At 37.3% G+C, this 276,534-nt stretch overlaps 2 protein-coding genes and 4 long non-coding RNA genes across 9 annotated transcripts; 3 read left to right on the top strand and 3 right to left on the bottom strand.

Moving 5' to 3' along the window:
* Window positions 1-17,490: 17,490 nt before the first annotated feature.
* Window positions 17,491-23,078, bottom strand: LOC135296015 (uncharacterized). Its single transcript, XR_010358062.1, has 3 exons — window positions 22,812-23,078; window positions 20,307-20,408; window positions 17,491-19,796 (listed from the first exon to the last, which is right to left on the bottom strand). It is a non-coding gene; the product is annotated as an uncharacterized LOC135296015 (long non-coding RNA).
* On the top strand, window positions 23,075-31,266 carry LOC135296016 (uncharacterized). The gene is made up of 4 exons (XR_010358063.1): window positions 23,075-23,273; window positions 25,466-25,506; window positions 29,851-29,972; window positions 31,124-31,266. It is a non-coding gene; the product is annotated as an uncharacterized LOC135296016 (long non-coding RNA).
* A 13,496-nt stretch (window positions 31,267-44,762) lies between these two features.
* LOC135296017 (uncharacterized) lies at window positions 44,763-47,109 on the top strand. Of its 2 annotated transcripts, XR_010358065.1 has the most exons (4): window positions 44,763-44,831; window positions 44,950-45,033; window positions 46,733-46,784; window positions 46,971-47,109. It is a non-coding gene; the product is annotated as an uncharacterized LOC135296017 (long non-coding RNA). The 2 variants fall into 2 exon arrangements; XR_010358064.1 differs by lacking the exon at window positions 46,971-47,109 and having other exon boundaries at window positions 46,733-46,934.
* A 6,010-nt stretch (window positions 47,110-53,119) lies between these two features.
* Window positions 53,120-213,199, bottom strand: NBAS (NBAS subunit of NRZ tethering complex). Of its 2 annotated transcripts, none has more exons than XM_064411911.1 (52): window positions 213,017-213,199; window positions 208,599-208,653; window positions 207,956-207,992; window positions 206,233-206,310; window positions 205,256-205,303; window positions 204,150-204,193; window positions 203,645-203,778; window positions 202,841-202,974; window positions 202,622-202,720; window positions 198,143-198,281; window positions 196,623-196,688; window positions 192,968-193,096; window positions 191,011-191,074; window positions 189,559-189,752; window positions 188,235-188,492; window positions 187,307-187,432; window positions 185,929-186,080; window positions 185,029-185,163; window positions 184,686-184,764; window positions 183,907-184,008; window positions 183,487-183,623; window positions 168,598-168,681; window positions 168,021-168,174; window positions 166,507-166,692; window positions 165,287-165,460; window positions 164,191-164,324; window positions 163,398-163,460; window positions 162,528-162,650; window positions 160,952-161,054; window positions 158,505-158,728; window positions 156,057-156,169; window positions 153,415-153,528; window positions 146,308-146,421; window positions 145,265-145,422; window positions 143,827-143,925; window positions 137,234-137,401; window positions 136,532-136,645; window positions 136,172-136,295; window positions 131,123-131,199; window positions 130,499-130,636; window positions 115,692-115,921; window positions 112,573-112,683; window positions 109,173-109,423; window positions 106,794-107,128; window positions 97,157-97,375; window positions 96,697-96,899; window positions 89,739-89,828; window positions 87,305-87,500; window positions 72,218-72,357; window positions 67,120-67,264; window positions 61,147-61,275; window positions 53,120-53,883 (listed from the first exon to the last, which is right to left on the bottom strand). In XM_064411911.1, exons 1-52 carry the CDS (start codon window positions 213,152-213,154, stop codon window positions 53,608-53,610), a joined length of 7,137 nt encoding a protein of 2,378 aa, XP_064267981.1. In that variant the 5' UTR covers window positions 213,155-213,199; the 3' UTR covers window positions 53,120-53,607. The 2 variants fall into 2 exon arrangements, with proteins under 2 accessions (XP_064267981.1, XP_064267982.1); XM_064411912.1 differs by lacking the exon at window positions 213,017-213,199 and adding an exon at window positions 211,753-211,773.
* An 89-nt stretch (window positions 213,200-213,288) lies between these two features.
* Window positions 213,289-234,991, top strand: DDX1 (DEAD-box helicase 1). 2 transcript variants are annotated; one of them, XM_064411915.1, is made up of 26 exons: window positions 213,289-213,404; window positions 217,095-217,146; window positions 218,030-218,093; window positions 218,608-218,637; window positions 218,889-218,985; window positions 220,449-220,496; window positions 220,630-220,713; window positions 221,996-222,079; window positions 222,600-222,676; window positions 223,921-223,993; window positions 224,106-224,182; window positions 224,861-224,975; window positions 225,475-225,613; window positions 226,616-226,676; window positions 227,849-227,947; window positions 228,620-228,709; window positions 229,289-229,477; window positions 230,481-230,532; window positions 230,972-231,118; window positions 231,764-231,855; window positions 232,394-232,466; window positions 232,907-232,979; window positions 233,096-233,138; window positions 233,393-233,488; window positions 234,212-234,332; window positions 234,665-234,991. In XM_064411915.1, the coding sequence occupies exons 2-26, from the start codon at window positions 217,097-217,099 to the stop codon at window positions 234,793-234,795; spliced, it is 2,205 nt and encodes a 734-aa protein (XP_064267985.1). In that variant the 5' UTR covers window positions 213,289-213,404; window positions 217,095-217,096; the 3' UTR covers window positions 234,796-234,991. The 2 variants fall into 2 exon arrangements, with proteins under 2 accessions (XP_064267985.1, XP_064267983.1); XM_064411913.1 differs by lacking the exon at window positions 213,289-213,404 and adding an exon at window positions 215,130-215,226.
* An 18,240-nt stretch (window positions 234,992-253,231) lies between these two features.
* On the bottom strand, window positions 253,232-268,186 carry LOC135296012 (uncharacterized). The gene is made up of 5 exons (XR_010358061.1): window positions 266,134-268,186; window positions 260,320-266,027; window positions 259,107-259,247; window positions 257,417-257,506; window positions 253,232-254,240 (listed from the first exon to the last, which is right to left on the bottom strand). It is a non-coding gene; the product is annotated as an uncharacterized LOC135296012 (long non-coding RNA).
* Window positions 268,187-276,534: the final 8,348 nt, after the last annotated feature.

Genomic DNA, 276,534 nt, shown 5'->3' with positions numbered 1-276,534 from the left:
ACTCTGATAACATTATCTTTGCATTTATATTTTTTTAAATTGTGAAAACAAAGTATTTCCTAATGTTCAAGTGTTACACACTTCAAGTGATGCATGCATTTTCTTTAAAAAACAAAACAAAATTACGTTTTGCACAGTATTTTATCTGTTGTTCTAATTTAAGAGGTCTGTTTCAGACTGATAAAATTGGAAACATTTCTAAGTGTGAGCAAACATTTTTGTTCAAAATTATCAACCACTCATAGCATATCTTCTGGAACTTTTGACATTTTCTGTGAAAGGGCAGACTGAGATGAGGAATTGGGAAAGCATTTCTTTGGCTCAGATCTAAGCCAAATAAGTGTAAAACTGTTAGTTTTGATTAGGCTTCTATAGTGACAGCAAAAATATTCCTGGCAGCTAAAAAATTTATTTTTTCCTTTAATCTTTCCTACTCAAAAAACCCCAAATTGTTACAATAAAAAAAAACTAAATTATTAATTCATTAAGTAAGTTTGGCTCATTAACAGAGTCTTGAGCTAAGTAATTCTGAACTGTCATTTATAGAAATACATTGTTAAGCTGATTCACTTGAGTTGCAAGGAAGAAGACTGGTAGTGAAGATAATAGTATATAAATATATATAACTATATATAACTACATGTAAAATAATTCCTGGCAACATCTAATTTGAAGAAAGGGCATAATTAGGAGGAACAGGGTTACCTTATTATGCCAGCATCTAATTTCAAGATGACTGCGTTTTCAGATAAACTATAGGTCAATGAAAAAACAGTCAAAAAACCAAGAGTTCCTGATCTGAAACATTTTGAAGTGATTTCACCTTAAAAAGAAGTGAAATCATGAAGCAGCACACTGTTAAAGTCTGAATACATATATGAAGAGGAACTTGAATAGGTGGTTAACAACTGTTGTTGATTAAATTGTATGCAAAAAATAAAAAAGCATAAAAAATAAAATAAAAATAAAATTTGTCCTTGAAAGCCTGAAACCCAGCACACTGTGTAATGATAAATGAAATATATCAAGACCCCTGACAAAATGTTATGTGTATTCAATCCATTTTTTTTATACAAGGCTAGGAAAGCAGTGAGCTGAATCTCATATGGTTCCTGCCTGAACTTCTCTTCAAAAACATCTTTAAACATTTTCTTAGCTTCAAATACTTTTATTGAATTCATTATATTGTGTGACTCATGCATGTGCTTAAGAGTCTGAATAAAAATCACTTTAAATATGTGCTATGTTTGACTAAACTGGACTGTAAGTGTATCTGGTGCTTTTCCCAGTGGGAAACAGAACCTGGAAAGATTGTTAATTAAGGTCTAAATTAAACTAGTCATCTATGTTTCCTTGTCACTGGAGACATGATTGCCCTCCAGAGGTGATTTTTTCCTCGGCACAGAGCCATTTCATCTGGACACGTATAGACAGAGATAATTTTGAGATGGCTCCCATGAAGACAGTGCAGAGCCAGGACTGAATTAAGCATGCTGCCTCAGGGTCCAGCAGGAGACTGCCAGTACCAACATGGACAACATCCTTGCTTGTCATGTCACTCACACTGCTCCTGCTCCTTCAGCAAGACCAGGAATGTTTTCCATCTGCTTGCATACATGAAAACCAAGCTGTGCAATATCACAAAAATACATATTCTTAATTGCTTTTTTTAGCACAGGTTGATTCTCTGAAATATTTTGAAAAAGAGGACAGCAGGCAGCACTTCATGACTAGGAAGAAGCTGAAAATAAGAAATTATGGAAGCATTTCAATGCAAAAAGGAGTAAGACTTGGGATGCATCTTCATCCTCAGGAGGCTGCCCTCTCAGTCTGCCACTTTTCATGGAAACCAGTCTGAAAGTAAATTTTCCTCCTAACCAGGAGTAAATTTGTTCAGGAAACCAAACTATTCAATCCAGGTGTGGACTACAGTGTGGAGAGAAAGCTACCTAGAAGTTATCCCCAGCAGTGTCTGAGTGAGATGTCAGTGTTGCACCAATGAAACAGTTTTGACAGTGGCAGAGCCCAGAACCAGCAGACTGTCTCACAGAAAATACTAAATTTCTGTGGTTTGGCTGGATCCTGAATTAGATAAATGTCAAAATGTACCATACAGTTCTTCACAACAGAGGGGCAAATAAATACATTTTAAGAATATAAAATTAGGAATTTTTTTTGAGAGCATTTATGTAGAGATTGGAGCTTGCAGTGAGAAAGAAAAGTCTTCCCTCTACTCACACTGATAATGTCAGACCTGGAATAATGTGTTCAGTTGTGGGCTCCCCAGTACAGGAGAGAAATGGACCCTGAAGAGAGTCCAGTGAAGGGCTGCTAAAGTGATGGTTACAGGAACTTCTGCCCTACGAAAAAAGGCTGAGAGAGCTTGGACTGTTTGTGCGAAGGCTCAGGGGAGATCTCATCAATGTATGTAAATTCTTGGAAGGGCATGCAAAGAAGGCAGAGCCAGGCTCTTTCCAGAGACAAGACCAGAGGCAACAGGCACAAAATGAAGCACAGGAGGTTCTGCCTAAAAATCTTTGCTCTGTGAGAGTGATCAGGCACTGCCACAGGCTGCCCAGGGAGGTGCTGAGTTCTCCCTCCCTGTAGATATTCAAGAGCCATCAGGACATGGTCCTGAGCAAGTGGCTCCAGGTGGCCCTGCTTGAGCAGGGAGGTTGAGAAAGATGATGTCCAGAGGCCCCTTCCAAGGTCAACCACTCTGATGGGGAAGTGGTGATGTGGTGATTCTCCCTCATGTGTGGTTTGTGTGCCTGTCTGGGGGTCTGAGCAGTGACCTCAGCTGGAACTAGGGAATAAAATGTGTAGTGATCAGTCTGCTCATCCTGAGACCAAGCAGGGCAGTTTACTTCATCCTATACAGATCAACTCCGCTCTTCCTAAAATAAGGTGGTTTCATCTGTTCTATCTTATATGTCTTTGACTTTTATTAAGTTAAAAACTAGCATTATTTGGACTAATGCTAAGCAGCAAAACCAAAAAATGTGCCAAGGAATGTGCTAATGATTAAAAGCTATGAATAAGCCCATGCTAATGCTGGGGACAATGTCCTAGTCTTGTTCAGCTGAATGGTATAGATATAGCTTTTATATTTATAACAAAATAAAGGACATAAAATAGAGCTCTAATTTCACTGTATTAATATTTAGCATCAATTTCCTTAGCAAGACCTTCTCCAGTGCTAAATCTTATAATGATGCCCTTGGTTTGATATCTAAATATTACTTCCTTTGTTAATAAGATTATGATCTTCCTACTGTGTTTTTGGTGCAAGATGCCTCCAAGAAAATCAAGAAAAAAAATTTAAAATATATTGTTTGTCACTCTTGTCATCATATTTCAATCTATAAATGCACATAGGGCAGAAATCTCTAGAAATTTATTTTACTTTCATGTATTTTTTAATACCTTAAATTTAAGGAATAGAAGGCTGATTTCTTTTTCTAAAGTCTACTATTGAAAATGAAAATACTATTTAGAAAGATACAACTACTTTTGCCTGAAATCTCTATACATTTCTATCATTAAATATTTTTTACAGGAAGATGTTTTGTATGTATTTCAATAAGCATGCTTGAAAAGCACATTTATAAGCATGACAAAATAAATTATGTACCACTGATTAAAGGAAATATGTGTTATAATTACGTATGAGAAATATCAGAAATGCTGGGTGAAAAACAGAGAGAGAAAGCTTCATATATTTTAAAGCAGAGATTTGTGATTTTCACATTTGCCAAAGGAAAGAAGTCACTCCAGCTTTATTTTTTAGTCTGAAAATGTATTACAATTCCTTGCTTTCCTTCTGGCTGCATTGATATCAAATTTAAAGATCCATGTTCATACTAAAATTAGTCATTGTTTTGACAAATCACTGTTTCTCAGTGTCAAACAACAGTATATTTTCTTCAAATACTCAAATACATGAATAATTACAACTTCTTAAAACATAATTTCATATATACAGTTCTTGTTTTTGAATATGGGCAATGAAAGATACAGAGCTTAAGATAATTCAAAAATATTTTTACTACACTTTCAGTTCAGACAGTTCATAGAAAACTGATGCATCATTCTTTGAAGAGCCTGTTTTTCTAAGAACTAATGGATGTGAACCTTTTCTCAGATATAGCAAACTGTCCTTCAAAACAACAGTCATGCTAACAGGAAAGGTCACCTTTACTTTAGCTGTAGATTAAGGATAATTTCGTTGTTATTTCTGTTATTATATTCTGTTTAACTTATATAAATTGATGTTGAGCAGAGGAGTTGTGGTTTGGCATCCGGATGAGCATGAATTTGTCTTTCAAAATTTTTTTCAGTCAGAAATTTTTCTTTTTAACAACTACCTGTTAACACATTACAGCTTTTAACCTTTAAACAAGGAAAGGACCTCAAATTAAAATTAATAGCTTCTATCCTACAATTTCTTTTCAACTCCAAGCCTCCATTTCTCCTTCTACCTCTGCCTTAGTTGTTTCAGTACAGATATTGACTTTACAAGGAATATAAGATTTCATCCTATTTGTCCAGTCTACATGCCTTTGGAAAAAAGGAGCCATGATCAAGGTATAGATCACTGAAGGGGAAAGCTGGATTCTCATCTTAGCTTTGCCTTGACAGTTGTGAAATCTGTGTAGGATTCACGGAAGTTTATTTTCTGATGGCATAAAGGGAAGAAAAATAACCCCTATTATTTTCTCAAGTGCTTTTGGGATTAAGAAATGTGAAATGGAATGTTAGACTGTGACATCTACAAAAAATATTCTTGATATTGCTGTCATCTTTGTAGACACACTTAATAAGATGTAGTTTGATATGAACAAATATCAACAGATCAGAAACACCTTATATTATATGCATATAACTTAACAATACAAGTAATGTTTATGCTGATAAATGTTGAAGACATTTTTAAAATTGAAGTTATCTTTAATTTGGGATTCTTCCACTAACCAGAAAGTTTTAATTTGCTTAGTCATTAGTGTCATTTTTAAAAAATATTTTCCAGAATTTACTTTGCTGGGATCTTTTCGTCATAGACTTTCTGTTTATACTGCAGGCAGATAAACAACCTGTTACCTTGTTCAGATTTATATGCTCATTACACAGATAAATATTTCAAATTTTCATGTCAAACTCTGGCCTTCTTATTTTTCAAAGCACAGGAAAGGGAATGTAGTATGCCTAAAAAATTATTCCCCAGTCTGGACTCTGTGTAGTTCAAACAGTCCTTCTGATGGTCCGAAGGTATGACATCTGGCCTTTCATCTTTTATGAAAAGATGGTCTAAGTCCTTGAATTGGGACATGATTCTTCTCCAAATTGTAAGAAACCCCAAGAATGCTCCATCCAACACTCATCTATGCTCTTTTCTGTTTCAAATCTCTCTCACTGGATCATTCTGTTCACTGGAAGTTTTCTACTTGTGACTTTCTAGTCACATAGGAAAGGTCATTCCATAGGAAGAGCCCATTATTTAACTAAATACAAGAGACACTGGAACAAGGATGTGAGCAGGGATTAAAGCAGCTCCAATTAATCACCTTCTCCTCCATCTCACCTGCCACAATGAGATGAGAAGACATCAAAAATATTATCTCTCTTTTTCTGATGTAACCAGCTTCAAGTTTCCTGTCTAGGAGAAAACAGTTTGGTGCAAGTCTGCAAGAAGCTGCAGGAGTCAGGGAAATTGCAGGAAACAGGGCTGCGGAGGAGGTGTACATACAGAGTCCTTGAAGAAAGGTGTTCATCCTCTCCAAACATGGACTGGATGTGCTATGGATGAAGTTTGAGTGGGAGAATGGAAAGTAACCTAATTGATGGGAAAGTAGAGAAAACACTGGGAGTTGGACTGTGAGAATTCTCAGGGGGACTGTACGACACTGAGACCACAGCCAGCTGTGCCAGAGGTCAGTTCTGTGAGGGAACAGGGAGCAGTGGTCATCACTCCAGAGGAGGCTGGGTGTCAGCCCATGGCAATGCTGGAGGTGCAGGGAGAAGCAGCAGCAGCTGGCAGGATGACCCAGGTGAAAATATGAAAGATGTCCAGCAATGACATTTGAGAACAATGGCTCTGAGAGATGTTAAGTTATGGCTCAAGCTGCCCTGTTGGAAAGATTCATTAACCTTCATCACAAATTATTCACTTAGCCCTGAATTTAATCAGTAACCTTTAACTACACCATAATATAGGAATAATAATGTTTAAATCCTGTTATGAAGTCGTATTCTGGTGAGATCCTAAAAAAAGCAGAGTGGATATTTAGGAATTTCACTGGGTAAATATTCACAGTTATTTCAAGATACACACTTTTAACAGCTGACACTCATTAAAAATATACATCTGTATATTTCCATTTTGAAAAAGATAAAAGCATCAATCAAGGTATTGATTTAATGTTCATTCAAATTATTTGTTCACAGAATCACAGAATACCAGATTGGAATGGATCCTCAAGGGTCGTCTGGTCTGACCTATCTTGGTAACAGCATGGTAAAATCTTGGTCTAGACAAGATGGCCCAGCACTCTGTCCAGCTAAATCTTAAAAGTGTCCAAGATGGGGGAATCCACCACTTCCCTGGAGAGATTATTACAAGGGCTGATGATTCTCACTGTGTAAACTTTTCCCCTTGTGTCCAAACATAATCTTCCCAGAATTAACTTGTACCCATCACCCCTAATCTCTTCCATGTGACTCCTTCTAAAAATGAAGTCTCCATCTTCTTTGTAGCCACCTTTTAAACACTGGAACACAATGCCAAGGCCTTCTCTCTGTCTTGATCCTTCAGGGGTGAGCACACCCAGATCGATCTCTCAGCCTTTCCTCATGTGTCAGGCTTCCCAGACCTTGGAGCATCTCTGGACCCCTTCTCTGGACCCTCTGCATTCTGTTCACATAATTAATTTTGTATAGAGGGGACCAAAACTGCATATAGTGTTTCAGGTGTGGCCTGACGAGGCCTGAGTAGAGTGGAATAATGCTTTTGTATCTGCTGGTGATGTCCTTGTTGATGCATCCTGTTGACTTTCTTTGCTGCAGCAACAAATAGGATTTCATGCACTCATTTTCCAAAGTTTGTTAGGTACTAAGATGATGTTTTCAAGACATAAAACTTCCTCTCTGTCATATAATCAGATCTTCATCTCCTCCTCCTCCTTTCAGCTTATTACGGGGAGTCATAGCCTCTTGTTTATAAGACCATCAAGGCAATTACATGACAAAACTTGCAGCCAACCAGTAATCATACTCTTTGTCAAATGTAAAACATTCAACTATATGAAGAATTTACTTTAATTAAATCTTGTCAAAGGAATAAATTTTCAAAGCACAAACCCCACAGCATGCAAGTCAATACAATCATGCTTTTCTAAACAAAGGCACTTCATATCAAATTAATTTATTTCTAAATAAATTAATAACTGTCCCTTCTGTACTCAATTATATATCTCAAACTATGCATAGGGGAAATAGAAACAAAAAAACACAAAGACATAAAAACAACAACAAACAAACACAGACAAAAGCAAACAAACAGAAATCAACAAAAAGTCCCCCAAGAAAAGAGGGGATAAGGCTAACCAACTACTTTCATAAAAATTATTTATTATAAAAACCAAACAAGACTCCCATTGTGCCAAGATGGATATACTATCAAAAGAATAATGAGACATAAACTCTCTATGAAATCTGTTTCAGAGCTGGTTGTCATGACACTGGACCACCTAAAAAGCAACTAAAAATCTTTATTAAAAACATCAGATAACTAATGTGAAGAGAATTGGAGTCTCAGTTCATTCCCTAATGGACTTGTTACTCACAATATGTAGAAACTACATGAAAAATCAGGTGGAATTCTCTCATAGAAAAACACATCCCTTACGATTCTAAATTTTAAACCGTTCCTCTTCTACCATCAGTAGCTTACTGTGTTTGATTTTATTCATTTGAGATGTGTCAAACCCAAAACCAGAGTGTTTATTACATATATAAATATTTATGTCATGATTCACACAAACTCCCCAATTTCTTCTTTATGCTGTTCTTTTACATTGTACATAAGACATAAAAAAAATCAGGCCCCAGAGCTGTCCAAGCTAAAGGCAAAGAACTATAAAACATAAGTAGGGTGGAGGCCTTCTATGTCCCAAGAGCACTGTGCAGTTCTCTTTTTTAGGAACAGGCAAAGAAACAGGAAAGAAAAATATCTTTCACTTTGGGGAACACAGGAAGCCCCATAGAAGTCTACAGCAACTATCAGAAGTAGCCCACAAATCCCTGGTAAATTATTGTGTTCTCTGCACAGATTTCTTCCTGTATAGAGTCACTCCTTTCCTTACAACTACTATATGCTCTTTTACATAGCTAAAACTAATGTTAATGAAAAACAGTTGTTCGTGTTCTCAGTGATTAAAAAGAAATGCAAGATTTGTGTTAACCTGCACAACCTCAGTTGTTCTTTCCCTTTACATTTCTATTCACTGAGTGAGGCAGGTATTTTTTTAGGCAAAAAAAGACTGGTGAGTGTATATGTGGAGTTTATAACACACTGTATACCCACAGAGCTTCTGAATTGAAACTGGGAAAGAGCCAAATAGATTCATTTTCTAATTTTCTAATTTTTGGCTACTTGTCTTTACAAGTCTTCCATCTGTGGCAAGGAGGTTCTTAACTTAAAGAGAGGATGTGTTTCTGGTTCCAGGTATAAGTAAGAACCCAACCCAGTTTCAAGGAGTTTCTGCTGTGATGAAGAACATCATTCCCAGAGAATGATGGAGAATTCCTGTAAGAGAAACTGGAGCCATACATGAACTTCAGGAACAGATTCAATCTTGTTTTCACTCTGTCCACTCAAACCTCAGTCCCATGACAATTGTTCTGACAAAGTTCCAGTGCAATAAATTTTGTTACTATTGCTTTTTAAGTGGTCTGTTTCAGGCTTATAAATGTTGTCTTTCTTCACTATTGTTCTATTAAACTGCTTTCTATTAACCCTTTCTTGAAAATGCAAGTGAGAACAGAATGTCCAATTTCTAAAGGTGCATAATTGAATGAATGCAAGAAAATGAAAATACATATGAAAGAAACTATGGAATAAAGCTTGAGAGCTTTATCTCTTACAGTGTCAGAAGTTCATAAAATCTCTTAACAGATGTCAGGTTCTAGAAAGGCACCAGTATGTATACAAGAAATACTAATAAAAATGCACAGAAATCTAATGTAAATTGTTAAATTAAAAATAAGTAAATGAAAGTATAAATTTTCCTCATTTCTGCTCTAAAGCTTCAAAACATTCAATTTCATTAGAAAACTCAAGTTGCCTGCCTTACATAATGATGGATTGAATCACATGTGATGAGGAACTGAGAAGCTGTGTTGTTCACAGATAGACAAGAAAACATCTAATCAATATATAGAAGAGATTTTTCAACATCTTAAGAATATGTGAAGACATAGAAGACAATCAGGACTGCAAGTCTTCATCCAAGATGGATCAACATCTTTCTTAATTACAGACCCATAACAAAAATAAAAACACACTAAAAATCCCAGTTTTTTCTTTATAACAAACACACACAAAATCACCCCCCCCCCCACATCGTTTTGTAAACTATATTTAATTCAAATAGGTGTAGAAATTGATGTTATTCGTCATCTCAGATGCAATGGATAAGAGCAGGATCCTCTACTGGAACCAGGGTCTGTAGGACTGCTGAGGGTCAGAATGAAGGGCTAATAAGGATTTATCAGTGAGCAAATGAGCAGTTGTGAAATATCTAAAAGAAATGTGCTTTGACTTTTTAATAGATAGATCCTGCCCATCCCACAAAATATGTGCCGTATATAATTTATTTTTAAAAAAAACCTTTTAGCTGTATTTCTTTCATCCTGAATTCTCCCTATTTCATTTTATTTACTCCCTGTGCTAGTGAAGCAGCAAAAATATTCTTAGGTCAAAAAAATACTGAGAGAAACATTCACTTTTGCTGAAAATAATATTGAACCATAGGTTATTTCCAGCCTACAAGAAGCTGATAAAAAATACTGTATTAGGGAAGATAGCAGGATGTAAGCAATGATCCTAAAATTTAAAGTGCGAAGAAAGTCTGGTAAGAAGTCAATCACCTGCTACCTTGTAAACAACAAATGAGCATTTTAAAAACTGAGCTTGTTATTCAGCTAATGTAAATTATTGGCTTGGACGAGGAAATATATTCCAATTAGGAATGTCACATGGGATTTTACTATCACTCTTTAATTTTTTTCAATATTATTCATAAAAACAATAGATTATAAAAAAGGACCAAGCATTTTTCAAAAGCACATATTCACAGCTATTGCTACCTAGTCTTTTCTATGGAAATAAGGAGCAAAAATTGGCCAGTGCTGAAAGTTATGTTCAGTCAGTAATGAAACCAAGCAATTCACACATACTCAGCAAATCTTCAAGTTATGCTTCCCACAAAAAACACAATCCACCAAAATTACAGACTTTAGTTGAAATAGTGCAAAAATGGACCTGAAAAACTTATCTAAGCTGACAACTCTCAAATGTTTTTTTTTTGTTAAAGTTATTCAGTGGCAGAAAATCTCCAAAGTTCCCAGGGGATTTATTCCAGCATTACATTACAGTTCCAGTTCAAATATTTTTTTCTAAATGTGTAAACAGATTTCTTTCTTGCTGCAAGTCAAACAGATTACTTCTTATCTACCCTGATCTGTGGAAAAGGTAACCTCCCCTTCTTTACAACAAAACTGTGTAACTGTGGGCAGTAACTGCATCCCCATCCACTGCCTCAGTCATTCCTGTACACATCACATTGCCTGAACCACCTTCTGTTCATCTTTCCTGAAGTCCACTCCTACCCAGAAGAGTACCTTTCCTGGGAAAGGCTTTTGAGTTACAGACAGTGCAGTTATATCACTTTACAGATCCATATCTGTGGTTAGTTGCTCCCATCAATTTACAGGACCTTGTGTTGTCTTGAAGAGCTTTGTCTTATTATCATATCATCTCTTCAATCTCTTAAGACCTGTTGAATGCTAATCTGTTCTTCAAAATAATTTCATTATCTCCTGGTTTCAGGTAGTCGGAAACAAGAATAATTGAAGTGATTAATAGAAGTACTTAATAGTACAAGATCTAGATGACTTACATTTTCATTTTTTAAAAAACCTACAAAGCAAAACCAAAAAGGAACAAAAAACCCACAAACAAACAAAAAAACCCAACAAAACAAAAAAAGCTGACCGTGAAATTTCTCTCTCTGTATATTTATACAAACCCTTTTTCACCCATGCTATAGTACTTTCCTCAAGAACATCTCAACAGCTTTTCTTGTAAGTAAAATGGGTGAAACAGTGCCAAAAGCTTTTCTGAAGCTAAGATGTATAATATCTACAATTTTTTTTTTTTGTAGAAAGGCCTCTTACCATCCAGAATTACTGAGGAAATTGAAGATAAGTGTCAGGTTTATAATCCCCATTTCCTTTTCCCTTTCCTACTTCTTCATACATGCACACTGTATTTGTCTGGTTCAGTCTTTTGGCATTTCATAAACCTTTCAGACATTATCAATGAGAGCACTTCTGAAATTACCCCAGACAGTACTTTACAAATACTCAAATAAAAGAGTTTTCTAAGAGATTAATTATCTTTTAGGGTCAATATGGGAAATTACACTTTAAGAAAAAAACACCAGAGCATAAGCTCCCATTCCATATCTTTACATTCCAGGACAGATGGGCTTAACGTCCACTTTATGACAGTCAGGGACTGGTCATAACAGCATGTCAGGACCATAGAGAGTTCTCATAGAGAGTACTCCACTTGTAATTTGGGTTAAACAGGAAATGAGATGGAAGACAGGAAAAATTCAGGGAAAAAAAAAATTGTGTTAAACAAAATGTCATATTCATAAAATCATTTATTTTTCTATTCCAAACATGCTGATAGTACTGAGTAAACACATTTTCAAACCATGATGTTTAATTTTCAACACTTCAGTTCATCTCAATCACAGACTTTCCTTAATAAAACATATAGTTCCATGATCACAGAGGTGCCAATTAAACCTGGTTTATCTGGATTCATGCCTGTTGTTGACTGATTGTATCTTTTCTAAAAATTGGGTTCGTGCTAAAAGGGTTGCCTGGCATGTGAATTCTCTGTGCTGATGAGCAGCCCCACAAAAAGGGACCCGGGCATCCTGGTTGAAGTTGAACACGAGGCAGCAGTGCCCTGGCAGCCAGGAGGGCCATCCCTGTCCTGGGGGCATCAGGGACAGCATGGCCAGCTGGGCAAGGGAGGGGGATTGTCCTGCTCTGCTCTGCACTGGGTCAGCCTCACCTTGAGTGCTGGGGGCAGTCCTGGGTGTCACAATATTAACTATTGAAGCTATTAAACTATTGCAGAGTGTCCAAAGGAGGGCCATGAGGAGGGTGAAGGGCCCTGAGGAGAAGCCGTGTGAGGAGTGGCTGAGGTCACTTGGTCTGTTCAGCCTTGAGGAGACTGAGGGCAGACCTCACAGCAGTCACAGCTTCTTGTGAGGGGAAGAGGAGGGGCAGACACTGATCTCTGCTCCTCTGTGGTGACAGTGACAGGACCTGAGGGAATGGCCTGAAGCTGTGTCTGGAGAGGTTTAGATTAAATATCAGGAAAAGATTCTTCACCCACCCAAAGGGTGGGTGGGCATTGGAACAGACTCCCCAGGGAAGTGGCCACAACACCAGGCCTGACAGGATTTTAAGAAACATTCCAGTGGTGGTCAGAAGTTAGGCTTTGATGATCCTTGTGTGTCCCTCAGTATATTCTATGATTCTGCGATCCAGAAATGCATGCTGCAGCCTCTGCAGAAGACAAGATTCTTTGGCAGTTATTCTTTCTCCTGTCCACAGCTTTCACATTATTTTTATGACTTTATTAATTCTTTTCCTGCTGAAAGGCTAAATCAGACCATCTTGCCCTCAGTAACTAAAAGGAGAACTCAGAGAGAGTGAATCCTGCAATAAAATATTTTAAGTCAGATGAAACAATGCCACCTTTAGAATATTCTTATAATGGACATGGATAGCTTAGTATTTTTCTGAACCATCCTTAGCTTTTCTACCTAAATCATTAAGTGTCATTTAATAAGAAAAGTCTTCCGGGCACTTGAAGACAGTGAAAAAGGGGAAATATTACATCCTGGCAGTGAATTTTCCTTGCCCTAGATTTCACCTTCAGTTTCAGGAAACACAAAGAGAGAAAGAAAAAGCTTGGACACCTGAGGACTTGTCAGCTCAAAATCTTCAAACTAAATTCAATCTGCTCCTTCTGTGAGTTAATAACATGAGCTATGGGAAATACCAGGAACAAGGTTTTGCAGACAAGAGGTAACCCTGGGATGACACAGCAGTGAGTTAGCGCGGCGAGACATGACATTCAGCAGATTCTTTTAGTGAGTACAACATTCAGCAATGCAAGACAGAGGGCTGGAAAACCAGCCCACAGCTCATAAATCTTTTCAGGATATCAGGCAGAAGTGTGCACATCAGATTTGTGTTCACAGGAAATTTCTACTTAATTATTCCAGGAATAGGAACTCAACAGAAATTTATCTGAATAATCAAAATAGTAACTGACCAATCTTTCAAGCTTAAAAACATCAACAACAAAATTGAAAAAAAAATCACAATTAAGTAGTGAAATGCAGGACTTGTGCTGCCTACAAAATGCTCACTGCTCACTGGACCTCATTCCTTATCATTGGACCTTCTTATCAAAATATCTCAATTAAAAAGTAAATTATCTTATGCCTTTTAACTGTCCAAGTAAATAGCCTTTTTACACTAAGAAAATTGTTCCTGACTTTTACCTCATAAGGACTTGTCTCCACCTAACATTTCTTTTGCAGAAGTGTGGAAAGTCAGCTTTTCATTGGAGTCACTACACTGCTCTACTGTGTCCTGCAAATACGCCTGATACCCCCAGGTGCTTTTATGAAATACATTTTTTCTCTAAAAGTGAAGGAAGGTAGTACACATGATGTGAGAAGGTTTATGAACACAAGGAAATAAAAAAATAAGCCTCCATTCTTAAGCCCTGAGGATGAGAGGGCAGACATGAATTTGTTCCCACCCAAATTAGGGGGCCACACACAGACTGGCACTGGGAATTACCTCTCACCCCTGCAAACTGCTAAATCATGACCACCCATTATTTGGAATATTTGTGCTTTAAAACAAAGCCAAAAACATACTAGGGATCATGTTAATAGTTCATCAACATGACCAGACAGTGTGCTCACACTGTCCCCTGGCTGTGCTTGGTTTGCTGCCATGGAGCCAGGCAGAGTCCGATGGGGAGCTGCTGCAGACTAACTGGATACTGGGACTGCATGGCTTCCCTTTCTGGAAACTAATTTCTCTTTCAAAGGAGCCTCAGCCAAAGAATGGTACCAAAATCTGTTTTACAGGAGATAAGTAACACTGCTGCATTTTCTGACAGTGAAGCTATGAGAAAATTGACTAATGACACAGAACAAAACCTGAGTGTTACATTCAAAACTGACAAAGCTTCAAATCAAAATCTATCTCTGACATGTCTTTGTTCTGACTAGGTCTGAAGGCTTTAATAATTTACTCATGTAAAATGGCTTTATTAATATTTAAGTTCAAAGATGGGTAGGCATGTAGAAAATAACATTAAAAACACTGGGTATTTTTTTATTTCCCCTTTAGTCAGGTTTTACAGCTGTAAATACCAATGGAGATGTATTACATTCTGTATTTATATTCTTCCTGGCATACTGGAGAAAACCTAAGTGACATATCCTGCATGCTATATCATACAAACCACTGCCTAGCTAGCTACTTTTAAAATGTGTTTGCACAAATCCATGTGCAGGCAGAGACACAGGATTGATATTTTCTTACCACATCCATATTAACTTTCTCTCTATGTAAAATCAACAGAAATTCTACAAATTCCTTTACATTTGAAATTAGATTTATTTATTCTTTAGTTTAATTATAATCTAGGGAAAGATTTTCTTTTTTTCTTCAAGAGGTAATTTAAAATCAGAAACATTCATAAGAGCTGATTAGCAATTCTTCCACTGCTTTCCATTTCTTTGTTCAGACAGACACACAACTCCCAATCACAGGCACTCTATTTGCACCAGCCTCTGCAGGACTGGCTTTCAATCACAGAGACAGCTAGGCAACAGAGCTAGGTATTTTGGTTTTTTTCCAATGTCTAATTCAGAAACCAACATAGCTGTCCTCTTTCCTGAGAGAGTGATGAAGGCAGTCTCACTGAGCTTAAATGCACCTGTTAGCTGCACTCACTCAGGTGGACTAATTGGCAAAGATAACTGTCATACTATGTTAGGAATTCATTATTTCTGCAGACTGGCTGGTAACAGGTTCAGGCTTTTCTTGGGGGAAGAAATGCATGTTTTTTCGTAAAATACAAGGAAGGAAGACATATTCTGGTGAAAAAAATCTTTTAATGTTTTTAATTCTTAAACTAAGGCTGAATCATTATAATTTTTATTATGTAACATCTTAAAATGAAAAGGAATTATTTGGGATTAAATGGGAATAATTATCCAAATTAGCTATATCTTTTTCAGGAAATAAAAGGCTGAGAGCAGAGGTGTAAGCAACAGCATGCAATTGTCTTCACTTTTGGACATTTAGTGAGCTCAGTGTCACAATATCAGCACAGGCTTCCCCCCAGTGCCTGCATACAGCTCAGGGGTTGGCTGAGCCCCAACAGACAATTTTTGTGCAGTCATCCTGTTCTGGGGGTATCAGAGAATCCAGCTGGAGGGATATATCTGTGCCATACCAGATGGCCTCAGGCCAGAAAGCAGCCCCTCTATCATTTCATTTATCAGCCTGGCTGTAGCTGTTAGTTTATAGAGGAAATCACATGGGAAAATGTGATAAATAATGGGATTCCTCCATGTTTCTTCCTTGGGACACAGAAAAGGCTTGATGTACTTACCAGAAGTAAACAAACCCAGAATCAGACCTAACAGAAGGCTCTTTGGGAAATCAGGACCATCAAACCATGTGCTTTATATGCTGAACCACATGACACAACTGAATTTTTCCTTTCAAACTGCCACATCCCACCTACTGTATCTCAAGAGCACTTTGTCCTTCTGTTTATTTCATCTCAGGAAATGGCTATGAAATTGTACTTAATCAGTTGAGCATTACCTTGAAAGTTTCTTTCCCCAAATAGTCTCAAAAATCCAAAGAAATTTAATTGTTTATACCAGTGGTGAAGATATGGAGGGGATAAAGTCTTTCTTCTCAGCCACTGAACTACCAGAGGTACAAAGGCAATTTGCTGTATTCAATAAAGCAAGACATTACCATAGCAGAAATCCTGTAAAGCTACAAACAACACATATAAATGTAGAACAGGTCATGTAGCCATGAGTGAGGTATGAAAGCAATGGTCATAACTGCAAAGTAAGGTCGGAACTGGCGTTTGAGGGGGAAGATTGCCACACCACACCTGGTCCTACAGGACTGGTTTCTGGTCCAGCAGTCACCGGGCACATGGAGTTGTCCTGCTGCCACTTGTGGATGTGCAGACTGTGTCACAAAGTCTGCAACTATTGAAAGAGGTGAGAGCTCTGCAAAAATGTGTAGGAACTGTATCACCAGCCCAGGACTTAACGACTTGTGAATGACCCCAGCATTTTCTCAGCAGTGTAAAAGAACAGGCAATAAAGAGCAGACATGTCAAGAGCCAGTTAAACCTGGAGATTCATTTTCAGATATAAAGGCTTTTATGTCAAGGTCATCAGCTCAAATCCAGCTAATAGTGGGTCATCCATCTACAGCAGTTCTTGTAGGCACTCATGGGAGGTGAGGCTTCCACAGTTACTACCAAGGAAATACCTAACACTGACATTCTCAAAGTGAAAAACACTTTGCCATCCTCTTGCAGACCTGCTGAGCTTTAAGGATGACATCATTATGCACCCCTTTGTGTATAAATGGAGACTGTTTTACACAGCTGGGAGATGTTATATATATTCCATTTGTCTTAGAAACAAAATATGTTATTTTGTATGTTGGCTTATGTAAAGCCCACCCCAGGCATCAGTAACTTGGAAGCTGTTTAACCTGTGATAGCAGAGCTCTGTGATGAAGTCCACAAGGAAATAGATATACAAACACGGTGGTGTGGGCACTCTTGCAGAAGATGAGAACTACACAGCCTTAAGCTGCATGTGAAATTCATCCTGGACTGCAGAAAGGCCCTTTTATTAACCTGCATATTGAAACGTTTAACAATGTCTGGAATTTTCCTCCGAATTTTTTAGCCTCTATATGCAATGCTCAGTTAAATCTTATGGGTGGATAAAGTGTAGGCAACTGCAACTAAACCAATGTACAGTAATCCAGTAAGGTGCAGTAAGTCACATAAGAAAACTGACACAAAATTATGGTGATGATTTTTTGTCTATGTTTTTAATTAGGTATATACAGTAATAGAAGATATATCTCTCTGCTTAAGAAACACAACAGTAATTTTGGACAGCAAATTAAAATATGGCTAAAAATTATAAATAAAAATGATTGGAAAAAAATTAATGGGAAAAGGGAGTAATTTATAATTATATCTATATATTTATAATTTAAATGAATATATTTAAGAATATATATAACATTATTATGTTGAATTTTAGAAAAGATGGCCAATGGAACCAACACTATCTTCAGACTGTCAGTAGACAGTCTGAAGATAGATGCAAAATGCAGAGCCGTAAGAATTCAAGTCTTTGTTAGTTCTACTTCATGCAATTTTCATTAATTGTAAGTGAAATAATACCTGACTCTCAATTCACTGCTGAATCATCAGACAGCAAAACCAAAACAAAGACTTTTAAAAATACCAGCCAGAAGTGAAGCTGCTTCTCTACCATCTTTCTCAAAGTGATACAAATTTTGAACCAAGCATCCAGCTGCCACTTTACACATTTTACTATAAATAACTCTGGGAATCGGCACAAATCAATGAACATAATGTGCTACAGACATTCTTATTTCAGATCTGTCTCTTCATCATCTCTCCTCTCTAGATATATTGCTCTGGACTGAAAAAAAACCCCATATCCTAAGCAGAAGGGAAAGCCTAGTGCCTTAAATTTCTCAGTTTATACAGAAGATTTTTTATCAAAAAAGATAAAAATTAAAGGTCTAAGTTATAAAAAGATAATACAAATACACAAGACCTCATCAGAAGACCTGTTCTTCTGTTTTATATATTTATTTTATATATTCATTCTATTTTATTTATTCATGCTCTCACACTATACAAAAAAAGATAAATTAAGAGGTGTTCTAATGTCTCAAGCACTGATAAAAACAACAATAAAATTTCAATTTCTTTAAATCTTGTTTATAGTCAGCAGACATTTGGCTAAGAAATCACTTAGTGCCCAATGATAAATTCACTAAATGTCTGCTAGAATTAAAAAAATATAAGAATTTTAAAACAAATCCATATTGAAAAATATGAAATTTCTCAACAGCTCAGGCAGTTTTTTTAATATTGTCACTTTTTATCTTTCATGTGACAAAACAATTAATGATCAGTAATGCATTTTTTAAAATGATTTAGACAGAAAATCAATGTTATGGTATCTGGTCTAGAAAATGCTACCACTATTGTGTTCTCATTTCCTACTCTTTCCCTCTTTTCTTTAAAATTGGAAGTTTCCTATTTTAAAGCCCAATCTATCTCTATTTCTCTTTACTTCTCAATTTTCTCATTTGCTTTACTTTCCATTTTCCCTTGCTATGACTGAAAGATACAACAAAAAACTGAATTTATGGAAAACAGGGTTTTTAATTCAGAATATGGAAAGTTTTAACATCTGCATATTTTTACAGGATTATCGTACACCTCATTTTGCAACTCAATTTTCAATATTTTTCTCTGTCTTGGCATTACTGGCTGACTGTTAAATCCAAATTAGCATGAACAAAGTCTGTCTTTTATTTCTACTCTGAGCTACACAGAGGTGCTTGGCTGTACAAATTTCAAGGACGTTCCATACAGGAATCTCAAAGTGTAGTGCTACAGATGCAGTGAAAAGCTGTAAACAAACTGGCCAGGAAGAAAGTCAAATAGCATCATCCTATGTCTTTGATATCAAATTTTCTTAACATTGAAGCAGAAGGAGTGAACCACATAACCCATTTTAGTCAAATTATTTGGATTATGACACGCTGCATAAAGATTTATATTTCTCCGATTTGGCAGAATCCCAAAGTCACATATTTAAAGAGTGTCAATGCTACACTATTTGTATTTATGTTTAAAATTACCTGACTGTATTTGTAAGTACTTCCAATTTGCAGTACAACATGCTACAAGAAGTGAAACCATCTGCTTATGAAAACAAGTATACAGCTATCTTATATTCCATATGACAAGAACAAACCACTCTTCTTTTTCTCCATTTAATCTTGTTTCCAGCATTGTCTCCTGGCTCATTTCTTCTTTCTCCTTGCATTCTCACACAGCTTTTATAAATTCAATTTTCAAGTCCATGTATTATATGGCTACTCAGCTGTCCACTTCTTTGCCTTTTACCTCATCATTTGGTTGTAAATCTGGGAACTGATCGCCCAGACACCAAAACAACAGCCTGAGCACATTCTTTAGCAGGGAGTTTCTGTTGCTCACCCCTCTGTTGCATCCTTTCTTGGAAGAGAAGGTATCAGACTCAGCAAGAAGATTTAATTCACAGAGAACACTACAAAAGAAAAAAAAGGACCCAGGAGAAATTAGTGGACTGGAACTGAAGAAATAGCCCTTGACAAATGCAGTCAAAATTGTTATTAGAATAGGCTGTAGTCCAGTTTTTAGGAAAATTTACAGTCCCACAACATTTAAAACTACTAATCCTAGGCTACAGTGCCTCCTAGTCTGGAGTCCGAAATTTCTGGATAACCCTAAATCAGAGGTCAAAATATATTTTAAGCCACCTCTATCATAGAGCCTGAACTTATGGCAATGTTTTTCACAATGAGTGGCTGAGTGCTGGGATATGATTCCCCTAAAGATTATGCAATCAATGTTTTTGCAAATATTCATATCTCAGTTGGAAAAAGCTCCAAATAAACTGATCCATTTTTGGGAATGGCTCTACTTTGAGCAGTGGGTTGAACAAGATGACCCCAAAGGCATCCTCCAACCAAAATTATAATGCTTTTATAACTGAGAAGTGGTTAGGAAACGACCATAAGCATGTCTTTATTCTTACCTGCTTCTGCTTGGAGACAGGGCAAGGAGGACTGAATATTGCAAAATTGTGGATTCAAAACATCCATCTTCTAAGTAGGGTGGAGGACTACATTTATTTCATCTGCCAAGAAGCAGGACAATGCATAAAGTGAGAGACTGGAGCGTGGAAATGTCTTCCTGGAACAGCAACAAACCCATACCAGGACACTCAAACAGCTGTTTGTATCACAGATGGCTTTAGCCCCTGAGGACTGTAGGGATTTGTACCCTTTCTGTCCAAGATAGAACACGCAAAATCTGAAGAGCCCAAAGCGAGTTGAATCATAGAATGATACAAATGTTAAGGTTGGAAAAGACCTCTAAGATCATCAAGTCCAGCCATCAACACAGCACCACCATCATGTTAGACATCAGGAAAAAATCCTTCACTGAAAGAGAGATTGGGCACTGGAATCATCTGCCCAGGGTGGTGGTGGAGTCACCATCTCTGAACATGTTTTAAACATGACTGGATGTGTCAGTCAGTGCCATGGTTTAGTTTATGAGGAGGTGTTAGATCATAGGTTGGACTTGATGATCTCAAAGGTCTTTTCTAGTCTAGTTCATTCTGTGATCCGTATCTTCCAGTGCCACATCCATACATTTCTCCAACATTCCAGGGATGGTGACTCCACTACTTCTCTGGGCAGAAAATTCTCAGTGCTTTATAACCTTTTCAGTGAAGAAATTTTTGTTAGTGCTTAATCTAAATCTCCCTTGTCGCAACTTGATGCCACTTCCTCTTGTCCTGCCTCTTGCTGCTTGGCAGAAGAGTCCTACCTCCACCATATTACACCTTCCTTTCCAGGAGTTGTAGAGAGCAATAAGGTCTTCCCTGAGTCTCTTTTCTCCAGGCTAAACACCCCTAGCTCCCTCTGCTGCTCCTCATACAAATCCTCTCATCAAACTATGAAGTTGATTTCATGAAGACCTTGTTTCCTACCAGATAAAGATCAACTCGAACAATGTTGTCAACACCTGAAGCTCTCTGAGCTGTAACTCTACTAGTCTGAGCATTTAGCTATTGAAACCAATATATGGAGCACAATAAGAGCACAGTTTGATCTGCTCACTTCAAAGTACCTATAGGATGGTCAAATATACATGGGAAAAGTATCTTCTCTTCTAATGAGTTCTGGACTACCCCTTGTAAAGTTTCACTTGAAGAAGCCTATATTCAATCACTCCTTGAGAAAAAAGATATAAAACAAAATGCTGACTCTGAAATGTCCCCTTAGGAATTAGATTATCAGAGCTTGTTTATTGAGATATCTTATTGAGATATCTTTTGTGATTACGATTTATTCTGACAGTTTTAAATTGGAAGGTGCAGTTGACTGAAATAAGCTAATTCAATTTATAAATCCAGACTGCAGGAAAGAAATAGCTTTTTTCAGGTCCAAAATTAATTTTATTTTACCTTAATTAGTAGAATATGTAAAGCAAATGTGGGGAAACAGCTTTTAATTTACAGTAAAAAAGTGAAAACAAGTAGTTTTTAAAATCAGTCTTTAGAACAACAAATAGATGGTTTGAGACTATTGTTCATTATTCAATACATATGATCCTGTATTTATCATGCAAATTCTCTGGAATTAGATTAGAAAGCTCAGTTCATTTTCAACTGTTTAAGCAGCAGAAAAAAAAAAACTAAGGTCAATGCATATGACATGGGCATTAATTATTTTTTTACACTTTAATATTGATATTTAGGGAAATATTAATCCTCATGCATGAGCCAGTCTGGGGGATTATTTCTCAGGAAGTGGCAAAAATCTTGCACAGAAAAAAAACCTTAAATCCTCTTAAATACTAGTAAATGACATTGTTTATGGGATGATACCCTGCTTCACGGACAGAAGAGTCTTTGAAAGGAGAGAACATGAGCATTCAGAGTTAACAAACCAGGCTGTACATGCAGAATATGCAGAAGATTTATATTTTCTGTGATGGGAAGAAGAAGAACATATTTCTTATATACTAAGTTGCAAATTATACCCAGCCCTTGGCATAACGGCGGTAACAGATTCAACCTCCACACACAGATCTGTGACCAGAAGATCTACACACACTAATAGAAATAATGCAGATGCTGGCTAGAAACAGCAGTTCATGTCCTAGAAGCAATATTAAATTAGAGAATACTGTTCTCATGACACATAGTCTGGAGTTCTGCATCCACCTCTGGGGTTCCCAGGATGGGAAAGACATGGACCTGTTGGAGTGAGTCCAGAGGAGGCCACCAAGATGATTTGAGGGATGGATATCTCTGCTATGAGGAAACACTGAGAGAATTAGGATTGTTCAGCCTGGAGAAGAGAAGGCTTCAGAGTGACTTAGTTTCACCTTCCAGCACCTGAAGGGAGCCTACAAGAAAGATGGTAAAGAGTTTCTTTACAAGAGCCTGTAGTTACAGAACAAAGGGGAATGGCTTCAAACTGAAATGGAATAGGTTTAGATTAGCTATTAGCTAAAGGGTCTTTACTGAGGGTGATGAGACACTAGAAGAGGTTGTCCAAAAAAGTCGTAGATGCCCCGTCCCCAGAAGTGTTGAGTCAAGGCCAGGCTGCATGGGGCTCTGAGAAACCTGGTCTATGGAAGCTGTCCCTGTCCATGGTAGGGGAGCTGGAACTAGATCATGTTTATGGTCCCTTCCAAACCAAGCCATTCTATGATTCTATGATATCATGCTTTTAACTGCTTTCCTATTTCACCATAGCCTATAGAGAGGAATAACACTAAACTGGGCTTAATTCTTTAAAGTCATGGGAATTTGAATGGTACTCGGCTTAAGCCAGATTCTTTGACTGCTGAAGGGGTTTTTTAGTAACTGATTTTTTTTTTTTCAGCTCAAACAGCATCACAAATACAAAAAGTGAAATCAGCATGGCTATGTTGAGTGTGCCTCCGTTCCAGGAAGAAAGCTATTCCCTTCCATCAGCCTAGTGTAAGTGGTACATAGTATTAAATAGTAAAAGAGATTTCCCAAAATATAAAATATAAATATAATAACTATGATGAAAAATTAGGTCTTTGAAGAGGATTAAGAAATGGTAGTGAGCCTGAAATGGCCACAGTGAGGCACCATGAGTTCAAAACATGCCACATGGAAACTTGGAGCCTTGCCCTTCCTCCACTGAGCTGAAACACATTTATTGGTTTGGTTCACTTTGCCCTGACACTGCTGGAGTTGAGGAGCAGTCAAGCTGAGATTCAAAAGGAAAATGGAATAAATACAAAAGTCTGCACTATATAAAAATATTCAGCCATGCCTACAAGAGTTCATACTGAAAACCACACTTTGTGCTGGTGTTACCAATGGCTTTGTGACCTCCTTTGAAGTTGTGCTTGTGACTTGGTTATGGCAGTCTGGGGCTGGAGGCAAACTGGAAGTCTCTAGCCAAGGACAGGATAAACCATAACTGTTCTCCAGCATTCTGACTTTGTTGTCAGCAGATTTTTTTCACTATAAATCTTTTTTTGTTCAAGGCAACAGCAAGGATGAATGTCATGCATTTGTGTGCATACAACTCTCTGACAAAGGAAATAGCTTGCCCCTGAAGCTCATACCTTTCCCAATCACATAGAAACTAAGATAGCAATTTTTTTTCTTAAATACAAAGATAAGCAATGACAATTGCTGCTAAAAATTACTATAGGAAGATGACAACCCTGAGAAGAAGAAAGCATTCCTATTATCATGGCATTTCATAGGAGAAATAACAATCTCAGAAGTAATACAGATCAAAAATCATGTTATTTTTCTGCCGTTGTTATCAAGAAATGCAAGTTTCACAGGATTTCCCCACAGCCAGAGGTTATTAGAAGGTTGGTAAATTATAAAAACCCTCTAGAATTCCCACCATCTCCCTCTCCCTTAATGAAAGCACATACCACGACTTCCAGGGCAAGAGGTAAGGTTGCACTGCTTCCCTCAGGGACTCTGTGAAGGAAGCTGAAGCGGTGCCAGAGTGAACAGAGCAGAAGAAAGCTAATTTTGCACATTCTGGGACTTTGCAATGCCAATAATATGCTCTTCTAAATACACATTTCAAAAATGCACCTGGGTCCACTTTAAACCACAATAAAAGCCAGGCAGCAGCAACACCTGAATGAAGCTAGAATGTGACATTCAGAGCCTTGAGAAAGCATCCAGAGCATCCAGAGCTGAGACATTTTGCAGAAAGTTGACTCTTGGCCTGGGAAGGAGGAGGTAGAGCAGCTTGTTGGGGTTCTGCAGCATCTCTCTGTAACTATGGGACCACCAAAAATAAGGAGCTTTCATTATCAAACTCTTTTGACAGACATAAGCCATTAGTTTTGCCCTACACTGACATTATACTAAAAAAAAAGAAAACCTGAACCAAACTTAAAAACAATCCCACCACCCCTAAAAAACCCAAACCAACCACACTGGGAAGGTGCATGAACTGGTAGTCATAGGTTGTTGCCAGCCCCAAGATCACAGCCAACCTTCTCCTCAGGCAAAGAAATAGTGATGTATAAACAGGTGGCAGAACAGATTCAACCATCTGGGGACATTCAACTACATTATTCTGGAGCGTGCTTTTACAGTAGTTGCAGACTTCTTGTTTAGTAATCTTTCCCGTTTTGTTTTGTATCCTTCCTTTTAAAATTAAAGTCAGAAATATCCATAAAATCTACTTCTGAAACAGGTAAATCTATGGAATAGCTTCCAGGGTGCAATATTTATTAATATATCCCTATATTATCAGTGAATTTAGTTTTATTCTTTGATATTTTTCAAAGAAAAACGTCAGAAAAAAGTATTGCAATGGACACATGAGACAAGAGGATAGTCAATATTCTGACATCCCAGGGACTCCTTCAGAATTATATCTTTAATGATATGTGTGTAAACTATAATAAAGAACTATTTAAATGCCAGATTACCATGCAGTATTCAGTTTGCACAAGTTGTCACAGAACGATGCCATTATTTGCAACGTAAATTTTTTACTCACAGAATGTTCAGCATTAAATACTTAAGATTCCTGGGAAGTTATCATTTTGAGAAAACACCTCTTATGTTTTCTATTTTTTCCATAAATATTCCTGTATTTTAGTAATTTATTACAATTTTAAAAGTTTAAGATTTCTACCTTTTCTTCTCTCCAGCTGATTCAGCTCTGAGGATCAACCTTTGCTACAGTTACCAGGTAAGGTGGAACCCATTTCATTCTAGAACAGCACAAAACTCCCCTGGAGTTTCTGGCAGCAAATGCTCCAAAAATAAAAACACACAACAGCATTAAGGCTTTTTGCTTAACAGATCAAAATTCAAGTTAGGCAACCACATAAGGGGAGACCACAATTATAACCCTTTTGAATTTTCTATATCCCTGGACTATTGGTATCAATATGACCTGCTAAGCTTCCTAATATCTGTAGCACAGGCAAGTTTGTAAGAAGATAGAATTTGAGAATCTTATTTTACTTTTTAAAATAGAGAGAAAATAAAATAATGAGTAAGATTTGAAATATTTTGTCTGTTTAAGAATAAAAAAGCTTACCACTGCCTGTAGAGTCCTTAAGACCAGTATTTTCAGAAATTTGCAGGTTACTTATTAACTTAAATTATTGAATATTCATTTGCAAATAAGTTGAAATGAATTACAAATGGGAATAAACTTGCTACAATATGAAATACTTTTTCAAGTCCATCCTAATGAAAAGTTTAAAGATGAAATGTAAATTACTACAATAAAAATACTTAGATATTACAGTATTTCTCATCCACAGTTCTAAAAGTATTTGAAAATATACTTTTTAACAGCTTCAATTTATCAAGCAACTTACTAGAACCAAGACCTTGAATTCACTTGAGTTTAAATAAACATATATGCTATCATATATCTTTATATATATGTATATATATGTAGTGTTTATTATTGGTCCACAAAGTTGACTACAGTCATTTTACCAGGAGCCCATATTATTGCTACTGATTATACAAATTAAAACTGCATTAGACAAGCCAAAGGGAGACAAACACCAACTGCATTTCCCTCCAAACTCTCATCTCCTCTGATACCAGCTCCTCTGTCATTTTTAAAATACTGCCAAAGAAAATTACTTTAGCATGAAAAGACTTTGCTTGAATCCAAATAAACTCATAATAATCACACTAACTGGTTTTACTGAAGTGCTTTTCATCAGAAAGGGACATTTTACTTTATTTTTAGGAGGCTGATCCAGATTTAGTTAAGGACATATAAAATGGATAATACAATTTCCTCCGGCCACAGAATAAACTTCCAAAAGCAGAATCCTCATGTTTTTCTTTCTTATTGTTCTTTAATGTTTCCAAGGTTTTTAAAAGCATAAAACTAATTTTGAAGGTACCATGAAGATGTTCCTCACCTCAGAAATGAACAAAATGTTCACACAAGTAACAAAGATCCATCACAAAATTAGTTAAAGCTTAAAACACAGACTAAGATCCATTATCACTTCTGCTAGGTCCGTCCTATCCGTGCCAGTGCTCAGGCACTCTCCCTGATAAAAGTGTTTTCTGATGTTCAGGTGGGCCATCCTGTGTTCCAGTTTGTGTCTCTTGGCTCCTGTTCTGCCACTGGGCACTCCTGATAAGAATCTGGCTCCATATTCTTTGGGCTGCTCCTTCAGGCATGTACACACCCTTCAGTGCACCCTCTCCACTATGTCCTTACCTCCCTGGCACTGGAGAGCCCGTAACTGGACACGGCGCTTTGGGTGTTGCCACATCAGTGCCCTGTCCAGGGGATGGTCACGTCCCTCACCCCACCAGCAGCACTCCTGAGCACAGCCAGGGGGAATGTTTTCTGCCCTTGGTGTTGGCTCATGTTCAGTCTGGGATCCATGAAGCCTCCAAAGCCCTTTGCTGCAAAGTTGCTTTCCAGATGGTCACCTTTCCTGCCGGCACACAGGACATGCCAGCAATTTCCAGCTCTCATTTCCAGGGTTTTCTACTTAAAGAGAAAAGTGGGGGGTTATCTGTACATGGCATCTTTTGAATTTTGCAAACAGGCATTTAAATTCTTAAGAAAGGCAAAGGAGAGAAAATGACAACACAACTCTGCAGCAAACTGTAAATCCAAAATAATTCAAGAGGCAAAGACATTTAATTACACAAAATTGACCACTTCAGATAAAACCCACCTCTTATTCCTGGTAATGTTTGTTGATATAACATTAGGGATTACCCCAACTCAGTTTTACCCTAAAGAGGGTGTCCCTTTGATATTTACCCAAGTGTAAATCATTGTAACATTGATGCCTGGCACAAGGGCTGGACCAGGGGATGCGTGGGAGGCTCTGCTGCTGAAGCAGAAGGGTCTGATGCTGTGCTGCCAGCCAGCTCACACTGCAGCCAGCTGGGGTTCAGCCTGCTGGGCCTCCTCTCACAGAAACCCAGCAGCACTTTTAATTCCTTTAGAAGGCATGACATTACCTACAAGATTCACACACTGAATGCCACAAAAAAAGTTTTCTAAAGAGATTCCTTCTCTTTTCTTTGAAACAATCTTCATGTGACTTGCCTGTGTACCCTTCTCTCCAAGACTCCTGCCTTGCTGTGCAGGCATGCATACACAAACTAGATGATTTAAACAGTTTTACCCAATGTGTTTGTAATTATTACACCTCTCCTGTTTACACACAGCTCTTTTGACAGCAGCAGACACCAATGTTATAAACCAGACATGCAAAGCAAAGTGGCCATGTCTTCTCACCCCCAGATTCCAGGATAATGCTGCTAGCCTCTGCCTCTGCTCCTGTCTCAGGAGCAGGGGAAAGCCAGCATTCCTCTTCTGTCAGGTGTCAGAGCATGTGAATCATTCCTGAATCAATCTCTCCTTGCAATTACATCTTTCTTCTCTTTTCTCTTGTCTACATAACCTCTGGAGCAATGATTGCTTTTGTGACTTAGAAGACACACGGTACACTGTGTCTGGACCTCAGTATAGGAAGTGGAAGAACCCATCAGGACTTTCAATATTCCTCCCTTTTCAATTTGTTGGGGTTGGCTTACAATGTTTACAACCACTTTTTCCAGTTACGGGTAGGAATTTTTTTTCCAGGACATTCCTATTGGGTCACTGCAGAATCACAGCCATGAAGAACAGAATAGGATTCAGCTTTAAGGGACAATAAAACCTGTTCTAAAGAGCTCTCCTATATGAGGGGCTCCATAGCCTGCCAAAATGCTTTAATTTGATGCTACAGGAATTCTGCTGTATCAGAGTAAATAAAGGGTTATTTCTACTAAATATTAATCAATGCATTTATTGAAGTTATGGCGGTAATATTTTTCAATATCTTAGTTCATGTCTCATAGTAAACCTTATATTCTTGAACTCTCTCAGTTAAAAAACTGCAATAGCACATCCCAGTTTTAGTGAGCAGTGAAATCTCTAAATGGAAACAATTATGTAAATAAGCCACACAAGTACAGGTAATATAATCTGAAAGCACAATTTCAGCTCATAAAATCATAGGAAGTGGAAAATATAATTCAAAAAGTAGCCTTGAAAACTGTCCATATAAATAATAAAGGAGAGATACTGAAGAATGAACACCTTCTAGCTGACTTTACATGTGAGTAACAGTACCTGGTAAGGTAGAATGATATCTATGTACCTTAATCTACATCTATGTGCAGAAGGGCACTGAGTCTAAAATGAAGATAAACTAGTTAGTTCTAAAGGAAAGAATTAGTTAAGTTCTAAAGGAAAGAATTTTGGAGGTCAGCTCACCTGACAAGATGTTACTCCATGCATTTACAACAGAAATTTTTAAATTAGTTGTACTAAAGGTTGGTCATCTGAGAGAACTTACCAAAAAAATAAAAGGTTAAAGAAATCACTTTTTAAAAATATATTTGTTCAAGTGGTTAATTATATCTACTGTTAAAAAAAAAGTCTGACTAAGCCAAAGCCTTTGACGTATTGATAGTTCTACACTTACCTGTAAAATTAAAACATTTTCAGTCCTCCATTTGCTCTACTTATGCCCAGATATCAAAACACCTCACAGTCTTCTTTTGCATAACTTTCATCTGCCTAAGCTTCTCACTGTAAGACAACTATGAATCTGTTCTAAGTTTTAAATAATTTTTTGTATTTGTAAAGACTTAAATTACTAATCCACTAACTCAGCAATTTTAGATAAAAATTACCTTCTTATCCTACTCTCTACTATCCATATCCAGAACCCAAGGATCTAGCTTACCTTTATCATCATGGCAGAAGAACTAGGAACACTCGATCTAGTTAAAAACTGGATATTTTATGTGAAAAAACACGTTATTAAAAACTTGAAAAATTAAAGAGTTCTAAATGTACTTTATTATAACCATAGCAAATGTGTTTTCTAACTAGGTAGAACAAAACACTACTGCTTTACTTGACTTCATTGCATGAACACCTTAGCCCTGGAAACAAGAACTTACAGCCGAATGATTCTTTGTTCAACTTATTCATGGAAGACTGAGTTTGTCTAACACGCACTTTGTCTCCTTTCAGGCTGCTGTTCCAAGACACTTGTGGCTGTCCCAGATAGTAGCTGGCTGACAGAATTAGTGCCCTCAAGGGAAGATGAACAATTTCGATTTTACAACCATTTTTGGCTGAAGCACCAGACCAGGGTACTGCCATTTTTCAGAAACAAGACCTTTAGTTTTAAATCATTCACATAACCACTGGCTGAGTTCCAGGATTTTCTTTTCTTCACCTACTTTGATTTGTGAGAAAGAATGGATCACCAAGAGGATCCTCTGGATATTCCTTTTTTAAGATCCCTAAAGTGGGGTAATTAGTTCCAGCCTAAGATTCTTTTTCTTACTACAGATGGCAACTTGAGCTTACAAAGGTCCCTTGCCTCCTTTCATTTGTACTGCACTTAAGACAAATGTTGAATACAAGAGTAAATCAGGTTCTTGCTGTATACTTTACCATTGGGTTCACTTTATAGGGAGTTGACTTTCACTTCTTGCTCTTTCAAGAGAATCATTACTTAGATATATCTATGCCTGGTCCTCTTTACAAAAATATCAGGGATAATTTTGAGGCAGACTCAACAGTAGTTTGGAACAGGGTCAGATGTCTGGGGGGTTTTATTATTATGCATGTATTGAGCATTCAAAACATAAACAGTGCAAAATTTGCTATCTCATTCATGGTAAAGTCATACTGACCTTTTACTGAACAGCAGTGTGCTTAGTGGCTATTAAATCCTTTTAAGTCTTGAGTCACAGATAAAGTCACTGTGTCTTATCATTTTAATGGGCCCTTTCCCATCCTGATTGTACTGAGGGGTTGTCCCACTCTGCTCCTTCTGACTGTTTATCAGCCAAGCACACTTGCTGCTGTCACTAGTAAATAGTAATAAGAAGTAAAAGGTATGTGATTAGTGCACATCTCTGATTGAAACTTTTTCCCTCCTGCAAAAGAATCCCAGAGACTGACATCCCTTCTCTGTCATCGTGGTAGAGACACCAGCAGACAATGTATTTGTGCATAAACCAGTGGAGTGGACCTTCAGGCTCTGCTGGGACTTCCTGCCACAGTCACGCAAAGGCTGTTAATAAGAAGTCCCTGCAAGCCTGTCTCCGTGGTAGGATTGAAAGGAAGTTTGAGGCAGCACAGGCTCATTTACATGCAGCTTACACTTCATTTTAAAAGAGGTCCAATTCTCTTAAACCTTTCTGAACTGGTAATTCTAAACTGTTGACAACAAAAGTAATTGCTATATGTAGATTAACCCCAACTGTTTGTAAAGTTCAACTCTGTTTTCCAGCTCTGTTTTCCACAACGTAAGCATTCCAGCAGATCTGCATTTCATTGCACAGATGGTATCTCAAAAAAAAAACTACCACAACAAAAACTATTCATTGTTAATATGTTTCTGGTGCCAAGACACACAGAAGGTTTATATGCCACTATGGAAAGGTAAGATTGAAGTAAAGCTGTTTCTCAGGTAATAAAATAATCTTTTATTTCATCTTCTTTTTCACAAGGGTAGCTGTTACCCTGGATCTCACTAGGTGTTCCATGGACAATATAAAGGAACTTTCTTTCCAGAAGCATCAGCACTTCTAACTAGTTTGTTAAACCAAACACGTTTCTCATGACCATTCTTGACTTCCCTAACAACCTGTCCAAATTCATGTAAATCACAGCCCCAGCAATCTGATGAGAAACACAGCTGATAGCTCTGGATTCAGAGAGCTGAGCCAGGTTATTCCCTGTATGGGGCATAGCCCTGTGCTGGGGGACAGGCAGGCTCTAGTCCCAGATATTAAAAGCTCTGGTTTTAAAAACAATCCTGTCAAGACAGCACATACTTTTATAAATCTAATCCTCATCCAAGTCAGGAATTGAGTGTCACCTGCTCAATGCAGAACTCTTATCTATTGGGACAGGAGACTTGTCCCAGGAAGTCTGAAAAGATTTTGTGAATACAAATAAACTTTTGTTTCAGCCAAGACTGGGGAGAGGTTTAAACGAGTGCTAAGTCATAGAAATCTCTTGTTTCTACCAAGAAAGCACCCATGAGCATGGATGTTCACTACACAGCAATCCTCTTTGTTAATATTGGCAGCCCCACAAGAAGTTTTTGAAAGTGCTTTAGGATCAAAGAAGCACAAAGCCAAACTACCCATTGTGCTGAGGTGTCAGGCAGAAGGAAGACAAAGGATGGATCATTTCAAGATGACAGCTGCAGCCAGCTTAAGCCACTTCCTCCTCAGCCCCAGCTCTGCAGGCATTGCTGGAAGCCTCTCAGCATGCAACCCAGCATCTCCTTTCTATTTCACCAAACCAATTAAACCAGTCAACGTGTAATTGCTTTTGTTCCTCGCACAGCATGCATATGGCAACTATTCCATAGTGCTCAACAAGTCCCTGGGGATTTGTTTTTCATTTTCAGTGTGATTTGCTGTTTCTGTCTTGATGTGCCTGTGACAAGATCTATCAGCACATTGACCACGCGATGTCTCCTTACTGTGTGAAGAGTGCACATCGGGCACATAGCATCATTCTCCCCTTGGCAAGTGAGTGTGATCCTCTGTACACACAGCAGGGGCCACTTACAGCACCATAAAAAAAAAAAAACCCTGGTTTTTAAAACCAGAACATTTTTGTAGCCCAGGCAAATTCAGAGTGCAGGCACACAAGGATGGTTGTATAATATCACAGATATTATAGTCATAAACATCACAGAAGATGCCAGTGGTCTTTCTTAGCTGCTCTCATCTCTAACAACAGCTGTTCTTATCTCATGTCAGGATCAAAATCTTTCTTGTGGTATTTTTATATACTATACACATTTAAGAAAAAAAAGTCAGTAGAAGTACGTTCACATAAAGCAGCAGTGTGTGACTATTTCAGAGCCTACATTGTCAGCTTAAAACTATTATTTCTCTCATTCCCATCAGATGGTCGGAATTCTGCAAGTGACATAGACAGGATTCTTTTTCATTCAACAAGGAAAATTCAGCAGTAAGAAGCCAAATGCTGAACTGTGACTTTTTGCCACAAAGTTTCTATTTCCTCCCTGGAAGAGGTAGTTCGGTCACAAACAGCACACTGAAATTGCAGGGGGCAGCTGGGTCAAAGTAATGTTTGTGGATGGCTAATCCACACTCATTTTCTCTGTCTGCTGTGGCTCTTTCCAACTTGGCAGACAAGGAAAAGAGAAAAAAAATTAAATGTCATTCCCACCCTCTCTACCTCCATAATCTAATCTAATGTTTATGGATTTTGTGGCTGGAAAAAGGGATATTCACTACAGGTACCATTTATTTTCCTTGCAAATATTTAACTTTTGAATCCTGTATTTATCATAGTGTGTGGATAGATAAAACACTGTACTCCACATAGGAATATATACATAAATCACCACTTTCCACAATTAGCAAGTTCATATTGGCCTGAAAAATGTTCTGAGTCATTAACTAAATTTTTTTCAATACATTCCAGCTATACTGTTCTGAGTGTACTGGAGCTGAAATAGAGCAATACATTAAAACCTGCAGAACTTCTCCTTTATAAAGCAATAATTGGAATGAATTTTAGAATAATTAATTAATTACCTTTCCAGATCTAGTGTCCACTCTACTGGACAAGCTTTAAAAAAAATTAAGATGTTGAAGCAGAGGAAGTTTTAGTGAATGAAAGCAGATATTTTTTAGCCCAAATCACACACTGCACCTTTCTGAAAACAAAATTAATTTCAGTGATTAAATAATGACTCAAAAAGCAGATAGCTCCATTTATTTAGAACAGCACACAGCTCTGATGTTTCACTCAAGCTGAAGTTCACAGAATAGCCATGCAGACCTGGAAACACAAGATACAGTCTTAAAATTCAGTCTTTTCCTGCTCTAGCCCCTGATCACTCTTCCTGGGGTCCTGGATACCCATTGTTGGCTGGAGAGCTCTGGGACTTGTGCTCATGTCCTCAGCCCCAGCTTCAGCAGCCCTTCAGTAAATAGAGGGGGCTGGTAAGAAAGATGGGGACAAATTTATTTTAATAGAGTTTTGACATGACAAAGGGTAATGGTTTTAAGCTGAAGGAGGGTAGGTATAGATCAGGAATAAGGAATAAGTTTTTTACAGTGAGGGGGTTGAGACATTGGCACAGGCTGTCCAGAGAGATGGTGGCTGCCCCATCCCTGGAAGTGCTCAAGGTCAGGTTGAACAGAGCTCTGAGTGACCTGACCTAGCTGAAGATGTCCTTGCTTACTGCAGAAGGCTTGGTCTCGGTGACGTTCTAAAGCTCCTTCCAACCCAAACTATTCAATGGTCCTATCAATGTGACCCATCTGTTCAGGACAAACACTAAACCCACTGAGACACTCAGCTGAGCAGAGGAACCTCCCCCAGGGGCACTGCAGACTTATGGAGGGCAGGGCAGGTCTCCCAGCACCCCACAGAAACTGTGACTGGTGCTTATTGATCACCAATTCTATAGTAAATGTGTACATATGTACATATGTAAAACACAGAATAAAGACTTTCAATCAATTAAATATCTGCTGTATACCCAAGAACCATAAAACTCCTACATTGCCCATATTCTGTAGACAGTTTTCAGGGTTTTTTTTACCTCCCCTCCACTAAAAGGTTCATAGGATATCTTCGTTACCACTTGTTCAGAACACAGACATACACAAGAATTCACGTGAAGAAGCATGACTACAGAACAGTCTGTGGGGTGGGAAATACAACCCCCAAACTCAAAAGACCCCCTCAGTTATTCTGTGCTTGAGGTGCTGAATATTTTTACAGACCACATGAGAGGAGAATCCAGCTCCACCTGCATATCTCACGTTGCAGTTAGAAGAGAGCAGTGCCTTTTTCCCTATTTGCTTTGTGAAAACTAAAAAAGAGGATGGGAATAATCCTTCATTCAAAATCATATCTTTATTCCAACATGAAGAGAAAAGCAAACTGGAAAATACCAACAATTTTACTAATTCTTCCCTTCACATTAGGAAAGCAAGTAATTATTCTTTAGATTCTCTCCAGTTTTTGTTTTTTAGAGTACATAGAATACAAATTGGTCATGAAAAATACAAAATAAATTGGTCTATTTAACAATTTAGAGGAAAAAAAATTTAAATCTACAATTTCATAGATATACCTAAAATCAGGACACTGAATTTCTGGTCTATTTCAAATAATTTTGTGGAGCTAAGCATAAGAGAAATTCTAAAGGAAAAAAAAAAAAAAAACAACAAAATGCAGTAACGTTGTTTATATCATTGATGATATCACACTTGAATAATTCTTACAATTTAATGTAGCTATAAAAACAGCCAAAATAATTCTTTCAGTGAAGTAATTTAGAAATAAAGATTACATTCATCTTTGAACTATGTTGAAAGCTTGTTTTAAAGAGTTATCAAAATAACACCTTTCAATGATGTTTTTATTTTAATAAATTTGTATTTCATGAACCAGATACAAACGTGGCTCATCAAGTTGGCTTTATCCAGCATCGGTCTGGATTGCAAAAAAACTTCTGCTTGGCCATCTTAAAATTCCTATTTTCACAGGCAGTTCCTCTCTGTTGCTTTCTTTTATAACTTGATTCTTCAAATTCTGACACCAGGAGTTTAGTGTGTGAGGGTTTTTTTCCTTTATGTTTGACTGTCAAAAGTATTCATCTTCTAGCTAAACCATATCTTCCATGTTACTGGTACTTCAAATTGTGTATCTTTGTCTTTGTTTAACCCATTATTTTATATATATATAATTGTATTAGGTTCAGTTACAAAAAACCAGAATAGGTTATTTATATTTTTTTCACAGTATTTATTTTGCTTTTTTGTGTGTGTGTGTGGGAATAATAAAACAAATATGAAGCCAGTCTCCTTAAGATAGCACCACCTCTATTGGCAATAATACAACAGGTGTTAATTCACTACACTTTTGTTAGTTGAAGCTAGCTAAGACCTAAGTAAAATAAGATTGATTTTCTCCTTGAATCCTCACCGATCATTTCTCTTCATTAGGCATTCAAGTTCCTGTGATGAGGGGCATAAAACTAAGACAGATTTGCAGATGGAAAGATCATTATGCTCTTTCAATATAATCTCTGCTCAAGACCCCATCGCAAAGTAATAAGGACTTTTCTTTCAGGGACATGATGGAGGTATTTTTGTGACAGCACTTAGGAGGCTTGACAGCCCAGCTTCTGCTTGTCTACAGTAAGCTTTTTAAACATTTCATTTAAAGGAATGCAATTATTTTTCAGGTTTCCTGAAAGACACAGGAAAAATGAGAGCAATCTGAACAGGCTTAGATCATAAGAAATAATTGGATTGAGTATGAGCTATCAACTTAAGCATAAGGTAGATATGCAAAGATTACAAGGAAGCACAGCTAATGAGATGAGATTGCAAAATAGTCACAGCTGACTTGTGTTCTCAGCCCAGGTAAAGTGACTGGACTTACAACCAGACAAGCAGTTTCAAAGTAATTAAATGCTCGTGCTCTCAGCTGCAAGGTTGCCTCTCCAAACCCAGAGCATTTTTTACCAGCATCCAGCAAACTGCTAATAAGAATGAGGAATGAAACAGCTGGGGGCTGCAGAATCATGTTGCCATAGAAACCACTGCAGGTGCGTGGTCCAAGGAATAGTAAACCTCAGATTTTTAGAGTTTATAAAAAACATAAGGAAGAAATGAAAAGAAGACGGAGATAAATATATAACACAAACCAAGGACATTTCAAACACTTTTGAGAGAAGGACAGACTAGTATTGTTAAATGGAACCTGTCAGAGAGAACAGTGCAGGGGACAAAGGGACTGAGCTGCAAGATATCTCAGTGCATAAGTACGCCAGAAAAAGGAAGAAGAAATCAGAACTAAACAAAAGAAAATACAGACACCAGAGGGCACTGAAACAGAAATAAAATCTATTACAGGTCACTGTGTTTAGAAAAAACAACAGAGGAAAAGAACAGTTCAGAAATTGATGTGGGAATCAGGACCTCTTGGATTGCCTAACATAGCTCTAGTTCTCTTATGCCAAAAATCATTTGTACATCAAGTCTCCCACTTCTACAACTCATGCACCAACCTTTCCCAAAATAACAGCTCATTCATCTATGTACAGCACATTGCAAATCTGATGGATCTGATTTTCAAAGGTATTTAGAGTCCCAGTACTGTAGCTGGTGGGAATTACTCAGATCCTGAACAGGCTGAGCACTTAATTCACATTCACGTCAGTGGGACTGATGTTCCTCATGTTCACCTTGCCTGTCTGAGGACTACTGGCACCCTAAAGTCCCTCCACAGTGATGTGCAGCTCTAGGATTTACTGAACCAACCAAGATTTTAATTTGTTTCTCTCTCAAGTGACTCTATAGGACACATTATCAATACTATTTTTATTAAAATTACATTTATCTTATAGGAAGCTATCTACAGCTTCCTATTTGTAGAGTTTATGAGCAAAAGGAGGAATGCTGTCTGGAGATGCCATGGAGTGATTTCATTGCAGGCTCACAATACTCATGATGCAAAAGAGAAGTCTCAGAAGACCATGATGTCCCCAAGCCCATTTGTGGTGATGGCTACTCCACACAATGGCCAGACACTGCCCTGCAACATCCTTACCCTTCACAGAGCAGGGAAAGGTGGGTTATACAGGTGAAGATCCAGTCACCAAGACAGTTGTTGACAAGAGTTTTGATGCTAGAAAGCCTTCTGGTGACCAGGAGGAAACAATGTGCTGCTCTAAACAACACCTCAAAAGCAAATCCAGGGACAACAGCTATGGTACAGTGACATGCCATAATCCAGAGAACAGCAAGGGAGAGCTTCTGGAGGCAATATCCAAGTTACTACACAGACCACTAAAGAACTCCCTGACAGCACCCCTGCATTTACCCCTTTGTGGAAAAGCAGACAGAACATGAAATCATAGTGCAAAAATGACAAATTAAGTCATAAGGCCTGTGTTCCTTCAAATACAGAATAGAATAGAGGATGCCAAAACTCAAATGGGAAAACAGACTTTGGCCAGACTTCAACAAAGAGAGTAGGAAAAAAACCCAAACCAAACCAACCAACCAACCAAACCCAAAACCCCCAACAACAACAATAACAACAAACCAAAACAAACAAAAACAACAACAAAAAACAAAAACAAAACCCCACAACAGTAGAATCGAAACAAAACAAAACCAAATAAAACCCAAACAAAACCAAACCACAGCTATATTAGGCAGCATACTTGGTTTTCATAGATGCATTCACTTACTCATCAGGTTAAAAAAATGCAGTGTCCTCTCTCCCAAAAGCCTTAATGAAGTGGTTCATCTCAAAAGAGACATCACATAAAAATAAAATTAGAAAAAAATTCTTTTCAGATAACATATGAAATTCCAAAGATGCAAAATTTGGACCTATGACAGAAAGGGTTTAAATATATCATCCTAACAGCTGAAAATTTAACCAGCCCTTCCTGAAACACAAACTAAAACTAGATTGTCTGCAGGGATGAAGCACTGAGCTAGAGAAGCTGCTAGAAATAAGATGGTCTTCTGAGTCATGTTCAAATAAAGAAGGAGAAAACCACTCAAAGAAAAATTAAGGTAAGCAAAAAAAAATTGAGGAAAATGTTGCTAAAGGCATAAAACCAAATAGAAACTACTCCTTCATAGAAGTAGAAAGCCTGACAGGAATGTCTTTAGGGCTACTAGACCATCAAGGTGTAAAAAAGCATTCGGGACAGATATAGCCTCAGCAGAAAATCTAAACAAGGTTATTACGACTGTGCTTATCAGGAAAGAATCACAGTATCACAGAACATCCTGAGTTCGGAGGGACCAACAAAAATTGTTGAAGTTCAGCTCCTGGCTCTGCACGAGTCACACCATGATCCTGAGAGCATGGTACAAGAGCTTCTTGAGCTCTGCCAGGCTGGCGCTGTGGCCACTTCCCTGGGGAGCTGTGCCAGTGCCCAACCACCTTGGGTGAAGAACCTTTTCCAGATGTCCAACCTAAACCTCCCTTGACACAGCTTCATGCTAAGAAATCAATGGAGATATAGGTTTTAATGAGAAATAGACCAGTAAGGTCTGTGTTTTTGTTGCCCAGACTACATAACTGAAACTGCTAAAAATAATGCAGTTAAAAGATATACAGATAAATATCAAGTATCTGAATAAATGTCAGGAACATGCCAAACAACCTCCAAATCATTAATGGTTTCCTACAAGAGCTCAAGGAAGGTAAGACACATTTCAGAGGAAAAAAAGTACTTACCTTTACACAAAAAAAAATAAAAATTCTTCAGCCTCTAGGGAATTGAAGATCAAACCCTGATGTCTAAAAGAGGAAAATATTTGAAACAATTATTTTATAGCTAAGACAGTATATTAACATGAGAATAAATATATAAATGGATTTTCTAAAGCACATGATACCACAATAATGAAATTGACCTCTCTGACAGGGTGAGGTGAATTGACTTTGGCTTGAGCAGGAGCCCACTAAAGCTGCTCCAGCCAGGAGCCTTCTCCAGCACAGACTTCCCATGAAGTCACAGCCTCTTTCAGACACCTACCTGCTCTCATGTGGGTCCACCATGAGCTGCAGGTGGATCTCTGCTTTCCCATGGACCTGCCTGGGCTGCAGGGGCACAGCTGCCTCACCATGGGCTGCAGGGGAATCTCTGCTGTGGCAGCTGGAACATCTCCTGCTCCTCCTCCTGCACTGATCTTGGTGTCTGTGGGCTTGCTCCACTCATATATTCTCCCTCCTTTCTTCTCTGGCCACAATTTTTTCTGCACAATAACTTCTTTTCCCTTAACTCTGTGATCCCAGAGGTGTTACCACCGCTGCTGATGGGCTCAGCCTTGGCAGGGATGGGTGAATCTTGGAGCTGGGTGATGTTGGCTCTCCTGGACATGGGGCTTCTTCTCAAAGAAGTCACCCCTGTGGCCCCTCCCAGCCACCAACAACTTGCCACACAAGCCCAATACACAGGGCTATCAGGCTAGGGAGAAGAAGTTTAACTTATGCACCCTGTCTTTAGTAAAACTTCTGGAATTTGATATTTGCATAGGAAAATTAGGGATGTATGGTTTAGGCAAGGCTAATATTAACTGCCTGCACAACCAAGTGACAATAATAAGAGAACAACATGTTCATAGCATAGTTACTAATAGTTACTTTTAGCCTGGAATGGTGGGAGATGAAACAGGAGATCTGTCATGCGTTTTGAATTATATTCTGAATTTTCTGTAGTGACACGGTTGAAAGCAAAACCAAGTTTTGGATGCTGAAAACACCTTAAAGATTCTCAAGGACATGGTTACAGCCTGTTATCAAAGAAATGACATGAAATTTAACCAAAAAAATGGTACACCTGAGAAAGAAGAATTAAAGTAGTAAATATAAAAATGAGACTGTTTACACAGCAGAACCACTGCAGAAACATAGCTGAGGCTGCAATAAACCACAAATAAAATGAGTTGAGAGCATGAGTACAGAGCAAAAGTAATTGTCTAATGAAGGTCGAGAAGTATTTCATGAAGGTCATGAAAAGTAGCTGTTCCATTCTGCACAGTATTGACAAGACCATAACTATGGTACAGCAATTCAAATAAAATTTGGCAACTCAAGGAGAAACCAAAGGTGTTTTACAAGTAACATGAAGACAAAGAAAGAAAAATCAAAGAATTATATTTGTTGAAACTAAACCTAAATGCTTTAAAAAGACTTTCAAAATATAAATTCCATAATAATGAAGGAGGAGACAATGAGGTATTCCCCAATATGCAAACAGTTAATTTGAGAAAGGGATGTTTTTCCATTACAGTTTTAGGAAAATTAAACAAAAAGCTTTTCAACATTATGTCAGTTAAGTACTAGGACTAATTAAACATTGAAAGTACCTAGCACAGCTTCTAACTTGGCCTCTATTATTGTCACACCACTGCTTGAAACAGAGTGGCAGGGTAAATACCACCAGTGCAGAGCCCAGCTCCTGTCTGTTTACCCTGGGTTGACTTAGTGATGAAGATGTTTGACCTGGTTTCTCTTTGGTTAATGACAGGGATGAAAAAGGATCTGCAGGGAATTTATTTGTACTATGTATTCACAATTGCTTGCTTACAAGAGGCTCGGAGTGCTATTTTCAAAATGACAAACTTTAAGGGCAAATTAGCTATTTGCTAAATGCATCAGACTTGGAGTTCTGATGTTGAAAATAGTATAGCAGCAGAGTTGTAGTAGATAGAGCATGCCACTTCCTTCTGATTTACCAAGGGCATTGTTTTTTCAAGGATTTTCATTCTAGATAGCAGATTTCATTACCTTAACTACACATTTTGCAATGTTATGTCAAATAAAATACCAGAATATCTATGAAAACATGAATTTAAAGTGAGAGAAAATAATATCTCAAAGTTGAGGATAAGGAAAAAGCTCAATTAGAAAAGACAGATGCATCTTACTGCTCACGATAGAGATCATACTCAAGGATAAAGTGATACTTGACAAAACTTAGGCTGAGCTAAAAATTTTTAAAGGTATTAAATTTTGGGGGAAAAAAACCCAAACAAACAAACAAACCAAAACAAACAAACAAAAACAAACAAACAAACAAAAAACCAAAACAGGGAATAAAAACCCCTAACTAACATACAAACCCCCAAGACTTGGTACTACAAATTGGGCTAGGGTTTCCAGAGACATGATGAATATGGGGTGGGGAGATAGGACAGCTTAAAAGGAATGGAAATGCACACACCTGAAACAGTGAAAAATCCCAGGGAACCCCCTGCCCACAGAACAAGGGACTTCACATTCTGTAGTGCAGAAATGTGACAGGATGACCATGTGGACTTGTATGTTCAATAATAAGGTTTTTTAAGAAGTATATCCTACACACATTTATTTCCACTAAGGGATAAGCTTTTGTATTGGGTCATATAAGACAAGAATTGGTAAGGGAGAAAAAAAGGCTGTCTTGGCTTAATAATATTTTAAAGGACTTTATAATATTTTACAACATGGCACAAGATGACAGAGGATGTCCTTTCTGTTGCATCTTGGGAAACCAACCAGGTTGGAACCTGCCTAATCAAAATATTGTGGGGCAAAACTTGGAAGGACATTAGCTAAGAAGTCACATTAGTAGCCCTAAAGAAAAAAACTAAACCTAAGGCATGTGCTGATCCTCTGTCCCATAGGTCCCATCCAAGACTGGTCCAGCTGAAAAATTTCAGAGAAATCTTTTACAGTCAACCTACTCCTGCCTAAGACCATTCAGGCCTGCAGCTTCACACTCACAGGAATCACCAGGTCTAGGAGGGAAAGGAGACATCACACCAGTGTTTTGTTAAACTCAGCCACAGTTTAGCCACAGAACAGCTGACAGTACATCCACCCTTTTATGAGCAAGAGCTTTCACCCATCTTTTTGCTGGCAGGCTACAGGCAGAAGGTCCTGCTCCTTCCAACAGGTTAATAAGAAGCACCATATGGAGTTAGTTCCAGGCCAGGCAAATCATTGCTAAATCAAAGTAGAGGCCTAACACATCTGTGTAACATCACCTGGTTATTGGCAGATAGATTATTTCACAGTACCCTCCCGGGCCAAGCCATAAACTACTCACAAACAGGCTTTAGCATACAAGCCATGAATCCATAGCCCTGGGGTCTGAAGATCCTCTCACTTTATTCTAAACATCTGTAAAAGAGATTTTTGCTGTTAGACACAGGCATATCTATGGAATTTACATAACACATATTCTAATGCACTTTCTGCAGCAAAAATTAAAAGAGCTTCAGCTAAGTATTCTAGAAATGAAACAATGGTGTGTATTTAAAATCCTCTTAGCCAAATGAACATTAAAATTCCTAGAAACTCATATAAAATCTTAAAACTCATATAAAAATCCCAAAATGTCATATAAAAATAGCTACCTGAATATTTGAAAAATCTTAAAGAAAGGAAAAATCTTAAAGAAAGGAAAAATCTAAACTTGTCTGCAAGAAACTGTAACAGGAAAGTAAGGCTACATTCATTCATTTGATTTTCCATCACAAATGCCTAGAATAGAAAGAGGAAATGTCTGCTCTAGAAAGAGGAAATTTCTTCCATTTGTTCAGTAGAAAGATGAGCCAAAGGACCTGTCTTTATTCTGGTGAATCTCTGGAAGAAGCATCCATAATATGACTGAGCCTACTGGCTGCTCAAAAAGACAGGAACAGGTTGGCCAAGCAGCAAAGTTTCTGGACACCTCTGGAAAACCACCTTCTTCTCACTCATTAACTCTACAGATAGGAAGTTGAATACATAAATAGTATCCAATTTATAAAATTACACTGGTAATGCAATTTTAGTAGTCTTAATAAAAATTTGGTAAGATAGAGAGTCAGTGGAAAGAGAGAAGACAATTCAAATTTCAGTTGGTTCAGTCAGTCTTGAAGTTACTCTTAAAGTTACGTATCCTCTTTGCTGATCTCTACAATTAAATGACTCCTCAGACGGTGTTTCAAAAAGTGACTACCAAAAAGAAGTCAATAAAACTGCTGTTATAGTTTTGATACACAGAGTACTGATACAGTTTTGATTCACAGAGGTTGCCCTACTTCAGGTTGCCAAATTTTTTGGTAATGCTAGAAGCTGTGACTGTACATCACTGGGGCCACAGCAGTCATAACAGCTGCTAAAATTCTCCAGGCCAATAAGGAAAAATCTTGGCATACTGCAAGAGAAGAAGCAAACACAAAGCTCTCCTTCATCTGCCCCACAGTTCACTTTTAAACAGTTCACGTGCAAACCATGTGCAAAGAACAGAGAAGGGGAATTTCATCCTGTAAGGTCAATGTCTCAAAGTCACAAATGTATACAGCAATGCAAAGTGATCCACAGCTCTTCAGAGCAGGAAAAGCTGCCAGCTCCAAGCACTCAAAGCTAAGTTGAGTGTCACCCGTGACATCAAACACCCCCCAAAAAAGCTCTTTTCTACAGCAGTGCTAAATGCTAGCCCTTAATCGAGGAGAGAGCTCTCAGGTCTAGGGTTAAGCCAAACCCATCAGTAAAGCAGGGCTTTGAGATGTTGGCTGTCAACCACCACTTCCCATGCGTGGCTGTGCGACACTTCTCGGTAATCTTCAGTGGCAGCTCTGTAACAACAGAGAGGTTGAGAGGTTGTGTTGTTCAAGCTTATCCTAGGGATGCCAGGAATTATTCCACTCTTTTCTCCACTCTTTTCCCAGTTACAATAGTCCTCTGGTTAAGTCTTTGTTGGTTTGAAATTTGATGTGATGGAGCATAGAGCTGTTTTGGGATAACAAAATCCAGCTTGCTGATGCAGATGCAATCCTTAATTTTTGAACGGTGGTCAAAACTAAGTCTCTCCCTCTGTTTTTGCTCGTAAAATATTGTTTGACACATAGTGAAATCTGAAGAAATATCATGTTTTTCACATCCTCCTGAAAACCACTGAGAAAAGGTCCAAAATAACTCCCTGCCCTTTTCTAAACAGAGATGTTATTAAAGCTGTCACTGATAGTCCTTCATTTCCTCTGAAAGAAACAGAGAGCCAGATTGCCCAGATCCAGGGCATAAACAGAATGCTGACATTTAACAAGAGGCAGCATATTCTTCCTTGTCAGTATATTTTTCCCTGATAATTGGCAAATAAGACCAAACTTCAGTCTAAACTAAGAATCCTTGGATTAAGGTGGTGAAAGAAACAAATCCAATTTGTGAACAAAACCAAAAAGGTATCTTCAATATGGTAAGGTTCATATTGGCAAAGCCAAGAAGATGCTGAGCAGAATCTGTGCAAAGATCATTTTGTCACAATGCCTTCACTGTTTGTTTTCTCTAAGCACATAATTTCTAACTCATAATGTAAATACTCTGTTGCATGTCGGTGCAGAGCTTTCACAGTCTGGGGCATCTTGGGAATACTACCGTAATTGACACTGCCACCTAAAAGCAAAATCACCTGAAGGAATCAACAAGTAATTTAAAAACCTAGAGCTCTAATTACAAATGGTAGCTTGTAGTCCTCTTCATTAATTTATCTTTGCTCATTGCTCATTTCTATGAGGAAGATGCAATACTGTCATTCCTCTCCAGACCAAGACCCTCAGACTCCTGAAAGTTGTAGATGCTTTTGAAAATCTCACAATTAAACAGAGCTGCTTGGTGTGTTCATTCCAGGTATTTCTCCATCATTATGCTGAATAAAAAGCAACCACAGCACTCAAACATTTACCTAGGTGTTTAGCTCCTATGGAGACCTATGAAATCATTGAAGAGATATAGATTATACTGGCATATAATGCTAACAATAACCCAAAACTTAAAACTTTAAATATCTTCAATCTTGAACTGTCTCAAACTGGATTTGCTTCATATGGAAGCAGTATCTCACAATCTCTTCCATTTCTTCATTCACCTGTGTCCAGAAATTTTGAACAGTCTAAGAAAGTGCCAAAGACTGAAAAATATCTCATCTTAGGAACATTTTTGTTATAAAACAAGTGTGTAATTTTATAGCTCCAAAGTTCAAACTCACCAAGGATTGTTTTCACTCTACTTTTTTCTGCAATGTCTTTACCAGAAATAACAGAATCACAGACTCATTTAGGTTGGAAAAGACCTCCAAAATCATCAAGTCCAACCTCTGACTGATCATAACCAGGACAACTAGACCAGAGCCCTAAGTGCCACATTCAGTCACTTCTTAACCACTCCCGGGGATGGTAACTCCACCACCTCCCTGGGCAGCCCATTCCAAAGCTTAACCACCCTTTCAGTGAAGAGATTTTTCCTGATATCAAACCTCAATCTCCCCTGCTGCAGCTTGAGTCCATGCCCTCTTGCCCTGTTGTTTGTTGACTGGGAGAAAAGACCAAGCCCCACCTGGCTGCAACCTCCTTCCAGGAAGCAGTAGGGAGTTCCAAGTAGTTTTCTCCCCTGAGTCTCCTTTTCTCCAGCTTGAACACCCCCAGATCCCTCAGCCACTGCTCATAGGACTCACTCTCTAGACCTGCCACCAATCATCGTCCTTCTGTGGATGCTCCAGCACCTCAACATCTTTCTGGAGGGGTCCAGAACTGGACACAGGACTTGTGGTGTGACCTCACCAGAGCAACACTTAAATCATCACTTTGACAAAATAGTCATTAAGTGTCTAATTGAATGGAGAAGGTTACAGAAGAAACACCTCAGGACTGGACCTTAAATTGCACTTCATTTTCTTTTCAAGATTATATAGGATACTGCATGTATTCACACACATATTACTGAAATTTACATTCAGATACACACGTACTCTTGAAATTTGTATTTGTGTCCTTGTTCCTCTCTAGCCAGAGCCAGTGCAGATGGTACTATCAGAATAATTAAAATCACCCCTCTGTTTCATTCACAGCTTGTGTTCTTTATTGTTCTCCCATTTAGACTAAACTCCTTCTGCTTATTTGTTTTCAAATATTACTTTTTTATTATAAACAGCATATATCTGTTTTGCTCATTAGAATGTACATTAGGCAGATAAGGATTGTCATGTACATGTTTTACATGTACATTAGGCAGATAAGGATTGTCAAGGAAAAAGGCTGTTGTGAATGTTTTTGTACCTTGATTACAAAGGCCATTTGACTATAAATCAGAGCTCTGTGTGGAGTTGGTTTTCCTGTTACTGAGCCCTGAAAGCTTGGGAAGCTTAGGAGGGTAGCCTAGAAGGACATTCAGAGACATTCAGTGTGCCAGCACAGCATGGCAGAAGATGATGATGTCAGAGAGAGGGGAACACATGTTGAGCAGACAATTTCATTTTAGTGGTAATCACATTCTTTATGTTAAATTTTATTTATGATTAATTTTCTCTTTCTTCATTCCCCTGCACCACCAGGGAGGAGGAAGAGAAAATCAGGAGTGAAACTCAGCATGGGAAGACAGGAGAGGTGGGTGGAAGATGTTTTAATATTTGGTTTCTATTTCCCATTACCCTGTTCTGGTCTGATTGGCAGTAACTCAATCTGATTTCCCCAAGTGGAGTCTGTTTTGCTTGTGATGGTCAATGCAGGGTGATCTCTCTCTGCCCTTATCTTGATCTAAGAGCCTTTTCATATTTTCTCTTCCCTGCACAGCTGAGGAAGGCAGTGACAGAACAGCTTTGGTGGGCACCTGGCACCCAACCAGGGTCAACCCAGAGCATACACCAAGAATTTCCACTAACTGTCATGTATCTGGTACTGAGAAGGGGTACAGGAAGCTGGGATATGGAAATGACACGGCTGTGCAACAGGGAAGCTGTCAGGTTCTGTTCCATCTGCTCCCAGGCAGCTTCAGAAAGCAGAGTCTCTATTTTTAGGTAGAAATGCTGACTAGTTTGTCAGATCCAGCTATGATTGAGCTGGACGTAATGTCAGACTTTATCTTCTGTTTGCACAGCTTAGTGTATCCCATGGAGGTTCAATCAACATGATAAAATATCCCTCTTTGTTCAACAGCAGAGTCATTAGCATGAGCACCAAGCCATCCCCTTTGTTAGCCAATCTCAAAGCAAGTAAAGAAAAATGACAGATAAAATTTATCACTATAAGAAGAAATCAAAGTAAGTAAGATTTTCATGTTTCTGAATGTCATGGTAGACAGAAAGGCTTTGAGAGGGATTTATATTTTATAAAATTTTAGCTGTCATAATTATGTACCGAAAGTTGTAATTAAACACCAACTTTCCTAAGCACTATGGAAAGATGAGGCTCTGTCCTTTTATTGCTAAAATCTTCCTCAACTATAATGAGATGCTCATTCATTCTGCAAACTCAATACTCCATCTCCACCCAGTACAAAAGAGCATTGCTGAGGACAAACATGAAAGCCAAGGGCACTGAGCTCTTGTGGAGAGTAGAACCACGACAGCAGATGTTTTAGCCAAGTTAAAAGAAAGAGCCTGTTTCTGACCATCCAGAGGACCTTTATACTTCTGCTTTCATCATGTGCCACGTCTTCAGCAAAATGAGCAGGCTGTTTTCAAGCACAGGCAATTGCCAAAGAGATTCAGGTTTACTATTTTCTGTGTCTACAAAAGGGGACTGAGTATAAAGGCATCAAAGTGCATTAAGGGTATAGGAATTTATCAGAACATTCCAGCAGGTCCTCAGAGATCAGAGGGGTGGTAATGAAGACAAGTTTTTGTCTTCAAAATCTACAGCTACTAAAATCTACAGCTTGATGAAAAACTGTTGAAAGCCTTCATGAAACATATTGTCTGGGTGATCAACTCCTATTGAGTCACAAGGTTCAGAGTTGACACCCTTGCCAAACTTAGCCCCATATGTTACCAATGGTTTAGGTCTGAAGTTTTTAACAGCACTTAATAGCACTTAATCAATCGCTTAATTTAAACAATTTAATGAAAGATTCTTGTAGAATTTACCATAGCACAATGGCAACTCACTTACAGACCTAATTTACTTATGAATCTAATGTACTGAAGAATTTAAGAAACATTCATAAGACTTTAATGTGTTCAATACTCGCACACACAGACTTAAAGGAGTATGTACAAGGCAAATATATCCCTGTGAAAATTCCCCATAATTTCAGGGAAGTATGCATATTGGACGCCTTTGGATCTTCTCAGAGGGAGAAGGTTGATCCCTGAGGAGTGGGGGTATCAGCCCAAGCTCTGGCAGCAGTTGTCTGACTCACAGAGATGTCTCACTCAGAGGGAGATGCTGCCACAGCCCACTGTGGGCTGGGACAGCTCAGTGGATCTCACTTGGAACCATTGTTCATAGGGTCACAAGAGGGTGGGCTTTAGTCACAGTAATTTGCCATCCTGACCACAATTCAGGTCAGTAACTATCTTTGAAAGATCAACTATAAAAATTTTGTTTCATTTGGGTTGTTATTCAGGCAAGAAAAACAAGTTTCTAAGCTGTTCATTAAAACCAGGAGCTCATCAGACAGCTAAGTTCCTGGGAGCAGAGAGTGTTTCTGAAAAGCTCAAGAGAAGCTCAGCCAGCTGCTCTTCATCAAGGCTGAGGCCTAATGAGCATTTCTGAGATCATAGGAGGAGATATTGGTTTTACCACCACAGATGTACAAGAGAAATATAATCATAAATGAACTGTAACAAACATAGCATTTTCAGATTACTGCTACCACTGTGGAAAGGGAGCTCAGTGTCAAACGAAATAATCCTGTGCAAACACAACCTCAGGTGCTCAGTAACAGCTAAATAATCAAATCGAGAAACATTTGTAAGCCCCCAGAACTTTTGGTGTATCTGCAACCTTTGATACAAGGCACAGCTCTGCTCCTGCCTTCCATATCTGAAAAAATACACTAAAATACAAAAAATTATTGTGTTTTTTACAAGTGTAGGAATTCCTACCCCTATGATACAGGTATCCATATTCATAGAATAGTTTGGGTTGGATGAAACCTTTGAAGGTCATCAATGAGCAGGGACATTTTCAATTGGTTATCAGGAGCCCCATCCTGACTGAGTATTTCCAGGGATGGGACAGCTACCACCTCTGTGGGCAACCTGTGCCAGCGTTTCTTCATCCTCACAGTAAAAATCTTCTTTTCTATATCTAATCTAAATTGACCCTCTTCTACATTATCATCCTCTGTCCTATCAAAACGACCCTACTAAAAATCCTACTTTATCTACCTATTTCTTTCAAGTCTCTCTAAGTACTGCAAGGTGCTATTAGGTGTCTGTTCCTGGAGCTTTCTCTTCCCCAGGCTGAGTAACCCCAGCTCTCTCAGCCTGTCTCCATGAGGTGCTCCAGCCTCCTGATCATTTTTGTATGCTCTCCAACAGGTCCATGTCTTTTCTGTGCTGAGGATGGCCATACTCTGGTACCAGATGGCCACTCAAAGCATCTTCTCAGTGCAGAATGTCACAGACAGTAAATCACAGGAACTATCATTACACAAGGAAAATATCCGAATCATATGTAGCCACCTACTCATTGAATTACACTTTTGTTTATTTTGTTAACAAATTGCAACATTTGTTTATAAATAGAAGTGTCTACTCAGCATGTATTGCAATATCACACTGGCTATACTTAGTATTTCCAGCAGAAGAAGAAATTCTGAGTTATGATCTTTCTTCCCTAATCTCTGGTTCTAATTATTCAAAAGAAAGGTGATATATTTTGCTGCTTTGCTCTGTCTCCCAAGCAGCTAAAAGCTCCTTAAAGATCCAAACACTATCAGCGTCTTTCAGACAAAAGAGGATTAATTGCCCTAGGAAGCACTGCTCTTGGAGACACAACTCAACCCTTTATTCACTTGCTTTTGGGAGCAGAAATATCTCCAGAATGTGGAATTGTTTGAGGCAAAAAAAAAAAAGAAAATCCGCTTATGCTGTATTATGAACAAATCCCAACTGCAAATCAAATAAACTGACAGAACAGAACTGTTCAGTGCTCAGTATAACAATAACCTGGCTAAAAGTACTACCAAGATGAGTTTCTTAACCTTTAAAAAGAACAAAACAAAACCAAAACCGAAATCTAAACCCAACTCAATAGCACCTGCTAATGTATCCTGCTCAATCCCAGAGTATTAAATGTTATTCTACAATACAGAAGATACTAAAAGGCTGACACTGGAATACGGGTTCTTGTTATGTGCCTCTTCTTTTTCTTAAATTTTCTTTGAAACACACTAATATAGGCTGATAATTGTGGATATACATACTGAAGTAATACTTTTTCTTCCAGGTGGAAGTTCTGAATACAGAATAAATCAGGAATAATCCCATCTGCAAGGAAAGCATTGATCATGGATTTGTATGCCAACAAATAAGAAAATCGACAGGAAATCATTAACACTCATTAGAGGTTTATCTACAGCTCAGTTTTAGAGCGACGCTGAACACAAACTTGTCATTATCCTGAACAGGAATGGTCAGAAAATCTAGCACTGGATTTACCAAACTGAGAACAAAACCTGCAGACCAAAATGCTTCACTGTAAAGTACTGAAATATCTTCTACAGAATAACTCCAGGTTTTCTTGCTGGAGGCATACATGTTGTTTGTCCACATCTACTGATTGCCACTTATATTACTTATTTAAATTTTTTCCTTTCCTTCCTCTGCAACTCCAATATACTTGCTTTACTAGTCTGGGGCTCTTGGGACTGCTAACATAAGAGAACAGAATTAAGGCAATATAGCTGAATGATAGAAATTGGAATTTGGAATGCATGCTAATATATGGATGATATAACCTTCCATAAACACTGAAGGACAGCTGGGACTAGCAAATACAAAAGATAAGTTAACAATCTGAAGAATTAAAGCATTGTTAAAAAGTCGCATTACAAATCCTGTGCAATGGGGGAAGTAAGGCTGACATCTGAGCCATTTTCACAGTCAGTAAAAGCTGGTAAAACAAAGCAGATCCCAAGAGGACAAACAAAAAGCTTTTCAACATGGGAACAGCCAAAACAGTCATCCTTGGAGGTTTTCCAGACCCGACTGAATGTAGGCTGGAGCAACCTACTCCAGCCATGCAGACATCCTGCCTTAAGCAGCAGGTTACATTACATTACCCTAGAGATTGCTTCCAATGTGTTTTATGTCCCCTGGATCTTGTAACATACAATGTTTTTGTACATTATTACATCAAAATTAGAACACAAGATTAGGCAAAAGATTTACAGACTATTTTTAAGAGTGTCTATAAACATAAAACATCAAACCCTTCAGGTAACGCAGTGTAAGAGACAGTGCCCTTGTTAAAAAACCTCTGAAAACAAAATTTTCTGTCTTAAGATAGAAAGGCATTTGGAATCAGTGCCTGGTAAAGTTATAGAGCTTATTCTGTGAGACATTTGAAAACACCTAGAAGACAATGCAGTCATTGCTCACAGCCAGCATGGCTTCATGAGAGAAGTCCTGCTTATCCAACCCAACATCCTTTTATGACAAGGTAACCCACCTTGAAAGGATGAGCATTGTAATCCTTTTAGATTTCAGCAAAGTTTTTGATTCTCTCTTACTGGATCTCCTACAAGATCTTTCTGGACAAAATGTCCAGCACACAGCTGAATAAACCCATCATGGGATGGGTGAGCAACTGGCTCATGCGTCGGTCACAAAGGGTGACAGTGAAAGGGGTGACATCAGACTGGTCACCTGTCACTAGTGAGGTTCCACAAGGCTCCATCCTCAGCCCTGTGCTCTTCAACATCTTCATAAATGACCTGGATGAAAGACTGGAAGGGATACTGAGCAAGTTCACAGATGATACAAGATTGGGAGGACCTGCTGACCCCCTTGCAGGCAGAGACCTTGACAAATCAAGAGGGATGGGCAATCACTAACTGTGTGGAGTTTAACAAGAAAAATGGATGGATTCTGCACCTGGCATAGGGCAACCCTGGATGGACAGACACACTGGGGAATGAGAGGCTGGAGAGCAGTGCCACAGAAAGGCGCCTGGGGGCATCAGAAACAGCATGGCCAGATGGGCAGGGGATTGTCCTGCTCTGCTCTGCTCTTCACTTGGGCAGCCTCACCTCCAGTGCTGGGGGCAGTTTTGGTTGCCACAATATAAGAAAGGCTTTAAACTATTGCAGAGTGTCCAAAGGAAGCCACAATGATGGTGAAGGGCCTTGAGGAGAAGCCGTGTGAGGAGTGGCCGAGGTCACTTGGTCTGTTGAGCCTGGAGGAGACTGAAGGCAGACCTCACTGCAGTCACAGCTTCTTGTGAGGGGAAGAGGAGGGGCAGGCACTGATCTCTGCTCTGTGGTGACAAAGGACAGGACCTGAGGGAATGGCCTGAAGCTGTGTCAGGGGAGGTTTACGTCAAATATGAGGAGAAGGTTTACCACCCAGAGGGTGGCTGGGCACTGGAACAGGCTCCCCAGGGAACTGGCCCCAGTGGCAACCTGACAGAGCTCAAGGAGCAATCTGACACTGCTCTCAGGCACATGGTCCTGTGCAGAGCCAGGAGTTGGACTCAAGGATGCTCATGGGTCCCTTCCAACTCAGCATATTCTGTGATTCTGCAAATATACACATTTATGTGATTTTTCATAACTCAGGAAAAATAAAACTAAATACTTTGAAAGTACATTCACAAAGGTATCAACAAATGTTCAGGATTTAAGATGGGGCTTCCCAAATGGTGGAGAAAAGTATCTCTTAGACTTTAGCTTGTCATCAGGAATAAACATCACTAAGGAGAGACAGGAATTTCAGAAAAGGCGCTGAAGAAAGAAAATATTTATCTGTCTAAAAGGCTGAAAGAAGATATAGTACATTAAATGCAAAATATTTTATTTATTGCAAACAAAAGCTGTGATAACAACATTGCACAATACTGAATTTTAAGGTTTTGAAATTCTCAAAATCACTCTTGTGACTTTTTTGTTCCATATATATCTTTATATTTTTACATTAGTTTTACATTATGACAAGAGTAAATTACTTACAGAAATTAAGACAAATTTTATATAGCCTGCCACCTTACTAATGTTTCATTTATATGCAACTGAGTGTAACCATTTCACTTTGATCTGAAAGGATGATCAGATTCAACGCTTTGCTAATCATACAACAGAATGATACAGTCTGCACCAATAGTTTTTTAAACAATTAGAAGTATATGGGAATTTACTGTGTGCTGTGTATTTTCTACAAAATGTAGGTAATAACTCACTTTGTTACCTTACTAGAGCAACAATTTCTCCCTTTTGTGTAAGATCTCCAGCAAAAATGCAGACAAATGCATAAATCCAACATTTTCAGATCCAGTGCTGAACAGCCTGGAGGGCAGTAGTAAAAGTCCTGAGTGCAGGATGGATCCCTCGATGAGCCATCAGGAGAGACCCAGCCTCTGCACTGAACCCTGCTTCCTTAAGCTGCTGTGCAATTTCCTGCACATCCCAGCCTCCCTGCTCCTGGTTAGCCAGGAGGTGATCAATAAGGCGTGGGCAGAAGGCAGTGGACATGCACTTCACCAGCAGCCTGGCGTTGAGGAGCAAGGAGAGTATTTCAGCATCACAAGTGGAATCATCAACCTACAAAGAAAGAGAAATTCAAAGTAATTCAAAATTAATTACCAGATACAGCCATCAGCCAGAACATGTGACGATGGTTCTGACAGTGTGACCTTCAAAGTGAGAGGAGTATTCCCCACAGATTAACTACAGGCATACAGGCTTTGCATATGTCAGAATATGTAAAGATATGTCTTTAACACTCTACCACATTAATATAAATATCTGACCTGCACAAAGTTAAGGAATAAGAATGCTTAACAACCTGGGATTACATCACCAGCTTTATAGACTTTCACAGGTTTTCAGTCCCAGTGCAGCACAGATCACACTATTTAGCTCCATATCAAGAATGACACTCTGAGGAAGGTCAGAGCAGAGTATATTACATTTTGGTCACTTTATATTAATATATTACATTACATTTCACATGTTAATATGACAGGAAACATTCACAGACTCAATCAGCACCCACAGCAAGGATGAGATTTTCAAAAGAATATAACATATTGAAAGATGTGAAACAGAGCTGCTACCTCTGAGAGACATCCTGGATGCCACAAAAAATATGGTTACTTGATATATGAGAGCATAATACTTTCTTGAGAATCTTGTCTGTAGCTTTACAAATAACACTATAGAATATTTTAAATACATCCTATGATAAGTTATTTAGCACCCTTGAAGGGCAATTTAACTGCTACACAGGACATGACTACTACATAAAAGGTGATTGGCAGTGACACTTTACAGTTGTAATCAAGCCATTTTTAATCTAATTAGCACAGAAGGTCCAATTTACAGAAGAGTTCTAAGAACTGTAGGGAAACTGTCCAGCCTCTAGGCTACCCAATCTTAGTCTTCAATTATTTAGTAACTGCCAAAAGCTAACTACAGAAATGTTTTCCTGTTGAACACAGGCTGAACATTAAATAAAATGGGTCAAGAAACAGCTGAACATGAGCCACAGTGTACCCAGGTGGCCATGAAGGCCAGTGGCATCCTGGCCTGGATCAGCAATAGAGTGGGCAGCAGGACCAGGGCAGAGATTTTCCCCTGCACTTGGCAGTGGTGAGGCCACACCTCAAATCCTGGAGTGCAGTTCTGGACCTCACACTTGCAAGAAAGACACTGAGGTGCTGCAGCATGTCCAGAGAAGGGCAATGGGCTGAGGAAGGGTCTGGAGACTGTCATATGAGGAGCTGCTGAAGGACTTGGGGGTGCTTATCCTGGAGAAAATGAGGCTCAGGGGAAATATGCATTTCCCCTGAATTCAGGGGAATTATTGTTCTCAACAACTGCCTGAAAGGAAGTGACAGTCAGATGGGGGTCAGCCTGTTCTCCTAATTAACATGTGATAGAACAGGAGGAAGCATCCTCAGGTCGTGCCAGGGGAGGTTTACACTGGATATCAGCAAAACATTTCTTTATGGAAAGAGTTGTCAAGCACTGGAACAGGCTTCCCAGGGAAGTGGTTGAGATTTGGTTTAGAGAGGAGTTTGCAGTGCTGAGTTAACAGCTGGACTTGGTGAGACTTCACAGGTATTTTCTAACCTAAACAATTCTGATGCCAAAATTTCTAGTGTTGGCATCTTGCAGCACACCATGCAGCACACTAAGCCATTATCCAAACAGCTGCCCTCTCTTCTGAAATGGGACTGAAGGGATATTCTCTCCCACCTCAAAGCCCTGTATGCTCTATTCTTAACTTGTATGTAGAATGGGACTTTACACAGGATTTCACTGTTTGATTTTATGAACATACAATTCAAATAGTAATTACAGTAGTGAGACTGAGAGCAGATGCAAGGTTTCATTTAATTTTTTTAGGCTACTATTCAGTTAAGAAAAACTGCTATAGATTAGCATGATTTTATATACCAAAAACCTACAAAATTGAGAGAGACAATCTGAAAGAACACTGTTCCTAGCATAAACCATCTGAGCTATACTATGGGGATGAAGATACCCATGCAACTCACAAGCAGAGAAACCTGTCTGCTTTCACAAAGAAATGAGATTAGTGTGGTTTCCCACCTAACAAAACAAAAAGGCTCTTGGGTTTGCCCCACAGCTCATCCTTAGGCCCAAACAGATCAGTAGGTTTAAACTGATTAGTATTTCCCAGACTTGCAAACTGTCTGAAGACCTGGTAAGGAAGAGGAAGGAAGCTTTTGTCATTTAGTTGTCTCCAGGCAACTGGATGGAGACACATGATGGCAACCAGACCCTGTGAATGCATTTCATGCAGCTAAGGCCACTGCCTGTTCCACCATTCTTTGGTAAGTCATGTAGAGTCTGGCAGGTGTGGGAAGAACACAGAGACACCAGGATTTAATGAGAATTGCATTTAAAAACAGGCAGCAAAGAAAGCTCAACTGACCAGTTTTAAAGCTCCAGACCATGTCAATTTTTGGGGTATCAATTGCACATATAGAGACATTCTTAGTCATTAGCTTAAATAAAAATAAGAACTTAGAGAGATTGTCAATGAACTGATACATCTTTACAAACCTTATTTGAGACAGCTTATACACTGAACAGCTCTGTTTAAATAGAACTGTAAGATTTTTTTAAAATTAAATCAATGTAAATGCAGCTTAAGACTACAGTATTTAAAATTAATTTAAGATGAGAACAACCACCATTAAAGTTTAAAAAAAACCTACTAAAACAATATAAAAGACAAACACAGAAAGCATATATTTTTAAAGAAATACACCATAGAGAGTATACTAAGTTTTTTATGCAGGAAATTCCTCAGCAAAACTATGACTCTCCAATCTAAAAAAGAGACTGCTTCAAGGGCATAGGGCAGATAGCAACATCGCTAAAATTATAAAGGGATTAATTAAAAACATTGTCTCATTAAGAAAGTAAAAAATATGAAGCATTAAATTAGGGTAGAGGGATCAGATTACGACAAATTTAAAAAAGTAGGCATTTTCACTGCTGAATTCTCTGCCATATAATACTTCAAGATGTATGAGCTCATCCAAGTCTAAGGAGAAATTGCACAAAACCAAGAAAGAAAACCACTGGCAATTACTAAGCAGATACACACAGCTGAAAATAACCAGAAGTTTGGAAAGTAATATTTCAGAGAAAGAGCCTGTACATCTGCCCTATTCTTACTCCTCACCAGACTTGTAATTCTTCCATCTGTTCAAGCCAGGATGCTGTTCCAGATGGCATTTTGATCCTCAAAATGTTACATTTTTAAAAATATTAATGGAAATCAACCTCCAGAATTATTTTAGCTTGCCATACATACTGAATATTAGCCTACAGTTGATACAGACTCCTAAACACACTACATTTTCATTTTCAAAATCACTCTTTTGAGTCTGTAAGACAGTAAAACCCCGCAAGTGAAAAACAACCACCTTACTATCCCAGTTTTAAAAAGCTGCTTTTTCTGGGCAGACAGCTCAGTCCAGATCTTACTAATGAATCACTTCTGATCTGCCTGCAGATGCAGAGCCTTTGCAAGACCCTAACTAGGCCATAAAACTAAGACTATTGCTAATCCCAGAATCACTGTTGCAGTGATATGGAATGCAGCTGACTGCAGTTTAAGAGGCCTCAGAGGTGCAGGTTATCTTCTGCACAAATTAACACCCAACCACTTTCCATATTATGTGGATAAACTATGACCCACAATAATGACAGAATCAGAGTGTATATGTAAGAGAAACATCATTATGCCTATCAAGAACTCCATGCTAAGGGTGATAAATTTTTTATTACAGTTAAATCTGGAAGGTTTAAATGGGAACAGCTTTCATTTTTCATATCCATCTCTCCTTCAGAATTCGTCAGTGTAGGTTCAGCATGATGCCCACACACAATGTCCATAGTTATGAGTAAAAGACCTAATGGGGATAATTACATTAAGGAGAACTGACTTTTTTTCCCTTGTCTTTCCTATTTAGGTATTGGTTAGTATCTGCTTTCAAGCACTAAAGGTGTAGGCATTCAAGTGGTACCTTTGCTCTTATGAGAGCACTTGGAAGTACTGCATCCATGCGTGGGGCCTCCAGCACAAGACATGGACTTGTTGGAATGGGTCCAGAGAAGGTCATGAAGACAATCTGAGGAGCACCTCACCTATAAAGACTAGCTGATAGAGCTGGGGTTTTCAGCCCGGAGAAGAAAAGGCTCTGGGAAGACCCTACAACAGCCTTTCAGTACAAGAGAGCTGGAAATTGATGCTTTACAAGAGCATGGAGTGATAGGACAAGAGGAAATTCCCACTCTAAACCAATTTTCTTACTTTAAATTATTTAGATTGGATATTAGGAAGAAATTATTCACTGTGAGGGTGCAACAGGTTGTCCAGAAAAGTTGTGGATGCCCCAACCCTGGAAGTGTTCAAGGCCATGAGAGGCTTTGAGCAGCCTGGTCTAGTGGAAGACGTCCCTGCCCACGCAGGGTCTGGAACTAGATGATCCAATTCCCCATCAGCAATGTTTGTGCAGGCATCCAGAGGCACTGGCACTACCAACAGGCAAAACTGCACCTGTAACTTCTGCATCAGAAAATCCACAACTTATGAAAGGGAAGGGCTGCTGATGACCTAACAGCAGTAAAGAACTGAAACTGCTGTATCCCAGAGTATTCCCTTCTCCAATACTATTCGAGATGAAAATGCTTTTCTTTTTATTCCTTCCTGGAGTACAGATCTATAGAACAAATAAACAAGGGGAAAAGAAACAAATGACACAAAAAATCCTGGAAAAATAAAGTGGAGAAAGATATTTTATCATGATCACCACTAGCTTATAATTTAACTATTTTTTAAAAGATTAAGCCCCAGAAAGTGAATAGCCATAAATGGCATAAACTGGAGAACACCAGAAATTCCATTATTCCACACAAAATGTGTGATTTTTCTTATTATATTTTTCAGTAAAACATGTTATGAAGGTAGATTCAGTACTTCATCACTGAAATGATAACATGCAAATAAAGCTAAGGTATTTTTTCAGACTACAGCATTTTTCTTGTTCCACTTTCTATTAAAGTATTGATTGAACAAGTATTTGCACTGCTTATAATAACCTCCACTTGTTAGCTGTTTTAACATTATCGGTACCAACACGCAATAGAGTATTTACTTGCTCTCTCAGATGTATAAAAATTAGTTTTCATCTCTTAAAGTGCACAGTGCACAGACAACACTCAAATCCCTCTCAAAAACAATCTGACTTTTAAGGGCTCTATTGGCAGTAATGAGTTTATTTAGGTAAACTGTGTTTTTAAATTACTTGCACAGTACACAACATAGGGGAAGAACAGTTATTTTTGTTACTCAGAAAAGACAAGTGGCAGTTCATTTAAAGATACACAATAAAAAGAGGGGTCTGCAATTTCAAAAAAGCTTACACAAAAATTTGGTTGGTTTATTACAGGCAAAAGCTGCACAATTTCAAGTATCAGCACTTCAGCATCATCCTTAACTGTAAACATCCATAAAGCTGTCAGCAACATACAACAAATGGCTAACTAATACATCCTATCAGCAAGCAAGTGCTGTATTTTTCTCGCAGCCATGTTTGGGAGCTGTGCTAGCACTGGATCGGGGAATCAATAGCCATGATTCCCCTCTGCCAGATGTTATTTGTCTGTTTCCTGTTTAATGTAAGCAGAAATGGTCTTCCTATGAAAAATTAATTTAGAATTTGACAAAAAGCATTAACTGCCTGAATACTGTTTTTTAAAAAGCAAAAAGTATGCACAGAAAATGATACTGAATAAACAACATTGGCATAGCTAAGTAATATATGCTCTTTCAGTACAACAGCAAATAATGTAATCATAAGAGGTGCATATAAAACAAGGAGTAAGAGGTACTTTTTATACAGTATAGGAACAGCTTTTACAACTAGCACAGCATTCTTCGGTACTAGCTGCTTTTCTAACACTGTCACATTCCAAGTACTGGCTAAGCTCTATGCCTGATGTAATAAAGTCAACAGTTAAATCTTCATTGACTTAAAGTAAAATATTAGACCAAAGCTAACTGCTTCAAAAATTCCAGGTTATTCAGCACTCTTACAGAACCATATGCTCAAATTAATACTGAATTTAGAAGAAAAAACTAGAAACCACTTATCAAGCTGCCTCCTGTATAAGAAAGCAAAAAAACCCCCAAAATTATTTTGGGCATCACAGGTATACGAAGTGCTTTATACTAGCACGAAGTTAATAAGGTTCCTGGCCCTAAAACTCCAATATAATGTAATCAGCCTAGAATGTAGGAAAGCTGGAGCATACTAGAAAGAAATTGCCAGTTTCAAGAGCAATACAATTAGTAACCATTCAGAAAGTGCTACTGCACAACATTATGTTTAAAAAATAGTTAAATAAAATGTATTGGACACTTATTCCTGCTGACAAGCTTCAGAATTAGCCAAAGAAGTCAATTTTACAAGGCTAACAAGAACACAGAGATGAGAAAGTACATGCATATATCAGATTAGCGCTTGCTTTTCAATGAGATCAACTTGTTTAAAAGTTGCCAAAAAGCCTTGTTTTGTAGAAATAAAATCTAAAATTGCAGGTGGCAAAAGAAAACAAGCAATGTACTATTGTTTTGGTGACTAATTTATACAATTGTTTTGTAAAAAACTCAGAAAATTTGTGGTTAGGAGACTAAATTTTATCTTTTTAGGTGTTCCTTCTTATTTGCTGAAAAGCAAATACACAGGGAAAAGACAGTTATGTAATGTTATATAGCAACTGACAAATATGCATTAATATCTTCTAGTTCTTGTCCAAAGAAAAAGACAAGAGATTATTTAGATTTCTCCTCCAGAAACTCTGGCATCCAGCCTGTTTAGAATGGCAGGAAAATCCCTGAACATATCATCCCATCAAAACCAGTGACATAACAGCTCTCCAACTGTATATAAACAGATGCCACATTTGTCAGAAACAAGCTGAGTCATCTGACATACTATTATCACTTAAAAACCCCCAAAGTGAGGGAATATGAACACAGAGGTAAAAATCTACTTCATGTATCAGAACAGCTTCTGTTCCACCACACTGACATAAAACAGCACACCAAGTATTTAATGGAAGTGCTATGAGGTTTAATCACCTCAAGTATGTATAAAAGCTCTTCCCAGCCCTGTGTTATTGCTCACTGTGGACACAATAGCTGTGGAAAACCTTAACAATGGTAAGTGTCTCAGCAGTCTCTGCTTACTACACCAAGATAAAAGAGCCAACTTATTACCTCAGCCTCTGAAAGGTGGCTCATTCAACTGTTCATACCTTAGCAACAGCTGTTATCTGCTCCAGTGCCACAGCATGAAGGTCTTCGTCTTTGCTTTCTACCAGCAGTTTCAGGGACGGCAGCAGGAGGGACTGGTTAAGCAGCAGCAAACATAATTCTTTTATACACTGAAATAAAAAGTAAATTCTCTCAGCGTGATCCCTGAAGATACTAACATCATCATTCACAATAAAATTTATGAAAATTTTATGTCAAATACAAAATGAAAACCACACTTCCACAACAAATGAACTCCCTGTTAGAAACACATCCTTGGAAACTAGAAAGAACAAATTTTAAAAATGTGGAATACTGGTTAAAGTACAACATTTGCTCGATTAAGACAAGGCAGGTACTGAATCACCATTACAACCAGGAGTTTTACTGAAAAATAACAGCAGTCCCACAGCTGTGGGACTAACATATTTGTGCTTACTGAAATACTGCAAAACACAGGAAGAAATGCTGACAGACACCTGTGACAATTCTGTAACTCAATTATGCAATCAGAAAAGTAGAACAAAATAAAGAGGAAATAACAGTACATGACAGAATTGAATAATGTTTCTGTTGCAAAAAGCTTCAAAATTTTATACAATATTTTATACACAATTAAGGTTTAGCAAGTTAAGTTTCTGCCATTCATCTAGTTTCCTATATTTGATAGTACACCATAAATTTAGCATCACACAACTTCAAGACAAAACTGGCCAGAAAATACCTTCTAAAATAAAAACAAAAACATCCCTCAACAAATCTATTGTGCACTTCCAAAATTTTAGCTTTTCCCTTAGTTAAGCAACCAAACAACATGTCCTACAACTGAGCAGTTTTATTTTTGTCAATATTGTAGTGATTTGTCCATTTATACGTCAAAAGGTATTTCAACCTACAAATTATATTATAAATCAAATTATAACTTCCCTTTCCCTTTTTTGTCATTTCTGAGAATTTAGGTTGCTTGTCACAACCACTTCCCAACGAGGCCCATCAGAGATGTTCCATTTTCCAAGGCACTTTACACTAGGGACTTTGGATATTGTATGGTAGTTACAGTGAAAATGGTATCCATCTCTTAAGAGATGCTCTCTGTTTCACTCTAACAATTTGAGAGCAATTGTCAAAGGAGCTCATCAGCTAAATATTAAGCTAAGAGAATGCAAGTCATGTATTTTTTATGTCTATTGAACTTTAATGATAACTGTAACAATTTAATGACCAAGATGATCCACACATTTAGTAGCATAGTTTCAGCAGCTGTGAGCCTAAAAGCCTAATTATTATTTGAAGATGAGGAGACCTTAAATACTCCAAATGTAATGTACTGCACAGATACGTGGCTTTGCTTGGGACAGGGAGCTCTCTGGCTGTACTTGCTCAGTCTTTTCTAAATTTACACCTTCAAGAAAAACAGCCTGGAAGGATATATTCCATCCCACTAAGCTCTAAATCACTAAGGCAAGCCTTGTTCTCTTATTCAGCCTTGTTCCTTTAAACTCATATTCAGTACTGCTACTGATTGTCGATGCTTAAAATCACACTCATACTGAGTTTGCTTGTGGGAAGGGACCCACAAGCAACATCAAAGTCCAGCTCCTGGCCCTGCACAGGACCATGCCCCAGAATCACAGAACATGCCTGAGAGCATTGTCCAAATGCTTTGTCCACTGTCAATCTTGGTGCTGTCACCACTTCCCTGGGGAGACTGCTCCAGTGCCCAACACCCCTGGGGAAAGAACCTTTTCCTAATAACCAACCTAAATCCCCTGACAAAACTTCAGGCCATTCCCTCAGGTCCTGTCCCTTGTCACCACAGAGCAGAGATCAGTGCCTGCCTCTCCTCTTCCCCTCCACAAGGAGGTTGTAACTGTAGTGAGGTCTGTCCTCAGTTTCCTCTAGGCTGAACAGAAAAAGTGACCTCAGCCACTCCTCACACAGCTTCTCCTCAGGGCCCTTCACCACCACCCTCATGGCCGTCCCTTGGACTCTCTCTGATACTTTAATGTCCTGTATTGTGGCACCCAAAACTGCCCCAGTGCAGAGCAGAGCAGGACAATCCCCTGCCTTGCCCGGCCGGCCATGCTGTCCCTGATGCCCCCAGGACAGGGATGGCCCTCCTGGCTGCCAGGGCACTGCTGCCTCGTGTTCAGCTTGCCATCAGCCAGGAACCCCAGGCCCCTTTCTGCAGTGCTCTCAGTGTCTCCAGTCTCTCATTCCCTACTCTGTAAGCCAGGCTTGCCCCATGCCAGGTTCAGAATCCAGCACTTTCCCTTGTTGAACTCCACACAGTTGGTGATTTGTCCAGGTCTCTCTGCAGGGCCTCTCTATCTTTGAGGAAGTCCACAGCTGCTCCTCCCAATTTAGTGGAATGGGCATGCTTCTTGTGAATGATATGATGTGGATCAAGGAATAAGAAGACTAAATAAATACATTAAGCTTTGTATGAGCATTCATATGCTTATTAAACTTCTGGTAATTTCATATTCTACTGGATTTCTTTTGACCTGCATACCTGCCATTCCAGCAAACTTAATGAAAAGTCATGGATTCACTCTACACTTCTTCTTTTCTTGAAAATATGTGTTCACAACAATAATCAGAAAAATTCTGGGAGTCATAAAATACATAATCTGAGCAATTTTACCCTGCTTGGTAACAGTTCCCTCTCAAAACCAGCTGGACAAGTTGAGTAACTTTCTGCCTGATGGTAGCATGTCTAGCAGACACAGTCTTAACTACCATGCTCAAGGACAGAAGAAGCCCTAATCTCTTTTGAAGAAGGAATACCCATTCCAACAATTGCATTTCTTTTTCCACAGGAAGGGACTGGACAGCTTGCCAGCCATGGAAGACTGTCCAGATAGTACAAGTATCAACTTCTATCACTGCCACTAATGACTACAGGGCTGCTCTGGACAGGAATTGAAAACCCAAGGCCAGGAAGGAAGTCATCACACACAACACTTCTCAGAACAACGTTAAGTGGGTTTCTGTTCTGCAGTGAGCACTTGAAAGCATTCAAGTGTCTGCTGCCTGCCATGAGAGGCAGTGCTTAGGGAGGGTTTGATGTTATCTACGAGAAGGTCAAGGGAAGGCCCCATTCAAAATCTGAATTACCATGATTTAGTTGAAACTTTTGTACGACAACTTTTGTCTTTCTAGTCATGCAGCTATCAGTGGCTCACTGTGACATCAGCAAGCCAAATAAACCATATGCCATAAGTCTGTTTTGGGTCCAGTATTAGTCAGTATTTTCATGGATGGCTTGAAGGGCCGGATAATGAGTACAAACAGCATTATGTCTGGAGAAGCTAAAACAGACTGAAAAGCAGCATTTAAATTCAACATTATCTGAAGAAAATTAGCAGACACAACTGTTTATGGACAAAATCACACAACCTAAAATCACATATAAACCCCAGAAAAAACTAGCTACAAAATTAGGAAAAAAGGAGACCAACTGTCTGCTGTATTATTCTAGGAGCTAAGTATCTCAGCCTCTAGAACCCCAGGGTGATTACAGATAAGGGACTAGATGCATTCTCCCATGTTAGCTGACACATGACCCACAGATTGAGAGAAGAACATGAGATATTCAGAGGAGTCACATTTTATCAATCACCAGGGGAAGAAGGATTTATCTCTTTCTAAAGAGATTAATCAGGCACAGTGGAGATATTGGACAGTCCAAGCATGTGTCTTCCAGGCAAAGGAAACAATGCTTTCTTCCACTAAAAGGAATGGAGGTATCCATCCATTGAATAATGCAAATGAAAACCCTAAACAAACAAATAACCCCACAAAATACCACCCCACAAAGCAAACACAGACACAGATACAACAACTAAAGCTATGTAACTATCCAAAAGACATTAAAAAAGTACTTGGCTTAAAAAACTAGATAGACCAGTAGAATATGGAATGAAAAAAAGAGTTAAATCCTTCATGACTATATCCAAAGATGGTTTTTCTAACTTTTAGACCACATGAACTGAAGTTACGTGTGTTTTCCATTACAATCTTTGAACTTGGCAAAGTTTAAAGAATGGCAAATGTCTTTCATGATCATTAACTGGTTTCAATTTTTAGAATTCCATCATTTCAGATTTGTCATCTTAATCAGTCTATTTACTGAAATGTCAAATCATCTAAACAGGTTAATTGTCAGCGATCACATTTTAATCTTATTCAGCTACATAACTGCAAATCCGTCATTTGAGCACCAAGTACTGCAGCCAAATATACAAATAAATTACTTCAATTCATACATGCCATTCCCCCTCTTCCCAAGCACTGACTTATAGGAATACAGCCTGTGTTTGGAGGGAATACAGCCTGTGTTTGGAGGTAACTGTACAGCTACACATTTTAGTGCAACTCCTTGTCACTGCACAGCATTCTAGCCATAAAAAGGTATTTTATATTAGTAAGGCTGTTTAAACCTTGAAGATCAGAATAACTTCTTATCTGTACCTGTGCAGTCATACCTACATGGTGAGCTCTTTCAACACCCTGTACCATTAAAAAAAAAAACAGAGGAAGGCATCTCCAACCAAAGCTGTCTACCAATACCAAAACTCTGTTTAAACAGTGACTTGCCATGGAGATCATGGAGAAGTTTACTCAACTAAGAGAAATGCAAACCATGACCCTTCTTAAGCAGAACTCTTGATGAACTCACAGCTGTATGACAGTGACACTCACAGGGATTTGTCTCCCTCGGTCACAGAGGTGAGGCAGAACATTCTACTTTGACAAAGTTCAGCTACTCCTATGCACACGAAGATTGTGAGTTTACAAACTATAATGCATCATTTCAGCACCTTACAAAGAAAAGCTACATATATAAGTATACCAGTCCCAGGCATGTGCCTTCCACTAAAGAGTTTTGGTGGGATTAATAAATTAATAAATGTACTTATCATTTCAGCTTACTGCCACCTTCTGGAATCATGTTTTACAAAGATTTCTGAACTTGACTCAGGTCAGTGTGTTGGACTAGTTAAAAAAAAAAAAAAACAAACAACAAACAAAAACCCACACACCCACCTGACTGTATTTTAAACAGAATGTGTTGTTTTTATTCTGCTTCTCTTCCTAACATCAGCTGTTTTCTATTACAGACAGTGACTCATAAAGATAATTATACGAGATTAATCAGCCCACTAAAAATATGCACCACTACTCTGAAATTGTGTGAAGTTTATTAAGAACTTCTCCAGTCTGTCTTCATTAATATACAGTGTTTACATACAAAACACTTCAATAATTTTATACTTAGGAGATGTTTGTATTGAAGTATGCATTCACAGTTACTACTTAGCAATTACTTGTATATTAAGGTTTTTTTCAATCACCGTGTTTTTCAGGGCTTCCTCACTACATCTTTAAGGATTTATTAGTAAGATAATTACTGATATTTTAAGTAACAGTTTTTGCAACACTGATTTAAATGATAATAGATTATTAAAGCCTTTCTATAAATACATTACAGAATAATTTATACTGAAACAGTCTTACAAAGATCAGCTAATCCAACCAGCCTTCAACTCAAAGCAAATCAAACTGCCTGTGACATGATCCAGTCAAGACCTAAATACCTACAGAGATAGATTCTCCCTGTCTCTTCTAGGCATCCACCCCTTCTAATATATCACTACTTTAAAGATGAAAAATGTTGTCCTTGGGTGCAATGAGAGTTTTTGATGATGTAACATGTCTCTATTGCCTCTTGTCCTATAAACTGAACATGTCTGAAAAGAGGTTGACTCTTTAATTCCTCTCCTTGTTTCCTCATTTGACTACTTGAAGACATGATCTCCTGTAGTCATCTCTTCTCAAGACAGACTGGACCCAGTTCTCAGCCTCTCTGTTAGCTCTCCATTGGACTTGATCCAGTACAGCAACATCTTACCTGTAGCTGGGACCTTGGAACAGGACTCATAAACATGATACCCAACGTCAAAACTTACCTTGACAGGGAGCATGTGCTTTGTCTCATACAAAGAACGGCAGATTTTCAAAATTTCATTTCCTGTCTTCTCCTTTTCCTCAGGTGGGCACCTCTGCAGCATAAAAGTTCCCAGTTTCACCCAAGGATTATCATCTATGCATGATCTGCCCAGTGAAAAAAGAGATGTATATAGAATATAAATATACATATACTGTTTTCTGTAAGCTGTTTCTCGTGTGCGACTTAAAAGCACAACTACATGAAAGAAAAATGAAAGTTTTGAGACAAGTCACTGTCCATAATGCCATCACTCTTTCAATACAACAAAGAAATTTACACTACATGGAATTATGACATGCGTACGGCAAACCCTGAGGATTTAGACACCAGATAAAGACTGATCAAATTGGAATAGCACAGGATCTTCTCCTGGATTTACACCAGCTGATTTCCCAAGCAGAGTGGTATCAAGGGAGGGGTGACAGGAATCCAGAATTCCTAATTTTGTTTGCTTTGATCACATTGTAACAGCTTCTGTTCTCAAGTATCTGTCTCTTGCTTCTGGGAGGAAAATATATAGCTAGATTCACATTTTAATTTTCAGGTCCAATGAGTATAAACAACAATAAACTTTTCTCCACAGCCCATCCAAAAAGGGTAAGGAAGTGAAGTTACATGCATCTGAACTCTGCTAGTAGATATGGATACAGCTACATTTGTTTTACATATTTAAAATGTTCTTTTAATTCCTCACAGAGCCTCATGCTATGTCACCATTAAAGAATCAGACATCAACAGATGGCAGACAGCAGATACAAGTAAATTTCATCATGCAGGATAGCAAATGCAGTGTTTACTGTGAAGTTTTTTTTTCTGTTGCTGCAACATTTTTACATTTTTTCACCTATAGCCATTATTTGGTAGCTTGTGGAGACATTTTGGATACTTTTGTCAGGAATAGGTGCACTGGCTAGGAGTGGATGTAATGACAGAAATGCGTAACAGACCACTTTTAACTGATAGCACAAAGCACAACACTGGAACACACCTACACTGCCATTTTTCTGATGTAAATTAAGTTGATGCATTTCAATTCCCACCTACAGTGGGCTAAAAGCATGCACAATTACAGCTTACATAATGATTGTATTAAGCCACAATAACAAAAACTCTATGTGCATCTGTGCATAAACTTAAGAAGGCACAAGAGGCATTTTAAAAATCACCCCATCAATTTCTCTGGTCAGTAATCAGCATCCCAAAGACATGGTAAACTTTCCACTTTAGCTTAAAAAACAAACAAACAAACAAACAAACAAAAAAACCCCACAAAAAAACTCACAGCATAGGACCGAAAGTGGCAGTTTAGTATTATAATTTAGTGAAAATTAAGATACTCATTTAGTACATGTGACAAGAAGCAGTAAAGTGCTGTCAAAGTGCTGCTTTTCCAAGTTATGATTTTGCAGCAATTGTTAAAGCAACACATTAATATAACTGTAAATGGAGTCTGTTAAGAGAGTCTGTTGGATTGACATACCAAGTGTCTGACAGCTCTGGAGAGGACAACCACCAATATCTACAGTTTCACACATAAAAGCTCTCTCCTGCTCATTGTCCACTTTCAAAAGTACACACTGTAAACAAGTAAAAGCAGCCCCACACGCAACTGTCATTACAGTCCAACACAAAAACCAGACAGAGGAGCTAGGAGTGGGAAACTCTGAATGCAAATTAAATAGAAGTCATTGTCTTTCTTCCTTCTGACAACTTAATTGAGCCTTTCCATCAGTCACAGTCACTGAGCACAGAGCTATCAGAAGTCTGGCTGGGAACAGCAGAGCTCCTCCTCTCTGCTCCTTTCAATGTGATGGGTCTAACCCCAAGATTCCAGATTATTCAACAAACACAACATGAGACACTGAATATGTGAATCCCCTGTCAGGGCAGGAGAAGGAAAACATCCCTGCAACTTCATCTTTGCCACTGGTTAAAGGGATAGCTCCTGATCTGTGATCCATTTCTTGCTTAGAGGAACAGAGTCAAAATTAATTCCCATTTTTTCCAATTTTCCAAATTCTATAGCTGCTGCCCCCAGAGCACATTAAGAAAATCTCTAAGAATTTTCCATTAGAAAAAGGAAACAAAAATCACACCACAAAACACAAAAACAAATGGAAAGATGCAAGGCCATGAAGCCTTGCCATATGCAAATTTATTTAAGTATCAGATTATGTAGCTTACATACATAAAGCATTACTCATCACAATTCCTTTTAACTATTTCAAATACTCCTGTGCCCTATTAACAACTATCTGCTATCTCTAATTAAAACCAAAATTAAGTTACCAAAATCTGATACCTACAGGCAAAATTCAGCATTCTTCTCTCCTGAATTTTACTTTAGAAACTGTGATCGTAAAAATTATTTCTCATAATGAAAAAAGCAATTACTTCAAAACCACAGCAGAAACACTTTAATTTTTTTTTCCCAAAGCCAAGAGGAAAAATAAGATTAAGACTAAAAAAAGTGAACTAAAGTACTCAGTCTCTAACACTGGGGTTATTTCAGCTCCAAAACACCTTATCAATATTTATAATAAATATAAAAAATGCCTTTTGAATGTAGGCAGCAAGTTCCAAAGGACTGCAGAGCTTCAGGTACTGTCAATAATTTTTTTTAAGAAACACCTTTATGAAATGTTTAAAATGACATCTGACTGTGAGCCATCTGGGTGGAGAAGCATGCATGCATAACAAGGGTAAGAAAATAAAATTTTAAGAAGTGTAAGGCTTTGAATGCTGACTGAAACAACCAAGCTACTCCTCTGTTTTCTCACAGTAAACACAGCATATTATGACAAGAAGAGAATCATACTTGTGATAATAAGTATTATTTTAGCTGGAGTGTTGTAGAAAACAAGAACTCAAAAAAACATTAAGTATGGACTTACTAACATAGAGGTTACAAAAATTAAAAACCTACCAAACGTTAGTTGTTTTATTTTTCCTTCCTTTTAAACCTTTACAGAATGTAAATTGTGTTTTCCACCTTTATATTCAATTCTAAGTATCAGATATTTACTGCAAGATTGAAAACCTAAATTCTAAGTATTCACATGACTCACACTTAAAGTCCCCAGTTCCTGTAGGGATTGTTACATTGGCTGGAAACAATAAGCAATAATGACCCTTCTTCTGAAGGAGAGGAAAAGAAAAGAAGAGTAAAGAGTAAACAAACATGTTAATACATACAGTTTTAAATTCCTCTTTGCTCGAAAATTTGTTAATACAAGTTGGTTTAAAATGAAATTGTTGAAAATACCACTTACAAAACAGCTCCTGTTCTTTACTCCCAACCATTCTAAAGATAGGCTTTTCAGGAACACACATACACATACACACATAAACCCCTAGGCTGCTAAGCATAGCTGAATGTTGTTAACGTGGAATTATGGAGCAGGGGAGAAGAGGGAAGAATTGTGACTGTGTAATTGTATAGGAGCCATAATAACTGCTTTAGACTCTAAAAGAGTTATGATACAGGTGACCTAAGTATTTGCAGAAATTTTCACTTCCAAGATCACTAAGTCAAAGAGAAATACGATCCACATTTCGTTGTGATTACACCTTTTTTTCTTTCTATTCTTCACTTTAGGAAGTCAGATTGAAGGAACACAACACCAAGAGGTAGATATAATTATGTAATTTTTTTACATCCTCTGTAACAGAACAGTAGAAAAGAACTGGCCATATACAAGGGCTCTCCTTTCACAAACTCTTTCGTCTTTCTGTTCAACACAAAGAAAACAGATTTTTCTAATTGCAGCAGTATTTCACTTGACCTTTTGTTCTTTAAGTTTTGGTTTTTTGTTAAAGGTAACGTGTAGATTATAAAAAAACTGACAGTTACCACACACTGAGGCATCCAATTTTCCATTACAATCAAAACTGAAACTTAAAATGAAAGTTGAAACATTAATTTGTGACAGATCCCACAGCAGTCCTTGTAATTCTTAATGTACTGAAAGCAATTTTTGGCTTGTAAAACTGTCACTGAAGAATTTAGGTTAATGCTTATCCAGAAATTCCAAACAACGTGCAAGCTTGAAAAACCTTTACATATTACCTTGTAACCCACCAGTTCTCTACACGTACATAAGATAGTTTCTTTCCAGAAAAAGATAAACCTTAACTTTTCTGAAAAATCAATGCAGTGCCCAAGTTAAAATAGACTTTAATCAATACCCCTAAGTAATCCAAAATAAACACCACTTAATGACTCTAACCTAACTACTGTCAGACATGGCTACCCAAAAATTTATTAATATTACTGCTCTCTGAAATATATGTGATCCTTGCCTCTCCACACGAGTTTATTTGAATACTTGTATCCTAGAAATAATGAGCAGTTAAAAAATTTAGCTGCTGTATTCTATACTTTCAAATTTATTCAGAAAGTCACAGAAAAAAACCCAAAGAACTGAGAAAATACAATATAGTCTGGATGTTCCAAATTACTACTTCCAATTAATATCCACTTTGATGGGTACAATTCTGAAGTCTTACAATTATTTTGATCTTAAATTGGTTTAGATGCTTTATTCAGAGATGGAAATAAGAGGTTGTGGTCTAGACAAGAGAAGTGCCATTTCGTGGCACCATTACCCTCCCAGGCCTCCTGCAGACTGTCTGCCACATCCATCTGAACATCATCACCTCTCAGAGGCCTTTCTGCTAAGTGTAACTTTAAATACAAAGAACAGTCAGAACTTCCTATTCTTTTTTTATGGACTCTGTTTATACTGTTAAAAACAAGAGCAAAACACGTAGCTTGAAATTTAAGTAGATAGAACACTCTTCTGTGGAACAGTTCAGTCAATAAAATGTTTTTCTGCCTTACTCCATGACAGAGACTACATATGTGTATATCAAGGTTTTACAAGAAACTGACTGATTCAACCCTGCTTTAAATAAACCATTTATTCCCGCCAGTATGACCCTTTCCAAAGGATGCACTCCTACCAGCCATGTTTGAATTATTTGACTGAAAACAACATGATATCAACCAAGACTCTGAACTCTTTTCTTATACGGCTGTTTGAAGAAACACTCACCCATTGCTCCTGTCCATCGGCGGCCAAGCCTGAAGCAACAGGACCAAGTGCTGGAACTCAGACAGACTCTGACTGGACTCCAGAAGCTCCAGGAAGAGATGGTATCGTTTTTCTTCATTTTCAATATCTGTTATCTCTACCTGAAGGATACAAAAACCAAACTAACTAACTAAACCGGATTATTTTTTTACCCCCAGAAATCAATGATTCAAAAGCAATTGAAAAACTAATCTGTAAAGAACATCACTGTTCCAAAATAATGCAGGAAACACCTTGAACATAATTTTCCCAGAAACCCATTTTCTTATCTCTCATTTTCTACTACATGCAAATAAAATGGGAGAACACAGAAGACGTGGAATGACTTAGTGGACATTCCCAGAAAAATGTAAAGTCACACAAGCACATTCTTTTTTCAGTTCAGAGGATCAGATCTCTGTCTTCTTCTAACAAAAAATCCTTAAATTTGTTTTTCACGATGTACAGAACTATACACACACATTTTCAAAGAATGGCTACGTCCAGTGCTTTCCTAATATGTACTACTCTCCCTCACCCATGAAAATTCAATAGTTCGATCTGAATTTACAGGACCTCATCTTTTCTCACCTAGAAAAGAGCCTTGAAAGATGCTTCTCAACTAATCTTCCCACCAAAGAATGCTTGATATCAAGTAATACAGTATTTCTCTGCACAGGTGTTTGAACCTAAGAAAAACAAAATCCCACTGCCCTATCAGCTCCTAGACAATTCTCTCTTGGGACAAGTGCCTATCTCTGTTGCAAACCTGCAGCTTTTGCCTGGACTTGAATTCACTCCAGTTGATGACAGGTTCTTTAAAAAATAATTGCTGCCTGCAGTTTCACGGTAAAAATATGCAAGGTAAAAGGTCCGACTGTCGAAGGAAGGTTGCTGTAAATGAGAACCAACTTGCTACTAAATGAGAAGTAACTGCTGTTTTAAAGTTTGGATATCACACCAGGAGGGCTCTCACAAATGGAATAGCAATTTGCTGCCTACCTGAGAGACACAAATTTTTAGAGTTCAACACTTATTTGTTACAATAACAAAGCAATTCCATCTGTACTATTACACAGTCTAATGCTGAACTTTCTTCCAGAGTCCGGAAACTTTCGGAATATCAAACACTTCAGTTTCATCTTATAATTCTGCTGAAGATACACAGCATTAAATGTTAACTTTTCTGTTCTAAGTAGTTCTAAGACATCAAATGTGGACAAAGTTTTCCTTAGTTCTACAGCTACTCTGAAAGATTAAAGATCGCATCCCAATCTCTTCAAAGTGGCTCTGATACATCAAGGGCAAATTTTCAAAAGAGGCTGGAAAACAAACATTACTGATGCATTTATTGAGTTGTCTACATAATCTGTGACTTTAAAATATTTAGAGTTGAAAAACTGTTTTCTTCTGTCTCCAGAGTCTATCTGAAAGAACCATACATTTCAGATAGTGAAAAATGTTTCCTAGATCTGTCCACTTGAAATATTTTTCTTTACTGCAAATGTCACATAGCAGACATCAGTTACCCACTTGTAATATATATACTTGATAATATATAATAATACTATATATTGAAATGACAAGGTTGAAAAGATAATGGAGATAAACAAGAAAGGAAAAAAGGGATAGAACATGTTAGCCGCTAAGGTTCCAAAAAATTTACCGTCTTAGCAAGTTAAGTACTAGCTAGACAACAGAAGCTCTCACACTGCTTACCCATCCCCAAACCACTTTCTCAGCAAAGTAGCTCTTTATATACTGAAACCAAGTACATACCATTCTGGATGGCCCACTGAGTACATTTTACTTCACCAACAGCACATTACTTCAGAACACAGACTAAATGTTAAGATCTTTCTAGTGAGAACCATAAAAATGGGAATAAATGGCAAAGACAGTATCAACACATGAGAGAAGCTGTCAGAGAAGGTCCCCTACTAGTACGAGAGGGTAGATCAGACATCCTACACAACGTGAACTGAATTCCATGAATTCTGCCTAATAATGCATCTTTACAGACTTTTTGGTTTTCATTTTTAAGAGCTTAATTAATCTAACGCCATAATTTTGTGTTTTGGACTGCTGGACTGTTGCAACATGATTGCTCATGACAGAACACATGCTCATTCAACTGAAGTCAATCAGAAGAATTACCTTTCAATTCTAAAATGACAGAGCATTTCTGCAGCATTTCCCTCTACAATGGCATTTTTTCAAGTCACCTATGTTTCTCAATAAGAGTAATAAAAATTAAGGGAACTTTCTATGATGTTAATGATTTGTGGTTTTTAAGACGACTAGAGAAAAGTCACTCTTTAGATGACATTTTCGATGCATGTCACTTCCCTTTAACGTGAAACAAGAGAGATATCAGTGATAGTTCCTTGCTAGAAGGAAGCAATACAGGAAACAGCACGTAGGAATGAGGTTTGAATTTATATTTACTATGTGTGTGTATATACATACATACATGTATCTGGACAGACAGATGGATCAATAGAAAACACACAGAGAGAACTTAAGTTTTGCTCTGTATTACAGTCTTGGCTTTCTGAGTCTGAGGGACAGCACAGTGAGGAAGCAGGCACCTCCCACAGCAGAAACAGAGCAGGCTCTGTGTAAAATGTAGAAATTTCACTTTCACAAAGTGAAAGCTAGCCGAGTTGCTGTGGTTAGTCAAGTCTGTTGTTTTGTTGTAATAACAGATTTTTAAAAATCCACTTTTAATTGAACACTCTCTTTATAGCCATTTTGGACGATCTATCCAGGTGACTCTTAATGTTGTAACATAGGATATTGGGACAATATCACTCTATTTCCCCTTCTTTCTTATTAAAAAACAAAACCCCAAAACATCTTTCTAAACCACTCCAAAGTTAATCATGCCAAGATAACCCACCATGAACAGCTCGGAGCCCTCTTAACACAGGTACCTGTAAAGAACCTGTCAATAAACAGAATAATGAGGCCCACAGCCAGGCATGAACTTCAGATGACCCCAAAGAATTAGGAAACACAAATGGAAAAAAAAATCAAACCACAAAACAACAAGAGCAAGGAAAAGGAAAGCAAGGGCTTTCAGTTTTAACAACAGATTTGCTCAATTCTGACTTGATTGTCCTCAGTTTCAGGCAGTCTCTTTGGCAGTAGAACACAGCTGGCATCATGTTTCTCATTAAAGGGCTGTGCAAATATTTACCACAATGGGAAAGTCAATTAGGGGAATTAATTGCAGAAATTATACTCATGATAGATTATAAAGCAAAATACAAATTAAGTAAAGGCAAACCTTATGTTAAACTGTTAAAACACACAATTTCATTATTGAGGGACTACATATGTTCAGAATCAATATACAAACATCTGCATATGTTAATGGTTCCTTCAAAAAATCATACAGGAAATTCACAAAGCAAAATACTGGCTACACAAACAGCATGAGCTTGTCATAGTCTACGAGAGGTTCAGTGTTGAATTAAAAACTCTGTGCACTTAAAATTTCTTCTCAAATAAATCCAACTTTTCTGCCTCATGATCAAATCTTTTGGACTTACCTTAAATCTTATGAGACTCTTTCCTCACAGATTAGATCCTATTAGATGCCCAAAAAATTGAAGGCACTCAGTTTATTGACTTTCAATGCACAAAGTTTTCATTCAAGTTGTTCTACAGATTTGTTATTGCTTCATACTCATCACCTGTGGTACAGATGAAGGAGTCCAAATATGAAAAGTTGCCTCACATGTTAGTTATGTAGATTCTGGAAACCTTAAGTTTTACAAAAACTGTAAGATTATGCACATGAAGAATGACTAAGTTAAATAAAACTGTGGAAGTCGTACATGACTGATACAAAAAAGCCTTTGCCATGACAGAGGAGTGAGATAATGTACCAAACTAAAACACTGCAGAATCACTGGTTTAGTTTGGTACATTATCTCACTCCTGAAATCAAAGTTAGTTTAAAACCAGTATTTACAGCAAATTTGGAATGTTGCTGTATCTGAACCTCATCCTTAAGTTATAAATATCCACTAATGTAATGGCCTCGTGATCCAAGAGGACAGACACATCTGATAGAGTTTTAAATGCTTTGCTGCTAAAGCTATTTAATTTGACAATCTGGTGCTGACTGACTTGGTTGATGAGAATGCCTTTTCTTTGAAAAAAAATGGAAATGCCAATAAAAAGATCCAGTCAATTCAGCCCTCTCCTTCCTCTGAGATAACAGAAAAATGCTATTTTTGTATGAGAATGGTGAGCAGGAAAACTAATGCAGACAGACTCCAACCTCCCTCTCTCCCCACTGGTATCCTGCAAATTCCATTTTTACTCTATGTTAGTGTGACAGAGCCACAGCTTTCATCAACGGATTTTGCTGACTACAAAGGAAATAAATGATAAGGATGTTTATAAATGAAACCAGAAAAATATTTTCACTATATTTGCTTGTTTATTGAGAAAAGCTATATCCATGCCTAAAAGCAACTCCCTGTCCTCAAGGCAGAAAAATTTGCTGTTACCAAGGAATGCAACCAAAAACTTACTGTTTAACATGATTATAAAATTAATTTTATTACATCTACCAGATGGTAAATGCAAGTATTTCAAATTGTGTTCATGTTTGACACTGCAGCATAAATTTGAATTAAAATGGCATTGAAAATAGAAACACTAAACAGGCATTTGACTGGTCTCTTATTGCTACAATAGACAATTGTTCTGCAATTTCTCAGAACTTCCTTGTAAAACACTGATTTTATGTATCTCCTCACCCCTCTGTCCAAGCTGTAGTGGTAGAGAATTTATCTGCGCTGCATCTCAAAATAATAGGCAGATGTGACATCAAAGATTTTATTCAGATTTGAGATAGGGAACACTGATACTAAAACTTCCTTCCACTCATTAGACAGGGCTTAACGTGCTTTAGAAACAACAACTAACAGGATTGGTAGCAATTTGACTGCATTCCTATAATTGCCATCTTCATGTGCTGTTCGTGGCTCAAAAATTCACCAGCCTTGCCCCAAGGAGTTCACAATCTATTTAAGTAAATCAGCAAAGAAAATACTGTCCTTCCTATACAACAGGCCAGTGTGGTTTGGTCACCTAAGAAAGCAGTCCTTCCACTTTCCATGTCAGGCTGTAATCTGTCATTCCCTGTTCTGCTGGTGTCTATGGAGCTACTGAAAGTCTGCACAAATGTAAGTTACTGAAACCTACTTCCAGTACAAGGCTGCAAAGTTAAATGCTTTTTAGAAAAAAAATATAAAATTACAAGTTAAATAGAAATTTTGAAGTCAATTATTTCCAATATGAAAACAAACATCAAAAATCAGTAAACATCCCCCCCCCCCCAAAAAAAAACCCCACACAATCTGCAACACTATATAACTGTTCCTGAACTTGCATAGCTACTGACTCTGTACATCTAAGATTAGGAGCTTTTAAAGGCTATTATTTATTTCATTCTCTTCAAACTGTTTCAAGATGTTAGAAATCCTATCAGCTTGGATGTTAAGACACATTATATACCAGTGAAACAATGCAAAACCACAAGAACATATTAAACATCTTGTTCAAGATTTTCACATGCCAGAGCAACAGAAAACCCTTTTTAAAGGCAAAACCACAAGTGCTATATACTCTGCACACACTACCAGCATTCCATTACTTCTAAACTAAGGTTATTTAAAAAAAAGATAAAATCCAAATTAAACAACTTGTAAATTGTGATTGAGGGGAAAATCCTCCAGGACCTAACAGGGTCAGGGTGGGGAGACTAATAACAGGCTTGGAAAAACAAACTACCGTATCATTCAGCCACTGCTCCACCAGCATATGGGCAAGGGCACACAGGATGGAGAAAGTCAAGGGCAAAGGAACCTGTCAGCTTTAAATAGGCTGTTTTCATCTTACTTTCTCCATCTACCCTAGTTCACATTTTGATAATTCTACTTTCAACCCATTCTGGTAAATGGAAATTTATGTGTAGTAAATCACAGCTGAGAGATGGCAACTTTTAAAAACCAGTTCCACTGGCCTCACAAAATACTCCTGTAAAATAACAGGATTTAGCTCTTGTTTAGTGAAAAAACACAACAGCTAAAACATGGTCCAGTTTGCGGCAGATTAAATTCCCTTGCCTGAAAGCAGCTTTTTTGTAGTTATGCTTATGGAGTTTTCCCAGCTAATGCAAAGCAAGTTTTATTAAGGAATAGTTACTTAAAAACAACAAAACCAACCAACAAAACCCCCAACCACATTCCAAGAACTGTGTCAGGGAGGTTTAGGCTGGATATTAGGAAAAGGTTCTCTGCAAGGAGGATGGCTGGGCACTGGAAGAGGCTCTCCACAGAAGTGCTCACAGCACAAGCCTGAGGGAGCTCAAGAAATGTTTGGTCAGTGCTCTCAGGCACAGGGACTCCTGGGGTGTCCTGTGGAGGGCCAGGAGCTGGACTCATTGTTCAGGGGCTGCTCTGACCTAGATTGAAAGCCACAAACACGGTCTGACAGACCAGAAGGAAGTGTCTGCTATAAAAACTACAATCTTAGAGCAATCAATTCGAAATTAAAACTGAAGTCAAGGGTTTTGCATGAACAAACTCAGTGTTCACAACCCGTGCCTTACATCCCAGAGGAGGAAGAACTCTGAAGTCAGGAGTTCTTGCACTTTCCCCAGAGTTGTGCTTCACATAATAAAACTATTATTGAATTCTGAGCACATATGCAAGCTTACTGCATGCAGAAACTAACGAGATGCACATAATAGAACAGGTAAAATCCTGCCCAAATTAAAGCCAGTGTACAAGATAAGCAACTTACGGGATTGAAGTTAAAAAAACAAATCAACAAGAAACCTACTGGTGATGAATCAAACTAAGGCTCAGCCACATGTTGAGTTCTTATAGAAATACCCAAGAACTTTTTTCTTCTGAAGTGATTTATATATTGTTTAATTCCTTATCTGCTTCATATGCAGCTCACTAAGAAATGCATATAGATTCAATAAACACAAATGTGTTGCCTAATGCATAAAAATGAATAACTTGTGCAGAAAATAAAATCTATTCATTTGTATTCTGCAGGAGACTATGTCCTAATCTGCAAGTACATTTCAGCACAGAGAAAACCTCTGAGGACTGTACACAGATATTGGTAGGGAGAATAAGGGCAAATAATGAACAAAAAAAGATGCATTTGAAAGACTCCTATAGCGAGCTAGATAGAACTGAAAGAGACAGGACTAACATAATTATTTAAATTGTATATTGACTAGGTGTGTGTTAATATATAAAAATTTGGATGCATATATGGTTGAAACTAACACCTGTGCCACATGAGAGACTCGCAGACACATTAAATATCTTCTGTGTATGCACCAACTACTAATCACTGTTTTGTAATTCAGAATTTATGTATTATATAAATACTCTAACATCGAGCAGAAACAGCATTAGAAGATAAGCCTAGAAATAACAAGATTTTAATCTTTAAGTATTTCTTTTAAGCTGTTACCTCAGAATCAGCCATTTCCTTCATACCATACACAAGTGGTTTTTAATTTTCTCTTCTAATCATCACTACCATCGAGCAGCAGTGCATCCACAAGCTCACAGTATTCACCTCTATGCATAACTGCTGTCTTGATAACCAAAGTCTGCAGCTCTTGCTAATAAAGAAAAATTATTTTAAAAACTGTTTACATGTAAGTGAAATGTTTTCAGAATTACTACTTCCAAAACATCTTCCTGCAAATAGGCAGGACTAGAAAAGTCAAAGATATATTTCTAAAAAGAAAGACTCCCACTAAACTAAGATACTGTCTTACAGGAACAAGAGGTTGTTGATGTCAACGCCAATGTTAAATAATATTTCACTATTACTCTTTCCAGTTAAAAAAAAGGAAAAATTTCTTCTTTGTTTATCCATATTTATGATCTAGGCAGGAGCAATTAAAATGGTTATCACAAAATTATTTAAGCTGTAGAAACTGAAATAAGTGAGTAGCTCTGTTGCAGCCATAAAAATAATCCGAATAGGACAGGCAGCACCTGTCACACCAAATGGCATTACAGAAGCCCTGCAGTTGGTGGTTTTCTTTTTGATTTGATGTAGCTGATGTCCTAGCAGTCACAGTCTTGACAGCTGGGTCCCTGGGTAACAATAGCAGCAATGTGGAAAAAGAACCCCTCACTCTCTCAATCAATATGAAATACCACAAACTCCTATAAAGTAAGAACTATTTTAAGAATATCTGAATGAGGTCCCTCAGATGATACAGAGTTTGCAGATCCTTAAATAAGAATTATCAACTAGCACAATGGCTGATGGAATAAGAAAACTCTTTGCAAAAAAAGACAGCATCTACTGTCACAGTTATTAATAAAAACATACTCATTTAAGATACTAACACAATGCCTAAAGAAAACCAGTTTTACAATCTACTTATATTTTCAAAGGGCTCCGAACAATGTTCATGACTAGAAACACTGAAGAGCATAATATACCAAGAGGAAGAAAACAAAAAAACATGTGAACAAAAAAAGCAGTTTATGACCAAATAGTAAAGGCAAAAAGTAGAATTTCTCATGCATTTATGGCTGCTTCCTTGTTTACATAAATTATGTTTTGGGGAGACTGCAAGCATGGAACAGACAAAAATACAGACAAATGACTGTCAAGGCTAGTTTATGTCAAAAAGAAACCTCCAATAGACTAAAAAAAAAAATCTACGGTAAGTAAACAACTCTATGATGGCAAATAAAATGTAACAATGGTAACACTACTGCATTTTAAAATATGCTAAATTAGTATAATCAAGTCAAAACAGTAACCTGAGCCTCACTGAATGAAATCCAGAGACCGCTGGTTGATGTACAGATGAAGTCAAGAGAGCAATCAAGGTGCTGGGATGCGTAACCATGGAGTGTTAATTTCCACAAGGACAGCATATTCACTTCTCCAATTACCTTTCTCAGAGGGTGTACTACATATCACAGTGGGCTCTGAGATAGAGAGGATACTTACAGAAAGAAAAAGCTGTGGAGGAGATGTAGTGACTGGAATTGGTTACTGAGAGTAAACAATACAATAAGGGGAAAAGTGTAGTGAATAGAGAATTTGATTTTCTGGATTTTAATATCCTAAAAAAACCATAGAACTTAACAAATCACATAAAAAGGTTGAGTCCTAGAAACACAGAATGCTTTGGGATGCAAGGGACCTTAGAAATCATCCAGTTCCAACACTCCTGCCATGGGCAGGGACACCTTCCACTAGGCCAGGTTGCTCAAAGCCCCTTCCAAAGTTGGCCTTAAAATACTCCCAGGAATGGGGCATCCACAACTTCTATGGACAACCTGTTCCAGTGCCTCACCACCCTCACAGTAAAGATTTTTTTTTTTCTACCACCTAGTTTAAACCTACTCGCTTCCAGTCTGAAGCCAAACCCCTTGTCCTGTCACTTCAGGCTCTTGTAAAAAGTCCTTCTCCATCTATTTTGGTGGCTCCTTCCAGGTGCTAGAAGGCCATATTTAGGTCATCCCAGAGCCTTCTCTTTTGCAGGCTGAATAATCCCAACTCTCTCAGCCTTTCCTCACAAGAGAGGTGCTCCCTCCCTTAAATCATTTTGGTGGCCTCCTCTGGACTCGCTCCAATAGACTGACAGCCCTCTGTGCTCATGGAGACTCCAGGGCTGGATAAGGCACTGGAGGTGGGGTCTCACCATAGCAGAGCAGAGCAGAGGGGCAGAAACTCCTCCGTCACCTGTTGCCCACACGGCTTTGGATGCAGCCCAGGGCACCTCTGCCTTTCTGGGCTGCAAGGGCACATGACTGGGTCCAGTCCCTCACCCACAGCACTCCCAAGTCCTTCTCAGTCAGGCTGCTCTGGATCTGTTCATCCCCCAGCTTGGACTGACACCAGGGGTTTCCCCAGTCCAGGCATAGCACCAGCACTTGGTCTTGTAGAAACTCATGAGATTCCCATGGGCCCACTTTTAGAGCTTGTCCAGGTCCCTCTGGATGGCATCCCTCCTTCACAAAGTTTCAGCATGTTTTGTCCTCAGCAATGCATGGTGTGTCCTAATGCTGAAAATTTAGCAAGGTATACCCAAGGCTGTATCACAGTTTATCCACTGATTTCTTTGAAATGTAATAACAGAAGTCTGATTATTTCGCTAATAAGCTCTTAATTTTTCTGAAACTGGGATCAAAACTGAGTATACACTGTTTCAACCATTCTGCACTTAATCCTTCATTACAAAAGACCTATGAGAGAAAGTGAATGATCCCTCATCAATCCACTCCAGAGCATTCTTATCTTCCTCTGAAGCAACTGCTACTGGTCACAGAGCACTGCAGTGCTCAGGGCTCAATTCAAAACTTGTGTGCACTCACGCTATGCTGCTTTTCTCTCCACTTTGTCTTATCTGCTATACTTGTGTAGTTAATGGAAAATATTTCATTTGCATCTAAACGTATTTAATAAATCATACACACTACAATTTATGTTCCCCGAAAAAAAAAATCACGTTTTCATATGGATAAATTGCATCCTCAAGGAATGGAAATTAGTGTTTTAAAATATTAATTAAAACTTAAATTAAAATTTTTAAGCCTAATTTTTATGCATTACCAGTAGGGAAACATTGTCTCTAGAATTATAAACAATATCATAAGAAATTTACTCAGAGTTGATAGGAACATAAATCTTTCTTCTAATTAAGCATTTTTCACAAATAAAAGATGGCTGAGAATAAAACAGATACAGCTCCTTCACTTTTGTTTTGCCAGATCAAGCTAAATACAGGTCATTGTTACCTGATAAATGTCTTCAGTGAAATGGCTTCTCATGTTTAAACCTCTGACATGAGAAAATGGGAAAAAGCTGAAAATCACTGGACATTGACATTCCCATTGAGACCATTCTGAAGGAACTAGTATGAAGAAACACCATTTTTCATTAACAGATTGTTCATTGCACATTTTTCATTAACAGGGAAAAGATGAACAAAGCAGCAATGGAGTCCTGACAGTCACCCCAAGTTCTCAGAAAGTCAATGCAGACATTACTAAGGTTGCTGAGACACAAGTTTGCATATGCCATACATCAACTGCCACAGAGGCAGGAAGGAAGGAAAATGTTTTGTGCACATCCCACACATACAATACCAATTAATCTGTCAATTTTTCAAAGCTAGACTTCAGAAAAAAAAATAAAAGAGAAGTGCCCAAAGTTACAATTTTAAATCCTTAATAGACATTCTTCCTAATTTTCAAAAACATTTAGCCCTCAGCAGCTCTCTATACCCCAAGATCATGAAAAAAACATAATATAACAATATGAGGGGGAAGGCTAAATGAGATTACCTTCTCTAAATGACAAAGCTATTTGCAGTTAAGTGGCATGCAAGTAGTAATTACATTTTTCATTTGCATAATAATGAAACAATCCTTTTAAGAAAAGGTGTGTCTTGTAGAAGCTTCACAATGAATAACTTTGTATATGAAAGTAAGCCTTGGTTTACTTCCAGAAGCTTTTCTTCTGCCACGGTAACTTCCTGGGTCAAACCCCAACTCATTTCTGTAACCCATGCCTTGTAACTAGTCACTGAGCTGAACAGCTAACTACACACACACACACACAGCCTGTTAGCTGACACTTCAGGCTTGTTAGACATTACTGAGTCATTACAGACTATATTTTTATATTATTTGAAAAGAAATGGATGTCCCATCTTAGATGAATAAAGATAAATTTTGATACCAACATTCTAAATTATGTCTTTCTTCCCCCTCCAACATTTTAATATAGAAAAAGTCAGTATTTTGACCCATATTTTTCATGCACCAGTTAACTAGAAAATTACAGAACCTGAAGAGCTCAGATAAAATTCATCAAGGGGATTAAAACAAGGCATGCCTCCTCCTCCTCCACAGCGTGGGATGCTACTGGAATGTGAATTAAAGACTCTCAAGCCTTTGGAAAATGAGGACCCCTGAATTTTTAATTTTGTTAACTAATCATTAGAGAACTGGAAATCACTGCATTTCTGAGTGTTTGATAGGTAGCTGCTTCCATAAAGTACATTTTCAATTTTGTAAGAGCTGGCTTGTTTCCCAGCACATTGATTTGTGGGACCACTACTTACAGCACCTAGAGCATAATTAAATATTAAGTCCCTCCTTGATGTATGCAAAGCCTGTCTAAGAGGATTAGTAGGCACACTGAGGGTGGCTTTCACACGTTTTCTGGTAATTGAACACTGCAATATCATTAAAATTATCTTTATTAAATAGAAATCCACATTCATACTTTATAATATCTGCTGTCCCTTTTTGTATGAAGGATTGGTATAGGAAAAGAGGGATCCCCTAAAAGCATGTAAGAAATGCCACGCAAGTAATAATACAACAATCTGGAAGCAAGATGATGAATACATTTTTGACCTATTTGCAATCTAAAGTTCATTAAAAAGCCCTGAAAACCAACAACCTCTAAACACATTCCTGTAAAATCTAAAACCAGCATTCAATCCACAGCTCCTTCCCTCCCCACTTATTTTAAATTTTTTTAAAAATTATTTTGCTGGATGAGAAAGGATGACTAAATTGATAAAGGTGTAGCGATACCACAGAAAGTGATGTCTACAGACAGACTGACATAGTTTGAAAGATGAGATTCCTCCTGTCTACTTCTTCATCCAGGATTACTCAGCAACCTGACTAAACTTTTAAGTTGCCCTTCAATACTCCCTCCTGTAAAAACAGGGTTGCATTTAAAGGTCTTTGTACCTGAAGCGTGAACTGGCACAGGAAAATTGTGTCCTAACCATAATGCCAAAGCTCATGTAGAAATCTCTCTCTTTGCTTTTCAGCAGCCATGTAAGCACTGAATTCTGCTTGCTCCACTAACATACCTGAAGGACTGGGAAATGCCTAGTTTTCAATATATTATTTTATTATTATATTCTCCTTGCTGGTTAATTCACAAAATATGCAAACTTAGTAAGACCTCAAACAAGGCCATCATTTGCTTTACTAATACCAGTTTGTAGACTAGCATTTGACATCACCTGACTAAAAGAGGAAAAAATTCCAAAATAAATACACCTAAGTCCACTTATTTATTTTCTTGGACATTTGTGAAGAACTTCGAATTTCAGTGACAGGTATCTAATGGACAGACCAACATGACTCTTCTGTCTAAGTAACACATTAGTTACCTGGCCCAAAATCTTGGAAGAAAAGAAAGGGTTCTTATCAACCACACTGACCTTGTGCTGACATGAAAATGAGAATAACTTTTAATATATTCCACTATGACTCTTATAATTGCACTCTGTAGCAGAAATTGGGGTGCATAAACAATGATTTTTATATATGTACATTTAAGCACTGCTTTCACTATTGTTAAGCATGAAAGCAGTTTCTACCCTTAGCTGAACAGTAAAAAGTATATACAGAGAAATCAGTATTACAGGGTTGTATACATATTTTCATATTATTTCTGAAAGGTTTGAGCTTACCTAGTGCACTTTTCAAGCATTTCATGTCTTCTTGTACTACCTGCTTACTCATCAGCAAAAGTGTGAAGCACTGAAGTGATCAGCAACTCTGTGATGAGTGGATGAACTGTTGCTCAGCCAGTACAAACTTCCATCCTCACAAAAAGAAAACCAGGTTTTCCTGCTTGAAATTAGGAGTATTCTAAAAATCCTTTCAGGAAACTAAAAGTAACTGATTAGATGGGGAGGCCTGAATAGACTGGAAGACTGAGCCAGCCACATATGCACAAGGTTTAACAGCTGTGCTGCACCTGGAACAGCACAGGTGGGGACAGCACAGCTGCAGCTGTTTCAGCTCTGCTGAGGGAGCCCTGGGGGTTCTGGTGGGCAGTGAGCTACACATAAGCCAGCAATGCATTCAATTAAGTCCTAAAATTTGGTTTTGTAACCAAATGGATGAGTGCTGCTTTTTGCAAAGTTATACATCTTGACTTACAAGATCATGGGAGAAAATAAAAGTTTGATAAATATTTAAAGTAAAATCACAAGTGTAATGAGTCTCATAAGGCTTCTGTCACATACAGATTCTTTTTCTGTCTTCTACAAACATGGCTGAAAGCTATTATCTGCCTGTATCTTTTTTTTAAGACATACTCTAGTGAATGTTTTATAACTGGAAATGATTTTGAATTGGAAAGCAGGTCACAGGCAACACAAATACTGACAAGGGATTAACTGAAGATGAAGACTCCAATCACAGACACCTGAATAGTAGTTGAGGAGTTAAATGCTGGTATTACTGTAAATACAAGAGAAAAAGTAATTTCCAAAGAAACCAAGAGATAAGTACTTTCTTTTCCTTTTAAGATTTTTATTAGGATTGTTCCCTTGGATGAATTTAGCACAGCAAGTCAAAACTGAGATATTGCTTTTGTTTTATATGAATATAAAGTAGGTTTGCTCACAGATTTTTTTTCGAACTATTAGAAATATTCTATTTTTGTTCTGTAAGGTCTTGGCATGGGGGCGGGCACTTAGAAAATTAACAGAAAGTAACTGCTTCTGAACAATTCTACATGCAGCAAGAGCTATTCACATGATTTCAAAACTGCTACACATTCATACAATAATATTTAAAGCTTCAAGAAAAAAAAGGGTCAGTGGCCAGTAATTACCATTTTAATTCTGAGTAAAATGTGACACCAAGTGGAAGATAAAGAGGGAAGGTAAAATTGACAGAAAAAAAATGGTCAGAAAAGAAAGGAAGTACAAAAACATCAGTCAATGTCTGACATAGAGGAAAATCACTAGTGTTCCATCAAGTTCAGTAGTATGTACTCCTGATCCTAAACAAAAATTAGAGAAGTCCTTTACCTTTATGTAACTTTTCAAAGAATCAGAATGTTTCAGAAACTTGGTTTAAAAAAAGGAAAGTAGGATTAGTCTCCAGACAACAGGATGCATCACAACCACATACTGCAGACCAGCATTTCATTATGTAATCCTCACCCATAAAACAGTTTAATGCTGTAATTTGCAGCAATCAATATTAATACCTTTGTTTCAGGCCAGCAAGCTCTGAGAACAGCCTGTGTCCTGAAGTATACAAGCAGCTTGCTATCCTCATCACTGAGATGGAAGGCTTGCTCCAGAATTTGCAATACCCTGATGCGAGGCTTCACTGCTAGGGAGTCATCACTGCAGAAAGGTCTCAACCATTCCAGAAGGTCATCTGAAGAGACTATTTTCTCCCTGTAATTAAACAACACTGTATTAAACAGTCCCAGGTAATAATCCTAATGAAAATACTACATGCATTTTTAAAACTTAACAAGCACATTCAGTATGTAAGAAATACTTAACACCAGAATATGGAAGATCTGTGTATAAGTATGTGAGGCTGCAGGGAAACCAGACCTTGTCAATCAGGAGCCCAAAGCTGTGTGGCATACAAACGTTTTTTGGACTTCAAATAACCTTGTAATACCACAGAAATCCATCTGTGCACTTAGATATTCTCTCACCAACTACCCTGGTACCATACAGTGGTGCTGGGTTTCAGCATCTGGAAATCCAAGCCTTTTCATGGGGTGAAGGCCAGACTGATGCCTGTACTACCACACTATCTGACTTTATGGAAAACCAGCTTGAATGCTTGCATTTTTAGTATGACACTTTTATCTTTGAATGCTTATTCATACTGTCACCCTGCACTCTTTTTCTTCCTTTAAAAGCCCTTTCTTTCCATTCCACACACACAAATTTGTAGCTCTAGCCCTACTTTTCTATTTTTTTTTCTGTACCATCTCTAGCCACCTTCATCACTCTAAGTTCTTAGGATGATAATGATTGTAATATGCCCAAAATCCCTAGAAACAAAAAAAGAGGGTCGGACCTTGTTGATTTTAAAAACTCTTAAGTATATAATTTGATTCAGAAAGTGAATTCTATCAAATACACTATAACTGTGGCAAAGCATTCACAGTTCACAGATCACCAGGAACTGACCAAGCAGTTCACAGCTGGAGACAGAATAATCTGTGCTATCCCTCAGAGGCTATAAACTAACAGGTACCAAATCAGCAAATGCTGTTTTAACTTTCAGTAGTATTTTAATTCAAGCAAACCTTTTTTTTAAAAAAACAGAAGCTGAGCAAAGGGCTCCTGGCGGAGTGTGATTTGTAACTAATGTTCCCTTATTTGTCTTAACAAGGCAGACAGCAAAGTAATATGAGACAGAAAATACCAAGTTAACCTGTCCTGCAGCTATGAAATAATGAACATTGACATGTGAGGTTTTCATATTACAAGGATTTCAATTTTACTTAGGCTTTATATTGTCTGAATGATGCTGTTAGCTCAGAACTCCAGCTGAATTAGACATGCCTTTGCTGAACAGGTGGCATTCAAACTGTAAATTAAAAGTGTGGGAATTAAAGGGACTTGACGGAATATATCAAGAGTTTGTAGAGCTTGCTCTTGAGGCTTACATATGTTTTCCTGAATAAAATATTTCTGTTTCGTAAATTGAGTAGCTGAGTTTTAAGGTAATAAATATTTAAAGGAATATAAACAATCTCGCAATCATAATTACTTTCACTCCAGCTTACTGTTTCAGCAGTTAAATGTTGATAAAGTATACAAATAGAAGACTCCAGAAAGCATATCTCAGAATAAAATAGTACTGACTTGTCCTCTATACCTTAGAATACTGCAAATTATATTTACTGCAAATTTTTACATCAATTGAGTCTACTTCAGTATCCAACACTGAACTCATTTAATTTCATTGCAGAAGCCTCAAAAAAATAGCATAACCGTTTTTGTGTGGTTACTAGAAAGTATGGGATCTTATTATCATTATCACACATGAATTCTTCATTTATACATCTTGGGGGGGAAAAGCTGATTTTTTTTTTTTTGTTTCTTCCTTTTCTCTGTAGGAAGTGAAAATGCAAATGTCAGTGAGATATGCAGGCCATTATGTGATCTGAAGTAAGGACATTCCCGAAAGAGGAGAAAAAATGTGGTGAAGCATCATATAGCATTTGGGAAATTATTTCTGCACTATACTTTACAAATATGGACAAACTTAGATATCTAAATTCAGATATTTGAAAATGAATCATTATAATTTACAATTTACCAACTAAATTGAAACAAAAGCAGTGACATGCTCCTGGTAGATATACAATCTGCAGTAGTCACAGCTGAAAAACCATTTTCTCATTTCACTATAATACACAGTTATCTAAATTTTAGGTTCAGTGCTTTCTTCCAAATGATAAAGTAAAGGCTTCTGTCAGGGTTCAGATTTCTAACATGAAAAATGATAGCCCGTTCCAGAATAAAGTCTTAGAAAATTAAGTGCAAACCCATTATATATATCCATGAAGAAAAATCATCCATATTCTGAGTTGTACCTTCAAAGATTTCATGAGAAGCATCTTTCAAAGTCTTACCCAGAGAATCCATACAGGAAGCTCTTACCCTTTTTCAACGCTTGCATGCACTGCAGAAATTATACCTTCAAGGATTTCAAGTGGATCTTTCTCTGTGGTAGATGAGTCACCATTTCCACTATTAAGGGGAGACAAAGTTACAATTAAAATGGTCCCTAATACTGTATCTCATTTTTTGCATTTGTAGGATTTATATGAATTGTTCAATAATGATAAGAATGTTCCATTTTTGCTTCTTAACTAGTACCTTTATGTCAGAGTAATGCAAAAAGAAACAAGAAAGAGTAGGAAAAAATACTAAAACTCTTAAATGAAACTTGAAAGGAAAACACAGTTAAAGTTTAGTGCTTCTAACAAAGATTAATTAGGTCAGCAGAATATTCACTTATAATCTCACTACCTTAAAGATCAGTATGAACTAAACAGACCTGAAGTTATACATAAATGTCACCATCCTTTCTGTCTGAATCCTCTTGCAGTATCTCTGTTGGTTTAAACTAGCTCAACTGTAACCTGAATCAGTAGTATCCTATCTGCAGATTTATCTGGGGTCACACCACCATGGAACAGCAGCCTCTGTGCACATGTGGAATAGAAAAATGTCCACCACTCCCATGTCTGATAATGTTTCAGTTAAAACACAGTTTTATTTTGCAGGTTAGAAGATTGTAAAAATTGGGTGAAGAAAGAAACAAACAAAAAACCCAAAGCCACCCTGGTAGGAAAGCAAGCTTTGCTCCTAACTCAGTGAAAATGACATTTTCAGCTAAGATTTTCCATTAATCAGACTCAGTGCTGAAAGATTTTGCCCTGGTACAACACACAGTGTCCTCCCATGGAAACCACTGCGGCGGCAGTGATGCCTGGATGAACAGGAAAAACAACAGCTTTGCCTGGATTAGTTTGTCAAAGCTGCATTCAGGAAAGAGAAAAAAGGCAAATAGTTACCGAGTTATCTGACTGCAGATCATTTGAAAAACTAGAGAAAACGTGTATTTTCCCTATAGTTCATCACCATATCAAAGCTCTTCTGATACTAAAAATGTCGGCCTCTTCCTGGATCTGCTCTTACCAAAAACAAACACATGCCCAGACTACTTTGACTGTTCTATCTAAAGCCAAAATACTACACAGCTGATAGTAACGTGCAAAAATTACTGTGATATTCCAAAATATTTTTGTCAAGAGTTAGAAAATATTTACAGTTTTGTCATTTATTACATCAGAAAGATAAATATATTTCCTGGACAGTGATTATATCATACAGCATAGACACCTAAATCTTTATAACAGTTAGTGTCTTCTTGCATTCAGAATTTTCATCTTTCCTATTTTTATCTTAGTAAGTGGCCAGCACTCCAGTGAACAACACTGGATTAAAAATCAATGTGAATCTATTCAGAACAGATTCAAGATGATTTGTTGCATGATGAAAATTTAGCATACTCATTTAATATTATTATGTTGCACTCCTGAAGTTTGAAATAGGAGTAGAAGGCTGTTACCATTGGACTTTTTCTCAAAAGATACTGTACATATGACTGATAAAAATGCTGTTCTTAGTACCAGTATTAGCATATGGTAGCTAAATAACTTTTTTATGAGTGAAGCTTGAATCTCAACATTTTTCTAAACATCTTCAAAGTATCTGGAAAGAGTCAAATTATAATTTATAGCACAGAATATATAGAAATATTCAGGGTTTTAAACTCTCAGAGACATGATATGTCTCCAAAATATAAAATCCATCATTACCAAAACACATAAAAAATTCATTCTCAGAAAGAAAAAAAAAAAAAAAAGAAAAAAAAATTACTTTCACGGAAAGTAGACATAACAGAACTGAACACTCTATTTAGGAAAAAAAAATACACCCTCAGAGCAGAAGTGTGGAAATGGTAAAAAGCAGACCAATATTCAAATAATCATTTTATGCAACTTGCTACATGCATTAGGAGATGGTTTCAATTTCCTTTAAAACATAAAAAGCTAAAAAAATTCATTACATATCCCAAGAGTGAAGACAGATATAAGGCACTTCATTAACGCTCTTTTTATAAGCCACTTGGGTAGTGATTTTTTTACAAGCCAGATTTAAATTTTCCAATTTTTTTTGTGCCCTTTTTTCAATTAAGTTCATAATAAAAACACATCTACAAACGGCATTAACATGGCATATCAAAAGGAATACTTGTAAAGCTTGCACACAAGAAGAGAATGAGTATTGAAACAGAAACAAACAGGACATTTGCAGCCCTTCAATACTTAAAGGAGGATTATAAGAAGAAATGGTGACAGATGAGAGAGTCAATTCCGACTATGTATAAGGAAGGAATTTTTTAAAGTGAGGCTGGTGAGACACTGGCACAGCTTGTTCAGAGCAGTGGTGGATGCCCTTTTGCTGGAAACATTCAAGGCCAGACTGGACAGGCTCTGAGTGAACTGATCTAGATGAAGATGTCCCTGCCCATTGTAGGGGGTGTTGCACAAGACAACCTTTAATAGTTCCTGCCAACCCAAACTATTATGTGCTTGTGCAGTGTACAGAAAGTGAGTTCTTACTGCTCTACTTGCACTTACTCATGTTTAGTGTACATGAACAACTACCATATCAAAGGAAACCGACCAGCAAACCTTGTATTTTGCGCATCCTCAATTTAGAGATCAGTTCTGGACAGGGCTAGGACCTTGCTCTTCAAAAAAACTTCATCAGAAATGAAAGTTGTTAGCACCTGTCACAAGCAGGCTCAAGCAGCTTCTCAAAATTACCCTAATACAAAACAAAACCAAACCCCCCAAACAAACAAAAAAGCCAAACAAACCCAACCCAAAACGGTTCAAAAGAAATGCATCTGCAAAATCTAATGGGCATTTCTGAAAATAAAAAATCATTGTTTCTGACAATACGTCTGTGAAGCTGATTTTCCAGAAAAACAGATGTATGAACATTTACAGGAAGCTTCAAGTTTGTCAGACACAGATGTCTTTTACTAAGCACAAGGAAAGGAGAAAAAAAGGTTAATCTAAGCAATAAGCTACAGTTATCTAGAATAAGGAAATATTTTAAAAATCTAGAAAGAGTGAAAGCTAGCAATTTTTTAAGCTTAATACTGCCTTTACTGCCTAATGGTTAGAGGAATTAAAGAGATGACAGCTTTTGAGACAAATAATCCTGTCAAGTTTCCACAGATTACTGCCTTGTTCTTTTCTTAATAATTAATGATTAAAAATAAGCAGCTACTAACAGAAACAAATATAATTAATGAAGGATTAGTCTTCCACACAGATTATATGCTATTTTATGCATGTTTTAAACAACAGAACATGATTTAGTGTTCACCTCAAAACTCCTAGGTATGAGCTTTCTGTAATTACACTGATAAAGGCTTATTTTGATTTCAGTTCAGTGTCAGAAAAAGTGACGCATATTTAATCACATTCCTCAAACAGAATAAAGTACAAAGAACGCTTGGAAGAATAAATTAACTTAATCTAAATTTTTTAACCTAATTACTGTATTCATTGAAAATACTCCAGGCTTTATTTTCCTCTTTCTGATTGTGCTTTGTCATATTCAAATATGAGGAAAATAAGGAAATAACAGGCTAATGGTGTTATCATTCAAAGCTAGGGATAAATGTCTTAATGGTAAACCATCATTTCCATCTAAAATACCAAAAAATCATTATATACAAGTTACAAAATTACTCTGTATTACCCCCGCTCAAATGAGATGAGGTAATCAAATTCTGACTTTTTTTCCCATTAATGTAACTACTCTTTCCAACAAAGCTGGATTTACCTTCTTCAGAAAACAGTGGGCATTAAACAAGGAACTCAACATTTCACCAAACCTTTCCTGCTCACTGCCTGGTGAATGCTTTCAAAATTACATTGAACACTACATCCCTGTGGACAGGTAAGAGAAGAACTCTAGGAGCAGCAGGTGAAGGAGACCATGAAGCCTTCAGAAGACAAACTGTCTTTCCTGACTGACCAACCATGGACATGCCTGCAGTCATGGATCACGGAATGCTTTCTATCTACCATGCCAGTGATCTTAGGCAAGGAATTAAATTGAGTCTTAGGTAAGACTCATCAGGAGACCACAGCTGCTAAAATATTTTGTTTTGTTTTCCACAAGTTCATGGTTTCTATTGAAGATGCAACTGATTTTTATTTATAGTAGTTGTTTCTACAGGCAAACAAGAAAGCGCACAATACGTAAATCATGTAAAATACGAAAATATGCTCTGCTGGAGAGTCTTACCCCTACCAATGCAAGAGTTTCTATTTTGAGTTTTGTGTACCAGAACTGGAGAGTTAAAGGAGACAATAGTTAGAGGGAGACAGTAGTTAAAAGAACTGGAGGACAATACTTCTCTTAAAATTGCAGTTTAATTCTTTACAAATTTACAAATTACAAAATCCTGAATTAGGCAAGTAACTATGTTATATTTAACAAAAAATCTGTTTCTGAGAAGGTATCGAAGTTGTTAAGACTGTCATATCATACACTGCTGTAAAATGAAGCCAAAAAGTAACTTCAGTTTTCATGGAAACTTCACTTTCTAGAAGGTTCTTCTGCAAGAATGACTATATATGCTAATAGCAAAAGATATTTTACTATGTTTGAAGGGTGGTTGTAATTAATGCGACTGAAAGAAAGAATGTGTATTTTCAGTCACAGAAGTGGAGGACTGTTGTTTAATTATCAGGCAAATCACTGACACTACCCTAATTTTTCACATCCATATAGGCCTCCTTCACTTGTGTTTGCAATACCTTAATTACATTCCTTGTCACCACAACTATAGAAAATCCAAGTTCAGAGTCATAGCCTTCCAACAGCTATTCTGAAGGTTAATTATCAAAGAAGGAATTTTCCAACAAAATCTCTTTCAAAACTACTGTATAAAATAACCACACTGTGTAACATATCAAAGCTCCAGTAAATAAACCTAAAAAAAGTATTCCCTTGAAATGTTGCATTTATCAAGTAAAAGTTTGCTTTCCCAGCTACACAGGCAAGACTACTTCTTTAATTTAATTTCTAATAATTAGAAATGCAAGTATTGAAAAAATGCTGTAATTTGTGTTGTACCTTGAAAAGCGAACATCTGATCATAGGACAGAAATTAATCCAATTTTATTCACAACAACAAAAGGAATACCAGCAGGCTTAAGAGATGTCACGTAACAATCTTTCTTTTAATTCCTCCCTATATTCAGATTATAGGTAGTACTTTATAATATTAACCCTTTCTGAATTTCATCATAGGGAGGGTATTATCTCAAGTATTTCCCATTTTAGCTGATGCTGGGTTTTCACTTCATGCTCTTTATCATTGTAGTAGATAAACTTTCCATAGTTCAGAATGGTATGAAATTATCTTTCTCTTCTTTTCCCAAAAAATGCAGCAGAGTGGGAGTGGAACATTTCTACTGACCACATAAGGTCACAACACACACCAAACCATCTTAATTGAAACTTACAAGTAATTTGCCCACCCACTACAGTTTTCTCTATGAGACAGTCATTCCCCTCTTTCCAGCCAAGTGTTGCATAGGAGTTACTGGAGACAGTCACTGTCCCAGAACTTTAAATCAACTTGCAGCCATCCCAGCCTTGCAATGCATATAAAGAACAAGTAATTCAGTTCACAGAAATGTGTTGATAAGAAGCAGAGTGGAAAGGAGAATTTTGATAGGTTTCTCACATTCTGCATGTTAATGAGACTCATTATAGTCAAAATAACTGGACTTTGTGAGCTTTGTATCCAGATACATCACACTGCTAGTCAGAAACAGCAGGACAGTTATTATCTAAAGCTAAATTATTCTTCTTTAAATGGACAAACCCAGACAAGAAAGACTATTACTTATGTTGCTGTGCAAAAGCTCTATCATCACTGAGGATGCTGTGAACACTCTTTAACTGAGTGACAGGAGAAATCAATTTTCTGCCAAAGAGGACTGCAAACAATTTGACAGGCTGCCTTCTTTTCATCTGTGGCACTTCAATCTGCTGTAATATATACATACATGCTGAAGAAAAAGTAGAGTCATAGCAAACTTTCCATGCTAGACTTCTTTTCCAATTCCTTCTGTATGCATTCAGATCATCCTGCCCATATAATTTTTCGGCATGCAGAACAACAGGATAAATTCTCAAAGTTTTATTTCTCTAAACTGGTCTTAGAAGTGCTAAAAAGTGTTTACCAGACATCTAAGAGCTGAATACTCTTTCATACTTGTATGTATGCATGTATACATCTCTTTGAAACAGAAATACTTCAGAAGAGAGTTTTGCATGAGTAGTTAAATGAGAAGTACCTGTTCAATTTAAAATGGATGATATAAAATTATCCTCCCTGCTTCCCTGCACTCTCTTAAAAAAATGAGGGGGAATAAAATATTTCTAATGAACCAAACCAACCAGCACAAAAAAAATCCAGCTCCCAGAAATGGCTCAGCTAGTTTTTCCATAGATGGAAATTGTATGACTTCTGGTAGGACACACTGTTGTAGCAGAAGCTATTACTGGGCCTCTGCTGCCCAAATGCCTGCATGAGTTACCATTTCCAATAAACATGCCTTTTAACTCTGTTTAAGAACGAAGAATTATGTGCTGCTGTAAATGTTACAAATATTCCCAAGGGCACATACACATAATGGAGCAATGCTGTAAAGCCAATGCTTTTAACTAAACAGCACCTGTAAGCTCTGTCTTACTTTGTTCAAATTGCTCAGGCTTCCCCAACTCATAAAAATATAGTATGAAATTATAGGTAAACAATAACATAATCAAAAAACTTTCCTGTTACTGCAAAATCCAGACGTTAAAAGCAAACAAGTATTCACTGCAAATAAACAAAAAAACCAACCAACCAAAAACCACAAAAAACCAACACAACCATCTAAAAAAACACCTCCCAAAAATCCAGAAGAAATATTTTTGTGCTTAATTAAGGAGGTGTGCTTACCTTAATAGACCTACAATTTTTTTGATAGCACATTGGACAATATCCTGGGGAGAAAGGCCTAGATCTCCAACAGCCACTTGTAACAACTGCCTCACCATGTCCAGGGGCTGACCATCCATACACATGGCTACTGCTTGCTCATGGATTTTTTCTTTCTCCGACCTTGACAGATCATATAAATAGCCATACTTCTGTAGTGTATCCTGTGAACAGACAGTTTTTGGAACACTAATCAGTGTACTTCTTATTTACAGGGCTGTATCAGTCTTCCTTTCTGCTAGGAATTAACACATACCAAGGGAAAAAAAAAAGATTGATGGAACTGAATTTTCAAAACCCAGGTCAACAAAAGCAAAGGTAGAAAACATTAATAAAATATGACAGAAGATTGATGTCTATCACTGCTAGTGATAGACATCATGGTAACACTCAAAGCAAGCACTTGATCAGTAATCATTACCTGTTTGCTGCTTTTCAAATAAGTGATGAAACTGTGAGTGAGTGTTTCCAGATGAGCAAGAGATTGTTGCAAATGATTCAGTGTTTCTTCATAAGCAGCAGATGGGCTTTCAGCATCTTTCATGTCATTATCTGAAGTTTTTTTTCTTGATTTCTCAGAAAGATGTTTGACTGCCTTAATAGCCTTCTTAGTCACTTCTATCCTGGCTTCAACTGGCAGCTGAAAAAGATTGCTCAATTATTTATTCATTCATTACCTCTACACTACTATTTGTATTACAGCAGTGCCAAGAGGTCAGGTGGCTCCACAACACAGCATAAAACTAAATGAAGTATTTAATGGGAAACAACTTTGTTTCTGACTTGTCATTTATTAAAATGATCAGTATTCCTTTTCTTTCCTCTGCTGTCCTTCTTTTTACTGACTCATGTTCATTTTAAACCATATGAACTTCTTTTCCTAATTATATTAATTATTTTTGTAGACTGCCACCTTATAATCTTTGATTTTTAATTCTTCACTGAGAGATGTCTGAGAGTTGCTTTACAAGACCGACTGACAACTCACCTAAGATCAGTTTTGTCCTGTTTAGACCACTGTTTAAAATATAAGACCATAAGACCATAACCAGGAGCAAAAACCCCATAAGGAGAAATTTTAAATCAATCTATTTAAAGACCAAGTAACAGCAGCTATACAGTAGTTTTAAACACCTGTACAACCAGCTGTATCTAGGCATTAAACTGAAATAAAGTCTGGCTTTCCTGTTTGGGAAAAGACCCAGCTTGGGCTGAAAGACCAAAACAAAGTCTGAAGTATGATTTTAGACATTAATGTATAATTTTCTCATTTGTAGTAACTTCAAGTACCATTTTAACAATGCTTGCAGTATACTTTCCAATGGATGGGAGTGTCCTCTGCCTGAACTCTAAACCCAAAGCATGAGGTACTTTTAACATCAGGTGTTTTAGTTACTGGAATACTGAAAGAAGACACAAACAATTCCAACTTTCAAGTTGAAATACACAATGAATAGAGAAAAAAAGCCTGAATCTGTATGACACAGTGAATAGGAAATAAGATGAATTATCATAAAAGAGGGGAAATAAACTGCTACAGCATTATTCATACAAAGTCCAAGAGATGTTTACAGCATGAATTAAACTAGCTACTTCTAAAGCCATAAAAAGTTTGATAAGGATTATTTAGTGGAAAGTTTTACAGTTTTCATACTTTCCCTTCCCTCCCCTAGATAAAAAGTCACAAGGGAAAGATCTGTAGTTCACTCCTGGTTTTTTGTGCTGTTACTGTGAACCAAACTAATGGTCTACTGGATATTTTTAAGGATGAAAGCCAAATGAGTGGACATAATTGTCAGAGCTAAGAAAGTTTGACAGTTTTAACACAATATAAAGGGAATTTTACCATACAGTTTCAAATGCAACAGAGTTCCATTCCTACTCGAAGCAGTAACTGAGTATGCTACTGTGAACATAGCCTCAATATCAGGTTTTACTCTAAGCAAGGAAAAATTCATAGCCTCCACATCACATTAAAATCTAATAACCACAGCTGGATTTATAAATCCATTTTAAAAACATGATAAAAGAAGAAAACAGCGACATATTTCATTTTTTCCTCTTCTAGTGCACATTCTAATGTTCAAAATGCAATTAAGAGAGATACCAAAGACAAATAATTTAAGTATTTCATCTAACTTATATCCTAGACAACAGTGTCAATATACTGCCAGTTTAGAAGTCAAATTGCCATAAGCACATGTAGAACGAAGCATTAAGATTTTAAAAAAATGAAGAATGAAAATACAGCTTTTTAGCAAGCCTGTTTTAATTTTGCATTCACATTTGCATAGTCCCAAAATGCAGCACTACAAACATTTCTCTGGTTATTTTATTCCAAACCATGAATAGCTCTCTTCCATACTTCTAGTCTGCTTCAGTAATGAGATTTGGTATCAGAACCAGTGATAAAAATGTAGCTTAGGGGTTAGTTCAAGCTTTGTTTGCATGTGAAGTTAAGTTTTATATTTAAAAAGTTTTTACAGTTTAAGACGATTTTTAAATCTATAGGCTATAATGTGTAACAAAAAATCCTAAAAATCTCTTTTCAAATCAAAGACCATCACATACTATTTCACCTCAACAGATTTCACCCCTCAGGGTGAAAACTCATCTCATAAGCCTATTCTCCTCAGAGTATATAAGTACTTCTTAATAAAGTATATTATGAGTAACATTTACTTATATGTGAAGATGTTGACCCTGCTACTCTTGTTGTCAGTGATTAACATGCAAGTGTGAGATTATGGTAACAGCTCCACTCCTTCTAATGGCACAGGAACCCGAGATCTCAGCAAGAGTGAAACATAGAATGGATGGAACGAGCCACCAAAGGGCATCTGCTTAAACAGAGCCACCTAGAGCCTGTGGCCAAGGACCACATTCAGGTGGCTCTTAAACACCTCCAATGTGGGAGGACTCAACAACCCTTCTGTGCAACTGGTGTTCAATCACCCTCATAATGAAAAATGGGTTTTGATGTTCAGATGGAACAGCTGAGTGCAGTTCCTATATCTGTTGCCCAATCACAGAATCACAGAATGGCCTGGGTTGGAAGGGACCTTAGAGATCACCTAGTTCCAACCCCAGTGCGCTGGAGAGGGACACCTTCCACTAGACCAGACTGCTCAAAGCCCCACCCAACCTGGCCTTGAACACTTCCAGGGATGGGGCATCCACAGCTTCTCTGGGCAGACATTTTTCCTAATGTATAACCTTAACCTAAACCTACTCTCCAGTTGGAAGCCATTCCCTCTTTTCCTGTTGTCTGTCTCCATCTTTCCTGTGCGTTCCCTTCAGGTACTGGAAGGCCACAATTAGGTCACCCCAAAGCCTTCTCTTTTCCAGGCTGAACAATCCGAATTCTCTCAGTCTTTCCCCATAGGAGAGGTGCTCCATCCCTCAAATCTCACCCAACTCTTTGTTTGCTACCACTGAGCATGACATTAGATGGCACAGAACACACCTTTGGCCAGCCCAGGTCACCTGTCCTGGCTGTGTCCCTTAACCACTTTTTGCCTACCTGCAGCCTACTCAGGGCTGAGGTGCTGAGATAAAAATTAAGCCTTGACACGGTACAAGCAGTGCTCAGCAAGTCAAAATCCCAGTGGTATCAACACTGTTTCAGTTACAAACCCAAAGCACAGCCCCATTGAGGCTGCTATGATAAAAATTAACTTCATTTCTACTGGACCCTGTAAAATTCATCTGGAAAAAATTTAAGGAGCTAGTTAAAAAAAAAGAGTGAAGTTTCCTCCTACGCACTCTCGAAGCAGATTTAATTAAAATAACTCTATAAATGAAAGACACAAGAAAGTCCCTTGCACTGATACTAGAAAAAGAAGTACTGTCAATATCCACAAACAAAACAAGGTCAGGCAAGGCAAACCAACTGAACTGGAATGCAGTCATAAAATAAAGCCAAGTAATTCAAAAAGTAACATCTGAATGCAGTCATGCTGTGTAACAACATTTCTTGTACACCTTCAGGCAATGTCATGCCCTGTCTTTATCCTTAGTGTTTTATACAGCATTAAGTCAATCAGCCAGACAAAAGATAGTGAACAATATTCTGGGCTTTTTTTTTGACTGAGCTTTTTTTATACAGTTATTTTAAATAGCATTCAGTGTCTTTAAAGTCAAAAACATGATTCGGGTTCAAGTCCAGTGGTAACAGGCTTTCATTCCACATCTGTTTGGTATGTGGTCAAAATGTGGACATTGTATTCCTGCTAAAGGAAGCAAAAAGGAAAAGAAAATGGTCAAAACAGTACTACTGACTCAGAGAAAATAAGTCAATCTCTCAACTAAAATCATTAAGATGCAAGAAAAGTTCTTTTTAATATTTTAAATCAGAATTTGGTAAAGAAGGTATAAAAGATGCAATGTTAAACAAAAAATGTAATCAACTGTAGTCTGAAAGAATATGGCTGAATCTATGGAAGGCTGCAAGAGACTTCCTATGTAAGGAAAATTTCAGCTTCTCTTTCTCTACAGAATGCCTAACTAATGATACCATTGCTCTTCATTCTGCTTTTCCCATCTAAAGCTGTAGCCCTTTCCTCTTCTAATCAACATATTGTGCCAAGCTCCATTTGTAGTGTGTGTTCAATAACGAAAACACAGTGATTTAAAAATATTGTTTTCAGTTGTGTTTTTGTTGTGCTAGGCTTTTTTTTCCAGAGTACTGTTAATCAAAAAACCATCAGGGCAATGACCTATGAGCTCTACAACAGATGGTTCTTTGAAGATATAACCAACTCTCCAGCACAATGAACAAAATGCTGGCAATGAAGGAATTAAAAAACAAAAAGAAACACGCAAACTATCTATCTAAAATGCTTCACAAAGATAACAGAAACACGAACAAATGGGAAATCATCATGGTAAGAAGCTGATATGATCATTGCTATAATTAAGAAACTATGACATCAGTATTATTTAAAAGCAAACAGAGCTGCTGGGAAAAAAGATGACAGATTCAAAATGCATGCAAAAATATAAGCAGTCATTCCAATGAATATTTGAAATATGTCCCATTTAGGAAGAAATCTGTTCCATACACTCAAATAGCCTATTCTTAACATTACAGAGACTGAATGATTTTTATTTAGTCAGAAAGACTTAAATAGTTATACAGAGTTAAAAGTGTATGAGTAGAAGTGCCACAAGCAGGAACCTTCTCAAGTGATCTCCTGTGGTCAAGGGATCAATAATTCAGCCCTTCAATGTGTGAGGAAGGTGCAGACAAAGCCTTGAGCTCCTTGCCTGTTTCATTTACCAAAAAAAAAAAAAAATGCATCAATCTGTACCTTCTTCAACTAGATTAACCATGTTACTTTATGTCTGTGGTTTACTGAAATCCCACTGTGATGCATGTCTGGTCAAACAGTTCCCACCACACAGTCTGACCACTTCCTGAACCCTTAATGCCTGAGAACTGAATCTAATCATCTCATTTCTACTGATTGCAAGACACATGGGAGAAAAGGATCTCTGGCCTCTTAGAACTAGAAGTAACTAAAACCGTGTCACATCCTGAACTACAGTCAGTATAACAATGTTAGTTGTCTTTTCATAAATGCAAACAGCCACTTCTCCAAATTCAGACATTCTCTCAAATCCCTTTGCCCAGTCAAGCACGGCTCATTCAGTCACTGCTGGCCCAATTCATGAGAAAGCTAAAACACAGAGTTTGTGGAAAGGAACAGGTGAATAAAAGGGCCCCTGTCAAAACCCCTAACACTCCTGTCTTTGTCAGGAAGAACAAGGAGATGCAGAAGCCACCACTAAACCTCTGAGATTTCATTCCCTTTTGCATAATTACACATTCTGCTCCAAGTGACTCACAAGCAGAAGCAGCTGCCTATTGCTCTGCTGGTCCACCACTGCCTCTCCTTACTTCTACTGAAATACTGCAACAGCAGAGATATTTTGATATCTGTTTCCTAAGTTCCTATATGGTAACAACAGCAATGCTACCTCTGAAGTTGAACTCACGTAGCCTAACTCACACAGTGCTATGTAACCAATGTCCCATTACCTCTTAGTACTTGAGAAATTTCTCAATTGTTTCTGACCAAAAGGGGTTTTTGATGGAGATACTGTTCCACAAGAATACCAGTGGAGTGCACCTCATCATCTCCCTGGAACAGTCTCTCTCTCTCTCTTCTTTCCCACCTTCCCCTTCTGACATTTTGAAGGAGTGAGAGAGAGGTGTGAGGTTATCCAACATCTGTTTTTTGGGGTTTTTTTGCCAGTTCACCTCTCAACACTCCAAAAAAACCCACTTCACTATCTCATTGTAAGCTTCCTTTCAAATTTCCTCTGTGAGAGAAAACTCAATTGTCTCAGGACAGTACAGATTATTTCATGATAATGACCATGTTTTTTTGCATTTTCACTAAGTATTAGCACTTCCATACAGTAGTTAAATATGCACCTGCTGTGGGAGTAAGAAACTGATATAGCAAACTATCTGGCCACAAAACTAGACTGGGAAGAAAGTGCTGAATTAGAGGTTAAAAGAGTGAGCACATGACCACGGCAGCCTCAAAACACATAACATTTAAGTAACAGATGCAAGCCAAAAGGCTGCTTTTATGTATGAAGTGTTTTCCAGATGAAAGGCAGAGGAAAGAGACCTCAGAGATAAGTTTCCAGGCTCTACAATGATAATTTCTCATTGTACAGTTCTACTTGAGAACTCAACAGGATCCTGAGGCAAAATTAGTTGCAAGCTGTCAATCCCAAACCCAGTGGCACATCAGATGATTTGACCAACTGGTTCACGCACTTCTTGAGCATCTTTCACAGCCAAAAATCTAACAGGTCTCTACTACAAAATTCTGCCTGACCACAAACCACAATCATCTTGCCTTTAGTGTTTCTTTCATGCTATTCCTTCTCTCAACTCAAGAGGGTAGAGAAAATGTGTCAGAATGCTGAATAGAAACAAAGGAAAATAATCAAGGTTTCAAAACAGACACACAGTGGAGGATATCCACTCTCTCCTTGCACCATTCATCTGGAATAAAGGAGAAATAACCTTGAAATACTCAAGAAACATTACCAGCAAGAGTTTCAAGTAGTCAGTTGCAATCACCATATGTAAAGACAGTACTTCCTTCTCATTAGACAAGCCATGCCCTTGCTACCTCAGTTTAGGGTCAAGTCTGGCAATTAAGATCTCAGGATGAGTCTGAATCATTGCTCATAAGCATGAAAAAGTACCTTTATGAGATAAAAGGGATCAAAACACCTAAGTGAAGATAATAGTTCTGCTAAAAAGGCTTCAGAGACAGCTGATAGAACTACTAAGAAAATATGCTGGTTACTCTGACAGTAAGATCACAGCATAAATTCTGTGCTGACAAAGTTTCTTATTATCCCAGCTAGCATTTTTGTCACCAGATTCTTATATAGACAGAAGTTAGATGGGTTCTAAAAACCTATACTAATATTGTGGGAAAATTAAAACAGTATTCAAAGACAGAACAACTGAAATTCACCTCACTAAACATGGTGTATAAATACCTCAGAAAAACTGTCACAAACCAAAATAAAGAAGATACACACAATAAACCCCTGGACATTTTATTGCCTTTTCCTTTCAGATAAAGTTAGTGAAGACATCTCTAGATCTTTTTATAAGGTAAAAGAAATCTCATTTCTCTTTTTTGCTTCACAGTAAAGATATGTAAGAATGCATGGGCAAAACTTTATGCTAGAAATATCCCTGCAAGTAGGTTTCACTGAGCAAAAAGAAACTCCACATCTGGTAATATATGTTACACACATGAAAGTGCATTCTTTCAAAACTAGGCTTTCAGCCAGATGGAGATTACAACAGTTTATAACTGACATTATTACAGTGCTTAGAAACCACATGCATTGGGCCAGAATACTTTCTTTGTGGAACATCTTATTCTGAATGCAAAAGCCTGGTACAAGCACAAGACTGTGGCACAATGAATTTTAGGATGAGCATAAGTAAATAAATACAACCACATCAGCGTCTGATGGAGTGAGGATGCAACAGGGCACAGGCAATCCAGGAAGCTCCTGGAATGCATTGATGACAATGTCCTTCTCCAAGTCATACAGGAACCAACTAGGAGAAGTGCTATGCTGGAACTTGTTTTCACCAACAAAGAAGGACTGGAGGGGCTATGTGACAATGAAGATCAGCCTGGGCTGCAGCAGCCATGAAGATCCTTAGTGCAATGAGGAGGGTGCACAGAAAGTTCGCTGCTCTGGACTTCAGGGATTTGCCTGGTAGAGTACCATGGGATAAAGCAAAGAGAGACCCAAAAAGGCTGGTTGATACTGAATGTTAGCGTCCTTCAAGAGCAGGAACAATATCCCAAAGAAGAAGCAGTCAGGCAAAAATGCTAGAAGACCTGAAGAGATGCAAGAGCAGCTCTTGGAAAAACTTGAAACACCAAAAAGATAGCCTACAGAGGGTGGAAACAAGAAAGGTACCTATGAGGCATACAGAGGAACTGTCCCAGCAGCCAGGGATCAGGTTAGGAAAGCTAATGCATTGCTCAAACTTTATCTTGCCAGGAACACCAAGGGCTACAAGCAAAGCTTCTATATTGGTGATAGAAGAAAGACTAGGGAAAATGTGTGCCCTCTCTGGAATGAAATAAGAAGCGGGGTTACCTGAGACATGGAGAAAACAGAATCACTCAGTAACAGTTCTGCATCAGTCTTCACCAGCAAGTGCTCCAGCCATGCTACCCAAGTTGCAGAAAACAAATGAAGGGACTAGCAGAATGAAGAATAAACTCCTGCAGAAAAAGCTCATGCTCAAGACTATCTAAGGAACCTGAAGGTGCACAGGTCCTGGGTCCTCATGAGATGCTTCTGTGGGTTCTGAGGGAGTTGGCACATGAATTTGTTAGGCCACTGTCCAGCCATTTGCGAAGTTGTGGCAGTCTGGAGAAACTCCCACTGACTGCAGAAGGGGAAACATAGTCCTCATTTTTAAAAAAAGGACGACCTAGGGAACTGCAGGCTGGTTAGTTTCATCTTGGTGACTGGCAAGATCATGGTGCAGATCCTCCTGGAATCTATGTCAAGGCACAGAAAATCAGGAGGTGGCTGGTGACGGCCAACACGGTTTCAGTAAGGGCATATCATGCCTGACAAATCCAGTGGTCTTCTCTGACAGGGTTACAGAACTGGTGAATGAAGAAAGAGGAACTGCAACTGGTGTCATTTACCTGGACTGGTGCAAAGCATGTGACACTGTTCGGCATGACACAGAAACTGGAGAGATGGATATGACACAAGGACCACTTGGTGGATAAATAATTGGCTGGGTTTGCTGCCGACAAGGAGTTTCATTAAGGGCTCAATGTCCAAATGGACAGCACTGACAAGTGTCACTCCTTAGGGGTTGGTATTGGGACTAGCACTGTTTAACATCTATGTCAAAGACAGGGACAGTGACTGAGCCCAGAGGAGGCCACAAAGATGCACAGAGGGATGGAACAACTCTCCTGTGAAGACAGGCTGAGAAGTTGGGCTGTTCAGTAAGGAGATGGCTCTGAGAAGATGTTAGAGCAGCCAAAGGAGGCTGCAGGAGAGCTTTCCACAGGGTCCATAGTGATAGACAAGGGGGATGGCTTTAATGAAAGAGAGCAAGTTTATATTAGATAAGATATATGGAAGAAATGCAGAAATCCTCCATGGCAGGGAGGTTGGACCTTGATGGTCTTTAAGGTCTTTTCCAACCCAAACTCTTTTCAATGACTCTATGAAATACACAATATCTTATTCTCAGTTGAATGAGCACACAGACACTTCGGGGTTCCCTCAAAACTCTCACATCCACAGATCTAACTCCCCTAAGTGAATAAAAATCCCTTCTTTTTATACTGGCTGTCATAAAAAGAAAAGGAAGGCAGAGGAAGATTTACAAATTTATCTTTAAATGCTGCAAAATGAAAACTGTAACATCTCCTGGGACTTTCTTCTTGATAGTATATTGAACTCATATACTATATGCTCCACCTGAGGACTAAAATTCTTTAAAAATATCTCCTTACCTTTGTGACAGCTTTGGAAGAAAAAGTAATTTCATCAATGAAAGTAGCAATATCATCTGGATCGAGTCTATCAAAGTATTTTGAACACATATCATACGCATGTAGCCACTCATCCATGGTTTCTGGTATTTTTTTAATGAGATGATGATCACCATTCCAAAAAAGTTTTTGTAACCACACAGCATAAACAGAACTTGGTGACAGCATGCTTCCATCTTTTTTTGGAATTTTGGGAGCCAGTTTGGAAATAGATAAGATATTTTGACTTGTAAGGACGGGCTCCAATGTTTCCAGAGGGTTTTCATTTTCATCTGTTAGTTTTTTGTAATTAAGACCTAGTGAAAGAACGAGAAAGAGGTAAAAGTTATTCATAATTAAATCTACTCACACTCCACAATTACATGGGAAAAAATGAATACACTAGTACCTGCAGAACTAAAAAGACTCTAGCCCACCCCCTTTTAGAAATAGAAATACTAACAGACTTAGATTTTATGATTTCCTGGTGCATGCAAAATTTCTCAACCCATGGAACATATTTTAACATTATATATCACTCCAACAGGGGGGAAGGGGTTCAAACTGCAAGAGGGTAGATTTGGATCCATTAGATTTAGGTCCATTCTTCCACTTAGATACATGGAAGAAATGCTTCACTGTGAGGGCAGTGAGTCACTGGAACAGGCTGCCCAGAGAAGCTGTGGATGCTCCATCCCTGGAAGTGTTCAAGGCCAGGTTGGGTGGGGCACTGAGCAACCTGGTCTAGTGGAAGGTGTCCGTGCCCATGGCAGGGGATTTGGAACTGGTTGATCTCTAAGGTCCCTTCCAACCCCAAGTGTTCTGTGAGTCTGTAACACAGCCCGTAAAAAGTAGATTCTCAAAGAAGCAAGAACATATATATAGTATATAAAATCCTGCTAGAACTAAATGTAAACCCCAGAAAACCTCATGCAAGTCATGGCGTAAGTCTTCATTAATTTAAAATATGTATTCTGATCATGTAACAACTGGTACTTACCACTTAGGAAAAATTGCAAGGCACTAACTACAAGTAAACTAAATAAGGTCAGCTAGAGATAGGACATGTAGATCCATTTACATCAATATTTATATAATCAAGAGTCATGTTACTACTCTGCTTCCCAGAGGAAGAACATCCTTGCAATTAATTTACCAACAACAAATTAATTCTAGAAATTATACTATTTTATTTTCTTTGCATATAATTCTAAGGTAACTGTCTTCTATTGTCATGTTCTTATTCATACATATTGTCATGTTCTTCCCACATACTTTGGGCCCGCAACCTCTGTAAACACTTAGCTGTTGCTCCTTGACTCCTATCTCCAAACTATGCTGAACACTGAGAAATTTGATTAGGCGTGTAGTACAAAAACTTAATTTTTTACCACACAAAATTTTTACCACAAAATTTATGTCTGATATATGCTATGTCTGTTCCCAAGACATCTTTTTATACTTTGAAGGGAAACAATAATTTCATCGCATAATTTTCTTTGGCAAGCAACAATGATTGTTGAATAACATCAATAAGAACTGAGGGTTATCCCTCCTCTCAAAAAAATTTACTTTTTCTTCCTGCAATACATGAATTCTTATGCACCATCTCTTCAAACTCTGCAGCACAGTTAGTGTCCAATACACATTAGTTTCCAATATTGATCAATTAATTCATCCTCACAGGAAGTAATGCCATACAGTGTGTATTTTTCATTCTGAAACTGGATTTGGAGTTGTACAACTAAAATTCAGGATAGTATCCAACTAACAGGTAAATTGAAAGTAGTATTTCAAGTTTCAGAATGCTTGGCAGCAGCGCATTTTACAATAGTTGTCTGAAAATGTAGGGCTACAAACAATGCTGTAATTCTGGGACAGAAAAAGGTAATATCAAGGGCAAAACATAACAAAAAATTATTGTCTTTCAGACAAACAAACACAAGCTGCATAAAGTCCGTAATATATTCTGTAATTCAGACTCTTGAAAGGTAAACTTTCTTAAGCCCTTTGAGAATATTCATGTTAAACATGTAGTGTTAAAACTTATACTCTAGTAACTTGATATTTTTCATTTAAGATTTCACTATGAAATATCGCCAATAATTTTAACTTGCATCACTAACAGAAAAATGTTCTTAACTAGTTTTTTCTTGCTGTGAAAGAAAAAACTGTCTTTCCAGTAAAACAAAGAGAAAGAACTTGTGACTGTATTAATTGTATTCATCTCCTCTGCTCACAGAAAAAAAACCAAACAATTACCTAAAATACCCCATAAACTAGCCAAGCATAATCATGCCAGTACTTACATAATAAAGTAATAAATACAGTAATGAAGAAAACAAACAGGTACTGTCTTACCTGGTGCAACTGCTTTGAATTTTTTCAGGAGTCGGATGTGAGTTTCAGGTTTAAGAGCATGGTTCACCACTTCTGAGCAGCCACAGTTTTCCAGAAGTGTAAAATAGTAAAGCAACCTTTGGTGATCTTTGCCTTCAATACTTGGGTAAACATATTTAGCCATGTGTTCATGAAAGGTTTCAGGACTGGTTTTCAAAGTCTCAAATAGAGCAAGACTTTGTGCTCTTTCTTCTATTTCCAGTGTTGATAACCTGTGTTTAGAAATATTTTTGCTTAAAGACCTGGATGGTTCCATGAAAGACTCTTACAGCTGTACACCTGGGAGACAGGACAATCCTTTCTTCTCTTTAGGGTCTCACTCACAAACATTTAGATAATTGTACATGCCATAAACAAAAGCTAAGCAACTCTTCTATTTCCCAATCTTGTTACCTGGGACATGCAGATTAAGGGTTATGAATACTGAAGTGGAATTCAAAGCAGGATTTCACATCTGTGAGTATAGCTATATGTAATAGGAAAAATACATCCAGGATATGTGTAAAGGAAGACTTTATTAAACAAATTAACCAACTATGAAGGATGCCCAAAGATCCTATTGCCCTGCTAGAAGCTTTCCCAATCCATTATATTCTGTTTTCTGTAGTTGATGAGTACCTGTGCACAGCTTGAGTTACTATCACTGAAAATTGGCTCTTGCCCAGCAATTAATCTATTTGGCACTATTATTTATGCTTAGGACAGTTTACCAACACTTTGGCAGTTTAACAAGTTGCTTCTCAAACTGTCATCCATGAATGCTTATGAAACTATCAGTAAGCCTCAGTCAGTCTCACTGCTTTAGGAAATTCTTTCCTGAATCTTTTGAAAAGAATGTATTAGTTCTTTCACAGCATGAATTCAGATACCTCCAGCTGACTACATAAAAGATAATCACTCCTTTTTCCCTCAACTGGGAGAAAAATGGGTGCATATCATCTTAAGTTTATCTTTCTCAACTGAAAGTTTTACCTAAATCTGAGGAAAGAAGTAACTTACAGATGATTCCTACCTTGAGTTTCCCCAGAGTCCAATCATATGGCACATTAGATAGTACATTTCATTTCAAAATCTGATGTCTTCTTATACCATTTGATTTTCCTCTACTTTAAAAATGATTAAATTAGAATTTCATCATTTCCCTCCCCAAATATACGTGCTGTAAGTTAGTGTTTCTCTTTAATATCCAAGTAAAAGGTCTCAGTTTCATTCTTAAAGATTATTTTTTACAGCAAATACCACAGACACAACCTTCTCATTTTAAAAATTAACTGATTGCTTAGTGAGAATAAGATTTTTTTTTGTTATTTTTACATCTATGACCTAACCCAAGATGGTTAACATTGCAAGCATTCTCTTAATTCTATAGATTCTTCTTTTTTTTTTCTACAATATTAATGAAAACAAGTATGATGTCAATAGAAATAAAGTACCATCCACTCTTCATATTGGGAAAAGCAGACACTTGGACCTGATGTATTTCAAGACTGTGATATGACTATTTTTTTGTGTTCATACCCGAAGTTCAAACTAAAAGCTAGTTGAGCATTAAATTAGATGAAAAGGATTGGCAGATATTTGCAGTGTTTTTAGGGCAGGGCTGATTGCAGATATGAAGAGTTTATGGTGTTGTTCAGAAAGATTCTGGAACAATAGGTTTTGTGATAGACAAACAAGATTTCGTGTTGCTGAAATCATAAACTGCATTTTATAGAGTTTTGATATTCAAATGTGATCAGATTCCTCAAAAGAAATAACTAAATTTCCACTAAATTTTTATGAAATGTCATAATTGTTTGTCATCAAATAATCAAAGAAATAGTTAATACAAACTATGTTAATACAAACTATGAAGCTCTTTTGAGCTTCTCCCTATGTAAAGTGGCTTATAGAAATACTGCATATTTGGTTAAAGAGATTAAGTCTTAGAATAAACTTAATTTCAGTTCAGAATGAATGCATAATAGAAGATGTATTATTAATGCCATAATTCCAAGATTCAAATATACTGTAATGGTTGTTTGCTGTCAATCAATTTTAAAATGAGATTATGATACAAAAATATGCTCAGCAGCATATTATGCTATTATAAATCAACTTTTAAGACTTTTCACTAGAGAAAATATGGTTACTCTGTCTTCTGTGATTTCTGAATTCTATGAATATTAACTCAAGGAGAACAAGAACAAAGAAAACAATAGAAAACTGTTGCAAAACACCTTAGGTAATATTTGAGTCCCAGAGAAGGTAGCTGGCTCTATCACACTCACCCCAGTGTTGCCATGTTTATATCCTGATTGTCTGTTTTGTTTAAAGCAGTAAATAATTTAGCAGCATGAAAATTTAGGGAGTATGACTTCTCTGTTTTTTGGAGGAAACGAAGAAAATTTCAGAACATTATTTCATCTTCTCAGACAATTCAACAGGCTTTGTTTTTTATCCCTCACATTTTATAAAATGTTTCAATGCTTTTTAATTAATAGTTAATGTTAAGAGAGGTACCAACACTGCTGCAAGCTAAAGGTGCTTTAAGAATTTAACACTTGAAACAAACCAAATTAATTTGATCATATCTGTCAGAACAGTAGGTAAGAGCTGCTGTATTACACAGAGAGTTCTACATCACTGTCATCTGCATGTGCTGTTCAGGCAAGTAGCCTGGTCTTCCATCAAATGGGTTTATTCCTCTTTCAGTAGGCAAAAATGCCTGACACGATGTAAGAGGTTAAAATAAAGAAATAAATAAATTTAAAAATAAATGCCCTGAAGCCACTGTGGAATAGAGATTATAAGCACCCCTCCCTTTATGCCTCACCAGTGCCAGGTTTGGTCTGCCATAATCTTTTATGCTAGAACAGTTTCAGCAAAACGTTGTTAAAAGAAAAAGCCTGTTTCTATCAAAAAATGCAACTGGTATGAACAGATGCACAATGTGAATAGGGATATATTTATTTCCTCTATTACACAGAACAGAGGTCAATAAAGAGCAAAATGCTAAAAGACAGAGAAACTATCAGGGTTCAGGCTACATTACACGGACTGTAACGCTAACTACGGGATGAGTTGGCTAATGGAAGAGAGAAATAAATATTCAAAGCTGTGGAAACATGAACACTGAAACAAAGTCCTGGAATACTCTGAAGAATGGTAAGATATATGGACTTCTAAACTTGCCTGCAACAGTAGTTTTCACAGCTGGAAAAGACAAAAATTCCCATACTATCCCAACACAAGACAAATGAAAACACAACACCAACTCCACTCCCAATATAATTCAATTCTGTCATACATTAGCATTTATTTCTGTGTAACATAATTGTATGTGTATTTGCAGAGGAGACAACTCTGCAAATAGACTTACCCACTGTCGGTGAATAAAAATTCCAGATGGGTCATGTAAACTTCCCAAAGTGGAACACTGTATCGCTGAGCCAAAGAAATAGCAATTTTATAGACATTTTCTTCAAGTGTCCTGGTAGAGGAGAGACATGAGAGAAACAAGGAAAAATTGTGTGAAGTCCTATGAGATGTAATATGAAAAGAAATGCTTACGTTAGAAAACTCACTATTTATTTTAAATTTTTTTCATAAAACAAGAATGTAAAATATTTTTTAAATAAAAATACATTAAGTGTGTCTCTGCATTTACTTATACTTTGTGCTCCATTTGGGGGGAAAAAATACAAGAAAAAAAAACCACAGAGAGATTTCAAAGACAGGAACCTATTCCACAAATATTGGTTCTCAATGGCAGCTTCTACTGTGCTAAAGCAAAAATCTCAGTTTTCATTCCATTTCAATTACGAAGTGATGAAGGATATTAACTTGTCACAGAATTTATTTTACTTAGTTTCAACACCTACAGTGTTTTAGCACAACCGGTATACAAATCCTCAAAGCTCTTCCTAGTAGTTCACAGACACAAACACTCCTAGTATTTGTAGACTAAAAGGTGTGAAGATATCCATCTCACTCTGTCCTAAATATTAAAAACTACTTTTCTATTAATGCAAAAACCCTTGGACAAACAATAGATGGAGAATATGGTAAAATATTAAAGCCTGAAGTTAACTTCATACTAATCTGTACTAACCCAGTATAGTATGGTTCAAATAGAGATAAATGGTTCTTGTTTCTAGGCTGGCCATAGAAGCAATACTGTTAAGGCTAATGCTGAGAATTCTGGGTTTTGGTTTCAGTTCGGTTGGGATGGGTCTTTTCAGGATAATTCCAAGAAAAACACTATCTCGGTGTAATGACTTTCATGAACACCTGTCATGAACAACTTCTTTAAAATGTACTTAATGTGAATCCTTGAGGAGGCTCTGCCTGAGCAGGGAGGTTGGGCAAGATGATCTCCAGAGGCCCCTTCCAAGCTCAGCCATTCTGTGATTCAGTGAAAGAGGAAGATGATATGAATGCTTTAGTTGCAAAATAATCCAGTCAATCATACGAATCAGGAGTGGCTCCTGCAACTAGTGGGATCCTTTCCTCCTGGAACTTTATAAGCTATACCATAATCCTCCCTTCCTAAGAGCAGTCTAAGGCAGTGGTGGTTTAGGGAAATGATACCATATAAATGAAGAACAGTACAAGCAATTTATTAATTGTCAAGGTAACACAAAAACCAACAGCTGTTGCACAATGAAAAGCTGAAAAAAATGTCCATTACCCTGCAAAGAATCTTTTAACTTTCTTTTACACACCCCTTTTCATGCCCAGCCCTGACTGCCTGTTGGTGTGAGCCCAAGGACTGCCAAAGGAATCCTCACTGAAGGCTCTAACACAGGCACACTCTGGATGTATTTTGGTGTTGCTTCCCCAAGACTGGTGCAAGCCCAATGAACAACAGCCTCCAAAGAAATACACCAAATACAGAAGATAAAGCAGAAAACTACTGGTTAGCTAGTTTTAGCAAATTGCTAGTTTTAGTACAAATTGCTCCTTCTAGCACTCTTCTTATTTTGTAAATAAGATGCAATATTTTCCAGGTGTTGTTCCTTCAAACAGCACTTCATAAAAGATTAAAAACCATGAGGCACTTAATTAAAAAATAAGAACAAATATGCTACACAATTACATTGAGTTAGTGTATCTTTTCCATTAGAAAATGCAGATTAAGACTCCACTGAGAAGATTAAAGCAAGGAAGCTGTAAGCTGAACAAGTAATTAACTGGATCTTTGCAACTGCCCAATATGGAAGTGCCACTCTCATCCACTTAGTAAGAAGCCTTACTTCTTCTAACCCTTTCATATTGTGTTTTTACATCTACTTACGGTAAGGAACTTTCTCTTCTATTTTACAAGAGACGGTATCTATGAACTCTTGGGTGACAGTGTAAATAACCCTGCTGTAATCAAAGTAAGCATCTGTAATAAGAGAAGACTACTTGCACTGAAGATGCTGTGGGTAGCCATCAACATGTCACCTACTGACACACTTAGACAGAAGTGCTTAGTAACAATATATACAAAGCAGGCAATTCCAACAGAAACATTAAAAGATGATTAAAAGCTATTTTTATGAATGCAGTGACAAAATATGTACAGGTACAGATTTCACAGATATAAAGCATCAGCTTAGTGTCCAAAACCTGACCTTATACAACTACTTTTATTTGGTATATCGATTCCATTTAGTAGCAAATTTCTATTGGAATTGTAACTATGAGTAGCTACAGATGTGGAAAACTAAAAATATTTAAATATGCTCTTCATAAGCTTTATGCAGACATCAGCTGAAAATCTGAGATTATATTTAAAGCTTCTTATTGCACAGAACTCTTCCTCTGACAGTCTGTCAACTAGTCAGCTGTGACTGTCCCTAAAACATATGTCATATTCATGATTTGTTCACAGTTTGAAGTACCTGCATGCAGATATTAATTAAAGATATTTTTAATATGAAAAGTACTATCCTCTATCTTTTTTTTCTATTCTGTATTTCTGAAAGATGAGATAAAAGCATGCTAAATATCAGAACATATGTGGAGAAGTACTTCCAAATGACTATAGGGAAAAAAATACAGTGATATACAGCAGTTCTAACTAAATTATTAAAAATAAAGTACAGTTTAACAATTTTTTGCTTTTTTTTCAACTACAGTTCGTTCCAAACTTTGATGCATGGGCATACCCTAATAGACTGCTAGGGCAGGTTTACATGAGATGAAAGAAAGAGACCAAACCTTCACCTATGCTCTGCTTTCATTAATCCTTGATTAACTTTAATATTAGCAGTTAGTAAACGAAGAATTATAGATTCAATTATAAATCCATTTATTTGAGCAACATTTCATTTAAGTAGAGCAGTTACATAGAAAAAGCTCCAATTGTAGCAGCACTACAGTGTAAATCTCAAAAGCAAGTAAATTATCTCTCTAAAGGTCAGCACTACTTTCAACTTACTCTCCCTAATTTAAAGTTTAAAGCTATTCTATTCTGAAACAGAGAAAACAAACTTAATACACATTACTTACTCTGCCAATCCTAGTATTGTTTCTCTCTTGTACTGTGCATCTGCTGTAAATCTCTGCACATCCACTCCTTTGCCAAGTCCTTGCAGAGTCTGAGCCTGAGTGAAGTCCAGCAGTCGTTCATTGTAGTAATGCAGCTGATTTATCAAACTGGTGATTTCTTCAGGCCAGTCTGCCTGGGCATAGTGAGTAACATGCTTTGTGACCATCTGAATCAACTCTTTTGGATCAGCCTGCAAAAATAACAGACAACAAACTAAAAAAAATCCCTCTTAATTCTGAACAAAAAATTATCAATATATAATTGATCCCTGTGTTCAGAACTAGGAAACATTTGTTTCCATTTCTTTGGAAATTTTAAGTAAACAGAATTTAAAATTTTCTGTAATGCCCATGTGCTCTGGTATTGTAATTTATCCTTTTGGAATGTTTTAGACTACTCCATACGATACAAAGATTTAAAAAAAACCCAAACTTACCTCAGCAAATTAATAGCAACCAATGTTTCACTATAACTGAATGTATGTGTTTTTCAATTCCTCCTTTTTATTTACATTGAGCTAGGCAACTCATTGATCAAAGACTGAAGTAAAAAAAAATACTGAATTTCTGATACACTTCTATTATACAGGACTGAAGAGAGGAATAGCTTTTAAGTGTTGAGAACTAATACTTTCAAAGAAGTATTGCAAGATACACAAATTAGTCAAAGCATTGCCTACACCCTGAATCTTCAAAGAATAAAATACTGATCATCCATGGACTACAGCAACCTCACTTTTCAAAATACCTTAATCACAAATAAAACTTACTTTTCTGTGTTAGAAATCACACACCAAGTGCATCTCTTATAAACCATTAACTTCTGTAGTCAAAAATCCTCATAGCAAAGCAACAATTTACAACACGAAGTATGAAAAATGAATGCATGCACTGTGGAGTGTTCAATTTATCTCAACATCTGGACAGTGCTATATCTAGGCACCTCCACTTGAACAGAGCTCTGTGTAACATCTGAACACTTAGCTTGCTCAATACCTTGATTTCTCTCTTCCATGAAAAATGAGGGCACCAGCAGTTCAATGCCCAAAAGATGCACTGTGACTTCTATGTGCCATCCACTGAGGAAGGAGTACCTCCAAAAGAGCCACCAAAAAATACCTTGGGATGCCAGTGTAGATGAAGTATTTCCTAAGAGAAACAGCTGATGTAAGTGCTGTGATCTCATAAGTGTTGAGTGTACCCGAGCAATATACTTTGGTTTTTTACTAGAGAATTATTCTGCTACATTAGAAGATAAATTTGTGAACACTGACTAGAGTGCACAGCTGGGTAAAGCATGCACCGAAAGTTTAAACCTTGAGGCTTGCTTTATTTTTTCTGGGACTTGCTGGTCATTCTAAATTGATTTCTCTCCAAGTATCTTAATTGACAGGCTGCTCACTGAGTCACATTAAATGCTACAGGGCATCCTTTTTGCTCTCCACTCTACACTTCTGAAGCCCTCCAAACATTGCAAACTCATTGGTTTTATAAACAACAGCAGCACATCTTTCAAGGCTGCTTAGGAGATTGGTACTAGAATAATAAAACTTCACAAAAAGAGACAGGCAAGTAGAGCAGTGCCTCTACAACACAATTATATCAGCTGGAAACCCATCCACAGCTTATTACGTACCCTGGTATCTCATTCTATGTGATACACCAGAAAACAGAGCATGGAGACAGAGCAAGACAGGGAAACATGTTTAACATAACTGCCTAAAACCTGCAGTCCACTGAGAAAGACAGGTTCCTCTGACAACCTATGGGAGTAAATTTGCTCTCTTTTGTTAGCTTTCCCCTCTCTCCATTAAGGCCCCATTTGTAATATTTCTGTAAAAGCACCTGTGTGTAATCTTCCAGGCTGCCTGTTCATGGTCCCAAGGACCTTATTTGGAAATAATGCCTTGGGGCCTATTGGTCTTGGTAATGTCAAATTTAGAATAAAAGAATCTTATACTATGCAAATACCCATGTATATATAACCCCACACATATATGGCAAAATAGAGGGCAGACACTTCAATCCTGAAGATAAAAATTATACATTTAGATTAAGAAAACACAACTGAACTTTTTTACTGCAAGTAGTTGCCAAAGATTGTCTTATTCTGTTCACCACCAGAAATTTTTCAATCAAGTGTTATTATCCTCTTATCTCTTAAAATACCTATGACCCAAACTATCACAGCATATGAATCCGAAATTAGAGAAATATCAGTCTTCTGTTTGGCATCAAGATGCATTGAACTTGTATTTCTTAATTTTAAGTATTAATTTTTTTACATTTTTACGTTTTTAATAACACCTATCTTTTAGAAGAAAAGCAAAACTATTTCTACATCCATTAGATACTTAGTTCAATTAGACATGATGCTTCTTCTAACGAACAGCAAGAGAGAAAAATCACCACAGGTGCATCGCCAGTTTTCAAAAAATGTTTTAACAAATTTCAGTTGAAAAAACCATAACAACTAGCAAGTAACAGTACCTGGCCATGAAGAAAATCAGTAAAATCAGTCAAGTCGGAATCTTACCACAGCATTCACAGAGTTTTTCAAATCTTGGACTTTCTTCAAATTGCAACAGACAGCAATTTGTGTAAATACAAATTAATTTTGACAAGTAAGACCAATAAGATGCCATATTCAACTTGTTCCCTTTATAACATCACCTATCAATTACTGCACCAACAATCCCAAAGAGCTACCACACAATTCTGTTGGTTTTCAGAGTCCTTCGGCCAAATAGAAATTGTGCTTAGGTGTCCAACTCCCTGATTTGCCAGATAATCTCCTCCAGTACTTCTAGACAGATGTTTGAAAAAAGCTTTCTCATGCAGGAAAGGCATTTTACAGGCGTACACTGTAAACACAGGGTAAGTTTCCAGAGAAGCCACAAGAGCTGACCCAAATGTATTATGCCCTTAACTCAGAAGTCTCCCTAGCATTGCCAGGGGAGATTCCTCAGGAAGCCCCTGCCAATGCATTTCACTCAGCTCTTGGGCTAACACTATATTTGTGCTGACAGAAGCCTTACTTAAGAATTAAGAAAAAAAAACCACAAAATGCAGAGGGGAAAAAATAAAAAAGCACACATCACTTTAGCATAAAGCTCATTTAATTTCATCTCTTAGATGTGATTTACTCAGAACTGGTCAGGTTTCCATCCCTACTGCCCCACTGGTCATTACCAATAAACCTCAGCAGGGATTCAGGGTCCACCTGAGTAAATGTTTTAAAGCAGTTTTTTTTGACCACCCTCTGGAAGAGACATCAGTGAAGCCCCTGAATATGTGTGTCACTGTGATAGTATAAAAGCAACACTGGTTTTATAAGCAAATAGGAAATTTTTATCTTGGGATGTCTTCATTCTTATGCCTCAATTAATCTTCAGTTTTTGTGGCTTTTTTTCCTGTTAAGTTGGTATTTCTTTTTTCCTCTTCCAATCTATGTAAGACTTAATTCAGTCATACACATCAGAAAAAAATAAACAGAACAAAAAAAATTTATGAGCTATTGTGCTGCTCATCTCCTGCTCAGGAAGTGGCAATAATTTTACAACCATGGTAATACTAATAAAAAAAATAATAATAAAATAACAAAATAAATAATAAAATGCTCTACAGTGAACACTTTATCACTGATATAATAATAGATCACTGTAAGGCTATTTGGCTTGCTTCTTTTAAGACCAAGAATCCATCCAATTGTTCTTAAGTAACATATTATTCTTTTGATTCTGATTTTAATGTAAATAATCTACAGACTGCAATATAGAAACGATCAGAAAAAATGATCAGAAAAACTGCTTAGATCAGAGGCCAATCGACTCATAATTACCTCAAAGACAAAACTGACACTGTGGACCTCTCTTGATTGAGGTTGCAGAGCATTTCCATCACCTTTTGAACTGTAATCTTTTGACAATGGGCAAAAGCTACCACTGCAGTCAGCCACAGAAATCCAGAGGGGAAGGCAGAGGACAGGCTCCCTCGTGCCCAGATCCCTGTAACATCAGGTTTGTTTTACACCATTTTAAGCAATCCTAAGAACGGTATCATGCTCCAGAGGGAGACACATACATCAATCCAAATACTCATGGTTAGCAAAACAAGGAGATGACAGCATATGAGCAAGGGCAACCAGGGAGCTGGAACATCCCTGCTGCAGACACAGCTGTCCTTTGCCCATTTCCCTCCCTCTGCAGTTGCTGCCCATCACCAGTGCAGCTGGGAACCAAACCACACCTCTAGAGCACATTCATGTTTCAGAAAGGAGAGCTCTCCCTAATCCTCATAGCAACTGCCATAGTCCTTGCAGCAAGAGATCCAATGTGCTACGAATCTGATGGAGGGGAAGGGAAGAAAAAAAGAACAAAGTGAAGCACATAAGACAATAATTTTCCTCACATACTGAAGCAGGAAAAAAGATTTACAGGAACAAAAGAGTTCACCCAAGAAGTAAAATCCTGAACACGCCTGTTCACGCAAGAAATACACTCTATCTCTCCACAGGACAGCTTTTCATTAATAAATTAATGACACTTGTCTTCAACTTAGACTTTTGTCATGCCGTGAATCAAAAGTACTTTAACTTAGATACAGCACCACATGAATCTGGGGAAGCCAACCTTCCATACCACAGCTGTCTCACATCTGATCTGTCCAAAGCAAAAGATAAAACGTATGGCTAAAATGGAAGATCAGAACATCTCAGAAATAAACCTTTACTGTCACATCACTCAACTGTGAGGATACCTCAATATTATTGTCCTTCCACTGCTGCAGCTACGTGTATTGTGTGCCAACAGTTTTGCCCAGGATCAGCTTTCACGACCATTTTTCTAAAGGGTACAGGAAGCAGATCTCATCACTCACCAGTGAAATCACATGAGGGCAATATAAAAGAATATCTACTAGAATACCTTCTGTAAGCTACAAGATGCATCAGGATCAAGTTGTACAAACTTATTTAAAAAACCAAGTAGAGAATCTATTGCTCATCTCTATTATTACACCTGTAAGTCTTACATATTCAGACATTAAAACAATATTCTGTTTCAGATTTAAAATCTTAAATCATCTATCAGAAGTTTTTGTAACATACTCTAATATCTCAGCTATAATTAAGTATAATGGTTTTAAAGCCTGTCCATACTCTTTAAAAAACGCTTCTCACCACAGTATGGTACATGGTATTTCCTACAGTACTAAAAAATTTGTATCTGGATTATGTAGAACCAGGAAGGCAGCTGCGAACTTAAATTCCCTAGCCTCCCTTCCTTCCTCTACCACAGATTTCATGCAGATGTCTCTTTTTTTCCTGAATGTTTTAAACTTTCATTCCAGATGTACAACTGTATCAAAAAAACCCACTCCTGGATCACAGCTCTGCTGCAGTAATTGAAGAAAAAAAAAAAGCAAGAGGCTGCTGTTCCATAATAAAACAAAAGTAATTGGAAATACTGTACAGGAAGTTGTTTCTGTAGTTATGTTAAGTGACCTGTGTTTGAAGAGTTGAACAAATTGTTCTAGTGCTGTTTTTACAGAACCACAGAATGATTTGGATTGGAAGGGATGTTAGAGATCCTCTTGTTCCAAGACCCCTGCCATGGGCAAGGACAGCTGAAACTAAACCAGGCTGCTCAGAGCCCCATCCAAACTGGCTTTGAAGACTTCCAGGGATGGGGAATCCACTCCTTTTCTAGGCAGCCTGTTCCAGTGCCTCACCACCTTCACATTGAAGAATTTCTTCCTCATACTTAATCTAAACCTACCTATTTCAGTTTAAACCCGATCTAAACCTTCCCTCTTTCAGTTTAAACCTGTTCTTCCTTGTCTGGTCACTACATCCCCTTGTAAGAACTCCCTCTCCAAATCTCTTGTAGCCCCCCCTTCAGGTACCAGAAGGTGCTATGAGGTCTCTTCAGATCCTTCTCTTCTCCAGGCTGAAAAACCTCAATCCTCTCAGACTTCCTGATAGGAGAGTTGCTCCAGCCCTCTGAGCATCTCTGCGGCCTCCTCTGGACCTGTTTCAACAGGACCATGTCCATTTTGAGGTTCTGGCCCCAGGGCTGGACACAGCACTGCAGGAAGGGTCCCACAAGCGTGAACAGGCAGAATCCCCCCTCTCCCTGCAGCCCGCACTGCTTTTGATGCAGCCCAGGACACAACTGGCTTTCTTGGCAGCGAGTGCATGTCACTCTTCTTCTCAGAGAAACACTTTCTTGCTTTGATTTCTATCAGCTATTCCAACAAGAATGAGGAATAATTTCTCCCAAGAGTAAATGTTTTCATAGGTTTTTTTCCACCTTGTGCTCTCTCACAGATTTTCTGATTGATAAGTCAGGTTTAGGTAGAAAAATCTCATCATTTCATCTGACAGATCTTTTAGTGAAAATAACATGATATATAAAAGGTTAAAGTGTCAACTGAAAGAACATTTCTGAAAATAGAAAATTACTACACGCTTTTGAGTGAAGTGCCTACTAAATTCATAGCATATAATTCATTTCCCATTCACAGTCAGCATTACTCAGTAAATAAGTGCCATGTTTTTGGTAATAATCCTAACCTTCTATCTAACTATCTTCTATCTTAATCCTAACCCTTTTGTCTAAAAAAAGAAAAAAAATCATTGGGCTTTCTTATTTGAATAAATGATGTAATTGGCTTTTCTTTCAGTATATGTCTAGACCTATATGGTAGCAACTGTAGTCATACACAGACTTTGGGACAAGGAGACACTCCTACTGCAAAACCTTACTGCAGCATTATGTGATTTCAGTTTAATTACAATACTGTTTCTTTTTAATTTGTACCATTTGTACCATTACTTGACTTGATACATGTAAATATTTCTGTAGCTTACTAATTTAAAGGTTAAAAACTAGATATCTCATGAGCTACAAAAACACTTAATTTCCTCCTCCCTGACAGCAATTAAAATACTAGAAGTCAGATATTTTTCATCTTAATCCAAGAGCACTGCTAGCACTTCTGAGAAGTACAGGTTTCTCAGTGACCACCTTATGTTATTGAGATACAAATTTTCATTAGTAGTTTCTTCAGGTAAATACAGAGGCCAATCTAGCATTTAGCCTCAATTCTCCAAGAAAAAAAAAAAAAAAGAAAAAAAAAAAAGAACACCAACCCAAACCAACCAAACAACAAAACCCACAAACCCCAGCAGCAAGGAGTCACACAACTAAAAAACAGGGATGGAGAAGTCTAAGATTAAAATATATTGCTAACTCAGATGAATGACATTTTGCTAAAATTATTAGATGACTAGCAAATTTCAAGCAGGTTGCCTGCAAAATCCATGTTGCTCACTGACTGGAGAAAACAGTTACAGAAGCCTGGAAAAGGAATGTAAAAGAAAAGAAAAAGCCACTTGACTAGGGTAAGATTGCTTCAAAGCTGTTGGTCACCTCTGTACTGTTTCCCAGTGAGGAACAAAATCCTTCACAAGAAGGAAAAGCATTAGCACTTATCCCAGCTATGTCCCTCACATGAAAAATCACCACTGTCTCCAGAGAAATGTGGGCAAGCTAAAACTCAACTCTCTGCTGAAATGAAAGGCTAGTTTGAAGATCCTCTTTTCTAAAAGAAAATTTCTGAACAGCTGTCTGAAGAACAACACTTGCTCTGCTTTCAGAAGCAGAATTTGACAGAATACCTCATATAACACTTGAGAAACAGAAATAAGCAAGACTGTAAGCATCTCATTTCATGAGTACACTTTATCTTGGAGAAATGAAACAGGAATGGGCGCAACACCTAACAACTATTTAATAATAGGTATTTTCTGAGTCACGTAAATATTATCTGTCCCAGCTAAGAATGGCACTACTTTGTCATGTTGTGTTCTTAACAAAGAAAGAAGAGGATCTGTGAAACACTGGCTTATCTATATTAAACACATCAGAACCAAAAGAATCTACATGGCACAATCTGGCTGCAATGTCCCTAACTGCTGAATTAGTTTTTCAGGGATCATTCAAGAAGATGTTCAAAACTAACCATATTTGCTGGTAGTTCAGGAGAGCTTACTTGAGTTTTAAGCCTTTGGACACACCACAGTTTAGTGAGTTCTCCATTTTTGTTAGCTTAGATAATCGCTCATTTTGAAAATGTGTGATTATGCATTGAGACATCACTAAAAATAAGGAAATCAATGAGGAAAACTCACAAAATATGACAAGCTAGAAAGGAAATTATAAGTGCTAAAAAAGTGTCTGGAACGTGTTTTATAAAGAATGGTAAAGCTGACAGAAAAAATTCTCAAAAGTGTCAAAATCAGGAAGCCAGATAGAGAAGTGGCAGGATCCCATGGAGAAAAGGTGTGGAAGGAGCACTCATGGATAAGTCAATAGCACTAGGAATCATGAGATCTTTGTGTCAGCCCTCACTGCTGCAGGTGTGGGGAGAGGAGCCCCATGAGTTAAATGAATTTGGAAGGCGTCAGTTATGTGCTTGCACACCATGACCAGCTGGCATTCATCCCTCAGTTCTGAAGGAACACAAATGTGAAATTATGTTAAATGGCAGGCCAAGGTGCATCAACAAACATTTTTTTAAAATAACATGCCAGAGTGAAAGTTCCATCTGAAAAATCAGGATGTAAAAGGGACCTTCATAGGGATTTCAGCCCAGCAAGTCACATGTCCATCCCTAGTAAGATGGCAGACTATGTAACAAATATTAAGACCACTGGGCATTAAGAGATTGGTGGGAAAAGATCAGCATGGCCTCTGTTCACTGGCTGGAGGACTATGAGGGTATCAAAGAGCACACAGAGAAAAGCAATCAAATATGCAGAAATCTTGCAAAATACTTTCACATGTTTACACACTAAAGTCCAACCAGAAAGCTGAAGTTATTAATGGATTCCAACAACTTTCCTTTCACTAACTGAAATCTGGTGAAACAAGAGATGGAAGCTTGGAGATCACTTTTCAGAGAGGAAAGAGTCAACAGTAAGTCCTGCAGACACAGGTTTTGAGGCCACTTTTATTCAGACTTCATTACTGATGATCTAGAGATGGATTCTGATGATACTAGGGTCTTTGAATTCTCCCCAGATCAGTTGTTAGTCTGCCTGGTAGTCCCATTCACTCTGCCTTCTGCCACTGCCCTCCTTTTCCCTGGTTCTCCTCTCAGTCACAGACTCTACACACACTAAGGAAGACCAATGGGAGAGTCCATAGTGCAACATAAATGCAAGGAATTATACACTCATCTCTCCCAGTTTTGCTTTCCTAACTGTCAGGTATGCACTAGACTTGGAAACAGAAGCATACATCAAATTCAACAGATTCACCCACCAAGTGTTAACGAGTATCAGTACCTGAACATGTATAAACATATTCTTAACATGTTAGTAGTGTAGGATATAAGAAGTATTAGGCATAACCAGCAGCAAAAAAGATAAATGGAGCAACCCAAAGACTAGCAAAGAAACTTGAACTTGATGCAGAACATACAACAGAAATTTTCAATAGTGAAACAACAGGGAAAAATTACACTGCCAAATGAAACTTGGTAGTTTTCAGCACCACAAGCAAAACAGAAAGAGGGGCCGGAGATGAGGGCTTGAATCAGGACTTTAAAAACTCCAAGTTTTAAGTCCATCAACGGCCAAAAATAAAGAGCACTACCCTTTCACCATCTACATCAGCCTTAGTGCTAGCCACTGCATTTATGAATGGAAAGCTGAATGTCCAGACAAAATAAAACAAGACTGCCTGACACAGTTTGTCAGATTTGCATGTTAGTTATGCACATTATGTACATAAATCCAAGTTGAGATTAAAAATGTATATATTATCTCTAGTCAGCTGAAGTCATAATTTTGGAATGTGACAGAATATGCAAAACAACATGCAACTGTTTAATGAGCATTCCAATGAGAGATTTAGAGATTTCCTCATGTGTAGAGACTTAACCTTTAGCTGCCAGGTTAAAGCCATTAATACCTCATCTAGTATGGGTAATAGATCTGTCATCAGATGCATCAGATCTGCCTCCCTCCCTTTTTCCTGTATGCATCCTTCTTATATAATATTAAGTCTCCAAATTAAGTCTTTATTTGCAACATCCTATATTTGGAATATTACATAAAGCCATAGCATACAGACCATGGCTGGGAGTTTTACTTCTGTGGATTAATACAACTGTATTTATAATTTATACCAACCATACACAAACGAGCAACAAAACCTTGGGTGCTAGGTAAAGCTGTCAGAATGAAATCCTGGCAGACCAACAGAAATTTCTACAAATTCTGTCCCAAGTCCAAAGCACTCCTCTTTTGACTGAATTTTGCCTCTTAGAGATGTTGATAGAGGCTTTCTAAAGGAGCAAGCAACAGAAAAGGGAAGCAGATTAAATACACAGAGCACAAGTTCACTGCATAAATGTACCCTGTCATATAGTGGCTAAATACATATCAGGCTATTTAACTCTGTGGGACTGAACTACCAGCTTCTTCACCAAGCATCACTAAGGAGAATCTCTGAGCTTACCAGTTCAACATAGTGTCAGTTGCAATGCATAAAAGGACAGGAATCAAACTCACCTTCTTGAATGAAAAGTAACATATAAAGGAAGAAAATAAAAAACTAAGAATTTTCTGCTAACAGCAATGTCGGGGAAGATGAAACAGGAAAGCCTTATAAATATGATTGCCTGGCAAAGTATTTTGAGAATATGGAAACTAAAAGCGAAATTGAAATGAAAGCAAGCTTTGAGATACCAAGCCTTAGTTACTGAACAACTGGAAAACAATGTTATGGCCAGGTGAAGGTAATCCTCTTTTGATTAGACAATACCCTCTGCTTACAGACATTTCAAGGCTCAGAGCAGACAGCCTGGCAGAAGGGGTCCAAAGAGTAGTTTTTAAGGTTTAAAATGTAACACACTATGATAATGTAATGATTCTTATAGGCTGTATGTGAATGCTGTAAGATTCGTATCTTCTACTAGATTGGTTATTGAGAATTAGAATATTCAGCATGGAAGAAAATTTATTGTATTGTAACAGGAACTTTGTCCTCTTTTGTCATCTCTTCTCCTCTTGCTCTCTCTCTCTTTGGGGCTTGCTCCGAGCTGTGGCTGGCAGCTCCAAGCAGGGCCCCTGCACCCACGCCCTCTGCAATAAACCACAAGTTCCAAGACCTGGCTTCAGAGATCTTTTGTCTCCGTCTGTCCTGACCGTCCTACCCACTCGTGCTCCTACACAGCAAATCTCCTCATCTGCTACTATGTGCAAATTCCTGTTCCCCTGTGCAACTCAGCAGTGTTTGTTGTACCTATTGTTTGATGCTCCAAGAAAAAGCTTGCCCCCTCAGCTGAGGTCAGTAAAATAATCCTCTTCAAAACAACAGAAACACCTTAGCAACAGAGTATTAGCATGAGGACAGGATCATAACATATTAATTAACCTGAGGATAATTAAGCATTTTCACTCCCTTCTGGAGTAAACAATTTATTCTGGTCAATTACCAGATCATCAAGATAGGACCAATGAGGAAATAAGCTGCTAATAAGAAGAATTACCCAGCACATTTCTTGGTCAGCTGTACAGCTCTTCTTCTTGTTCATCAAGACTGGGAATTAGTGAGAGGTGAATCAGAGTGGCAGCGGGACAACAACCTGGATGCTGTGCAAGCAAGGTTCAGCAGCAGCTGAAACAGGCATGTTACCAAAACTTCTAGACACAAATGCAAAAGCACAGCACTACAGGGGCTGCAATGAAAAGTCAATCTCATCCTCTTACAGACTTAAACCAAAAATAAATATAGGTCCTCAAAGGGTAATTAGTCTTCTCACACCAGTACATTCCACACACAGTCCATTCCTGCAAATTTTGCTCTATTCTTCTGATCTTTGTCTGCAGTTTTCTTAGGCTGCAGAACTCTTTTAATACATTCCTCAGGACAAGAAAGTAATATATCTCAGATGCCTTAAACTGGGACTGTTATGTTTATGTTATCATAACAACTAAAATTTGAAATTGTCTTGGGCACATAATTAAAGTAATACTTTACAGCCAAATCCCTTTGTTTGTCCTAGAAGCAAAAAGAATAACTTTACCAGAAACTGAAATTATCAAGATGATTTCCTTTTGGGCATCAACAGTACAGAAAGTAATAGTGAGAATTTCTGACAATTTATGACTGTGGTTTGATGCATAGATATTAGCTGTCAGTATTTCACATCACAACTGAAACAAAAGAAGAAACAAGCCTTCATGCAACAAACCAAATCACTGCTTCAAAATATCTTTCTTAACTAACTGGCAAGCACCGAAAGTCAGTCCTAGCCAACGGAAAAGGAGCTCTCCTCCCATTTCCCATTATCCTTGTAACATTATGCTCCGTAATTTCCATTCTACCAACATTCCTCCTGTTATGTCAGAGGTACTCATGAACTCTTTTCAAACAATGTCATTTTAAAATGAGAAAACAGAGGATGTGTAGACTTTTCCATGCTTCCATACAGTTTCCTTTAAATTCAGATAGTTTTCCAACAGTATACTCAATTCACCGGACTAGAAAAACCACAGCATCTGTGAGTCAAATGCCAGTAGGCAGAAATAAATGCTCTATGACCTTGAGGTTTCACCTTCTGAGCCTGTGGCTGAAGTGCCAGATTTACTGGCCATCTAAAGAGTGAGAATGGGGGGAAACAAGGATTGGCTGTATACCCTGACCCACAAAAATGCACTCAGATACCTTCTAAGAATAATGTACAGCTTTGAGGTACAGGACCGAGGGATGCACTTCTGCTTTCACAAACAGCCACAAGATAAAGGTGATGCAAGCCACCAGTGCCATGAGTCAGAAGACAATCTACTGAGGAATGATATCTCCAGCTGAATGTAACATGTTCATAGAAATTTAATACCATTTTCTTCACCTCCCACAGAACTCTTAGGAAACACAAAAAAACACCCCAAAACTGATGGCTAGATCTACTCCCATGGACAGAAACTAGAATGGCATTGATGAACCAACTTGCAGGTGGATCCATTCTTTATTACCAGCATCTAAGATGTACATTTAAGCAAATATATGTTTTGCATAAAAATTAAGCATAAATTGGGCATTTAAGTCTGGTATTTAGCATTCTTGGTTTGGGTTTTTGAAAAAAAAAAAAAAAAGTATGTTTATTTTGGTCAAAAGTATCTGTTTCTATTTCTTGTTTTCTACCTCTGTGACATTCCCTCACTGAATACTCTTGGAATTAGTAACAATGAATTATAAATTAGTATTTGCCTATGTTGTTTTTTTACTGGCATTCAGGCCAGTTTTTATGGGGTTTTTTCCTGGCTTTTTGGTGTGCTCCTCACTAAATCTTCTTATACAATTATTTTCAAAAACTGTTGTTTAAGAGTAGCTTAAACATAGAACCTACTATTTCTAGCATAGAGCTTAGAATCTAGAATTTATCACAGTCACATACAGTATTTTACAAAAGATTAGCCAAAGATCACATCACAGTTAAGAGATAAATTGCATGGTGCCATTGATAAGACTTTGCTTATTAAGTGGCAATGGGAGTACAAATAGTTTAATCTAACATCTCTGTCCTCATTCTTGTAACTTGCACTTTCCAAAGGCTTCTTAGATCTTCCTGTAAAATAGGACTTTTTAAAAAAGCTAAAGTAAAAAAAAAAAAAAACCACAAAAAACCACAAACTTTTTTTCATCAGTTATCTTGCAGCAGGAAGATTTACAGGCTCAAAGAAATCATTTTAACAAACATGAATTAATTCTTCACATTTTTCAAGCCCCACTGTTGTGGGCTACGTTTTCCTTTAGCATCTAACCAGAAGAGAGTAAAATGAACATCTCAGCAGGAATATGAAAGGCTTCCTAATTGCAGAATTGGGCGAATATCAAAACAGGCTTTCTGCAGTAAATCAGGAGTCATTCTTAACACAGAAAAAACGAATTCTCTCATGCCACAGTGGTGATTACTTCCTTTTCAGACAACTTGTGACCAGAACTGCTCTTTCAGCTACAGTTGAGAGACAGACTGAAACCCAAACAGTCCAGAAAGCTTCTTCACAGGAGGAAAGAACTGGTGTAAATTCAGAAAGACTCTTGGATCAAACAAGGGGGTTTATACAGGTACCTCAGTAAGAATGGCACTCAGTGCCTTATTAAACTTTTGTATGTTACCTCTTCCATTTAGTACAGACTTCACTGTGAAACTGCTTTAATCACTGGCAATGGAGAACTGGCAAAGTAGTGCCATTCCAAAAACAGAAACTTGTCAAAGGAAATAAAAAAAATTCTTCAATGAATGAGGATGAATTTTTGAAACACCATATGTAAAGTGAAATACAATCCAACACACTCTAGGGGAGGCTACAGAAACTTTCTGAAAAGCACTGTTCTTGATGAAATGGATTTCACTTTTCTGGGGAAGTACTACATTGCCTTGCACACAGTATTGCAAGGTAACAGTATAAGCTATACTCATTACTGCTCAGTGCTTATAAGCTACTTTGAAGACTGATAGTGGTGTTACCTAAAAATGACACTGGATATTGTGCTTCAAAAACTCCTCCACAAATTGTGAAGTACTTTTTTGTTTACAACATTGTAGAAGAATAATTATGCGTAACACAAAAGGCTGCTCACAGAGTAAGTCAGATCAGCTCCTTAACAGGCTTAACTCATGTACTGGCTTTTTAGAATAGCTTTTATGATGAACATTAATGAATGTGGCTTTAAAAAGAAAAGAGTACTCACCCTGTAGAGAGGGTGGCATTTGTCCTTGAAACATGGTGCCAAACGAGCATAGATCTGCAGGCTATAGTAATAGCTTGCCAGCTGGAGAGATAACGCAGAATGTAATTGTTTTTCAAAGCATTTGTTGGCATCTACCACCTAGAAGAAATAGAGAATTCATTTACATGAAAGAATTAGCAAGCATTACACAACATTAAGTGTACAAACTTTCAAAAAATCTACTTGCTGTCATTTAGAAATAGCCCTATGTTTTTCTGGTGGTTTTTTTCCCCCTTGCACAAACACCTAAACCAAAATGTTTCTGTAACTACACTACTGCTGCTTCTGTAACACACGGTTATTATCCACATTTCTGAGTTACATTAGAATTGTCAGTCAGGTGGCCCAACTTCTGTTTTAAGTAAGAAAATGTATCTTTTCACCAGTGCCATGCTCAGTGGACAGTCCAATGGCATTTGTTCACTTTGCTTTATATGCAACAGCCCAATCTGTAAAAATGTGTATTAAAATGAAATTGAATACTTAAGATTTTAAAACCTTAAGGAAATGAAATTTGCTAACGGAATTCTGCTATGAATAGTCTTTCCTAGCAAAAACATACAAACAAAGTCCCTATCATCATACCTGTGGCAGTGCAAGCAGATAGGCAAGAGACAAGGCCGCGTCCTTTGGTAAAGCATCGCTTGCCAGCTGTAGCAGAACTGCAACAGAGAGGGAGCAGACACAAAATCTGGATTACTGACCCACCTGGCCTTGAGAGCTAGCAAACAAAATGTTTTCAGGGCAACTATATTTTATTAGACACTAGCTTGAAGCACTCCAGACATACTTAATTAAACACTTATCAGCACAATCCAAAAGAGATAATACATAATTAAACTGCAGCACAGCTTTACCTTAACTTCCAGGCAAAGTATTTGATGCATTAACCAAAGAAGAATGAGATTATGCAGCAACACATACTAAACAAAGCCACCTGTACTGATTTCCAAGAAGTAAATATTTTGCTTGTAAAATCAAGGAAGTAATGAAATGTTGTAAGGGTTCGAAGATGCCAAGGAGAGGAATGGTACAAAATGTCTTCTCTTCAAGCCTGAGCTCTAATTCCCTTATCACTAAACACAACATATCATATTAAAAACTTCTGCCTCAATTAAAAATAAAACCAAAAAACACAAGTATCATAAGAAACACCACAGCAAGGTTCTGCTACATACTGAAAAAAAGTATCAGTACTATAGCAATTGTAATAAATTCACCAAAGGATAAGCATTCTGATTATAAACACACATACTTCTGGAAAAACTGACACAAAAATCACCTGCTTTTCCTACATTATAGATACCAAACTTGGGCAGAAGGGTTGTTTCCATTATTATAGATTACATTATTACTAATGTTATTTATAGCAATATTATTTCAATAGGAAGAAGCTATCTTCCAGCAACTTAGCTCTTTGTTTATTTCTAGAAAGTGTCAAAAACCTGTTTGTTAATTCCCAAATTACATAAACTCCTCTGCAGGGCATGCTGGTAAAAACCTGATTACTTTACACACATTCCCGCAGTGAATTCTTTGTTCCAAAGAATGACTTATAAAAGGCTTGAATGACCAATTACAATTTTAAGACTATCATTAATTTGCCATCAGCCTGAAGTGGATTTACATGCCAGCCCTCAGCCAGATACAAGCACTAAATTTCTATGTGACAAGTCACCACAAAGGCTGCAACATAAGCCTGTCCAACAGTACCTATCCTTTGCCCTTCAAATGGCTTTTACTGTGCTTCAGACAGCTTCTTGCTTCTGACAGATTGTTTCTGCTATACTCTAAATAACCTCTTTGCTGTCCAAGCAAAGATAGTACAAACTCTAGAAATATCTAATATTAAAATCTGATTAAAATTGCTGGCTCCTCCTCTGATAACAAGAAGTTACTTTATCTATCCTTACAACCACCTCTAGTTAAATAGAAAAAAAAAGGGAGGAGGAAGGAAGAGTTTCAGCTCTGCTCTCTTTTCCCTTTCTTTGGAGAATTAATGTTAATAAAACCTCTTGAATACACAATAAAATATGGGTTCCCTTTCAACTTAATATCCCCAACATGTCTACTGACACACTTGCAAAAACTGATCTTCCAAAGAACATGGTACCAACAGAGGGCCAGAAGACAATATGGTTTTCTTCACACTTTTGCATGAGGTGTGACACAATGGCATCCCAACTGCCAGAAGGTATGTAAGAACTGCCTCTACTGTCATACCTTCTAAGAAAAAAAAAAAAAAATTCCTCTGTACTGATGCAATAAATTTTCTGCATGCTGGTGTGTTCATGATAGATTTTCAGGCATCCATACTTAGATGTCCACTTTACATACACACAAATACATGTATGCAAAAATAATTTCATACAGCTTTCTGTCTCCCAGTGAAGCCATACAATAATCCTCTGCAGTCTAACACGGCTGAGTTCAAATCACAGGCTCCAGACATTAGCAGGATGCCATTCTGTCCTGTCTTGTATCTTCACAAAATTACAGGAACTTAATGTCATTTCAGACCACTACCAAATCTGGAATTTGCCAAAGGGATTAGACATTACAGGGCTGGCAAACCAGGGAGGACAGGCAGTGACAAACAAAATGCCAATGCTGCTGTCCCCCTGCTGTCCCACAAGCACAACTTTCTCAGAGAAACACAAAATTATTTTGATTTTACAAATATATTTGTTTCCTGCGCAGGTCATTATGCCACAGCCTGTTTGAGAGGCTAAATATTGAAAAAAAATGTTTATCTGTGAAAACTGGAATTTCTCCATACCTAGAAAGTTTCAACTCACTTTCCATGGACTTTCCTCTGAAAAAAAATTTCAAAAACTGCTTTGAGTCTTCAATTGTTCATTTAGCCCATGATAAAATCTCAATAAACTTAGAAGTATATACTGCATTTAAACAGCCATGTCTACAAGTGACTACAAAATTATGGGAAACATTAAGGTATTATTTGCTCTAAAACCCCTGAGGATTAATAGGTATGACCATCTGTCTTGGGTTTACTCTGAGTTTAGTGGCAAATCTGGTTAGAAGGATATACAGCCATAATTTCAAATTGCATCTTCAACCTCCTGATCAGTCTCTAAGGCCTATGGGGAAAGAAAACTCTGAATTAAACAGAGATGCACACCATGGCCTCAGCCACACCAAGTCTGGGTGCACAAGCAGCCCACAGCTGAGGAAGGAGTGCTTTACAGGACTCAGGGAGAGGAGAGTTACCATTTCACTTGGAAATACTCAATTTCCACCTACATCCAGATACCAAGGACAAGAAAAGTCAAGGTCCAAGGCTTGTAACACTACCAGAGCCGTAAAAGCAGCAAAATATCTTGAGTTTTATTACAGAGTCTTATCAAGGCCAGACTGGATGGGGCTCTGAGTAACCTGGTCTAACGAAAGCCATCCCTGCCCATGGCAGGGATGAATACACAATAAAATATGGGTGAAATAAGGGGTTGAAACGAGACAATTTTTAAGAGTCCTTCCAACCATTCTACAATTCTATGAAGACGCACACTGTCTATGAGGAAAGTGTTTAACCAGTCTCTCACACTGCACATGGCACTGTTATAGTAAACAAAGTCTGATGCTTACTCCAGTCTCTCCTAAGACAAAGTGTCAAGTACAATGAAGACTTCTTTGCTAAACTGCATCTCCCTCCAGGTTCTTCAGTTCTTTTGATGGAGTTGAAACCTGCTGCTGTAGCTGTCCTAGAAGACAGCTACAAGCAAACAGCTGGGATTCAAACTCATCAGCAAAATCAACTGAAACCTGCTATGCTTGCAGTTACTAGACCAGTGCAGTAGCTGACATCTCATACCAGCATTCGAGTTTTCTATGGCAAAATCCTCCTGAAAACGTACAGGAAGCCTGAAAATGATAAAAATGCAGAATACCAAGTGGGATTCATATCTGTGTGATTCCTTAAACTTCAGCAGTATGCTATCAATACATATATTTTCAATTTGCACAATCCTAAACGTGTTAACTCATCATAAAGACTTCGAAGAGAATTGACAAAACAAAGCTTTAAGGGGTAAGAGGCGGGATCCAATATCATTAACACAGGGCTAAACACACCACAAAGAGTAAATTATTAATCCAATTATTCAGAGAAAGCTATGTTACACTTATGCTTAAGAACAGTTTACTGAGTACCAAAAGATGTAATACAAGAAAGGACTGATGAGTCCAGAATAAACACAGCCCATTTTTCCAGAGGAAAACACTGAACTCTGTTTCAGAGCACAGCTGGAGGGACTCTTAAGTGAAACTGACTATAGAATAAAAGTGGTAGAAGAGAAGTATTAAATGGCAAAAATTTTATTCTGCACACTTAAGAGGAAGGAGATAGATGCTCAAAAACTGAAGCTAGAATCTAAAATTTCTTTTACTCTTCAAGCAAAAGTCCCCACCACTGAAATTTCCATCTCAAAAGCAGCCACTGAATTGTAAACAATCAGTTCCAATTACTCAAGTTCTAGCAGTAACTGTTACCACACATTTGCCAAGTAAACCATTTTCCCTAAGGAAGCAATAAATACTTTTTAATACTTGCCTCCCCTTTCTGCTTTAAGACATAGGAATTAAAGCTTAAGGCCTATGGGCTGCAGCATGCAACAAATGAGATTTTAAGTACTGATTTTAGAGGATTTTTTTGCATTAAGAGAGCATGTAAAGAACAAAACATGCACACACCCAATTTATACAAGCTGTTGCTAATCTTTTCCGATTCACAGTGTTGTTATATTAGAACTGCACAGGTTATCTGTACAAACACCACATATCTCAAACTATTGAATCATATACTTGTAAGACAAATTTTCATTAAACAGTTTGAGTAAATGTGTGGCTTATGAAGAAAGCCTGTCATGAAACTTCTCATCTAGCAAGTGATTTAATATACTCATTTTTCATGACAGAATTTACCACAAGCCAAGTATAATACATATATCTTCCTTCAAAAGACACTAACAGCATGTAATATTAAACAGTTAATTTCTTAAACCAGCAGGAGACACCCAAAAGGAATGATAACCACAGGTGGTTTTTTGTTATTTTTTTTAATTGAATTTTTTCAGTTAAAAATTATTAAATATAACCTATAACATGTAGTCATTTCAGAAGACGACAGTTCTGATGATTCCACAAGCTGTAGTCAAGAATTAATTGGCAAATAAAATACTACAATGAGCCTTCAATACTGAAACCTGGATATACAGTGATACAGAATGTGATCAACTGAATATGCAGGCATACAGAGGAATAACTCACACTGGCTTGCAAATTCCCATTACCTGTACATGGTAATATTCAGGAAACCTTCAACAATTCTTATCATTGCCAACCTCCAAATAACACTTACTGCTTATTTAAAGAGAACTTTCATTTTTCTATTCTTTGCTGAGCAACTCCTCTTAAAACCACCAATTCCCTTGAAAACTCTGCAGCTACTTCTAACAAGACTTCTTATCAACAAGAGCCATTGAACCAGATCACAATTCATGCAAAACACCCAGACAATACTTCAAATCGTTCTGTGCAATTCTCCCCACTTAAAACTACCCACAGATACTTCTGTATTTACTATATATAGAATGAATATATTCAATTTGTCCATACCTTCTGTAGTTGGAAGTAGGTCTTTTCCTTCACTCTTTGTCTCTGTGAGTTTCCCTGTTCTCAGCAACACTTCTGCAAAGCTTTCCAAAGAATTGTTCTGGTATGTTCCATAGCTGACTTCAGACTGGAAGTAAAAAGACAACTGACAAATGCATTCTACACGTGCATTTTTATTTGAATCACTTGCATCACAGGCAGCTGCTTATCTCCATTCCTCTATTTGTTTTCCTTTGTATAATTCTAGATTTTTTCCTACTATGGCACAGAACTTTAAGCCACACATATATTCAAAAACTGCGTCTTTTCACTTGAGTATAAGATCGCAACAACAAACTGCAGACTTCTGTAACTGTAACTTACTTCTGCAACATATGGATCATCAATTAGAGACTCATAAAATGGATGACAGCCTTGTTTTTCCACAGAAGCATTTTCTCCAGACCCACTTTTTAATACATCTCCAAATTCTTGGCCCTGGGAAAAATAAGTATAGTTGAGCCTAGTTGTAAAAAAGCTCATAAAAATGCTGTAAACACTATGCAGAAGGGAAACAACTGTAAATGAAAAGATCACTGAATTCAGTGGGGAGCAATAAAGGAGTCATCTTACATAAACCAGTTCTGAATGAAGTCCAGTATTCTTAAAAAAGGAAAGAGAATCATGTTCAAAAGTAGTATCACAGAAAATAGTGGCACAAACACTATAGAAAAGTCTCTGAAATAGAGGAAGTAGAAACGAGAAACTGCAAAGGAACAGCTTTGAATACAAGATGACAGTATTTAAAGACTAGGCTTTACTGTGCTTTGTTCCCCAAAGTTTTAAAGTTCTGCCAAATTTCAATTAGGCCTTCTTACACTATGCTAAGAAAACAGGAGAAAACAGACTAGAAAACAGCTTTAGACCCCTTCCTTCATTGGGATTTCCTTGCAAACAGTCCTGTGATGTCTGTAGTTTGTTTATTGATTTAAGAGTTCAGCTATCAGGTCCTACAAAGGAGCTGAGTTTTTAAACTAATGTACCACAAATGTGTAAACATCTGGGGACACATCAGGAATCCCTTACATGTAATGGTCGCAGGTAAGTTAAGGATCTCTTCCACCACTGCCCATCACTGACAGCATGCAGCATGGCTTTGGTAGTCAGAGTTGTGTTGGACAACACCTTCATGGTTTTGGATGTCGTCCAGTACAACAAATCAGCGGACTGGCCAGAGGAGACGCTGGTTTCATCCTGTGACATATCCAACACACAATGCAGGGGTTAGACTCCTGCTCTAATTAGGTTAGTGACCTAAAGCCAAACAAATGCATTAGAGTTCAGACACACTATATTAATAACACACTTGAATTACCATTAATTCAGGCAGCAGCTGCCAAAAACAAACAAAAGACAAACTAAAAGTGATTTAGGAGTTTCACTGGGAAGTAAGCAGTGTGATCAGCAGAACACTTGGTCCCTTACTCAGTTATCACTCCCTGTTTCCACAGAGAGCACTGGTTTTAATTCCAAAGTTTATAATGACAATGTTCTACATAAATGTTGAATGTTTCTACTAAAATAATCACCTCTCTACAAACGTGAGTTATTTTCCTATACTGAAGTTAATCTTTGATAATTCAAGAAAGCTGATACTAGAGACAATCTTGTATTCTTACAGAGGTAGAATTAAGTCGAATTCCCAATAGGGGAAATGGTAGAGATGTAAATATACATCTCTAGACCAACTGATAAAGTATCACCAAGCTTTGAAATTTTGCAGCTGGCACACAAAATACTGAAAAAACAGCCAGCCTAAAAGACTACAAGAACCCCAACCTTTTCTCAGTCAAAAACTGCTTCTGCAGTACATGCACATATTATGTGCATGTATACATTCACTTAGTATGAACTCACACATAACTCCACTCTTAAAAGCAGATACATGTTCCACAAGCAGGGCTCTCAATACCAGCTCTTCCTATGTAAAGCATTTAAGTAATACCCAGAATATCCAGGTTGTCTGATCTGTGCTATTCCAGCTGCCAAATGTGTTAATTGCGTGCTTTACAATGTATGCATAATAATCATAAACATATAATTAGCAGGCTGAAGAAAACACACCGTTTTCACAACAAAAAACAAGTATTTTCCTCCATACAGCAAACTTGAACAGCCAAATGTTTATCCCTAACAACTCTATTATTAATTTCCCCATACACAGAAGTATATTGGAACAGAAAAATTCTACCTGTATAACGGCATGGGATGTATTAGTTTACAACTAATACTAATTCAACTAATTCATTACAAAACCTCAAACATGAGAGCCAAAGTTATACTGAAAAGAAATACATCCCACTGTAACCTCAGAGGAAAAATGTATCAGCTTCAGTAAGGTAGAATTTCATGCAGAAAACCTTATTTTTAGTACCTTTTAGTATAACATACAGTAAATTACTGCCTCAAGCTGACCATTGAAGTAGCAGGTTCACCTTAAGTCCTTCAGCATTTGTTTTAATCTTTTCCGAAATCATCATATGCATTTCACAGATGTGCCACTAATGAATCAACTGGCTAAACTGGGAATTTCAGCTCCTGCTTCACCAAATTAACGAACGCATGCCAAGTACAACCCGTCAGAATTTTTACAGCTCTGAAAAATTAAAACCAACTGAAAATTCTAGGTCTGGTGGCCTGGGGGAAGAATGTCTTGTTCACATGTTTTTTAAATAAACCATTTTAAGTACTTAGTAAGACACATTTTTTTAATTTATTTTAAATGTTACATACAGAATTCTAATTCCTCTCTGCCACCATTTTCAATGCTGTGACATGCCCAGTTGATTTTTCATGGAAGAAAAATAAACCAAAATAAACCAAAATAAAACAGAACGAGAAAAAAAAACATCCCACCCTAGCTGTCAACTGCATTTGAGCAAAGCACTTTTCTTTAAATCAGCCTCCTTCAGCAGTATGAAAACTAATGATCCAACTTGTATGCAGGTGTTAATGCTTATGGCACTACTGCTATCAGATAAACTCTACTGACTTTTGTTTAAAAGTAATTTCACTCTTACCAGTAATTACACTTTTTTCAGCAAAAATAGAAATTCTGTTTTCTGAGAAGTCATTTTACTCTGTACGTGGAGCAGCAACATTTACAGGTTACAACTTTTTGCTATCTCAATCTCTCACAAAATAAGTTATTTCTTAAACAAGGCTGGAGATCTCATCTCAAGAAAACAACTTTAATTTTATCATTTAATTGTATCTTTAGGGAGAAGTTATATTTTGGGGGTCCTGAAAGGTGTTTGGGAGAAATTATTTTCTTCTATTAATTATTCCTGACATCCTTTATAAAGTAAGCACTTCTGATTAAAATCAAAGTAGCAACAGCAACTTATTATATAGTAGAAAAATTAGGAGATTGAAAATCTCCTTGAATCTAAATTGTGTAAAAAAAAGACAACCAACAAATTCTGAATTATCAAGTTACTCTAAAAGAACAGCTAAAATATTTATATAAATATATACAGCACATGTTCAATATTTATATACACCTTTGCTCCTACATACACTTATATAATTCCAAATAGTTTAATGAGAGGACAAATAACAATGCCAACTGTTTGTGAGACAAGCCACACAGGAGACAGTAATAAATTAGAACAATTGCAGCACGAATTTTAGGATTGGTTTTGGTCTTTAATGACAATTCGTCAAGGTGCAAGGATTAAAACTTGCAAAAACCATACACTGCATACACTTTGTATGTTAACAATCATTTTATGTCAAGACTATGAAGGAAATGAAATGAGGTAGAACAGAGTCTGTTCAAAAACAGAGCATCACACATTAGGTCTTCCTTTTCCCTTTTTGGTACTTCCATTGCCAAACAGGAATTTAAAATAGTCTCTTTTACATACGTAATCATGCAGAATCTACACGTGGTTTTTTGTGCCTTGGAGGGTTCTATATTGGGGATTTAAATTTTTTTTTTCAATGTCTGTTACAGCTATGAACCACTTGAAGTGAAAATTCCAGTCCTGCAATGATAAACCAGACCCTAAGTGAGAGACTATGGAAAAGATTCAACTCAAGATGACAACACCAGTATTCAACAGTCACAGCCTGAATGTTCAGGCTCTTACTAGGACCATAATATCGTGGAAAAAAGAAGTAACCCAGCCCAAAGCAGACACAATGCATTTGACTCAGCTGCTGAAACAGAGGCTTGGATGAGTGCCTGAGAGATACAGCAGAAATTGAGACAGCTGCTTAACACCTGCAGATCTGACAGGAACATTTTGGAGCAGCAGCTAAAGGACAAGAGCATAACTGATCATGACTCTCTAATAATTTCTAACCAGCTGTGATAACAATGTGTGACCTACCAACTTAATGTAAACAAATGTTCTAAGAGATCCTGTCTTTTCCCAGATATAGTGCTTGGGAAAACTGGAAAAGCAAAGACACTAATGCTCTGCCAATCAAAAATTTTCTTTTAAGAAGCCTTTAAGAAAATAATTCTTATAATTTGAACATATGTTCAAATTATTAAAAAATCATTATTATATTTTGAACATATTAATTTCTCAAGAAAATGTCTAGAAAATACATATTTTCTATCAAGAGTTCATTCTAAAAAAACCTTTAAACTTAATTTCTCTTGGGTTGATGTGCCACGTAACAGTAATTACACTTCCATATTCAGATATATAAAAAATAATGATTTATAACAGATGTAAACATAATTTAAATATTATGCAGATTTAACAAATTCAGAGCTCACAAGGCAACTGATTAATATTGTTTTGTGCTTATACACAACACAGCATCTCATGTCTAAGCATTTTATTTGAATTTAATAATTTTACCATTAATATTCTGACAGGCTTTTCATTAATCAAGAGCTTAATCTTCTCACCAAGATATTTTGGTTGAGAAGCACAAGATTAGTTGTTTAGGCACTTGTAGCACACACAAGTAAAAAGGATGAGGAAGTAAAAAGGATGACGAATGGTGAAACTTAACATTTTGCTTAAAAACAACCTGGTACATTGGAATCATCATAGCTTCCACAGCATAACTTCTCAAATGGATTCCATGACTTCAAACAACAGTGACAAGGTGACACAAAGCTTGTGCAAATGCATTAGCTCCTACAGAATAATGACGTGCAGCTTTATCACAGCATTCATGAATTTCTTTTAGAGTAGGACCAGAAACTTGGAGAAAAGTTATGCTGAAGTCAACATGAGAGGAATATTAAATGATCCATTTCTAAGCAGTCTATTTATATATATAGCCCGCTCATATCAAGATTTCTGCAAGTTTCAAAGGAAAAAAATTTGGAGGAAAAATTGAATACAAATGAAATCATATCACAAATTCCTAGGGAAGAGTTCACCAAGAAAAAGCTGATGAGAAAGTATGACCAGCTGGCGATGTTAGTTAATATAAAGGAAGAAATGGTAATAGAGACTAATAATTCAATGCTAGGCAAAAGAGGGATAGAAAAACGTCACTAAAGGTTTAAAAAGCAAACGTGATATATTTACAGATAGGTATTTTGAATGCAATAGAAAAAGGGATATCCAAACACATGTATGCCACACCTTAATCGAGTACAGATAAGAAAACTTACACTTGGGGCACCAATTTGAAAAAGCATTAGTAAGTGAGAAAAAACATTTGTCAATTCCCTGAAATAAGGATTGTCTAAGTTAATCAGGATGTAAGTGATTTTTTTTTTTCTTTAAAGAAACAAAAATTCTGTGCAAGACGATGAAGGTGAAGCACAGGGAATTAGATGAAGTGTAACTGGAAGGATGGCAGTTATGGGATTCGGTGAAGTCAAAAAAACTGAATTATTGAATATATTGCTTTTCTAACACTGCAGATGTCTGTAACAAAGGAAAAGTTATACAGTGAGTAAATTTTTGGCTATGTTTCCTCCTGTGTCATTCCAAGAAATGAAAAAAAACTATAAATCCCTATTAAGTCAACTGGGAAAGAACAAAACGAAAGAATTAGCAAATATACATAACTTCATTTCCTAGTGTAACAGTCTGAAACACAACATGCCAAGGAGCCTTATTAAAGAAGAAGAAAATACACCTCAGTGCAGCAACATAGAAACTTGCCAATTGTCTACCTACTTTGAGTTCTAAAGAAACAATCAACCACAACTATGGGGGGTGGGAAATAAAAGCTATATTGGAGAAAAATTCTCCAGCATAATGAATATTGCTTTCAATATGCAAACTGAAATGATAGCGAAGTTAATTAGTGAGTTTACTCAACTCTGATAAACCTTTGAATAGTTTTCTGAATCATTTATATGCATGTCTAATTGTTCTGCCACAATATAGTACAACAGCACATGAAAGGTGATGCATGACAAATTTTTATAGATATCAAAATATTGTAAACATATGCATCCACACCTGTATCAATTTTATAAACATCTACTTAATAACCTACCACTCAGAGAGATGCATCTATGGATTTCCAGAAAATAAAATGCATTTGTGCCAGTGAAACAGACCTGTTCTTCATAGTGATGATTCTGGCAGACACAAAATGTTTGACCCTCTTCCTCTGAATACTGTTTGTAGTGCTATTTTACCTTCCTTCCATTTATTTCATATATATGCAAATACACACATCTACATGTACGTCTACATATGCATGTATATACATACATATACATGCACATGTGTATTTATACACACATATGCACATGTACATACATAAAAACCATACACAAAATATGGACATATTCTCCAAGGAGGATGGAACTCTCATATTTTCTCAAAAAGCCACCCTATGCAACATGAACTTTCTCTTTCTTTCTTTCCTTCCCTCTTTCACCACCCCCTTTTAATTTTTTGTTTTTTGCATACTTCTTTAAGGCTTTTGATCACCCCCCTCCTCACCCCCAGATTTATTTATCACTCACCTATTTCATTCAACAAAACACAGAGAAAAGAAGAAATTAAATATAGAATTTTCCACTTCAAAGAGTGTGAAAAACATTCCTGTTTTCACAAATAGGTAAATAATTACATCTTTAAAGAGAGAAAAGTACTTGCAATTGTACACATACAGACATAAAATAATTGAGGTAAAAGCAGAAAGAATAATAGACTACTTTTTTCCTGTTGTCCTGCCTGTGAAACACTCAATATTCCTTCTGATCTTACATATAAAAATAATTTCACATGCAATGTACGAACATTATAAAGTAACAAGTCATAAACTTCATGATGCACACAACTAAGGGGAAAAATAAGTTTAATTATAACCATTTTTTGGCTAAATATGTATTTCAGGCTTAAAATTGTTGTTTTGCAACTGGGACAGATTTAAAAAAAAACCAAACCAATAAAAATGTCTATTTTAATGTAAGTTTTTTTGCACTTTTCCCACCTCTGGGTTGATGGGTTTTTTTTTCTCAAATGTGCTAAGGCTGTACAAGCAACTAAAAATCAGAACAAAGTATAAATACAGAAGAAAAACCTTGACGTTAATCTAACAACAGAAAGTAATAAAAGTCTAATGTTGCTTGTTCTATCTAGTAAGCAGACATGTTGCTAAAAACTCAAATTCCGTTCTTCAGAGTAACGTACAACAAAGTCATTTTTACCTTTAAAATTCACATTAAAACTTACCTCTGTATCCTTACTGATCAACAAAGAAGGCCCAGAGATACTTGAATTCTCACCTCCTTCAGAAGGAAGAAGCTGGTAATTCACAGTCTGATAAAGAATCTACAAACATGAAATAAATTATTATCTTTTGCCAGTCAAATAAGCCAATGAAAGAATTATTATTGATTTCACAGGAAACCCAAGAAACTGACACAAAGGCTTCCATGATAGAAAAGGAGGAAGGGGAAGACTCAAAGAAGAAAACACAGCATCCCTGACATCCTCTCACTGTTGGAGTCTCTAGACAAAATGACCTTCCCTTCTCCGTGAATTTTGTGCAATATTTTTCCCACAATCTAAGATTTTTTTTTTCAACTTTATGAACCATGCTGTACAATGTAAAGTAAAGAAATGTCATGAAAACATCCATTATCTCAACTGAGACTCTGAGGCACTGGGCAACTCCACAAAGACAAGTGCTCCACAGGACAGCAGTTTGGTGAGCAGAAGTTCTGCACAGAACTTCCACCTTCGCACATTGCTTGCACTCTCAGACACTTCTGTTCAGGGGATATTTTAAGGAAAAGGCTACACACTTGCATATGCCTTAATCAGGCTGCACATGTGCTGTAGCTATGATTCCCTTTCTCCCCCATTCTTACATTCTGTGTCCAAAGACCTCTAAGATGTTTCTATTACACAATTATACATCTAAGAACACTGTGAACTCTTAGACAACTAAGACAATTATGAACTCAAGTCATAGTATGTAGACCAAGCCACAATTACAGTGAACAGAAATTTAACATTTTGACAACCTAAATTACTACCCTTCAATTTCAAATAAAACTTTTGCTATGTCACCTTGACATAGGCTGTATTTAAATGCCACAATTATGTGTTCTCACATATATACTGCAATCAGCTCAACACCTAACATGTGATTCTATCAAGTCAGTCATTGCAGAGTTAATAAAGATTGCTCAGACACAAAGCCTCTTGTAAATGTTAAAACCATTACATCATTGAAATCTGTGAGAAACTAATTTAATTGCATATTGCGTCAAGATCATAAAAATCATAGAATAAACCCCTAATAGACATTTATGTGGGCATTTAATGAAGATGCATTGCAAAATATAAGTACCCAGAAAATATTTTAAAATTTCATCAACTGCATTTTTAAATAAAATATTTGAATCAGGCAATCAATAAAGAAATTAAAAGTATTAAAGATAGAAAACACAACTGCACTTCCACTTCAGAAACCGATTCATCACACAAAACTGCTTAGAAAGAGACCTCATTTGCTGAACTAGAACAGTGAAAGTAGAGGAGTAGAGCAGAACAAATATAAATATACTGGAGGGTGGAACTTAAGATACTTGAAAAAGAGCCCAAGTCCCCTTTACTTTGGTAGGCACTGAACTGCCACGACAGAAGCTCCAGAGACAGGTACCTGTGTTTGCAGTGAGCTGCTCACGGCCAGCAGCGCCTCTATGGCGCAGGGGGGACAGTGTGTCAGAGCAAAGGCCATCAGCTCCTGGCGCATCCCCAGGTCCTGGAAGCCTTCTGACTGCCCCAGCTGACTGCACACCTCCCAGCTTTTAGAATAGCCTGCAAGGCAACACAAAACATACTTCCTGTCACAACTGAAAGGAGGATGCTGCCCAATTCTTACTGGATGAGATAAAGGAGGGCATGTGGTATTTCTGTCAAGGCTTAACATCCCCTGAAAAAGGAACTATAAAGGCTTCATAAAACAGAGATGTAGCTCAACTTTAGACTGACCAAATACATAAAAGACTAATTTTTATCATATTGTAGATAACAATAAAATAGGCATCTGTAAGCTTACATCCTGTATTTTTACATATTACAATAAGGAAGTCCTCATTTATTTCAGTTCATCATATGGAACACCTTACTGGAGTCCCTGTAAAAAACAAAGTACCAAATATATCACCTGATATATTGAAAAAATCTCAACACATCTTGAATTTGCCCCTCCTCCTTCTCAAAGCAGAAAAAAAGACCCAAAGAAACAAATCCCATCTTCCTTAGTATTTTGACACATGTATTTCATTTACTTCCACTCATACTGTCATATACACAAATCATATAAATAGCACAAATATATAAACATCTAAAGAGTTTTGATAGAAAGGCAGACTTCTAAAAGACCTGCATTTTCCTGCTAGCTGCAGTCACAAGGTTTTACCTCTCTGACGGGGTGACAGTGTAAAAAGCATTAGACACTGTGGTTCCCAAAGGCATACAGAAAAGCTCCCTGAGGTTACACATCCAGTAGCTCAGTGCACACTTATTCCATGCTGTATTTGCTGTTTGTGTCTCTATTCAATGCCAGTGTACTTCCAATAACAAGATGTAACTGCTGTTTTAATGAAATGGAACAATGTGAAGTACCACACCTCACAGTAAGACAAAAGTCAGAACTCAGATTTCCACCTCCATCACCTCATGCATCCCTTATTTATTCACCTGTGGCCATGAGCTCCTGGCAATGCATACTAGCTGCTTTGTAGTCCTGGAAACTGAGAGCCTGTTCCACTAAAAGGATTAAAACTTGACCTCTTCTCTCCATCTGATCATCTCCTGTAAGAAAAAAATCAAACTTTTTATTAATTAATTGGAATTAATGGTCAACTTAAGCTTGCCACTTTATTTCTTAAGAATTAACTATATACCACAACATGAAAAGCCCCTCTTTAAACTGAAACAAAAATAAAATTTCCTGAAGGAAACAATAAAAGGAGTTAGTATTTGAAAAAAACATTGGCACAATAGCTTGCAAAAAACCCCAAACCAATTAGCATGTTATGTCGAGGTTAAAAAAAAGAAGGTTTTGAAAATTGTATTTATGTATTGGTCGAAGACCAAAACTGATATTTAAGCTAAGTGACATATAAATCAAAATCCTGCCACTGAAAAAAATAAAGTCTATGTACTGTAATAGAAGAAAATAATTAAAATGTTTGTTTTCTTATAATATACAGAGACCCATTTTAAACTGCCACTTCATGGCTCCAATTAATGCATGAGATGCAGAAAATGTAAGCATTTAAAAATCCATAACCTCATACATTGAGTGAATAGAACTGAAACTAATTTTTCCATATCATACATCCATCTCAGCCACCAGACCTTCTGGACAATGCCTCTTCCACTAGTTATGAACCAGAAGTTACACTTCAGATACTACGGAAGCCTTCTGACTAAAGTTTCATCAAGAATCTTTGTAGAAAAACGTCCTGACCTCAATTTTAATACATCATCATTCACAGATGAAAATCTAATGAGACAGCTAATCTCCATCTCAAAGCCTCTGATGGTCAATACAAATAACATTTATACCTGTCACCCTTTACTAGGCATCTATATTTTTTTAAGCCTTTTTCAATTTAGAGTGAACAATCTGCTGGAATTAGTTTGTCCAGTCTTGTGCTCAAAAGACTATGTATGTCCCTGCACTCTATGAGAAGGTGACAAAACATACACAGGAAAAACAAACTATTAATTTAGGAAAGAATTTTTAGAATAAAAACAAGTGGATTTTTTAAATGCAAGCTTCTTGCTCACGCTTCCCCTCTATTATTAAAAGCAATTTTATGCAGTCAGTGTTGTTACAGTAATTTGAAAAGGGCACTGGTTTATGAAACTGTATTACTACAACTTGTGAAATGCAAATATTTCAGAAGGTTAAACAGATCCAGTTTCAAAAACCATTTAAAGAGTACATGTTCTTAAATTGCATAGCTGTTATTTTTAGCTCCACTTTGCAGATCCATCACCACGGACAAAGCAAATTTCTTTTTAAAGCCTTCTCAAAAGGAAAGCTGTAGCAGTTGCACTACAATGACATTCAGGCAAGTGAAGTTACCCTAATTACTGAACTCAATCAAGGCTCCCCTAATCCCTGCACATCACGACTAACTCAGCTGGGAGAACAGGTTAGCTTCCCATCATTTTATCTTCCAGCCTCCTGCTCAATATACTGCCAGCACTCGATGCTGCAAATTAATCACATTCAAGACTCTCCTGTTGCAAAATGATGCCCTCTGGAGCCTGGGAACCTCTAATTCGGGCAAAAGCAATTACAGATGACAAAGAGGTGCTTCTATCCTCACAAGCTAAATGTGAACTGTCATTTCTCTAAGCGAGGGACACGTACTTGCCACTCACCTCCTGATGTCCACTTCACCCTGACAGCTTGACTTCTTACAGAGAGATCTGACTAAGTAGCAGACACAAAGGAAAGTCAAGAGAAACAATCAAACTATAACCCCCTCAGATTTCAGGCAAAATAATCACTGCTATTTATGCCCACTTATAAATCAATGGGACTGAAGGAAAGAAAGGAAGTACATTTGGACCAAGGAATGGTTTCTTTAACTGTGCTTGAGCTGCTGTATGGTATCAAGTCCCCCATCCCTAATGTTTCAGCCAAGGACTTTTGGTGCAGGAGGATCCATCTCTGCGGTTTTACAAAAGCACAAGTGTAAAAATAAAAGGATAACTCACTAACACTTCCATTACCTTGGCACTCACTGTTAGGGCAGAGAACAACCAGAGGCTCCAGTGTTACTCAGTGAACCCCTCCCTGAGTGAAACCCTTTTCCGCACAGCTTTCATTAACCATGAAGTGACTGATAATGCTCACTGCTGCAGTTTAGTTGTCATCTTCTATTCAGACATAGAAAAACTCACCGCTTCAGCTTTGTAACACATCATTTGATGGCATTTTAATAATAAATTCTTATAAAATGAAAAATTTTGAATTCTAAACTGTCTCCCTTGCCATTCTGACAGCTATCCATGACGTAAACCAAGACAGGAACGACAAAAGTGACCTGATTATATTACATAGTAATTCTGTTTCAAACCTTAATGATAACACCTGACATACAGACTCAAATTCAGAAACTGGAAAGTGGAAGGGGATAATCTAAATGATTCTGAGGTTATAATAAAAATAACAAGAGAAAAACCATGAAAGCTCAGAAATAATAGTATTTTTTCTCTTGAGAAATAAAGGCTATTCAAATACTTTTTAAAAGCTTAGATCCAGGCTGGATTATAAAAAGAAAAAAGCTTCTTGAAATACCTTGGGTAAGATGCATAGTATTTGTGAGTGGATAAAATAACATTATCCTGAATGAAATCATGCCATTAAAATATAGACGTCAAATGATATCAACACTGTACTTCAGAAATTCCATGTCATCTAGATTTAGGTGATTTAAGAAATCAGAAGCCACCTACATTGTTCCAAATGCAAGAAAGTCAATGTTAAGTAAGATGGATTTCAAAAATAAGCTTTAACTAAAGAATCTGAGCAAAGTTTAAAGCTAACAGATTCACTTATGGATATTAAAATTAAATAAATTTACCATAGAAAATTGTGAGAAAAGAGAATAATGGAAACATTTCTAGAGAGCCTGACAAACGAAATAATGACCAACACTCAGTAGATCTTTTTGACATACAGTAAGAGTACAGAAGATGCTCCTGACTTCTGATACAGAAGCTTTTTTCCTACTTTTTTTTTTTTTTTTGCACATATCTACTCTTTTGCACACATCTATGCAAGTAATTGCATAAAGTGAATGTGTCACACCTATTCTTAACAAAGAGCACAAATTAAGTGAGAATTGCAAGACACGGAGCAGCTCCAGCTCCCTGAGCATGTGCAGATTTTCTGGCTGTCATGCTGAGCACATTCTTCTTCACTCACTTTACCCATCTGTGAAATTAAGATAACAGTTGTGGGCTTACTTTACAGAGGTAGTGACATGAGGCTTAAGTAGAGTTCACTGTAATTAATCAAATACTTTAAAGCAATTAAGAAGCTAGCTGATATATCATTACCTAAGCAAGATTTTAACTTTGATAAGTATGAATATAAATTCTATTACTCACTTTTGGTGTTGCTCTCAAAGCAAACTGTATTCAGAATACATAGTTCACAAAACTCCATAACAACAACTGTGCAATCTACCCTTGCATCCACAAGAAATGCATTCTTTTAAAATTTAAATTAAAATATGTATGTTTTTAGGATTTTATAGACTGTCTATTACATGTAATAAAACACAGCATATGTTTTATGCTCTATATGGACACACACATAAAAAATCTACATAGACATGGACAGATGCACTAAGCAGGTCTTTCCAATCAGTAATATAGGGTGGAGTGGCAGGGACAGCAAAGAGGGGAAAATACTGAAACAAATTCCTCCACTGAGCAGACAAAACACAAGACAACGCTCTACAAAGTGGATTTCAAACAGAAAGGACCACAACTTCAAACATGCACAACCAACACCAGTAAGTATGCTCCAGAGGATAAAATCAGAACTTCATACACAGCAAAGGTGGCTCATAGATCAGGGTAATTGTGTAAGCTGTGAAAACCAATTAAGGAAAAAAATCAAATCTTTATCCTGGCAGCATTTTATCTAATTCTTCATTAAGTCCATAACGTTCAATTCTCTTTTTCAAAATCCAGACCTATCCCAAAATATTTCAATAAAACCATTTGCTTTCATTGGAAGCTGTTAGAAATCATGATACCCTTTCCCAGTAGTTTTACACCTGCAAAGACTACCCATACTAAAACTGCAGGGAAGGTTTACCTTTTCTAATATTAAGTTTAAAATAAAATACACTAATTCAAAACTTAGAATCTGTATGCAGGATCTGCTCTTTTGTCTATAAAGTAATTTGTGGAATAATACTAGTGTTTATTATCACACAGCAGGACTACCCAGTCCTAATATAACTCTTCATCATATTAAAAACAGTATTAATAATATTAATTAACATTAATAATTCATTGTAACTCAGTAACTTAAATTACAAGTTGACAGATACATAAATACCATTTCTACATGTCTTGTTTCAAATTATGTTTTTAATCTCTACCATCAAATTATACAGTGCTCCTCATTACAGACTATGATTAAGGCTATACCAGCATTATACTTAAAATCTGTTTTAAAAGGCATTAATAACCTAGCTATTCAAATTCTAAGACTCTTTAAATTCAGTGTAAGGTTTATTCTATCACTCAGAGGTACATAGAGGACCAAAGAGTAATGCTCTACAGCCTTTCTTAAATAATTTGGAAAAAATATTTGGAAAAATATTGTATTTACATGCATGCTTTGAAACTATGACAATCATGTTTACCCTTCATGGGTAATCTTGTGGATACTTGTCAGTGGGCTAGAGAGTCAGGCACAAAAAATTTGGAGTAACAGTGGGATGCTGTTAACAGCTTCCAAAACCAGAAAAACAAGCAAACAAGAACATTTTAAAAATACTGAGTTTCTTAAAATTAAATAAATCTGTTTTCAATAGACCTACAACAATTAGGTTTAGATAAAATTCACAACTATGGCATTCTCATATCAAATCCATATCTTATTCATAAATGAATGTTCTCTACAGATAACAGCTTTCCATTATAAGCAATACAACTAGTTATCCTTCAGTGACAGTGAAACGGTTTTTAATCACAAAAGCTTAAATCTATGTATGCAAAACAAAATTTAAAAAACACCTCATCACGTCCCCCACCACAGAAAGTCACTACTGAAAATGTTGTCTTGCTGTATTTTCCTTTCAGATAAATAAATGTTATTCTATAGGCAAAAGATTACTTTGAAAGTGACCAAGTTACTTGTATATTTAGTAAGAGATGTGTCTAAATAGTGTATTCCTTACCAAGACTCACTCTTGAAATATAATATTAATACTAAAATTCCCTCCTTACCATAGGAGCAACATTCAGCATTACTCCCAAGGTTAACCACTAAAGTCAGAGAGCCCAACACTTGCAAGATAAATATGTCACCAGTACAGTAAGCAGTAGTTTTTAAATCATTCACCTGTTTTAAAATGAACCATCTCATACAGTCATCTTCTGGTTTTCTCTAGCCTGGTAAGTGCATGGAAGAGAAGAACCTGGGGGGGCATTTCACCATCTGGCTTTAAATATCTCTTAAATCTCTCTTTTCAGTGGTGTCACTGTGATTATAACACTAGCACACAGACACTACTGTATCAATGAACTCTATAAAAATTCCCAAAAGTTCTCTACACACTATGCAGGGACTGCCATCTTGCACTCTCTGGAGATGGGAGCCAGGAGTTTGATGCCTTTTCAAAGGTACATACCAGGGCACTGTAAATCCTACTGCCAAGGCACTAGGATAACACTACTGGACAAAGCTTTATAGAATCTCTCTTGATACTGGTTTTCCTTCTTTCACACAAAGAGAATCACTTAGATTTAAAAAGAAGGTAAAACAAAAATCAGCAGCATCAGCACAAAGATCCCAGAATATTAACAAAAACTCACAGATTTTAACTTGATGTGCGTGGGATAAAGCAGAGAGAAGAAGGAAAGGGCACTACAGTAATCTTGTCATATGAACCAATAAGGGAGACTTTTTTTTTTCCCCAAACACCTTACAAGCAAAGAAAAAGAAGTCACAACTGTCACTCAAAATTTTCTACAGATTACCTATTAAATATGTAGACTGGATCCAGCTACCCCACATGGTACCATCCCATCCCCTCTTCCACCTTTCACATAGCAGCACTGTGCTGACCACAGTGAGGACATTTCCTGTGACTCCTTTCCTTAGAAACAAGGTGTCTTGGGAGGTCAACAGCCTAATTTCCATACCTCTGTTGTCAACCTCACACAACTGTCTTGAGTATCTCCCTTCCTATTTATACTTTGTAAAAAATTGCCAGTACTATGCCTCACAAAAAGGTAAGAATGATTTAACAAATGGAGAGAGAGAAAAAAAATTAGCCAGGCATGTTTTAGTGACAAAGCTGGAATGCACTGATTTTAAATGCCATACTGCATAAAATATAAAATATTTTATATTTCTAGATTCTATTTCTACACCATAAAAATACAGCAAGATGGTGTTTACAGCTGCATTGATTAAGTATTTTTCAAATATCAAATCAAAAGGCAGATACTTTAGATAGGCCATAAAAAACCATAAAAATCCCCCTACTATCCTCAGAATTCAATCTTTGAAGATGTGCAGCTCCTCAAATGAATACTCAACTTAATGCATTATGTTTAGTGCCCAAAGGAGATAGATTTCAGTCTATGCTGCATGTAACAGCTAAAATTCATTACAGATTATTTTTCCCCCTGTATCTTAAATGCAACTATTATTAAATCAGGCTACCTTATTTGACAGAGGTAATAACAGCCACAGCAATTTCAGTAAATTCCCTACCAATTAACTGTAAAACAAGATATTCTCAGCCACAACTCCTCCAATGTGAAATCAGCCTTTACTCCAATTCTAGATTGGGCAAGGCATTTTTAATTTCAGGTGTTAGCAGAACGTAGCAGGTGACCATTTTAGCTGTTTTACAGATTAAATATTGCACTCATGTGAAATGCTTCATTCCTCCCCAACCAATGCTCCTCCAGGTGACTTTTTAGTGGTATCTTTGAATGCATATTCTAACAATCAATTCAAATGTCCTAAAGTATAAAATGAATGCTCACTGCACTGCAGTTCAGTGTCTTATTAGCACAGCTTACCTGCAACCCTTAGCAGGTTTGCCAGTTCCAGGAGCTTAGCAGACTGTTTATAGTTTGTTGACATCTGAGCCAGACAGTCCTTGATGAGACTGAGTCGATCGGAGCACAAACGCACTGTTGAAAGGAGAACTGGTTTAGAGACTGCACAAATGAACTTGACTGCAGTGCCCCTGCTCAAACAGCACAGGACAGGAGGAGTGCTGGGCAATGTAAGAATACAAACACAATCTGAAAACCAACTCAAAGCTGCTTGCATGCAGATCCTCAATTATACCTGTAAACAGAAAGTTAAAATAACACCACAGGATATCCAGCTCCAATCATTAGCAAGTCAGGCTGCGAAGGGAGCAAAAAGAAGAAAACTGACCTGAATGAAAACGCTTTTTTGTTTCACGTTTTCACATTCACTCTCTTAAAATGTGTACAATTAACTGATATACCTTTATACAATTTTTTTAATTATAATTTTTACAACATCCCGTAAGACTGTGAACACAGGCATTGACTTTTGTTTAGAATGTTGCAACTGAGATTTTATTTATTTAGCATGGACAAGATACATCACACAGAGTGAAAGAACTGTCATTAGCAAATGCTTCAGCTCATTTTGATTTACTCAAAAATTTCCCAAGGAAGTGGAAGGATAGTCTGCAGATCACCAAGTTCTTTCAACCATATCCTGAGCAGCTTATAATTAGTACTGTGTTTAAAAAAAAAAATTACCAAGACTTAAGCAATTATTTTAACTGCATAATTTAATATCATGAACTGATTTCAGTGCCCTATTTAGCTCATTAGTGGGTGGCTAAATTCAGGCTGCTGCTCTAAAAGGTAATGCTTTCATACTATGCAAGTTCTCAGAACTCAGAGGAGCAGCATGCAGATATCCCACTTAACACTCAGTAAGAGTGAATGGCTGCACGGGGATAAACTCTGCATTAGCATATAGGGCTTAAAACAGGATATTAGGCCTCTCAATAAGAGCAAAGACATATTAGTATAATGAAAACTATTAATTCTGGAAATTAGACTAAAATGAATAAGAATGGAAGAGCAGGAAAAGGTCATCTTTTTAGTTTCATTTTTAATATTCTATCACAGGCATATATTAGTACTCAACAAGAAAATGTTTTCAGTCACTGATAATTTAAGCAGGAATTTTTAATACATAATATAACTGAAAGTAATCTGATATAATACTGTGGGTCAAGCACTTAAAGATGGACTTGTCTTCACATTTTATTTTAATAAGGAGTCTTCAAACCAGATTTTATTACAATATACCATAATGGTAGTTCATAAACTTAAACTGTTAACTTTACTAAAAATAGCAGTGGGGGAAGATCTACAGAAAACTTAACACAGAACTGCAAATGAAAGTCCATTGCTAAAAGACTATTGCTGCAAGAACAGCTGATCCTTAGTGCTACTTTAATGATATTCTATACTACTTTGATAGATCATTTAAAGGCTTTCATTAAAACTTGAAAACATCATTTTAATCTTATTAGATTAATTTGATTTACATGAAAGATACTGAAGCAAAGATGTCAGGATCATTAATGAAATTACATGCATGATTTCACATACTCTAATTAATCTCGATGAGCTGTATTACACATTCTGTTAATGCAACATTAGGTCACTACTTTTTTAAAATGATACCTCCATGTCCACATCAAAAAAAGTTGAACAAAATACATGCACTTCTTTACAGGCTGAACAAATGGACTGAAAAATAATTTTACTCCAGAAATCAACAGGCCAATACTGCAAGATCTAGAAATCAGACAATCTCAGTCCAGCAATGTTAAGGTTTCTAATTTTAACATTTGGAGCATCAATTCACTTGAACAAATACTTGGGGAAAAAAAAGAGAACAAAAAGAGAGCACCAAAGTAATATAACAACAGCTGCTGAGAACATCTACTTCATTTTCCATGAAGTGGAAAGCACCAGAAGAACTTTCCATAAATCCCAGTATTTCTTTGCACAATGCCAGAAGTAAAACATTATCATCAGCACATCTCATGGCTTAGTGCTCATCTCTGCCATGAGCAGTTCCATGAGTAGGGTTCATACAATTTCATTGTACATAATAATAACTTCTTTCCGACCTTTGTCCAATAACTTTCTGTTCCACTGGAGTTGGAGCTACAAAAGATTTAGTTTTAAGCACATCATGAGAAGAAATAGCTTGCAAAAGTTCACTTCCACTGTCATTGGGTTTTATATACTTCACAATGAAACAGCCCAGTGGAGACATGAAAACTGCCTGACATGAAGTACCTCTCTCCTACCTGTTATTTTAAAGCACACAGCCAAGTGCAGATTATTTGGCAAATAAAAGATGAGTTCAATTTCTGTTCAAGTCACCAGGAGTTTCATATACTTGATATTCTATTTTAAAGTTGTGCTAAAAGTCAAAAAACAAAGACATCATATGCAAATATCGTTCTTACCTCAGAAGCTAAAAAATTCTATTAAAAATACAATTTTTTCTATGTGCCTGTAAACTGCTGGGAGGCATTATATGGACTCTTTATTTTAATCATAGCACACTTATGTAATAGTAACTATTTCTCATGCATATTTATGCCTATGATTCAAGTAATCATATAAAGAATAAAATTATGCAGTACCTTGCAGTGGTAATATTTTCACACCAAACTCTTCCAGGTAGCCCAGAGCACGAATGAGGTCCAGCTCCTCCTGAACAGCACTTGGACTGTCTTCAATAAGTTGTAGACAGCATCTAAATAAGAATGAAACACATTTTTCTGACGTCTGATGAAAATATTTAAAATTGAACTTGTGGGAGAAGTTAACTGGTGAGTAAAACAAAACAAAACAACCACCAGCAGTAATTAACTGTGCTTATGAAATGTCAGAATACTTCCTTGCTTTTGTAATGCACATGGGAGGTGTTTGACACAGTCTATCTTTTATAGCTGGTTAAACATTTTAACAAATTTCTATTTTTGCATTGCTTTCAACTGGTTATCATAAGCACATCACCTAAACCCTCCTGAATTTAGATCTGCAAGGAATTTACAGACGATGTTGAAGGTATATGTACTTAAATACATAGTTATTTTGGGAAATAGTTCTCCTACCACTATCAGGTTTTGGTATTGCCACAGAGTAGAAGATAAAAGCAAAACACTGTAAAAAGTTGACTGGAAGTGAAACATTAAGAGATATTGTCACAAATTCAGTTTCCTCAACTAGGTAAATAAAACAAAGCTTATTAAAAAACAAACAAAAAAAATCACTAAATTCCTTTGAAGATGAATTAATGCATGAAATTTTAAGAGCACATTATTCTAAATATATTTTTTAAATCATATTACTAGTATATTCTTGTAATAAGCTTTTAGATAGTTTTTTTTAAAATACAAGCTGCATTCTGGTACAGTGTAGTCATATGTAGTTTTACTGATACACACTGAATAAAGAAAATTATCAAGAAAATTATTATTTGTCAACATGCAAAATCACAAAGTCATAGAACAGCCATAGGTTGGAAGGACCTTAAACATCATCAAGTACCAAATCCCCTGCCATGGGCAGGGACACCTCCCACTAGACCAGGTTCCTCAAGAGCCCCTTGAACACTTCCAGGGATGGAGCATCCACAGCTTCTGGGGAGAACCTGCTCCAGTGCCTCACCACCCTTACAGTAAAGGGCTTTTTTTAAAACATCTAAATGAAACCTAGTCTCCTCCAGCTTGAAAACATTACCCCTTGTCCCACTATATGCCCTTGCTAGAATTCATTCTCTGTCTTTCTTGCAGACTTCCTTCACATACTGGAAGGACGCATTTAGATCATTCCAGAGCCTTCTCTCTTCCAGGCTGAACAACCCCAAATCCCTCAGACTTTCCTCACAGGAGAGATGCTTCATCCCTCTGGACTCACTAGAACAGGTCCATGTCCTGCCTGTGCTGGGGACCCAGGGCTGGGTGCAGCACTGCAGGTGGGGTCTCGCCAGAGCAGAGCAGAGGGGCAGAATCACCTCCCTGCCCTGCTGCCCATGCTGCTTTGGATGCAGCCCAGGACACATTTGTCTTTCTGGACTTCAAAGGGCACATGGCTTACCCACAGCACCCCCAAATCCTTCTCAGTAGGACTACTCTGGATCTGTTCACCCCCCAGCCTGAATTGATAGAGGGGGTTGCCCAGATCCAGCTGCAGCACCACCTCTTGGTCTTGCTGAACTTCATGAGCATTACGAGCTTCATGTCATGAGTTTGTCCAGATGGCAACTCATCTCGTTTTAAATGGCTAAAATCACCATACACATTAGATTAGGCAAGGATCTGATTTGTCCAGTCTATCATATTTTTTTCCCCTCATTAATTAAGAATACACATTTTAAATCTAAAACAAAACTGTATGTTAGCTGAACATCCCATCTGAACTCATCAGATTTTTCAGGCATATTGACAAGTATTTCAGGATGAAGATTAAAATAGGAGTGGAATAAAGGAGCTACACAGAAACTGGAACTGTCTACCTGGGGAGGTGGTGGAGTCACCATCCCTGGATGTGTCTAAAAAAACACATGCATGTGGCACTCAGTGCCATAGTTTAGCTGGGGTGTTAGGGCATGGGATGGACTCAATCTTAAAGATCTCTTCCACCCCAGTGATTCTGTAAATACATTCTACCTAAACCAACTCATACACGAAGGCTACTAGGAGACCTACATACAATAATCACTCAGAGAAACTCAAGTTATCATGAAGCAACTGATTGAAGGTTAATTAGAGGAGGACCAAAACATGTTGCTGAACAGAATAAACACAGGGTCACACATTCACAGCAAGTCTTTGAGCTATAAACCATGCACTCTGAAATATCACCATAAAATCCTAAGAGAAAAGCTGGTCATAGAACCCTTAGGCATTAAAGGGGTCTTTAAACTCCGTGTATTAAAAGGAACACTACTCTGTATTTCCAGAGCCTGTTTATGAGAAAGATTCTCAACAGAAGACTGGGGTGGGGCACTGATACTAGCAAATAAACCTAATGCTATGACAACATGAAATCAGTTGTGTTTGTGTTTATGACAGTTGTAAATGTACCTGGCCAATTCCATACAGCTATCAGTCAAACTGGTGGAAGAATTGAAATATTCTCTACCAGCAGCCAAAACCAGTTCAATGCTTCTGGCATAGCTGACTCGGTACTGCGGCTTCCCTTTGGATGAACTTGGTAGATCCACTGACCAAACACTGCAATGCATCATTTGCCCAGCCAGGTGGATATTTTCTATACTGCTTGAGCATAGAAGACTTTCGGTGAATATCTAAAAGAAAGAACAGTAATTTAATAACCTGCAGGAGCAGTAGCTTCAAATAAGCTTATCTGAATTGTATGGCATTAACCCCTTTGAACAGAAGGATATTTGAAGTCAAAAGAATATATTCAGTCCAAGCAGAAAATCTAACTTCTGCCATGGGAAGTATTTCTACAATGCAATTAAGTAAAGCTAAAATTAACTAGTAGCTAGTTTCTATTTACTGGAAGTTAAAAAGCATATTAGCTGTCTTTTTACAGTATGACTTAAAACACCAAAATATACCTGCTTCTGAGGTGTTAATACGATGTAAGAATCTGAAAGAGCAGTTCATTAAGACCTTAAACCAACAGTGTAAGAGAAGAAATTTTGTATTCCTAAAGTAACTAAAAATATTTAGAACTAAGTATATAAGATGTTCTTTAAATTTCCATCAAGACTATCTTCAAAGAATACAAATTCATATAATGCTGCATCAGCCACAAAACACCTGATTTATTTCAAGGTAGAAAGTTTACACAGTTTAAGACACTCAGCCTCAATTCCTTAAAAAAATACTTTGCTTTTTTCTTGAGCACAGTCATTACTGTGCTAATGAAAAGGAACATAAAAAATTGAATCATTTCAGAAATATCCCAGCTGCAACTATATGGACTTTATTAAAGGTTTAAAAGTTTATAACAAATTCAAGAGAATAAAGGAATCATAGAAGAGCCAAGGTTGGAAGGGACCTCAAAAGATCATCTGGTCCAACCTTTCATAGGAAAGAGGGCATATGAGACTATTTAGCACTTTCTCTAATCATACTTTATTTCAAAATACTTCTTTTCTAGGAAGAACCTCCAAATCACCTCATGCTCTGTAAAGGAAAACAGTTCAGTACTTCTTACAGAACATCACACAAGTGGATCACCTTCCATTTCTCAAAGTATCAACCCTCAAGGAACAGAGCAAGAGATGCAAAATATCACAGCTGACCCTTTCTCCTCAAAGATCACACACAAAACATTTACGTCTCTCAAAATTTATGAAGTTAAGAGGACAGAATTCACTATGCATGGAAAAAGAGTAAGCATCATACTAAAAAATACTCAAACCTCACATGGGATTGCAAATCCTTACTGCCTCGTCAATTTATTAATTTTGAAGTCATCAAAGTATAATTGCATATGACAGCACTACATTTCAAAGCATTTTCAGCACTCCTACATAATATTTTCAAAAACCCTTTATTGTGTTTCTTTTTTAATCACATTTCAGAGTTTTAAAAAATCATGTTAATAAAAAACTTACATTAAGATCTGAGTAAAGCAAATGCCTTATTTGCAGAACGCTCTAGTATTACAATTTCTTAACATGCACTTAAAAAAGTTTCAAGTACACTAAGTACAAAATCATGACTATTAAACATGTTGCAGTTTTTCTAGCTGTACAACTACAGAAAATGAGTGATTTTTCTCACCTAGAAGTTGAATAGCATTGTCTTTTTCCTTCCTTTTTTTTTTTCTAATTTGCTTTTAAAACTTCTCCTAAGAGCTAATCAGAGGAGTAGACATAAGCAATTAATTCTGTAAACTGCAATAAAACCTCCTTCTGTATAGATATAAACACTAATTATAGGTGACATGCTAATGCATCTGTAATAAACTGCAGTACACTGAAGTGAAAATGTAAATAATAAATGTCACAGCAAATTCTACATCTGTCTAGCAGCTGTCTTTTGTAAATCCCATTGATACGGGTTTGGACTTTATGCACATGCAAGGGTTTTTACCTTCATCGAAATTAGATTTTTCATCTCACATAATTTTACTTCAATTGCAAGTAGCAGAAAGTCCATAATCCTATAATGATCCTGGATAATATCATCATACTAGAACTCCATGTTTAAGAAATGCTTGAGTGAAGATAACATTTTATTTTCATTAGCCTGGAGTGTTTATTGCTAAACACATTTGTACACAGAATTACAGGCTATGTAAGAAAATTTCACAAAGTTGACACAATTTCTAAAAAGTTGAATTTTAATAAAAGATATACATAGCATTTATTAGAGGAGATTTAGATAAAATGAATAAACACCAGAAATTTTTTACTTAAATAAAATACTGTGGGAAAAAAGGCAACACAGTAGCAACATAGAAAAATGTATTTTTACCTGTGAATAACAATATGAAATAAGAATGTGTAGCTTACTTGGGATGTAAGTCAGTAAGAAGACACAAAACTCACCTCATAGCAAGTATCTGAATGTAAGCACCTATACACTTTCTGCTGCATGTCCAACATATCCTGGAGCAATTCCTTCCACTGTGTCTCACCAACGGACGGCTGCCTACAAACATTTTTTTTAATTAAATACTCTCTTCTCCAACAATTTTAAAAAAGCAGTAGATTTCCATCACCAAAAATATAAGTTTTCTCAAACTTTATTTCAATATTTAATTGGAGTTTTAAACAGAAGTGATTCAAAGACAGAAGGCCTTTAATATTAATGAATATCAAAACAGTGCTGTGGGATAGAATGGTTTGAAAACAATGTAGTACCCCAAGTTTTTTTGTTGGTCTTTTTTTTTTCCTGTGGGATAAAACAGGGATTTAAGCAATCTTTCTCAAGATCCCCCAAGTAGGTTTTGATAACGTTCCACAATACATCAGGAAGTTGGAAGTGCTATCTTCCTGCTGATCTAGGAACTGCAGAGCAAAACCAAGTCTGTAACAGCAACTGAGGATCATTAAACTGCTGTTCATTATAGCCAGTCTCAAAGGACTAATCAATGGCATGCAATCACAGAAGAATAAAGCTGCAACTTGATTTTGTTTCTTAAAATTGAGTGGTATTCAGATTCTTGATCCTCTGGATCTATGGATCCCTCTGTTTATCCACAAAGCTTCAACTTCTTGTGCTCTACCAAAACTTTTACTAGTAAAAACACTATGAATGCTTTTTGACATTATCTTGAGCCTTTCAGATTAAAAAAAGACCTTTTTAAATTGCACAAGCTAGTTCCAGCTAATAGTGATTTTCTCATGTGGCATTAGCTTTTACTTTGGCAAAACAAAAGGTCCCCAACAGAAGTGGAAAAATCAACATTTTTCCCACAGAGGCATTGTCTTGATCTTTCTAAAGAGAGGTTTCTAAAAGTCTTAAAAAGCTTTCAGAATACTAAAAATATAAATACCACTCTACCATCACAGAGAAACTGTTGTGCATATTTGCTTTAAATAAGAAAGACATATCACCTATAGTTATGGCTGGTTCTCCACAATTCAAAATTTTTATCTGCTTATATCAAGAGCCATTTAATAATTCATATGCATTTGAAAGATGAGTTTAATGAAAGATGAGTTAAACTAGAAAAATTGAAAAATTATACTGGGAATATATTCTACTGGTAGAATCAATACCTAAAATCAATAAATTACCCTATTACAAGGATTCCAAGAAAACATGCCAAAATAACCAAAGAATTATTTTACAAATCCAACACTCTCAATAAAATTGAATAGGTCTTAAAGGATCTTTTTCACAATATGTTAACTTTCACAATTCATCATCCTGCAGTATTTTGCAGCCAGTGTGCATTTTAGGCTTGTTTACTTGAACATGAACATACTAAAGTAGGTTTCAAGGCAGGCAGACATTTTTGACTGTGGAGAATGCAGCCAAAACACCAATCACATTAATCATCACTTCAACAGAAGTGTTTATGTACACTGTCTGCAGGGTGAACACCACAGCTCCCTGCTGCAGGGAGCAGACTGGCAGGCTCTGTTACCTCAGTGCCCTTCCCCTTGGAATACTAACTTGCGACCTGTGTGCCTGGTCAGCCTGACCATCAGCTTCCGAGCCTCCTCTGCACTGTCCTTGGTGTCCTTCACAAAGGAAACCGGCTTCTGCAGGCCGTGCTTCTCCAGCAGCTCCGCCACACTGCAAACAGAGCCAGCCCTTCGGAACCCTGCACAGCTGGGCAGCCACTGCTGCAGCAGCAGGACTCTGAAAGCTCCTCAAAATATGCACTGCAACTGCTAACAGTCCCATAAAATCTCTTACAGTACAGATTAGCCAGAGTAACATTACCTACATTTTTTTAAATATATGCATATTAATAATACTGTATGGTAAACACATACCACCAATACTTGATGACATACCTCCACAGTTTTAGTCTTTAATCACTCAAAGCATTATAGAGTATCAAGATCAAAACAAATTCCTCAGGTTAACCCTCTTCCTCCTCGCCAAAAAACCCCACCAAAAATAAAATAAGCAAAACTAAAAATCTCCAACCAAATTAAAAAAAAAATCCCCAACAAAGCTGCCCACAAAAAAACCCCACCAAAATAAAACAAACAAACCAAAAAAACCCCAATCAAACAAATAAAATAACCCCCAACAAAGCCACCACAAAAAAAAAAACAAAGAAAACAGAAAAAACAAAATACAACCCGCCAAACCTTAATTCCAAGAAAAGAATCTCTATAGATTTGTAATATTCAAATAGAGAGAACCATTCAAAATTTCTATGTTCTGAATACAAAAAACATATAGATAATCTTGTTGACAGCATTAAAAAACAAGATAAATATTTTTTCTGGTTTCTTATAATAAAGAGTTCTTCACTATGCCCAGTGATTCTGTAAGAATACACTTGTTTCTTTTAGCAAAATTAAATACCTAAGAATTTGTTCCAGTTCGTCTACTTCATTATGAAGAGTGCTGGTTTTATCTGTTTCAGGCCTGCAATGATATCACACAATTAAATATACACATACTCTTTACAATTTCCTCTTGTAATTCGTATTACATAGATATGAAGATAAGTAGTCTGACACACCTCTTGATTAAAATCAAATACATGTTTACATGCAAATATTAAAACTGTTGGGCTTCTTGCAGTAAAAACAGTTAAAATTTAGAGGGGCCCTCAGTCTCCCAAGAGCAAAAGTCTTCCTTCTTCCTTAAGACTTTTCTCAAGATCTCTCCTTCCTTCATGTAAAAGATACTGGAAGAATAGCTTGCACCTCACAGATCACAGGCTATCTCCTCTTCAAGCTTTCACTTTCTTGAGCATTACTTGTCTCTCAATAGGTTTTTCTATCTTCCCTCTCTCACAGGGACATATTGCTGCTTTTAAGTTAAGTGCAAGTGCACTTTTGTAACAAAACCAGTAAGACAGCACTAACATTTGTTCTCAATTCATCAGACTGTAAAAGTCCAAGAAACAATACAGAAGCCTTGGTCTAGGCTGTTACTTTAACTCTTGCTTTGCTGCATTAACTGGTAGAGTATGTACACAGCAGAAGTATATAGATATACACATTACAGTCATGGCAGCTCAGAGGTGAACCGAATATGCCAGTAACTCTGTCTGCCCTTTAGTAACTTAACAACCCTTTTTAAAGCATTAATCAACAACTATATTTAATATTTCTAAAATATTTACAAATAACTAGCTGAAAATGTTTACCCATATCCTCTTTGTGGAAGGCATTCCAAAATATCATAACAGAGAGAGAGCTGGTCATCTCGCTCACAGCTGTAAATACATTCCAATGCTGTGATCATAAGCTGGTCCTGATCAGGAATAATTTTTGGCTGACACTAACAAGAAAAGAAAGGAAACTAGGTATTATTTTTTGCTTCTAATTCAACAGTTAATTTTCTTTTGAATATAAAAATACGTGTACTCCAAGTAAATAAATTGTCTTCAAGTGCAATTAGAATGTCTCTTGCTAACAACCTGGTAAAGTCACAACCAGAAACTTAGCTTGGCTAGTTTTCTGCAGTGCAGACACTTGAAAGAAGAGTGGTATGCCATTACACCCCTTCTGGATTTGAGAAGCAGAAAGGGTACAGGACAGAGGAAGGCAACTGCTGCAAACATTTGTCAGACTTACTTAATATGTACAACAGTACCAACATACATAAAAGAGCTGTGGCTGTGCTTTGCTGGTTGATTTCTGTCCATACACTCAGAACATTCAGTAACATGCAAATATGTGTCTGTGTGCTCTGTAATAATTATTTAAGACAAAGCAGCAGCATGAAACACTCACACAGAAGACAACTTCAACCCTTACTCATTCAACTCTCACCTCAATTCTAATGGCCCCCACATTATTCTTTACATTTGCTGTGGAAGGCAGGAGAAGGGGAAGTAACTTGAAATCTACTCCTAGTAAAATTCCTCAAGAAAAAAAGTGAGATCATTAAACTTTTTCATATCCACTTTTATAAAGGAAATATGCCAGGAATTCACTTTAAACAGGTCACCAGGAAATTATTCAGAAGAAGAATCTATTCAATAATTTTTATTCTACTAGGCTAGAATCATTACTAGTTTTTATTAGTTTGATAGTCTCACCAAAGACAGTTTAGCTGCATTATAATTTATGGCAAAAAACTTTTTAATTAATGTTTTTTAAAACATAACAAATCTTGGGTCCAAGAAAATGGGAAAGATTAGAAGGATGATCTGACTTAGATGAACTATTTCTGAATTCATCTCTTCAGGACAAGAATTTCTAAAGAAACCAGTAGAATCAACAGAGCTCTTTACTTACATCAGGTTTTGAATTCTGAAATATCTTCAGAGGTAGAGTCAAGTCATCCTTTGCTAGTGTTACTAAGTATTCTTTAAAAAGGGCATTTGCAAGACCAGGGGACTGGTTTTCACAGCGGTGGAGAAAAGGGATCATCCACTGATAAACATTCTTCACATATTTTTCATCTGAGGACTGGAAAGCACCAAGAGTTACAGAGAGCAAATATAAGAACAGGTCCAAAACAAGCAAGAAAAGCAAAAAACAAATGGAACCTTTTTTGACCAATAGAACTGAAACAGTTATCTTCACCTATGACAAACAGATCACTACATCATGAAGCACTGAAACAACCTTTCTGCCACCCAAAGGCTTGGGGAAACTGAGCAGAACAGGAGGAAAGCCCATTACTTTAGGAAAGCCTGCCTTCCTCCTGCAGCTTCAGAATGAGTGAAAGACCATGCAAGCATGTCAGAGTAGCGCTGCTTTCAGTAATTTAGCAAGAATGCAAGATATAAAAACAAGCAATGAGTCAGGCTACATAAATGTGAAAACAAAAACAAAAAAAAGACCAACCCAACTTCCCCTCCCACAAAAAAAAACAAACAAACAAACAGTTATATTTAATTTCTGAGTATTTTCCTATTTTCCTCTGGTGCTTTTGTGTTTTTCAACTGAATTTCAGATGCCTGTTCCATCTCTAGCTGTTTTTCAACCCTTCCAAGAGGTCTTCTTCTATTCTGAAATTCCATGCTCAAGCTCAATACGGAGACAAAACCACACATCTGGTGCAGAGGCAAATATAAAAATTACTTGATATTATTTAAAGACACCAAAAGCATCCAAGGAACAAAATCCAAAGAACAAAAACGTTCCATGTTTCTGTATCTGCAGCATCATCAAGAGCTACAGTGAAGATCCTTAAAAAAAGGCCAATGAAAAGGCAGTTCACAGCTTTCCAAGTAAGATTTATTAGCATCAAATCCCCAGCCAGGGATAAAGTGGGTCTTTGAGAAAACTGAGCAAATTTAGCTTTTGTTGGAAAGAAAAAGAAATAAACCCTACCACAAAAAAAAAAAAAAAAAAAAACAAAAACCAAACAATAGTGAAAATGTAGAATTTTTACTGAATTAAAGATGGAGGTTCACCAGAAAAAGGAGTGTCTTTATATACATAGGATCCAGGGTAATATGAGTTACTTAATTTCAATATATACTTATTGATTTATTCAAAATACTTACATTCTTCATCAACAGTCTCAGCTTCTCAATGTCTTTCATCTCTAAAAGTTCCTTCAAAGTCAAAGTTCGATCACCATCAGTCTCATAAACCACTGTCTCAAGAGTGATCAGATTGTCACAAAGCACCTGCAGACCAGGAATGTTCCTCTCCATGCCAAGACGGACAAGGGACAGAGCACAGTCAACCTGAAAAATAATTTAAATAACACTGCCGTACAACTGTTCGCCAAACACCAACTTCAATCTGAGTCCTGTCTGTGCACCTATTTTATTCCCCTGTTGCTTAATAAGCAATATGAAGTTCCTAAAAGTTTTTGTGGACTGCATATTCCTAAATGGATTGCCCTTCTCAGCTTTACGAAGACCACATAAAATGTTTAATCTTAGGGGATGATATCATTATATGCTTTTAACCAAGATGCATTGTATAGATGCATGCAAATTAGAACATCGGTCCTTCTGGAGATCACACACAGCTCATCTCAGTATACTGAATATGAAGGATTGCTTTAAACTAAGACAATCAGGTAACTGACATGCAATATGATTTTTCTAGCTGACCATGATTTAGTCATTTTAATTGTTACATTTTAGATCACAAAAATCAATGACAGTCTTTCTCCAATGATTGAAACTACCTTTATATGAAAGGTTCTGTTTTGATTTCAAAGAACACAACATTGGCTGTAAATATTCAGCAAGGCAGACATAAGTCTTGAAGAGCAGAATGCAACTTAATTTATACGTTATATAATTTAATTGATCCTTGGAAGTTGCTTTCATTTCCCTTTCTACTGATTGGTTGTTAAGATCACAGGCAACTATGATTAAAAAGAGCCCTGGCGGAGTGCAGACTTGTGGAATAGAAGAAGTCAATAATCAGAACTAACCTTTTCATGCAGCTTAATTGGCTTGAGAAGCAATAAAATACCAGAGCACACGAGTGATGAACTCTGTTCTTGTGTGCAATAGAGCTTCAAACACTTTTAACATATAAAGAAAATCAACCAGAAATAAGCTCCATGGTAGTCCCACGGACACAAATTAAAACTGCCAGGAAGAAATCATGACAGTACCACTCACTGACATGACAGTAACACGTGGGACTGGCACCTATCAATATACACAACACAGCAGTGTGTGACAGGTCATAAAACACATTCCCAACATGCTGTGCACAACCTTCCCTCCCTTAGTTACAAACATTAAATGCAATGGTAAACACTTTTCATGGGTTACAAAAGAGCTACTGTCTGCTATGGTAAACCAAATTAAACAGAATCTAGTGCCTTCCTTATTTATTTCTATGGATTAATTATTTGGCTGAGTAAACTTTAGAGCAAGCCTAAGTACATTGCAGAAGAAAAAAAAAAGTACTTCAAAAGCCATAATGAAGTTGAGACAGAGTGTACATTACTGAGGGAAAAGTGTCCTATTAATATTCATTAAGACTGTTAAGGATTCTGTTGAAGAAGGCTGCTCAGCCACCATCATTTCCTCACTGCTATTCTCACCTGCATTGCATATTCTTCAATTTCCTGTGCTCTGCTCAAATACCAATCTGTGACGAGATCTACAGAAAGGTCAGTAGTCCTGTACTTCAGTAACTCCGGTTGTTTTTCATACAGAAACTGGCCTTCATCTTGCAAAGTTGGTTCAATAACCATCCTTTTAAAAAAAATAAGTATATGTTTAAGTATATATTTATTTACCTATATTTTTTTAACATCAGTCTTTTTCCTAAAACTTCTGAAAGAAAATTATACGATCAACCTACCACAGTGAGTGTTAGTTTTTGTCAGCAAAGGAACTACTAAAAGATTCTGAACAGGAGAGAGATCATGAAAGAGAGAATCCTCTGTACTGAACTAGCAAGAGATTTCAAACATGATCATATAAGAGAACGCTCTCTACTGAAGATCCAGATTTGCACAACCTCTGCTTTCCATTTGGCTCAGTCAGTGTCCCTAAGAAAGCTGAAAACACAAGTTAGTGTGTACAAAAACAGTAAGTGAGTCTTTCTGGGTCAATTCCCACATTTTAAGGATTAGTACATAAATTCTTTATATTTTTGCTTTTATATGTAGTTACCTGCATTCTTGTTTTTCACACCAGTCTTCTTCACGATGTTTCTGCTCATTCCAAGGAAGAATTTTCAATGTCCCCTTCTTGTAGCTGGTATGACAAAAAAGAGAAGCTTTACATAATTTTATGTCTTTTTAATTTGATATGGCACTCAATTAATGGAATACAAAGCATACAGTGAATTCATAATAAGCATGTCAGTCAATTACAGTATCAATTATTTAAGATTCATTACTTCCTACTGCAGCTTTATAAGTGTGGTTTTCCCTGCATGTTATCCATACAAACCCATATTCTACCTATACCATTAAAGAGCAAATAAAAAATATTGATATAATTTCTTACTGACCTTGCTATAAACAAAGGAAAAAACTCATTATATACTTTCAGAGTTTTTACCATTTCATACTAAGTATTGTGACTTCATATGCTGTCACAAGAGACTGAAATGAGTAAAAACCTATGATATTCACAACTTTAAAAAAAATAAAATCATTCAAATTTTAGCACAAATCTTCATACTGAAAATACAGAGTTTCTGACTACAAGAATGAAACAATGAAACACCTTCTAAATACTGAGATTGAAGGGAAAAAAAACCTCTTTAAGATGCAGGTTAAGAACATCATGGATAATTACTGGAATCATTAGTTATGGCTTGGTGTAGAAGACTATGCAGCATAAAACACTAGAAAACCATGTCAAGCTATGCAGAACGTAAACCAATGGGGAAGAGAAGAACTCTATAGGTTCTGGTACTTGTAGAAATAGGAAACAAACCATGTACAAAGTAGAGACATTAGAGATGCAGTATACTGAAACAATAAGCTATTTTAAATTTAATTCATTTTCTCCTGACCCTGAAAATAAACAGCAACAGCTATACTACACAGACAATCCCTTTTATAAACTAACAACTGACACAATCGTCTCATCCCTTAAAGGGCAGCACTGCAACTCAGTAGCTTAAAAATAAACAGAACTGCAACCAACAAATCAATTTCACAGTATAGGAAGAGTCGAAAAAATAAGCTAAAAATCAGTAACTCCATCTCATTCAGCAACAGCCATTAAACTCAGTGAACAAAGCAAGGCATGCCCATAAACTGCCCTGCCTCACACACATCTCACCCAGAACACTGGTCACTCTTTTCTTTCCCTCCTCTATGCATTAGCAAGCAATACCTTGTGTTTTAACACAGTCATTCCAACCCTCCAAATTATACATGCTGTAGTAAAATGGTAGAGACAGGTTTGCAGATTATAGAAGTCAAATAAATGAAGGGGTGAGGATGGAAAACTGCTAATTCCTGGGCCAGAGCAACGCCTGCTTTCAATTCAAATTCACCTGAACAAGATACTCTATGGCTGTCTTTATAATTTTGCACCATGCAGGAACATCATTAAAAAATAATTCACAAAGAAAACTCCAAACTAACATTTGTGGTATAAACAGGAATAAAGCCACTTTCTTATTTTGAAAGATTCACCATAAGCCCATACATTTTGTGGATACAGGGTGCTGTAGTTGTTTAAATCTTAAATAACACAATTTACCAATAATTTAATATTTAAAACTGACTTCATAAACTAAATCAGTACAGTCATATTTCAAATGTCACACCTGAGAATGTTATCATGGAAGGCCCAGTTTGTAGTGAAAAAATTCTCTTTATCAGCTGAGATGTCAAATACCAGAAAAGCTAAAGTGTGATTAATGTCTTCCAAAATATAAAATCAAGACGGTACAATCAGAACTTGATATTGCAATGATAATGCTCTCTTTTTTCTGTGTTTTATTTAACAGAAAAGAAAGCAGAACAAAATTTGTCTAAGACAATTTCACATCTTAGCAAATTTTTTCCCATTTGCAGTAGGCTTAAGAAAACATTTCAAGGGAATGCTGGTTGGTTGGTTGGTTATTTTGTTTGGGGAAGCAGGGGGTGTGAAGGCAGGGAAAAGACTAGGGGTAAAATTAAACAGAAGTGGAAAGTTATAGACACAGCTGTAAAAACATGGAAATTATAGAGGAAAATGCAGTTGCTCCTCACTGTATGGAATGAGTTCCCCCACACAATAAATGCCAAGAGGGTCTAAATGAAGACTGGAACAGAGTAGAGACACCATGGCCAGGCTCTGCTGAAATCCTTGCAGAGGACGGAATTCAGCAGTACTTTTTAGCTGGTAAATCACAGAGCAGCTAAAACCCAAAGGAGATAAAAAAGATGTCCTGCTGTTGAATCATCAACTGTGACAAAAACACTCTACTTGGACTGGTGCATGTTCCCATCCCAACATTGTACCAGATACTATACCAACATTCCCTGCCTCCAAGACACCTCCAACCCTCACTGAAGAGGTATTAAAGTATATACTTTTATACTAATTTCCTCACTTAAATGTAAAGAAATAGTATAAAAGCAAGGAATGGGGAGAAGTCAGGAAAGACTCCATTGTAACTGGTGGGATCAGCTGATGGGCTAAACCTGTCTTCTCCCCCACAGGGATGTCCATTGGGTAAGAACCATGTTCTGTGCACACTGAATGAGAATTCGAGCTAACTTTTGTTAGGGAGCAGAGCTTGCTATATTATGTAATACATATTGTTTTGAATAAGTTTTTGCAGTCAGATACTATCACTAACAATTCTTGAACCTTAACCTGCCACAATTTTATTAATAAAGAGTGTTATTCCATAAACTGTAACCCTGAGTCCTTCAAGGGGGCTGACAGCCACTGGCAGCAGGGAACTCACTTGAAAAAAGGTGTGCCCAGGAGTTTCTGTTTGGCACAGAACTGCCCTCCAACCTAGCATCACTCCATGAAGAGTCCCCATAATGGGACACTGGCACACTGGTCTAGCATGAGAGTCTCAGACTAATCAAACACGAAGGCTTGAGGAGACTTCCTGTTTTTATGTGACAGGGGGCTTGTTTGCTTTTTCAGTTGGTTGGTTGTGTTTGGGATTTTTTTTTATGCTGTTCTTTTGGGAGGAATTAGGAGGTTTTTTTTTAATATTAACACATTTTCTTAATTGGAAAAAAGGTGCTTTTATGTAGCAAACACAGATGAGGGTTTCATTTCAGAAGCCATTTCAAATCTCTGCAAAACTGTAGCAGAACTACTATGACAGAATAACATTAAGAGAAGATTTTCAGGTAACAACTCTAATTTCACATTATAGATAGCTTTTTCCTCCAACATTAGCTTACACAGTAATGTCTTAACTATTATTCTGTCCCCAAAATTTGTAATGCACTTTGTTAATATTATTGGATGTAGTCAAATCCTACAGGCCCATTTGAGATTATTTCTTTATTAGTAAAACAATAAAATAGCAATTGCTTTTTTATAAACTACAGGGGCAGGAAGTTATTCAGCTGTTGGCGAGGTCCAGCTGGCAATGGAAGCTCTAAAAGCAGCTGAGGGCCTGAGCAGTTTCAGAGGCTGATGAATCAGAAAGTGAACATGCACTAGATCCTGCTGTTCCCTTAGTCCCATTCCTTCCCACAGCTCCACGAAGAACATCCCAAAGAGTACCAAGGAACCTGTAAAACAAGGTCTGATCCTCTCTGTCAGTTTCTCTCACTCACCTCGGCTGAGTGTCCACCCTGGAAGGCATTTAAAAGACATGGAGGTGTGGCACTTAAAGACATGGTTCAGAGGTGAACTTGGCAGTGTTAGGTTTTAAGCTGGACTTGATCTTAAGTCTTGACATAAACTATTCCATTTTTCTACTAGAGAGAACACAAACTGTGCCCCTACCCCTCTCTTTCAAAATCTGGCTTTTGCAAGAGTCTCTGATGCCTTTACCTGGTAGTAGAGCAATTACTTACACAATAAGTAAATAATTACAGCAAGACCCCTTAAGAAAATTGCAACACATATGAGTTACTGTATTTACTCTGAAAGCAAAGTCTTGTTCCCAGTAGTCACCTGCACTTTCATGACTCTCTTCAGTAAGAGCTTCCCACCTAAATAAATCTTCCTGTCTAATCTCAGAAGCCCAGAAGAAAATTTGGGGAAGTTTTCTTTGGTTTAGCTGTTCTTCCAGTGGTGGCTTTGGTTGTTATTCAGAGAAAGAAGTCATGCAAAATAGTAAGGAAAGAGGTGCACACGCATTTAATGGATATTTAAACTTCAACATTTTCCTCTTTAGACTAAAAAATTATTTTAAAATAAAATTACTACAAATAAACAAATACAGATGTTTAGAATGCAAATTCAAAACCACACCTGCATGAATGAGATCTGAATGACACAGAACCAGGACATCTCAAAATGCACACACACAACCCTAATGCTAGAATCCCTCCACATGAGATTAGAAAGGAAAAAAAAAAAACCCCAAAACAAAAAAGTTAAAAAGTTAAAGAAAACTCTAGTGACCCAAGCCTGTCCACTGCCAAACACCACACTGAACACATTCTTCATCATTTTGCTGTCACATCCAGCATACTTGCCATAGATGTGGTGAAATATAGTTCCAAATAAGTAATTTCTTTACAGCTTCAGTAGCACAAAAGGCTTACAATTAAATTTGGCAAAACTTGCATATTTTTAACTGCGTTATGTAACAATAAAAATTACGTTTCTACCTCCATTTATTCATAACATAGTTGAGTTACTTTACTCACTCTGATATACAAGTATTACAGACTAAAAAGTTTAATTTTTATGTAAGTCTTACTCGCCCCAGCCTAAAGTCAACAGTTCTTAGCAAATGCTTCTTTTTGCAGACATGCAATTACCCCATATCCCTAGCATTTTCAGAAAATAATTTGCATTTCCCTTTTCCCAGCTAAAAATTTATACTTTCTTCCCTATCCCTTTCTTCCCCTTCTCTATAACACAAAAGCCACTTGGGTTTGCCCTTAAATTCCAACTGTTTCAAATATTTTTATAAACAGACTTTAAAATAGAATCCTTTCCAAATAGCAGAAGTCATGAACTACATACAGACTACATTAAAAATAACTTTTCTAACATCCCAAGTTTATAGTGTCAACTGAAGCTGAAGGTTTACTGCTTAAAAAAAGTAATAGCTAAGAAAGATCTCACTCAATTCAAGTTCCCAGGCTTTGCCCTCTCTGAAAGTTCTTTTCCTTCCCCCTTTCCCTGAAACTCCCAAATCCATTAAGGGACAAAGCAATGTGCAACTCTCTCTCTGGCTGCTTTCTCAAAAGAGTGTAATAAAAATAAAGGTGAAAAGTACAGAGACAAGCAATAGTTATGACTAGAGGCAAGAAGTGGATGATGTCCTTTTTCTAAATGCCAGCGCAGATTGAAGAATCCTACAGGAAAGAAACAATATGCCAAGACTGATACCATGTTGTACATGTTATCATTTCATTTAAATAAGAAATGATATTTCACTGTACTTACTTGCTACAATACTGTAAATAATGATGAGACTGGGCCTCATTTGCAATAAACAGCAGATACTGTTTTACACAATATGTAGCTAAGCTGTTAACTACCTGCTGCATGGCATAGAAGACAAACCATCCTGTACTTGGGTTCAAAAATGGAAAGAATTCCTGGAATAAAGTCTCATCAAAGTTTACTACATCTAGAAAATATCTAGTCGAGGATATTTGAGCCATATATTACAGATGTATGTTATTTCTCATTTGAGAAACTTCAGCTTGCAGTGTGCTTGCCTGTACCTATTTTCCTCTCCTGAAAACTGTTGGCCATTTGCCTTCTGGCCAAATCTACCAGGACCAATATCATGTGTCAGCACAAGGTTTTGCAGGAGTGAACCCCACAGTTGTCCAGCCACCTCAATTCCAGAAGTGCTAAAAGCATACTTCAGAAGTCTTTCATCAAAGCTTATTAACAGACCTCTCCATGAAACACTACAGAGGAGAAGATTTTTCATTTCATGGGAAAGAATCATCATGCAGTGCAGTCTTGACTACAAAATGTCTACCTCTATCTTTTTTCCCTTCTCACAGCAGAAAAAGTTAAATATTTTAAGTCAGGCATATGGATGAGCCATGGAAAATACTTTTTAAAGTATTTTCTGCTCTGGCTCCATTTGCCTTTTTAAAAGTATTGAGGTTCACCACTGGAATAAGTTGAGAGGGGAATTTTAGATTTTTAAATTCTCACCAAGAATCAAGCAGCATTCAGAAACTATATTCTCTAAATGCTTAAAGAAAACACCACCAATAAAGATACAGCTGCAAGATATTTAGATTTTTCATCCTAGTATAAATCAGCATTTATGCAAAGTCACTTTTAACAGGTAAGTTTCTTGGTCAGCTCAGAACACACACACACACAAAAAACCCCTCGCAGAACCCACAGCACTCAGAGCTGACTCCTAACTCCATTCACCTCTTCTTAACAATATTAAAAAATTATGTAACTTCCTCTTGCCCCCTACATGATTGTCCTTACTATCTTTCCTCATTCTGAAGAGCTAATAAAAACTCTTCCTATACAAGGACTGGAATAAACCAGTCTTGACACAAAGGATGAGACATCCCTGTACCTAAGCCTTCTATAAAGGCAAAGATTAGAATGCTGTATTTATCTCAACATTTATCACAAGGTTTGTTCTTAACTGATACTTATGCTTTAGCACAGACTAATTTTTTTCCCCTTGGATTTCTATTCTCAGTAATTTCAATGACTCATGCAGAAACAGAGAGCAACAAAACACTGGAAAAGTAGTTGTTAAAATGGCAGCAAGTCAGTTGAAAAAGACTTCAGGTGTCAAAATACCACTGCAGTCTGAAAATTCAAAAACATGCATACAGATGAGACAAAGAGGTACAGACATGAACACATATCTGAAGAGAGGCAGAACTCACATTTTTCTACAATGCTTGGTTTACAACACCTGTACATCAAATCCAGCTGAATGGGGGCACATCAGAACCTCCACACACGCCCTGCACACCAGACAGAGATCTAGCAGGGCTGAAGTGTGAATTCAGCATGCACAGACAGCCTGCTGTATATCCACTGAACACTGGATCCAGAGCTCATTCTCCTTGTGCTACACAACTCTGCAGGTTTGTTCTTGTAACTGAAACCCCACAGAGGTCAGAGACACGTGCAGGTTAAACCTCCATTCCTATACACCTGGAATTCCACACATGGCTGCTGACAGATCACTGCAGTCACTCATGCAGGTGGCTTTCTTTCCCAACTAACAAAACTATCAGCTGTGTCATGCTGTAACTGTATGCAAATATTAGCATGGCTGGGAAGTATTTTTTATTTTTCCTAAGCCACTGCTTCTCCTCCACCTTTTAACCTTCTCTCTTTTCAATAGTAGATTGAATATGATTGGAATCCAGTAAAGTGACTGATTATGGTGGTATTCAACTCTGTTTCCTCAAAAAGAGCTGACTTTTCCCATACTGCTCTTTTCACTCTATTGTTTACATTGGCTTGGCAATTCTTCCCATTCTTTTCTTTGACAAAAGAAGTCCATGCTATTGTAGTTTCTGTATCATACCAACTGCATTTATTGAAACCTGCAGATTATTTTCTCTCCAAGGACAGGCTTTCAAAAGAGGAAGGTCTAACTCAGTTTTAAGGTCACATTGCAATTCACTCCATTACCAATACCAACTGTGTGGGTTTGCATTTTTTTTTCCCCTTTTAAGCATTTCATACAACAGGACTGCCTCTAGGACTCTTCAAGTTGAAAATTCAGAATACATTTTCTTTTCTTTTTTTCCCTTGTAAACTCATCCACATAGAATGTGAAGTGCAATTTGCCCCAACACATTTATGAAACACTATCTTTTTGGTGAAAGACATTGATGTTTTTAGAGGTAGGTTTGGGGCATTTTGGAAGTAGATCAATCTTTGCTGTCTTTTTTAATCATGTCTCCCTGTGTAAGAAAATAGTTAGAAACACTCATTTATTCCTCATTTGGAAGCCTGTGTGTTACATACATAAAATACCTAAAATATTCTTTTTTAACTTAATTTAGAAACTAGTTTGTCCAAAGTCTGTATCTTCTCAGATAGCAATGGAGAAATCAACGCCACTTTCTGTTGCTCTGCAATTCTTATGTCTCTAAAACAGTTTGTTATGCCACAATTATTCCATAGTTGAGGATGAAATAAAATGGAAATATCTGGATGATGCATACCAGATATACAGTCTCAAACAGCTGTGACATGTATTGCATTGTTCATATTGCATGAAAACATTCTTCTCTTTCATTATAGTATTTGAACAATGAATTAGTAAATGCAACTACAGAACTGATTATATGTAGTTTTAGGTTTCCAACTGCTCAATATACTAGGGGATACAGAAGTGGTGGGCAGAGAGAGCAGTGCTTCATTTTCCAGAAATATCCATAGGCTGTGACAAATTGATCAAGACTGAAGTGCAGCTGCTGCCTAAAACATCCTGCATTTTGGGAAAGCTGATCTGCATAAACCAGTGGAAAAGGTATCCCACAGCTTTTGGCTGCCACAGTTAGCTAACCTCCAGAATCCCTTGCATGCACACTGCAGTGACAGGTCTTCTGAAGCAGCTCTGCCACCAGAGGAGAGAGTTATGACTGATTTCATATCAACAAATCAAGCTATGTTTTAATGATGTGGTTAACCTCTAACAAGATTTGGGGAGAAGGAAACTTTCTTCTCTCCTAAGCAACCTAGAATGAATAACCTAAACATCAGAAAAGTCAGCTAACACCACACAAGTACAGTTCAGAAGCTCACTGCAGGTTTTTTTTCATGTATACAATTAAAATTGTGAGGCAATAGCCCATTTTGGTTTTGTGAAAGCTATTTTAAAGACAAAGATGAACTCCGAGTAAGATCAAAGCCGTCTGCCACCAAATCATGAAAATACTACTTCAGAAATGTACATTTATAAAGCATAATGAATGTTTCTGAGAGAAATTTTATTCTAAACTCTGTAAAAGAGCAATGAACAGACAAGACAATGGCAGCAGTATACCTCATTAGAAGATTGGACAAGGCAAGCCAAACTCCAGATTGGGACTATGCAGGCAAAAGACACACATGGTAGGTGAAGTCAGGACAAGTCCAGCATTAACTAGCCAGAAATACAAAGGAAATCCTGTCGATGTTCTGTGGATAAACAGCACAGCCACAGTTCAACTCAAAAGCTACAGAAACTTAAGTGAAGGCTGCTCCTGGCCTGTCTGAAGCCTTCTCCATGCTGGACACACTCAGGTCCCTCAGCTAAATGACAGCTCAGCTCCAGCACAGCAGGTTCTGCACAACTTCCCTCCTTCCTCCCTGACAGTTCATGTTCTCCACATGAGAAGCCTGAAGCTCCCTCATGGCTTCAAGTTCTCATTCTCTTCTTCAAAAACTCCTCACAATCAACAACTATGGTACTTTTGCCAGTCTGCAGCAGCCTCCTGGCTATAAATGAGCTATTCATGTTGTTATCACAGATTGGCACAAAAGCAGCTTGCAGAAGAGCCTCTCTTCCTTCAAACCACTGATTTTTACATGGACAAGAACCTTCCCTACACCTACCAGAAGTCAATCCAGACAAAAGTATGATTGTCATCATGACAAGTTAATCTTTCTCTCAAAACTTATTTTTTCTACTTCATAGTAGAAGGTAAGATCTGCTGGTTTTTTCCTACCAAATATATCCTTGAAATTAACTACATTTCTTCCTCTGAACTGTTTTTTTTCTTCCTGTTAGTGCAAAGATAAAAGACACGCATATTAAACACAGGCCCTTATTATTTTCACTGTAGCACTATACAAATGAATTCAAGCAAATTCAAAAAGGGAACTGACTATGAGATTAATTCTTTTAACATGAACACCGCTGAATTACACTAAAAACAAAGGTAGTTTAGCTTCACAAGAAAAAAAATAATATGAAAAAGAGGTGACTATATATTAGACAGTTCCACAGACGTTCCACTATCAAACCTATTTATATGCACATATAAGGAAGGGAAGAGATGAAGCTCTAAGAGCTTTATTGAAACTGCAGTGCCACAGGCAATAACTAAAAACCTAGTTCAGGAGAAGATATCATTATGGAAAAGCAAAGTTAACTGCTTCTGAACTCTTAGTAGTACTCACTCATTCATGGATGAAAGTCAACTACATGGAAATTTTGAGGTTTTAAAACCTTCACTAAGTTTTTAGGAGATACTTCCACATTCCCATCCCAGCTCATCAGGCAAATGGAGTTCATCCAGAACTCTCGAGTAAAAATTCACTTTATGTCACAACCCAACACCACTATTTGAGAAACTTAAGAAGCCAAAACACAGAAACATATAAAAAGTTGCTATCTTAGGGGGAAGATTTTTACTATAGCATAATATGCAATATAGCAGACTTATGGCTGCTGAGGGAAACATACATTTGAAGTTCCAGACTTCTGTGAGTTGAAAATGTGAGCAGTAATGCTACAATACAGCAGTTAAGCCAAGTACAAAGAATAAGAAACTTTAAAAAATGGAAAAATACTCTGGTTATGTATTTATAATGGCAGTAAAACACTGTTTTCCTAGATCACATTTGAAAACCTCAGGGCAACAGTCTTAACTATAGATTAAGAACAGTAGCTATAGCTATTAAAACAGAGATTAAAAAGAGCCATCAGCTGCTTTGAGCACCTAAACTTTTACCACCTTCATTCTAGTTGTCCTAACAGATGTAGTCTGTGCATCTGATGGATCTTTTAGAAGGAGCATGAATCCCAATAAGAGACAGCAGAGACACAGGAGCCATCAACATAAAAGAAGCTGAGAAATAATATGAAAAGAAGTAGGAAAACATTACAATCCAAATTCTGCAAAAACACATTACGTAGTAATGTCCGCCTATCACAATACAGATTTGAAGCCAATACCATTTACAGCCACCAATGTGTCTTAGTATTTCAGATTCCTTCTCAACTAGGGAGTTGCTGAGCTTACTTAAATCACAGACTTGCAGGAGTCTTATGAATACATAAATTCCCTGCTTAGACACAGAACTCCTGAACTGTTCTGAGTAACCCCAAAAGAACCTAAGCTATAAAATATGTGCCAAAAATGAGAAACAAAAGGATATCTACCATTTGAGACTTTTTACAAGAAGATACAGGAAAAAAATGTATATATTTCCTAATAATTTGTCACAAAAGCGAAAAAAAATCTCCTTTTTTTCTCCACTTGTTATGCCAGCTCTTCCTTGACTGACAAGACCTCAAATTTTTGTGACACTGCCCTTTAAATGCCATCCTAACGTAAATCACATGTTCAAGTACAACAAAAACACCTGCTTTATGCCTACAGAAAGCTCTAACCAAAGGAGCCTTTCTTTCAGGAGATACTTAGAATTTACCATTGGCAGCTGAACTGGAGGACGCAGATGAACAGCTGTAACAGAAGCATTACAAAAACATTTCTTAGAGGTTAGGAAGTTCTTCATATATAGCACTTGAATGTATATTCATGTTGGTGGGGGTGCACAGCAAGCAGCTGTTTCAGTGCTCTTACCCTGGCTGTAGCTGGGGATGCCTGTTTACCCACTTCACCTGCTCCATGCACCAACAAGGCAGCACCTACTACACAATCTCATGTGTTGCTTCTGCCAGATTGCCCAAGAGATGGAAGAACTAAGTGAGCATCGAGCAATGTAGTGAACTGCCACAGGGATGAGTGTCATCTCACAGAGCTCCAGCTGGGAATCAACTTGTTTGAAGTGTGCAATGTACACAGATACAATATGGTAAATTCAAAACAGAACTTCATCCTACACAGACACACAGAGCCATATATGAAGGCGTAGAAGACACCTCCACCAAAATAGTTTCTGATCAGCAGGGGGTCTGAGCTGCAGGAAACTGAGAAAGAAAGGCATCAACAAGGCATGAAAAAGGTGCTGTTTAAGCAGGGCCACTGGATCAGGCTGCACTCTTGAACAGGCAATGCCATCATCTGATCTGTGTCAGTGGTCTCATCACATGCACCAAATACCCTACTGAAATCTGCTGGTGCAGATATTGCAATCAAAAATTTTTAGAAAAAAAAACAAGGATCTAAAAGAAATCACTAGAGAGCAGCCTTTTTTGCAACTGAAAGGAAAAAACCTCACTTCCTGAAGGATACACCCTATTTCCCAACTGCAACAGTGTGAAATTTCAAAAGGAAAACCAGACAGTCCTTTCCTGATTCAGAATCTATTTGCCTAAAGTCAAAGTTCATCAACAGAGATTGATTCACTCCTTGTCCTCAGACCCCTGAAATTACAAGCTACAGAAGGTAAAGAGACTATGTGGTAATGCTGCAACATTTTTTCTACCAATTAAAACACTGGGTTTATATTTTTACAAAATTTTTCTTTTCTTCAGAAGCATATTAGTTACAGTAACTACTTACAACTTTTTAATGTTCTGTGGGAATTAATAAATTGTATCATAATCTTGCTCAATCAGTTAATTTACAGAAACATACTCTCTTCTAATACAAAGAAAACGAGACAGCACACTTACTGAAATGACATTTCATAACAATGACAATCTATTCTACAGAATGTCAGTAATTTTACCATACTAACAAACTCCCTAAAAAACAACCAGCAGAGCTACAAGGACAATAAAGTCACAAAAAAATGAGTAAGAACTTCAATTCTCTTTGATTCACATGAAACAAGAATTGCCAGAAGTCTCCTTAAAAGAGTAAGAAAATTTTACTTTATACAACTTAAATCTTTCATCAGTATATTAATCTCATTAATAGATATTGTCATCAGTACATATTTAATTACATTACTAAAATATTGATTTAGGGAGTATATTTAGCATTATGTGAACAACCAGTTTTGCAACAGAGAGACAGTTTTAGAAAAAGGTTGTATCAAATATTCAGTGTATTTTTGGTTTTATAAGGATATGGTATTTGTGTCAATCTCATCCTCATTTTGTAGTTATCCAAAGACAAAAACTTCAAAAGACACACAGTATTGTCTGTTCTGCAATGTGGGGGATAAAAAGGGCAGATCTGTACGTACCTGATCCTAGCACTGTAAAGTTCTGTCCGCTATGACAAGAAAGATTCAAAATATACTTTCTTTTTTCAGTAGCAGACAAAACTAAGTTCTTACCCCATAACTCCACATCTTTATTACTAGATCACTAGAGTGAAATGTTTTATTTTAGCTGTCATCTTGTCTCTTGGCACATAAGTCAGTTTTGTAAACAAACCAAAGTAAAAAAAAAAAAAAACCCAAAAAAACAAAACCAAGAACAAATAGCCCTTCAGAAACACAAGGACCCCATTTATGACCAACAATGGATCATAACCATATTTAATATGACCATTCTTCCCTATGTTTCACATTCTAAACCTTAAAAAAGAGAAAAATTGGAATATGTTTTACCAATTTTATAAACACTTCAATAATTTCTCTTCATGGTCCTAACTTTTACCTTAAAGAAAAGAATAAAACAAGTGTTTTAATACCTTAACTAAATCACTAAATGTGTTGCTAATACTACCAACGAATAAAAAGGGAACCATTAGCTATCATGAAATAAAGACTGTTCTTTCTCTTCAGGGACAACAAAACTGGTAAGTATTTTCAATTAGGAAAAGTTTCAGGGGAATAACTTGATGAATTGAAAAACCCTATTGTAAAAGGAGAATTGCCCAAATGGGACTGGCAAAACCTTGAAGTGAAAAGCTTAACTATAATTATGGAAGACTACAAAAAAAATTATATTAGTTCCTGCAAAAACTTCCCCTCTTAAGTAAGCTTCAAAGTCCTATTATAAAATACCAAATAATGAAATCTGTCCATCTTTTTGAGGACTGAACAATATGCTTCATGACTGAAGTGTTGAAAAGAAACACTCTAAAAGCAAAAAATTCTTCTAATTAATATACAGAACTTAATTATGATGTTCAAGGAAGACTGTCTTCTTGTTTAAGCAACCCCTTGTGTGAGGACACGAGGTTTGACTCTATTTTCATCAGAAGGCTGATTTATTATGTTATGTATTATATTAAAATACTACATTAAAACTATACTAAAAGAACAGACAGAGAAAGATCAGAAGGCTACAAAGACAAGAATAGAATAGGAATGAATAACAAAATCTTGTGACTGCTCCCAGCCTTGGCACAGGTGGCTGTGATTGGTCACTAATTGAAAACAGTCCACATGGACCAATGGAAGATTCACCTGTGGCACTCCACAGCAGCAGACAGTTATTGTTTACATTTCTTTCCTGAGGCTCTCCGCTCCTCAGGACAGGAAAAATCCTAGCAGGGGATTTTTCACTAAAATATCATGGCTACACTGTCTTAGAAAAATTTAGATGAAATTTACAGCAAAATAACCTTTTATCCTGAAATGAAATAGTAAGAAAATTGTATTTAAAGCTTTTCGTAATTCTACCTTACCAAGTTGAGCAAGAATCAGTACCAAGAAGATTAATGATTCTGAAGTGTCTGACTGCTTAAGTGTTAAATTACTTCACAAAACAAATCCAGAAAAATGTATTTGGTTCCAGGGACCTAAACATTTGTATTATTCATTTCCTAACACTGGCTGTTACCACAAACCAGTTAAAGACCTGCACTACACCTGTGAAAAACTGGGCAGTTTCAGGTCGGAAAAGTCCGTGTTCCCTCTTAGGTATGTAACAGAGCAAAGAACCTCTAAGATCCCTACTTTCCTCTTAATGACCAAAAGGATGGCACAGTGTAAAGCAGAAAGTGGCACAAAGTGTGTGTGCCACAAATGGCACAAAGTAAAGCAGAAAGTGATGACTGGTAAAGTCAAACCCGCACAGACAAAACTGCTCTTTTGATTCCAGACAATAACCAATAGCAGACTGCCATACATGGAAACTAATTTATGTATTAAGCTAAAAACCTTCTCTCTCTGAGTTAGTATCTATTGATGGACCCTTACCAAGCTTCAGGTAACAGCAAAGCATACTCGTGTGGTGAAGTAGTCTCTGGGAAATTGGAGAGAATCGCCTGTCTGTGTGGAAGTAAAGCTGATCCATGGAAAGTGAACAAAATTTCCAGGGCTCTGACATTGCTTTCCTGAAGAACAGAACAGTAAGTTGCAGAGCTTAAGACTGATTTAGACTGAAAATGAGCAAGAAAGTTTAGGTCATAAAACAAACAGTTCCTTTTTAAATTTTCTTTAGCAACAAAAAAAACAAGGTCAGGGTCACAGCATTTATTTATTTAATATCAAACAAAGACACCACCTCTTAAATTTCCATTGAGATTCAACCCAGTTCAAAGGGAGAAGGAAAAAGCACTTGAGTGCAAAGAGCAATATCAAAACAACATTGGATTCTAGCAACATAAATATTAATACCCGAGCATAAGTTCTTGCTGAAAGTACAATATTCTGATTTCTGAACTTCTTAAAGAATTCTCCATCATAATGCTCAGTTGCATGAGGCCCTCCAAGGATTTCCTTAAAAAAAAAAAACAATAAAAGACTGCTTTTTATACACAGAAGACTTACAAAAGCATCAAAAAGTCCACACATCTTTTTATCCTGGGATGAGTAAGCATGAGATATATGCTGAAAAGTATGCTGGGTTTTTTGTTTCAGTATGGAAAAAACAGATGCATTTTTGGTTGATAAGCTAAGACAATTTTCTGCCTTATTTTAATCAAGGTTTAGACATAATTAATTACAGGGATATGGTAAAATGGGAGTGTGTGCATTGCCAACTGCAAACTTAAAAACTTAGTAAAACAGTTTGACATTCCAAAAACTTTCACTTTTGTAAGCTCATGGAAGAAAAAGGTTTGTTAGAGAACCTGCACAGAACTTGTCAATTTGACTGACAGGGATATCACAGTAATCCTGGCTGAACTCTACATCCCATGCAGTTGCATAACTCAATTCCCTGCAGACACAGGATGTTCAAAGCAGGCTTTTGCCCAACTGCACCTCTCAAGATTAGAAACCATCCTTTTGAGACAGTGAAGCAGAAGAAACAGTCACTTGAACGCCTTACTTCTCTCCAGATAGACTGTAGCCTTTCAACAAGGCCATAAACATTAATACCACAATAAATAATAAAAAAGGGTAAGATGATGTGATGCAGAAGTTGTGGGAATACCTGTGGTACAAGAACTCACCTCATAGGTCTCAAGGCGATCAAGGTAAGTTAACAGCTTCAGCCTGCTGCGACAGAGCTCCTTCTGTTCCAGGGTCAGCCTGTGTTCAGAACAGGAATTTTCACATTTACCATTAATATTTTATGTCACGTGCATATGAAGACAAAGGTTACACATTGTAATGACTTTGTGCACTGGGATATATCAAGAAATTAAGTAAACCAATTTTGATAAAATATAATGCCAATTAAAAAAAAACACTTTTCTAGTAGGAATTATATATGTAAGTAATTATGTTCTTGCAGCTGTGTAGTTATTACAAACTTATAATTCTGAATAAAACATGGCTTAACATTTCATTTACTTTGAGAAGTCTACTGATAATAGCAGCTCTTGACGCTTCTTGGCCTCCTTTTCCTTTCTAGTATCCATTTCTTCATCGGATGACAGAAGGTCTTCATAGGGAATTTCAATATCCACTTCTCCTGGTAAGATAAATCTGGAAGACAAAATCAACAATCTAAGCAATGAAGGGGAAAAAAATGAAATCATTTTTGAAGAGACATTAAAACAGCTGTTTGTCTATGTTTTGACTAAAAACCGGCACATTTATAGAAAAATACTGAATTTTTTTGTTTTAAACAAGCAGGGATTCTTCCCAAGCCAGTAAGAGACATCAACTCCTGTTTCCACTCCCTCCCTAAAACAACCCAAAACCAAACCTGATAGAAGTTTCTAAATTCCACAGCCAGCAGCTGGATTGGCAGCAGCTCTCCAGCACACAATGGTAATAGAAGACTGCGCAAAGAAAGAACAGCCTCTTTCTATTTCTATTTCAGTTTCACCAGAAACTGAACACTGAAGAGATCTGTCTCTACTGTGTCTTGCTTCTGCTTGATCAATACAATTAAGACACAACCAAAAACATTTGTAGGGTCAGTTGTAGCTTTCAGAAGCACAAGAGAAACAGATTCTCATAGTAAAATATTACATAATAAATTCCCTCTGATGAAGAAATTACAGGGCATGTACTTACAATGAACACTGTATTTTATATAAATACAGAGATAAAATGTATAGGCACTTTATGGACATCTATAGGATAATCTGAGTCAAAGCGTCAAAGAGCTTTCTTTATGTCCTGCAAAAGCTTATTAATATTTTCACTAGTGGTGGATCAGGAAAAAAAATACCAAATTACTATAAAATACTTTATACACCATTCTTTAAAAAGAAAAGAAAGAAAAAAATACTCTTCCCAAACCTGCCAGCATCTTCTCCTTTTCCTATGGCCACCAGAGCCTCCAAGTCTGTGCCTTTCAAGCCATACTGAAGCAGCTTCTTAGCAGCATCTGCATTTTCTGGAACTCTTTCCAAGCACTCATGAAGAACCCATGCACGTTTCTTGATTTTGCTCTGTCCAAGAACAAGAGCACAGACACAATGTTACATGGTCCAATCCAAAGCAATGGAATCAGAGATTACAGTAAAGTTTTCTTCCTCATGTATTTCTTCCACTTAAGAAAATGTCAAGCTCCCCTGGTGACTGACAATGTAAACCAACAAAAGAGATGAGAACACAATGAACACAATTCCCTAGGAGGGGAATATATATGTGGCAGAAAAGGGCATGGAAATACCGAATTATTTAGAAGAACTTCCACAATAACTGGAACAGAAGTTATTATTTGTACTTTCTAATTAACATCACTCCTTTTTACACTAAATAAAATATGATGGTTTGGGGGTAAAATACATAAACCAAGTATATAAATTCCACAATAGCACTAGAGTAATTTTCAACACCATCCTCTTCACATGCCACTAAGATTCTGTGGCAGAAAAGGCACCAGAATTACAAAATGTATTTGCCTTATCTGCTGATCTTTGGTTGACATTACAGATCACATACAGAATGACTAAATTTTGATTTAGTCAATATCTGACTTGAAAAAAAGAAAACCCAGAATACACTTCTCTTGATATACTACTATATATACACTAATATACCTATATTACTAAACTATACTCTTTCTACTATTCTAATACTAAACTATATATTACTATACTATAGTAACAGTACATTTCTATTACTGATAGTTTGCCACAACCATGAGGTTGTACAACTTCAACACCATTTTTCTGCTGAGTTAGAAGTCTTTCTTCCAAGCCAAAAAACCCATGTTGAATTCTACTGAAAAGCTCAGTTACAGTTTGCAGAACTCACTGTAAATTTTTTTATTCAAACTTTGTGATACAGTTACTGATACTAACTTCATCTTCCTAATTTATTTTCTATAATACCTTGAAGTTTAAACTGTTGATATTTCCAATTATTATTCTTCATTTGCCAGGCAATAATGTACTGCTGCATGTGGGGGAAGAGATTACACACAGGAAGTGTGTTGCTATTAACAGAAGACATTCCAAAAGACTTTCATTAACTGCCAAGGTTTCTAGATCAGGCCTTCAGTTAAACTGCTCTCTTACACATGACATGAAATGGAATTTTCAGAACAATTCTTCAAACTGCCACCAATTTACATTGCATAAATCAGAACACAATTGAAAATTCCATTTCCGTAAAGATAACAGTCTGATAAGAAAGCCTAAAAAAAAAAAAATCACAAAACACAACGCACCAAGTAGTCTTGAATTGAAGCAACATTAACAGCTGACTTCCTCCACTGTCTTTGGTATACAAGATCAGAGTCAAGGCCATACGTTTGAGCTAAAGACAAAGCTTCCCCATATTCTTCATTATCAATCTAAAAAGCAAACACATGACAATGAAAGTCATCTGATTTTCCATACTGAACAATGAATTGTTTGTTAATTCTGTGTGTTGAAAGAGGTAGAGGGATAATTACTGTGGGTATGCAAAAGCAAGTAGGAAAGATAGTGGTTCAGGATACAGGTAAGACTCAGATCTGATGGACACCTCTGGAAAAATCAAAGATTTTTCCCCTTAAATAAAAGGAAGATGTTGTTTAGGTAGCATTGCATTCATTATGCATCATATTTAGTCTGACACCAGCACTCCCTGGGAACTGTAACAGTTACACAGTGAGCTGGTTTACCATCAGAACAACTGGAATGGCCTAGACAAAGCAGTCTGTCCAAGATCCCTAAAAACAGAGCAGTATTTGCTTGGTAAGAATGACTCAGAGGCCTAATCTGTACATATATTTGAAAAAACATGCAAAGACATTCACAGAAGACTGTGAATGTAAGTTAACCCACTCCCGGGCCAACAAGTTAAACCGATTTCATTCAATCTATCTGCCAAGTCTTGCACTACATGCAAACACATGAGTACATGTCCAAATCTAACCAAGCCAATGATACACAGTGTCTCCCAGTGGAAACATCACATCATTTCAGTTATTATAATGCTAGTTTTAAAAAAGAATCCTTTTGATCAGGCGACACAGCACATTGTCAGTTAACACACTCTCAGAAATATGCGCCTAAATCCTTTTGTCAACACAGCAGGAATTAAAAGAAAAATAAAAAGCTCTCTCTAAATAAAGCTGATTAAAAGAGATTTGATTCTCTTTCCAGACTTACTTTTCTCTGGTACAGTTCCTCTGGAGTCGTGGATCTTAAGCTGACAAGGCGGAAATTCTTTGTAATAGTACGTGGTCGTTTCCGTGGAGGAGCAAATCGTTCCATTTCTGTTACAAAGTACAGGCCTTGCTTTAGGTAGCTGAAGTATCTGTCCTTAGCAGAAGTTTCCTCATCTGAGTCCGAGTCATCATCTCCCTCATCTTCATCACCAGGCCTGCTCTCCAAGCGCAGTCTTTTTGGAACTAGTTTCACCTCACACTGCAAGAAAACATGAACAAGAAGCATCCACCTAGTACACCTTAACTAGTTTAGTAAGAACTGAGTACATCTTCCACTTCAAATTTCAGAATCAACATCCTTCCTCCCTCTCTCCTTTAAACCTTTTCTCAGTTTGCTTAAGCTGTTCCACAAACCCTGACTGCATCTGTCTCCTGGATGTGAGGTTTCATCCCTCACCTACCAAAGTGAATGCTTCTTAGTAACCTGCCTTTACACTACACCTCCTGCACCAGCCAAGACTGGGCAGAACAGTCCCACACTTTCTATAGTTTACTGCTGCATACAGGAGTGTTTTCAACTCTCAGCTATTCAAATCAAGGTTTTCCATTCAATACAATCTCAGACTACATCCTTAGGCTGTGGTATGCCACTCACTAGCTGTACATATAATTCCCAGAATAGTACAACTTTTCAAAAACATACCCACAAGCTTTGTACTGATTTTCTGATTCTAACGTTAAACTTTTGATTAAGATGTTTAAGACCTATTTCAATATAAGCTCTAGAAAAGCAAAATTTTGTGTTTTAAAAGAAAATTACTGGTTAATTTTATTACATTCTACTCCCTTCTGGAATCCTACTAAAAATAAACAAAAGGAGTATCTCTTTCATGGCTCTGCCTTCACTGTGTTCCTCATGTCTAATTAAAACTTGTTCACTCTTTCTTTATGAGCCATGCATTTCAAAAGTGGAAGAGGGATGGTTGCAGTGTGTTCTTCAGAACATCAACACACAAGGCAAGGCTACTGTCAGCACGAATTTTTTTCTGTTGCAAGTTTCCTCTCATTGAGACTCAACTTGCCAGGAGTTTTGCTTCTACTCTCCACAAGTTACTTATGGTTTTATCAAGTTTTTCTTAGAACAGTTCCGCTGCAGCAAGTTCAGAATCCCCCTGCAATGCCTATCTACAGATAAGGAAGAAGAATCACTTTTCCTATTAGCAGTAACATCTTCTATTTTAAACCCCCTATCTTAGGATCACATACAAAAAAGCAAACTGTTACACTGCAATCCAAAAGGATACCTGCTTGTTCACATTCCTTACCTCCAGACTTAGAAATCCTCCATCGTGAGCCGAAGTGACCTGAGGAGAGCTCTCAAACCATTCACACGTCTTTCCCAGCAGGTTTCTTAATGTCTTGACTGATGACACAGTCAATGCACCAGAGCAGCGAGCAAGGATGACAGAATTATCTGCCCACCAATTTACATCTATCAATGGGTAATAGGATTCTTTATCTAAAATAAGAATGCACCATATAAAGAAAGACAATGTTAAACCTCAGGTAAGAACAGAGGAGACTGTCATTATGAAGAAATATGGTCTAATGTAACAGAGATTTACTGTTATATTTGCAACCTTGGTTCACTAAGTCTGTATTTTATATCAGTTATCTTTTACTAAACCATTTTTGTATTAAATAAAGCTGTTGAGAACAAAAAAAAGTCACAATTACAAATATAATGCATATAAATTATGTGGAAAAAAATCACAGTAAACTGATTTACTTGCATGAAAACTAAAAGATTTTTCATCTATGGTAAAGATCTACTTCATTACCTATCAGGCCATCCTCAACATGACAAAAAACCTAACAATAATGAAAATCAGAAAAGGTTACACTGTTTTTGAGGACAAGTAAACAGATCAACATACTCCAAGAGGAGGTTAGGAATATTAAATCAAAAAAACAAATAAACAAGAAAGTCTCTAGGACTGAGAATGGAAGCTGTGGCACTTTCAGTCACTGTCTTGAATACAACAACTGGGTGTTGGGATAAAATGTTCATCAGAGAGTGGGCTCATTTTGCTCCCCACATATCACTTCCCACTCCTCTGATGAAAACAACCTTTCCCCAAACAGCACTAAGACACAGGTCAGATTATTCCTTTTTAATAGTGCTTCACCAGCAGCCTACCCATGAAGGTCAGATGAATTAACCCGAAGAGAGAATCTCCAAGGAAAATATTTCAAAGAAGCAGGAATTTTTTAATAATATAGATGTGTATAAGCAGCACCAAATGGGTCATGGAATAGCTATTGATCTCTGCACTCTTGGAACAGCCATGCAATAACCAGGTGCTAAATGCCTGCTCAGATTGGTCTGAGCTTTCTGAAAATAACAGAGTGTGATGAGGTAAATCCAGTTAGAGGAAATTGCTCTAGAATTGTTTTTTAGAATTTTAAACTGGTATCTTCAAATTACAGTAGCTTTCAAGATTTATTAGACATTTACAGGAAGAAAAAATGAAATCCTGTGCTAACTGAAATATCAACTTTTTTGCTATAAAAAAGAATCTGAAAGATTCTAAAAGAGAATCTGAAAAAAAAAAAAACTATTGTGACTAATTTAGCTCTACCATGCTACAAATTCAAATCATGCTATTTTGGCAGCCTGACTGAGATTTAACTCAGCTACTTCAGTCCTCATGTATTTGCATTACTATTTTTAACTGCACAGTGACATAAAATAATGATCTAACTGTAATGCATACCTTTTATTTTCTTTCTTTTTTCACTAGAGAGTCTCCAGTCTGGGTTAAGCTCATCATAGCCAGGCTAAAGAAAAAAAAAAGAAAAATTACAAGCAAGTACATCTTTGTAACACAGAATCCGTTTATTTACTCTGTAGCTGACCACACATTTTTAAACTAAAATAAATTCAAACTCAGTAATTCTCGATAAATTCAAACTCTTCTCAAGCATAAACGTACAACTGCTGTAGTACCATTGTACTTTTCTACAGACAATTAAAAGGAAAAAAAAAAAACAAAACCACAAGTCATGGCCTGACCAGCTATAAAAAGCAATCATACCCTAAAGATTTCTGAAATAAAGGCTCTCCAAGCAATCAAAAGCCAAGTGTTTGCTTTTCATGTCTATACATAGGACTGCAGGCATATAAAATAATCTCCAAAAGAGTCTGTGTAGTGGCCCTGTGTGACAGTCTACCACAGTTCCCTAAGTATTTTCCCCAGCTATTTTCAGAATTATAAAGCCCCTTTCAAGCCTAGTGCAAGAAGAGCAGCAGCATTACTAACTGATGCACTGCAAGGTTTAGAATTACGTTGCAGTGCTGTTATTTTAAACGGGATTTAGCAGTGACAGAAATCCTGCCCCCAAGCGCAACTCAGTGGAAGTACAGGAAGCTGAAATAACTGAAGCGCATTTGGATAAGGCAGAAGGTGTTTTTCAGACTTGATTTTTCAGTAGAAAAAGGAGAGTCTACTAATTAAAAGTAAACATGAGGCCACTCTAAGGTAATTTCACACATATTATGAAAATACACATTATACTTGGACACCAGTTTCACCTATAAAAAAAATTGTGAGAACAGTCAAGCATTTAATATTCCTTTATATCACCCTCACTCAATGAAGTCCTAAATGCTCCTTCAGAATACATATTCATTATTACTAAAAACAAAGAAAAAATACAACTTACTGTAAGCATCCTTGAGCAAAATTTGTCTGAAGTGTATATTAAAAACAGAGATAAACAGATATGCATATATAGACACAACACTTAACCCAACACTAGAACAGAAATTCTTTGAGTGTTTTTTTGTTTGTTTTGGTTGCTATTTAAAAATGCTTTCCTAAATAAGCTTGAAATCACATTTCCATCCCATTTGTTTACCCTGCTTGGAACAGATATTGGTTTATGTCTCATAGGTTTATAACATAACATACAGCACTCCAAGTGAAAAGCCTTTCTTTATCTATTACTCAAGAAATTAATGGGAGGAAAATAAGAACACTTCACATACTAGTGTGCATCATTGCAGACTTTTTACTTTTCAGAATCCATTTCCTCATTAATATAAAGGTGTTTTTTTTTTTCTTTGAAAAATAATTAGCTTTAAATTCCCAGTGTTTAAATTCACACAAGTCACTAAAAGTTTGCCAGTGTCTGAGCAACTCCTAATGTATGTGCCCCTACTTCATTTTGCAAACAATTCCTGCAAAAATCATTGGACTTAACAGTACATTGATTAAGAAAATATTCTACAGCATCATCTGGAACCAGGTATGGTAAATTTTGAGGGAGGAATAGAATACACTAAGACATCCAGAATTTGGTTTCAACCAGTGAAACAAATTCAACCACATTAGCCTCCATTTCTCTTCTATTAACTGCATTTCAGTCTAATGGCATTATAGTCTAATTCTAACAGTGCTACCAACTTGGTACCAAAATGCCTCATGAAAAATTCATTGCAATATAATTGGTTCTTTCTTTTTCTTCATTTTTCAAGTTCAGTTTATGGGCATAACATAGAAAGATTATAATAAATGTAAGTACAGGGCTCTTGAAAAACATGGAGCTGACTGGGAAGCTAGTATGTAGTTAACACACAGTTACCCCAACTCCTCTCATCTCCTATAAAAACTCAATTTCAGAGGAGTAAGATATATAATTCAAGTTTCTAAACATACACATTCTTCTTACCTGAGCAGATTGGTCCCATTCTCCTTGTTGTCTCAGAGATGGAATAGACCAGATTGTCAGTTTTCCTGAGAAATGAATAGCTGCCAAAAGAGCTCCATCAGGAGAAAGATTCATCTTGAAAACTCCATCCTGCCAAACATGATATCCAAGTAAATAAACAAACAAACATAATAAAAATATACACCAAGGAATAAAAAAAAAATCCTCCAAATATATACTCATTTTCTATTTTAGGAAAACAAAAAATTGTACAATCTTCCACTCTGAAAAGTTAACATGCCTTAAATTAAAATCATACAAAAAAACCCTTATTCTAAAAGAAAAAGGTAATAGATCTGTTGTGACATGGAAGAATAAAAACAACCTGCATAAAGGAGCATGAACAAATCTTTAGGAACATAAACTTCTGTATCACATTGTTATAGGGCAAATAAAACCTGGAAGTGCAGCATTCCTAAGAGAACACCCTGCCAGCAATGCAGAGCTGCTTGGAGGGAAAACTGCAGGTTGTTCTCTGCACAGAAAGAACATTCAGCAGCCTCAGTTTTCTACTATCCTGACTCTCTGGTCCCCACTGCTCCTTAACAGTCTTCAAGGAAGACTATAACCAAACCACAGCTTAGTACAGCTCTTCCTCCCTGGGAGCAAACTTATAGGTGGGCATTATTACAAATCAAATTCTTAAATTAAAGGAAAACGAAAAAAAGGGATACAAGAAATACAGACATTAAGAGAACTTGGAGGAGCACACTGTTCATTTCAGGACACTGAATCAGAGCCCAAGAACCTCTTCAGTGACAACAGATCAAGTAGTAACATAGCAAATATCAGATTAAATCTATATAGATAAAATAATTCAACATTTGTACATTAACTTCTTTAAGGCTACAAAAGTTCTCCTGGATTAAGTTTTTCATCAGCTCTGGACACCTTAAGAGGCATAATATATTTCTAACAAAATACCTTCTTAAGTATTCACAAAATCCAGCACATTTACAACTGGATCTGTACACTATTTCCACAAAACACTCTAAATACACACTTAAAGTCAAATGTAGTGACACTAGCAGTGAATGAAAATTCTGCAAATATGTTTTACATTTATTCACCCCTCTCCCCACAAAATTCTAGGTTTTCAGAAAGATCATTCATTTCTTAGTGTCTCATTTTCCATGAAAGACAGCAGGATACAGATTCCCAAAAACTACATTATTCACAAAATTCCATTTAGTTAGCTCACTTTAAAAAACCTTTTATTAAAGATTCACAGTTAAATTTTTCCAAGTATGCAGCCAATATATTTTTTTAGGCCAGCACTTCCCCTCTTAGGAAATACCCCAACATAAATGAAGCACAGAAAAGTTAGTTGGCGTCCATAAATTAAGAAGTTTAAATAGCATTCCTACAGAATGTTACTGGTAGATATTATTGAAAGATAAAAAAGTATTTTTTTCAGGTCAGCGCGTTTGTTGGGACTTGGGAGTTTTTTTACTATTATTTTTATTTTATTTCTTAGCCTTTTTAAAGTTCTAGGTATGACACAGAAGCAATGACAATCAAGAAATGTTTACTGTTGTACAGTGGCTTGCAGCTGTTGAGAGCACTCCTTAAATCCATGCCTAAAATGTGTTCGTAATTGAAAAGCAGAGCATTAAGGGTTTTTTTAAAACCCATTAAGAATTATTTATATTAGAAAAAATTCATATTCTCTGACTACATTCTTAGGCAACTGCAGTACTGCACTTTAAAGTGTAATTTGCCCAGGAATCGTACATGCCTTCTAATGGCACTTCTCTCTTTACAAGTCAATTTGCCTGCACAACGGACAAAGAACAAAAGACTGTTTAAGGACCCAGAAACATAGAGGTAAAATATATCACCTGTTCAGATAACTGATCAGTGGTATGCATCACAGATCTTGAAAGGAGGTAAATGTTTACTCAGCAGCCAGTAATAATTCTCTGGCTGTGAGATTTAGATATTGGGTGGCCACTAACACACTCAAATTTATCACCCAAGCCCTGTTATCTATAAAAATTAATCAGTCCTTTGCCAAAGCAGGCAATGCTACTCCCATAAACAGCTCATCAGCTTAAGGGAACAGCAAAAGAAGATGTTGAGAAACTCAGCAGGCTGGCACTTCACATTTTTTAAGTGTCATTTAACAACACTAAGAATCAAATCCCAGTATAGCCAGTTTTATACAAGCCCTCTAGCTGCTGTGTCCATCATATTTTAATTAAATTTAATTTAATTCAATTTTTAATTTCACACTATGTATAAAAACTATATACTTAAGCCATAATCTCTGGAATTGGATCAAAACATTCAAGGATAAATAAGTTTCCATATTTCTTCATTAATTTAGCACTGACAAGTGCAATGAAGTTGAAGTTTAGTACAGCTACATGCAATACAAGCTTTTCAGCTAAAAAAGCTTAAGTCAGCTTTATCTTTAGCATTTTCAGGGAAGGAAATAAAATCTCTCCCTGTTCCACCCTTGAGAAAGATTCAGAAAGATTTGTTTTCCCTTTCCAATTAAGCAGGCAACTTCTTCTTTTAACCAGCCACCTATAACATCCCAAAAATCTATGAAGGTCATTTCCAACTCAGAAAGCCATTTTTCCTCTCAGGAGGACACAGAACGAAGGTGGTAGACAGATTCTTTACTGTTCTTTCCTTGTAAAGCAAAAAAAGGGAAAACAATATTTTTACAAGAAGGGAAAGGGGGATAGAAAAAGGAATCAAACCAAGGCTCCACATGATGAATAGACAAGAGGTAAGAAAAGGAAGTGCTGTACTGCATGGGAAGTTCCTAAGGCATGTAGAAGAAAGCCATGAATGAGCACCATGTACAACACCTTAGAAATACAGAATGCACACACCTACACCTCAGCACAACATTCAAGGTTTAAGACTCGTTCATGGCAGAGGAGAACACAAGGTCCATACCCAGAGTTTGTCAAGAATAAGTTGGTTCTGATCAGAAGTTTCATTAGGTTCACATGGATCCTGGGAGTAGAAGTCTGACCCATAATAAACTTCTGAAGCTACTTAGCAAAATGTTTCCTGAGTATCTCAGATGGTTAAAATAAAGTCCTTATGTCTGTCCTATTGCCATAAATGATTAGTTTGAATCCACCCATTTTTTTCTTCCCCACATGATGAAAATTGAGGGCTGAGATATTTTTGTTATTTTCTAGTGGGATACGTGTAGTGCAGAAGGCTGAGTTTTGTTTGTACTTTTTATCTCTTGGGCATATACTTGAGAAACATCATCACAATCTACTTTCTTCTTGTAGAATATATAACACATCTAACATGGTCTGACTATCACATTCATTAACAAATAATTAGGTGGCTTCTTATACCTTCTTTTTAGAATCAGGTTTACATTTAATATTGAACTCTACATCTCTAAACTTATTCCTGAAACCCAGTGATTCAAGCTTCAGCAAATGAACTCGATTTTTAAGGAAGTCAAGTAAGTGGCAAGCAACTCCATTGAATGCTAAAGCTTTTTGATTAATTTAATAGAATGTTAATTCCTAAGTTGCATAAATTAAAACCTACTTGCAGTCAGTCTCTTAGGTAGTAATTAATGGACAATTGTGGTAGTAAAATACGTTTCTGAGGTAGACCTAGATCTTAATACCTGTTCTGTTCCTCGTCTGTTGTAAAATCTTAAATTCATAATCCTTAATAATCCTCTTCTCTGTGCCTGTAAGAACAGAAACAAATCATACAATGAAAAACAATCTCATACACTGTTTTATGCGCAAAAAAGTAAGTCATATTTAAAATACTAAAATAACTTTGCAAGACCCTTTAGAGGTTCTGCAGAAAGACCTTGACAAATTAGAGAGATGGGCAATCACCAACCATATGAAGTTTAACAAGGCCAAGTGCCAGATTATGTATCTGGGGCAACCCTGGCTGTGTGCAGGCTGGGGAATCAGAGCCTGGAGAGCAGTGCCCCAGAAAGGGACTCGAGGGTCCTGGTCAAGAGTGAGTTGAAGGAGTCAGCAGGGCTACAATATATGACAGAGGTTAAGTCATCAGAGTGCCCAAAGAAGGCCACAAGTATGGTGAAGGGCCTTGAGGAGAAGCAGTGTGAGGAGTGGCTGAGGTCTCTTGGTCTGTTCAGCCTGGAGGAGACTGAGGGCAGACCTCACTGCAGTCACAGCTTCTTGTGAGGGGAAGAGGAGGGGCAGGCACTGATCTCTGCTCTGTGGTGACAAGGGACAGGACCTGAGGGAATGGCCTGAAGTTGCATCAGGGCAGGTTTAGGCTGGATATCAGGAAAAGGTTCTTCACCCAAAGGGCGGCTGGGCACTGAACAGGCTCCCCAGAGAAGTGGTCACAGCACCAGCCTGACAGAGTTCAAGTGGTGTTTGGATAAGCCCTTGGGCACATGATGTGACTCAGAGTATCCTGTGCAGAGCCAGGGGTTGGACTTGATGATCTCTGCGTGACTCTTCCAACTCAGCTTATTCTGTGATGTTCCTATCTTTAAACTTCCATAAGACTGCCTACTTTAAAACAATTCAAGCATAATAAAATCCAGTTTGTATAATTCTGTCAATTTCAGTAGGTAGACATGTCACAGAAAAGCACTCCTCATTTGCAATTAAATTAACAACTCACCTGCAATACTAAGCAATACCTATAAAAGAGTAAACACTGGAATTTTCCCTGGAATATTGTAAATTTATTTCAGTATAACCAAGCTGTTACCAAATCAAACATTTACTTCTACTAGAAGCGAAAGAAATCAAGAGCCAGAATTAAACTGCAATATTTATTTCAGGTGTGCTGCCTTTTGTCCTGAAGTAATAGAAGAATAAACTGTAACTTTTTTCCAACAAAGATAGGTAATGTATCTCAATGAACAACTAAGAGGAAAAAATATTGTAGCTTGGAAATTTACAGACTCTTTTCTTCTTGTTTTGGGTTTTAAAACCACAAGTGATAATTAAAAACTTCAAGTTCATATCATACCACAGAAAAAAAACCAAACCAGACATATGCAGTGGAGAAAAAGATAACTGTTTAGACAGATGTATCATAACTTAGAAAATAGCAAAACATCACATTAAATCATCTTGCATAAAGAGATACTTATTGAGCTTCCAGTGACAATATTCATCCAGTAAAATGAGAAGACAAACTTACTGTTCTAACATCATCTTCATAACTAGTGACCTGTTTGTAATGGGGAGAGCCTGACAGAATTCTCCAAGCAGATATTCCACAACCAGCTGCTTTAGACACTCCATCTTCATCTGTTTCACAGCCTCCTACAAGGAGAAGTCTGTAAAATATGTAAAGATGCATTATGATTTCATATACTGCCACGTATTTTTTTAATTTTCCTAAGTCTATAGCAGTTTGCTTAGAGTAACAAAAGGCCAAATATACCAAGACACTTAACAGTCCCAATAAACTTTGTCTGTGAATACCCTGAAATCTAAAAAAACTTCAATATCATTCAAGTAACATTGTTGTTTGTAGCATGTATACCTATTTATTCTCATCCCTAGCTTTCCAGGTAAGTCACAATTCCCAACATCTAGAATAAAATAAATCTGGCCACAAGTCTGAGTTTCCCTCACTCTCAAATATGATAAAAAATTACTGCTTAAGCATATAACAAGTTCTGATCATTCTGTTTAAGCATCAAATTCCCATTTATTCACATGTGGTATGAAAGCTACTTCTCTTTCACTGAAGAACTGAACACATTAAGGCTTGTCAATTCTGCTTTCTAAAGCCACTGTACCAATTATACATTTGCATGTAATACTTTCATTGGCACACCACAGGTGGCATTTTAAAACCCTTTATGTAAGTCTTATAATTACTTCTGATCACCACTAAACTGTATCACAGTATTCGCCCTTGAAGCCCTTTCACTTTATTAACAAGCACTTCTATATTAAACTGATGACTACTTTGATGAAAACTTTGAGAATAGGTGTCTGTTTGGAAGCATCACTGTAATGAATCACCCATCAAAAGGTAAAGTATCTACAATAAAAGGCACAACTGCAGGAGCTCAAAGCTCCTCCCTAGGAATGCTGCATTATCCTTTCCCCAAGGCCGCACCATTCCCAAAGTGCTCTGCCCCAAGAAGCAGCTGCCACTCGCACAGCGCAGCTCTGGCTACACCTGCAAAAGCCAAAAAAAGAATAAAGGGAAAAAAATTCCTTCCACATTTAATAATTTTTAAGACATCAGTAAGGCTTATTTAGTATTGTCAAGTCTCCTGCTAAGTCACAAACATACAGCAGGATGATTTTATACCATGGATGAATGACAGAATCGCATCATCAGGCTGGAAAAGAACCTCTGAGATCATCAAGCCTAACCTAGGACCAAACACTGTCATGTCAACTAGACCAGCTCAAGGCATGGTGACTCCACCACTTCCCTGGGTAGTCCATTCCAATACCTAATCACCCTTAATGTGAAGAAATTCCTCCTGATGTCCAATCTGAAATCACCCTGGAACAGCTTAAGCCTCATCTTCTTCAATATCTTCCTGGCTCCTTGGGAGAGGAGGTTGACCCCCACCTGGCTACAACCACCTTTCATGTAGTTGTAGAAAGCGACAAGATCTCTCTTGAAAGTGATGCTTAAAGTTAAGAGTTTTGGTTATTCTGTGGTGTAAGAAGAGCCTACAGCAGTAAAACAGAAATCACTTTCACCAAAAACTGCATCAGGAGACATGAAGATGACGAAGACTACTTTGTTTTCTTACACATGTGTTCCACACACAGCACAGCCAACACGCAGCAGTTTCCAGGCTTCATTTCTAGATCCTTAAATACCTGCACTTCTGGGACCATCTGAGGACTCCTGAGACCATCAGAGGATTCCTGGAAAGCCTTTGAGGAACTTCACAATGTTTGTCATTGACAAGAAGAGCTAACTAGCATGCTTTAGAAGCTTTTAGCAAGGTCTGCCAGCTCTTCTTAGTCAAAGGGTGACAAGATAGACACCTGATTAGCAGGGGTCAGGAATCCTTTCAACAAAACCTGGAAAAAGACCTATGTAAATGCCAGGCCTAGAGTGCAGCATTTTGCAGAAAAAGATGGCCAGAACCTGTCTTTGTGTATGATCTAAAAAATCAGAGATGTGCTGCCAGGCTCAGTCTCCAGCACCCTCTGGAGCAGCTCCCCAGCACCTTAGAGGCCTTGACACAGACCACACTCCTAAGGGAGGACAGAGATGTGCAGGTCTTGGACTTGCAGTGACATGGTTCCAAGCAACCTCCTCTAGCTGACCCTGAGGTGAAGGGGAATGGATTAGATAATCTCCAAGGGCACGTCCAGTCTCAAAAACTGGCTGCTCTTGCAACACTTCATTTATACCCCACTCCACAGGTTTATACAAAGTTGGGTTGAAGATAACCAGCGTAACACCGGTCTCAAGAACAAGCTCAGCTGAGTTATCCAAGAAAAACTTAATATGCCCTTCTTTACTTAATAATTTTGCTACAAACATTTTAAATAAATCTGAAGCTTCAATGATGATTGGGGGCTTGTGATGAAGGGCTTCATCACAAGCCCTTCATTGCAAACTTTATGCTTTAACATCAAACATTTTCTGCAGCAACTGCAGATAACCCAGAAATTATACATTCAGCTCCAGATTAAGACACCAAAACAAGCAGCTGTTGAACCTTGGATTTGAATTTATAAAGAGCTCACACTGAAGAAGACACTTAAGTTTTGTCAACTAAAATGCACCATAAACTCCATACTAGATGAAAGCAGGATCACGTGAGGACGTCAACATTAGGTATCTAGATTAAGGTATATAATACTTTTCAGAACCAGTAAAAGTCATTATTGGATTTTTTTTCCCAAAGCTATAGCTTCAAGTTTTCCTACGGATTCAGAAACATTCCCTACTGACATATTCTCTTTGCAACTATCCTACATCTAATTGAAAAAATTAAGTAAATTAAGTTCTTAACTGCTATTTTATTGCACTGTAATGGGCCATGAGCAAATACTCAGTAATACAGTAATGCAGTAACTCAAGCCTTACAAGCAATGAAGGGAGATCAGCATAATTTCACCACCTGAGATTAAGTGAAATGCAAAAAAACACAAAATGATGAAGCTGAACTTGTGTTAAATGATCAAACACATTACTGACACTTAAAACTTCGAGGTGTATCAACAACTTTCTTTAATGCACAACTTTGAAGTACTTGTATTCAGGCCCTTCTAAGCTTTTTTGGGATAACAAGAAAATTTCAGCAAGAGGCTCTATCAACAAATTTGGAATTCTCCAATGTCAAATTTACAAGCTTTCTACCAGAGACTAAATTCAAAAACAGAAAAGACTTGCACCCATCAGGGGCAAAACACTGATTGTTTTCCATCCATTCTATCCAACTGTCCATTCTTTCAAGTGTCAATTTTTCAGCTTTACTAGGTCACTCAATAGGTTGCACACAGCAGGAACTACTACAACCATTAACCCTGGTCTGATGAAAGGAAACAATAGGTTGATTCTGCTGTCTGGTCATGTAGTGCTACCACAGCTCCATAACCCACAACTATTACCTCAAAAACTGTAAATTTAGTATATTGAGTATTAATTATGTGAAATCACTAAATATTAATTAGGTGGAAAGAAAAAGCCATATACAAAATTCATCTCGCAAAATAATAAGCTAGAAGAACATTACATCTCATTAATAATAATTTGTTTTCCTAAGGGAGATATGACAGCTCACTTAACACTGAAGAATGAGAAGAAGTTTTTTTCAACAGTGAGTTTTTTCTGGTATTTTATATCCAAGCCTAATTTCCATTTAAAACAATACAGTCATATAACACTGCACTGAAAGATTCAATCCTAGCAGATCTAATAGAAGAAAAATATCTAGAATAAAGTTTAGTTCCTACAATTGAAGAGAAATAGAATTGCTGAGTTTATCGTGGTACATTGCAAATTGATACTAAAAAAGTAGACCCATTTTTGGCATAAGTAATAGGTTAACCAGGACCTATTCCAGTTACATTGGGTTCAAGAGCATGCAGGCAGTCAGTCCACATTTCAAGTCCAGTTTCTCTATTCAACAGGTTACTAATAGAGAAAACACATCATAAGACAACTCCAAATACCCGAGCCTGGCAGTTCCACTCAGAACACTAAGGAAAATGGGCTCGCCAATAAGTCCAGCAATGAATTCCAGACAGAAAAATAAAACAAAACCAAACAAACAAAAACAAAAAACCACAACACAAGCAAACAAAAAAAAACACCAAAACAAAAAGAAGGAAAAAAAAACAACTAAATTTATCCTTCAATTTTACCCATCTTTCATCACATTCAGAAACCTCTTTTGAAGCTATTCCTGACATTCTAAAAAGCGCATGTTGCTTATGCAAGGTACTGAAACAGAAAAGGACATAACTTTACTAAAGAAATAATGAAAGTCAAGTGAGAAGAACTAAGGTTCCTCTTTCATAGTAGAAAGAGACATGACTTGTTATTACTGATGCCCTAAATACCAATTTTAGCAAGAACAGATTTTCCTCCCCCTCCCTACCCAATACACTTCAGTGCTAATTTTGCCACTTTTTGTTCATCATTTACATACCAATGTCAGGTAGTAAACAGAATGCTTACCTGTGACCAGGATGATAAATGACAGTTGTTATCCCATGGGCATAGTGGCTGCCAAAGCTGAAACTATGACTTTCTTGAAAGCTTTGATTTGTTCCAACACTAAGTATGCCAGGGAAAAAAAATATATGCGTTACTTCAGATTTATTTCCTTTAAAGAGTAGAAAGAATTCCTTTGAAGTTCACTGTGCCATCTCAAAGCAAGCCAAAATTTATGCTTACCTTACAAGGTAACTTCTCAGTTCTCCACGGTAATTAACAACAAGGAGTTCAGCTGACCACTGGGCACTTGCTTTGTATTCTAGAAAGATCAATCCAGCAATAGCGTAACTCAGATCACCTGGAAAACTTGCTGTCTTTACCCAAAAATGAGGGCAGACATTGGGAGAGAAAGGGGATTTTTTTAGAAGTGTCTTTATTACTGAAAGAACTAGAAAGTTAAATTAACTATCTTGTATTTTAAAAAATAATGTTTCAGTTAAAACTAAATACATTTTATCTTGGTTATAAAGAAATTGTATTATTACAAAGTTTGCAAATATACTGAGGAAATACACTTGAGCCACTTTCACAAACCAGTTCAATATACCCTTTGAAATAGAAAATATATTGTGTGGGGCCTGTCAACAGCAATTATCTAATATCGTACCAAGCAAAGTACTCTAGCAGAAACATTTCTTGGTTTACAATTTGACTCTGCATACAAAGTGCAGATTTATTATCTATTACTACAAATTGTAGTAGTTCCATACTTCCACTGTCTGATGCACCCACAGATGTACCACAATTCAAGACAGATGTAAACCACAAACTTTTATGCTGTTGTAAGGGCAACCCATGACTTTTGTTGATCATGTGGTGGATGTATCATAGTAGAACTTTTTACGGTCCATTTCTGTGTGGTATTCATAGTACAAGCATTTATAGCAAACCAAGCCATGGTTTAAAAAAGATCAAAATGTAGAAATTATCCACGATCCTTAAAAAAAGTTCTACCATATTCACATTTAACAAGAGAGCACATACCGGTGAAATGACCAAAAGCTCACTACCCATCAGGTCAAACACTCTGACTGTTCCACTGCTTTCAGCATAAGCAAGTAATGTACAATCATGACTCCATGCCACTCTCCTCCACTGAGGGTTAGGATCCTTTGGCACTATGAAAAAAAAATAGAATTACTAATAAAAGCAAAAAATAAATATAATCCCTTAAACAGAACAAAAAAGTCAATTGCATAAAAAAAATACTGGGGGCCTACCAGCACTACAAGCTTATCTCAGAGGAGGGTAAAGAAAGAAAAACCACATATGTCTCCCAGAACCATTAATTCTATCATTTAATTTCAAATTCAGGTTTCATATATTCATCGTAGAAAAAAGCGGCAAAGAGAGGGTAATGGAGCTAGTCACAAAGCAAAACTATTAAGAGATTCTTTCCAATGATTTAAGAAGTTAAAGTAAACCAACACCAGCATTTAGCAATGTATGAATAACAGTGACGACACTAATAATGAAGAAGTTGACATACCTTGACATTTTCCAACTATGGATACAAAGTCATCTTTTGCAGACCTGCAGAAGAAAGACTCATACGAATTTAGAAAAAAAAAAAAAACAAAACCAAAAAACAAAAAAACACCACTATTCAATTTTCTGTAACAGAACACTAGAAAAATATTCCAAAAGCACAATTCAAAGGCCTGCATGCCTCTAAGTACTTGTTAGTACTTCAAAAAAGCAGATAGTAACTTTCACCCCCTAGGCAGCTACAGTAACTAACTATATTTTAGAGACCGTCCAACTGCATAAATACCAACATCCCTCATTTATCTGTAATGCTGTACAAAATAGGACAGCATCATTTCAGTGCTTCATATAACTTTAGTGGGGGAAAAAAAAAACTAGTCAGTATTCTCTAGGTTACAATTTTAGAAACAATGCAAGAATACAGTTACATTAATACACTTGAAACACAAGATTTATTTTATAGTTTTAAGCTGACGTTTATGGTGCTCACACCACTTTTGATTGAACAATTTTCATACACTTGCTTCTTTTACATATAAATGGAAGGTCTGACCTTCTAGCAAATGGATTTTTGTGAAGCAAGTAAACACACTCAATCAAGATCTGTTCTACAGCTAAATGTGCTCTTGAACTGGCAAAGGAGAGCTTGTTCTTAAGAGAGCACAAGAAAAGGGAAAGCATCAGTCTTTATAGCAACCCACACCACTTGTAAAATAAGGTGAAGTATTATACATGCCAGCTACTCCACAGAGAAGAATACTAGGTACTCGCTCCTTGCCCCATTTATTAGGGGAGATTTTCTAAAGGGTGCAGAAAGGCAAAGGTTAGAAAGACCATGATTTGTGCTGAGTGTTTTTGAGGATCTTGATTGCTTTTCTTTCACATCTTGCAAACAGACACAGATATATACTTATATCAACACATCTATTATAATCGGGGAACTAAAAAGAAACAGAAAGCGCCTGCTTTTATGATCATTCCATGGATAAATTTCACAATATACAACATTGCAAAACAAAAATGAAATCTGTAAGAGCATTGCTAGCAAATAACCAGAAACACTTTCTCAGAATTCCAGAGCTGAAGTAACAGATAATGCTAAGTTACCTGATTTCTACACATTGGTCTTGAACAACTGCCAACAATTTACCATTGCTGAAAGAAAAAACAGATGTGAAAGTTCATTTAAAGTCCACTCCTTACAGAATGTGCATCAAAGTACTAGGTGCTTTTCTCTACGGTTAGATATAAATTGCCTCATTTAAAAAATTTAAAAAAGAAATTAAAAAGGGAAGTATCAATTTTTATTAAAAATAAAATATCCATGCTAAGATATTCCTTTCATTTCAGAGAAATCTACCTGCCACTCCTTTCCAGCAGCACTAAAAAAACAGCACAATGTCTAAAATCCCACTGCATAGGAGGTGAGAGTCTGATGTTGTTTATAGATAATTTTACAACAGCAATGTACACAACTATGTGTTGCTTTATCTGGTATAAACAACTATCATAATTCACTAAGTTATGTGTCTTTGCATACAACATAAACTGTGACTTTCCCTACTACCTTCATGTAACCATGTCACTGAACCATTTTTCTGTGCTTACTTTTAAAAGCCAGTGATCTCACTGATGTTGCTCAAATTCCTGCAGAACAGTTGGTTCTAGCCCTGGACCTCTGTTTATGCAATAGCAGACAAGTCTTGAGGGTATGCATTCACTTTCCACAAATAGAAATCAGTTATTTTAAAATTATATATCCTGCCAACTTATAAGTCTTTAATCAAAAAAATTCAGGACTTGAATTTGAAAATGACTGCAGTGCAAGCCACTTTGCCCCAAAAGCTAGAAAGACATTCAGCCCTGAGTGAGAGGGGCACTAACTGAAGGGAAGCAGATAGAAGTCCCGAGGCAGCACTCAGAGGCCACCTGTGAGAGCCTCCAGTATTTCTCTTGACCAGAAAGAATAGCACACCTTTAGCACAACATCAGCTCAGCATGGCTGAGTGGGGAAGGTGGGGGAGCAGAGGAAGCATTAATACATTCAGTCTTGTCAGAAATGGCAAAGCATGGGAGCTGGTTACCTTGCAAGTACGAGGTGCCAGTTGATCTGCTTACTAACCAGACGAACCAGTCCAGCGGGCAGAGAAAACTTTGCAGGGCTGAAATACCAAAAGCATCAGGCTCAATCAGAACACACAGAGAACCAATGCAGCACCTGAGATACACACGCCAGACAACTCAGCTTCAAGGCAACCATCAGTTACCTGAGAGGGTTTGCAACGGAACATGAATCAACACTGCACCCTGCCAACGACAAAGGCTAACAACAGTCTTGTTTTTACTAACAGAAGAAAATGCACAGTAAGGAAACTGATCACTTCTTTATCACTCTTTACACACTGGTCACCAGCCAGTTTTGGTACACCCACTGAAAGAACACCAGCAAACAGGAGGGGCACCAAGATGATCAGGGGACTGGAGTACTTGCCCTACAATGAATCAGATGCTGGGGGAATTTTACTTGTTTAGCCTGAAGAAGGGAAGGGTTCAGGATGACAAAACAGCAGCATTCTCACTGATACCCAGGAGACTACCAGGAAGATGGGAGCAACAGAGGTGCATGGCTGGAACACAAGAAACTATGATCAACTCTTTGGAGGACTTGGAAGTGCTGGGGTAACAGCTGGATGCAATGACTGTAAAGGTCCTTTCCAAACTAAATGTCTCAGTAATTTCAAAAGCAGGGACGTTCCAAGATGACATTAAGAAGAGATTTTTTTCACCATGAAGACAGTCAGGCATTTGAACAGGCTGAGATTCGCTGGCTTCTCAATCCTTTAACTTTTCCAAGACCTAGCTGGACAGAGCCCCAAGGAACCCAGTCAGAATTCAGTGTTCTCCTACTTTTAGTGGGACTTTAAACTAGAAGCCTCCCAAGCTCTCTCCAAAACTCTTTTATCAAATATATGAAAACAGCAACTAGAATAAAAGCTAATTTCAAGCTTTTATAATTTAACTATGACTACTGGAGGGAGAGAAGAAAAGTAAGTGAATTCTGTCTACAACTGAATTCTTACAACTAGACTCACATGACAGTATGTTGCCCATAAACATCACCCCCTCATGAGAAAAGGGCTGGGGGGAGTAGGTGCACAAAAATAAAGGAGAACAGCAGCAATAGGGAGAACAACATTACCTGCCAAATTCAAGTTTATCCTTTAAAACGGGAAACTGTTATCTTCAAACCTGCTGAGCCACATAATGACTGAGCTGAAATTTTCCAGAAATGTTGTACTTGCCCCAATAAATTTCTGGGACCATTTCACAACTTTTTGAATCAAAACTTAAATTTATAAATAGCATGAGTGCTGCTCAAATAGTTACAAGCTTTTCATATAAGCTTGAATTGTCAAGGAAAAAAAATTCAAATTTATTATTCCAAAGGAAGCAAACCCTTAGTGCCATATCTGTCACTGAGGCGTAAGGAAAAAATCTCACAACAGCTTCCTTTGCAGTATCTCAGCTGGGAGTAGAAAGGACAAATACATGTTTGGAGAAACCTGTTCCAACTGCAATCTTACTTCAGCTTCTGATAAAAGCACTAAGTCAAACTAGTACACACAATCTTCTTCTACTCAGACTTCAGCTGCAACTCAGTTTATGAAAAGTGGGTATTCTAAGCATTCCTTGGACAATATTCTAAACAAGTGTTCCGTTTTACTCCCATTAGGAATTACTTTCCATCAAATCAAAAAGCTATAAAAATATTACCAAATATTTTTGCAGTATTCTTGTAAAACCTACCTGTACCAGATGTACCGAAGCAAAAACAATGCAGGACCTATAATGGAAAGAGGTAAAAATTACATCTCTAGTAGTCTTAAAACCTACTCCAGCTTACTGCACAGGTAATTCTCATTAAAGAAAAAGGTATTGAGGGAAAAATCCTTTATACTTGGCCAACAAACTCTTATGTTAGAATAAATGCAAACGGCAAATAAAAAACAAACTAAACAAACAAACAAACCAATCCACTGCATATTTTTTCACTGCCATTTAATGCTTGGTTTATGCAATGTAATATCATCAGAATCTAAAAGTTCCTCATAGAACTAACTAGCAGACAACCCAGTGCAAGAGATGTTAAGAAAGGGGAAGAAAAAATAGTTTGCAAAATACAGTCTGCAAAACACAGAGCTTGTTAATTTCTAAGACTTATGGTTCATGAGTTTGTCCCAACAAACCAATGGAGACAAGAATGCTCACAAAATTGACATAAAAATAACAAAGCCATGTTCACGATCAGAAAACATCTTCCTGAAAACACATGCTGTACTCTACTTCCATTACGTCCATCATTAGGCACTCTAAAGGGCAGAAATTGTAAAATTTACAAGTAATCCACACAGTCTTAGAAGTAATGAATGTAGGAACAAGTAATATTTACCTGCAATTGCTCTAGTGATGATGAATGATGCACCATGTGTTCTGTTGCCTCTTGGCTGCAATTACAATAATAATCATCAGACAGCATGTCACACATTTTAACTTAAATACAACACTCATACATACATTCACTGATTAAGTTTAAGTTGGCTCCTAGCCTTCAAGTCCTTTATGTACTTTCTATTACTCACCACTTCATATAATGTCTACTTTAACTGCATAAGCTAAAACAGGCTACAATGCCAAATAATTTAAATGCCAAGATGCAATAAACAAAATGTGCTACAGATTGTCTATTGATTCAGCTTGGCCTCAATCTTTGAGTAGTAACAAAAGACATTGCCTTCTGATTATGTTCTCCTGTAAGCTATTAGAAATCATTCTTTTTATGCCAAATAAATGCCACAATGATCTGTAATGCCTAGCAGTCAAAGTACTTGGTGTACAATATATTATGCTAATATCTAAGTGCTAAGCTACCTAAAGATTGCTCATGAGAGTTTCAGAAACATCAAGAAAAACAAACTATTTCTGAAAAAAGCCCCATTTTACATCAATTTGTACTATGTAATGTGGCCACTCAGATAACCACCTATACTCCAGAGCATCTCCCACAGCCTTTCCACCTGCCCTGATCTACTTTAGGCAGAGGGAGCAATTGCAGTCACTACACAAATGAAAGCACTCTCCAAACACAGAAAAAAAGGAATACAAAACAACACAGGATATATATCCTTATCTACAAGAGGAGATAAAATTATTTGTCAGTAAGAAGCAGAAAAAAGATACAAAACTGAGAAGAGAACAAGGATAACCAATAAGGAAGGATCCACAAACAAATCCTGAAAATAAGCAATCATGTTTACACCTTTCTAATGAGAATATTGGAGCATTAGAGTAGGCAATGACTGAATTTTCTCTTCCATTCAATATAAAATACATAGACCAAATTTCTCGTTAACTGAAATACTCAGACCTCACCAAGTTACAAAGCAGTAAACACTGAAAGACATATAAATTTATCAACATTTTGCAGTATGTCTATGCTTTAAAAAATGATATTTGGGCTCCCAAATTTAAATTATTAAAGTAAAGAGTAGTTTTCCAGGCAAAGTTTGCAATCCATAAACAGTCTTTCAAATAACCAGGCTGTCATATCACAGCATGTAAGAAGCAAACACAGCTGTACTAATAGATAACATTCCACATTCAGGTTGATCAGCCAGGAAATAACAAGGCATTACAGTAAAATAAGTGAGACAATAAATTATTTCTTACAGCTATTCTAGTACCTCAGGGAGAGCTGCAATTTCCTAGGGACCTTAAAAGCAGAGCTGGTTAAAAGTTTTTGGATTATGAAGAAGTTCCCAGTAAAAAAACATTTCCTAAAACTGCTTACATCTCTTTAGAATTTTTTTAATATTTTAAGTGTCTGCTCCTGAGCCTAAACTACAGGCTGCTATTCCAGACATCTTCAACATTTCACAAAACTGATTTACTGTCATATCTTGAATACCTGAATTTTACTTTTTATACTATATTCTTATCATTTCAGCTATAGCAATGGTTACCATATATGCTGTAGCTCTTTTTTAATTCATTCCTTCTTGGGAAAACAACTTCAACTTCTCCTTCCCTACAGCATTCCAGAAATAAAATCTAAGTAACTTTCTTGCTGACAAGACACCCACTTAGTTTTGGATTTTTTTGCATACCATGCAAGCTTACTGGAGGGACAGCAGCTGGTGGGTCTTGGGGAAATCTCAAAACACTAGACCGTAATGGAAAAAAAACCCACAAGACCAGGAGATACATTTTGGAAAATAAATTGAAGAAGAGAGTTCAATCTCCTATATTTCCATAAGTCATTTCACAAGTCCTCTCTTGCAACCTTGCCCACAGCCACTGCCTCATTCACTATTTTCACGGATCTACTAGTCAGTAATTCCTTTTATTCTCATTATATATTTCAGTGTTCTCAAACACTGAATTATATACAATGGCATCACTATCCTGAACACAGACTGCTTGATTTCCACACCACTCTCTTCCCTGGTGTAGTCAATTCCTTGTGTGTTTCCTTCACAAATAACTGCTATAACCCCCCTGCTCTTCCTCTTCTTCTCCCAAAGAAACTCTTACCGGAACATTCAGTACAGGTGAATGACAATACTGACAAAATTAAAATTAAAGCAAATTTGGGCATTCAACCTGAGAGACCCATGCCAGTTTCATCAATGTCCTGAATTTACCATGATTTTACATGTTTGTCACAAGATTCATCTTACAATAATTAGAGCTGTAAGTTCTAGTACTCTGCAATTAAAAATTAATCATCCCAAATGAAATAATAGAAAAACAAAGTCAATAAAGATCTGTAAAAGTTTAAGGTCTCACTTTGTAGCCTAAATTACTGCATAAGAAGACAACTAATTTCATTTCCCGGTGCAGCATTTAACTTTCTTTCCCTTTCAACCATTCCTTACCTCACCTATTCCAAAATATTCAATTCTACAAGAAAGTAGTGCATGATTTTTTCCCAAAGAGTGCGAAAAAAACAGGATTAAAAGAGACAGATGTTCCAAAGGGAGTCACCTAACAACACTCAGTCAACTTGGGATAATGACCTAAGTAGTATCACTGTTAAGACACCTTAAGACAAAAACTGACTCATACTGACAAAATAATCTGTTTGCCTATGTTGTCAGCATAAAACAAATTTCCCACTAGAATGGTAAAAAGACTATCAGAAGTGTCCTTGAGTACAGACAGTTTCCAAGAAGAATGTAAATCTAAGTAAACTATACAGCATAGCATTTTCAAACCTTCCAACTTCTGCTATTGAAAACAAGCATTATCTTTAAAATAAATAGGCAAGAAATACCAAGTTTAAAATAACCAGCACCATCTGCTTAAGCTGACAAGCAGAATTCAACGATGCTTAGAAATCCTGACTACCAGGGCAGATGAGGACCCTAAAACTGGTTACACAGTCACTTTAAATTGGCATCCCCACATGCTGCCATGCAGGGAGGTGACACCTCACTGACATACCATTCACAGCCCCCTACAGGGGTAGTAAAGGGACCATGTAGCAAAAGGAGATGAGACAACACGGTTGCTTCTCAGACTAATCACTTCTTTAATCGACTTACCATGCAACCTCAGGAACACCAATGGCAGCAGAAAAGGCACCTGTCAGAAATGTGCCCCCTTAACTCGGCTGTAGAAGAACCACAGCCTTGTGTCATCATACCCAAGTCCTCCTCATGGTTTGCAACAAGATAATTGTTTCCATATGCTACTAAAAACAAAGACTATTTACCATTTCTCGAAACACAGTTGAATTAAAATAGGTGAAACTATCGAATCATCTGCACAAATAATCTATTAGGTTAATAAATGGTAATACTGCAATCATGTTTTCCAAACACCCATACCTGTTGCTGCAACTGAGGATTTACAGATGAAGAGCAACAGCAACAAAAAAAAAAATCTTTCTGATAAATGGAAACCTATTTTTTTGAGCATGGCTCTACTAATTTTTAACAAGCACATTCTCCCACTCGGAATCTTTTTACATATTTTCTATTCAGTTTTTCTCATTAGGCATAAAACTTTGTACAAATGCTTCTATTACCAACTTTCAGGGGGAAGTGCATTAAAAACGTCAGTGGACCTAAAAGCCACTACAAGAAAGAAATAAAACCACATTGCTTGCATCCTCTATAGCCAAGTCAGACAAGCAGACATAGATACAGCAAACTCAGCACATTGCAGAGGAAAACATGAAAAAGGTAAGATGAAAGAGCTTCTCAGCCCTTCTGGTGGCCTGGGAAGGAGAACAGCTAGAAATAACTAAAAACCTGCAGTACCAGAACAATGTTTTCTGATTTCCTAAGTGCTAGGCTTAAGAAACTAGACATGAAGTGAAACACTTCTCCCTTTTACCCCACTCCTATAAATACAGACATAACTGTACTGACAAAGGGGTCCAGAGAGAGAATCTATTTTTCCTCATACAAGGTTAACTCAACGAAGATCCTATTTTCACCAGCACAGACTCCACAGCTCTCTGTACAGCAGTTTCTAGTCATGAGACCTGGGCTTCATTCAGCAAACCTTCGCTTGTGCCAGCTCGACAATAAAACCCCATACAGATTGCTCAACAAGCAAGAAACACTTCAGGGCATCCCAGGCGGCACAAGCCACGGTGGGAATTAAGTGACACGAAGGCACAAGGGGACAATGGTGGCACGAACACCCCGTGTGCCCACCAGGAACACCGCGGGCATCCCGCTGCTCCTCCCCGGCGGCACCGGCGCATCCCCGCGGCCCCCGGGGCGCCGCCGCGTCCCCGCCCGCGCCAACGTGGCCGGTCCCCTCCCCCGCCCGCGGCCGTGCCGCGGCCACACGCACCTGCACCTCCGTCTCCGGAGGCCACTCGGTGTTGACCAGCAGGTCGTACAGGATGTTCTCCTCCCCGTCCTCCGCCTGCTCGCCGGCCATGCCGCGCTCCCGGCGCGCCCCGCCGCTGTCCCCGCCGGTGGCGGCCATGCCGGGCCGCGCCGCCCTCCCCGCGCCGCCACCGCGACGGCGCCCGGCGGGGGCCAAACGGCTCCGCCTTTAACGCGGGCGGGCGCTCGGGCTGGGAACGCTCGGTGTGGCTTGACCGCGGGGTGTGGCTTGAGCTCTTACTGAATAGGGGGGAAAAAATGGGGAAAAAGGGAAAAGGTGGATTTCTCGCAGTTGGTTCTTCTAACTTCAGTGGTGCTACGTAGGGCTTCTAAATACTTCAGTCCTGCAGGTATGAGTTCCTAGCGTTCAGCTCTCTCGAGCAGATAAAAAGCTTGTCTGTAAATTTCGGGCCCCTCACATCAGGAAGGACTTTGAGGGGCTGGAGTGTGTCCAAAGCAGGACAGGGAGCTGGGGAAGGGTCTGGGGCACGGGTGGGCTGAGGGAGCTGGGGGTGTTCAGCCTGGAGAAGGAGGCTCAGGGGAGACCCTGGCACTGAGCAGCGCCCGAAAGGAGCCTGGAGCCGGGGGGTCAGTCTTCTCCCTGGCAGGAAGTGGTAGGATGAGAGGACAGGCTTCAGCTGCATTCAGGTTGGACACCAGGAAGGATTTCTTCACAAAAAGAGTTGTTAAACATTGAAATGGCTGCCCAGAGCGTTGGTGGAGTCACGGTCCATGGAGCTGTTCAGGGGAAGACTGGACACGGCACTCAGTGCCGTGCTCTGCTGGACCCGGCGGTGTTCCATCACAGCCTGCACCCAGATCTCGGATGTCATTCCCAACCTGGTTCTGTGAAATAATCGTAAAAGAACTGACGTTTCAGCCTCTTTCCTGCGAGTTTATAAAGCATTTGTAAAATAGAAATAAAATTACTTCACACCCTGACACTTCTGCTCCTGCAGTCTAATTTTTACTTGTGTTAGTAAGCTCTTGTAGGCACCGCTGTAGCCTAGAATTAGGTTAAACAAAAATTCAGATTCTGAAACTAGGGATTCAGGGCAGAATGCTTGGGAAAGACTTCAAGAAGAAAAAATATACAAAGAAAAAAAAGCCTTTTTACTGTGTCTATTTTTTAACTATACTTGACAATGTAGCTTGTAAAGCAATAGTAAATAGTACAACATTGTGTTTGTAAGTTTCAAAGACTTGTGGGAGATATATAGTAAATTACACTCCACGTTCCACACCAACAAGCAGCACTATATATTGATATCAAGGTCTGCCTACAAACAGGTTTTCTTAGAGTTGTGGTTGAATCTGTACATTATTCATATCTGTGCCTTTAAAAAATCACTAGTTTTGTCATTTAGCTGAAACCAAGCAAACTAATGATTGACAGATATAGCAAATAATAGTGAAAGAAAAGAGGCACATCAAAGGAAGATACTCCCAAAGGAATTATTAATACATGAGAAACCATTGCAATGCAAACAGCCTGGTATGAAAGGTATAAAATACACTGCTGTATTTTTTCTCTACATGACACCAGTTTCTACAGTGTAAGTTAACAGCTAGTAGGGCTCAGCAAGTATTAAAAAAAATCTTGAAACAAACCACCGGGACAAAATCAGTATTCAAATTGCAACACAATACTCAAGAGAGCTACATTGCAGAGCTGCCCGTTTTGGGGTTTTTTTGGCCTTTGAACCAGATGTGTCTCTATGTCATGCTGCCTTCAGAAAGACTGAAGCTGTGTTTCACAATGGAAAGCAGTCGGCAATGGTTTATGCTGTGCCTTCCACTTAGCAGACAAATGCCCCATCGGCTCCTGATGTAGCTCTAGAAGCTGCACTTCTGCGCTAGCAATCTCATTTTGGTTTTTACAAAACCCCGAAGGTTCTTGCGTTTATTGGCACTAGAATAAGATGGTGCAGAATTTGGGGAAGCTTCTGTAAAAACTGGAGGATAAAGTGTCCTTGTTGGGGTATATCTGGCACATCCCGCGGTGTGTTCGAGTCTGAGGCGCTTTGGGCCATCAATGCCCGCGGGCCGGGCCGGAACGCGCGGCGCGGCGGCTCCTGCGCCCACCCGGCCCCATAAAGCGGCGGCCGGGCCGCGCGCCTGCGCCCTGCGCTGCTCGCGGCGCTCCCGGGGCGAAGATGGCGGCGTTCTCGGGTACGTGGCGCGGGGGCCGCGGCCTCTCGGCCCTGAGGGGACCTCTCGCCTCTGCCCGCCGGCTCCCGCGCTCCCTGCGGCCCGGGGGGAGCTCCTCGGCCGCCCTTCCAGCCTGGCCCGCGGTGGTGCATGGCTGACCATAGGTCAGGCTGGAGGTTGCGAGGCCTGCGGGGGATGTAGGTGCCTCTCCCCGTGTCCCCGGGCCTCTGTAGGCTGTGAGAAATGGTTATCGGAATGGCTTTGCAGGTTTTGTTGCATATGCGGATCTAGCTAAGGGACTGCTTAAAAGTTAGGCTCATTCCTCATGCTGACTGGTTTCAGTAATAGGAGGTTTATCATATCTGTTCTGTGTGTAGCAGTGCATAAAAACTGGCTTTTTATAAAAGAAGCTCTGCTTGGTGATACGGTTTAGCAAACTATATGTATTATATAAACTGTAATCTAAAAGCATACTATTAAAGGAGGAAGCATCACTCTTTGTGTCCCTTCCCCATGTAGATATTTGTAAGACTAGGCAGCCAGCCAAGATCACAGTTCTGTAAAGTTTTAATGTATATGGGGTTTTTAATTTATCCCTTTTAACTGAACTTTTTGCATCTTATGACAGGGGGAAAATGGTGAAGCTTCTTCCCAAGATTTAGAGATCAGTTTGGATGCTAGACAGCAGGGTTAATTTGGATGTAGTTGAGGAAAATCTCATGGTGTCATTGATTAAATTCTTGTACTTTGTATTGAATTAAACTGTATGAGTTGGAAGTATATGGGAAACAAAAATATGTATGGATTTGTTTCCAACTTGGAATTAGTAGGAATTGCTATTGATTGCTATTGATTTTGTTGCTTGTGTGGATTGTCTACTTTTGTAGGGTTAGAGTCCAGCACTTGAAAATATTAAAGCTTTCTGCAATCACGTTCTAAATACAACACGTTTCTTACAGCATTTGTACTATAGGAAGTGGAAGAATAATTTTTGGCTGTGCACATCCACGTGCAGCAGCCCAGCTCAGCGTGTGTGCAGGTGCATGCTGAGTCTGAAACCCAGCGTGTGGCAGTGCAGAGGCCAGTGTGTGAAACCTCTGCATGTTTATAGCTGAAGGAATTGATTTAGGGTAACCTTATGTACCCAAAGAGATGACCAACAGCTAACTAGTAATTTTGATGGTGTGCTACCAGCATTTGAGTTGGTTAGGAGCCACTTTCATCTTGCCCGTATTGAAGAGCTGCAGATTTCTTTCATTTTCCTTTTGAAATACAGAGGATTTGTTTATCAACATACAAGCATGCTGCTCCATATTTATCTTCTCTGAGGTACAACCATCACACCTTGATATGAGTTTGCCAGAAAGGGTATCCAAGAAAAAAAAACTTTAAAAAGTCGATGTAATTAATAACTTTATCAAAACCAAAGCCTTGTCTTCTTATTGTCAGGCAAGACTTGGTGAGCTAGAGTCCCTATAGGATACAGGATACAGCACCCAGCTGTAGAGAAAGTTGGATATTTGTGATTAGCAAAGTCTGTTCTGTTGTCTGCATAGGCAGTTTCCTTAAAGGTGCAAAGATGAGTAGCTTGCCCTTGAAATGGTGCTCAGTGACCCCAGTGTGTTCACTTTGCTGCTCTGTCTGTGCCTGCCCCTGTGCCCTGTGTGTGCCTGACTTACTCTGCTCTGGGTGGGGACAGCTCTCAAAGCTGCCTCTGAGGAAGGGAGAACGTCTCCATCAGTGGGTGCTGGAGTGAAGGCTGCACAAGCTGTTGCCCAAAGGAGTGGTTTTCCATGGTTCTGTCTGTAGCTGGAAGTGTTGACACTTGGCAGTCTTTGGGCGATGTGAGGTTAATAACACTGCTTGATCCTTCTTTGCTTGTCTTACAGAAATGGGTGTTATGCCTGAGATAGCTCAAGCAGTGGAGGAGATGGACTGGCTGTAAGTAGGAGTGTGGCAAACTCTAATTTGCCTTTCAGCAATGTTTGACATGCTTCTTAAAGCACCTCTGCTGTCACATTAAAGCAAAGTGGATGTGTGTTTTCCTTTTACTGTGATTGCATCTCATGTGCTTCTCTGTAGTGTGAAAGATTGAAGAATACAAACTGTGACTGCAGCAGTAACACTTAAACTTGGACAGGCAGAGCATGACTGCTTATGCTTCACTTCTTTTGTTTCACAACAGGCTCTGTGCCTCTGGTTTATTTATATGTATCATGGGGTTCTTGGATGAAATACTCTCACATAATTGATGCTGGTTCAGTACATGTTTTCCAGACTGTGGTCTATTACTGGTTTTTTCAAACTTAGTGCATGTGTGTCAGTCTTCTAAAAAAGTTGTTATTATTGTGTTTGGTTACTAGTTTGGCCAACCTGTTTTTACTTCAGAGTTTGTTTTGAATTGTCATTCACAAAGTTGTCAGTATGGGCAAACTTGATGCATGTGTTTCTTCTCATGTGAATATTAATTAGGTGTGATTGTCTGAAAATGCTGTTTGAGTTTAGTTATCTTTACTTTTTTTCCAGTTTTGAACAGGAATCATGTAAATGAAATCAGTGTAGGTGGCTTTAAAGAAAAACTCATTTGAAGAAAGGAAGACAAGGAATATATAGTTAATAAGTTTTTTTTTATAGTTTAGCATGATGATGTGAGATGTAGCGCTCTTACCAAGGTGCACCTGACTCCACTGCAAGCCAGGAGGAGTAGCAGTTACCTGCTTCATCTTGCTGATGATTGTGGCTTCTGTGAATTTTTTTATAAGTAAAAATTTATTTTGCTACTGATGTAGAGCATTACCTTTTGTTAATATATTCTTTCCTGTAGTCTCCCTACAGATATCCAAGCAGAATCCATCCCATTGATCTTAGGAGGTGGTGATGTGCTTATGGTATGTAGGCAGGATAGCCCTATTCTTAGAAATCCTGTGTCTTTCAATTGTTGTTTGTGTGGTGAATTTTGTCCATAGTTAGACTAGCTCTCCTGTCCTACTTCAATAGAAAGTATATTTTTCAGGTAAAAGCCTCTTTGAGTTACTAGTGTGTTTCCAGCTGTTCTTGCAGATGAAATCTGGGAGTATTAGGCTTCTTTTTTTTTTGACTTCTTGACAGGCACTGCCCCATGAATGAGGGCTGTCTGATCTCATCTGCTCTCCCTTTGGTTGTAAATACGTGACACAGCTCTGTATGGAACATGGCTGATACTGCCCAAGCCAATGCTGCAGTATAAATAACCTTGAAAGTATCAGATTAGTATGCCTTGTTCATCATGTCTTTTATTGATCTGTGTTCTTCATTCCATAAACCAAAATAATACTTCTTAAAAAATAAACTTAGTTTATCAAAACAGAATTCTGGAACCGTTCTTACAGTCCTGGTAAAACTCTTGTATTTTTCTTCCTATAGGCTGCTGAAACTGGGAGTGGAAAAACTGGTGTAAGTAATCAAACTTATATTAGCAGAAAGTAAAAGTCTTTAAGTGGTAAAAGGTGAGAAAGTAAAAGTCTTTAAGTGGTCTCATATATGCAGAGAGAATGTTTATATGTGTTTAAGCATTATTGGGAATAGTCTTTACCAACATATATGTAGGAATGTATTTCAGTGTTTCTGGCTGTGGGTATTGCACCCGAAAACAAGGCTGGAAATAAGTGTATAACTTGAGGAATGAAAGTGACTTTTCATTTTAGGCTTTCAGCATTCCAGTTATCCAGATTGTTTATGAAACACTGAAGGACCAAATGGAAGGCAAGAAAGGAAAAGCCACTATTAAAACTGGAGGGGCAGGTAAGTTTTTATATGTCACACTCCTTAAATTCAAAGCTCTGCTAACTTGTGTTGATTTTGTCACTTTTAAAAGTAAAGCTAACCTGCCATTAGATAAGTATTTTTTTCATAATTTGGGATAATGTAAATATCATCATTCAGTGTTTTATTAAACAGAGAATATAAATTTACTGGTGGAATCATGGGAAGAACTGGTGTGCATATGACTGCAGACTCTTAGTAATGCTCTTGTATTCAGCTTGAGGCTGGCTGATCCACTGTCTTCACACTATTCTAAAAGACATACTAGGTTAATGCCTTGCAAGATGTGAAGTGGTAATGGTGTCCACCTTAAAAGAAAGAGTTAAAAAAACCTTTCTATTGCAGGATTAGGTGAGACCAGCTCACTACCATGGAGCTGGTTTGGGCCCCTTAAGTGAGCTTGAGCAGAAAGCTCTTCTAGGCTCAAACATATTTTTGTGTGGCTGGGGTAACACAGTCTTTCAATTCTGCTGTGCAGAGTAGAGCTGCTGTGTTCCTTTTGGCACCTGCCTAGGTTTGGCAATGAATAATTGATACCTTGTTTGTTTTAGTAAACATTGAATTGAGCAGGGAATGCATAGGACCAGAACTCAGCTTTATGGAATGGATTGTAACCTTGGTAATATCCTCACAGTATTTGAGAGTCTATTATGCATCCATTTAATTAAGCTTGGAACTGTAAAGCCAATAACCATGTCCAATCTGTGGTACTGATAAGATTGGGTTTTATGTAAGTGAACAGTATTTGCACAAACAACTCTCTGAAGGTGTTATAGAAGCTGTCATCATTGTAACTACTGCTATATTGGTGACAGTAAAGTCAACTTAAAAAAATTAAATCCTCCCTGAGAGAATGTAATATGAATAGACAAATACACTCAGTAAACCTAAATGAAATGGCATCTGTTCGGGTTTTTTTTTTTAAATCGTGTATAGATTTTATTACAGCATGTTTTTGGGCATATGAAAAATGAAGTCAGAAATTCTGTGTGCTTGTGTCTTAGCTCCTTAGTAATGACATTTTAACTTACAGCCTGAAAAATACTTTAATGTAAGCTTGGAACAGAAATGGCAAATAATGAATTTCAAATATGTTGTTCTTAATAGTTTTAGATATTTTCTACCCGAATTTGATTGTGGTTGTGTGAAACTGCCTTACTTTATAAAAGTCTTCATTGTTTGCAGTTGCATTTTTAAGTATCTTAATCTATGTTCTTAATGGAATAATCTAAATTTCCATAGAGTACCTTTGCATTTAGCATTTTTGCCCCTCCTTCTGATTGTAGGCCTTCATTTGAGCTTGTATGAATTTCATTGGAACAAAGCTGTTTCCCCAGAAAATTAAGTCAAGCACTGTAGAAACCATTTGAACTTCTAATTGGAGTTTTTCAGGCTTGCTTTGTTGATTAAATGCTTTTTCTGTTATTGTCTTTTCAACTTAGTGCTCAATAAATGGCAAATGAACCCTTATGACAGAGGATCAGCTTTTGGTGAGTTGTCCTGCTGTTTACTTGAGAACTTTTGCTCGGTAAAAAACAATAAACTAGAGGAAAGAATGCATGAAGTTTTCTTTTGAAAGCAGTTAGGCAATTTCTTTAACTAAAACTGTCTTGTAATTTTCAGCAATTGGATCGGATGGTTTGTGTTGTCAGAGCAGAGAGATAAAAGAATGGCATGGATGCAGAGCAACTAGAGGCGTGACTAAAGGTATGCATAAAGTGATGTGTTTTGAATATTCTTCCAGAAGAGTGTCAGTTGCTAGTCAGCCATTGGTAATGTAGGTGGTTGAAACTTGGCATCCATCTGACCAAATTTAGTAGCTTAAGACTTGGAAATGACAAATACCTCTGTTTTGTTCTCCTTGTGTTGTAAATTACCTTTTCCCTGATAGTGATGCCTGGAAGTAGAACAATACCTTTCCAAACAACCTTAAAAGAAAAGCAAACCTTTACTTGAAAGCCTTCAGGTACACAATGTGGTGAAAACCATGCCCTGAATTTGATTCCTACAATTTTATAAGACCAGGCAGTTAGAGTATCCAGCTAATATGGCCCACTTAGAGAAGCAGTTGGTTAGGTAATTCTGCCCCATTGGAGTCCTTCCCCCTTGGTCCTCTGACTCTTACCTTTATTATGTCTAAGATACGTGGTACAAAATAAAATGTCCTTGGTAAACTAACAAGCAAAACTAAACAAAACTTTAAGAAAGTATCAAAGAGTTTGTTCCCTATGGTAAAGAGAGCTGGAAAAGACTAGAAGTTATACCTAGGCGTTTAATGGTCTACTGAGCTACAAATAAATGAAGTATATTTAGAAAGCTAAAAATCTTCAGGCACAATAGGAGACTGAGTTGCAGGAGTGGAATCATAACTAATATCAGAATGCATTTTTTTAGGAAATGGCTATGCACACAGTACTTCATTTCCTCACAGACTTCACACAGATGTGCAAAAATTTCATGGTTCTGTGGTTATAGCAATAGTTGAGAGGCCAACCCTAACACTTGACTCAGATGCACATTCATCCTGGTACTCCAGTGGTTCTGTGTGTGTGTTGTGTTCAGAAGTACCTTAAACAGTCGCCTTTACTGGGGTGTGCAGATAATTCTGTAGTCTGTGCATAAATAACAGCCAGCTGGATGTTCTTCAAGTGGCACAAGCAGCTGTTGATGCTGGGGCAAGCTGGTGGTGTGGTACTGATTCTGCAGAACCTTATGCCTTGAGTTTATGAGTTCCTGTGCATTCAGTAGGACCATAACTCTCTTGCTTGTCACTCCTTTGGAGCCTTTTACACACTACCTCTGTTCTTTTGCCTGCTCATTGCATACATAGGTATACACACAACCTTTTCACACAAACACCATGTGTAGGGGATGTTATTACACTTTTAGCAAGACTGGGATGTTAGATTTGTATGGTCTTGGAAGTAGCAAGACTGAAACACCTTAATGAATTTGTATTGTATTAGATCCTTTTTTTTTTTTTTTAAAGGAAAATACTACTATGAAGTTTCCTGTCATGACCAAGGCTTGTGCAGAGTTGGTTGGTCAACCATGCAGGCTTCACTAGATCTGGGTGAGTTTCCTTCTGAAGAACCTATAGGTAGTTTTTATATTGACATGGAATGGGTGGAGTGCTGTTCTGGTGTTGCAGAGAATGGACTCCTCAGGAGGGAGCCCAATATTGGAGAGTTGAAAACATTTTGTATTTTATTTGTATTTATATTGTATTGTGTATATATATATATGTATACAATACAATATATATAAATATATTGTATTATATTTATACTCAAAAATAAGTATTTTACTTCCTGTAAGGGGAAGTCTTTGGTGGTGGCAGTGTTTTCTTGTTTTCTGTGACTTTCTGCCTTTTATGTCTTTTTTTTTTTTAATGAAGATTATTGGGGACTGGTAAAATCAGTAAATGTACTACTGCAAAAGGACTAGTTTGGTGTACACCGAGATCAGAAATCTGTAGTTAGCACTGTGTATAATTGCTTATGTGGTAGTGTTGGAAATTTCAGTTGCTAATACCAAGAGGAAAAAGCATAACCTGTCAACCAAAAGATAAAAGCCTGTTGTCTTGTCTTCAGGCACTGATAAATTTGGCTTTGGATTTGGTGGCACTGGTAAGAAATCTCACAACAAGCAATTTGACAGCTATGGTGAGGTAAGCTTGAATTGCATTTGGAAGAAATATTATTCAAAGTTTTGCATATTAGTTCTGTGCTGTTACAATCAGCTGTGTTTTTAAATAGTGCTCACTGCAAAGGGAGGCTCACTAGGCAAAAGACCAATGGAACATTGAAGCAATTTTGCATAAAAGCTTATTAAAAGATTCAACAAAAGCAGCTATAAGCTTGAGACATAATAGTGGTTATACTGCAATTATATCAACTCTTATTTAGAAGTTAAAATTTTGCTGTGTGTTACAGGTTAAAAGTTAACTGACCTCTTGAGATTTGTCTTGACTTACTTCATGTTTAGCTTGAATAAATCAACCCATCTGCACACACTGGGAACATGCAAGTGAGGGCATCGTATTCTGTTTACTAGAAGTTAAAATAGAAGTAATTTCACAACTGTAATCTGTCAAAATGCATTGTTAATTGCTACTAAGACATAGTTAGAGTGCACTACTTCTGGCTATTGAGTTGAGTTTGCCCTTACCTTAATGTACACTTGTGAAGTGTCTGCTGGGAATATCTGTAATGGTTTTTGTGTCGTGTAGCAGTGAAATTGAGATGTTTAAACGTAAATAAATGAGTATTAAAGCAGAAGCTCAAGTCTTTTTGTGTTAATAGTAACTCAATGTCATAAAACTTGCAACTTTTATGACTACTGTAGCTTCTTTCATAGTGACTCTTGAGCTGTTGATTAGAAGCACTTAATAATATATAAATGTTATTGCATACCTATAAAATTAGCAGCTCTCAAGATACTTAAGTATACATAACATGCATATAGCATCATCTTCAAGAGTTAGTCTTTTATTATAATTAAAATACAATTTTCTGATGTCACCAAACCCTATCAACACAGGGTTTGGTGTGCTAAACTTAGATTTACATTGGCTAATAAATATGTGACTAACGTGCTTTTCCCTAATGCACAATACTTCCAGGTAATTGACTTAAATGTGTCACTGTCACTGTGTTTGGTTTTTGAAGTAAATTTAACGTGGTAATAAATGTTTAAATATCTAAGCTCAATTGGGCAGTTTACTGAAGACTTGTAATCAAAAAAGTGTTCTATTTACAACAGTCTGACTGAAATAATTTGAACTTGCTTGACTTCTCTCAAAAATCAACATTTGTTAGGGAGAGGTGAGAAAACTAAAAGCTGACAGAATATAAGCACTAAGTCATCTTAATGCGTTGAAAATGCCTTAGCTTCACAAACCTTTTGTTTCAGGAATTCACTATGCATGATACAATTGGGTGTTATCTAGACACAGAAAAAGGACAAATAAAATTTTCCAAAAATGGTAGGTTTTATTCTCTTTCTTTGGAATTTTATTTGAATGCTTTCACTGGGTGGGAGGGAGGGAGAGGAATGCACACACTTGCAGAGTCTGACTGAACCAACCCTACTTTCAGGGAAGGACCTTGGCCTTGCATTTGAAATCCCACCACATATAAGGAACCAAGCACTTTTTGCAGCTTGTGTGCTGAAGGTAACAGGAATATTACAAATGTCTAAGATGATTATAATTTTTCTGGGTTTGTTAACGAGTTACTTAGGTACAAAATTTTCTTAGCCAGTTAAGTTACTGCAGCTGTGCACGTAAAGTCAGTTTTCTTTGGTTTACCAGTATTCACTACTGAAGTAATAACGTGTGTTAGCTCTGAGTACCATTAAAGCTAAATGTTTAAATTCATATTTTAATCTTGAATTTATAGGTAGAATAGCATGGATAACTAATTCCTAGTAACAGTGCTATGTTGTGTGCATTAAACTTTAGTATACTGCCATTTGACCAATGGAAACAAATAGCTTGAAAGTCAGCCTATTTCATTTGTTCTGAACTCTAACATTACTGTAAGGCAGTACTATGTCTTTCTGAGTTAGTCTTCTTGAGTCTGTATCTGAAGCAGTAGAGATTTTAGCAAAACCTTTCAGTGGTTAGAGAGATGTACAACTTCAGAAAAAATTCTTAGGTTTTTTTGTTGGCTTTTTTCTGTGTGTTTGAATGGGGGGGGTTTAAATTCCAGCAACTTGGGGAAGAGGAATATATAAGATGGAAGAAGAAAAGACCTTGCCTTGTCAATATGTTTTTTTCATTACTGAGTTGTTTCTCATTTTATGTGGTCTTTTGGATCTGTGTGTATGACACAACTTTGTTGAAACCTAGAATGCTGAATTGAAATTCAATTTTGGTGAAGAAGATTTCAAGTTTCCACCAAAAGATGGCTATGTTGGACTTTGCAAGGCTCCTGAGGGTAGTGTTGTAAAATCACAACACTCAGGTAGGTTAGATTTTTGCAAACTTCTCTTGTTTTTATATTCAAGTTGTGTTACAGAGCATCTTTGGATCCCTTTAATTGCAATCAGAAAGATCTTAAATACAGCAGTAATGAAGAAATACTGATGCTTTTTTGAAAGTATGCCAGATTTTCTTACTCTTAAACCACCGATAGTCTTTAATATTTTGAATTTAAAAGTACATCAGATAAAAGAAGTCCAGCTAGTTTTTCAACAGTGTTATCGTAAAAATGTGTGGGTCTTTATGCCCCACAATAGAATGGGTTATCCTGCATGGGCCAGTACAGCCACTTGTAAGTTCTGATCATTATTCTGAAGTTACTCATAATTGAGAGAGCAATCACATCACCTTTCAATGGAATATTTAGAATTATTAGGTTTTAAATAATAATAGAAAATACAGATCTGTTTCCAGTAAAAAATTCCAGAGTAGAAATGTAGTTTGTACCATTGTCTTAATGGTGATTTTTTTTTTCCACTTAGGAAATGCACAAGTGGTTCAAGCACAGAACCTTCCAAATGCTCCTAAAGCACTGATTGTAGAACCGTCAAGAGAGCTGGCAGAACAAACTTTAAACAATGTGAAGCAGTTCAAAAAATATGTTGATAATCCCAAATTAAGGTAATAGTGAATTTGTTAGTCGCATTTATGGTATTTTCCATGGCTGTAAGATGGGGGGGGCAGGTTCCACTTTGTAGCTAAGTGATCCGTAATCTGCAGTGCTGCTGATAATATCAGTAATAACCTGCTACCAACCAAACTTCTGACTATGCAGCTACAGTTAGACCACTTCGGGGGTTTTTGGTATGTTTTGTCTGTGGACTGCCTTTTCTCATACAGTTGGTGGGTAGGGGTTTTTTTAATTATCAGTGATAACTAGTATGATACCCCACATGCTTTTCTTGACTAAAAACATCATCTGATTACTGCCCTTCTTTCCTAAACATTCATCTATACCCCCATCTTCCTCTACACCCTCATTTTGTTTGTTTTTCATCTCCATCAAATAGTTACATACAGGGTCTGCTCTCTTTAATTAATGTGCTTACTGGACAAATTATCATGGAGGTGCGATTCTGAAAAATGAATAATCTAAAAGTTGCTTTGGGTTTAAGTTGTCTTTGCTTTGACTGTGCTTCTGAAACGTAAACATTTCCCAATTCTAAACTGGCATCTGTTTAAAGAGTTCATTTACTAGAATTGCTGGGACTAAGCAAAAGGAATGGGCAAGCTACAATGAAAGATTCATTTAGTTTAGTGTTATTTGCATTTCTAACTTTCAAGGACACAGGAAACTTTACTGAACTAAGTTTCATTATTGTTGAGATTTTTAAGAAACATTTTTTGTAAGATTGAATTTGTTAAGGTGCTAATTTGCTTAATACAACAGTGATAAAGTAATTGCATTCAAATACAGTTTGCTAACAAAGTTTTCACTTGAACTGAAGTACACTACATTTGAAAGGATGAGTTTCAAAATGAATTTTTTGTTATTCTTGAAATTACTGTTTAGAGCTGTTAATTGTCAACTGTCGATAAAAACATCTGTCTGAAGACTGATTCTAAGTGTACCTTCTGAATATAATAAATGGGTAAATGTCAAATATATTGATGTAATTTTAGGGAGCTGCTTATTATTGGTGGAGTTGCTGCAAGAGATCAACTTTCTGTACTGGAACAAGGTGTAAGTTGTATTTTTTCATATGATTTTTTAGTTTGGGTTCCAAGTAATTTATGATGTTGCTAGAGAATATTAATGATTGTAACTTATGTAATAGTAATAAACATTAAGAAAGAGAATATTAAGACATCTCTTAAACATTAAGAATGTTAGAAAGAAATTGTACAGTTGCTAGGAAGCTCATGTTGCACCAGTCTAGCAGTTGTTCCTTTACTTCCACGTCAATACAAGTACCTATACTACTTAGTCAAGTTCTGTTGAAGCCTGAGTACTCCTGAAGATTTTAAAATAAAGGTGTAATTGTTTGCCATTTTTCCTTAACCAACAAGACAGGTTTCTTAACTTCTGTCCTGTTTTTGTGAATAAAAAGTCTTCAGTTATCAAGATGAACCTACACTACAAACCAGTCCTACATAGAAGGAAGTGGTCTGGTTTCAGCAGCATGGAATGTACAATTGATTCAGTCACGCTGTAGGGAGAACAGAGTCACAGGGCCATGTTTTTTATTTAAGACTCACTTTTGGAAGTGAAAGCACATCACTATTAATAAATTTTCTAGTGGTTCTAGCTGCCAAAATAAAAATTTTCTATTAAGCCTACTTGAGCTGGAAGATTGTGCGACTTCTAATTCTTGATTGTGAACCTGTCTGGCAAAATTTGAAGTTATTTCTATAGTTGATAGACTTTGTATCCTTCCACTATGAGAAAAATTTGAAAAACAAAAAAAGGTGAAAAATCTGTTTGTTGGCTTTTGATAACAAATTATACAGCTTGCGGTTAAGGGAAGGCAAAAGGGGGCACAGCACTTCCCAAATAAGGGAAGGTTTCCTCCATAAGGTAGATTTTGCTAATGAAATTACTATAGAACCAAAATGCAGGTTGCCCAGAGAGGAGGTTGTAGGATCCCTTTCCAGAAGGGTAATGAAAATTGTATGAGGCAGCTACCTAAAGTAGCTTAGAAATTGTCCTTAATTTGCATGTGAAGGTGGGGAGTGGAGACCAGATAATCTCAAGAGATCTCCCAGACTCAAATTACTTTAGGATTTTATGAAGTTATAATTAATAGAAAATAAAGCATTATACTGATAATTGTCTCATAATGTTAAGCTTAGATAAAACTTTTAATGCCTCTACTTAGTTACAGGACCAGCTCATACTCTTTATGCACTTCATAGGTGGATATTGTTGTTGGAACTCCTGGAAGGCTGGATGACCTGGTCTCAACAGGGAAGATTAATTTATCTCAAGTTCGATTCCTGGTTCTGGATGAAGCTGTATGTAGAGAACTAAGTGCTACTTAAATTCTGTTTTTAAATGCAATATGATATTTGCAAAAAAGTGAAACATAATTGTTCTATAGTATTTGATAATTCAGTGGAAACAGTTAGATACCTATAGATTGTTCTACCTTAATCCTCTCATTGTTTGCAACCATAGTAACCTACTTTCCTCCTGCCCCCATAGGCTCTCTGTCAAATGTTTGGAATTTTTCTGATAGAAAAATGTATTTCAAATTATATGTACAAGGTACTGAAGTCGGTCCCTGCCACTGCAGGGAGCTCGAAGGACAAAGACAAAATATAAATGTTAGTTAACCCAGCAGGTCTTGAAGCCAGTGAATGTTACACTCAATATGCTGTGAAATAAGGGCATCTCTCTGATCTGTTGTAGTACATCTGAATATTCACCAAGATGAAATGCCTTGGGATGTTAGCTAGTTAGTAGCTGCTGAGCTTCTCAGCAGCTGTAATGTAAGTGCTCCACATTTTTACTGGGTGTTTTTTCTCCTTAGTAATAATATCCCTGCAATGCTTTGACCTGTCCAGCTAATTAAAAGCAAGAACTTCTGAGACTAGAAGTGTATTGCTTATCTAACTCAAGTGTAAAGGCTGAGAAATGAGAGAGAAGATTTGCAGCTTAATCTCTTCTATTTCATCCCCACACAGGATGGCCTTCTCCTCCAAGGTTATTCAGATTTCATAAACAGGATCCATAGTCAAATTCCTCAGATAACCTCAGATGGAAAGAGACTTCAGGTATAAAATGTTTGTGGTTTGGTTTCTTATTATTGTGGGGGTTTTTTTTGTTTGTTTTATTTGCTTAAATATTTTTGGGGGTGTGTGGTGTGCTCTGCTTTCAGTTGTTGACTATTATTTGGCATGGAGCATGCTTCTTTAGAGTTCCCAAAAGCTCTTGTCCAAAACTAACACGTGTTCAGTGAGTTCAGTAATTACCTGTGAAAATACTTTTAGCATTCTAGATGTTGAAACCTAGTGTTCAGGATTTTTCAGTTTAATTTGAATTATTTATATATAAATCTAGCAAACATGACTGAACACATACTTTATGATTTCTAAAGTATTAATAATCTTGATTCATCAGCTTTCAATAGTTCTGCATTCTTCCTACTAATTTTTTTGGGTCTCTGTAACAGAGTAGTTAAGCAACTCATATTGTGTCCTGACTCCTGCCAACTGAGTGGTTCCTGTCATGAGGAAATCCAGCCATTTTGTTTTGCTACATTATGCTATTCAGCTACATAACATTCATCCAGTTCTACTCTCACCTTTTTGGGCTGGGAGGATCTTCAGTGGTATCCATATGACTCTTTTCAGGTGATTGTGTGCTCTGCAACACTGCATTCTTTTGATGTGAAAAAACTATCCGAAAAAATCATGCATTTTCCCACCTGGGTTGATTTGAAAGGAGAAGATTCTGTCCCTGAAACTGTACACCACGTAGTTGTGCCTGTAAATCCAAAAACTGATAAACTCTGGGAAAGGCTCGGCAAGAATCATATCAGAGTAAGTGAAAATTGAGGTTATTTATTTAACCTTCAGAACAGGGGCCTAATATTGAAGAATTTTTTGCTGGCTGTTGGAATACCTTAATGTGAAATGGTTTGTTCCATGGTAGTCAGCATCATATCAGAAGTATCATAACAGCTCAGTGTTACAAACACAACTGAGGAAGAGCATGACAGAGTAACAGTCTGATTTGCACTAGAGAGCAATGGCATTGTGCTTTTTCACCCATTTCACAGCTAATGGTCCATGGCCTAACTGTACTTAGTATCTCTTTTCTGACTTGGCAGGAGAGAATAAACCTGCCAAGATGGATCATTCTATAAGGTAGTTCTGTCCTCAGCCCATGTGAGATGAGCAGTTTTTACAGGAATGGATTTCATATCAGACTGCATTTGAGATTCCAGATTCTATATTCACCTAACACCTATTCATGTGAGAAGGTGTTGGTTGTTCAGGTCTTCAGTATTCAAGTTCTGAATAACCTGGAACCATATTTTGTTCCTGGCAACTCTGATGCAGTTACAAATCTGTAGGTTTTCTTAATCACTGTTTGTCTTTGGAGCCTCTGTTTGTCATGTGTTAGTACCTTTTCATTAAGTCTTAGTGTGAGTTTATTTCTTTCAGATTTTAGGTTTATATCTGATTCAGCCTAGCATTGGGGAAAATATAAGGAATTACTATTTGTGTGATTTAACCATGTTTTGCAATATCTTTTGATTCAGGTTTGTGTAGTTTTAATTCTTCACTTTGTTCAAAGGCGTTTCCTATCCAGTGTCTATATAAATAGTGGTGTTGTCCTTTTTTTATGAATAAGTTTTGTATTGTTAAGTACAAGACTTTCCTTTAGCTAAAGGTTGGTAAACATGGCTGGTGGGAGAACAGAATGCTAAGATTACTTCTAAACTTTTGTTTCTTCCTAGTTACAAGTTAATGGAGTTAAGTATTTCTCTGTGAGAGTGGACTACTGACTTAGGGGGCTTTTTTGTTTGTGTTTTTCTAGACTGATGAAGTACATGCAAAAGACAATACACGACCTGGCGCTAACACTCCAGGTAATGAGCAGCACTAAGAAAGAGTGAAATTTTTGTAAATGTCTTCAATTAAAGGTAAATTGTAGTAGATAACTGGCCTTGAGTCATGTTCCTCCAAAATTTTATTTCTACATTCTCATAGTCTTAAAGAGAAATGTGTTTCTGTAACTGGGAAGTGGGAAAGAGACTTGAATATATATTTTGCAGATTTATAGACAAGTGTTTGTTGGTGTGTATAAGAAACCTGAAACTTCTGAATGCTTATTGTATCCTTTATTGTATCACCTTGGAGCAGAGGGGCATGGAAGGGAGAGGTACAAACTGAAGGTTTAGTTACTTGCTCTAATAATAAAAGTTTGACTGTCTACTTGAAGGCTAGAGAATTTCAAAGATACACAGTTCAAAGATTCTTCATGTTTTTAAACAATTTGAGTGAAATAACTTCTTTTTTTTGATTTAGAAATGTGGTCTGAAGCTATTAAAATTCTAAAAGGAGAATACACTGTTCGAGCTATCAAAGAGCACAAGATGGATCAAGCCATTATCTTCTGCAGGACTAAAATAGACTGTGATAATATGGAGCAATACTTCATCCAACAGGGTGGAGGTAATGTTTTCATGTCAACCTTACTCAGCTCACTTTTCTCACTTCTGGGTTTTTTCAACACCAGATTTGTATGATAGAGGTCACCAGTCCTGGGACACAGCATAAAGAAAATTGTGCTTCTGCTTTTTATGCACTCACTGGGCATAAAATTCAGAGTTATGTAGCAGGCAGCTGCAGGGTGCCCTTTGTGAAAGAAAGCAATGAACAGTCTTGTGCCTCTTCCAGATAGTTCTGGAATGGATGGACCATCATGCACCAAAATTTGAGCTAGTGAGAAAATACATGGTGCCTCTGCTGAAACATACTAGTAAAATTGATAGCTGATAAGGATAAGAGACATGGGAAGAGATGTTCACACTTAAGAAGACATAGAAGGAGAAATGTGGAAGAAAACACAGGAACGGTGAAAGGGATGTGTGAGGAGAAAGATGAAGATGAACATTTGTAGAAATGCAGAAATTTAGAGCAGGAAGGAGTAACGAAAAATGCCTGTACAGATGTGCCCTTGGGAGGAGGGAGAAAGAATGTTTAACTACTTGTCTTGTGTATTTTTTCTACCCCAATACCTGAAATTCTTTTCCAGTTCTGTATGATTCTCTGTCATAGCTTTTATGTGACATTATTAATGCCTATAAATTCTTTCAGGCCCTGATAGGAAGGGACATCAGTTCTCATGCGTCTGTCTACATGGTGATAGAAAACCTCAAGAAAGAAAGCAAAATCTGGAAAGATTTAAGGTGATGCAGCAGATTTTTGAAGGCTTTTTCATCACTTCCCAATATCTGAATTCCTGTGTTAATTTGTGTTCCTAGTTCTCCATTTAAATTAAATTGCACTCAAATACTTTATGTCCCACTTCTTGAAATTGTAAGGCACATTTTCTGTAGGTGGAAGTCTGTACTGGTAATCAGTATGACCTTTGTGAGTTTGAATTCAGAAGATAGTAGGCTTACATTGAAATAAAAACCTAACTTTAAACTCTGTAGTAATTACACTGTTTTTTCAAGTCTTTACTACTTGGTTACTTAAAAAAAAAAGTTAAAATATTATAGTTTAGTTTTGATTAAGCCATTTGTTGATTTTTGTTTTGCCCTATGGTGCTGGGGAAATAAATAAGGATGTAAATTCGCCAAGCTATTCATGCTTTATTTGAAGTGTTCCTAAGTATACAGAGACATTTCAAGGCGAAGGCAGTGCAAAGGACTATGATTTCATTGCTTGGGATTTTGCTTGCTGAATTTAGCACAACATTTCATTAAAGCTCTGTTTTTGCAGAGAGGGGATGTCCGTTTCTTGATCTGCACAGATGTTGCTGCTAGAGGAATTGATATTCACGGTGTTCCATATGGTAAGACATAGTTTTTTAAACTTAACCTGTTGAATTGCGCTGGAGCTTAAATATATTGGCAGTCCTGTCAATATATTAAGTCTCTTAAAATATTATAATTTTAAGAGATGTAGGCTTACAGGCTTAAACTAGGCAATATTTAATTTGGTTGTTCACCATAAGTTCTCAAGTACTTGATGTTCTGCATTTTTGGAAATTGTTAATTTGGTTTTCCATTCTTGCCAAAAAGTAATCAGGGAGAAAGCAGTTTGAGACTGAGAGCCTGTATTGCAGGTATTGCAGGTTACACCTGTAACTGTTGTAATAAAGTATGTACATAGGCTAAGGACAGGAATTGCAGCAATCAAAATAATTTTTTAGGTGTTTGATCTCTGACCTTACCTCATACATTTAAAAAAAAAAATCTTGTGTTCTGTGTGAACTGTGTCTGTGTTACACAGTTATCAACGTGACGCTCCCTGATGAAAAACAGAACTACGTTCATCGAATCGGGAGAGTCGGCAGAGCCGAGAGGTACGTGTGTGTTCAGAGCAGTCACCAGGTGTTCTTGATATTATTTGTTGTTGTTTCACAAGGTGGCAATAGTTACTGAAATACATTTCTCCCTCCCTTGTCTCCTAATATTTCAGGATGGGTTTGGCAATCTCCCTTGTGGCAAAAGAAAAAGAAAAGGTAATTACACACCAAAGCAAAGATGAGCAGACATTATTTACCTAAGGTTCTGTCCCCAGCTGCTATCTGGCCTTCTTATCCTGCATTGAAAAACTGCTTTTTTGTCCCTGCTTAATTGAAGGAAAACTTAAACAGATTCTTAAAACGAATCATAAAAAAACTTAAACATGAATTCTTTTTCATGCTATAATTAGTCAAAATGAATTTACTAAAGTATTTCATGAAGTTTAGAGGTAATTTTGCATTATTTCTAGGTTTGGTACCATGTATGCAGTAGTCGTGGAAAAGGGTGTTACAACACTAGGCTGAAGGAAGAAGGAGGTTGTACCATATGGTACAATGAGATGCAGGTAAGCATTTTGCTTAAATGTTCCCCCATTCCTCTAAAAGACTCAAGAATAAAATATGTCTCAGCTGTGTAGTTGAAGTACAAAATCTAGTCTTAGGGTGTTCATAACCTTTGATTCCATTTAAAGAAGAAATTGGAAGTATTTTCAAGTTATATGTTCTCTAAATTGTTTCATTATAAAAACTTATTTTAATATTTCCAGCCAATGTTGTTGGAGTCTTCCTAATCAAATTTTAAGATTTAGAGGATGTTAATTATACACTTGTGTTTAGTTGGTTTGTTGCAAAATTGTCACTTAAACCTGTTATTTCTCTAAACTGGAAATAGTTTGTCACTTAAGTAGGTTTTCATTGGGATTTCTATATATCAGCTATGAGTGCACGTTAAAAAGCAACACTTCTTTCTCTAATAAAGAAGGGCAAATACACCTAATCTGTGATAAAATAAGCTTGGACTATGAGCTCTATTAGGAAGTAGCCTCATTCATACAAGTAGGGTAGTGTATGAAACGAAGACTTCTAGATAGGGTAAAACCATGCTGAAATTGGAAATGAACTGGTGTAGTCTGAGCTAATAAAAATGGGTTATTTTTCTGTATCTGTGACCAAATTGTTTTCTGTACCATTCCTGTTCAAACTACTCAAATGTGACTGTTCAGAACACTAGCTGGACTGGTCTTTGACCATAAGGGTACTAAAAGACTTCTTGGATTTTTTTCTCTTAGTTGCTGGGGGAGATTGAAGAACACTTAAACTGCACTATTGCCCAAGTTGAACCAGACATAAAAGTACCAGTGGATGATTTTGATGGGAAGGTTACATATGGGCAGAAAAGAGCTCTGGGCGGTAAGAATGAACTACTCTCAAGTTCCCTTGCTGTGCAGTGCTCAGTTTCCTGGTTGTCTCCTGTGTCACAACAGAATAGACTATAAATAAAAAAAATATAGATTATAAATAAATGGATTATAAAAAGCTGCTAGCTCTTTGCTATCTTCTGCATTTGTTACATGCAGCCTATGAGTTGCAAGTGACAAGAGTATGTGTATACCTGGTTTTGGTTTTTTGTGGTTTTTTTCTAAATAAAGTAATTCACTCTCTGAACGACTGTGGTTGGGCATTGTTAGTTCTGCTGAAAAATAGCTTTGAACACATAATTTAGATTGTATCTCTTTTGGCAGGTGGACTGTATAAAGGCCATGTGGATATTCTGGCACCTACAGTACAAGAGTTGGCTGCCCTTGAAAAGGAAGCTCAGACATCTTTCTTGCATCTTGGCTATCTTCCTAACCAGCTGTTCAGAACATTCTGATTGTGCCATATTGGAGAGAAGGCTTGAGTTAATAAATGCTCTGCCCTGCAAATACAAAAATCCCACACTGTTTCTGAGTAGAGGTAGTTAGAAAGTGATCAAAACTAAATATACTTCTTGCATGAGGAACAGAGTGTTCAGCACTGTTAACTTTGAATAAGCTGTTCTAATAAAATAAAACAAGTCAAAGATGAAATGGTTTTGTTTGGGTTTTTTTTGCCTTAAAGGATTAATTTGCAGAATGATTCTTTGCATGGTTTGTTAATTTATTGAAAGTATAAGGGTAGTTAGGCAAATATGGGAGGAGAGTTTTATATTTCTATTTATTTATATTTTACATTATTTCATTATATGTATACTGTAAATTTTTAATGCTGGGCTGACTAAAGATAGATTTGTATTCATTCAGACAGCTGTTTATACTAAATAAGAAAAAAATACAGATCTCAAGTAGATGTTTGAAGCTCTTTGTTATCCTAAACCCCTACATTCAGGCTGATAACTGCATTTTTATTCTATAGTTCTAGACTTTTCACAGTTAATGGTTCTTAAATTTCTGAAATGGATTGTACAATAGTGTAGCAATATTGCTACAAAGACTTCTACAACACTTTTGAATTCATAGGGGAGTACCATGCAAGTATCAATGCATTTAATAAAACTGCAGGAAAAGCTTTTTCACGCAGCAATATAGGCTGAAGTATTTAATGCCTCTTGTGCTGCTTTCAGACAGGTTGAATTTTTTCAGTTGAAGTTACTGCTGTCTGGTGAGGAATTTCTTTTTAGCTTTTTTTTTCCTCTAGTGACGCTTGATGATAATTAGAAATTTCAGTGACTGCCCACAAATTGTCATCCAAATATCTCAGGTCATTGGGAATGTCAGACACCCACAAATCCAAGTAAGCTTCTGCCTTCTTTTTGAAGTCATCTTTTCACAGAGCATTCCATCCCCTTGGAAAAGCAGTGACAATTTGAACTCGGATTGAGCAAATAATTATTTGTAGTGTTACCTGAAGAGGGCAAACTGAGAGCCCCAGGGATTGTAATAAAAACCACAGATTTCTAAGTAATTTTTAAAAAGTACTGCATTTACAGCAATTTGTGATATTACTTGATCCCAAGGAGAGGGGAGATTACATGGGATGCTCACCATTAGAACTTGGGAAGAAAAAGTTCTATCGTGTTGTGTGGGTCTTGTCAGACAAAAGTAATGGAATCTGTCAATCCTAAATCAATCAAAGTTAATTTCTTGCAATGCCTAAAATCATTTGGATGCAGAAGGAATTAGATCACTCATGTTTGCCAGTTGAAGCTGAGATTAAAATCAGTTTCATCTAGTTTAGACATATATCTTGGGAAATATTTTTAAATCACAGGGAAATGGTGGAGAGATGGAATCAAAGTCTTAGGAGCGTTGATCTTTTTGTTGAAATGTGACATTCTAAATTTGCTACATGCTCCCCAAGTGCTGATATCTTTCAAGATTTGCTGTTGGGATCCAAATTACAAATCATGACGAATTAGGGCTGAAAAGAATGATCCTAAAAATGAAAATCCCCACTGCTGTAATCACTAATCTCTAGGAAAAGTATTTAGATCAGATGCCATATAAGCTAGCAATTGTTTTGAGGGATCTGGCCTGGGGTTTTTATATTCCAGTTACTGCTGTCTTAAACCACTAAGATTGACTTACTGGAAAACTTGACTTTTTTTTTCAGAAAGCAAGTATGGCTATTTAAAAATAAAAAATCTTAAAAACCAAAGTAAAATAAAAAGTTGAATGAAATTACACCAAATTAAGTTCAGACAATTTTGATATGATGTTCACTGCCTTTTGTTATCTTTATTTGGGAATGAACATGCCTTTACACCTGGTTACAGGAAGTGATAAGCCATATCTAGATAGACTGGCATGATTCCAGTTAAAAGCTTTAACCACCTCTCTTGAGCCAAGCACTGATGCTCTCACACCAGTCGAAGCTATGGAGATGTTTTTGTGCTGGATATTAAAAGTCAACAGATACCCTAGGGAAAAAAAAAAAAAAAATCAGCATCAGATGATGTTGTACATCTCACGGGAATGCTCCAAGTGATTGCAAAAAAGTAAAAATCCTGTCGTAGAAATCGAGTTGCCTGATTTTTGTCTGTATCTCCAGAGTCACCGCCCGGGCAGGCTGCGGGGCTCGCGTGTCCCCGTGCCCGGGGCTGCTCCGGCCGCTCGCCCGCGCCGGGGCTGCGCGCCTCGTGGTGGTGCTCGTGTCTCGCCTGTGGCCCTTCCTACACCCGCCTGCTGCTCCCAACTGGGTCAATTACATTCTCCCTAGCCTTTTTTTTTTTTTTTTTTTTTTTTTTCTCTTTAGAAACAAACAAACTCCTAAACTAAAAAGAACTTAAAGCTGTTGGAGCTGTCTGTGTGGAACACAAACTCACAATCAAGGGTTCTTGCTCCACTGTCTGACTTCTCGCAGCTTGAATAAACATGCAGTGTGAGCTGTTCAGATTGTTAATCCACTAATTTCTGCTTTAAAGGGCTTGTTCCTTGTCTGGGTACAAAGCTAATTCTTGCTACTGTACATGTCAAAACTGTGTTTATTTTTCTTCTCAGTGCTGATTTCTAGGGCTTGCGAACTGAAAACAGAAATAAAAAATAAGCTTTCATCAGTGCCCCTGGCAATATTTGTTGCAATTTATTGGCTTTAAAATTGTGTAAGCAAATCCTATGTAGGCATTGTTGCTGTGCTTCAGCTTTTCTGACCAAAAGGAATGTGGGAAATTCAAGATTAGCCTGAGTAAAATGAAAAAAATACAAATTCTAGTTTTAGCCTTTCTTTTTACTAGTTATATTTTAATAACTGCTATAAAGTTGGCTTAGGGAGATATTTTTGTTTGGTTTCTTGAGTTTATCACTTGCTTACTGGAGCACCCTTGTTCAATAGCTTTGTATTTTTGACTAATTTGCTTTAGCACAATGTCTTTGGGAGAACTCACATTCTTATTGGATGATTAACTATTCATTTATAACTGCTAGTAGTAATCTTTCTTTGTTTTCCTTTACACTCCTATAAAGGTTCCTTTTATGGAAGGGAAAAGGATACAGATGGTGTTTGCCACTCAGTGTCCAAACTGCTGAGCTGGGGCCCCCTTTTAGCAAGCTCCAAAGGCAGGAGGAGTTTGCTGGTCCCTTAGCTTTAAGTATGGCTCTGTTTTGCTACTGTGAAAGCAGACAAAATTGCTGCTGGCAACACAGACTTGTACTTCAGTCTTCTCATGTTTATGGAATCACACATACAAATAAACGTGTCTGGTCTATTTGAAGAGGTAATTGGCCTGTGGTCACTGCCATATGTGAATATCCATATAATGCAGTAAGCTGGGCTCCTGCTTAAACCAATTAGCAAAATAGCTGCATCTCAAGTAGATTAGGTATATGTAAGAAAGAGGAAAAATGGGTGAAAGATTCAAAGGATGAACTTTACCAAGAAGTGTGTAGCCTGCTGCCTTGGGCCTCTGTAGCTAGGGAAAATGTAACAGATAGGGACACTTTGATAAACCCTTTATCACTGCAATTACACCACCCCTTGCTGTTGACAAAATGAAGTTATACAAGAGGCGAAGAGGATCGAAACCTGTCTTGTGTAAGGAGTTGTCTAATAATGCTTTATTTAAAAGTTTAAAAGCAAAAAGTTGCCACTTTTCAGAGTTGCTACTTGTTCCAGTAACTAATACATTTAGTCAATTATGAGCAGGGTCTTTATAATTTCTTATTAAAATTTGTCTAAAACTCACTGTGCTTCTTGCAGTGATTTTTGTCTGTATCTCTTGAGTTCTAAAAAATGTGTCCAGATCCACAGATGGAAAAACTGAGGTAAAGAGACGTAGCAATCTGCTGAATGTCAGCCAAGACTGGCAAGAATTGTCATAATATCTTTGCAGCAGTAATATGTTAAATGCTGTTTCAAGATACTCAGCACGTGAATGAATTACTCTTTTTCATAATGGTTGTTATTATGGGAGAACATAAAGGTACATTCATGAAGCATATCCCATGACTGCTGAGTACTGCTGCTTACTGGAGTGCCTAGGGTGTGTAGCAGAAAATTTCTCTTGTCCTGAAGGGATTTTCTTGATTTAATATTTAGCAGAAAAATTAAAAATACAAACAGCTAATACATGGAGAGCAGATTGCTGGAATTCAGATTCTAGCTAGCATTGAGCTAACACTGTTGTGGGTGACAGAATAATCTTGCCTCTCCTGAAATTACAAGTCTCCTTTCTGTAGGTGTTATGTTGGACCTGCCAGTGCTGGACAAAAAAAATGCAGGTACCCTGTCTGAACAGCATGAAGAGCTTGTGTTTAGACAACTTAAACCATCCTCTGTGTAAAACAGAGCTGAATTTAAAAACTCTAACCCATATGGAAACATCATAGTACTTAGATTTCCTGAACTGTGTTGCCTCTTCAGTTTGCTGTCTTTGAAGAGCATTAAATTGTCCAGTGGTAAGTTCCTTCTGTTTGTTGATTGTTGCTCATAGAAGCTAAACTCATAGAAGATTTGGATGGTATCAATTAACACCATCCTTCCAAAGATGCCTTGTTGGGAACCAGCATCCTTTTAACCAGAGCTGTAATTGTGTTAGAATTAGTTCAACTTCTTGTGTGAGTAAGAAGAATATATCCTACATGAAGAATGTCATGTAGGATAACAAAATAATAATAGAAATTACATCCAAATTGCTTTGAGTGGCACTTCTGACTCTTTGGTGTGTATCAGTATGATGAGTAGCCACTGTGTTATTTAGGTTTTAAGCAATGTGATCTGTTCTATTCTATTCTACTAAAAAACTTCTGTGATTGTTTTTGATTGTTGCAGTTCCACTGAGCAATAATGGTATTTTTAATGAAGTGATTCAAAATAGAAAGTAGAGAATTGTTAGGATACAGCACATGCAGTTATGCTTTCCCCAGCCCTGTACCAAATGCAGTAATAGGTTTAAGGGGTTTTTATTGAGTCTTAACCTTTAAAAATTTTTTTAAAAAATTAAAAAAAAAACAACTTGCATTGCTCTTCCTTATAACAAGAATTTAAGCTGTGTTTGGCTGAAATGGTTAAAAAAAAATTACAAAAAGATAGTCCGTTCACCTCTAAGCACTGATCTTTTGTGGTATTTCTAATGATCTGAAAAGTGAGAACAGGATTTAAATTCAGATTAAAAATTGTAAAATAGTCTGAAGTCATCTGTAATTTTCTGTCAGCAGCCCAAACTTTGGTTAGGAGTTTTGCCAACAGCCATTGTTGCCAGGTGATGCTTTTAACTATGGACTGCATTTAGTCCAAGTTTCTAAAACTATGTAGTGCTGAGTATATGGTAAATATATCTATTTTTTTTCTGTATTTTCGTGCTAAGATTTAACTTTTCTATGGTATGTTCAAACAGCTTTTCCTGATGGGTTAAAAATAGTCTTTATATCAAAAGGAGGAAAAAGTTTGTTGTTAATCTTTCCATATTAAACTTGGGGTTTTCTCCTGAATAATGCCTATGGTATCAGAGGCTTCCTCCATATGTTTTACTTATCTCATTTATCGTGTAGGTAACTTATGTAAATGCTGTGCTTCAGGATGCAGTCTCCTTAAAAAAGCAGGAAATCCCTTGGAAACTGTCCAAGTAAACACTGCACAGGCTACTGAAGCAATCAGAAATATGGGTTTGTATACAAAAAATATTTTCATCAAGCCTATATAATACCCCCTTAAAGTTGTCTCTTTTTTGTAAGACATCCAATAAAGTGACCTTTCTACTTGTTAGGCCCTGTGTGCATCCAGTTGCCTCTCCTTACCCTACTGATGAAAAGTGAGTTAACTTTTATTCCTGTATCAACAGGATTTGTTTCCATGGTGGCTTTTAGTTTACAGCTCTTGAAAATCAACCATGGGCTGGGGAGAAAATGTATCAGGGTAAGATAAGGAAGAAATGCAAACTACCTAAATTAAAGAAGAAATGCAAATCAAATCCTGATTGAGACCTAAATTGCCAGCTTGAAAATAATCTTCTACATAAGTGTTTCCATAAGTTACATGATTTGGGGTAATTAGGTTTGTGGTGCCCAAACATGCTCTGGTTTTAAGGTTATGATCTTCAGAGATCAGTGTCTTGCAATCTTAAAATCTTTGTGATAATCTTGACTGCAAATCAATATACAGCAAATACAAATTCTCTTTACTCTTTTGCATACTGCTATTGTTGAAGGCAAATTAAAATAATGTGGTTTGATATGCCATGATGGAAAATCCTCTCACTGCAGCATCTGTGTTTCAGCAAGATGTCAATCTCTGCAGCTCATTCACAAATCCCAACCTCGGCAACATTCTGGTTCACATTAGGTTTATACTGAACAAAATAGAGTGTAACAAAAGTAAGCAGGAAGCAATTCCAACCCCAAATGAGGCTATTCCAGTGTTATTAAATGTTTAATAAAAAACTTAACAAATTGCCAACTCAGGTAGAAGTTGTGGAATGCTATTGTTTCTCCTTTTGTATAGTGATGCTCTGTTGTTCAAAGTATCACATCCAGCAGCCACAATTTCTTAGGCAATACTTACCAAATTCAAGCCTCTAACTCATTTATTTGAAGAAGCAATCCCTAACTCCACCAGACTATTTCCTGCATTAAACTAATTAACCTTCAGACAGAAATTAGGTCTTGCAGAGGTGGTTGTTTCCTAAGAGAGCAGCCACAGTGCTCCTGACAAGTGTTTGATGTGGAGAAAGAAAGTTTTAAAGAAGGAGTTGATTTCCAGAGGTGCTGTTGCTATGAGAAACAATTTCCAGTATTACATGTGTTATCTTACATGGCTTATCTTAGTTGTATTGTTAAATGGTTTTTTTTATTGTGTCAGCAGCAAGTACTTCGTTTTGTTTGCCATACAGACTTTATAAGGTTTTTTCTGCAAAGCTTTTTGTATTAAAAAGTATTATATATGTATAATTTTATAGGATCAATGTCAGGAATTTGCCTTAGTTTTACTAATTTAATCTGTTCCTTTAACAAGAACAAAACTGGAGGGGGGAGATACCAGTGGGCAAGGATAGCCCATCCAACGCTTAGTTTGATACAGTGAAAAGTTTTTGCCTGGAGTTCTGCTTACACCTACCTGTGTCACAAGTAAGCCCTGTCTTTTTTATGAACTGACCCTATTTCAGACTCACCTTTGCATGATCCATCACATCCTTGGTTCACCTGCCTGTACCAGATGCTGTGGTATTGCTTTCCCTTACCTGTGGTTTAGGGGATGTGCTCAAGGGAAGACCAAAGATATCCGCCAGGTAAGGAGGGTACAACAGGACAACATTCCTCCCAGAACACTGGCTAGCATGAGACCTAAGAAGGGGCAAAATTAAGAGCAGTAGTGGAATGGCACTGTAAATCATTCTACATTTGACTGGGGGAAAAAAAGGTGAATCACATGGCACAGTCTGCTTTATTTTTCTAAAGCCCTTGTTTTGCCACTGTGGTAGATGAGAGCTTTCCTGAAGTGATGCCTTCTGATGCCTGTCAAGATTGGCTCATTTTCCTCACTGCTCTCCCAGAAGGGAATTATATGAACTCTTGGGCTCAAAAACATTCTTTTGAAGGAAAAAAACAGGAAGGATGAGGTTGAGAAATAGTAAGCATAATGAAGAAAGGAGCAAATTTAAGATGATCCTTGATTTCCTTGAGCATCCACTCTATCCACCACAAAACCCATTTCTTGTGCCAGCAGAAATCTTTTTCATAAGTTCTGCTGTGTCAGGAGGAGAAAGGTGCTTTTCTTTCTGTGCCAAAAAAATTGTCCTTTAGTTACACTGTTTTATTTGAGAAACCACGGTGTGGTTCAAGATACTGTTTCCTGGAGCACAGCACTTCATGTAAGGAATGAGATCGTTATGGTTGGTTGAACCCATGTAGCTGAGCAAACATGTCAAGGCTGAATGTGTTGGAAGTGAGTATAAACAGATTCCATGCCCTGAGAGGTAATTCCTGAATGGTGGCAAAGATGTGTAATTATTGCTAAATTTACCAGCATAATTGAAGTCCTCTAGTCAATTATAGGTGATAACACTACTTGTGCACACTGACAAGAACTTATGGGAATAACTAAATTGCAGGTTAGTTGGCTGGCTCTGTGTGTGGTTTTGCTGTTTGAAAGACTCACTAAATTCCCTCTTGTGCTAAGGAGTGGTCTGTCACACAGCCAAGGACTAGGTTGGGGACTACATTTTGGTTTATACTTTCTCTTATAACAAAAAGAATTTGTAGTTTGTAAAGGTCTAGGAAAAGGCTTCAAGGTTGATTTACTTATTTATTTATTTCCTGTTTTGCATACTTTCAAAGATTCATAGAAAGATTTGGGTCGGAAGGGACCTTAAACATCATCCAGTTCTAATGCCCTGACATGGGAAGGGACACCTTCCACTAGACCAGGTTGCTCAGAGCTACATCTAGCCTGGCCTTGAAAACTGTCAGGGATGGGGCATCCATAACTTCTCTGAGCAACCTGTGTCAGTGCCTTGCCACTTTCACTGTGAAGAATTTCCTCCTGGTGTGCAATCTAAACCTTCCCTCTTTTGGTTTAAGGCCATTTTCCTGTGTCCTATCAGTACATGTCCCTGTAAAAAGTCCCTTTCCAGATTTTCCTTTTCCTTTTTTCTCTGAAAGTAAGCAAGTGTTTTGTGATTATTAAGTGATTATTGTGTATCCAGACTGACAGATCAGGAGCAAGAAGTCAGTCTGGATGGGTCTGACCAGGACCAATCATGCTTCATGGCAAACAAAGTCTGCTGGACAGGTGGGATGAATATGTGGGAATGCTGATTTTTATTAACAAAGTGTGCATTGATACACCCTCAAAGAAGAGTGGGAGGATGCAGTCTGTTTTATTGCCACTGAGACTCCCAGACAGATCACATGCTTGGCTGCTCCTGTGGTTAGCTGGGGATGACCTTGCAGCCTGTCTGTGAGAGGGACCCTCACATTATAGCCCCTGCTCTTCTTTAGGCATCATTCTCTGTTGTTGTACTGGATGCAAGTTTTAATTATACCCATATAGATTTGCAAATGTTTTCCAAATAGAAAAATTTTTAAATTGCCTTTGGATAGTTCAGTTTACCTCAACATCCCTTTGCTGTAATTTTAGTTGATCAAAATCAGCTAAGGAGTACTTAGCTAAGGATTTGTAGACAAATAAAACGCTACTCTTGCTGACATACTGAAAGACAGCAGTGGAACACCATGACTACTGGAATCCAGCTGACTTTCTACATAAGTACTGGGGAAAAATTCACAAATATCTATTCAAAAATCTGCTTCAAAAAGTGAGAAGCAGTCTGGATGACCATGTTTTAAGAAGTCTTTGTATGCCACTGTGCCTTATAGATAGGTGGCATCAGGATCATGGAGGTACCCCAAAAAAGCTGTGTGATAATGGTGTTATATACTGTTGCTTTTTCTACAAATGCAAGGGATTTACTGAAAAATGGTAATGATAATAGAGTTAAAATGATTTTGCCTTTAGCAGCACTTTTTTGGGGGGAAGTTTTGAGTCATACAAGTCTAAAAGATGCTGATTTGCTGATGACAAAAATGGTCATCCTTTAGCTTACATTGCTTTCTATGTGTCTAAACAATTTTGGTAATAGCTTTCTGAAGCAAGAGAGAAAATACCAAACTCTCATGTACTAAATAAAATTGTAGCATTATTTAAAAAATAATCACTCCTGCAAGTATACTCTCAAATGAGCTCCATCTGGAAATTTAAATTGCAAAGGTGATTCTAGGAGCACACATCTCTCATGTTTCTGTGTTAAGCTTCTAGGATTCTAACTGGATGAGGATTTTTTTCCACCTATAAATTTGGTGTCACCATGAAATGTGAGTTCATAGACCACAGAAAAATTCAATTCATACACATTAATCCTCTTGTGTGTCAAGAAAGCTATGACTTTCATATGCTTTTATGCTTCTCACAATGTAAGATAATAATGCTCTATATATTAAACTTCAATATCTTAGAGATGCAATCAAAAAACCCCAATTTAAATAAAGCTAAGGGTCTTCCTAAAATGTAAAAGCAAAGAATTGTGAAGCTCAGGTAGGAAATTCTGGTCTATATTATATTCTTCAGGATTTTCAAGACCCCTGCTGAGTGCTACTGGATTGTCTGCTGTGTCTAAACCTGCACTGATGTAGGAAGAACTATATGTACGTCCTGTTTGTGAAGTTAATCTACAGATCATAGAAATGGAAACTTCATCTGGACTGAAAAGCTGTCTATAATGAAATTTTGTCCTTAAATAAGTACCTAAGGAATATGGTACAGTCATGTCTGTGATTCTTTGATAAAAGTTATTTTACTGAGTGCTCAAGTACCTCACAAAGAAGTAAGTTTTCTAGTCCTCAAATCATTCCTGTGACTTCTACTCAAACTCTAAGTCTCCAGGATTGTTCTTTGTCTCTGTGTACCAGCACCAGGGGTGCTCCAGCAGAATTTCCAAGCACAGAGTTAATGCAACCTCCCTTCCTTCTGTGCCCAGTAATGATATTTGGCCTTTAAAGTAGGGAATCATGCTGAAAACTTGATACTTCTGTCTCTCATTCTTCCCCCCCTTTTTTTTTCTTCCAGAGACCGTTTGAGGTTACAACCTAGAAGCAGTGATTATTCTCACAGGTAATACTATATGTGTGGCCATATATAGGATCAAAGTAGTTGTTTATTGGGTTGTGAGCTGGCTCTGGGTTTTTTGGTTTTTTTTTCTGGATTTTGATACAAAACCCCTCTACTTTCTCAATGATGGAATGCAGTGTGTTTGGAGACCTGTCAGTCACATAATTTTACTGATATGAGCTATGGTACATTTTTGTCACCATAGTTTCTTATTTAATAAATGAATAGATAAATAAGGCAGTGCCAAATCAATATCATAAAGTGATCTAAATATGTGGTTTCTCTCTGATTCTATTTTTGACGAAACTTGTAATTTCATAATAAAACCTAACAGTTTAGCTTGATGTAATCCCATGTTGATTGGCATTAATTACATTTTCCTCCTTTAACTTATTAACTAAGTCCTGCATCAGCCAGCTCTTTTGCTTAGGATCAATGTCAGTGTGACAGGCCTATAATTATCCAGGCTTTCTTATTTGCCCTTTTAAAATATCCTCAATTTCTCTATTGTTTCATGATGTATTGAAAATAAGCATGAATGGTCCAAAGGGTTCCTTCACAACCTGTCCCTGAAACCTTTCAAAAAAGTTATTTGAATGCTCCAAACTCTACATTTAGGAGCTACTTTTTAGTACCTTTCTGAAAATATTTTGACGTCATCATCAACTGAACATACAGGGGAAGCTTTATTCAATAATGCATTTTGGAAGTCCTTGGGAAATTCTTCTGTATTTTCACTAGCGCTATTGAGACTTTTTTGTTTGCAGATCTTAATCTTTTAATAATGGTTTTCAGATTCCCCACCTTGCTTTCTCACAGAATCAAGCAAAATCCTGTTCCTGTGTTTGATGTCTATTTGCTATGGCAATCACTGCAAAATCCAGGACTAGGGCTCCATTGTCAGAGGACAAAAGCGAAAGAGGGTGAGATTTGAGGTAAACATTATATTTATGGTGTTACAGGCTCACCTGGAGGCCACACATAAAACTTCTTTCTCTGTATGATTTCAGCATCAGATATTATGCCATGAAAGTACAAGATAAGGGACCTTTAGCAGAGCTGAAAAGGGGACACGAAGAGCCCAGTGACACAACAACTTTAGTTAGTGTAATGGGGAGGACAAACATGTTTGACAGCCTGTGCTGGAGCACGGGATAAGCCTTGTAGCATTGTTTTAAGATAAATGTAACCCATGAACCCTTAGACCCACTGATGTCTGTCAAACCTGATGTTCATTTGCTGAACAAGAAAAATAGCAGAAAAGCATATATATCAGTTAAATTGTGCAGGATAAAAAAGCGTCTTTGAAGCTGAATAAAGAGCAATAAACGTGATAGAGGGGATGCTTGATGGGCTCGCAGCCCTGGTGCCATGAACAGCTCCATTGTCAATTGTACCTTTGCTCTGACCACCACTTCTGGTGCTCCAGAGCTGGTGGGGTCCTGCCATGCATAAACACCATCAAATTGCTGCTCAGTAGTGGTAAAATCAGGGAAGGCTTCCTGTGCTGCTGCTGCAGCTGATGGCCTGGAAAAGGAATGCCTTTGAAATGGGCTGCAGTGTTTGCAGCTCCCCTTGATTGTTTCCATCTCTGCATCAATCCCCAATTCAACACAGTGTGAGCTGGCTGTGGGTGAAGGTGGGTATCCATCTGGCAAACAGCAAAAGGAAAATTTTATACCATCTTTTATAAAAAATGGATGCTGTCTGTATCTTAATTTCTAAAGCAAAAGTCCATGGTGAGTATACCTAGCTGCAGAAAGAAGATTATGTGCATCCTTTATCTCTTTGTGGCAGCACATTTCTCTCTGTGTTGGGTACATCTGCCCAGCTGGATTATCAGCTTCTTTTCAGTATTTCAGCCCAGTCCCTTTTTGTTGAAACTGGAGGCACATTCAGTTAAAGGTAAACCTAAGAAGCCAATGTATCCTAATGCTCAACATCTGATCATAATCCTTGTATAAACCACTATGAAATGTCAGGATAAAACTGGTAATAAATGGCAGAAATGCATGACCAGAAAATGCAGAAATCAATATCTGGCTTTGGTAACTTCATAATGAAAATAATCTCCAATATTTCATTACTATGTACTTTCTGTTTCCTGAGGGGCTAGATCTAAAATCTGTTACAGGAAAGATCAGAGGAGACATTCCTTATTCTGGCAATAAAATCTCTAAAGGCTTCTGTTCATGTTAATCATCATGGAAAGCTTGATTTCAGTACAGCAAACAAACAAATACTGTATTCAGTGATTTTCATGAACTCAAAGAATATTACCAGGGAAGACCCTGTATGGGAATACATATAGTCCTTTTACAAAACTGTTAAAGCCACTTTTTAAGATTTTAATCCCCCACAGCTTGCATGCTATTCCATCTCCCACCAATATGTAAAAGACGTATAAATTAAACACAGAAATCATAGATCACAACCTTTTTCTTTCCATGTCTTCTAATACAGAAATAAAATTACTTTCACCAAAAATGAAATGAACTTGCAGTTTATCATTCTGTGTCATACTAACAGATAAAGCTTCTTGTCCCAGGCAGTGGGCTGGTAGGGTCAGCCTTGGGTACACAGGCTTAGATTTAACTATAATACAGGACAGCAGATAACATGTGAGACAGATAAAAATCAGAGGAACAGTGGTGGAATGTTGTGGTGTTAAAGGTGAAGAGGGGTTCTAAATGTTGCTGCTGACGTTGTGGAATTCATCACTATAGAAAACAGAGCAAAATTCAAAATTATATAAAGAGGATAAGGATATATAGTGTTATATCTGGGCATGGATATCTGTATATAGATAATAAACATATATCCAAGGATGTGACTGTTAATGCTAACAAAAACATTGTGATAGGTACAAAATTTTCTATTTTCTGTTGGATTAAGAGAATTTTTAGTTTGATAAGTTTAATATATGACTATAGCTGTGATCGTACCCTTACCATCATAGGAAAGAGACTGCTCATTTTGGGAAACTGATCATGGGACTGATTCTTGAGAAGGCTTAAAAGGAAAGTAATGAAAGTTAAAGGAAACACAGGAAACAATTCTACAGGAAAAGCATCAGACTACCAATAAAATTCTTTGTACATTTAAGGTTGCTGCTTTCTATCGATGAAGTATTAAATCCAGTCTTTCCCTTCAGTCTCTCTCTCTCTCTCTGTCTCTCTCTAATGTGTTATCACCACATTTGCAAATGCCACTGAGGCTTGAATTGTAACCTTAATACGAAAGAGAGTAAATTTCCAAAGCTTCGTACTCAATAGTCTGTTACCATTTAAATATCAGGGCATGTTATAGAGCACATCTGTTTTTCTGGACATCTGTGGGGGGAGGGATTGGAGAGCATGGGATAGGCAGAATTTAGGATATATAGGACCACTGTTATTCATTAACAACAGATAATATTTAAGCATTCAAATATTAGGACAGAATATAACACTGTCCATTATATTTTGTTATTGAAATAAATATTAATAATCATTGCCAAATTTTTGTCTTGCTGCCATAGTTGCCACTAATAAACCCTGACAGTTGCTCTGCCAACTTTCTCCACATATTTCCAAAAAATTACTAATACTTATCTATTTTCTTCCATGTTCTTGAGTTCAACAAGAAATTATTAATTTTCATGTGCTTTCACTAGTTTGTTAACTGTAGACATATGGTGAGTACTTTGCTGGTTTAAAACCAGTCATTTGGTTTATAAAGATATCATAAAGTACTAAATTTAATCCTTCATTAACAGAATATCCCTTTCTGTAGGAGAGTGCAGTGACACAGTGCACTCTGCTTGCATGGGAGCTCTCTGCTGCAGCTCTGGATGATGTTTTCCAAAACAGTGTGCTGCTAAAAATTCCCCACCAATAACAAGAATAGTCATATTGTTCTATGATTCTGACCTTGTTCTTTAACTTTGTTTTATAATAAACTTTAACTTTGTTTAATAATATCAAGTCTTTGACTTTATCAAATACCTCCCCCCATTCTGAACAAACAGGTGACAGTAACCAGAGACCCATTAATCTGGAATATTTAAAAAGTGCGACTGCTTGGCCTGCATTTGCTATCTCATTAAACTGGATTGTAATGTTCAAGTTTCCAGCTTATGGCTGGATACGTAATTAAATAATGAATTTAATTAAATTCATGCTCTCTAGTTACTGATATACTTTGTGCTGCCAGAATTCACATATTGTGATCACCATTTTTGAGTGGCTCAAATTGTAAACCTCAATTCTGTTTTCTACACTGTCTAAAACATAAAATCAAGGAAATGGGAAGCATATTCTCTCTAAAGGCATGATTGGTGTTTCCTGGACTGGTAAATAATGATCCCCATTAACAATTTTTCCCCCTATTCTTCCCACTTTAAAGCATCCAAATGCACAAACAGGAGTCATGCCAGGTTAAGCGATTGGTTGTTAATGAAACCTCTGTGTGAAGACCCTCCCTAATCTACTGAACCCTCCAGAGATCAAAAAGAGAGTTAACAGAGCAGAGCAGGTTATATGTGATGGATGTGTGTGTATAAATCACTTCCTCAAAGCCAAATTGTTCCAATTCACTCAGTGGCAACAAACTGCAAGGATTCTCACAGAAATGTAACACTCCCTCCCTCCTTCTCCTCCTCTTTGGTGAGGATTATTGGCTGAGAGTTAGAAAACCCCTGGGAATCCAGGTAATGTAGCAACAGTGCAGGAAGCAGCAAGTGAAGTAGGGAATAAAAGCAAGCATGTGAGAGAAATAATCATGATTTTTGTCTCCTGATTTGTTGGCCTGAGAAAGTCCATACTGTTACTTTGGCTTTTGATATTGTGCAGGTAACTTTGCTTAGATCTTCTTAAAGGTAACATTGAATGAGAGGTATTGGCAGAAGAACAAGGCATGAATCTTTAAGAAATTATAAAATTATGGAATAAAATTCAGCTGTAAATCACAAGCTCCCAGAGGACATTTCTGACAACTGCTTCCCAATACACTTTTTTTTCTGGTTTGCTTCAGTCATTCTGATAAAGCAAGTTTTTGGAATCTGATTAAATGAAGAACAGTTGTCTTTTTACTTATTAATGTCTTTCCTGTGCCTGCCTTCTCAGAGGTCTTTTTAGGAACTAATCTTAAAGCTCCTAGACAAGAAAAGTTCACTGATTGCAGATTGTGCTGACCCTATAACCATCTCTTTTAGTTTAAGACAGAAAATCTGCCCTTCATTATTAGCCCACTGGTTTCAGCAGATCCTGCTAATATATCCAAGAACTGAATTGCATCTGAGAGAAATTTTAAATGGTTGCCCAAATAAAATTCAGTTAAATGTGTTTCCATATTCTTTGTTACCCATTTAAAATGATTCTTCATATGTTTACTGCTTATGTTTCTCCCTCTGTGTTTTACCCTGCTCTATTTCCAATGCGCATTTTCTCCAGGCTCCAGCAAAAAAAATTCTGAGAGAAAAAAAAAATCTGCTTATCACTTCTGTTTATTGAACCATTGATATTCATGGAGAGTTGTTCATTAGGAGTTTCTGCTGAATACACACTATAGAGTAAAGGAAGGTTGAATAGGTCATGACTGTAACTATGTGAAGTGTTAGGTTTGGAAAGAAAACTAAAAGGGGAGAGAAAGGCTCAGACTTTTGCCTGCTTTGTATTTTAAATTTATTTTCAATGATGAACAATGAAGCTGAATATGCACATCTCTTGACCACAGTCATAGATCCAACTGTGGTAGTTTACGTCTTTGTCCAGAGACAAAATATTTATGTGTGAGATTACTCAAAAATGTTCCTTGACTATGAAAAGTCATTAACAATGGAGGAAAAAATTCTAAAGAGGTAATTCCTCTTTAGGGATAAAAGAAGCCCCTTCAAAGCATTAAACTACAGGTAATTTTTGTGAAATTCATTTCACTTCAGTTTACATTACTGCAACTCGGTCACTATTAATTCCCTTCTTACAGGTACTCTTGGGTGTGCCTATGACATCTGACTTTATAGTTGCTGTCTTTGGATGAAAATCATCTTTGATTATGTAGAGTCTGTGATTAATTGAAATACTGACATTTACCTATAGACATCTACGGAAGTCTATGACATAGACAGCTGCATATGTCTGTATTGATGTACAGACATATATGTTTTGTCAGATAAATCCTGCCCAAAGCAATATATTCAGCAGCCCCATGTTTTTTCTTTAAACCCCTCTACATGTACAATTCTAAAGACATTCAAAGTGTAAGGTTTCCATTTCAGAGAGTCATGTACAAGCAGACAAGCTTTGAGGCTTCAGTCAAATATTTGTAACAGCTGAGCTTGACAACAAAAAACCCCCAGCCCCAGTCCTGGCTGGGTTTTGGAGTTTTTTTTTTATAGTGAACATACTGACAAATCCTCTATTATAATAAGAGTATGGATGAATACAATAAATTAACACTGAAAGCCAACTGATGTCAGTCACTTCCTTCCATACTTTGTGGAAAACATAAGTGCTTTTGTACATAACAAAAATCAGTTTGGTTCAGTTTATTGTGTGGGTAACTCCAAATCTTTAATCAAATCCCTGCTTAGTCTTTATGCCAACTTTTGCTTCTAACTTTGAAGATTTCATTCCAGAGGTTCAGGCAGGTCAGTGCAGAGAACTATGTACTTCTCACACTTGATCAGCTGGGTCATCTATCTAGGGGACAGGGTGGTGGTGGTGGTGGTGGGAAGTCAAACAACAGTGCAAAATAATTGCTTTTTCTCTTTTTATATAGAAAAAAGGAATTTTGTTGAAATGGCTAAGTCTTCAAAAGGCCATTTTGCAAAACAGAAATACACTTAAAAGCACATAATCTTTAGCTGGAGGCCAGACTGAGTATGTTTCTGATTATAGTGGTGACCCTCACCCTAAAATCCCTTTGTAGAAATGCCTTTATTCTAGACAACACACTGACTAGCAAATGATCTAACAGATTTCACAGCACATAAATTAAGACCTAATAAATTATTTCAAAATCAAACTCCCTAATTACTGAATCAGTGAAGCATTCCATTTACAATTGCAATTACATAAACAATTAATAACGACTGAGTAATCACAGGAAAAATATTTGATACTTACTATGGAAGACAAGCTAAAATTTTAAGCACTAGATAAAACTGGTAAGGACTGGTTAAAGCCTATTAATCATGGTTGGTCTAGATACTGGGATCGGAACATTTCATTATATTAGCTTCTCTGAGTGTAAATGATATTAACCTCTTTCACTAATTAATTTTTATATTTATTTATAAATGTTCCACTTTTATATTCCTTTGCAGAGTAGTAGTTGCTAACTTTAGCAGAAAAGGTTTTGGAAGTGTAGACTATGTATTATATAAATAAATAAATAAATATAAAATATATATAATCCCTATATACTTCTTGGAAATCACAGATATGGAAAGAACAAGTGTACAATTAGGAAATGTACTTTGTTTATAAGTATGGTTATGGCTGTAAGAAGATGGCTTCTACACAGATTATTGTAAATTAAATATATTTACATTGTCTCATCCCCCAATGTAAATCTAATAGTGGGAATGCATATCACCTATTAGATATAAATCAGCTCACCCTATATACACAATGCTGCTTCCAAAATATCCTCCTTTTGTCTAGTATTTTCCCCAAGCCCAGAAGCAAAGGTCAAACAAAGATTAAAAAAAAAAGAAAAAAAAAAGAAAATATAAATTGCTTATATCAGTTAATTTATTTGAGGTTTTGAGATATCTTCAATGAGAAAATTAAGACAGGCTTTCAATGAACAGAAGTCAGTATTGTGTGTAGGTATAGGGTGCTTCTGTCCCAGTACTTTGTATTCCCTCAAGCACTGTCAGTGCACAATAATAGCACTGCTGTCCCAGGACTCCATGTCTCCATGATTTCTAAGGATTACATTGAATCAAGTGCAGTGGGATCTATTTCTGCGCTGCCATCTGGACAAAATACATGAAGATGTTGAAATGTAGTAATGAGCTTGTAGTAAAGGTCCTCATTGCTTCTCATGGCCCTGAGCCACAGCAAGTTGTTTTTTAGAGATGACACTCGAATGCTGAACATGGCAAAAAACAGGGAAAGTGGAAACAAGAATGTAACTGCAGATGTTTATTGGCTGCCACATTTAGGTGTCTTCCTGGGTCTGATGATGCATTAGAGGACATGTTGGGAGCTGGAGAGCCCATTTCAGAGTGTTCAGACTGTTTCAAGAGTTTTTCAGTGTTTCAAGGTTTCCATGACTTCTGTTCAAACAGTGGGTTCAAACTGTGAGGGAACCACTGAAATCATCATCTAATGGCTCTGAATTACTCCACAGGAGAAAGTTTTTCAAACAACCAGTTCTTTCCAGAAACTGTCACTTAAGTCTGACATATCGCAATGAGATTATGAGTCAATTATGAGCTTGTTAACAGAGTTTGAGTGTATAGGTATGCAACTGGGACTAGTGAGGAAGGTGCTGAGAAAGTTTTCCCTTGCAATTGCTCCATGTTGCTCTAAAGGAGTTCTTGCTCTTTTCCAGATACTTCAGATTTTCTGAGATAATGAACTCCTGTTAGAAGAATAATAAAAGAATCCATTCAGATGACTGAAACACTGAAGATTAATCTCTGTTTTAAATTGTTGGTGGTCCAGTAGTGTAGTCTTCCATATCTTAAATACAGGCTTCTTGTTCAGGCACAGTCTGCATGTTTTTGTAGGCTCAGATTGCTCCATACAAAACCTGAAACCACAAATAATCTTAATATCACAAGCAGCTTATTAAACTTCACACATTCATCCTTGACATGGTCAATGTTTAACTACGTTAAACATTCTTGCTATCTACCAATCACATCTGAAATATTTTATAGGAAGAGAAGAAATCTCATGCTGTTCAGACCAATGACCAACACAACCTCATGCTCTGCTTCTGACAGTGGGAATAGGATGCTGAACATCAGCCATGTCCGTGTTCTTTTCATCAGTCACCCCATGTTCTCTGTCCCACTTTTCTTTTGTAACAGTAGGTGGTAGGTTTTTCTTACTTGTGAATTTATCACTGCTTGTTACATAGGCAGAAAAAGTTCTATTAAACATTTACCAGGAAAGGACTTGGAAATGTGAATTTTACAGCGCAACATCTTTCTGATGCAAAAAATCCTCCCCCTTAACTAACAGCAGTGCAATAGCAAACCCTAATCATATCAGATCTTTCTAGAGTCGTCTCCTGTGACCCTTCCTGGGTCAAACCTTTATTCTGAAGTGGATGGAAGTTTAGCCTCAGTAATAACAGAGTAGTTCCATGGTTTTCCCCTTTGTAAAATAATTTGTAGTTTTCCACATATTGCTGTAATATACATTAATTTCCTTTTTCACTCTTAGTCTACACAGGAAGCTCTTTATGTGTTTTCCAGAATGCCAAGAAAACAATCACAGATCATCTATTAGCAATTGGATTACAGAGTCTCCTAAAGCTGGTTAGCTTTTCTTTGCCAAATACATTCTATTTCTTTCAATCCAACTTACTAGGAAAAAACCCCATCAAGCTGCTATACATGTTGTCTTTTCATTTTAATTGCTGGCATTTTATCAGGAATACACATAGGTCCCAATATGCACAAAGAACTTACTGTACATTTATTCGCAATATCAAATTCCATGTCTTGGAGTAAATTATATTTGTAATATTGTTTTGTGTCATAAAACTCTGGTATATTATTTGTTATACAGTATTAATCTTATTACATTCAATTCTTGGACTCAGTTTTAGCACACTGAAACAGCAAGAGAAATATTCATACTAAAATTCACATCTGTGAGGCAGGGGTGATTCACTTATGTCCAAGTTAGAAGGTGGCTATTTTCCTGATCTGCACCTGAGGAAAGGGAACAAAAACCTCATATTCAGCTGAATCAAAAATGACTTTATTGAATGAGCTAATATCAGTAGGGACAGCAGCTGTTCAGCACCCCTAAGAATGGATTCTTCAAAATTTCTAGAAAGGAAGCACCAAAAAATTGATTGCCAAATCTGGCAGTCTAGACCTTTGGAAATTGTGCTGTGTGGATATGACCATCAATGAAAAGCTGGAACAGGTAAAATTGCAACACAAGCTTCTCTTTTTGGAGTCAGCAGTTTCTCTGGAAGCCTGATGGTTGCTATTTTGACTGATGATCATTTGTAAAAAGGTAATGAAGATGCAATGGCTTTAATTCTTCTTAGGAAACTATGAGTAGTACATGTTATTACTTTCTCTTTCATACCACTTAGAAGCTTAATACTTGTTCCTTCTACTTCCCCTATCCAGTTCCTACTAGGAGCAGGATTTGGTTTTCAGCAAATTCTCAGACAGGCTATAAACTCAAAATCTATCTTAAGAGTCTCCTGCCTGAATTACAAAGCAGTCTGGTGCAATGTTTGAGTAATAGAATGAAATAATGAACCTAGAAGTCAAACTCCTGACCTCAGTTCCTCTTTATTTTCCATGTTACAGAATCTGCTTGAATTTTGTCTTTCTGTTCCATTTCAATAGCCTGTGCTGTGAACCAGACACTGTCTCTGAACTCCAAGCATTTGTAGAATGGGTGGGGGGAACTATTTATAAATGTTTAATCAAGGACAGGAACAGACTAAGGTGTAAAATTTAGAGCTATATTTATTTTGAAAAAGTAACAGCCAAATCTGGTTTGCCACTCTTGCATAACAATGTAATTGAGCAGTAAATTCTGCCCATTAGAAACCAATGCCTCCGCTGGAAAACTTGTGTGTTCTTAGACTGACTGTGCCTCTAACAGCCTGAGTCTGACAGAGTGTGTCTCCTTGGTTTAAACTGGCATGGTTGTAATCTTGGTTTTAAGGATTCCATAATGCATTTCTCACACATCTGAAATGGTCAGTGAAAACAGCAAGTTTGTATTTGCAAGAAATGCGGGAAACAAGGTTTTGTAGTTGTTGCTCTTTTTTCTTAAATATCTAAAATATGTTCTAATCAGTCAGCTTTACCATCATTTATGATTTACATATATTCTTTTTCACAGGAAAAAAAAAGGAATGGATTATTACATTCTATGCATTAGTTTCACTGTCCCTAACAGAGTTAAACAAGGAGGAAAACGAAGTATAGATTTTCTTTGTAATTAGACTTTAAACTGAGGTAACTACAGAAAACAAAAGCATCCTAAGCCCCTAAAATCTACCAGACATGTTTAACAATATAAGTGATCTTGTGCTTGTGCTATTTTGCTTAAATTCATAATAAATTAACATTTATGCTTCATTAGCATCTACTGTGTACCACTGTAAATGAGTACATATAGCAGCCCAGGTGCCTTGAGAAAATGAGAATATACTCTTCAAAAGATATTAACAACTACGTTGGAATTTATGAGTGTCATAATTCTTTCTGAAAAATGTGGGCTGTTTAAACAAATAATCCTTTTGAAAGTATTTATTCTAGAAAACTGTATTTTCTTTCCCAGAAAATTACATGCAGCAAGGGCTGATGGTTCCAGTGATTTGTCAACCACCACATTCAAAGAGATGAGAGCTTTGAGTTTTTCCTTAGAAACTGGAAAAAAAAAAGAGGCTGTGGTAGTCAGCTAGAAAGTGCTTATGAAAACAGGCTGAGAAAAAAATAAACAAACACCTTCTGCAGTGCACAGTTTAAGGTTAACCTCAAACACATTTGCTTGCATGTGATTTTTGCCTGCACCCACTCTTGTGCTGAGACACCAGGAATAGACAGGTTCATATCTACATTTGAACACCTGGGTAGCTCAGTGCCTCAGAGTGCTGTGTATAAAATCCTAACAGGAAAGAGGTTTTCCTGCAGCCCCCTGTGCTGATGGGAGCCCCCAGGGATGAGTGGTGGCTTGGAACACACTGCAGCCAGGTGGATGCAAAGAGAATTTACTTACCCCACTTAAGTTCCTCAAATTCTGTCTGTGTGGCTTTAGGCTTCTTGCTGTTGCCCAGTTTGCCTCACAGAGGTCCTGTGGAACTTTTGCCTTTGAGAAAGAAAAGAGCTAGTGAGTGATCAGCCTAAGAATATCCCTTCAGGCATGCCACTGCCTACTGCTGTCACTCCTGATGTCTGGGGGCTGGCTCCGGGAGCATAATTGACCTCGCAGACTCAGACACCATAGTTCAAAGTACATTGAATAGGAGGAGACAAATCAGTTTGAACATCCAGCACATTAAACTGGACAGTGTCCTGTGAAACAGCTGTTCTGCAGGCAGTGGAATTACTGATAAGGCATCCAAGAACTGTAAGAAAGAGGGATGCCTGTGAAGTTTGCTGTTTCATCTTGAGCTTAGATGCCTACCTGCAGCTCTGACTTAGATGTCTCTGAAGGCTAAATTCAAAAAAGCCAAAATAAGTCTTACAAGAAGATGTCTCTTGGATGTTTCATAGATATTTTAAGCACAGCCAGAGGAAACAGAGCTGCATGCCTTTCACATGAGCTTAGTGGCAGCAGAACTTGCTGAGGCTCTGAGATGACTGGCTTTTACATCTTATGTATGGAGAGGAAGATACAAGTGGGATAGCTCTGCAAGCAAAGGATAAGGTTACTTTGCTGAGGGGAGAAAGTTTTGGGGTTCTGCTCATTCCCTCAGTATTTCTGATTTTATCCAATACTTGCTTATTTTGCAATACTAAGACACCTAATATACACTGCAAGTTCCTGTGTGACCAGGTGGTTACGGGGGGATTTTGCATATCACTCATCTAAACTGTTCTCTGGTTTCACAGCCTGGAAGAGACCACTTGTAGTGTGCATCTGTGTATAAGAACTATAAAATCTTCATAGCACTTCTGTGAGCGATATTTAGCCCATAGAGGTACTACCAGTGATTTTAGGTGTGGTTGTAACAACCAACAAACAACCTCCAAACTAAATGCACGAGTAAGTCCCTTCTTTGCTTGGCTGTTGGTCCCAGCAGGGCTTTCCTGGGCTGTGAGCACCAGACCTGTGCTGGTAACTTCTGCTGCTTGCTTCAATGATTTGAGATAAGCAGGGGATTCTGCTGTATCCCCATGTTTGCTGCGGACAGATAATCTCTAGAGACAGAGGAGATTCATTTCTCCTAACACTCAGGCTTCCACAGGACTTCAGGAAAACAGTCCGTTCTTCTGTGCTCCAAGAAAGATTCATAACACCTTTAAAAGTCGTTGATGTAGGTGGGTACCTTTGGGCTACCCACTCTGGCTCTTTTTATAGTCACCCTGACAGGCATTTCCAGCAAGTGATTCATTCGTTCCTAACCTTTGGATCATTCACACCCCATTTTATCACCTGAATCACTCAGGTGCAAATGTCTGTGTTTGGCCAGAGGGCTCCCATCCTTTTGTGCCTATCAAAGTGACAGCTTTAAATGAGCAAATGGCCCTGATCACCCAGTGCACATTTGTAGGGGGAGGCGATAAAAAGAAGGGGTTGTGTGCCCTTCCCTCTCCATCAACACCCTAAGGTGCTCCAAGTGTGCTCAGGGTCATCTGAAAACAGTAAAGGCTGTGCTGCCATCCCAGACAGATATCAGCAAGATCCACATCGTGCTGAAGTCTTGTGCTAGCTACTATTGTCATATGAAAACCAAGCACAATACCTTTTTATTTTAGAAGCTTTTATGCCATCTGCATATTTAGAACTTCTGATGTTCACTGATCACCCTTCACAGATCTTCCTTATTCTGTATCCAGTTTCAGAGTTGCTTTTGTGCTTTTTTTTCATCAAAAATCTGTTATGGCTAAAAATATGGCAAATTTTGCCAAAAAAGGAGAAAATTGGAGAAAAAAAACAAATAAAAACTTTACGAGGTACCAAATGGCTCCAAAGTTTTATCGAAATATGTTATTCTGTTTTGCAGTATTGAAATAACTTTAAAATGCTGAGGAATATCTTATCCAATACCAACTGGTGTATGTAGTACTCCTGGTGTACTCATATGCATAAAATATATAGATGGTTTTGGAATGGGATTAGTTAAAACACTTGATTTCTCCATTTGCCTGGGTTTTTTGAGTGCAGTGCAATATTGATGCTGTCATTTAATACAGACTGTCACATCAGCAGCTGGATAGGAGTTCATCACAGATAACAGCACTGTTAAACAATGACCCTTATAATCTACATAGATTTTTTTTCTTTGATATATTTTTTATTTAAAAACCAAAGAATTTTCCCTCAGCATTTGTTAAACAATAGAATACTCCTAACACAAAATTACCACAAGGGAACTATTTATATGTTGCCACTCTTTAAAATCACATAACTAATGGTTACAACTGCAACTTCATACTGACCTTTTTTTTTCAAATCTAACCAGAAATAAAACCACATAACTTGAAGCACTTCATTTAAATTGCAGCTTGTTACCTATCTTGTACAATAAAATGTTTTTAAATTATAATAATTCAGTCCTTATAAATCTGTTACTCTCCACTCTGTTAGCACTGCAGCTCCATGCTAGATGTCAGTGGCATTCCATGCAGGCACAGGCGTCTCCATTACTGAACCTGAGCAGATGAGGGTCATCATTAATGTTTGACTGTGTATTTACAGAGGGAGATTTGATGGGGAGTATGAGCAAAAGTAATAGATCTCCCACCTTGCTTCCTTCTCCATAAACACTGCTTGAGAACAAGTGGCTTGTGTTTGACTATACACTTAGATGGATTTCAGCCAAGTTAATGACCAAATATCACTGAATTTCCAAAAGCACATGAAATTTTCAAAGCTTTTTTCCCCCTTTTTCTTCCCTGAATAAAATTTTGTTTAACCTGATGCAACACAGATTTCATCACAAGCACATCACTTACCAGCAGCAGAAAAGGAGTACCTTTCACAGGCTGGTAAATGAGAGTGCAAATTCACATGAATTCTGCAGAAGTGTCCCTGAGCAGCCTCCCCATCCCAGAGACACCTGATTGTAAAGCCACCACACGGCCACCTCAGCTGTGTGTCCACACCACCTATTTTCAGAGGGAGGGGATTGGGCAAGGAATCAGCCCACTGATTTCAGCTGGCTTTGGATTAATGCCACCTCTTCACTACAAATCCATGAAGCCACTATGAGAAGCTTTAAAATGTGTTCCTGGATATCCTCTTCCCACATCTGGAAGAAGGGCAATTATTTGGTAAAGTAACTGTAAAACGCAATTCTCCTTAGCTTTAGTACCCTTTGTGACCTATCTAATAACATATTTGTGCTAGGGGTGATGAAAAAATGATCTTTGGAGCTGTTGCTAAAGCTGCTGGCAGCATACCACTTCTAAAGACACTGAATTTGAATTTTTACCTGCTCAGTATTATTACTTCTGGACCAGTGTTTTTTCTGGATAGAATCAAACATGCCATGGAGCACAGGGCTACACAACAAGGTGGTAAATACATTTCAATCCTGCCTACATTTTATTGTTCATCATAAGTGCCAGCAGCCAGCTGGGTGATGAATTCTGTTTGTGCAGACAGTGGCACAGGAACTCAGAAATAAATGCTCTTGGTTTCACGTGGTGGCAGGGAGCGCTGAGCTGGGGCCGACTGGGCAGAACATGACTGTGTGTGTTCATGGGGTTGGAAGGGCCATCATGTTTCACAGATTCCCAACAAATCCTGACAAGTGAAAAATGTCTGATTTTAAAATGTCACACAGCTCGCCTTTTTTAAACACTTTCTGTATTTATTTAACCTAGTAAATAGGTTTATTAGCAAGGTTCCATTCTTTGTAGTTTAGGTAATGGATTTACCATATGTTTATGCTTTAAGGACTTGTGTAAGACTGCTAACACCTATTCCTCCACCTCCTGTCTCAGGGGTTAAGACCTTGGTATGTTGCCAGTTTACTGCTGTGGTCCCTTCCCCTTATATAATTGCAGTTCTTCCCAGAGTGAAGGAAATTCCCTGAGCTCTTGCTCTAACTAGCCTCAATGTTTCCCTACAAAAAGGCACTTCTTTAAAAGAATAAAAGTAATAAAACTTTCACATTATTAACTTTTTCCCTTTTAAAAGAGGCTGAAAAATGCCATTGTACCACATTAAAGACCTTTACATAAGACTCACCATTGGCTAATGAGCCTTGTTGTACAATCTACCACATGCAACTGCCTTCAAGTGCTGCTTTTAACTTAACCTTGATGTAGTGCCAGGAATGTGCAAAGGATATACTTTGATGGCAGGGGCAGTCCCCTCCCTGCCCCCTCCCCCACCCTTTTCCATATTGATACTCTTCAAAATGTCTCTAACATTTAAATTTTACTGTTGTTTAACAGAGCAGATACTTTATATCCTAAAATGAGGAATGAGTAATCATCTACCCTATAGAAATAAGCAAGTAGATCAGTTGTTTATAGCAGAAATGATAAGAAATTGTTCATACTTTGTACTTGTGCAGCGACTTTCTTCCTGGAGATACAGAGCACTTCATAAGCATCCGTACAACTCCCCTGTGAAGAAAGTCTCATAATCTCTGCTTTATCATTAATAAAACCAGTTCAGTGAATTTCCAGAAGGACACAGAATATCAGCACCAGTAACAGGATCTGAAGAATTTTTACTTGCAGTTCCCTCTTTGATTATGACTCATTTCCTCCCATTGCTGGAGTGAATTATTTTGGTAGCAGTACTACTGGAATCTGTTTAAATTCCATGTTATGGTCAGATGTGTTCTCCATAGAAACACATATTTAATTTATATGATAATGTTTATAAAACAGGTAATGTTCTGAAGTAACATTACTCTTTCCTTGAATAAAATGACTATGATATTGAAAATGAATCTTAAACTTTCCAAGAAGACTATTTAAAGAAATGCTAATTTTCTTGAGCTTAATAGAATTAATTGACTCAATTGTTTGTCTTTTATTCCCTAGACTGCCTACTCAAAACATAAGAGCTGTTATCTAAATGTTTTACATTTCCATAATTTGAGAATTTTGTGAATAGGAAGAGTGGCAGATACTCTTCAAATCAGACATGGGAGGTCATTCACAAAGAGTATATTCAAGGGTGAAATAGATGACATAGAGCATGGAGAAATGAATAGTCAAGGGACAAAAATAAGTTTTGCTATACGCAAACACGAACATTTTAGCAGGATCAAGGCCAGGCCAAAGGGGTCTTTAAGCAACCTGGCCAAGTGGAAGGGCAGAAGGGAGTGGAATTAGATAATCTTTCATTTCCATTCTAACTCAAAGCAACTCAAACTGTGAATCCATTATTCTCTAAAAGTAGCCCATGAATTTTCAATTTACCAGGACAGTGTAACTGATAGAATAACTAAAAGTATGAATTTAAGTAAAGATTCAATTAAATCTTTCAAAAGAAAAGGTTATTTAAAATGAGGCTTCTTTCCATTCCATCCTCTTCAAAGTCAGGAAGGAAAGTAGTTTCCACATGTCAGCTTCTGTCATACTGGAAGAAAAATTGGTTCCCAATTACACAATTTACCAGGTGGCATGACTGCAATAACATATTTGAAACAAAGTAAGTGAAAACTAAGAGATTACAAAAGGGCATTTGTATCTCTTTTTTCCCCCCTTTCAGTTACTACATATTAACCACTCACTGTGATTGTCTTGCACTTTTGTCAGTTCAGTTGCTTGTGTCCCTTTCTAGAATACTTTTTTAGAACAGTCTTCTAACAGAGAAAATTTGTTTTTTTCTAATGTAATTTTAATTTCTTGTTTAAAACATTGAAAGTAGTTAGGAGGAGCTTTGCCCATTTCACATATGGAGGATTGATTATAATTGGTTGAGATGTATTAAGATTTTTAATTTATATATTTAAGTACTTTTTATTTTTTAATGTGAGCATCTATCAAGTTTTGAAGGTACTTATAAAACATTTTTGAAATAATTTAAGGTATTAAGGTATTTTAATGAAAATCCTGTGGTTCTGGTTTTAATTACCAGTCAATCAGCTATTTTCCTTAATTTCAAAAATTAAAAAAAAAATATTAAAAAAGACACACATTTTTAGAAATAATAATTCTTCAAAAATAGTCTGGTGTAGTTCATATTTTGAAAGGAAAAAAGAATCATCAGCTTTGAAACATCAAAAAGCCCTGCTATGGATATGTTGAGATTTAAAGTGGGTATTCTCTGACCAGTGGATAATCACAGTAATCCTGAGGTGAAAATTAAGATGATGGTAGGGGCAGGAGAGAAGTGCATATATATCAAAGAGAAGGCTGAAGGGATAAGGCAAAAATTTATAAGATTGAGACTGAGATAGGGCAGGACTTAAAAAGTATAAAATGAAGATTACCTGACCAATTTGTCCTCACACTCCATCGAACTTCTTATTATAAACACCAGGACAGTTTAGATAATTACAGAAAAAAGTTATGTTGAAACAAAATGGAAACCTTAGAAGACAAAAATACATAAATATATAAGCACAGCACTGTAATTTCCTGAAAAATTACCTGCATGTGTATGGAATGTGATTTTTGGTAGGAGTTTGGGTAAGAATCCATATGTGCTGTGCCTGTGTTCCATACAGTCTCCCTACACAGGCAGAATTGTTTTATTTTCTTTGTTAATGCCCCTGAGTGGTATTAAATCCCTGTACCTTTCTTCCTTGCACCAAGTTTGTTAATTAACTCTTCAAATACTGGCATGTGTTAGAGATTAGTCATCCACAATTTGCTTTGTTAATAACTTCAAGGAGAAAGGATCAGACATTCCCATTAATCATGTTATCTTTTTGAGACAGAGCTCCATGTCATTCAATCTATAATATACTTAAAATAAAGGTATTTTCGCACTGGTTGAGAAATTCTGGAGTTTCCCAGAATCCTGCGATATTTGTGGACTTCAGTTAAAAACAAAATTGTTGATCTTGCTTTGCAAGGCCCAACTTGCTTTTCAAGGAAAAAAATCACCAACATCTGCTGCTCTTCTCTCCACCTAAGGGAACAGAAACTTCCACTGAAGCATGACCAGACAGTTTATTTGAGCTGCAGACATGTAAGGATGAATCTGCATGAGGAGAATCCTATACAGTGGTTAGCCAATTGCCATTTCTGTGAGGGAAAAAAAAAAACCCAAAGTATTTAGTTACCGTCTAATAGCTTACATGGATCTTGTCCTTTAGCCAACCAGGAAAGTAAATTTATGGGTTGCGGGAACTTTAGCAAAATCTAGATCCTCCATACTGCTGGGGATTGTAGTAGTGTGTCCAAATCCATGGTTTTCTACAGCTCTCAATTCTCTATTAGGATCTTGAAGCTGAGTTGTTCTGAATGTGCTGAAGTTGTTTCAGTGAATAACTACAATTCAGGAAATAATTTGCTTGGAAGGCATGCATTTGCTAAAAAGAATGGAAACTCTGGAGACTAGTGAATAATAACCAACCACATTGTTTTTTTTTAGAGGACACTGTCCTTTTATAAGGATGGTGAGCCTGAAAAAATGGGAAAAAGAAGGAACTTAGATATTAAAGATTTTTCAGGATATTGTCTTCCAAAATTAGTAGATTGTTTTACTAAAACTACTTCCTTTTATCTGTAAATTTCTTACTTACAAACTCCTTCCTCCATAATCCTATTAAAATAGATGTTAAAATATGACACCACTTTATGATCTGCCTCAGTGTTTGATGGGCTGCTAGCAGTGTCATGCATCTCTTTGTGACTGCGATGCTGGACAGTGCTGCACTACAGAGTACACTGGAGCTGTGCTCAATGGCAGCTGTGGCTGGGAGGGTGAAGAGGAAAACTGGAAATTAGCTGGAGACCCTGGTAGGCAGTACAAGCCTCATGACAGATAATGTAGGAGGAGACTAAAAAGAACTGAAATGAGAAGGGACATCTGGAGATCAAGCTCTCTGCTCAAATCAGGGTCAGCTGGAGCAGTTTGCTCAGGGCTGTGTCCTGTTGGCTTCTGCATACCTCCAAGAACCAAGATTTCATAACCAATCTCTTCCATTGCTTGACCACCCTCATCACAAAAATGTTTTTACTAATGTTTAGATATAAACAATGCATGGCTGTTTTTTCTTGTCCTTCTACTGAGCACTACTGAGAAGAGCCTGTCTCCTTCTTACTCCCCTCATCAGGTGAGTTGTGCCTCAGTGAGATTTCCCCAGAGCCCGCTGTTCTCCAGGCTGAGCAGTCCCAGCTCTCCCAGACTTTACTCCTAGGAGACATGCTGTCATTCCTTAAGCACCTCAGTGGCCTTTCACTGGATGTCTCCACTATATCCATGCTTCTCTCGTTCTGGGGAGAACTGACAGAACTGGACAGAGCTCTCCAGGTGTGTCTCATCAGTGTGGATTGAAGGGGAAGGATCGCCCCCCTCAACCTGCTGGCAACATTTCACGCAGTCCAAGATATTCCAGTGCAAGGGCACATTGCTAGATCATGTCCACCTTATTGTTCACCAGGACCCACAGGTCCTTCTCTGCAAATCTACTTTCCATCCAGTCACCCCCACTTTGGTGAACACGATTTTTCTTCTCCAGGTGGAGGACTCACACTTCCTTTTCTTGAACTTCGTCACATTCCTCTTTGCTGATTTCTCCAGCCTGCAGAGACACACAGGGTGTGTCAGGCATTTGTCGCAGTTCTGTATCACCTGAATGCTCTGTCCCACCCTCCAGATCATTAATGGGGATATTAAACCATACTGACCCTAGAGCATGCCACTGGTGACTGGCCCCCAGTTCAACATTGCACCACAGGTCACAACCTTAAGCAGTATTGGAAACTTCCAATACTTTATACAGTATTGGAAACATGCCCTGCAAAAAGGAAATTTGACAGTAAGAATCCTTTCACAAGGGGCACAGACAAAAAAGGGAGAAACATGAGCTAAAAATGTCAGCCTTCCTCTCTGCAATGACAGCCTGATGCTGAAATATTTTGACAGCATCCTGAAAGTGTGTTCATGATCTATAGGCAATCACAGAAATCTTTGGAGTTAATGGGTGTGCTTACCACACTAAGTAGGAATAAATCATAGCAAAATTAAATATGCATTGAATTGTAAGGGAAGTTGTGATGGAGAAAAACCCGAGAGGACAGAGGAGACATCCTTGATCACTCCTGGACACACACTGGTGGAGTTGTGCATGACTGTCTGTGACAGGAGGATGTGACCCCAGCCATGGGCTGCAGCAGAAAAGGGCAGCACACCTGGAGCTACAAGGAATCCAAGGAAGCTTTATTTTTTCCTTCTTGGCAAAAAAAAAAAAAAAAAAAAGGTAGAGGGAGCATGACTGTCAAGAAAGCAAGTGTGGGTTTTGAACATACAAATGGTACAATGATGCTAATTGCTCCTGTTATATTCAAGGATTTAGGAAAGATCTAAAAGATCTATTTATTAACCTAGCATTAAATATTATGATCTTGCCTTAGACAAAAATGTGAACTGTATGCTTCCTGCAGTGAGTTATTCACTCTCACTGTGTTGTACAGACAGAATTCTGTCCTTGCTAAATGAAGTGTAAAAACACACACCCCTCTCACCAAGAAGTGCCTTCATCTCCCAATTTCATTGTGGTTACATCTCCAGGACAGGTTTGGCAGAAAGGAAATTTTCACTCCTCTCTTTATAATGTACTATAAAGAATTCTGGCAGAAGTGGAGGAAATTCTATCTAAAAAACGAGCTAATGAAATGTCCTTGGTGATTTTGCTAATTGCTTCCACTGTCAAGGGCCACCCCTGGTCACAACAGAGGGACGGAGTTCTCTTTCCAGTCCTGCATACATACTGTGCATAATCTCACTGGATTTTTCCTCCTCCAGTTGACATTCTTTATGTTTTATCACAAATAAGGGTCATCCTCTGCTGACAGAAAATTACCAGGATTCAGAGGGAAATGAAGTTCAGTATGTGTGCTCCAAACTGGAACAGAGCACAGAGGTAGGCAGCACCTGTCTTTCATAGTTTGTTTTACAACTAAGCAGAAACTACTGAGAGCCCCAAACATCCAGCAGTCTTTAAAACTCTTGAGATGAGAATTCACATTACAAACTGTATCAGTGCAGTGTCTGCAATATCAGGATTACTTCAATAATTCATCTCCTTACACTGTATCCTGTTTTAATATGAAAAGATTTCCATTTAATCCTGTGTTTACTTTTTGCTTTAGTTCTTTCATTTGGTCACCATTCTGTGGCTTAGCTCTCACAGAGTTGTGTACACAAGCTCCCCGGATTTTCTAGTATACACAGGATAACTTGTTTACAGAGAGTTTTCCAAATCACTTTTACTCCATGTTAGCAAAGTTGTGATCACTTGGCTCATGCCAGCAGAATGGGAATTGAGTTATCAGACAAAAGATAAAGATGCAGTGATTTTCTTTACTTTTGTGGCCACAAAGGAGGATGAAAAAGACACACTTTTTCAGTTAGCCAGAGTGCTCAAATGTGAGTTTTCAGGTAATGACAGTAATAGCTCACATAGAATATTTGTATCTATGTTTTAGAGCTGTGTAAAGCAGCTTGAGCTGTTACACAATGACAACTACCCCCCTTAACCCATAGTTTGTCCCATCATAATTTAATGTCTTCTTACAGTAGTAAGTAGATTCTTGCAGTAACAGGGTAAAAAAGGCTGAGGAGAGATCAGTGCAGCAGGGATTACTCTCTTATGCACTGAAGGTAAATTTGGCAGAGAAATTATACCCTTTTGGGTTTTGTTGTCTCAGATCCAGACTTTGTTGTCAGCCAAGTTCCCTTGAATTGCAATCACTTTGCAATTTACAGGAAAGTGATGCTCAATCTAGGGCACGTACCTGCTTTCCCTTATGGATGTCCCTTGCACAGAGCACTTTGTGCCCTGTGGGATCCAGGTATAATTTCTGTCTCAATAATTTAGCTTATAATATCAGACAGCAGCAGAGCTTTGGAGACTCATGATGATAAAACAGTTTCTGAGATGGTGAACACTGCGACTCCAGGCAGCTCACTGAAGAGCTCAGTGTAAATGCTTCAGAAATTTTGAAATTCCATTCAAAAATGTATTTTTGTGGGAAATTGGTTTGCAGCATCCCCTTCTGACTTACACAGGGGGTACATGATGGGTCTTGTAGCTAAATCCTCTTTCTTCTTTGTAATCTACAAGACTCAACTCCATTTTTATATGAAAGTGCATTCCCATAAAGCAGATGGTGGGAGACAGAATTAGTGCATAGGAATTTTGAAAGAGATTGTACTTCAGGGGGTCATGCCTCTATCTCAGCTCACTGAGGGGTTTGAAATCACCCTGTAGGTATAATATTAATAGTAAGCATTGTTCATACAGATTTTGATGTTCCACTTCATGCTTTCTAGCTATTGTGCTACTTAAAGCATTATGGGTGAACAGTAGTTTGAAATACTTTAAATAACAGCTATTTCACACCATTTTCAACTGACAAGCAAAGAAAAATGTCTTGCAGAAGTATCCTGGCAACAGGGCTTATATCATCAGTGTAATTCTTGTACATGCATTAGGATGCTGTGGAACTTCTCGGTGTTCAGAAAGAAGAACTGCAACTACATTTTTTATCCTGAAGTGACAGTTTTATTGAACTATAATGGTAACTAACCACCCAGACTGGGGTATCTGTGTAGAAAAGACAATAAAAGTCAAATAAAATCAGGTTGCATAAGCATTTTGTAAGACTTTACCATTATTTGAATTAAAAAGATCATCCTGTTTTAGAATCCAGTCCTTGATGTCACAGGTCTTTAAAATGCTTATGAGTGATTTAGAAGTACTTATAGAAAACACTAAGCATTGAAACCTGCAGTGAGAAAGGTGGTATTTTTCACAAAGCCTTTCCATTGGGAAAGAATAGTTGTTTAAGCCCAACCAACTGGGCTTATTTAGTCACAGGCGAAGTAAACAGTAGCCTACAGTGACAGACTGCCTGAGATGGCAGATGAGGACAGGCAGTGAGTGCATTGCTCGAGTAGCCAGTCTCTGCCTCCTACCTGCACAGCCTTCTGCTCTTTCGCTGCTGTCACTGAGCAAGGGATAATGTTTGTGCAGCAACAAGAAAGGAGCAGTGGGAGTAGGAAGCTTAAATTGCTTGGGTTCTTTGCAGTTTCTGGCCTGGCACTGCTCCTTTGCCTCCAAAGTGCCTTGTCCTCATTTCTGTAGCAAAATATCAATGTTGTGTACACTGTCAGGAAGCCTTGAAACCAAGGAAAGAAGTGCCCCAAGTAACCCCAAGTATAAAAACAGTTCCAAGTTGCAGAGCCCCAGGGAGCGCCATGGGGTCTGCTAAGGACTCTACTGATTTTAAGAAAAGGAGTTTCAACTGCAATGGGCAATGACATAGAGCATAAAAAGATCTCAGATATATCATAAATGTTTCTGTAGACTATAAAACCTCCAAGGCCCCAGTATGTGACATAATTCAGAACAGAAGGTGAAAAGAAAAAAGAAAAGGAAAAAAGAGTATGTGATATGCAACTGCTGTAACAACGTGAAACACTTGAAATAAAACCTTTAGAGGTGATGAACAATTTGTGAGCACGTGTGTGTGTGTGTATTCTGTGACAGCAATGCAGTTACAAACATTAATCCCTTACTCCAGCCATGACAGGTATCACCTGTTTTCATGTACCCAACGTAAAACCAATAACAACATTATATCATACATGCCATGTAATTCAGCAGGAGGGTGCTTCTCTGTCCATGTATGATTCAAGGTGAGTCAGGGGAGGCTTAGGTTGGATATCAGGAAAAAGTTTTTCACCCAGTCTTTTTATCCAGACTATGCAAAAGGTCACAAACTTTCATTAACCTTTAGGTTTTGGCTGATTTTCTGTGTAGCTCAATCATCTCTGGGGATGTCTTCTCTTTCTCAGCTAAGGTGGGATAGTTAAAAATCTTATGAAGTATTTGAACATGAAGGTGTCTGCAACTGTATAGGTATGCAGAGAACATCAGAATTGGATGCATTCTTTGCATTTTCACTCAAAGTATGAATAAAAGAATTTACTGAGAAAAAGGTAATTTTTATAAGGTTAATTAGCAGCTGTTTGTGCAACCAACAAAATTAAAACTCTGAGCTCTTGTCATTAATAAGCCCTGAGCATTTCATTTGTAATAACCTTGTAAAATTTAAATGGGGTAAATATGTTTTAGATCTCAAAATCCCTCTAAGTGCAGAAAGCTCTTTTTCCTCCTCTGCTCTGTAATAATATGTAAATTTGAGTAGCAGCAGTGCAGTGTACTGCAGCTGGTGACAGTATTCCAGTGTCAGATAAACATTTCCCTGCTGAGCAGGATTCTCAGGTGAAACAGAGCTTTTGTTGACTTGAGACTTTTGGTGTTTCAAGACTGCATTTTGTCAAGATGTATGTGAGGAGTGCTTGAAGAAAAAAACAGATAGCAAAGGGTAGACTATGCTGGCTTTTTGTACTGACTCACCAGGCATTTCTACACTGCAGATGTGAATGAGAAGTGGAAGTAATATTGTAGGCTTGAGGATCTATTGTCAATGATGTTTAAGATGTGTCCTGATGTAGAGCACTAATTTAATATAAAATAGCTTGGTTTGGACATATTTTCTTGCTTTAATTTTTAAAAATAACAACCCAAATTGCCTTTTGTGTAAAAAATTAAGATGATTTAAACCAGTTCTGTCTAGTTCAATCTAATGTTAAAAGAAAAAACTACTGATATTGGGGTAAAAATATGATAGGCAGTGGGATTTAGGTATAGAAGTACATATTTATACTTCTGAAAATGTTTGCTTTTCTGTTTTCTTTACCATTAAAGAACGAATATAATAAGAGTGATAATAGCATAACAAAAGCAATGATTAGCAAGCTGAACAATTCCATTGCCACCATCCATCTGCCTCTGGCATCACATTTTCATGACACAGTGAAAAGAGACAAAAAAAACCTGTCAACCAAGAGAAATATTCCACTAAATACCTCAAACACTTTTTATGGATGACAAAGACAGATGAAAAAGGAGACAAGTTAAGAGGAAGGCTAGGGAGAGAGTTCTGCTGAGAGTCTGCTTAAAAAGTGTGTGAGAGAAGGATTAGAGGGTGAGACAGAGAAGGAGAACTGCGATCGTGGGCTTGCAGGTGGTGCTGTATTCTAAAAGGGACCACAGGAAATTTCCTGAGGGCAGAGGCAGCAAAATATTGAAAGGCAATTATAGCTGTTTTAAGTGGATAGAGCTCTGCCAGGCCTACACAAATTACATCCTTAAGTCTGAAGAGGAAGCAATGAGGGAAGAAATAGGAAAAACCTTGGCAAGAGTTTTGAAATCTTGCCAAGGATGGCAGTGACCCCAGAGAAAGGGACAGATGGCTAACTCAACTCCTGATGCTAAGAAATTAGTAGGAGCAACATGACCACAAAGCTGACTTCTGCTATGAGAAAGATTTTGGGATAATCAGCAAGGATTTTCAATAATTTTCATCTCTTATGCTTAATTTCTTATGCTTCCAAGAAAACAGGAAGGACTGTGTGGTCTCTTGACATCTTCTGAAGTCTTGCATTTTTAATTTCTCTGATTTAAACTAACTTGACAATGTCAGCTTTTTTATTACAAGAAAATTAATTTTTAAATAAAGACAAATTTCTTTCATCCTGCTATAGATACAGACCTAAACCCCAACTCCATTACAGCAAAAGAAAAACAAATATACTATGAAATGTGGGAATTGAACAAATCTGAAAAACACATATGCTATGAAATATAGGAGTTATATAACAAAGACAAAACAATAGTGTATTTGAAGTAATTTGTGTGGACTCTGAAGCATGGTGGGAGGCTGGAGGCAGATAGGACCAGCAGTTTAATATTTCCTATATATTCTATAAGCTGCTGTTTTCTTTATGTTTCTGTTTTGAAACACATCTATCAAGGTACAGAAATTATTACTCTCTCAGACCTAGCAGAAAATACATTCCATTTACATTCTGATATTTAGCATCACTAAACTGAACAATATTCTGGGTAAGGTAGGAGAACTTTGTAAAAGCCTCTTCTTGTCAAAGGAATTGCTCTGAAGTATCAATTAAGTTTCCTTTCACTTAACGGAATGAAATGTTCCATTCATTGTGCTTGACAAATCATCCTGCAAAAACTGCTTCTGAAGATGGTGTTTGATCACTTTTCCTCATGTTCCATCTCTAATGAAAGAAGAGATGGATGTTAAAAAGAAAGAGCAGCTGATAAAGATGTACAAAAATCAGCTTATATTGACTGGGCAAATATAAATGCCACAAGTCACACATAATTAAATTTTCCCATATACCTTTACATGTACAGTCCCTTAATACAATTATGGATAATTAATTTTCAGTAATTCTTTTTACAAATTTAGTAGCAGTGACCTATAAAATATGAGAAAGCAGGAAAACATGTTTAACTTCATCCTTCTGCATGGATATAGAGGGAGGGTTATTACCACTGATAAATAGAATACAATGAAAATTTTTTTCAGAAGAGAAAGTGATAGCTCAAAACTGAGATTTTTTTCTACATGTTTTCTTTTTTTTCTGACCTCTATCATAGCAATGTTGTTTTATCAATTCTAAACATGTTCATTTCCAGATTTTTTTTCCTTTGCTAAGGCAAAATAAAACCCTGCTAAACTTAACTTCTTTCCTAGAAAATGTCCTGTCTTCACCACAAAAGTTGCAGAATGTTACTCAGGAAAGTTAGAAGAACTGTTTCTTTCCAGAAGGAAACTGCCTAGTGAGGTGGAAATTATAAATTTTAAAATTATCAGACAGAGAAGAACAAATTCTGGCTCTTGCACTTCCTCTGGTCTGAATACTGCAATCACCTTTTCAGCACAGAAAACTGGGTAGCACAGCTATTCTGGTGATGTTTAAAGACAGGCTGTATTTGTGGTCAGTTATGTTAGATGGTGCTTGCATTTTTATCTAGGGAATCCTTATCTTTGGATTCAGATACACCAAGAGGTCCCTTGGAGCTGGCCTAAGGATCTGAAAGCAGGCTGCAATTTCAGAAATTGGGGATTCTAAGTAGTTTCTTAATCAGTGCATGAGGTTTCTCACTGCCTTTCTGAGCTCTGTGACTCTTCTCAGTCATCATATAAAGAGGGGAGAAAATCCAGAGCTGTAGCCTTAATTCAGCAAATGAGATGATGTAATGCCTAGTTTGTATCATTCTGAGTTTCTTATATTCAACTTGTTCTTTAGGTGTAGAAACCAATACATGAAATCTATGAACAAAAACTCTATGAAATTGTTGTATCATTAATGAGATAATCAGTATTCCAGGCTTTGTAGTACTCCAGGCTCTGTAATTCTGACAGCAGCCTGCCTATGTCCCTCAGTCTCACTTGTAAGTGTTCTCTAAGCATGAAACTAGCAGGGACTTCTTTTCCTTTGCCCTCTCAGGCTTCCATCTTTGTGAGATTTTTGTTTCCTTCATTGCATATATTTATGCATAGAGTCTGACTGATAGGCAATGAAATTACTCAGTGGAAATAAAAATAAAAAAACCTACAGACCCCATTTAAAAAAAGCTGTTGAAATCTCAGTGAAATCACTGGTGCAAAGTTGTTACACTAACAGAAACTCTCCCTTGCAAATAAGCCAAGGTTGAATGCAAGTAATTCATTCTTCAGATTCCTTATCTTGTTCTTGCAGCCTTGAGATCACTTGCCTGCTCCCAGCTAGCCAGAAATCAAATCCAGTTTGTAAAAATAAACTATGACTTTGAATGGATCAATCACAACTGGTTCTCTTTATTACTTTAATTGAACCTCCCAGTAATTACTGAAGTATTTCTTCTTAATTATCAGTTCTCATTTGTTCTGAATGGTTATATTCTGCTTCATCCCTTCAAGAACAATTTAGAAATATACCATGGAAAACTCAATAGGTTCCATTGTTAAAAAATAATAATGAATGTAAGGAGTGAATAAAGGATAATGATCATCCCAGAGATATAGCAGTTAAAATATCAGGGAAAATTATATTTCCAAAGTAAAGCATTACTTTTCATCCTTTAATAAAAGTGTCACTATCACATCATGACTATCCCTAATGGGATTAATTCACCGAGGCTCTTCTTCAACTTTATCTGTCCTTCTGAGCTTAGACAGTCAAATGTACTTCTCTGCTCCTAACCTGACATCAAAGCTTCCTTATTCCTCTGATTATATAGGTCAGCTGCTGTTCCAGAAATGAGTTGGTTACCTCTTTCCTGAGAGTTCCTCTCTAACATTGTTACGATAGTTTAATGAAAGGGGAAAAATAGACTGGCTGGGCACTACAGTGCAATTCCAAGATATTATGAGTTTAGCTAAATTTATAGAGGGGAAAACTTGTCTTGACTATTACCACAGCTCAAAATAAATTCCTGACTAACCACTGCTGAAGCAGAGAAAGAATTCTGTCTAAAAGATACAACCATTCCCAAAGATGGAGGTAGTGACAAAAGAACCTCTTCCATCTCTACTTTTCTGGGAATGTCTGCCTCCAGAGAGATTAGTTCATTGCTCTGAAAGGTGTTTACAATTAATAGACAAACAAATATTTTCAGATGTTCTGTGAGAAGGAGTATTTTTTCCATGGTCATTTGAGAGTCTGTCATCTGCACCAGTGTCCAGACTCCCAATGCTATGTGTTGGTAACCAAGCAGCCCATTATTGCACTGGTAACATCACTGATACAGTGCTGGAAGGCACCAGCAGCTGCAGTGCTCCAGCTGCTCAAGAGTCTTGCCACTTAAACGAGGCATCAGGGGTCACCAAGTGAAATGTTAGAAGGGATGGAAAAGTACTGCTGTGCTATTCTGTTATCTAATTTTCTGTCTATAGAAGTGATCCAAATATCTTTAAGTACTTCAGATTTTATTGTTCCACTGCTTACACCAACACTGAACTTGCTGTGAGTCAGTACTCATGATTTCTTTGCTTATTTGGGATTTTTTTGAGACAATGAACTTTGCAACATATATTCTTTCACTATGAGATGAACTTTATTTTTGATCCTCTTTCACAGGGACATGTGTTTTTGCAATGCTTAATAGTTCCTCATTCTGGCCACTCTGAAGATGGCTGACGTGCTCGGAGGTACTTCTCCTTCTGGGAGCATCCTGATGATGCTTATGAGTCCTTTCCTCTTTGAGATATTCTGTGATCACTTAGTGCTACCTCTTTGTTTTCTCTGTCACAATTAACTACACAAATAACTCACTATGTATTTTCTAAGCTGAGGAAGTAGTTCTCTTTCTAAAGTTGCACATCAGGAAAACATTTCTTGACAGTCATGGTAATTAGTTGCCAATGAAAAGGCTCTGAAGGCATTTGATTCACTGTCACTGAAGGTCTCCAAGAGTAGATAATGTACAAAGAGTGAGAGGCAAACATAGATACAATCCCTTTCCTGCAGAGGGAAATGATCCCAGCCCATCAGGTCTTTTCCCTTTCTATTTGATATAATTAATTCAGGAAAATAATTTGCCCCCTCCCCTCAGCTAACTGGATTTCTGGGAGGCCTATGTTTCCCTTTCTCTCACTTAGATCATTAACTGTTTGTTTTCCCTTCCCTATGTACACATTTAAATTCCATTGATGTTAATGGAAAATACACGTGCAAAGAATAACAAACATATAAATATTTGGATTCTGCTAACACTCCTCCCTAGGACATAATAGTAAAAAGTTCTAGGAAAATACATTTGTACAAAAGAACCAGAAGCACAGAAGTAAATTTGTTGTCTCTTTTTTCCCACTGCAGTGAGATAAAGAAGCAATGGAAAGTATCTTTTCATTCTCTTCAGATGACTCTGTTCACATAAAAAATAATAGACATTCTAGTATTATCCCAACAATTGTGTTTGAGGAACATGGCTTATTTCTGCCTAGCAGGGCTGCATATGACATTGGTGTACTTGACAACTTCTTAAAAGAAGGTAAGACTGTTCATTAGAGGCTTGGAAGAGGCAGCACACAGAGAAATATTTATTCAAAAATCTTACCGAGATGATTAAATTAAGAGCATGGCCAGCTTTTGCTTCATCTATCATCAGTGATGAATGAGATAACAGTGACTTTGGTGACTTCAGAGGATCCCAGGTGAGAAGA

The sequence above is a fragment of the Passer domesticus genome, chromosome 3, assembly GCF_036417665.1.
Source record: "Passer domesticus isolate bPasDom1 chromosome 3, bPasDom1.hap1, whole genome shotgun sequence".
Classification (NCBI taxonomy): domain Eukaryota; kingdom Metazoa; phylum Chordata; class Aves; order Passeriformes; family Passeridae; genus Passer; species Passer domesticus.
Note: the sequence above shows the minus strand (reverse complement) of the source record. Positions and strands in the feature narration are given on the sequence as shown.

Excerpts from the sequence above, each read along its gene's own strand:
- NBAS (XM_064411911.1), bottom strand. The coding sequence starts at position 213,154 with ATGGCCGCCACCGGCGGGGACAGCGGCGGGGCGCGCCGGGAGCGCGGC. Across the intron at positions 205,304-206,232 it reads TGGCACCTCGTACTTGCAAG|CAATGGTAAATTGTTGGCAG; the intron begins GTAACCAGCTCC and ends TTTTTCTTTCAG. Across the intron at positions 109,424-112,572 it reads TTTTTATTCACCGACAGTGG|GTTATCAACACTGGAAATAG; the intron begins GTAAGTCTATTT and ends TTCTAAACACAG.
- DDX1 (XM_064411913.1), top strand. Across the intron at positions 222,080-222,599 it reads GCAGGCTTCACTAGATCTGG|GCACTGATAAATTTGGCTTT; the intron begins GTGAGTTTCCTT and ends TCTTGTCTTCAG. Across the intron at positions 232,980-233,095 it reads AGAGTCGGCAGAGCCGAGAG|GATGGGTTTGGCAATCTCCC; the intron begins GTACGTGTGTGT and ends CTAATATTTCAG.